The 243,793-nt window shown below is 36.4% G+C and overlaps 1 protein-coding gene across 1 annotated transcript; it reads left to right on the top strand.

The window, feature by feature from the left end:
- Positions 1–211: 211 nt before the first annotated feature.
- Positions 212–195,116, top strand: CWF19L2 (CWF19 like cell cycle control factor 2). The gene is made up of 18 exons (XM_060018021.1): positions 212–322; positions 1,866–1,976; positions 2,717–2,839; positions 30,010–30,120; positions 30,878–30,997; positions 51,769–51,862; positions 66,330–66,439; positions 72,673–73,331; positions 77,985–78,081; positions 79,677–79,769; positions 107,963–108,079; positions 109,857–109,994; positions 150,079–150,291; positions 163,365–163,481; positions 168,423–168,578; positions 170,531–170,611; positions 190,997–191,098; positions 193,850–195,116. The coding sequence occupies exons 1-18, from the start codon at positions 230–232 to the stop codon at positions 193,991–193,993; spliced, it is 2,679 nt and encodes an 892-aa protein (XP_059874004.1). The 5' UTR covers positions 212–229; the 3' UTR covers positions 193,994–195,116.
- The last annotated feature ends 48,677 nt before the right edge of the window (positions 195,117–243,793 follow it).

Raw genomic sequence — 243,793 nt, 5'->3', positions numbered from 1 at the left:
AATCTCGATATACGAAGGTGGGCAATTCCCCGGCTAAATCTTCCTGCTTCCTCTAAAACCACGGGTTAGACAATTCACCCGAATAGTAAGCAACAATCAGATCTGCGCATGCTCTGCTGGTGGACAGCGCCCCTCCCCCTCCTAGTCGGAAGTCCCGGTTTGTTTAGTAAATTACGACAGTCGTAAACTGAGATTTTTGTGACGGCTTCCCAACTTTACGACAATCACTATGGCGGCTGCCGGTGGTGGGTTTGAAAATGCGAGGGTCGTCGACGAGCGTAAGGAACAGACTTGGATTTCCAGGACCGAGGTGTTGGGACAGGTACCTCTGTTTGGGGGCTTCGAGAACCATTTAGAATTGAGAGAGTGGAGGCTTTCTGGGAGCCAGGCCTCTGGCTCTCCTGCCTCCCCGCAGCCTTGGTATCTCACCTTACCTGGTTGTGTGGGGGTAGATGTCTCCCTTTGGAATGCCCGCAAATTCTTGGGTATTTTCTGCCTCCTAGATGCTCTGGCAGGCTCCAGTTGCTCATATTCTTTTCAGTAAGACTTGTTTATTTCCTCTGAATTTCCATATCTTTTAAATCATCCATTCTTGACATTTCTATCACCTGATCACCTGAGCTGCGCACTTTCGAAGAACTCCGCCACTTACAACGACTCTCTCTGCGTTTTATATAGTCTCAATCCTCGCTCTTGCTATATCTGAAATGAAATTTTCCGTTTCCAGGAACACATGTAAGCCTTGTCAGAGTAGACCGTTTCATTCTCCTTTTAAACTATTTATATCAGTTATTGGCTTATTGTAAATACTTACTGATGCAAACAAGGATTGAGACAAGAGACCCAGAGAATTCAGCACTTCGAAAAAGGTTGAGAAGCATTCTATTTCTCATTAAGATTGAGATGGGGTAGAGGTAACATAAAGAATGCAGGAAGTAAACTGTACTATTGAATTATCTGACAAGATGTAAGAAGTGTGGCAATGAAGGGGAAAAGTTGTAGTTGGAGAGCAATGTAAGGTGAAACAAGTGATGGATTTTGTTTTAAGCTGGAACAGTTTAAAACGAGTTTAAATGCAGACGAGAAGGAGCCGGTATACAGACTGGAAGGAGAAGGTGTAGCGACTACAGCCAGATTTACAGGGGAAGAGAGGGCAATAAGTCTTAGGTGAAAGGTTGGTGTTGTTCCCTGATTTCAGCATATGTAATATACGTGTATAATAAATATCCTTCATCCTTGTCTCTGATATTTCAGGCAGTTTTTGGAGAGAGTAGGGTTTGTGATAAATTGTATAGTAGAGCTACGTACAGAGGTTTGAGAAGGACCAACCCCAGCTTTGAAATTTGGGGGAAGAATGAAAAGGCAGGAACAACTTCCTAGAAAGATCTTACTTTATTTGACTGTTGTTGAAAGATGAATAAAAATTAGCAATATAATCATTTGTTTTTAGAAAGGTGATTCTTCCTGAAGCATTTTGGGGGTGTTGGTAGAGGAGTTTGGGCACTGCAGACTGAAGGTGTGGAGGTCAGTCCCCAAATAGTTACAAAAGTGTCAGGCAGTATCAGTGCGATAGTGAAGGGAAAAGAGATTCAAGTCATATTTGAGGTAGGGAGCTTAGGGAGAGGGAAGGGTCTACAGTAGGTCCCCGGATTCTGTCTTTGATTGGTGGCTCATTTCACTAGAGATTGGTAATTGGTAATGCAATTGGTAATGTGGAAGGAGAGTTTTTTGTTTAAATCTTTCTTATACTTTGGTAGAAGCAAATTCCTGGTAAGCCTTATATGAAAGAGGGAGAAGTTTTTGTTTTGCTTTTTTGTGAAAGGCAAGTGGATCAATTGTTAATTTTTCTTTTTTCACTGTTTTAGGCTAAAGCCAATTTTGAAAAGGAAGAAAGGCGTAAAGAACTTAAACGACTTTGGGGTAAGGAAACATGGATGCTACCTGATGTGAATAAGCGACTTGAACAAATCTCACAGGTGAATACTAACAGGCTTACTTGATGTAAGCTTATCTGTCTTTTTTTTTCTTTTTGTACTTATTCAAGTTAATATTGGAGGAGTAACTTTATAGACTATTTTTGCAAGTTACAGAATGAATATCACATAGTTGGCATTACTGAATATTTTCTCTCTCTGGCCAAATAATATTTTGGACATAATGACATTGGAAAGATTTTGTTAGTTGAGTTGGCTGGTAGAAAACTTAGCTTCAAATTTCTAGCCCACTTGTGGCAAGTTTATGGATCTAAAAAGTTATGCGTTTTAAGCTTAATGTCATGCTTTTATTTCTTTTTCTTTTTTTTTTAGGGGGATTGTCTCAATCCTTGTTTTCTCTTCCCACAGTTTATGCTATCTTGTTATATTTTATGTGGCTAGTAATCTTCTATAAATTCTTTTGGGCCTATTGAAGGAGATACACACACACGTATGTCTGTGCATATATGTGTTTATTTGATTATATCTGTCAATGTATCTACAAATAAAACTTCCCTCATATTTTTCTAAGAAATTTTAGCTATATGATTTATTAGTAGTGGCATATATTATAGAAGTATGGTAAAGTTTCTTAGAAGAAATTATTTATTTAGTCATATTCCTTGTTTCCTTTCATGAAAGATTTAAAGTTTTTTGGAATATAGAGGTTTCTTTTCCTCAAAATACTTCCTTTTAAAGTAAGCTAAACTAAATTCTTACCTTTTAAACATGATTATTTATAGGAACACTCTGTGAAGAAAAAGAAGAAAAAAGACAAACATTCAAGAAAAGTAAAAAAAGAGAAGAAAAAAAAGAACAAGAAACAAAAGTGTGAAAAAAACAATGAGTCAACTGACAGTTCATCAGTAAGTATGTACTAAAACTAACCAAAGCAGCTACTTGAGAAAATTGTATTTAGAGGAACAACATATGGGAACCTAAAATATATATGAGAACTTAGATAATATTATTAGTTAGGATATGAAAATGCCTGGGAGACATCTACTTGGAGGTGTCCAGGAAATGGTAGAAATATGGATCTTAGGTTATAGATAAAGGTAAGAGGATGGAGATACATTTTGAGAATCATTGCTCATTGAAGCCATTAGAATGGATGAATTGCCTAGGGTAATTGAAAAGAAAGAAGAATACCGATACTGAGGAGCCAGACAGAAAATAAAGGATATTAAGTAGAAGTAGTTGGAAAATTAGGAGAAGCAGGAAAGAGTAGTACTGTAAAATAAGGGAAAAGAGTGCCAAGATATTTCAGAGTCTGTTACTTCTGTTTGCTTTTCATAGAAATTAACATTTAAGTCTTTAAAATAGGTTGTATTTATATATTTATCTTTGGGACAAAAAGGAAGAGAATGCTGGGTCTGCTTTGTCTCTAGCCAGGTCTGGGGTGAGAGGACTCACAGAGGATAGGAATGCAGGCCAAACCCTCATGCTTATTTTCAGGAAGAGAAAGGTATGTTGTGCTTAGTGAGTGATGAGCTAGAGATGTTTAGGGATAATTGGACTCATAGGTACGATCTTCAGAGGATTATACTCTCAGTTGAATCATCATGTTTGACAATCTGGCCTTCTTGTAGTTTCAGAAATTAAATTTTTGGCAGTGTACCCTGAGATGATAATTGGCTCATGAAAGCCTATCTTATTTGAGAACGCAGTATCTTAATTCATAGTGAGAAATACACCTGGATAGTTTTATTGACTATCCAGCATATTTTGTAATGGTAGGAATATTATATAGAAAAAAAATTTTTTTGGAATATAACTCAGCACAGAGGGAGTTAGAAAATCTTAATGAGAAAAGAAGATAGAGGTACTTTTTCCACAATTGTGGGATTGAGTTGCTGACCCCATTGAGAATCTGATAAAAGTGATCTTTTCTTCAAAAAGAAATTTATATACAAAGTTGTTTATTTCAGGGGAGTTTGTAAAACTCCCAGGAGTTTACACAAGGATCACAGGTTAAGAATCCTCATTCCATGGGGATATATCTGCCAGGGCAACTAAACATTTATGTCAATTGATTAAGGGCACTTGCTTCCCTTTATTAGACACTGTCCTGTTCTTTGTTGTTCTTGTTGCTATTGCTGTTCTTCTCTGCAACATACATAAGTCTTTTTGTTGCAATATATAGCATGTACATTTATACATACCTATTAAGTTGTATAACATATACCTTAGAGAGAGTAGTTTGAATGAATGCTCAGTGCCCACATCACACTGAAGTTGACTGAAGAAGAACAGAGAAACTTATACTGACAGTGAAGGGTAGGAAAGACAGAATGATAGCTAGGGGAATCAGGTTGGTTGGGAGGTCTTTTTGAGAAAATGTTTTTAGGAAGAGAGGGATAAATATTGCTGAGGAGAATGCTAAGTTTGGGTGAGCAAGCTTCCAGGGGAAGGGGTAAGCTTAGACGGGAAGTAGGATCACCTTCTCTTCTGAGCTAGAGGGAAGTAGTAAAGATGTATACAAATACAGATAAATAAGGAGGAGGTAGCAGATAAATAAGAAGGGGAGCAGATTATTGATGGTGTTTCTGCTTGATGTTCTCTGTTTCCTTTGTGAAGTAGAAGGTAAAATCATCATCTGAGATGACAACTTGGGAGTAGAAGTAGGATGGAGGGACTGAGGAAATAGTATAGATTTGAAACAACTTTGCTTAGGTAATAAAAGAAGCAAATGAATTGCTGGGAACCATTGAGGATCCATGTGAGGCTGGAAAGCATATCTTGACTGTCAGGGTTTCTATTTTTTTTTCTTTTAACTTTTCAAATGAGCTTTACTGAGGTATAATTTATATATAATAAAATAATCCTATATTAATTGTACTATTTAGTGAATATACCTTTTTAACTGTCAGTTAAGATAGCATTTCCATTCCCCATAAAGTTCTTCATGGCTCTTTGCAATCAGTTCCTCCTCACCCTCTCTCCTCCTCCACTCTGGGATTGGGCAGGCATAGATCTGCTTTAGCACACTATAGATTAGTTTTCGCTGTTCTAGAATTTCATATGAATATTCATATATGATTGACTCTTGAACAACACGGGTTTGGACTGCGCAGGTTCATTTGTACGTGGATCCTTTTCGAGGAATATGTACTATAGTACTGCACGATCTACAGTTGGTTAGTTGAATCTGCGGATGTGGAACCATAGATATGGATGGCCAACTGTAAAGTTACACGTGGATTTTCCACTGCACTGAGGATCAGCACCCCTAACCCCCACATTGTTCAAGGGTCAACTGTAATATGATCCTTTTTGTGTCGGGCTTCTTTGGCTTTACATAATGTTTTTGCAACTCACGTAATTGCATGTATCAGTATTTCCTTTCTCTTTATTGCTATATTCCAGTGTATGAATATACCATAATTTGCTTATCTGTCTTATCTGTTCAAAGTCATTTGGGTGGTTTTTTAGTTTGCGCTAGTATGAATAAAGCTACTGTGAATGTTTGTGTACAAGTCATTTGGTGGACATGTTTTTCTCTTGGAAGAATGCCATAGTTTTCCAAAGTGTTTGGACCATTTTACACTCCTACCAGCAATATATGAGAATTCCAGTTATTCTACACCTTTGCAAGCACTTGGAATTTTCAGCCTTTGTACTTTTTTGACCATCCTACTATGTGTAGTAATATTTCATGTGATATTTCCCTGAACACCAGTGACGTAGAGCATTACTTTAAGTCTTTATTGGCCATTCTGTTTTCTTTTATGAAGTCCAATTTATTAATTATTTTCTTTTATCATTAATTTTTCGTAGTTACTGCTTTTGGTGTCCTAATTTTTGCACATCTCAAGGTTGTGAAGATTTTCTCCTGTGTTTTTTTCAAGAAGTTTTGTAGCTTTGGCTTTTTCGTTTATCAGCGATTCATTTTGAGTTAATTTTTGCTTATGGTATGTAGTAAGTGTCAAATTTCAGTTTTTCCACGTGGATTTCCACTTGTTCCAGCATCATTTGTTGAGAAGGCTAACCTTTCTTTGTTGAATTACTTAGGCTCCTTTGTTTTAAATACAATTGAGCATATATATTTGTGGGTTAATTTCTAGACTCTGTTCTGTTCCCTTGGCTTGTATGTCTCTCCTTGGCCAGTAAATAAACTGTTGTAATTACTGCAAGTTTAGGGTAAGTCTTGGAATAAGGTAGTGTAAGTTCTATGATTTTGTTCTTTTTGAAAATTGTTTGCTACTCTAAGTTCTTTGCATTTTTAAAATAAATTTTAGAATCAACCTATCACTTTCAACAAAAGTATGTACTGATATTTTGATTGGAATTGTTTTGCATCAGTAGATCAATTTTGGGAGAATTAATATCTTAAAATAGAGAGTCTTCCAACCCATCATGTATGTGGTATGTCTCTCCATCTCTTTAAGTCTTCTTTAATTTCTCTCACAGTGTTCTGGAATTTTCAGTGTAGAGGTCTTACTATCATCTTTTGTTATATTTTTTATATTTTATTTTCTTGGGGTGCTGTTGGAAATGGAATGAAAAAAATAAATTTTATTTTTTGTGTATTTGCAGCTAGCATGTACGTTTACAGTGGATTTTTGTATATTTACCTTGTATCTTGTCACCTTGCTAAATTCACAAGTACTAGTGTTAGGTTTTTTTGGTTGATTCTTAGTACATGATTATATTATGTGTGAATAAAGACACTTTTTTTTCTTTCCGATCTCTAGGTGTTTTATCCCATTTGTTAATTTTTTGTTATTTTATTTCACTCGCTAGGCCTTCAATATAGTGTTGAATAGAAGTGGTGAGAGTGGACATCCTTACCTGTTCTTTATCTTAAGTGGAAAGCATTTATCTTTCACCTTTAAGCATGATGTTAGCTGTGGGCTTTTCATGTATGCCCTTTTAGACTGAGTAAATTCTCCTCTATTTTTATTTTTTTCTAAGAGTTGGTGTCTTGAATAGCATTGGATTTTGTCAAATACTTTTTCTGCATCTATTTATATAATCATATGATTTTTCTCCTTTATTCTGTTAGTATGGAGAATTACATTGGTTGATTTTTGAATGTTACAGCAACCTGAATTTCTGGGATATACTCTATTTGGTTATTTTTGTTTATTTAATTATAAAATATTTTATTTATATATACTCACAAGCACATTTTATTTTATATATATTTTTTCTGATATGATTTGCTCACAATTAGTTGAGAATATTTGCATCTGTGTTTATGAGGGGTATTGGGTTTTGTTGTAAGGGTAATGCTGGCCTCACGTATGAATTAGGAAATGTTCCCTGTTCTTCCATTTGTAGAAGAGTTTGTGCAGGATTGGTGTGATTTCTTCCTTAAAGGATTGTTAAAACTCACTAGTCAAACTGTTTGGGCCTGGAGTTTTCTTTGTGGGATGCTTAAAGCACACATTTAATTTCTTTAATATCTGTATTAAATGTTTTCTCTTTATTCTTGAGTTAGTTTTGGAATTAAGGTTTGCAAGGAATTTGTTTATTTCATCTAAATTTTTGAATTTATTGTCATAATATTGTAATATTCCTTTATTGTCCTTTTAATGTCTGTTGAGTCTGTAGTTATGTCCCCTCTTTCATTCCTGATTTTGGCTATTTCTATTTTCTCATTGTTTCCTTTAGAATAGTTTTAGGTTTATCAATTTTATTAATCTTTTCAAAGAATTGCCTTTTAGTTTCATTAATTTTCTAGTTGTGTATTTTCTATTTTATTGATTTCCACTCTCTTTTTACTGTTTCTTTCCTGCTACCTATTTTGTATTTAATTTGCTCTTCTTTTTCTAGCTTCCTGAAGTGGGTTGTGTAGGTCTTTGATTCTAAATCTTTTATTATTTTCGAATGAGTATTTAATCTACAATTTTTTCTCCTAACACTGTTGTATCTCCATCTAACTAATTTTGATGTGTTATGTTTTCATTGTCATCTTTTCAAAATATTTTCTAATTGATTTTGTTACTTTTTTTAAACTTACAGACTATATATGAGTTTAAAATTTTCCAGGTATTTGTGGATTTAACCAGTTTTGTTTTTGACTTCAAATTTAATTCTATTGTTGTCACAAAACATACTCTGTATAATTTAGTTTTTAAAAAAAATCATAGAGACTAATTTTATGGCCTAGCCTATGCTCTATCTTGGTGAAAATTCCTTATGTAATTGAAATGAATGTATATTCAGCTGTTGTTAGTTGTAGTGTTCTGTGAATGTCAACATGGGAAAGTTTATTCATAGTGTTAAGTCATCTGTATTCTTACTGATTTTCTGTTTTCCTCTTCTGTCAGTTACTGAGAGAGCAGCAGTAAAATCTGTGTTGTGGATTTGTCTTTTTCTCCTTTTAGTTTTGTCAGTTTTTGCCTTATGTATTTTGAAGTCTTGTTAGATACATACACATTTAAGATTGTTGTATCTCCTTGATGAATTGATGGTTATATTATGAAATGTTCCTCTTTATTTCTGGTAATATTCTTCTTTAAGGTCTACTTTTGTCTCATAGTAATAAAGCCTTTTCAGTTTTCTGACTTTTTGTTTTCATGGTGTATTTATTTTTATTCTTTTAGTTTTAATGTATCTGTTTATTTTATATTGAAAGTATTTCTTGTGGACAGTCTGTGTTTGGGGCTTGCTTTTTTATCTAGCTTATCAGTTTCTTCCTTTTAAATTAGAGGATTTTCTCCACTATATAATATGACAGCCATATTGACTAACATTTCTGGTAAAAATTTACTGAAGTTATATCAGGTTGAAAGTTCATTTCTTCAGGGTCACTAGCCAGATTTTTTAAGTGTTTGTAGACACACATGGCTAGGTTAGTGGCTACCATATTGGGCGGTGTAGGTATAGAAAGATCCTATTAGATAGTGCTGGTTTAGATTATTAATGTTTAATGTAATTACAGGTATGTTTGAGTTTGTCTGCCATCTTGCTTTCCCTTTTCTATTTGTCCCATTTATTTTTTCTCTTCCTAGCTTCATTTGGGTTAGTTGGTTTTATTTTAGTGTTCTTATTTGTTTATTCATTCATTGATTCATTCTATGTTTTTTTTAGTTGAATGAAAGATTTTTAAAATTTTGTAGTGCCTTATACTTTTCAAAAGTTTCACAGACATGATTTAATACAATCCCATAATAACCCTTAATTTTAATCCCCTGTGCCTATATTGCCCCTTTCCCCTTCTCTCTCCCCACTGTTAACTACTAGTTTACCCTCTATATCTGTGAGTCTGCTTTCTTTTTGTTTTATTCACTAGTTTGTTTTATTTTTAGATACCACATATAAGTGATATTTTGTAGTATTTGTCTTTCTTTGTCTCACTTACTACTTCACTTAGCATAATGCCCTCCAGGTCTGTCCATGTTGCTGCAAATGGCAAAACTTCAAAACTTCATTCTTTTTTATGGCTGAGTAGTATTCTGTTCTATTTTATATATATATATATATATATATATATATATATATATATATATATATATATATATATATATATATGCCATATCTTTATCCATTCATCTGTTGGTGGACATTTCAGTTGCTTCCATACCTTGGTGATTGTAAATAATGCTGCTCTGAACATTCGGGTTCATGTATCTTTTTGAATTAGTGTCTTTGTTTTTTGGGGGTATATACTTGGGAGTGGAATTGCTAGATCATATGGTAGTTGTATTTTTAGTTTTTTGAGAAACCTCCATACTGTTTTCCACAGTGGCTGCACCAGTTTACATTTCACCAACAGTGTAGCATGGTTCCCTTTTCTTCACATCCTTGTCATTTGTCATTTGCGTTCTTTTTGATGATAGCCATTCTGACAGGTGTGAGGTGATATCTCATTGTGGTTTTGATTTGCATTTCCCTGATAATTAACGATGTTGAGTATCTTTTTGCCCATCAGCCATCTTCATTTCCTCTTTGGAAAAATGTCTGTTCAGTTCTTCTGCCCATTTTTTAAATGGGTTATTTGTTTTTTTGATTACGAGTTGTATGAGTTGTTTATATATGTGGGGTATTAACCCCTTTCAGTCATATCATTTGCAAATATTTTCTCCCATTCAGTAGGTTGTCTTTTCGTTTTGTCAGTTGTTTCCTTTGCTGTGCCAAAGATTTTAAGTTTAATTAGGTCCCATTTATTTACTTTTGATTCTGTTTCCTTTGCTTTAAGAGACGGATCCAAAAATATATTGCTGTGATATATGTCAGAGTGTTCTGCCTATGTTTTCTTTTAGGAGTTTTATAGTATAGGTCTTATATTTAGGTCTTTAATACATTTTGAGTTTATATTTGTATACGGTGTTAGAGAATGTTCTAATTTCATTCTTTTATGTGTAGCTGTCCAGTTTTCCCAGCACCACTTATTGAAGGGACTGTCTTTTCTCCATTGTATATTTTTGCCTCCTTTGTCATAGATTAATTGACCATAGGTGTGTGGGTTTATTTCTGGGCTCTCTATCCTGTTGCATTGATCTATGTGTCTTTTTTTTGGTGCCAGTGCCGTACTGTTTTTATTACTGTAGCTTTGTAGTATAATCTGAAGTCTGGAAGCATGATTCCTCCATCTCTGTTCTTCTTTCTCAAGATAGCTTTAGCTATTCAGTGCCTTTTGTGTTTCCAAAGAAGTTTTAAAATTATTTGTTCTAGTTCTGTGAAAAACGCCATTGGTAATTTGATAGGGATTGCAGTGAATCTGTAGATTGCCTTGGGTAGTATGGTCATTTTAACAATGTTAATTCTTTCGATCCAAGAACACAGGTATATCTTTCTATTTGTGTCTTCTTCAGTTTCTTTCATCAGTGTCTTATATTTTTCCGAGTACAGGTCTTTTACCTCGCTAGGTAGGCTTATTCCTAGATATTTTATTCTTTTTGATGTGGTGGTAAATGGGGTTGTTTCTTACATTCTGTTTCTGATAGTTCACTGTTGGTGTATAGAGATGCAACAGATTTCTGTATATTAGTATTGTATCCTGCAACTTTACTGAATTCATAGATAAGCTCTAGTAGTTTTCTGGTAGTGCTTTTAGGATTTTCTATGTATAGTGTCATGTCACTTCTAGATAATGACAGTTTTACTTCTTCTGTTCCAATTTGGACTCCTTTTATTTCTTTTTCTTGTCCGATTGTGGCTAGGACTTCTAAAACTATGTTGAATAAAAGTGGCAAGAGTGGGCATCCTTGTTTTGTTCCTGATCGTAGAGGAAATTGACCATGACGTTAGCTGTGGATTTGTCATATATGGCCTTTATTATGCCCACTTTCTGGAGAGTTTTTATCATAAATGTTGAACTTTAATGTAAGGTTTTTCTGCATCTATTGAGATGGTCATATGGTTTTAATTCTTCAATTTGTTAATGTGGTGTATCACATTGATTGACTTGTAAGTATTGAAAAATCCTTGCATCCCTGGGGTAAATCCTACTTGACAAAGGTGAATGATCCTTTTAATGTATTGTTGGATTGAATTTGCTTATCTCCTGTTGAGGAGTTTTGCATCTATCTTCAGCAGTGATATTGGCCGGTAATTTTTTTTTCTCAATATGTTTGTCTGGTTTTGGTATTAGGGTGATTCTGGCCTCAGAGAATGAGTTTGGAAATGTTCCTTCCTCTGCAATTTTTTTGGAATAGTTTGAGAAGGATAGCTGTTAACTCTTCTCTAAATGTTTGGTAGAATTCACGTGTGAAGCCATCTGGTCCTGGATTTTGTCTGTTTGGAGTTTGTTTTTTTTTTTAAATTACTGATTCAGTTTCATTACTGATAATTGATGTATTCATACTTTTCTATTTCTTCTTGGTTCACTCTTGGGAGATTGTACCTTTCCAAGAATTTGTCTGTTTCTTCTAGGTTTTTCATTTTATTGGCATATAGTTGTTCTTAGTAGACTCTTTTGACCTTTTGTATTTCTGTGGTGTTGTAACTTATACTTTTTCATTTCTGATTGGACCATTTCTCTTTTTCTCTGATGAATCTGGTTAAAGGTTTATTGGTTTTGTTTATCTTTTCAGAGAGCAAGCTTTTAGTTTCATTGATCTTTTCTGTTGTTTTTTTAGGTCTCTGTTTCATTTATTTCTGCTCTGATCTTTATGGTTTCTTTCCTACTACTAACTTTGAGTTTTGTTTCTTCTTTTGCTTGTTTCTTCAGGGGTAAGTCAGGTTCTTTATTTGAGTTTTTTCTTGCTTCCTGACATAAGCTTGTATCACTGTAAAGTTCCCTCTTAGAACTGCTTTTTCTCGTCCCGTATGTTTTGGATCATCATCTTTTCAGTGTTATTTGTTTCTAGGTATTATTTCCTCTTTGATTTCTTCAGTGATCCATTGGATTTTTAGTAGCAAATTCTTTAGCCTCCACGTGTTTGTGTTTTTGTTTTTAACATCTTTATTGGGGTATAATTGCTTTACAGTGGTGTGTTAGTTTCTGCTTTATAACAAAGTGAATCAGTTATACATATACATATGTTCCCATATTTCTTCCCTCTTGCGTCTCCCTCCCTCCCACCCTCCCTATCCCACCCCTCCAGGCTGTCACAAAGCACCGAGCCAATATCCCTGTGCCATGCGGCTGCTTCCCACTAGCTATCTACCTTACTACGTTTGTTAGTGTGTATATGTCCATGACTCTCTCTCGCCCTGTCACAGCTCACCCTTCCCCCTCCCCATAACCTCAAGTCCGTTCTCTAGTAGGTCTGCGTCTTTATTCCTGTCTTACCCCTAGGTTCTTCATGACATTTTTTTTTCTTAAATTCCATATATATGTGTTAGCATACGGTATTTGTCTTTTTCTTTCTGACTTACTTCGCTCTGTATGACAGACTCTAGGTCCATCCACCTCATTACAAATAGCTCAATTTCATTTCTTTTTATGGCTGAGTAATATTCCATTGTATATATGTGCCACATCTTCTTTATCTATTCATCGGATGATGGGCACTTAGGTTGTTTCCATCTCTGGGCTATTGTAAATAGAGCTGCAATGAACATTTTGGTACATGACTCTTTTGAATTATGGTTTTCTCAGGGTATATGCCCAGTAGTGGGATTGCTGGGTCATATGGTAGTTCTATTTGTAGCTTTTTAAGGAACCTCCATACTGTTCTCCATAGTGGCTGAACCAATTCACATTCCCACCAGCAGTGTAAGAGTGTTCCCTTTTCTCCACACCCTCTCCAGCATTTATTGTTTCTAGATTTTTTGATGATGGCCATTCTGACTGGTGTGAGATGATATCTCATTGTAGTTTTGATTTGCATTTCTCTAATGATTAATGATGTTGAGCATTCTTTCATGTGTTTGTTGGCAGTCTGTATATCTTCTTTGGAGAAATGTCTGTTTAGGTCTTCTGCCCATTTTTGGAGTGGGTTGTTTGTTTTTTTGTTATTGAGCTGCATGAGCTGCTTGTAAACTTTGGAGATTAATCCTTTGTCGGTTGCTTCATTTGCAAATATTTTCTCCCATTCTGAGGGTTGTCTTTTGGTCTTGTTTATGGTTTCCTTTGCTGTGCAAAAGCTTTGAAGTTTCATTAGGTCCCATTTGTTTATTTTTGTTTTTATTTCCATTACTCTAGGAGGTGGGTCAGAAAGGATCTTGCTGTGATTTATGTCATAGAGTGTTCTGCCTATGTTTTCCTCTAATAGTTTGATAGTTTCTGGCCTTATATTTAGGTCTTTAATCCATTTTGAGCTTATTTTTGTGTATGGTGTTAGGGAGTGATCTAATCTCATACTTTTACATGTACCTGTCCAGTTTTCCCAGCACCACTTATTGAAGAGGCTGTCCTTTCTCCACTGTACATTCCTGCCACTTTATCAAAGATAAGGTGTCCATATGTGCGTGGGTTTATCTCTGGGCTTTCTATCCTGTTCCATTGATCTATCTTTCTGTTTTTGTGCCAGTACCATACCATCTTGATAACTGTAGCTTTGTAGTATAGTCTGAAGTCAGGGAGCCTGATTCCTCCAGTTCCTTTTTTCGTTCTCAAATTTGCTTTGGCTATTCGGGGTCTTTTGTGTTTCCATACAAATTGCAAAATTTTTTGTTCTAGTTCTGTGAAAAATGCCATTGGTAGTTTGATAGGGATTGCATTGAATCTATAGATTGCTTTGGGTAGTAGAGTCATTTTCACAATGTTGATTCTTCCAATCCAAGAACATGGTATATCTCTCCATCTATTTGTATCATCTTTAATTTCTTTCATCAGTGTCTTATAATTTTCTGCATACAGGTCTTTTGTCTCCTTAGGTAGGTTTATTCCTAGATATTTTATTCTTTTTGTTGCAATGGTAAATGGGAGTGTTTTCTTGATTTCACTTTCAGATTTTTCATCACTAGTATATAGGAATGCCAGAGATTTCTGTGCATTAATTTTGTATCCTGCCACTTTACCAAATTCATTGATTAGTTTTCTGGTAGCATCTTTATGATTCTCTATGTATAGGATCATGTCATCTGCAAACAGTGACAGCTTTACTTCTTCTTCTCCGATTTGGATTCCTTTTATTTCCTTTTCTTCTCTGATTGCTGTGGCTAAAACTTCCAAAACTACGTTGAATAAGAGTGGTGAGAGTGGGCAACCTTGTCTTGTTCCTGATCTTAGTGGAAATGCTTTCAGTTTTTCACCATTGAGGATGATGTTTGCTGTGGGCTTGTCATATATGGCCTTTATTATGTTGAGGAAAGTTCCCTCTATGCCTACTTTCTGCGGGGTTTTTATCATAAATGGGTGTTGAATTTTGTCAAAAGCTTTCTCTGCATCTATTGAGATGATCATATGGTTTTTCTCCTTCAATTTGTTAATATGATTTATCACATTGATAGATTTGCATATATTGAAGAATCCTTGCATTCCTGGAATAAACCGCACTTGATCATGGTGTATGATCCTTTTAATGTGCTGCTGGATTCTGTTTGCTAGTATTTTGTTGAGGATTTTTGCATCTATGTTCATCAGTGATATTGTCCTGTAGTTTTCTTTCTTTGTGACATCCTTGTCTGGTTTTGGTATCAAGGTGATGGTGGCCTCGTAGAAGGAATTTGGGAGTGTTCCTCCCTCTGCTATATTTTGGAAGAGTTTGAGAAGGATAGGTGTTAGCTCTTCTCTAAATGTTTGATAGAATTCGCCTGTAAGCCATTTGGTCCTGGGCTTTTCTTTGTTGGAAGATTTTTAATCACAGTTTCAATTTCAGTGCTTGTGATTGGTCTGTTCATATTTTCTATTTCTTCCTGATTCAGTCTTGGCAGGTTGTGCATTTCTAAGAATTTGTCCATTTCTTCCAGATTGTCCATTTTATTGGCATAAAGTTGCTTGTAGTAATCTCTCATGATCTCTTTTATTTCTGCAGTGTCAGTTGTTACCTCTCCTTTTTCATTTCTAATTCTGTTGATTTGAGTCTTCTCCCTTTTTTTCTTGATGAGTCTGGCTAGTGGTTTATCTATTTTGTTTATCTTCTCAAAGAACCAGCTTTTAGTTTTATTGATCTTTGCTGTTGTTTCCTTCATTTCTTTTTCATTTATTTCTGATCTGATTTTTATGATTTCTTTCCTTCTGCTAGCTTTGGGGATTTTTTGTTCTTCTTTCTCTAATTGCTTGAGGTGCAAGGTTAGGTTTCTTATTCTAGATGTTTCCTGCTTCTTAAGGTGGGCTTGTATTGCTATAAACTTCCCCCTTAGAACTGCTTTTGCTGCATCCCACAAGTTTTGGGTCGTTGTGTCTCCATTGTCATTTGTTTCTAGGTATTTTTTGATTTCCTCTTTGATTTCTTCAGTGATCACTTCATTATTAAGTAGTGTATTGTTTAGCCTCCATGTGTTTGTATTTTTTACAGATCTTTTCCTGTAATTGATATCTAGTCTCATGGCGTTGTGGTCAGAAAGGATACTTGATACAATTTCAATTTTCTTAAATTTACCAAGGCTTGATTTGTGACCCAAGATATGATCTATCCTGGAGAATGTTCCATGAGCACTTGAGAAAAATGTGTATTCTGTTGTTTTTGGATGGAGTGTCCTATAAATATCAATTAAGTCCATCTTGTTTAATGTATCATTTAAAGCTTGTGTTTCCTTATTTATTTTCATTTTGGATGATCTGTCCATGGGTGAAAGTCGAGTGTTTAAGTCCCCTACTATGAATGTGTTACTGTCAATTTCCCCTTTTATGGCTGTTAGTATTTGCCTTATGTATTGAGGTGCTCCTATGTTGGGTGCATAAATATTTACAATTGTTATATCTTCTTCTTGGATCGATCCCTTGATCATTATGTAGTGTCCTTCTTTGTCTCTTCTCATAGTTTTTATTTTAAAGTCTATTTTGTCTGATATGAGAATTGCTACTCCAGCTTTCTTTTGGTTTCCATTTGCATGGAATATCTTTTTCCATCCCCTTACTCTCAGTTTGTATGTGTCTCTAGGTCTGAAGTGGGTCTCTTGTAGACAGCATATATAAGGGTCTTGTTTCTGTATCCATTCAGCTAATCTGTGTCTTTTGGTGGGAGCATTTAGTCCATTTACATTTAACGTAATTATCGATATGTATGTTCCTATTCCCATTTTCTAAATTGTTTGGGTTTGTTATTATAGGTCTTTTCCTTCTCTTGTGTTTCTTGCCTAGAGAAGATCCTTTAGCATTTATTGTAAAGCTGGTTTGGTGGTGCTGAACTCTCTCAGGTTTTGCTTGTCTGTAAAGGTTTTAATTTCTCCATCAAATCTGAATGAGATCCTTGCTGGGTAGAGTAGTCTTGGCTGCAGGTTTTTCTCCTTCGTCACTTTCAGTATGTCCTGCCACTCCCTTCTGGCTTGTAGGGTTTCTGCTGAGAGATCAGCTGTTAACCTTATGTGGATTCCCTTATGTGTTATTTGTTGTTTTTCCCTTGCTGCTTTTAATATGCTTTCTTTGTATTTAATTTTTGACAGTTTGATTAATATGTGTCTTGGCGTATTTCTCCTTGGATTTATCCTGTACGGGACTCTCTGTGCTTCCTGGACTTGATTAACTATTTCCTTTCTAATATTAGGGAAGTTTTCAACTATAATCTCTTCAAATATTTTCTCAGTCCCTTTCTTTTTCTCTTCTTCTTCTGGAACCTCTGTAATTCGAATGTTGGTGCGTTTAATGTTGTCCCAGAGGTCTCTGAGACTGTCCTCAGTTCTTTTCATTCTTTTTTCTTTATTCTGCTCTGCAGTAGTTATTTCCACTATTTTATCTTCCAGGTCACTTATCCGTTCTTCTGCCTCAGTTATTCTGCTATTGATCCCATCTAGAGTACTTTTAATTTCATTTATTGTGTTGTTCATCATTGCTTGTTTCATCTTTATTTCTTCTAGGTCCTTGTTAACTGATTCTTGCATTTTTTCCATTCTATCTCCAAGATTTCGGATCATCCTTACTATCATTATTCTGAATTCTTTTTCAGGTAAGCTGCCTATTTCCTCTTCATTTGTTAGGTCTGGTGCATTTTTATCTTGCTCCTTTATCTGCTGTGTGTTTTTCTGTCTTCTCATTTTGCTTATGTTACTGTGTTTGGGGTCTCCTTTTTGCAGGCTGCAGGTTCGTAGTTCCTGCTGTTTTTGATGTCTGTCTCCAGTGGCTAAGGTTGGTTCAGTGGGTTGTGTAGGCTTCCTGGTGGAGGGGATAGTGCCTGTGTTGTGGTGGATGAGGCTGGATCTTGTCTCTCTAGTGGGCAGGTTCACGTCTGGTGGTGTGTTTTGGGGTGTCTGTGGCCTTATTATTATTTTAGGCAGCCTCTCTGCTAATGGGTGGGGTTGTGTTCCTGTTTTGCTAGTTGTTTGGCATAGGTTGTCCAGCACTGTGGCTTGCTGGTCGTTGAGTGAAGGTGGGTGCTGGTGTTAAGATGGAGGTCTCTGGGAGATTTTCGCCATTTGATATTATGTGGAGCTGGGAGGTCTCTTGTTGACCAGTGTCCTGAAGTTGGCTCTCCTACCTCAGAGGCAGAGCCCTGACTCCTGCCTGGAGCACCAAGAGCTTTTCATCCACACGGCTCAGAATAAAAGGGAGAAAAAGTAGAGGGAATTAGTAGAGGTATGAGGAAAGAAAGAAGGAAAGGAGGGAAGGAAGGAAGGAAGAAAGAAAGAAAAGCAAAGAAGGAAAGAAGGCAAGAAGGAAAGAAAGGAGGGAGGGAGGGAGGGAGGAAGGAAGGAAGGAGGGAAAGAAGGAAAAAAGACAGAAAGAAGATACAGTAAAAATAAAATAAAGTATAATAAAGTTATTGAATTAAAAAATTCGTATTTAGAAAAAAAAAAAAAGGGACGGATAGAACCTTAGGAGAAATGTTGGAAGCAAAGCTATACAGACAAAATCTTACACAGAAGCATACATATACACTCTCACTAAAAGAGGTAAATGGGGAAAAATCATAAATCTTGCTGTCAGAGACCACCTCCTCAATTTGGGATGATTCGTTGTCTAAAGGAGGGAAGGAAGGAAGGAAAGAAAGAAAGAAAGAAAGAACGAAGGTAAAGTATAATAACGTTATTAAAGTTAAAATTGATTATTAAGAAAAAAAATTAAAAAAAAAAACCATGGACGGATAGAACCTTAGGACAAATGGTGGAAGGAAGACTATACAGACAGGATCTCACACAGAAGCATACACATATACATTCACAAAAAGAGGAAAAGGGGAAAAAAATCATTGATCTTGCTCCTAAAGTCCACTTCCTTAATTTGGGATGATTGGTTGTCTATTCAGGTATTCCACAGATGCAGGGTACATAAAGTTGATTGTGGAGCTTTAATCCGCTGCTTCTGAGGCTGCTGGGAGAGATTTCCCTTTCTCTTCTTTGTTCTCACAGCTCCCAGGTGCTCAGCTTTGGATTTGGCCCTGCCACTGCGTGTAGGTCGCTGCAGGCCGTCTGTTTTTTGCTCAGACAGGGCGGGGTTAAAAGAGCCGCTGATTCGGGGGCTCTGGCGCACTCAGGCCGGGGGGTAGGGAGGGGCAAGAAGTGCGGGGCGGCCCTGCGGCGGCAAAGGCCGGCGTGACTTTGCACCAGCCTGAGGTGCGCTGTGCGTTCTCCCGGGGAAGTTGTCCCTGGATCCTGGGAACCTGGCAGTGGCGGGCTGCACAGGCTCCGCGGAAGAGGGGTGTGGAGAGTGACCTGTGCTCACACACAGGCCCCTTGGTGGCAGCAGCAGCAGCCTTATCGTCTCCCGCCCGTCTCTGGGGTCCGTGCTTTTAGCCGCGGCTCGCGCCCGTCTCTGGGATTTGCGCTTTTAGCCGCGGCTCGCACCCGTCTCCGGAGTTCCCTCAAGCAGCGTTCTTAAACCCCTCTCCTCACGCACCAGGAAACAAAGAGGGAAGAAAAAGTCTCTTGCCTCTTCGGCAGGTGCAGACTTTTCCCCGGACTCCCTCCCGGCTAGCCGTGGCGCACTAACCCCCTGCAGGCTGTGTTCACGCCGCCAACCCCAGTCCTCTCCCTGCACTCCTAACCGAAGCCCGAGCATCAGCTGCCAGCCGTGCCCGCCCCAGCGGGTGAGCAGACAAACCTCTCGGGCTGGTGAGTGCTGGTCGGCACCAATCCTCTGTGCGGGAATCTCTCCGCTTTGCCCTCCGCACCCCTGTTGATGTGCTCTCTTCCGGAGTTTCCGCCCCGAAGCTTTCCCCCTCCACCACCCGCAGTCTCTGCCCGCGAAGGGGCTTCCTAGTGTGTGGAAACTTTTCCTCCTTCACAGCTCCCTCCCACTGGTGCAGGTGCCGTCCCTATTCTTTTGTCTCTGTTTTTTCTTTTTTTTCTTTTGCCCTACGCAGGTACGTGGGGAGTTCCTTGCCTTTTGGGAGGTCTGAGGTGTTCTGCCAGCGTTCAGTAGGTGTTCTGTAGGAGTTGTTCCACGTGTAGATGTATTTCTGGTGTATCTGTGGGGAGGAAGGTGATCTCCGCGTCTTACTCTTCCGCCATCTTCAAGGTCCCCCCGTTTGTGTTTTTTTGCAGTTTTTTTCTTTACTTGGTTTCTAGTCTCACAGCATTGGCAAAGATGCTTGATATGGTTGCAGTTTTCTTAATTTTACTGGGGCTTATTTTGTGACATTTGTCTAAGTTACTGTTTGTCTGAAAATTTGTTTTGTTTAGTCTTCATTTTTAAAGTTTTTTTCCTAGACAGATAATTTTAAGTTTATAGTTCTTTTCCTGTACTTTAAGATGTCATTTCATTGTCTTTTGCCTACATTGTTCCTAATGAGAGACATTTGCAATCATGTTTATCCCTTTCTCTCTGTATATATTTCTTTCTGCTCTGAATGCTTTTAAAATTTTTTCTTTATCATTTTTTTTAGCAAATCAATTATGATACGTTTGATACTGTTTTCTTTGTCTTTAACCTGCCTTGGGTTCATTGTGCTTTTTTGATTTATGAGTTCATAGTTTCCATCAAATTTGAAACTTTCTGGCTATTATTTTCGTGAAATGTTTTTTGTGTCCCCTCTTATTCTGCTAGTCTCCTTAATTCTGTCCCATAAGTCACTGAACCTTTATTTATTTTCGTTCTAGCCTTTTCTGTTCTTCAGTTTGGATAGATATTACTGTTGCATTTTAGGTTCAAGTTCACTAGGCTTTTCTTTTGTAGCATCTAGTTGGCTGTTATCCCCAGTCATTAAAGTTTTCATTTCAGTTATTGTATTTTTCATCATTAGACATTTCATTTGGGTGTTTTTTATATCTTCATTTTGACTCCTATTTGTTCATGCTTTCCTTTCCTTGGGCATATTTATAACAGCGGTGTCAAAATCCTAGTTTGCTATGTCATTATCTCTTTATTTCTTTTTCTGTTTTGATTAACTGATTTCTTTTCTTGTCTTTGGGTCACATTTTCGTGCTTTGAATGTCTAGTAATTTCTAATTAGATGCTGAACCTTGTGAAAGTTATATTGTGACTACTGGATTTGTTGTCTTCCTGTAAAGGGTCTTGAGTTTTCTTTTGGTGGGGAGTAGGTTACTTGTGTATTAGCTTAATACTTTTCAAAGGCTGGTGTTTAAGTTATGTTTGTGTGCATCTAGAGTAGCCATTACTTCTAAGACATGCTAAGGCGTGCCCTTTGTGGTTTCTCTGCTGATTGCCCTCGGTATTCAAGGAGATTTCTCTATTCTGGTTGGTGGGAACTAGAATGTCTTCTCGCCCTTTGTGAGCTCTGGGGATTTCTCTGCTCATAGCACTCTAATAATTGTTCCTTCCATGGTAATTATTCTTTGTCTGTCCTTGCATCCTAAGAATGTTCAGTTTGATATTCAGTTAAAGACTACAGGGGTCTCTTATATAGTTTTCTGGAGTTCTTTCTCTGTGTAGCTCCCTTTTCATGGATGCTCTATCTCAGCCATCACAAAGTAAAAATTCTGTTTTCTTATCTCAGTGAGATTGTCATATTGGGCTTGAGTTACCCTGCCTTGTGCCATGGTCTAGAAAGTGCCACTAGGCAAAAAGCAGTAGAGTGTAATTGTAGCACTCACCTCATTTGTTTGCCTTTTCTCAGGGATCATAGTCCTGCACAACTGAGATTCAATGTCTAAAAACAGTTGTTTCTTATATTTTTAATTTTATTTCCATTTCTGTATATTTTTCTAGTCTGATGTAGCATTTATTTTTTCACGGCTAGTGCAGAAGTCTTCAAGTATCTTTGAGAAATATATGTATTTATGTAGGTACTTTATATTTTAAATATAAAATGTATGCATTTTATGTGTATTATGCAAATATAAGTAAATGTATTTTATATACATATGTAATACTTCATATATATATATATATGTATATATATATAATATGTACATTTACATATGTTTTTATTGGTGACACTTTTCTGTCTTGGTCCTGTATTTAGGTTTTGACTGTTAGATGGGATTAGGAGTGTGGTTAATTATGATGGCTACACATGAGAAGAAGAGTCCTGGGAGCTATCTTAGGTCAAGAGGCACGTTGATGGTTTATGAGTTCTTCAAGGTAGGGTCGAGGATTGAAACAGCAGGAGAACTTAGGTCATAGCATGGGGAGAGGGGAACATAAGTCATGCTGAAGTGGTGAGGTGAGTGAATAATAGTGAAAATTAGCAACAAAATTAATAGGGAATGGAGGCAGGAGAGTTGTACAGAATGGTCCAGTTGTCGTTGTGTAAATGAAAAATGAGTACTAGCTGTATCACATATGCTTCTTTCATTCAGTACCTAGTATTTAATGCAGGCTGCTGCTTAAAGTTTCTGACTTGGGCTTTTGCAAGGGTGGATTGAGTTAATTTTAATGCACATTTATTGAATGCCAGCTCTTTGCCAGACATTTTTATATACATGGGGAATACAAATATATAGAGTTCAAAGTTTTGGGGAACTCATTTTATAATTAAACAGACACATACTTCCAGTATGTAATCTCATGATGCCAAGGCATGTCAAGGTATTAAGGGAAGGAGGATTTCATATGCAGGTTTTGAGGAAATGATGCTTGAGTTCAGACTTAAAGGATGAGTAAGAATCACCCTGGCATATAGAGGTGTGTGTGCACAAGGAATTGTGAGAGCAAGGTGTGGAAGTAGGAGATAACATGATATAAAAGTGTCTGTGTGTGCATGTGTGTGTTTATGTATGTACATAGGTAAATACAACTATAAGTAACTTAACAATATTAGATTATAAAACAAGAGGAGAGTGAATGGAGATGAAATTGTAAGAGTTGATAGGACTTTGTAAACCAAGAAGTTTGAATTCTTCAGTAGGGAGTATATCATCAAATTAGGTTCATTTGTGTTATTAGAGAACCCCAGAATAGCCATTGGTTAATATAAAATATATAGAATCTAAAAATAGTTAACTTTTCTTTTTCTGAATTTTATTTTTTTATACAGCAGGTTCTTATTAGTTATCTATTTTATACATATTAGTGTATATATGTCAATCCCAAGCTCCGAATTTATCCCCCGCACCCCCCCCCCCCGCCCCATTTGGTGTCCATACGTTTGTTCTCCACATCTGTGTCTTTATTTCTGCCTTGGAAACCTGTTCATCTGTACCATTTCTCTAGGTTCTAAATATATGCATAAATATAGGATATTTGTTTTTCTCTTTCTGACTTGCTTCACTCTGTATGACAGTCTCTAGGTCCATCCACGTCTCTACAGCTGACCCAGTTTCGTTCCTTTTTGTGGCTGAGTAATATTCCATTCCATTGTAGATATGTACCACATCTTCTCTATCTGTTCGTCTGTTGATGGGCATTAGGTTGCTTCCATGACCTGGCTATTGTAAATAGTGCTGCAGTGAACGTTGGGGTGCAAGTGTCTTTTTGAATTTTGGTTTTCTCTGGGTATATGCCCAGTAGTGGAATTCCTGGGTCATATGGTAATTCTATTTTTAGTTTTTTAAGGAACCTCCATAGTGTTCTTCATAGTGGCTGTATCATTTTACCTTCCCATCAACAGTGCAAGAGCATTCCCTTTTCTCCACACCCTCTCCAGCATTGGTTGTTTGTAGATTTTCTGATGATGCCTTGGTGTGAGATGATACCTCATAGTTTTAATTTGCATTTCTCTAATAATTAGTGATGTTGAGCAGATTTTCATGTGCCTTTTGGCCATCTGTATGTCTTTGGAAAAATGTCTATTTAGGTCTTCTGCACATTTTTTGATTGGCTTGTTTTTTTAATATTGAGCTGCATGAGCTGTTTTCATATTTTGGAGATTAATCCTTTGTCAGTTGCTTCATTTGCAAATATTTTCTCCCATTCTGACTGTTGCCTTTTCCTCTGGTTTATGGTTTCCTTAGCTGTGCAAAAGATTTTAAGTTTAATTATGTCCCATTTGTTTTTGTTTTTATTTTCATTATTCTAGGAGGTGGGTTAGAAAAGATCTTGCTGTGATTTATGTCAAAGAGTGTTCTTATGTTTTCCTCTAAGAGTTTTACAGTATCCAGTCTTACATTTAGGTCTTTAATCCATTTTGAGTTTATTTTTGTGTATGGTGTTAGGAAGTGTTCTAATTTCATTCTTTTACATGTAGCTGTCCAGTTTTCCCAGCACCACTTATTGAAGAGACTGTCTTTTCTCCATTGTATATCCTTGCCTCCTTTGTCATAGGTTAGTTGACCATAGGTACATGGGTTCATCTGTGGGCTTTCTATCCTGTTCCATTGATGTAAATTTCTGTTTTTGTGCCAGTACCATATTGTCTTGATTACTGTAGCTTTGTAGTGTAGTGTGAAGTCAGGAAGTCTGATTCCTCCAGCTCCATTTTTTTACCTCAAGATTGCTTTTGCTATTTGGGGTCTTTTGTGTCTTTATACAAATTTTAAGATTTTTTTGTTCTAGTTCTGTAAAAAATGCCATTGGTAATTTGATAGGGATTGCATGGAATCTGTAGATTGCTTTGGGTAGTATAGTCATTTTCACAGTATTGATTCTTCCAGTCCAAGAACATGGTATATCTCTCTGTCATCTTTGATTTCTTTCATCATTGTCTTATAGTTTCCTGAGTACAGGTCTCTGACCTCCTTAGGTAGGTTTATTCCTAGGTATTTTATTCTTTTTGTTGCAGTGGTGAATGGGATTGTTTCCTCAGTTTCTCTTTCTGATCTTTCATTGTTAGTGTATAGGAATGCAAGAGATTTCTGTGCATTAATTTTGTATCCTGCAACTTTACCAAATTCATCGATGAGTTCTAATTGTTTACTGGTGGCATCTTTAGGATTTTATATGTATAGTATCATGTCATCTGTAAACGGTGACAGTTTTACTTCTTCTTTCCCAATTTGTATTCCTTTTATTTCTTTTTCTTCTCTGAATGCTGTGGCCAGGACTTCCTAAACTATGTTGAATAAGTGTGGCGAGAGTGGACATCCTTGTCTTGGTCCTGATCTTAGAGGAAATGCTTTCAGTTTTTCACTGTTGAGAATGATGTTTGCTGTGGGTTTGTCATATATGGCCTTTATTATGTTGAGGTAGTTTTCCTCTATGCCCACTTTTTGGAGAGTTTTTATCATAACTGGGTGTTGAGTTTTGTCAGAAGCTTTTTCTGCATCTATTGAGATGATCATAGGGTTTTTATTCTTCAATTTGTTAGTATGGTGTATCACATTGATTGATTTGCATATATTGAAGAATCCTTGCATCCCTGGGATAAATCCCACTTAATGATGGTGTATGATCCTTTTAATGTGTTGTTGGATTCTATTTGCTAGCATTTTTTTAAGGGTTTTTCCATTTGCATCAGTGATATTGGTCTGTAATTTTCTTTTTTTATAGTATCTTTAGTTTTGGTATTAGGGTGATGGTGGTCTCGTAGAATGAGTTTGGGAGTGTTCCTTTTTCTGCAATTTTTTGGAAGACTTTGAGAAGGATGGGTGTTAGCTCTTCTGTAAATGTTTGATAGAATTCACCTGTGAAACCCTCTGGTCCTGGACTTTTGTTTGTTGGGAGATTTTTAATCACAGTTTCAGTTTCATTACTTGTGACTGGTCTGTTTATATTTTCTGTTTCTTCCTGGTTCAGTTTTGGAAGGTTCTACCTTTCTAAGAATTCGTCCATTTCTTCTAGGTTGTCCTTTTTATTGGCATAGAGTTGCTTTAGTAGTGTCTTAGGATGCTTTATATTTCTGCGGTGTCCGTTGTAACTTCTCCTTTTTCATTTCTAATTTTATTGATTAGAGTTCTCTCCCTCTTATTCTTGATGAATCTGGCTAAAGGTTTATCAATTTTGTTTATCTTCTCGAGGAACCAGCTTTTAGTTTTATTGATCTTTGCTATTGTTTTCTTGTTTCTGTTTCATTTGTTTCCACTCTGATCTTTATGATTTGTTCTACTAACTTTGGATTTTGTTTGTTCTTCTTTCTCTAGTTCCTTTAGATGTAAGGTTAGATTGTTTATTTGAGATTTTTCTTGTTTCTTGAGTTAGGCTTGTATAGCTATAAACTTCCATCTTAGAACTGCTTTTGCTGCATCCCATGGGTTTAGGATCATCATGTTTTCATTGTGTTTGTGTCTAGGTATTTTTTGATTTCCTCTTTGATTTCTTCAGTGATCTCTTTGTTATTTAGTAATGTATTGCTTAGCCTCCACGTGTTTGTGTTTTTTACGTTTTTTTCCCTGTAATCTATTTCTAATCTCAGCATTGTGGTTGGAAAAGATGCTTGATATGATTTCTATTTTCTTAAATTTACTGAGGCTTGATTTGTGACCTGAGATGTGATCTATCCTGGAGAATGTTCCGTGTGTACTTGAGAAGAAAGTGTAATCTTTTTTTCAGATGGAATGTCCTATAAATATCAATTAAATTGAACTGGTCTGTTTTGTTGTTTAAAGCTTTTATTTCCTTATTAATATTCTGTCTGAGTGATCTGTCCATTGGTGTAAGTGAGATGTTAAAATCCCCCACTATTATTGTGTTACTGTCAATTTCCTCTTTTATAGCTGTTAGCATTTGTGTTATGTATTGAGGTACTCCTATGGTGGGTGCATATATATTTATAATTGTTATATCTTCTTCTTGGATTGATTCCTTGATCATTTTGTAGTGTCCTTTCTTGTCTCTTGTAACATTCTTTATTTTAAAGTCTAGTTTATCTGATTGGAGTATTGCTACTCCAGTTTTCTTTTGATTTTCATTTGCATGGAATATCTTTTTCCATCCCCTCACTTTCAGTCTGTATGTGTCCCTAGTTCTGAAATGGGTTTCTTGTAGACAGCATATATATGGGTCTTGTTTTTGTATCCATTCAGTGAACCTGTGTCTTTTGGTTGGAGCATTTAATCCGTTCACGTTTAAGGTAATTATCGAAATGTGTGTTCCTATTACCATTTGCTTAATTGTTTTTTGTTTGTTTTTGTAGGTCCTCTTCTTCTATTTTGTTTCCCCTTTAGAGAAATTCCTTTAGCATTTCTTGTAGAGCTAGTTTGGTGTTGCTGAATTTTCTTAGCTTTTGCTTGTCTGTAAAGCTTTTGATTTCTCTGTCGAATATGAATGAGATTGTTCCTGGGGAATATTGCTTGTAGGTTCTTCCCTTTCATCACTTTAAATTTATCGTGGCACTCCCCTCTGTCTTGTAGAGTTTCTGTTGAGAAATCAGCTGTTAACCTTATGGGAGTTCCGTTGTATGTGGATTGTCATTTTTCTCTTCTTGCTTTTAATAAGTTTTCTTTGTATTTAATTTTTGTCAGTTTGACTACTATGTGTCTCGGCAAGTTTCTCCTTGGGTTTCTCCTGCCTAGGACTCTCTGCGCTTCCTGGACTTGGGTGGCTATTTTCTTTCCCGTGTTAGGGAAGTTTTGTACTATAATCTCTTCAGATATTTTCTCGGGTCCTTTCTCTCTCTCGTGTCCTTCTGGGACCCCTATAATGCGAATGTGGGTTTGTTTAATGTTGTCCCAGAGGTCTTTTAAGCTGTCTTCATTTCTTTTAATTCTTTTTTCTTTATTCTGTTCTGTGGCAGTGAGTTCCACCATTCTGTCTTCCCAGTCACTTATTTGTTTTTCTGCCTCGGTTATTCTGCTGTTGATTCCTTCTAGTGTAGTTTTCGTTTTAGTCATTGTATTGTTCGTCTCTGTTTGTTTTTTCATTCTTCTAGGTGTTTGTTCTTTAATTCTTCTAGGTCTTTGTTAAACATTTTTTGCATCTTCTCGGTATTTGCCTCCATTCTTTTTCCTGCGTCCTGGATCATCTTCACTATCCTTATTCTGAATTCTTTTTCTGGAAGGTTGCCTATCTCCACTTCTTTAGTTGTTCTTCTGGGGTGTTATCTTGTTCCTTCATTTGGTACATAATCCTCTGCCTTTTTATCTTGTCCATCTTTCTGTGAATGTGGTTTTTGTTCCACAGGATGCAGGATTGTGGTTCTTCTTCTGCGGTCTGCCCTCTGGTGAGTGAGTGTATCTACGAAGCTTGTGCATTTCCTAATGGGAGGGACTGGTGGTGGGTAGATCTGGGTGTTGCTCTGGTAGGCAAAGCTCAGTAAAACTTTAATCCTCTTTTCTGCTAATGGGTGAGTTCCTTCCCTGTTGGTTGTTTGGCCTGAGGCGACCCAACACTGGAGTGTAAAGGCTCTTTGGTGGGGCTAATGGTGGAATTTGGGAGGGCTTACACCAAGGAGTACTTCCTGGAACTTCTGCTGCCAGTGTCCTTGTTCCTGCAGTGAGCCACAGCTGCCCTCCGCCTCTGCAGGAGACCCTCCAACACTAGCAGGTAGGTCTAGTTGAGTCTAGACCCATGCTCCTTCCCCATGGGTCATGGTGCACACAGTACTTTGTGTGTGCCCTCCAAGAGTGGAGTCTCTATTTCCCCCAGTCCTGTTGAAGTCCTGAAGTCAAATCCCACTAGCCTTCAAAGTCTGATTCTCTGAGAATTCCTCCTGTTGCCATACCCCCGTGTTGGGAAGCCTGACATGGGGCTCAGGACCTTCACTCCAGTCGGTGGACTTCTGTGGTATAATTGTTCTCCAGTTTTGAGTCACCCACCTAGTGGTTATGGGGTTTGATTTTATTGTGATCGTGCCCCTCCTACCATCTCATTGCACCTTCTTCTTTGTCTTTGGATGTGGGGTATCTTTTTTGGTGAGTTCCAGTGTTCTCCTGTCAATGATTGTTAAGCTGTTAGTTGTGATTCCAGTGCTCTCGCAAGAGGGAGTGAGCGCACGTCCTTCTACTCTGCCATCTTGAACCAATCTCTAACTTTTCTTTCATACAGAAGAAATCAAGTAGGCAATTTAGTGTGGTCTTCTGGGACCAAGTCTTCTAGTTTTGTTCCTCCATTGTCTTTAAAATGTACCTCTTAGTGTAGATAACAGGAACGAGGATGCCCTCTTTTTTGTAACTTCCAGAAAGTCCTAAATAGTACTTTCATTTCCACCTTATTGGAGACTTGATTAAGGTTTCACTCTCCAGCAAGGGAGGCACATTACATCTCCAAATGAAATTGGGTTCTATTGGTAGGAAAGAAAAGGCGTAACAGTCGTCTTTATGACAGGGAGTCAAAGAAGAGGAGTACTGTGGTCAGACATGCCTTTTATGATACTTAAAGGTATTTAGGGTGGGGGTTGGAGAATGAAAGGGAGCAGGAAAGACTGGGATTTTGGAGACTAACTTGGTTTTTCCAGTTGTCTAAGTGAGAGATAAGCAGATCTGATCTAGGGCTGCTGCTTTAAGAATGGGGAGGAAGGAGTATATATTAGTTGGGACTCTTGGTTGTAGGTAGCAGAGACCAAACTTAAGTTGGTTTAACCACCCCCCCCCCCAAAAAAAGAGGGAGGGATTTATTATTAGAACACAAACGTCTCATAGGACATATAGGAATGCACCTGGGTTTTAGGAATAGCTCAAACTAGAGTCATGAATGCTTTTATGAATCTTCTTACCATCTTCCTTTTTTCCCCTCTAAGTTCTATTTTTGCTTTTCTTGATATAGGTAAATTTTTCCTGAGTTCTGTGCCTCATGACAGAAATGGTCTCTGCCAATGGCTTTCGAGTTCTCCTTTGTTATAGAGTAAACCATTTAGCCTTGGTTTCAAATTCCTGGAGAGTGGCTATGATTGAAATTAATTGGTTCAGGTCCCTACCTCTGAAACAGTCAGTTGTGGCCAGGGATGGAGGTGAACTCCCATGATAATCATTTGGTGTTCACTGTAGTTGAGAAATCTTTTGGAAATGACAGTCATAGGTTTAGATGGGAGGAGTAAGATGATCCTGAGATTTCTGACTCGGGTAAGTGGGTGGTTGGTGATGTCAGGTAGCTTAATTCAGATATATAGAAGAAGGATCAAGTATTGTGGAAGTAGGTGCTGGGTTCACTTTTTGTTCTTACTGCGTTCAGCATGGCGTTTAAATATTGTAGGCAGTTGTTTAAATCACAGAAACTTTGGGTGGATAAATTAGAAAGATATCAGTATAGTTGTGGTAGTTTAAGTCATGAGAGTGGATTTAATGTCCCAAGGGGAATGTCTAGAGATTAAAAAGTATAATTGGCAAAGACTGGAAACACAGACAAAGTTGATATTTAAGGGTTGAGAAAAGGAGGAAGAGTGGAACCACACAGTTTTTATGCGGAAGTATGTAAATTTGAGAATTCTACTTATATGTTAAATATTCTTAGAGCTCTGAAGATGAGTGGGTTGAGGCTGTTTCCTCCCACACTTCTGGCAAGGAAAAGGCCTGGAAGGTGAAAGATGAAAAGTCAGAAAAAGAAGACAACGAAGTTATTCAGGTAAGCCGCCTGATTTTAAACAAAGAAAGCGTCAACTTACAAGAGTAGGTGAATGTTAAAATGAAAGATGATTGTAATTTAGTCAGAAGAAAAACTAGACTTTGTAAACAGTATACTTTTATGAGTAATTTTAGCAATAATGCTGTTTGCTGATCCTTTTCACTCCCCTTCTTCTCTTGTGGGAAAGTTAGCATTTGTCCCTATTCTAGTCCCTCAGAGGGTTTCCTACCTCTGGTTGTTGATAAGGAAGTGGCACTTTTCCCCTTATGTACTTGAAGTCTTGTATTTTTACATCTATCTGACTTTTCTACAGCGAGTAGAGTTCAGTCACAGTTTTTCTTTCCCTTCACTTCATGCCATAATTTTCTTAGCAACGCTTATAGTTGAATAGTTCACAAATTTGGGGTTATAGTTCATACGCCTGAGGAAGAATGCTATATTTACACTGTTAGCAACAATGAAGAAAGAAAGGTGAAAAGAACTATGTTTGAGAGCCTGTTGTATATCCGGCATTGGGCTAGATGCCTTAAGTCAGTTTTCTTGTTAACTCCTTAAAACATTCCTGAAAGGTAGGTATTTTAACCCGTTTTTACAGGGGAGAGAAGAAGGCTTAGAGAGACTAAGAAACTTGCTTTAAGTTATACAGCCATGTGGGATTTAATCCAGGTTTCAGTGCCTCCAGAATCTCTAATTTATTGTTAAGTGTTTAGTGTTGTTCTAATCAATTTAGATTGAAGTGACTTCTTTTTCTTAACAGAGGGATGAATGGATGACTGTTGATTTTATGTCTGTTAAAACTGTGTCATCATTATCACTCAAAGCTGAAAAGGAAACTATAAGGAAAATAGAGCAAGAGAAAACCCAAGCACTTGAACAGGTAAGAGAACATTTAAAATGCTTTACTTTTCTGATTTGCCTTTAACTGATACACATTTATGTAAATGCAGTTTTCCTTGTAAGATATTATTTTTGGTGGTATTTAATAAATCAGTGGGAACAACTATGAAATGTGATATGTTCTTTTAAATTTTTTTTGTAGGAAATGAGTTTAAATGTATATTATATTTATAAATCTAGGGCATATATGGTTGAGTACAGAATTTGGTTTACAGCTGAAAATCTTCAAGGTGAGAATTTAAAGCATTCTTGAGTTGGTAGTGCCTTGAAATGATTGGCAGAAATAACTACCAGTCCTTTCTAAAGGATGACACTGTCAATTTAGGTCTCCCAGGTCTCCCAGAAGCAAGTTCTATGGCATTTAAGGTCATAATCTAAAATCATACTATACATGAAAATGTAACGATAGTCCACGAATGAGAGTCATCCGAAACAATAAACAACCAAATCAGACTCATAAAACCTTTATCTTTTGGAATATTTAATAGCTTTATATAGTAATGGTAGGTATAGAAAATATGAATAAGGGTTAAAAGTTTAATAAGAAGGTGGATTTGAGAAAGAGCCAATATTATAAATGAAAAATATTAGAGTTGAAATTAGAAACTTGTAAAATGGTGAAGCAACAAACTGAATACAGCTGAAGACAGAATTAGTGAACAAGAAGATAGTCTTTAAGAATTTAGTCTATCAAGTTCAAGACTTTGAATGCAACATAGAGGCACAAATAAATGAAAAATATGAAAGAGTGATTATGAAGTCCTGTGATCAATGTTTTGTGTTTTTGTTTCTTCCCCAGTTTGATTTTAATTCTGAAAACGTTGGTGTGGTAAACTGTATTGACTTTATAATTAAGTAGCTGCCCATTTGGAACTTTGGGGCCAGAGGTTTTTGGAATATCTTTACTAAGTTCTGTTTTGTCTCTGAGTTAGACCTGAGGAAGTTAGGGGGAAAGTACCAAAGGGGGGTAACCAGTGGGTAGTAGAGCAAGAAAGAGGAGCTGCATGAAGTCAGGAAGTTGATTTTACCCATTGTGATTACATGCTTTCTTCTGAAATCATGCTCTGCTGTTTGTGGGCATGAATGGTCTGGTATGTTCAGGTATCCCTGGCTTATGATCTTCGGTTTTGCACATATTCGTCTGTTCTCTATATCAAGCAACGGAATGTAGTAAACTCTTGAGTATCTTTAATACATTGAAATAGTGATTAGTTTTTCTTAGAAATACTGTTACAGAAAACTACCTTTCCTTTCCTAAGAAGCTATAGTACTTTGTCATGCTTATCTTACCAACTTTCCAGCATTGAATTACAGCTTTTCTAATTAATATAATCTTTTCTTACAAATTCTTATATAAACTTCTCTGATTCAAGTAAGTCAGTGTCTGTTGACTTGCTCATTTGCTTATGTAATTTTTGTCTTTTTTTTTGCATCTAAATCATCTTTTCCATTCCTGCTGCTACTCCTAGTTTAAATGCCATTTGTTAGTTGTATGTCTTCACCTCTTTGTCTCATTTATATCATCTTTACTGGAGCTGAGTTAATATATGAAGTGAACTGAAGACAGCCCCTGGAACTAAGAACCGGTTAACGTTAAATATTATTATGGTTCAGGCCCTAATTTATTCTTGCCTGGGCAGTTACAATAACGTTTTTGTTTTTCAGCATCCTACAACTGATGTCAGACTAACTTTTTCAAACTACAGCTTTTGTCATGGTATTATTCTGTTTAGAAATCTTCAGTGATTGAAGTTAAGGGGAATGTGTCTTTGCTGTTTGTAGTATTTCCTTTTCCGTGGATGATGCTCTGCTAGTGGTGTTTCATGCCACCCTCCTTTCTCATTCTGTCTTTGAGGATATGAAGTACATTTTCTATTAGAAAATTTGCAAAGAATAAACTGGGTGTATTTGGCTTAGCCCTGCCTTTCCTGCTTATGGAACAGACTGCTTGAAGAGATTGTGTGGGGAATGATATGAAGTGCGGGGTTGGTTCAGTGCATTCTACACCTGGGAAAATCTGCCTCATTGTGGGGTTAACAGATGCATTTGTTGTTCACTGAAAGAAAAATTCCAATTTAGCTTTCATTAGCAATAAAGGTAATTTTTGTCTTTTATTTCTTATGCTTTTTTTATGTTTCTTAACTTGCTCAGAGCCTAGATTGAAAAGAAAGGTGCTATATTTATTATTCTCTTTTAAAGACCACAAAATGCTGCCTGCAAATAGAGTCCAAACACATTAGATTGGACTCTTTCCTTTGGGTGATCTGCATCTCAACCAAAATAGTTTAATTAATTTCTGTTGTATTTCTCTGCAAATTCCTGTCTCTGAATTTTTGTTCATCTGGATTTTTCTAAGTACATGCCCTCTATCCCTGTATGACTGCATCCTGTTTATCCTTCAAGGCCTAACTTGATATATATGATGAAATTTTTATTATTTTGCTTGATTGAAATATATCTCTGCTTCCTTTATGTTCCCATAGCACTTTATTTGTTCCTTTAGTATATAGTACTTGTAGTTTTCTATAAAGCACTGTAGTTTAATAGTCTTATCCTGTTTCCCTTATGAGATTATAAACTTTTTGGGAAACTGTAGGTGCTTCTTTTTTTTTTTAATGTATTTGAAATTGTACAGTATTATTCTTTTACCCATGAATTTATTTTGCTGCTCTGTAAATGCCTGGATTTAGTCCTGATTTATGATAACCTGTAGTAATTTTTGACTTTTGCTTAGGTAAGAATTCAGATTATTGTGTACAGAAGTAAATCATCTAGACTAATGAGTGAGACAAGCCAGTTTTCAAACATCCATATATTTTCTTTCTTCAAATGATGGTTACAGTTTTTATAATAAGTCTTTTTTTTTTTTGCGGTATGCGGGCCTCTCACTGCTGTGGCCTCTCCCGCTGCGGAGCACAGGCTCCGGACGCGCAGGCCCAGCGGCCACGGCCCACGGGCCCAGCCGCTCCGCGGCACGTGGGATCCTCCCGGACCGGGGCACGAACCCCCGCCCCCTGCATCAGGCAGGCGGACTCTCAACCACTGCACCACCAGGGAAGCCCTATAATAAGTCTTTAAAAGTTTTATTGTATTTTTAATTTAATCTAATTTTTAATTGAAGTATGGTTGATATACAGTATTAGTTTCAGGTGTACACCTTAGTGATTCAATATTTTTATAGATTATATTCCATTTAAAGTTATTATAAAACAATGGCTATAATTCCCTGTGCTGTACAATATATCCTTGTAGTTTATTTACTTTATACATAGTAGTTTGTACATCTTAATCCCCCACCTCTGTTGAGCCCCTTGACCTTACCTTTCCTCACTGGTGACCACTAGTTCTATCTGTGAGTCTGTTTTGTTATATATTCATTTTATTCCACATATAAGTAATAACTACAGTATTTGGCTTATTTCACTAAGCATAAAATCCTGTAGGTCCATCCATATTGTTGCAAATGGCAGAACTTCATTTATTTTTATGGTTGAGAAATATTCCTCTGTGTGTGTGTGTGTGTGTGTGTGTGTGTGTGTGTATGTATCACAACTTCTTTATTCATTCATCTATTGATGGATACTTAGGTTGCTTCCATATCTTGGCTGTTGTGAATAATTCTGCTATGAACATTGTGTGCATATATCTTTTTGAATTAGTCTTTTCATTTTCTTTGAATATGTACCTCAGGAGTGGAATTTTTGGATCATATGGTAGTTCTTTTTTTAGTTTTTTGAGGAAAGTTCTTATTGTTTTCCATAGTGGCTGTACCAATTTACATTCCTACTAGAAATGTACTAGGATTCTCTTTTCTCCACGTCACCAACATGTTATTTGTGATCTTTTTGATGATGGCCATTCTGACAGGTGTGAGGTGGTACCTCATTGTGGTTTTGATTTGCAATTCCTTGATGATTAGTGATGTTGAGAATCTTTTCATGTGCCTGTTGGCCATATGTATGTTTTCTTTGGAAAAATGTCAATTCAGGTCTCTGCCCATTTTTTTAATTGGGTTGTTTTTTTTGATAGTGACTTGTATGAGCTGTTTATATATTTTGAATATTAACCCCTTATCAGAAATATCATTTGCAAATATTTTCTCCCATTCAGTAGGTTGTCTTTCCTTTTGTTGATGGTTTCCTTTGCAGTGTCAAAGCTTTTAAGTTTAATTAGGTTCCATTTGTTTATTCTGTGTTTTTTTCCTTTACCTGAGGTGACAGATCCAGAAAAATACGGCTACAATTTATTGGAAAGAGTGTTTAGCCTATGTTTTCTTCGAGATTTCTGGTTTCTGTTCTTACATTTAGGTCTTCAATCCATTTTGAGTTTATTCTTTGTATATGGTGTTAGAGAATGTTCTAATTTCATTCTTTTACATATAGTTGTCCATTGTTGTAGCACCACTGACTGCAGAGACTGTTTTTCTCCATTGTATATTCTTGTCTCCTTTGTCATAGATCAATTGAACCACTGGTGTGTGCGTTCATGTCTTAGCTGCCTATTCTGTTCTATTGATCTATGTGTGTGTTTTTGTGCCAGTACCATACTGTTTGGATTACTGTAGCTTTGTAGTAATGTCTAAAGTGAGCAAGCATGATACCTCCAGCTTTGTTCTTTTTTCTCAAGATTGTCTTGGCTATTTTGGGTCTTTTGTTGTTCCATGTAAATTTTAAGATTATTAATTCTAAATCTTTGAAAAATGTCTTGGGTATTTTGATAGGGATTGCTTTGGGTAGTATGGACATTATAATAGCATTCTAACAATTTGTGAACATGGTATATCTTTCTGTTTCTTTTATCATCTTTAATTTCCTTCATTGTTGTCCTATAGTTTTCAGAGTATAGGTCCTTTACCTCCTTGGTTAAGTTTATTCCCAGGTATTTTATTCTTTTTTGATTCAATTGTAAATGGGATTTTTTTTCTTGAATTCTCTTTCTGATAATTCATCACTAGTATTTAGAAAAGCAACAGATTTCAGTATGCTAATCTGTATTTTGAACTTTTATAAAATTTATTTCTTAGTTTTAATAGTTTTCTGGTGAAGACTTTAGGGTTTTCTATATATAGTATCATGTCATGGGCAAATAGTGTTAGTTTTACTTCTTCCTTTCCAATTTTGATGCCTTTTATTTCTTTCTCTTGTCTGATTGATGTCGTTACATCTTCCAATACTGTGTTGAATGAAAGTGGAGACACTGGGCAACATTGTCTTGTTCCTGATTTTATTTTTTTATACTTGATTTAATGAAAAATTTTTTTATTGCAGTATAATTGCTTTACAATGTTGTGTTAGTTTCTGCTGCAGAACAAAGTGAATCAGCTATATGTATACATATATTTCCTCCCTCTTGAGCCTCCCTCCAACCCCCACCCCATCCCACCCATCTAGGTCATTACAGAGCACCGAGCTGAGCTCCCTGTGCTATACAGCAGCTTCCCACTAGCTATTTATTTTACACATGGTAGTGTATATAGGTCAATGCCACTCTCTCAATTCGTCCCACTCTCCCCTTCCCCCACATGTCCAGAAGTCCTTTCTCTACATCTACATTTCTTTTCCTGCCCTGGAAATAGGTTCTTCAGTACCATTTTTCTAGATTCCATATATATGCCTTAATGTACAGTATTTGTTTTTCTCTTTCTGACTTACTTCACTCTGTATGACAGACTCTAGGATCATCCTCATCAATAAAAATGACCCACTTTTCTTACTTTTTATGGCTGAGTAATATTCCATTGTATATATGCAACACATCTTCTTTATCCATTCATCTGTCGATGAACATATAGGTTGCTTCCATGTCCTGGCTATTGTAAATAGTGCTACAGTGAACATTGTGGTACATGTATCTTTTGAATTATGGTTTTCTCAGGGTATGTGTCCAGTAGTTGGATTGCCGGGCCATATGGTAGTTTTATTTTTAGTTTTTTAAGGAACCTCCATTCTGTTCTCCAAAGTGGCTGTATCAGTTTATGTTCTCACCAACAGTGCAAGAGGGTTCCCTTTTCTCCACACCCTCTCCAGCATTTATTGTTTGTAGATTTCTTGATAATGGCCATTCTGACTGGTGTGAGGTGATACCTCATATTAGTTTTGATTTGCATCTTTCTAATAATTAGTGATGTTGAGCATCTTTGCATGTATTTGTTGGCCAACTGTATGTCTTCTTTGGAGAAATGTCTATTTAGGTCTTTGACCCATTTTTGGATTGGGTTGTTTTGATATTTAGCCGTATGAGCTGTGTGTATATTTTGGAGATTAGTCCTTTGTCACTTGCTTCGTTTGCAAATATTTTCTCCATTCTGAGGGTTGTCTTTTTGTCTTGTTTATGGCTTCACTTGCTGTGCAAAAGCTTTTAAGTTTCATTAGGTCCCATTTATTTATTTTTGTTTTTAGTTTCATTACTCTAGGAGGTGAGTCAAAAAGGATCTTGTGATTTATGTCAAAGAGTGTTCTTCCTATGTTTTCTTCTAAGAGTTTTATAGTGTCTAGCCTTAAATTTAGGTCTTTAATCCATTTTGAGTTTATTTATGTGTATGGTGTTAGGGAGTGTTCTAATTTCATTCTTTTACATGTTGCTGTCCAGTTTCCCCTGCACCATTTATTGAAGAGACTGTCTTCATTATCTTATCTTCATCATCTTATCATTATCAATATCTTTTCATTGTATATTCTTGTCTCCTTTGTCAAAGATCAGGTGGCTGTAAGTGTGTGGGTTTATCTCTGAGCTTTCTTTTCTGTTCCATTGATCTATATTTCTGTTTTTGTGTCAGTACCATACTGTCTTGATTACTGTAGCTTTGTAGTATAGTCTGAAGTGAGAGATCCTGATTCCTCCAGCTCCATTTTCTTTCTGAAGATTGTTTTGGCTATTTGGGGTCTTTTGTGTTTCCATACAATTTGAAAATTTTTCCTCTAATTCTGTTCAAAATGCCATTGGTAATTTGATAGGGATTGCATTGAATCTGTAGATTGCTTTGGGTAGTATAGTCATTTTCACAGTGTTGATTCTTCCAGTCCAAGAACATGGATCTCTCCATTTGTTTGTGTCATTTCTTATTTCTTTCATCAGTGTCCTATAGTTTTCTGCATACAGGTTTTTTGCCGCCTCAGGTAGGTTTATTCCTAGGTATTTTATTCTTTTTGTTGCAGTGGTAAATGGGAGTTTTTCCTTAATTTCTCTTTCTGATTTTTCAGTGTTAGTATATAGTAATGCAAGAGATTTCTGTATTAATTTTGTGTTCTTTGCCTTTACTAAATTCATTGATTAGCTTAGTAGTTTTCTGGTGGCATCTTTAGGATTTTCCAAGTATAGTATCATGTCATCTGCAAACAATGACAGTTGCACTTCTTCATTTCCAGTTTGTATTCCAGTTTTTATTCCTTTATTTCTTTTTCTTCTCTGATTGCTGTGGCTAGGAATTCCAAAGCTATGTTGAATAATAGTGGTGAGAGTGGGCATGCTTGTTACTGATGTTAGAGGAAATGCTTTCAGTTTTTCACCATTGAGAATGATGTTTGCTGTGGGTTTGTCGTATATGGCCTTCATTATGTTGAGGTAGGTTCTCTCTAAGCCCACTTTCTGGAGAGTTTTTTTAATCATAAATGGGTGTTGAATTTTGTCTAAAGCTTTTTCTGCATCTGTTGAGATTATCATATGGTTTTTATCCTTCAGTTTGTTAACATGGTGTATCACATTGTGTGATTTGCGTATATTGAAGAATCCTTGCATCCTTGGGATAAATCTCACTTCATCATGGTGTATCATCCTTTTAATGTTTTGCTGGATTCTGTTTGCTAGTAGTTTGTTGAGGATTTTTATATCTATGTTCATCGGTGGTATTGACCTGTAATCTTCTTTTTTGTGTGATATCTTTGTCTGGTTTTGATATCAGGGTGATGGTGGCCTTGTAGAATGAGTTTGGGAGTGTTCCTCCCTCTGCAATTTTTTGGAAGAGTTTCAAAAGGATAGATGTTAGCTCTTTTCTAAATCTTTGTTAGAATTCGCCTGTGAAGCCATTTGGTCCTGATCTTTTGTTTGTTGGGAGTTTTTAAATCACAGTTTCAATTTCAGTACTTGTGATTGGTCTGTTTATATTTTCTGTTTCTTCCTGGTTCAGTTTTGGAAGGGTGTACCTTTCTAAGAATTTGTCTGTTATTTCTAGGTTGTCCATTTTTTGGCATATGGTTGCTTGTAGTAGTCTCTTAACAATATTTTGTATTTCTGTGGTGATAGTTGTAACTTCTTTTTTATTTCTAATTTTACTGATTTGAGTCCTCTCTCTCTTTTTCTTGATAAGTTTGGCTAATGGTTTACCAATTTTGTTTATCTTCTCAGAGAACCAGCTTTTAGTTTCATTGATTTTTGCTATTGTTTTCATTGTTCTATTTCATTTATTTCTGCTTTGATTTTTATGATTTCTTTCCTTCTATTAACCTAGGGCTTTGTTTGTTCTTCTTTTTCTAGTTGATTTATGTTTAAGATTAGTTTGTTTATTTGAGATTTTTCTTGTTTCTTGAGGTAGGATTGTATTGATATAAACTTCCCTCTTAGAACTGCTTTTGCTGCCTCCCATAGATTTTATGTCCTTGTGCTTTCAATGTCATTTGATTCTAGGTATTTTTTGATTTCCTCTTTGATTTTTTTCAGTGATCTCTTGGTTATTTAGTAGCACATTTGTGTGTTGTGTTATTTATAGTTTTTTTCCCTGTAATTGATAGCTAATCTCACATTGTTGTCCAAAAAGATGCTTGATATGATTTCTATTTTCTAAAATTTATTGAGGCTTGATTTGTGACCCAAGATGTGATATATCCTGGAGAATGTTCTGTGTGCACTTAAGAATAAAGTTTTTCTGCTTTTGGATCGAATGTCCTGCAGATATCAGTTAAGTCCATCTGGTCTAATGTGCCATTTAAGGCTTGTGTGTCCTTGTTAATTTTTTTTTCTGGATGATTTGTCCATTGGTATAAGTGTAAAGTCTCCCACTACTATTGTGTTACTGTTGATTTCCCCTTTTATGGCTGTTAGCATTTGCCTTATGTATTGAGTTGCTTCTATGTTGGATGCACAAATAGTTAGAATTGTTATGTCTTCCTCTTGGATTGATCACTGAATCACTATGTAGTGTCCTTCTTTGCCTCTTGTAATAGTTTTATTTTAAAGTCTATTTTATTTGATATGAGTATTGGTACTCCAGCTTTCTTTTGATTTCCATTTGCGTGGAATATCTTTTTCTATCCCCTCACTTTCAGTCTGCATGTGTCCTTATGTCTGAAATGGGTCTCTTGTAGACAACATGTATAAGGGTCTTATTTTTGTATCCATTCAGAAAGTCAGTGTCTTTTGGTTGGAGGATTTAATCCGTTTACATTTAAAGTAACATGTATGTTCTTATTACCATATTTTTTATTGTTTTGGCTTTGTTTTTGTAGGTTATTTTCCTTCTCTTGTTTTTCTTGCCTATAACAGTTCCTTTAGCATTTGTCATAAAGCTTGTTTGGTGGTGCTGAATTCTCTTAACTTTTGCTTGTCTGTTAGGCTTTTGATTTCTCTGTTGCATCTGAATGAGATCCTTGCTGGATAGAGTAATATTGGTTGTATGTTTTTCCCTTTCATCAATTTAAATATATCTTGCCTCTCCCTTCTGGCCTGCAGAGTTTATGCTGAAAGATCAGCTGTTAACCTTATGGGAATTCCCTTTTATATTTTTTGTTCCTTTTTCCTTGCTGCTTTTAATATTTTTTCGTTGTGTTAAGTTTTGTTAGTTTGATTAATATGTGACTTGGCATGTTTCTCCTTGGGTTTATCTTGTATGGGACTCTGCGTTTCCTGGACTTGATTGACTGTTTCCTTTCCCATGTTAGGTTTTTGTCTATAATCTCTTCAAATACTTTCTCAGACCATTTCACTTTCTCTTCTAATTCTGGGACCCCTATAATTCAAATGCTGGTGTGCTAAATGTTGTCCCAGTGGTCTCTGAGACTGTCCTCAATTCTTTTCATTGTTCTTTCTTTATTCTGCTTTGTGGCAGTTATTTCCACCATTCTTTTTTTGTTTTTAGCATGTTTACTGGAGTATAATTGCTTTGCAATGGTGTGTTAGTTTTTGCTATATTTTCACCATTCTGTCTTTCAGCTCACTTATCCATTCTTCTGTCTCAGTTATTCTGCTATTGATTCCTTCTAGTGTATTTTTAATTTCAGTTATTGTGTTGTTCATCACTGATTGTTTTTTAGTTTTTCTAGGTCCTTGTTAAACATTTCTTTCATCTTCTCGATCCTTTCTATTTCCGAGATTTTGGATCATCTTTACTATCATTACTCTGAATTCTTTTCAGATAGATTGCCTATTTCCCTTCTTGTATTTGGTCTTGTGCCTTTTTACCTTGCTCCTTCATCTGCAAGGTATTTGTCTGTTTTCTTATTTTGCTTAACTTACTGTGTTTGAGGTCTCCTTTCCACAGGCTGCAGGGTCGGAGTTCCTCTTTCTTCTGGTCTCTGCCCCCAGTGGGTGAGGTTTGGCCAGTGGCTTTTGTAGGCTTCTTGGTGGGAGGGCTGGTGCTTGTGTTCTGGTGGGTGGAGTTGAGTCCTTTACATCTGTTGGAAAGGGCCATGTCATGTGGTGTGTTTGGGGTGTCTGTGAGCTTAGTACGACTTTAGGCAGCCTGTCTGCTGATGGGTGAGTATGTGTTCCTGTTTTGCCTGTTGTTAGGTGTGAGGCAACTAGTGCTGGGGGCTGCAGGCATTTGGGTGGAGCTGGTTCTTGAATTCGGATAGAGACCTCTGTGAGAGCTTTTGCTGATTAATATTTTCTGGGACTGGGAATTCTCAGGAAGTCCAGTATCCTGGACTCTATCCTCCTCCCCCAGAGGCTCAGGCCCATCTTTTGGTCGGGGAGCCAAGACCCCACAAGCAGCTTGTCATGGATTAAAGAAAAAAAAAGAGACAAAACTCCAAATGGTAAAAGCAAAATCAAATGAGCAAAAACAAAGAAACAAACACACACACACACACACACACACACACACACACACACACACAGAGAGAGAAGAAACAAAAACAGAACCAAAGAAACCAGAAGACAAGAGAACAGCCAAAGAATCCCAAGGCAAAATTAAACAATTAAAAACAAAACTAACAAAAACAAAATACCAAAATCAAAGCAGAGTGCCAACTGAAGAATAAAGCAAAGAAAACAAAACAGACAAAAATGATTCAAAAAAAAAGAAATGAGGGGCTTCCCTGGTGGCTCAGTGGTTGGGAGTCTGCCTGCCGATGCAGGGGACATGGGTTCGTGCCCCGGTCTGGGAAAATCTCACATGCCGCGGAGCGGCTAGGCCCGTGAGCCGTGGCCCCTGGGCCTGTGCGTCTGGAGCCTGTGCTCTGCAGTGGGAGAGGCCATAGCAGTGAGAGGCCCGCGTACTGCAAAAAAAAGAAAAGAAAAAAAAAAAATAGTAATGGGTACAAAACCCACAGAACAGAAGAGCAAAGGGAAAATGGAAATATAAAAAAATTTTTTAAATATATTAAAAAACGATGAAAAAGCACAGAACAACAGAAAAGCAAAGTAAAAGTAGAAATATAAGAAGATCAAAAGTATGTTAAAAAAAACATTGAGACTCAATAAAAGTAAAAAAAAAAAAACAAACCCCAAACCAATAGCAACAACAACAGAGAAAAAGAAAAAAACAAAACAACAGACTTAACAACAGAATGAATCAAAACTGAGTAAAATTAATAGTAATAATAATGTTTTCCTGGGGTCTCAGCTGTTATTGTCCTTGCCATGAGCTACAGCCCACCCTTGCCTCCTCAGGAGACCCTCCAGTGCCTCTGTGCTGGTCTCTGGACCTGCTGTGGGCCCTGTGGGGACAGCTGAGACTCTGATCTGGCCCCACTCATGTGTGTGCTTGCCCCCAAAGTCCACAGGTGTCAGTGCTAGACCATTTTCATTTGTGGGAGTACTCATTGTCCTTTCAGATATTCCATAGGCACAGTATCTACTTAGCTGATTATGGGGATTTAATTTGCCAGTTATGTAACTGATGGAAAGATTTTTGTTTCTCTTTTTTAGTTGCCCCACCCCTGGGGCTCAGCTGTGGTTTTATTCCCATCTATGTGTGTGGGCCACCCACAGGAGTCTGCTCCCGAGGCTTCCCTGGAGCAGTTGGGTCTGTCCTGGTGAGGACAGGGCATGGAGGTGGCATGGCTACTTGGATAGTGGGAGCCCCGGCAGCGCCAGGTGCGTGGGGGAGCTGGCGGCCATGGGCGCAAGAGATATGGCCCTAGTGGGAACCTTTTCTAGTGCCCAGTGGCATGCGTGCGAGGGCCAGCCCTGGTCAGTCTGTTTTTAGTGCCTGGCAGCAGGTGTGCAAGGGCTAGCCCTGTCTGGTTTTTTTGTAGTGCCCAGCGACAGGCTCATGAGGGCCAGCCCTGGCAGGGCCTTTTGTATTGCCTGGTGCTAGGCGCTGGCATGTGGGGAGAGACTGGCTACAATGGTGGCTCCACCCCCTGCATGTGACTCAGCAGTAGTGCCCTGCTTCCATGGCATTCCGGTTTTCCTCCATAGGCATTCTCTGTTGCTATTTCCTCCCTCCTGTTCCCTCACACCATCTCCCCACAGCCAGCAGCAGTTCTTGCCCCGGGTTTACTCTCTATTCCCCATGCTCCAGTTCCCAGCCCCCATGTGCACTGTTGGACACACATCCCAATCCGGGGCACTTAGGGCCATGGTACAGACCGTCTGTGTAGTTTTCACTCTGTCCCATCTGCCACAGGTCGGTCGCTTCACCCTCCATCAACAGCCTGAAATGCTTCCCTTCTCTCCCAACTGATTTCCTCATTGGTGAGGGGGCTTCCCCGGATGAGGGAATTTCTCTCCTGCTTCAGCTCCCACCACTGGCATGCAGGTCCTGTCCCGCTTCCTCTCCTCCTCCTTCTCCCTTCTTTCTTTCTTCCTACCCAGTTATGCAGGGATCTTTATAGTCCTTTCCGGTGTATAAGGTCTTCTACTAGTGTATAGCTGGTGTTCTGTGAGAATTGTTGCATCTATAAATGTATTCCTGATGCATCCATGGAGAGAGAGGAACTCCACATCCTCCTACTCCTCCGCTGTCTTGGAACCCCTTTGTTCCTGATTTTAGAGGAAAAGTTTTCAGCTTTTCATCATCAAGTATGAGGTTAGCTGTGGATTTGTCACAAATGGTCTTTATTATGTTGAGATATTTTCCCTCTATACCAACTTTGATGAGAGTTTTTGTCACCAAAGGATGTTGAATTTTGTCAAATGCTTTTTGTGGGTCTGTTGAGATGATCATGTGATTTTTTTTCCTCCTTTTGTTAATGTGGTGTATCATATTGATTGGTTTGCAAATATTGAACCATTCCTGGAATAAATCTCACTTGACCATTATGTATGATCTGTTTTATATACTGTTGAATTTGGTTTGCTGATATTTTCTTGAGGATATTTGGATCTTCATTCATTGGAGATATTCACCTGTCATTTTTTTTTTTTGGTAGTGTCTTTATTTTATTTTAGTATCAGGGTAATTAGCGATGGCCTCATAGAATTAATTTGGGAATGTTCCCTCTTCTTCAATTTTTTGGAGGAGTTTGAGAAGGTATAGATATTAGTTCTTTTATATATGTTTGGTAGACTTCTCCCAGGAATGGATTTGTTCCTGAACTTTTGTTTGCTGAGAGTTTTTTAAAGTACAAATTCAATTTTACTACTAGTGATCTTTCTGTTCATATGGTCTATTTTGTCCTGATTCAGTCTTGTAAGTTTTTATGTTTATAGAAGTTTATTACTTCTAGGTTGTCCAATTTGTTGGCATATTAATTGTTCATAGTATTCTGTTTTGATATTTTTGTATCTCTGTGATAGCAGTTGTTATTTTTCCTCTTTCATTTCTTATTTTATTTGGGTCCTCTCTCTTTTTTCCTTGATGAATCTGCCTAAAGGCTTATCAGTTTTGTTTATCTTTTCAAAACATCAACTCTTGGTTTCATTGGTCATTTCTATTTTTTTTTTCTTTTTTGTTCTTTGTTTTATTTATTTCCTCTCGGATGTGAATTGCTTTCTTTCTGCTTTTGTTTGTTCTTCTTTTTCTAATTCCATTAGATGGTAGGTTAGGTTGTTAATGAGATTTTTCTTGTTTCTTGAGGTTGGCCTTTTACTGCTATAAACTTACCTTTAGAACTACTTTTGCTGTGTAGCACAGATTTTGGAAAGTTGTGTTATTTTCATTTGTCTAGAGGTTTTGTTTGATTTCGTCTTTGATTTCTTCATTGACGCATTGGTTTTTCTTTTAGTAGCATATTGTTGAGTCTCCACATTTTGTGTTTTTTCCATTTTTCTTCCCGTTAATTGATTTCTAGTTTCATGCCTTGTGGTTGGAAAAACTGCTTGATATAATTTCTATCTTCTTAAATTAGTTGAGACTTGTTGTTTGGCCTCCTATGTGATCTATTCTGGAAAATGTTCCATATGCACTTGAAAAGAATGTTTATTCTACTGTTTTTGGATGGAATGTCCTGTAGATATCTACTAAGCCCATCTGGTCCAAAGTATCATTTAAGATTACTGTTTGGGCTTCCCTGGTGGCGCAGTGGTTGAGAGTCTGCCTGCCGATGCAGGGGACATGGGTTCGTGCCCCGGTCCGGGAAGATCCCACATGCCGCAGAGTGGCTGGGCCCATGAGCCATGGCTGCTGAGCCTGCGTGTCCGGAGCCTGTGCTCCACAACAGGAGAGGCCACAACAGTGAGAGGCCCACGTACCGCAAAAAAAAAAAAAAAAAAAAAAGATTACTGTTTTCTTGTCTGGATGATTTGTTCATTGATGTAAGTGCGGTGTTAAAATCCTCTTCTATTATTTGTTATTGTCAATTTCTCCCTTTATGTCTGTTAATATTTGCTATATATATATATTTAGGTGCTCCTATATTAGGTGCATATATGTTAATGAGTGTTATCTCCTCTTCTTGCATTGAAATCCTTTTTGTTAATAATGCCCTTCTTTATCTTTTTTTATTGACTTTATTTTAAAATTTGTCTGAAGTGAGTACTTCTACCCCTGCTTTCTTGTCATTTCCATTTGCATGAATTATTTTTTTCTATCCTGTCACTTCCAGTTTATGTGTTTGTCTTTATGTTTGAAGTGAGTCTCTTACAAGAAGCATTTAGATGGGTCTTGTTTTTTTTTTAATCCAATCAGCTGCTCTGTGTCTTTTGATTGGATCATTTAGTCCATTTACATTTGCAGTGATTATTGATAGGTGTGTCCTTATTCCCATTTTGTTACTTGTTTACTGGTTGGTTTTTCAGTTCTTCTTTGTTCTTTTCTTCTTTTAGTTCCTTCCCTTGGGGTTTGATGATTTTCTTTAGTGGTATGCCTGTGTTCCTTTTTCTTTAGATTTTTTGTATGTAGTACAGGTTTTTGATTTGCAGTTACCATATGGTTCATATATGTTGACCTATAACTATATTTACATGTTTTAAACTGGTAGTCATTTAAGTTCAAACACATTCTAAACGATTTCCATTTTTCTAAACCCCTTCACCACATTTTGTGTTTTTAATGATGTATTTTACATATTCATGTTTTCCCTTAACTGTTCGTTGTAGATATAGTTGATTTCACAGTTTTTTGTCTTAATCTTAGTAAGAGCCTATTTAAGTGATTGAGTCATAGGCTTTACTATATATTTGCCTTTACTAGTGGGATTTTCCCTTTCCTATAGATTCTTACTTGTTGTAGCTTTTACTTTTCCACTTAGAGAAAATGCTTTAACATTTTTTTAGGGTTGGGTTAGTACCCTCTGTGCTTCCTGTACTTGGATTTCTGTTTCCTTCTTCAGGTTCTGGCAGTCCATAATTTCATCAAACACGTTTTTGCCCTGCCTCTCTCTCTCTTCTCCTACTAGGACCCCTAGAGTGTGAATGTTGGTATGCTGGATGTTATCTTAGAGATCCCTTAACTGTTCTCATTTTTTTTAAACCTTGTTTCTCTTTTTCTGTTCAGATTGAGTTAATTTTTATTTCATCTTCTTCCGTATCACTTTGTCTGCTGTTGGTTCCTTCTAATGTGTTTTGCATTTCAGTTAGCATGTTCTTCAGTTCTGTCTTTTAAAAATGTTTTTTAGTTCCTTTTTAAAATTCTCTGTTCATCTATTCTTTCCTCTAATTTAGTCAGTATTCCTATTATTAATGCTTTGAACTCTTTGTATATTAAGTTGTTCACTGCTGTTTCATTAGTTGGTTTCTTTAGGGTTTTTCTCTTGTTCTTTCACTTGAAACAGTTTTCTGTCTTCTCATTTTGCTTAACTTTCTCTGTGTCTGTGATATTAGGTGAAACATTTACCTACTCTGATCTTGAAGGAGTGTCCTTGTGTGGGAGCATTTCTATGCAGTCTCCATGTGCCCAGTGGCTTTGATGGGAGAACTGGATCTGACCTGAGCATGAGTCACATCTTTCCACAGGGTGTGCTGGCAGCTGTCACCTTTGTAGGAGGTGAGACTGGAAGATGGAGGGACTAGAGTCAGAGCCAGGTGTGAGCCTGGGGTTCTTCTCTGCTCAGTGACCAACACCACCTTATTAGAGGTGGTATAGGGCCCCAAGTTCCTGGAGCAGAAGCCCTGTTATTTGGGAGTGAGCTGGCTCCATTCCCTTTAAGTGTGTACTCTTTTCGTTCCTAGCACCAGTACTTTGCCCCAGAGGGGACCAGTATTGGAGCAAGAGGGGCCATAGTGGGTGCTCGGCAAAGGTCAGGTGTGGGCTGTGGTGTTCTGGACCCCAGTCTGAGTTTCGGACCTCACCCAATGAACTGCTTCCCTAAACAGCTGCAGCGACTGCCACCTTCCCCCACCCCCGTCAGATGCCATTCTGGGTCAGGTTAGCTCTGTCCCTCAAAACAGCATACTCCCCTCAGTCCTGTAGCCCTTGCCCCAGTTTGGAGCTGCATGGCATAGCAAGAGAGGCTGGAATGGGCACTTGGCTTCGGTCAGGGAGTGGGCTGTGGTGGTCCCAGACCAGTCAGAGTTACAGACTGCTCCTGATGTGCTGCCTCGCCAAGCACCTTTAGTGGTTGCCGTCACTCCATTCAGATGCTGTTCCAGATCTGAGCAGGGTTCATTTCTCACAACTATGTACTCTTCTTGGGTGCAGCATCCCTTGCGCCAGTATGGAACTGTGCCATGGAGCAAGTGGTGCTGTAGTGGGCACTTGGCTTAGGCTGGAGCATGGGCTGGGGGTGTTGTAGGAAACTGGCCAGAGTCCTGGGGCAGTTTAAGTCTACTTCTGCTGCCTTGTTTTGAGAGTAATCAAATTTGTATGTGCTCTTCATGAGCAGAGTCTAGGTTTCTTACAGTCCCCCTGTTAGTCCCACTGGTTTTCCAATCAGCTAAGGGGACTTGTCTTCTTGGCATTGGACCCTAGGACTAGGGAACCCAATATGTGGCTTGAATTGCTCACCCCCCAGGGAGGATCTCTGAGTCCATGTAATCTCCTTCCTTTTCTGTGTCCCCTCCCAGGGTCACAATTCCTGACTTGATTGCTTCTCTTCTCTTTCTGCTTGAATCTGTGTGGATTTTTCTTACAGCCTTTGTTGTATAAGAGTCTTTCTACCAGTCTCCTGTTGGTTTTCAGTGAGAATTGTTCCACATGTAGATGTATTTTTGCTGTGTTCTTGGAAGGAAGTGAGCTCCACATCCTCCTACTCCACCATCTTGATCTCTCCTTCCTACATCATCGTATTCTTAACACATGATAAATGTTTGGTTTATTTTGAGGAAAATATGGCCCTTGCCTTAGAATCAAATGATAATTCCTATAATGGGAGTGAAAATAAATGAAGATCGTAGGAAGAAGACTAAAATGATGGTCCTTAACTGAAGCTTCAGTGTGAAGAATGTTGATTTCATATGTCTTCTTTATATTGAGGATATCATTTCTTTTGTGCTTTGTGCTAATGTTTTTCATATTGTGAGTCAGAAATTTATTGCTGTCATCATTTAAAAATATAAAATATCAGCATGTATTACATGTAACAAATATACGTTTTGTTTCCTAAAACCTTTGTTTTGGATACACATACACACAGAAAATCTCTCTATGGGTCAAGGTCACAGAAAAGCTTGAAAGCCAATGCTCAAGTCTTTGTGTCTTCTTGGCTTCTTTCTCACATTGTGCTGTAAGCTTCAGATCTATGGCACATATCTATAAAACCAGTCTATAGCACATAGAGATGCATACCAATTTTTCAACCTTTTTTCATAAGCAGGGCATCTCCCCACTCCAGTCCTTGGCTTTGTTTCCATTCCCCTGTATATGCTGGAGCACCTTTAGTATTTATTATGTTTTAGAAATTGAACTAAGGACTAACGTTTTCTGCTTGCACATAGAGCCCAGTAGTCATGTGGCTTCAGTTATGCTTACTGCTTTGCATTTCTCTTCTGTTTTTGGTCCACAGAGATGGGTTTATCTTGTTTTGAACTTAGCAGTGTTTTATATTTTGTATATCTTTTCGGTTTGTCCTGAGCAGAGACAAACATGGCAACATGAACTGAACTTTAATAAATCTCTTGACTAGAAGGTCTGAGCATGTTTTAGAGATTGATTCATGTTGATATATTTTATTTCTATTTCATTCCTTTCAATCACTGTATAGTCTTTCATAATCTAACTCTGCCATTCTGTAAATATCCATTCCTCTTGGAATGGATATTTTGTTTTTCACTCTTACAAACTATTACAAGCAGTGCTAAATTTCTCCATAGTGCATATTTAGAAGTGGAATTGCTAAGTTATTAAGTACGCACCTATTTTCTTTCACAAACACTTGCAAAGAGATTATATCAATTTATTGTGCCCCAACAATGTATGTTTCTTAACCATACTTAGTATCTGTATTGTCAAACTTTAAAATTATGTCATGCTGAATAATGTGTGAGAAATGGTATTTCATGTATTAATATGCATTCCTCTGATTACTAGGAGAGATCTCTTTTTTTGTCATTTAGATTTCTTATAGTATGAACTGCTTGTTTATGTTTTTTATCTTTTTCTTACTGATGGTAGTTCTTTATATATATATTCAGTCTTGTGTCTTTTGTGTACTTTCAGATAGTATCTCATAATTCGTCTTACCAGTTGTCAGTTGTCCTCCTCAGTTTGTAATTTTAGTCTTTGTTATCCTGTTGAATATCTGATATGTATCTCTCTGAGTGTCCAAATAAGACCACTGGAAGAAATTGTAGATACTGTGAGATTTTACAGTAGGCTAAAAAGGGAGGTGGCAGAATCTTTTTGTGTGTACATTATAAGAAGTCAAATCCTTACTACTTTGCTTATCCCTCTAAGTTAACCTTTAACATAAAAATTTTTTTGTTTGTTTTTTTCTATTTTTTTGCCGCACCATGTGATGTGGGATCTTAGTTCCCAGACCAGGGATCGGACCCGCGCCCCCTGCAGTGGAAGCACGGCGTCTTAACCACTGGACCGCCAGGAAATTCCTAACTTAAATTTTGTTCTTTGGAGATTCTGTACTTTTTTGTCAGCTCATGAATACATTTTAAATGCTTTTTAAAAATTTTTTATCCAACATTTTTGTTTTCAAAGGTTGGTTCTGGAAGCTAACTAACATTTAACTCTTTCCATTCTTCTCTATCTAATTGCCATTATTATTTCTAATAATTGCCATTATTAGTTCTAAGAAGCATTTTCTGACCCCTTAAGTCAAATTGGATACCCCTAGTATATGTTTCTATAGCAGTCTTTACTTTCATAGCACTCTTCTATATTAATATTGCTTGTCTTTCTCCTTTCTCAAGGCCATAATTTCTTTGACGGTAAGGACTATGCCTGGCTTATTAATTATAGCCCCAGTACCTGGCATAGTGCTTGGAACACAGTAGACACTTGCACTGTGACTAGGCTACTGTCATCTTTTTCCTGATTACTGCCACAATCTTCTTACTGGTTTCCTACCTATAATGTTGCTTTTCTCCACTCTGAAACCAGTTTGCTCTTTGTGTAACACAAAGCTGATCATGTTTATGACTTACCATTGCCCCAGCAGAAAGCTCCAATAGCAGTTTAAAGTGTTTCCTGTGGCCTAGTCCCTGATTATTCTATAACCTAATCTCTTATTGATGTTCATTCATGCTTCTCAAGTTTTAGCCAGTCTGAATTACTTTGTTCCCTAAAGGTGCAGTGCTTTTTCTTTCCTCTTGGGCTTTATGAACATGCTTTTATTCCTATACTTGGAACCTCTTAATTCTCTTTTCCCACAGAAGAAACTGGCTAATTCTTGCTCATCCTTAGGTCTAATAGTACTCATATTACTTCCTTTAGGAAGTCTTTGATTTGTCAGCATGAGAGGAGTTTGAATTGTGTATGGCTTTAACACTCTGTACTTCTGTCTTCAAAGCACTTGACAGTTACTTGTATATTGTCTGTATTCCTCACTATCTCATAAGCTAGCAAAGGCTGTGTTAGGCATATTGACTATTACATTTTCTGCATCTAGCACAATTCTGATTCATGGTAGGTATTCAAGAAAAGCATTGAATGAATATTAATTTAGACATTATTTCCTGCAAGTTGGAAAAGAGTGTGTCTTAAGAGTTTTTAAAGTATTTCCCTAAGGTTACAATTGTTAACTGAGTCTCAGGTTTTTAATTTATTAATATATTTTATGGTGGGGTTATTTTAAAATTGTGACCTCTGAAAATGTTTTGTTCCAGTTCAGACTGCTGGAAAGAGAATTGAACCCATACTGGAAGGATGGTGGGACAGGTCTTCCACCAGAAGACTGTAATGTGTCATCAGTTACTAAAGGTATCTTCATATTTTGATTGTAGCCACACAGGCATTTCTTATAACTTGGTATTCCTAAGGGAATCAACTGAGTCTGCTAGTAGATTGGCAAGATGTATTATGAATTCCAAAAATGAATAATAATCTAAATCAGATTTTGAGATGTATTAAATCTAAATTTTATCACTAGTTATTATTTAAATATTTCTGCTTGATGCTGTAATTTTGATCTAGTCTGCAGATATCTGTGTCTGTTTATGTATTTGCAGAACAATGATGTATATTGATTATCTGATGTGAAATTTGTATGGTTTTATATTATGAGCATCTATGGATTATTACTAAAGGTTCAGTTTACATATAGGAAAGCAATGATAAAACATGCAGTCTTTTAAGGCCTCATTTAAATTATTAGTACTTGGGAAGATTATTTTAACTATAATATGTTAGCAAATTTATTAAATATTTTTATACTCGATAATGTTTTTATATTTGAGTTTATATTTTGAATGGATTAATGAAAAGTATGGTTCTGTAAGGATGTAATCCTTTGGTTTGTTACATTCTATAACAAAATGTAAAAAGTATTAAAGCTCTGAAGTTTCATGAAAATGATGTATAAATATTAAAGATGTGATTTTATATCTTCAGAAATTCTTACTTTGCCAGCATTTACAGATTTTATTGATGTTAGGATAGTGCTGTTACTTTCCAGCAGACGGAGACAAAATACTTGTGTCATGTATTCATACCTTTCACCATAATTTAAAAAAATACTTATATGCCAATTAAGTGTTACATTGACAACTCAATGAAAAGTTTGATTAATTACAATTAACCCAGTATACACATAGTAGTATTATAAATTATCTTTTCATCTTAGTCATTTCTCAGCAGAATATTTTCCTGCTTTTTATACATAGTTTATTTTTATTTTGGCCATTTGTTATATTCTTTTGTGTTTTATGAGAGATGTCCCTGGAGCCACGTTATAGGTTCCTTTTTAATTTATATTTATTAGTTTTACTGAAGTTATTAGTAATTAATAACCTTTTCTTTATTGCCTTTCAACTTGGGCAATAAAGAAATGTCTCTGCTGGGCTATATAATAATAACTGTAGTCATATAAGATTCTCTTTGAAATACTGATGTTTAGAAATTTAAGAGTTTGGGAATCATAAGTTTTCTCAGTGAACCATTATTATGTAGGGCTGATCCAAGCTTTTACCATCCTTGTTGTCAGAGGACAGTCAGTAAGTTCATCTATGGGGAAGACTTAGAATTGGCAAATCCTGTCTGAGTATATGTAGTCAGCAGGTTCTTAACTTCACTGATTGGAGAAGACCCAAAGTTCTACCTTAGGTAGTATCTTTCAGCTTGCTAAACCAGTAGAATCAAAGACACTAGGAGAAAAATGACCTTACATAAAGGTATTAGAGAGCCTTTCTCCCTTCCCTTTCATATAATGCTTTCACCATTTCCCTTTCTCATATTTAATTAGAAGGAGAAAGAATGACAGAAAACTCTGAATGTCTGTCAGAGGTTCAGATCCCAGAGTTGAAATTAAGCTTTAAAAAATGATTTGTAGGTTTTTCTGCATATGCAGATAGTGTAGTCATTCTCTTTAGACTAGTGGTAGAGTTGAAACTGTGAGGCACGTAAAAGTGTTATAAAAGTAGTATTAAGAGGTATGTAGAGGTGCTATAGTGTTTATATTTAAGGACTTAGACTTTGGAGTTTGACTTCTTGGGATTAGAATTTTGGCGTTTCCACTCATTAGTTCTGTGATTTGGGGAATGTTTCCTGACTTCTCTGAGCCCAGTTTAAACATTGTAGTAGGGAATAATGGTATTACCTGTCTTATATGGTTATTATGAGGATTTATCACAGAATCTGGAATATAGTAAATACTTAATAATGATGTTGTCAAATATTTGTCCTTATGATGAAATGTTTTGGGAAGATTTTATCAACAGGTTTTTTGGTAATGATTGAGGTGCCATATACACAATAACTAATTTGTTACTCTTGATATTTTTTTCCTTAGAGAAAATTAAGTAGAAAAATAAATAAATTTTCACTGTCCATACAAAATTATCTTAAATCATATTTTAGTAATGGGAATATTTGTACAATTTTTAAGTTTACAAAATAACACGTTTTTGTATCAGTTTATTTTCAATAGCAGCCATGTGAGGGTAGCAAAGTAGATGTCCCAATTGTATAGGAAGCTAATACCTAATGTTCAGGAAACTAAGGCTGAAATTGGTCGTTATTTGCCTATAGTCATATGAGTAGTACTAGAACCCAGGTCTTCTGATTTTAGTCTAGGGTTAGTTACTTTAGGTTTTCATTAGAAGACTCTGTTACCATGTAGTTAGTAGATATTCTTGCTTAAAAACTCTGTATTTTTGTTCATCCATGTAGATTATTTTCCCTCTTTATTTTTTGGCTTTCTCTTACAGAATCTTTTGAGAAGTTGTTTCAAAGTTGATTTAAATCAACTGCCTTATTTTGCACACAAAGAAGCAAAATTTAAAGGAGTTAATGACTTGCTTGAGGTCTTACAACTATTTAATAAAAACAGCAAGACTAAAATCTAGGTCTCCTGATATTCAGTTTATTGCTATTTTTATATTATCCTGTCTTCTGAGAAAAATGAGGATGTAGCCCAGATTCACTTGGTTGTATTTTGTCTATAATAATATAACTTTTAATTATGGAAGCATATACTCAGTCTCTGAATTTTTGACTTATAAACAACAGACTTCACGTACAGGTATATATTAAGTGCTCCATACCAATGAATTTACTGTAATTATTTGATATATCTTTATCTCAGATAGGACAGGGACCATGCCTTATTCATGATTTTTTTTGTTTTTTTAAAAAGTTACTTTTTAGTGAGTAGATACCCCATTCACCAATGTTTTACCCCCTTATTATTATTATTATTATTTTTTTTTTGCGGTACGCAGGCCTTTCACTGTTGTGGCCTCTCCCGTTGCGGAGCACAGGCTCCGGACGTGCAGGCTCAGCGGCCATGGCTCACAGGCCCAGCCGCTCCGCGGCATGTGAGATCTTCCCAGACTGGGGCACGAACCCGTGTCCCCTGCATTGGCAGGCGGACTCTCAACCACTGCGCCACCAGGGAAGCCCCCCCTTATTATGTTTTGATTTCCTTCTGTGTTTAATAGATTTTCATATTCATAGTAAGTGTTCACAAAATATTTGTTGGATTGAATTTCTTGATAGATGGTTCTGTAGTTGGTATTTTTTGTTTGCTTTTTAAATATTCAATTTGGTGAATTCTCTTGTTATAAATATTTTATTATTGCTATTGTTGGGGCCCAGGGTACGTTGCCCCAAAGTGTGCCTCAATGGCATATTGATTATTTTGAATTAAAGTTACTTAAGAAAGAGCTGATGCAAGAGGGACACTTTGAACCTCCTCTCTGTCTTCCTGAAAGTAGGTAATAAATTGCATATGAAAAATGAAGGTAGAAGGAAATTCTTATCAACAGAGATAGGGAATTTGAGGTCAAAAAGCCTATACAAACAGACCTTGTTACTTCTTTAATTTATTACCCCAAGCCCAAACTCAGTTTAGATTCTTCACTAATTAAGCACCCAAAGCCTAAGTTATTTTTGTCCTATAAATTTCTTATAAATTTAGTGTTTCTCTGTCTAAAAAGTATAAAAACTGGCTTCTTTGGTCCCTTCTTAGGTCCCATTTCTATGAGAACTCCATGAACATGAATTAAAATTTTCACTGTGTCCATCAGTTTGTCAGTAGATAACTCCTTGGAATAAAAATTTTAATTATATAGCTAGAACATTAACATGGGTGTTATTTACAGTGGTTGTCTCTTATCACAGTGTAAATTGCAGATTTAGACTAACTTCCTTGAGTGGCTGCATTGTTAATTTTGAACTCATAGAATGTATACATTAAAAAAAAGAGCAAGACCAAAATAAACTTAAATGAAAAGTGAATCATTGAGTTAACTAGAGACCTGGATTTGAAGTACACAATATTTTAGGCATGTAAAGTAAGACCCGTTATCTTAGAAGAGATAGCTTAGTGAAGATAAACTTTTGAGATTTGTGTGAGGGACAGAATTAATTTCAGAATTGAAAAATCTGTTTTTTTTAAAGTAAACTTTTTATTTACGTTCAACACGTATATAGAAAAGTACACAAATCTTTAGTATACAGACTGATTACAGTTGACCGTTGAACAACATGGGGGTTAGGGGCACCTACCCTCTGTGCAGTTGAAAATCTGCATATGACTTTTAGTTGGCCCTCTGTATTTGTGGATTCAACCAACCATGGATCCAGCCAACTGCAGGTTGTGTATATTGTAGTATTTGCTATTGAAAAAAATCCAAGTGTAAGTAAACCCACATACTTCAAACATGTTGCTGTTCAAGGGTCAACTGTATTTTTACAAAGTGAAAACATCTGTGCAATCAGTGTACAGTTTAAGAAACAGAACATTATTATCATCCCAAAGATTCGCTTTGTGGCTCTTCGAGTCACTGTGCTCTTGCCAGAGGGTTCTGGAACCAAAATTCTGCTTTGCCTGGAATCATATACTATGCCCTCTTTTGTTTCCTGCTACTTTTGTGCCCATTTTCAGATTCACTTGTGTTGTTGGGTATATAGTCATTTATTCTCATTGCTATGTAGTAGTCTATTTTAGGAATATATATATCATAATCTATAATGTATGTATATTCATTTTACTGAAGATGGACATTTGGGTTGATTCTAGGCTGGGATTACTACAGGTTTCTTGCTATGAAGATTCTTATACATGTCTTTTGGGGTCTCTGTATTTTGTGGGTTATAGAGCTGGGGTGATCTAAACTAGTTCTGTTTTTGAACAAGGAAAATCAGGAACAGTTTTGATTTATTTATTAAATTTCCTATATGCAAATGAAAAGTGTGATGTATATAGAAGGAAATATAAGCAGCCTAATAAAGTTTGTTGGAGGCATTCAGATTTCCATAGTTGGTAATCACAGCTAGAATAATTTGTTTCATTGTTATAGTTCTGCGTTAATATCTGCATTATTATCTATGATAATACAGATAGTTCTGTATTATCTGTAATTTCCTTATTTGTTCTTTTTTAAAACTATTAATATATTTTATTTCATTTATTTATTTTGAAAAAAATTTTATTGGGGTATAATTGATTTACAATGTTGTGTTAGTTTCAGGTGTACAGCACAGTGAATCTGTTACACAAATACATATATCTGCTCTTTTTAAGATTGTTTTCCCATAGAGGCTATTACACAGTATTGAGTAGAGGAGGTCCTTATTAGTTACCTATTTTATATATAGTAGTGTGTATGTGTCAATCCCAATCTTCCAATTTATCCCTCCCCCACCCTCACCCACCGGTAACCATAAGTTTATTTTCTACCTCTGTATCTCTATTTTGGTTTTGTAGATAAGTTCATTTGTAGCCTTTTCTTAGATTTGACATGTAAATGATATCATATGATATTTGTCTTTCTTTGTCTGACTTAAGTCACTAAGTATGAGAATCTCGAGGTCCATCCATGTTGCTGCAAATGGCATTATTTTGTTCTTTTTTATGGGTGTGTAATATTTAGTTGTATATATATGCACCACATCTTCTTTATGCATTCCTCTGTTGATGCACATTTAAGGTGCTTCCATGTCCTGGCTATTGTAAATAGTGCTGCAGTGATCATCGGGGTGCATGCATCCTTTTGAATTCCGGTTTTCTCCGTATATATGCCCAGGAGTGAGACTGCTGGATTATATGGTAGCTCTATTTTTACTTTTTTGAGGAACCTCCATACTGTTCTCCATAGTGGCTGTACCAGTTTGCATTCCCACCAACAGTGTAGGAGGATTCCCTTTTCTCCACACCCTCTCCAGCACTTATTGTTTGTAGACCTTATTGATGATGGCCATTCTGACTTGCGTGAGGTGATACCTTATTGTAGTTTTGATTTGCATTTCTCTAATAATTAGTGATGTTGAGCATCTTATCATGTGCTTTTTGGCCATCTGTATGTCTTCTTTGGAGAAATGTCTATTTAGATCTTCTGCCCACTTTTTGATTGGTTTGCTTTTTTGATATTGAGCTGCAGGTAAACTTTGGAGATTAATCCCTTGTCAGTTGCTTCATTTGCAAATATTTTCTTCCATTCTGAGGGTTGTCTTTTCGTCTTCTTTATGGTTTCCTTTGCTGTGCAAAAGCTTTGAAGTTTAATTAATAAATTAACTAGGTCCCATTTGTTTATTTTTGTTTTTATTTTCATTATTCTAGGAGGTGGATGGAAAAAGATCTTGCTGTAGTTTATGTCACAGAGTGTTCTCCCTATGTTTTCCTCTAACAGTTTTATAGTATCTGGCCTTACATTTAAGTTTTTAATCCATTTTGAGTTTATTATTGTGTATGGTGTGCTCTAATTTCTAATTTCATTAGAAATTAGAAATTTCTAATGTGCTCTAATTTCATTCTTTAGCATGTAGCTGGCCAGTTTTCCCAGCACCACTTATTGAAGAGACTGTCTTTTCTCCATTGTATATTCTTGCCTCCTTTGTCAAAGATAAGGTGACTGAGGTGTGTGGGTTTATCTCTGGGCTTTCTATGCTGTTCCATTGATGTATATTTCTGTTTTTGTACCAGTACCGTACTGTACCATAGTGTCTTGATGACCGTAGGTTTGTAGTATAGTCTGAAGTCAGGGAGCCTGATTCCTCCAGCTCTGTTGAGTATAATTGCTTTACAATGGTGTGTTAGTTTCTGCTTTATAACAAAGTGATTCAGCTATACATATACATATATCCCCACATCTCATCACTCTTGCGTCTCCCTCCCAACCTCCCTATCCCACCCCTCTAGAAGCTGCTTATACTTCATTGCAGCTTACCCTTCTGCCTCCCTGTGTCCTCAAGTCCATTCTCTATGTCTGCATCTTTATTCCTGTCCTGGCCCTAGGTTCTTCAGAACCATTTGTTTTTAGATTCCATATATATGTGTTAGCATACGGTATTTGTTTTTCTTTTTCTGACTTAACTTCACTCTGTATGACAGACTCTAGGTTCATCCACTTCACTACAAATAGCTCAATTTCGTTTCTTTTTATGGCTGAGTAATATTCCATTGTATATATGTGCCACATCTTCTTTGTCCATTCATCTGTTGATGGACATTTAGGTTGCTTCCATGTCCTGGCTATTGTAAATAGAGTTGCAGTGAACATTGTGGTATGCGTCTCTTTTTGAATTATGGTTTTCTCAGGGTATATGCCCAGTAGTGGGATTGCTGGGTCGTATGGTAGTTCTATTTTAAGTTTTTAAGGAACCTCCTACTGTTCTCCATAGTGGCTGTATCGATTTACATTCCCACCAACAGTGCAAGAGGGTCCCTTTTCTCCACACCCTCTCCAGCATTTATTGTTTGTAGATTTTTTGCTGATGGCCATTCTTGACTGGTTTGAGGTGATACCTAATTGTAGTTTTGATCTGCATTTCTCTAATTATTAGTAATGTTGAGCATCCTTTAATGTGTTTGTTGGTAATCTGTCCTTCTTTGGAGAAATGTCTATTTAGGTCTTCTGCCCATTTTTGGATTGGATTGTTTGTTTTTTTGATATTGAGCTGCATGAGCTGCTTGTAAATTTTGGAGATTAATCCTTTGTCAGTTGCTTCATTTGAAAATATTTTCCCCCATTCTGAGGGTTGTCTTTTCATCTTGTTTATGGTTTCCTTTGCTGTACAAAAAGTTTTAAGTTTCATTAGGTCCCATTTGTTTAGTTTTTTAAAATTTCCATTTCTCTAGGAGGGGAGTCAAAAAGGATCTTGCTGTGATTTATGTCACAGAGTGTTCTGCCTATGTTTTTGTCTAAGAGTTTTATAATGTCTGGCCTTACATTTAGGTCTTTAATCCATTTTGAGTAGTTTATTTTTGTGTATGGTGTTAGGGATGATCTAATTTCATTCTTTTACATGTAGCTGTCCAGTGTTCCCAACACCACTTATTGAAGAGGCTGGTTTTTCTGCATTGTATACTCTTGCCTCCTTTATCAAAAATAAGGTGACCATATTTGCGTGGGTTTATCTCTGGCTTTCTCTCCTGTTCCATTGATCTATATTTCTGTTTTTGTGCCAGTACCATACTGTCTTGATTACTGTAGCTTTCTAGTATAGTCTGAAGTCCAGAAGCCTGATTCCACCAAATCGGTTTTTCTTTCTCAAGATTGCTTTGGCTATGCAGGGTCTTTTGTTTCCATACAAATTGTGAAATTTTTTGTTCTATTTCTGTGAAAAATGCCAGTGGTAGTTTGATAGTGATTGCATTGAATGTGTACATTGCTTTGAGTAGTATAGTCATTTTCACAGTGTTGATTCTTCCGGTCCAAGAACATATCTCTCCATCTGTTTGTGTCATCTTTTACTTTCTTCATCAGTATTTTATAGTTGTATGCGTAGCAGTCTTTTGTTTCCTTAGGTAGGTGTGTTCCTAGGTATTTTATTCAGTTTGATGCAGTGGTAAATGGGGTTGTTTCCTTAAGTTCTCTTTCTGATTTTTTGTTGTTAGTGTGTAAGAATGCAAGAGATTTCTATGTATTAATTTTGTATACAGCAACTGTACCAGATTCATTTATGAGTGCTAGTAGTTTTCTCATAGCATCTTTAGGATTTTCTATGCATAGTGTCATGTCATCTGCAAACAGTGACAGTTTTACTTCTTCTTTTCCAATTTGGAGTCCTTTTATTTATTTTTCTTCTCTGATTGCTGTGTCTAGGACTTCCAAAACTATGTTGAGTTGTATTAGCAGGAGTGGTCATCCTTGCTTTGTTCCTGATCTTAGAGGAAATGCTTTCAGCTTTTCACCATTGATTAATTGTTAGCTGTAGCTTTTGTTGTATATGGTCTCTTTTATGTTGAGATAAGTTCCCTCTAAGCCCACTTTCTGGAGTTTTTTTTTTTTTTTTTGTCATAAATGGGTGTTGAACTTTGTTATAGTTTTTTCTGCATCTATTGAGTTGATCATATGGATTTTATTCTTTAGTTTGTTAATGTGGTGTATCACGTTGTTTGATTTGTGTATATTGAAGAATCCTTGCAACCCTAGGATAAATCCCACTTGATCAGAGTGTATTATCCTTTTAATGTGCTGTTGGATTCAATTTGCTAGTATTTTGTTGAGGATTTTTGTGTCTATGTTCATTAGTGATATTGACCTATAAATTTTCTTTTTTTGTGGTATCTTTGTCTGGTTTTGGTATCAGGGTGATGGTAGCCTCATAGAATGAGTTTGGGAGTGCTCCTTTCTCTGCAATTTTTGGGAAGAGTTTCAGAATGGTAGGTGTTATCTCTTCTCTAAATGTTGGATAGAATTTGCCTGTGAAACCATCTGGTCCTGGACTTTTGTTGGAAGATTTGTAATCACAGTTTCAATTTCAGTGTTTGTGATTGGTTTGTTCATATTTTCTATTTCTTCATGGTTCAGTCTTGTAAGCTTCTGTCTTTCTACAAATTTGTCCATTTCTTCTGCGTTGTTCATTTTATTGATGTAGAGTTGCCTGTACTAATTTCTTATGATCCTTTCTATTTCTGTGGTGTCCATTGTAACTTCTGTTTTTTTAATTTATAATTTTATTGATTTGAATCCTCTCCCTTTTTTTCTTGATGAGCCTGGCTGAAGGTTTATCAATTTTGTTTATCTTCTCAAAGAACCAGCTTTTAGTTTTATTGATCTTTACTATTGTTTTCTTTGTGTCTATTTCATTTATTCTTCTCTGATCTTTATGATTTCTGTCCTTCTACTAACTTTGGGTTTTGTTTGTTTTTCTTTCTGTAGTTGCTTTAGATGTAAGGATAGGTTGTTTACTTGAGATTTTTCTTGTTTTTCGAGGTAAGCTTGTATTGCTATAAACTTCCCTTTTAGAACTGCTTTTGCTGTGTCCCATACATTTTGCAGTGTCGTGTATTTGGTGTCCTTTGTCTCTAGGTATTTTTTGATTTCCTCTTTGATTTCTTCAGTGATCCATTGATTATTTAATAACATATTGTTTAGCTTCCATGTGTTTGTGTTTTTTACAGTTTTTTTTTTCCTGTAATTGATTTCTAATCTCATAGCGTTGTGGTCAGAAAAGATGCTTGATATGATTTCAGTTTTCTTAAAATTTTCAAGGCTTGATTTGTGACCCAAGATGTGACCTATTGTGAAGAATGTTCCATGTCCACTTGAGAAGAAAATGTTTTCTGCTGCTTTTGGATATAATGTCCTATAAATATCAATTAAGTGTGTCTGGTCTAATGTGTCATTTAAGGCTTGTGTTTTCCTTAACTTTCTGTCTGGATGATGTATCCATTGGTTTCAGCGGGATCTTGATATCCTCCACTATTATTGTGTTACTGTCAATTTCCCCTTTTATGGCTGTTAGCATTTGCCTTATGTTGAGGTGCTCCTATATAGGGTGCATATATTTACAATTGTTATGTCTTCTTCATGGACTGATCCTTTGATCGTTATCCAGTGTTCTTCCTTGTCTCTTGTAACAGTCTGTATTTTAAAGTTTATTTTGTGTGAGATGAGAATTGCTACTCTCTCCTTCTCTTCATTTCCATTTGCATGGAATATATTTTTTCCATTCCCTCACTTTCAGTCTGTATGTGTCCCTAGAGCTGAAGTGGGTCTCTTGTAGACAGTATATATACATGTCTTGTTTTTGTATCCATTCAGCCAGTCTGTACCTTTGGCTGGAGGATTTGATGTATTTGCATTTAAGGTAATTATTGATATGTATGTTGCTATTGTTATTTTCTTAATTGTTTTCAGTTTGTTTTTGTAAGTCTTTTTCTTCTCTGTGTTTCTTGCCTAGAGAAGTTCATTTAGCATTTGTTGTAAAGCTATTTTGGTGGTGCTGAATTTCCTCTTAGCTTTTGTTTGTCTGTAATGCTTTTGATTTCTCAGCTGATTCTGAATGGGAGCCTTGCTGGGTAGATTAATCTTGGTTGTAGGTTTTTCCCTTTTATTACTTTAAATTTATCCTGCCACTCCATTCTGGCTTGCAGAGTTTCTGCTGAGATATCAGCTGATAACCTTATGCGGATTCCCTTGTATGTTATTTGTTGCTTTTCCCTTGTTGCTTTTAATATTTTTTCTTTGTATTTAATTTTTGTTAGTTTGATTCATATGTGTCTCAACATGTTTCTCCTTGGGTTTATCCTGTATGGGACTCTCTGTGTTTCCTAGACTTGGGCAACTATTTCCTTTCCCATGTTAGGGAACTTTTCAACTACAATCCCTTCAAATATTTTCTGACTCTTTCTCTTTCTCTTCTTTTTCTGGGACCCCTATAATTCGAATATTGGTTCCTTTAATGTTGTCCCAGAGGTCTCTGAGACTGTCCTGGTTTCTTGTTTTATTCTGTTCCACTGCAGTGATTTCCCCCATTCTGTCTTACAGCTCACTTACCTGTTCTTCTACTTCAATTATTCTGCTACTGATTCCTTCTAGGGTAGTTTCATTTCATTATTGTTCATCACTGTTTGTTCTTAGGTTCCTCTAGTTTTTTGTTAATCATTTCTTGTATATTTTCGATCCGTGCCTCTATTCTGTTTCTGATATCTTGCATCATCTTTACTATCATTACTCTGAATTATTTTTGGGTAGATCGCCTAGTTCCTTTTCATTTATTTGATCTTGTATGTTTCTATCTTGCACCTTTGTCTGCAGCATATTCCTCTGTTCTTTCATTTTGTGTAACTTACTATGTTCATTGTCACCTTTCTGCAGGCTGCAGGGTCGTAGTTCCTCTTGCTTCTGGTGTCTGCCCCCTTGTGAGTGATGTTGGTCCAGGGGCTTGTGTAGGCTTCCTGGTTGGAGGGACTGATGCCTGTGCTCTGGTGGTTGGAGCTGGGTGGGCAGGGCTGTGGCAAGAGCTGTATTTTGGGTGTCTCGAGCATAGGATGACTTTTGGCAGCCTGTCTGCTGATGGTTGGGGTTGTGTTCCTGTCTTGCTGGTAGTTTGGCCTGAGACATCCAGCACTGAAGCTTGCAGGCTGTTGTGGGGAGCCAGGTCTTGCTGCTGAGATGAGAACCTCTGGGAGAGCTCACACTGATTAATATTCTCTGGGGCCAGGAATTCTCTGGAGGTCCAGTGGCCAGGACTTCATGCTTCCACCACAGGGCTCAGTTTCAACCCCTGGCTGGGGAACCAAGGAAGAACTTGCAAGCCACGTGGTGTGGCCAAAAACAAACAAACAAAAAACATCAAAAAAACCCAGAAAAGAGACAAAAACCAAGAGAAACAGAAAACTAAAAAGAAGCAAACAAAACCAAAAAGATCCCAAAAAACCCCACAAATAATAAAGTAGACAACCACCAACCAAACAAAAATACCTCAAAATGAAAACAAACAATAGAAACATAACTAACAAAAACAAAAGAAAAACAACACAAAAAGCAAAGACTACAAAAAATAAACACACAAAAATGACAAGAAAACAAAGTGAAACAAACAGAAAAAGAGAAAAAAAGCTCCAAAACAGAAAAGAAAAAAAAGAAGACAAAAAGAAACAAAAATGACAAAACAAACAAAAAAACCCAATAGACCAATAAAAAATACGTTTAAAATTTTAAATGAATTAAAACAGCAAAACAAAACAACAAAATAATCCCTGGGGGCTCTGCTATCTGTGTCTATGCCCCCATGGTGAGCCATTTCCAACCTCCACCTCCCCAGGAGGCCCTCAAAGACCTTTCAGGTAAGTTTCTGGACCTGCTGTGGGCAGTGTGGTTGCAACACAGATTCTGACCTGCCCCAACTCCCATGTGCACATGTTCCCAAAGTCCACAGCTGCCAAAGCTAGACCCATCTCAGTTCTGGAAGCACTCATCTCTTCAGTTGTTCTGCAGGTGTTGGATATACCAGGCTGATCATGGGGGTTAAATCTGTGGCTTGTGCAGCTGCACGGAGAGATTTTAATTCCTCTTCCTTAGTCGTACAGCCATGGGGGCTCAGTTTTGGTTTCGGTCCCATCTCGGTGTGTGGGCTAACCTCAAGCATCTGCTCTCCACCCAGGCGAGTGGGGGCAAAGGCAGCAACTGAGTGGGAGACTCTTACTCGCTTAGGTGGGATTGGCCACAGGTGGTGATCGATTGGGGCATGCATGCTTGCTCAGGCAGGAGGGAATAAGGTGCCTATGACTGGGGCATGTGTACTTGCTCAGGTGTGAGGGGGACAAGGTTGCAATGACTGGGGCGTGGGCACTCTGTTGGGAATCCCTCCCAGTGGCCATGGAGGCCAGGGCTGGCATGTGGGGAGAGAGGCTGCGATGGGGGCCCCGCCCCTTGTGTGCCACTCAACAATGGCACCTTGCTTCTAAGGCAGTCCTACTTCTTCCAGGAGCATTCCCAGCTGCAGAGCTCCTCACTCCCGTCCCTTCAGGCCGTACAGGACTGCCAACAGCAGTCCTCTCCCTGGGTCTGCTCTCCTAACATCTCGTGTCAGCACCCAGCCCCTGCCCACGTTGGCAGACACCCATCTCAGGCTGAGGTGTGCAGGGCTGTGGTACAGACTGTCCATGGAAGTCTTGTTTTCTTCTGACTGCCACAGATCAGCCACTGTCCTTTCTTACAATAGCCCCTGAATCCACCCCTTTCAGCATATTTTGCCACTGGTAAGGGGGCCTCCCTGGGTTTGGTAATCTCTCCTCTCCTTCAGCTCCTCCCCAGGAGTGTGGATTCCATCCCGTTTCCTCTTTTCCTTTTCTTCCCTTTCTGTCCTTCATCCTACCTGGTTACACAGGGATCTTCTCTTGTCCTTTTAGGTGTCCAGGATCCTGTGCTAGTGTTCAGCAGGTGCTCTATGCAAATTGTTCCACTTGTAGATATATTCTCGATGTACTTGTGGGGAGAAGTGAACCCCAGGTCCTCCTATTCCACCCTCTTGACTGCTCTCAGCTCCTTATTTGTTCTTTGTGTTGTATCTGAAACAGCTTTTCTACCCCATGTGTGTACCTTTATTCCTTATTTATTTCTAGGAATGCCCTTCCTACTCTTATCTTTTATTATAGAAATCCAACTCATTTTTTCAGCCTGGTTTGTGAAATTTTCCCTGACCTCACATTTAGAGGCAATCGTTCCTTTTTTTTCATTTTTATATAACTTTTTAGCTGTTTATAATATTTATCAAATATTATCTTTGTTATAATTATTTATGTCTTTTTATCCTCATTCTCTTAGATGGCAGTGTTTTTGAGGGTAGTTTTATTTTTTCCTTTCTCATAATTGTAGAACTGCACCTTGCATATATAGGCACTCAAGTATATGTTGAATTTTAAATGTATTTATGATTTTTATATATTCAAGGAATAATATGTAATTTTATAGTTAGAAATCATTGTAGTAGCAATAAGTATTCTGTCATAACCATGTGAAAAGTATAACTGACATTTAATATTGGAATTTAATTTCAGTAGTAGAAGATGGTGGTTTAAGCTGGCTAAGGAAGTCTTACCAAAGAATGAAGGAACAAGCTGAGAAACAAAATAGAAATTTAGAAGACATTGTAGCTGAAAGATATGGGGTAAGTATTAAGGAGATACATATTATTTTCAGAGTTATATGAGAAATTAACTTTGTCAGTGTTTTGTGCCAGGAAACACTTTTGAATTGACTTGATACTAAATTTCAAATGTGTATATTGCTATAGCCATTTTTTCCTTTTCATTTTTATGTAAACCTATGTAGCATATTTGAATATAAAACTCAATGAATATAAAACTTAAGTATGTAAAATTTAAGTATGCATGTGTTTAATGTAAAAGCAACGTTTTCTTCTTGTGAGGAAATTTAAATAATATAGGAAAGCCTCCATAGTATACCTCTGGACATAACCACTGTTAAAAATTTTGTATATATCAGAGATTTTATTTTATTTCAGAGTTTTTGTTGTATTCCGGAGTTTCAGATTGTAACAGTTTTTTTGTTGTTGTTTAGAGAGTGTGCTTTTAAAAAGTGATATTTATTTTTTCTTCCAGTTTTATGAAATATACTTGACATACTTGACATATACTTGACATAACAGCACTATATAAGCTTAAGATATGCAGCATAATGATTTCACTTACATACATCATGACATGATTACCAAGTGTGTGTGTGTGTGTGTGTGTGTGTGTGTATGTGTATGTACAAAACAATGGAATCATGCAGCAGTATATTTTAGAACCAGCTCCCCCATTTACCATGGGTGAATAATCTTTCTGTTTCAGTAGCTATTGATATCCTGTTTTTCTTTTTTAATTTCAGAAGAAAGAAGGCTTAGGAAGGAGTAGGCAAACAAAGAAAGTGAGAGAGAAAAATTATCCTTTGTTTTAAGAGAATCTTTGTTAATATTTTGATTTTTTTTTAGATTTTTTTCTGGTTATTATATACTTTTAAAATAAACAGTTTCATAAAAGTAGGCTCGGGCTTCCCTGGTGGCGCAGTGGTTGAGAGTCCACCTGCCAATGCAGGGGACACGGGTTCGTGTCCCGGTCTGGGAGGATCCCACATGCCGCGGAGCGGCTGGGCTCGTGAGCCATGGCCGCTGGGCCTGCGCGTCCGGAGCCTGTGCTCCGCAACAGGAGAGGCCACAACAGTGAGAGGCCCGCGTACCGCAAAAAAAAACAAAAAAAAAACAAAAAAAACCCAAAAAAAAAACAGGCTCATAGAATACATCCTGATTCTTTCACTTACACAAACAGACATAGTTGGTTGCCAGTAAATGTATATATTTTAATGACCTCTTAATATTTACATATATATATTTATATGATTTTACCATTATTTATTTAATTGTCAGTGGAGGGACATTTATATATTTTTATTTTCTCCGCTGTTAAACAACACTGTGCTGATCATCTTTTCCAATGCATTTTTCATACTTACCTGGTTATTTTCTTACATGAATTGCTAAAAGGGAAATTGTCAATTTAGAGGATATAGACACTTAAAATGAGATATGTATTGCAAAATTTCTGTACAGAAATATTGAAGAAATTATACTGTCAGTAAAATGACTTTTGTTACATGGTTTTCAATAGTAGTACTATCATTCTTTATACTCTGTGCTACTGTGATTGGTAAGCAGACTTTTTCTTTGCTTTTATTTTTATACATTTGTTTACTAGCAAAGTGGGATATTTTTTCATATTTTTTTGGCCATTTGATTGATTATTGATGGTATTTACCCATTTGGGGATATTAATTTAAGACCTTTTAATAAGTCTGTTCAAATTTCTTCCTGTTAGTTTCATGTTCATTTTTTACTTTGTTTATATTTGCTATGAATATATTTTAAATATTTTTACGAACAAAACCTATCAGGTTTTTCTTTTATGACTTAATGTTATTGGTATAATTCATTGACAGGCCTTCTCCACCCCCAAGATCATAAAAATGCACACCTATATGTCCTTTGAGAACTTGTTCAGTTTTATTTTTATGGATAGCTTTAATATTTTTGAAATACATATTTGTGTATAGTTTAAAGTAAGCATTTAACTTTCCTTAAGTCTTTAGATAGTCATTTATAATATATTGAATGAATTATTTTTTCCCACTAATTAGAAATGATACATTTATTATATATTACATCATTTTTTATAAAATCAGTCTATTTCTTTACTCTCAAATCTATTTTATTGATTTTTTTGTTGTTTCCTGGAATTAGTATCATACTATTTTAATTACTGTAGTTTTCAGTAACTCATGCAGATAGCAAATAATTAGTGAACACCTACTATGTGACAGGGTAAGTCTCCTTTTATTAGTCACTAAAAAGTAACTTTACATTCTTATGTGTGCTTTTTTTTGTTGTTAAATTTAGAATCAATTTTGTCAAGTTCAAGCTCAAAAGAAACAGTTTTCCAAAATACATTATAAATTTACAACTCATTTTGGAATTTTGATTTAAATTTAATTAAATGTATAGATAAATCAAAGACAATTAGTAGCTTTGTAATGTTGAGTAATCTCATCCTAAAATACTGATTATTTCTCAATTCAAAATTTTTTAAAATTTTTATTCGAGTAGGGTTGTTTTACAGTGTTGCATTAGATTCTACTGTACAGCAAAGTGTATCAGCTATACCTATACATATATCCCCTCTTTTTCGGATTTCTTTCCCATTTAGGTCACCACAGTCAATTCAGATTTCTATTTATGCTCTTCAGTACATTTCTCCATTCAGTTGTTAATGCATGTATCCTAAGATATTTTTATTTTTTTCAATTGTATGCTGAATCTTTGTTCTCTTATGTTTTCTGACTTGCCTGGTGCTAGTCTGCCCATTTTTTTTTAACTCTTGTCATTAAATCTATAGGGTTTTTTTTTTAATTGGGTTATATGGGAATATAGTTATATGCAAATGGTGATTACTTTTGCTTTTGCTACTCGGTATTACAATATTTCAACTTTCTTGTATTCTTGAAGTAGAATTTCAGAACTTTGATTAATAACACTTTTCTTTCTGTGTTTAAGTGATAACTTCTCGCATTTAAGATGAAGATTGTCATCTTTAGAAAGTATCTTTGCATTCAAAGTTTATTCAAAAGTGTTTTTTTGTTAATTTGCTTTTGCTTTTAAATTAGGAATGGGTATCTAAATTTTATGAAATAACTTTTTTGGTATCCTTTGATATAACTGTGATTTTTTTTTTCTTTTGTTAATGAGATGAATTGCCTGAATACATTTCCTAACATTGGACCATTCTTGCATTCTTTGAATCCTATTTGATTATGGCATTTCCTTTAATATACCACTACATTAAATTTGTTAATATTTTATTTTGAATTTATATCTTTATTTATACATAACATGGCCTTTAGTTTCCTTCTTATGTTTTTTTAGGGGTTATTATGAGTTTATGTTTTGAATTGTGGACTTTTATATAAGTTCTTTATTTTTAAACCTTCGTCTTTTAGATTTTTTTTTGATGTGGACCATTTTTAAAGTCTTTATTGAATTTGTTACAGTATTACTTCTGTTTTATGTTTTGGTTTTTTGGCCGTGAGGCATGTGGGATCCTAGCTCCCCAACCAGGGATTGAACCCTCACCCCTTGCATTGGAAGGTGAAGTCTTAACCACTGGACCACCAGGGAAGTCCCTTATGTAATTTCTTAATGCTCTAGAACAGTTAAGAATCACAGAGTGAGGCATTTTGACATAGTAGTTAAAAACATTGGCTTTGTAGTCAAATAGTCCTGAATTTCAATACAGTGTTTGTTACTCTTGCTATGTGACCTTAGCTTCATTTTTATTTTTCATTTTAAAAACACAGCTATTAGTATCAATATCATAGAATTGTTGTGAACATTAATAATAATTTGAATGCTTTTTATCTGCCAGGTACTGTTAAAATACTTCATGTATAATTAAACTTATTTAATACCCATAATTGTACTATTTTCTTGTTTGGTAAATGAGGAAACTGAAGCAGACAGAGTTTAAATAAACAAGATTACGTAGCTCATGAGTAAATTTGAACCTAGGCATTGTTTGTAGAGCCCACTTAAATGATACAAAAGATGTAGTAAAATAAGCATTGGGTCAATTGTGGTAACTGCTGTTTTGGTTTTTATTATTACCATATTTTATTTAATCTAAGAAGCCACTAATTGTAGATACATCGTTAATTTATGTATCACCAAGAAAAAAAGAAGTTGCCTATGAGGCAATGCTTAAATTATGAAAATATTCCCCCCCACTGCCATCAGTTTCACTCTGTTGATGTTGTCATTAAATTTAAGAAACATGTTAAACCTGAATTTTTAAAATAATTTGAAAAAATGAAATATAATGGATTATCTCTGCCTAGACTAAGATGACAACTTTCCATCTCAACTCACATATTTTATTGAAATAATTTGAAATTTTAATTAGTTTACTATAAATTTAAAAAATATGCATGTGATTCTTGACAGTTATATTCTTCACAACTACAAGAACAATTATTTAGACTATTGCTATTTGGTTTATAGCATGCATTCCTTTTTTCAGAGATCTTTGCCCTAATTCATTTATGGTTTGGCTTAATGATCCTGAGTAATTTTCCCCCCAGAATTAGTAAGTGATTTACTTTTTGATTCCTTTCATTTTGGAAAATGACTTTCTTTTGTCCATGTCAAGGAAGGATAATTTGACTGAATTGAATTCTGTATATAGAATTACTATTGCCTTATAATTTTTTATCAAAATTTGATCTTTATTCCATTATCTTCTAGCATTTAGTATTGTAAGCAAATAGTTGATAGCAGTCTGACTTTCTTTCCTTTGTAGGCAATGTGTTATTTACCTAACTCACGTTTGTTTACATGCTCACACTCCCTTCTCCCCTGATCCAATCTTTGTGAAGAATTTTTTTTCTGAATGAATTTTGAGACTCAGGAATTAGGATTTTTTATGTATGAGTCTTTGTATGCTTCACTTTCTCTCCTCCCCTAAGGCTGTTGGGTGAGCCCTTTGGATCTAGAAAGTTAGCTGAGGAAATTTTCTCTCTTTTTTTTGTTAATGCTCCTATTATCTTTGCTTTTTTCTTTCTGAAAGTACTAGCATATGCATATTAGATTCTGTAGAATTAATTGTTCATGTGTCTTCTCCCTGTAACTTAAATCAATTTACCATTTTTTCCTAAGTATAGCAAATTCCCAGGCTAGTGTTGAATTCACAAATTTGGATTCAACACTTTCTATTCTTCTACTCACTACATGCATAGTTTTGAACATAGTTTAATTATAAGTCTTTATTATTCTTGAATGGCTCTTTTTTATGAGAATCTATTTTGTTTTAGTATTTTAGTAACATCTTGACTGTCACTGACTGTAGGAATTATTATTATTATTATTTTTTGCGGTACACGGGCCTCTCACTGTTGTGGCCTCTCCCGTTGCGGAGCATAGGCTCCGGACGCGCATGCTCAGCGGCCATGGCTCACGGGCCCAGCCACTTCGCGGCATGTGGGATCTTCCTGGACCGGGGCACGAACCCGTGTCCCCTGCATCGACAGGCGGACTCTCAACCACTGTGCCATCAGGGAAGCCCCATAGGAATTATTATTATTTTTTAATTATGTTTTTATTGTTTTCTGAATTACATTTTGTTTTAGTGCTGGTCATTTGGTCAAAGGGCTCCTTTTGAGCTCCCAGGATTTTTTCATTATTTGGTAATTTTTCATTGGTTATTCATATTTTTTTAAGTATTCATTTTATGGTAGTGTGTTTCCTTGCTAGGGCTGCCAAAACACAGCTCCACAGGCTGGGTGGCTTAAACAACAGAAATTTTTCTTACAGCTCAGGAGAATGGAAGTCCAAGATCAAGATGTTAGAGGGTTTGGTTTCATCTGAGGCTTCTCTTCTTGATTCATAAATGACTGCCTTCTTGCTCTGTCCTCACATGAACTTTTCTCTGTGTGTGCACATTCCTCATGTCTCTTTGTGTGTCCAAATTTCTTCTTCTTACAAGGACATCAGTCATACTGGATTAGGGCCTAACCCAATTACCTCATTTTAACTTAATCACTGCTTTAAAGATCCTGTCTACAAATGTGGTCATATTCTGAGGTACTAGGGATTAGGGGTTCAACATATAAATTTGGGGGGGACATATTTCAGGCCATGTCAGGTAGGATGACTGTATGGGTCTTTTATTACCCTTTGTTGAGTTTTTCTTTCGTTGTGCTACATGACAGTGTATCGTGACACAGTGGCATGTGGGGTACAAGTCATTGAGCCATTTTTAATTTTAAATATCTTGTTTAATTTTTCCTCCTTTCTAGTCAATGGAAATCTTCCAGTTGAAATTAAAAGAAGCTGAGAAAACTGCGTTTATGAAAGAAGACTGCAGACGAGAACGGTGGAGGAAACCAGCATACTCAGAGAGAGCACAAAGTAGTCAGGAAAGTAGAAAATCAGACTTGGTAAAATATAATAAAAGTTCAAGAGATAGATATAATACAACAGATATTGCAAAGAATATCAATAAAGATAAGTTTAGTGGTGATGAAAAAGATAGTAGATCTGGGTCTTTAGAAGCATGTAGAAGAGAATTGAGTCCAAAACAAAATCAAGAGTTTTCTTCTCATATAAATTTGAGACCTAAATTCTTAAGACCCTCTGATGCAGAACTGTCATTTCATAGCAAGGACAGAAATTTTGAACCATCTAGTTCATCTTCAGCACTGGTCTCTCAGGATTCTGTACATTGTGGTTTTCAAAAATCCACAGAGAACAGTGAGGAAAGTTTATCATGGTGGAGTCGATCTGATGAGAGAGAAGGAGACAGGAAACATTCAAATCGAAAACCATTAGAAACCAGTCACAGTGTTGACCGTGGACAAGTTTCAGAAGACGTGAGAGAAAAATCACAGGGTGAAAGCTTGAGAGAGGACTCTCTGAAAAAAGAACACCTACAGGATACAAAGTCTTCGCTTGCTGGGTATTTTTTCATTTATTTTTTAAACTGATAAATGAATATTAAGGTCCAGAGGATTCAGGGAACTGAACTGTATTTTTAGAGCATCAGTTACTAATTAGATATGAGTTATGATTTTCTATTTCTTAAATTCAATGGAAGAGATAGGATATGTACTTTTAACAATTCAGTAGTTCCGTTTTGTGAATTGTATTTCATTTCACAGTATATTTAACAAAAAGAGCTGGAAGATGAATTCAGTAGCTATATAGTCCCTCAAAATTTATTGCTTTTTTGCAATCTAAAAAACTAAATGAGTTTAGTAATTCTTTTAAATGGATATGCCACAAGAAATATTTTGGTAGATTTTGTTAGTACTGCCATATTACTTCCAAAGGAAATTGCTGCATTTTAAAGTATAATCATAATTGTAAATATTGCATGCCTACTGGAGGTCTGGGAGACTGAAGGAAAATATGCTGCCATAGCCCAAATATAAAGTGGAAAAGATATGTGAAATATCCTGCAGAGGGAAGCATGAATTTTGGTGGTGGTTTTGCAGAGAAAGAAATCCACTTTGATAGTTGTCAGGTTTTAAAGCTAATGTTAGAGGTTTTTTTTTTATACACATATCTTAAAAAAAAATTATTTATTTAGGCTGCACTGGGTCTTAGTTGTGACATGTGGGATCTTTAGTTGCGGCATAAGGACTCCTTAGTTGAGGCATGCATGCAGGATCTAGTTCCCTGACCAGGGATCAAACCCAGATCCCCTGCAGTGGGAGCACAGAGTCTTACCCACTGGACCATCAGGGAAGTCCCCTAATGTTAGAGTTCTGAAAGCAAAATATAGATAGGATAGTGGTTGTACCCATAATGATTAGGAAAATCGGCAGCACTTATTGGTTTTATTATTCTTGTACCTGTAGCACTTATATATAGGGCTGAGTCAGTCGATCAGGAAACCCAGGTTGAATGGGATCAAACCTAGGAAAACTTGCTTTAGCCATAGGGCTGGCACTATTTGAAATAGCCATAAATAGAAAATGAGTATCCAAAGGATAATAACTAACTTATACTTGAATGATCATTAAAATATGTTTTAAAATACCACCAAATGAATGGGACACTGAAGGAAGAGGTTTTAGGAAATAATAGAATTCATTGGTGGCAGTAGTAGGTATAAGCATTGTGGTTTGGGGTCATGAGTCTGGTAAATCACTTTTGTTAGTGACTCCATCTGAAGCTGTGGATTATAGAGCACAGTGTGTAGCTTTCAGTAGGAGGGAGGCAGGGAAGCTGGCAAAATCTGGACTGAATGATGGGAGGCCCAGTCACATGGGCTCTGGTTCACGTCAGGGCTTTGTTCCCAGGAAGCGAAAGGAGAAATCCAGTTGTATTGACCGGATAAACATGGTAGGGATTAGAGAATGTCTAAGGCTGTATACATATATAATTGTCCGGGCTTCACTCCAGGTAGTCTGGAAGGTAGACTGTTTCCAGTCACCAGTTGCCAGTGGGATGAGGCTCTTATTTCCTGATATCATTAGGGTTGGCTTAACATTTGGGTGATCTGTAGATTTTTACTTCTGTGACTGCAGCTAAGCAGAATATGTAAGCAATCTTACATTGTTAATATTCCTTCTGGTTCTATAATTGCTTCATGTTTATATGTTGTAAGCTTCTGATAGATATACTGTAATACAGGAACTCATTGAAAGCTTTATGTTTTGGTCTGAAGACAGTATTCTTTGTTAGCTGTGTTAATTTTGATGTTACAGATGTTTTGAGGCTTTCCATGAATTCCATGATTGGCTGGAGAGGGAAAGGACAGTCTAGGAATATTCCACATATATGTAAACAAAAAAGAATTCCTGAGCATGTAGAGTGGTATAAAGTGAGAAACCAAGTGTGGGACCTTGAAGAATGCCTGTTTTCAGGGAGTGGAAAGATTCAGTGAAGGATTGTTAGAAGCTGTTAATTTGTCTGAACATTATCCTGGGTATATGTTGAATTCTTTATAAAATGCCAGAATTTTAGGGAGCTTTAGAACCAATGAATTTTAGAACTAGGAAAAAATCATAGAACTGATTTTATAACTATGAGAAATTATAGACTGACCTGGGCATTTTCCAGATGCAGAGACTGAGGCAACTGAGATTGTGACTTGCACAGTGCTATGTAACTGGGGTTGCCAGATTTAGCAAATAAAAATGTTTGGACATACTTAAACTAAAAAAATATATATTTTTTTTACCTGAAATTCAAATTTAACTGCGTGTCATGTGTTTTATTTGGCAACTGTACGTAGCACTTGGCCATTTCTTGGGTCTGTGACCTTTTAAATATTTAAGTATTAAATATTTACCCTTGTAGTCATCATTTCTGTTGCTCTTGCTTCCTTTGGGTTTATCCATGTTTCAGTCTGGTATACTTTTTTTTCTGCCTGAAGGCTTTTCTTTAATATTCTTTCAGCTTTGTATGTCTGAAAAACTCTTCATTTCACTTTTCTTTTAAAGATATTTTCACTTGATATAGAATTCTAGGTTGGCATTTTAAAGTACTTTAAAGATATTGCTACTCTTTTCTTGCTTACATTTTTTCTGATGAGCAATCTGCTGTCATACTTTCCTTTGTTTCTATGTACATAACTGTCTTTTTTTTCCTCCTATGGCTGCTCTGAAATGTTCTCTTTATCACTAGTTTTGAGCAATTTGATTATGAAGTGCCTTGCTGTGGTTTCTTTTCAGGTAGTTTTTTTGTTTGTCTTGTTTTTTTTTTTTTTGGTTTGTTTGTTTGTTTTTGCGGTACGCGGGCCTCTCACTGTTGTGGCCTCTCTCATTGCGGAGCACAGGCTCCAGACACACAGGCTCAGTGGCCATGGTTCACGGGCCCAGCCACTCCGCGGCATGTGGGATCTTCCCGGACCAGGGCACGAACCCGTGTCCCCTGCATCGGCAGGCGGACTCTCAACCACTGCGCCACCAGGGAAGCCCTGTCTTGTTTTTGTACTTGGGATTCTGTGAGCTTCTTGGATATGAAAGTTTTTTAGTTTTCAACATATTTGGTAAAATTTGGCCTTTGTTTCTTCTGTCTCTCATTTCTTTCAGGGACTCCAATAGCATGAATAGTAGGGTATTTAAGGTTGTCCCATAGCTCTCGGTTGTTTTTTTCCATTTTTAAAATTCTTTTTCTCTGTGTGTTTCATTTTGCATAGTTTCTAATGCTTCAAGTTAACTGATTTTTTCTTTTGCAGTCTAATCTTACATTAATCCTTTTCAGTGTATTTTTTTTATCTCAGACATTGTAATTTTCACTTGTAGAAACTAAATTCTTACCTATTTTATATCTTAGTTGTCTCTAACTTTTTGAACATATGGAATAAATTTATAATAATAACTTTTAATGCCCTTGTATGCTGTTTCTTACATCTGTGTCAGTTCTTGGTTTGATTGATAGCTTTTTCTCCTAATTATGTGTTTTACTTTTCTACATCTTTGCATGTCTGATAATCTTTAATTGGATACTAGATATTATGAATTTTACTTTGTGAGTGCTGGATATTTTTGCATTGCTGTAAGTATTCTTGAGCTTTATTTTGGGACCCAGTTAACTTAATTGGAGACTGTTTGGTCCTTTTGACTCCTGCTTTTAATATTTGTTAGGTGGGCTGAGAGCAACATTTAGTCTAGGACTTATTTCCCACTAATGAAACAAGACCTTTAATATTCTACCCAGTGCTTTCAGAATTATGAATTTTCCTAGTCTGACTTGTAGGACCAGGCACTATTACCAGGAATGCTGAATATCTCTTCCTTTAACCCTTTGGGATAGTTCTTTCCCTGACTCCAGGTAGTGTCTTGCTGAATACTCAACGGGAACTCTCTGCACTTCTCTGGGATCCTTTCACTGTGTAGCTCTCCCCTCTCTAGCTGCCTTGGACTCTTAGCTATGTCTCTCCCATTAAGGAGTCCTTCATGCTCTCCCTGGGTTCACCCTCCCTGCACTGTAGTCTCAAATCTTTCTTAAGGCAGTAAGTTGGGACAACTTTGTATATGCCAGGAATCTGACCTTGGCTGGAAATTTCTCTTTTCTCTTGTGAGGCTTCCATAGTATAGGTTTCACACGTGATATTAGTTGTAAATTAGTTTATGTTGTCTAATTCTGGGTTGACTTTGCAAGAGCACATGGTCACTGTTTTTATTCTTTTAATGCAGTTAAATGTAATTTCCTGATTATAGTTTCTTAGATTATCAGTAATTTATCACATTGAATGAGAAGAGTTTCCCTAGCTGTGTAGAGTTATGGCCTGATTCTAGAGTTTTAATTTTTTGTTTGTTTCTTTCTTTTTTAGAATGAGTATGGGAATATTAAGTAATGAAGAATAGCTGACATATTATTTTTCTCATTGCTACTGGATCTTTGGTCAGATATTATAACTGCCATAGGCCATCATGACATTGTAACATAGAATCTTTAAGTACTGATTTATGGTGGAGCACTGAGGGTTATTTATTTATTTATTTAATATACTAGAATCATGATCTATTTGTGCTGAATGCTTTGTTAAGGTCAATTAAAGTAACATTTGAATATTGGTGATGTTACTTGCAACAACTTACTTCTTGTTAATATGTACCTGTATTTCATATGCTCTTAATCTGTCCTGTTCAAACAGGAGTAGTCCAGTGGATGACTCTATCCACATCTTGAGTGTTGATGAGAAGAACAAGTTGGGAGCCAAGATTATCAAGGCAGAGATGATGGGAAATATGGTAAGACTTGTATGTTGTTCTTTTGGAGAATATTTGCTAAATATTTAACTTCTTACAAGTAATTTTGGAAGTTCCTTAGCTATGTGGATGTAGCACTCTTTGAAAATAACTGCTGCTTATTGATTCTTTGAAGAAATTCTTGAACACTTCTAAGAACAGTGCTGTCTACTTCTAAGTAAGTTATGTAATTTGTCAAATTTCTGAAATTTAAGATTCTAGGGAACTAAATGCTTTTTAATTTTCTTTTTAACTTGGATATTTGCTTTATTATTGTATTTATAACTTATTGAGCGTATTTGAGGGAGATAAAGATGTCACTGTCTTCTTTCCCTTTTTTAGTCATATTTTGTTAAGAATGTGTATTACTTTCTTAAATTCCCTTACTTAGGAACTTCAAAAATGAGCTAATAAAAAGGATGGTTAACTCATTTTTTCAAATCTTAAGGCAATATATTTGTGCCTGACAATGTGTTAAATGCTCTGTGTAGATTAGCTCACTTTATTCCCATAATAATGTTGTGATTTGAAACTTACTTAACTCACAATTGAATAGAAATCAGAATTATTTGGTAAGAGTGGCACCTATCTATTTATTATATTGTCACATTTATATTATACAAATACTGTTACATTGGACATGGCAGAATAACAAAGGCAGCTTTCCATGTCTTGACAAAATTGATTCCCTCGTGGTCATATGTATGTACGCATCTCAAATCCAAATATAAGTGATCTTAAGTAGTGTTCTGTTTTGGTGTACCATCCGTGTGACACTCTTTAGTAGAACAAAAAGTAGCCAAACATAATAACTTCTGTTTTTATTAGTTTATATCTGTAATAAAAGTCATATTTGCTGCAATCTGGTAACACTGAACTTAAGCTCAACCCAGAAATTAGTAAGCAAGACAGACCACCACCAACAACAGCAAGAAAATAACATATGAATTTTGAAAGCACAATGAAATTAGTTAAAATAGTGAAAGAGAGATCACCAAGTTAAGAGGTTAACATGTTAAAAGAAGTGTTCTGTGTTCATGGAACTACTGCAGTGGAGAATGCTGTCTTTGCTTGTCATATAATTCTGTTTATTTATTTCATTGTGATTTATTGCTTTATATGTCAGTTTTGTAATATAAATTTTTATAGATTTCCTAGGGTTAAAATGAAATACATTCAGAATTTTAATCTAAATTCCTTAACAATAAAGAAGGTAATATTTTAAATCTTGCGATGGCTTTCTTTTTACAAATAACTGAAATTCTGAGTATTGGAAGTTTATAATATCTAAGGAATTATAAAAATGCCATTCTTAAGGTTATGTATTTCTTTCATTTCCCTATCTTCCCTAAAATATATGTCCTTGTAATTATTTACCTTCAAAGCATAAACAATTTCTACAGGTATTTGAGAATTTTGTTACCCAGAAGAGTTCTTTAAAAAGTAACATACTAGGCTGTGAGTTGGTAACTAGATTTAGGTGAGAGCTACTTGGATGTTTGCTATGCTGTTTTCCCTGTTGTTAAGTGAATTTGAAATATTCTACAAATGAAGAAACTATGTTATTACACCTGTTTTTCTTGTCTTTCTATTTGAAGGAATTAGCTGAACAACTTAAAGCCCAACTTGACAAGGCAAATAAATTTGAAGACAGCATAACACAGATATCATCAAAAAAATCTGGGGTAGAGGTAAGTAATAAAAGTTTGTTTATAGGTAGCCAGTTACCTTATATAATACTTCTACTTGGCAGTGGTAATATTTTAATGTTAAATGTGTCTATATCTGTGTCGGTGTGCTTGTATGTTTTTATGCTTGTTTGCTTGTTTTTAAAATTTATTTGCGTATGTATTCTCTCATGTTCCACCATTGTATCCTGGTGGGAAAAAGCCTAGGCCTACAGCTAGGCCTAGGGCCAAGGAGACCTGGTTTTTTTCTGGGCTCTGCCATTTACTGACTGATCTTGCACAAGTCAAGGTCATTATCTCCTCCTCCAGAATGAGAGACTTGAATTTGGTATCCATTTCATGTAAAATATTTTGTTCTAGGATTCATTCACCTATCTGTTGGTCAGTAAAACAGATAAAAACACCTGTCTGCATGGAATTCTATTTGGGTACTAAGAGAGAGGTAATAAATTGTAAAAATAAAAAAAAAGTTATATATCTTAGGCAGGGTGGTAGGGATCTTGAGTGCCAGGTATGCTGTATGTTTATGTGTATGTGTATGTCTTGGGATGCACAGGCTAATTCTCATTGAAAAAGTGACATTGATACAAGGACTTGAAGGAAGTTAAACAGTGATCTTTGTGGATCTGAGTGAAGAGCACTGTGGACATAAGGAACAGAGAATTTAAAGTTCCAAAGACTGGACATGTGTCCAATGTGTAGGAAGAACAGCAAGGAGACCAGTGTTGTTGGAGTGGAATGAATGAAAGAGAGGAAAGTAGAAGATCCAGATTAGAGAGATTGTGGGAGGCCAGATCATGTTATGCTTAAAAGTCATAGTAAGGAAGTATTGAGTTGGCCAAGAAGTTTGCTTGGGTTTTCATACCATCTTATGGAAAAATCCTAATGAACTTTTTGACAAACCCAATAAGTTTTTATTCTGGGTGAGAGGTAAAGCTATTTAAGATTTTTGAGCAGAAAATGTATTTTGACAGGACCATCCTGGCTTCTTTGTTAAGAGTAGATTGGGGGAGAATAAGGTCAGACATAGGGTCTAGTTAAACTTTTGCCATGATACATACAAGAAACGATAGTGGACTTGACCAAGATAGTAGCTGAAGAGATGATTAGAAGTGATTAAAGTTTTTATATGCATAAATGTTTTCTGTGTATATTTTGAAGGAGAGCGGACAGGATTTTTATGATGGTTTAGATGGGAGGGGAATATGAATTAAAGAGAAGAGGAAAAGTAGACTCCAGAGATTTTTGCCTGAGCAGCTGGAAGACTAGAATGGCCATTATTTGAGATGTGGGAGAAAGAGTAGGTTTGGAGCAAAGATTGGAAGTTCTGTTTTGGGTGTACTGAGCTTGGATGTCTTTTAGATGTGAAACAAGTAGAGCTATCAAGTAGGCAGATGGATATAGTTGGGAGTTGAGAGAAACCTGAACTGGAAATAGAAATTGGGGCATTATTAACATATAAATGGTGTTTAAATTCACAATACTGCATGAAATTACCACAGGAGTAAATGGATAGAAAAAGGCAAAGGATTGGTTTGGTTGCATTACAGTGTTGAGAGGTTTATAGAGTGGTTTATAACTGATTTTAAAGGACTATTCTCAAAGATTAATTTATGTAATTTAATGGTAGTGTGAGAAGAGGTGAGAATCTATGAAATCAGGTTTCATAGAATTTTTTCAAGCTTCACTTATTAATGACTTAGATAATAGTACAGAGAATATGTCTATGAAATAGGCTGTTTTTACTAAGTTGTGCTAGTCATGTTTTTAAAAAGTGGATAATTTGGAGTTTCTTGTACAGATTAAGGAATTGAGAATGGGAAACTATAAGTAGGATTAAAAAGTAGAGACTAAAAGAGTATAGCTAAAACTACTTATACTGTGTACACTTTTGCCAGATTTATTTTTTCAAGTGTCTTTGTGGTCATAATACTTTTGTACTCTGAAACTTTTATGTGGTTTCTTAGTGCTAACTATATAAAGTACTAGATCTTCCTGCAGTATATCCTTCCAAAGTATAACCCATTTTCCAGCCTTACCTCCAAAGCTTTTTTATACGTAACCTACATGTTTCTTTGACATTTACATATGCTATTAATTATCTGTGCCGGATATCACCCTCTTGAGGCTATCCACTTTTCATTTTGTCTTTAGTCCATTTTGAAGTCTTTTTTCTCATCCTTTTGAACAGTTGTAACCTTTTTCTCTTTTGAAACTTAAAGCCTTTTAAAATATTCTCTGCGGAATTTGTCTTTTCAAATTATGTATATTTGTATTCTTGTTATACCTATCTCTTTTTTGATACTTGTCACTTTATATGAGAGGGTTCTAAAACTGTGGCTGAATTTCAGGGGATTCTTGAAATTGAAAGCAGTTCATCTGAAAAAATTGAAGCAGATCTTCTATTAAATAACATTTCTTCTGCTGTTCTAAGGATATTGTAGAGTACTGACAGACTATATCTCATCCCTTGAGCATATATCTCTATACCATTACTGATTTCTTTATGTTTTTCAGCTCCTCCTAGCTTTTGAGCATTGTATCTCATAACTCAGGGAAGTAGAACTCAAAGTTGTATTCAAAGTAGAATTTCTATTTGTGAGTCTCTTTTGGAAACTGTATAGCCCTTTGAAGCTTCAAATAGAAAGGTTTTTATTCTATGGATTCTTTTTTTTTAAACATTTTTTCCTAGTTTTATTGAGAAATAATTGACATACATCACTGCTTACAGTGTAGAGCATGATGATTTGATTTACATATGTTGTGAAATGATTATCACAACAGGTTTAGTTAACATCCATCATCTCATATAGATATAATAAAAAGAAAAGAAAAAATCATTGTGATGAGAACTCTTAGGATCTACTTTCTTAACAGTTTTCCCGTATATCATACAGCATGTTAACTATAGCATCATGCTGTGCATTACATGTCTAGTACTTACTTGTCTTGTAACTGGAAGTTTGTACATTTTGACCACCTTCCTCCAATTCCCCCACCCCTAGGATGTGCACAGTTTAACTGTGAAAAAGCACCTATTAAATTCATACAAACGAATGGAGTGATAATTATAGGAATTTCAGGTATCAGCAGTGTTTTTCTTTTGGGGATGGTGGTGTGTGGATGTAACGTGGGAGAGACAGCTATACAGGGTGGCCAGGGAAGGGGATCTTTCTGCAATTTCTGAAACTATACCTGTAGGTTGTCACTTTTTATTTATTTATTTGGTTACAAGTATTATTTATTTATTTATTTATTTATTTGGAGTATAGTTGATTTACAGTGTTGTGTTAGTTTCAGGTATACAGCAGTGTGAATCAGTTATACATATACATATAACCACTCTTTTTTTTTAGATTCTTTTCCCATATAGGCCATTACAGAATACTGAGTAGAGTTCCCTGTGCTATACAGCAGGTTCTTATTTCCTAAGGATTCTTTGACCAGAAAAGAAAATTTCATTCTTCTCTGCAGAGATAGGGCACTTGCACATTTAGTTAAAGCTTTACTAGGCATATATGTAAAAAAAAACCTTTGCCAACAATTCTGAAAGAATTCTCTTTCAGAGAATTCAAAGAATGCCATTAAAGTCATTTATTCTATCAGGGTCAATGCCTTGGTTTATCTACCTTTCAAAGTAGTTTGTTAAAAAATAAAAGTACAAAGTTGTTTACTACAACAAAGAAATGTGCTGATATTTTAGAGGAAAATCCTGAAATACTTCTGATAGAAATTTTGCCTTTTCAGAGAAAAGAAAATCCCACTCATAGAACATTGAACATTGTTCTTTCGTTACTTAGCTTATTTGTTAGAAATGTTAGATTGTACGAATAGGGTAAATCTCCTGAATCAGTGATCTATGAACATCTTTTTGGCTTTAGTGAAAATCCATCAGCACTTCTAATTGTTGGTTTGCTTATTTCTCTTACCCTTTAGAAGTTGAACTTTTTAGTGATTAGGACAAGGGCTATTTCAGTTTATATATATAGTGTCTATGGTAATGCTTGGCATATTGTAAGCAATCAGAAAATAATTGAAATATTTGTTTTATGAATGTCCTTGATTTATTTTGTTCCCCATAGTTTTCTTTCTTTTTCTTTTTCATATTATTTTCCATTATGGTTTATTATAGGATATTGAATATAGGTCCCTGTGCTGTACAGTAGGACCTTGTTGTTTATCCATTCTATATATAATAGTTTGGATCTGCTAATCCCAAATTCCCCATCTATCCCTCCCCAATACCCCCTCCCCCCTTGCAATGACAAATCTGTTCTCCATGTCTATGAGTCTCTTTCTGTTTCATAAATAAGTTCATTTGTGTCATATTTTAGATTCCACATATAAGTGATATCATATGGTGTTTGTCATTCTCATTTTGACTTGCTTCACTTAGTATGATAATTTCTGGGTGTATCCATGTTGCTGCAAATGGCTTTATTTCATTCTTTTATGGCTAAGTAGTATTCTACTGTTTAAATATACTACATCTTCTTTATCCATTCATCTGTCAATGGACAGTTAGGTTGCTTCCGTGTCTTCGCTATTGTAAATAGTGCTGCTATGAACATAGGGGTGCATGTATCATTTCAAATTACAGTTTTGTCCAGATACATGCTGAGGACTGGGATTGCTGGATCATATGGCAACTCTATTTTCAGTTTTGTGAGGAACCTCCATACTGTTTTCTGTAGTGGCTGCACCAATTTACATTCTCATTAACAGTGTAGGAGGGTTCCCATTTCTCCACACCCTGTCCAGCATTTTTTATTTGTAGATTTTTCAATGTTGACCATTCTGAGTGGTGTGAGGTAGTACTTCATTGTACTCTTGATTTGCATTTCTGTAATAATTAGCAACATTGAGTATCTTTTCCTGTGCCTATTGGCCATCTGTATGTCTTTTTTTTTTTCTTATTTCTGAGATACACATTTTAAAGTAATAACTAGAATTATGACTTATAACATTATACCAGAGCATATAAGATTTTTAGAAATTTCATGTAATGTCTGGAACATTTATGTTAACATATTTCCATACAAATAACCCAAAGAAAGTTTAGTATTAGTTGTTTTTCTTGTTTGTTTTTTTATACTGCAGTTTCTTATTAGTGATCAGTTTTATACACATCAGTGTATACATGTCAATCCCAATCACCCAATTCAGCACAACACCATCCCCACCCCACCACGGTTTTCCCCCCTTGGTGTCCATACATTTGTTCTCTACATCTGTGTCTCAACTTCGGCCCTGCAAACCGGTTCCTCTGTACCATTTTTCTAGGTTCCACATACATGCGTTAATATATGATATTTGTTTTTCTCTTTCTGACTTACTTCACTCTGTGTAACAGTCTCTAGATCCATCCACGTCTCAACAAATGACTCAATTTTGTTCCTTTTTATGGCTGAGTAATATTCCATAGTATATATGTACCACAACTTCTTTATCCATTCGTCTGTCGTTGGGCATTTAGGTTGCTTCCATGACCTGGCTATTGTAAATAGTGATGCAATGAACATTGGGGTGCATGTGTCTTTTTGAATTATGCTTTTATCTGGGTATATGTCCAGTAGTGGGATTGCTAGATCATACGGTAATTCTATTTATAGTTTTTTAAGGAACCTCCATACTGTTCTCCATAGTGGCTGTATCCATTTACATTCCCACCAACAGTGCAAGAGGGTTCCCTTTCCTCCACACCCTCTCCAGCATCTGTTGTTTGTAGATTTTCTGATGATGCCCATTCTAACTGGTGTGAGGTGATACCTCATTGTAGTTTTGATTGGCATTTCTCTAATAATTAGTGATGTTGAGCAGCTTTTCATGTGCTTTTTGGCCATCTGTATCTCTTCTTTGGAGAAATGTCTATTTAGGTCTTCTGCCCATTTTTGAATTGGGTTGTTTGTTTCTTTAATATTGAGTTGCATGAGCTGTTTATACATTTTGGAGATTAATCCTTTGTCCGTTGCTTCATTTGCAAATATTTTCCCCCCTTCTGAGGGTTGTATTTTCGTATTGTTTATGGTTTCCTTTGCTATGCAAAAGCTTTGAAATTTCATTAGGTCCCATTTGTTTATTTTTGTTTCTATTTCCATTGCTCTAGGAGTTGGATCAAAAAAGATCTTGCTGTGATTTATGTCAAAGAGTATTCTTCCTATGTTTTCCTCTAAGAGTTTTATAGTGTCTGGTCTTACATTTAGGTCTCGAATCCATTTTGAGTTTATTTTTGTGTATGGTGTTAGGGAGTGTTCTAATTTCATTCTTTTACATGTAACTGTCTAGTTTTCCCAACACCACTTATTGAAGAGACTGTCTTTTCTCCATTGTATATCCTTGCCTCCTTTGTTGTAGATTAGTTGACCATAGGTGTGTGGGTTTATCTCTGGGCTTTCTATCTTGTTCCATTGATCTATGTTTCTGTTTTTGTGCCACTACCATATTGTCTTGATTACTGTAGGTTTGTAGTATAATCTGAAGTCAGGGAGTCTGATTCCTCCAGCTCCGTTTTTTTCCCTTAAGACGGTATTAGCTATTCGATGTCTCTTGTGTCTCCATACAAATTTTAAGATGATTTGTTCTAGTTCCGTAAAAAATGCCATTGGTAATTTGATAAGGATTGCATTGAATCTGTAGATTGCTTTGGATAGTAGAGTCATTTTCACAATATTGATTCTTCCAATCCAAGAACATGGTATAGCTCTCCATCTGTTGGTATCATCTTTTATTTCTTTCATCAGTGTCTTATAGTTTTCTGCATACAGGGCTTTTGTCTCCCTAGGTAGGGTTATTCCTAGGTATTTTATTCTTTTTCTTGCAGTGGTAAATGGGAGTATTTCCATAATTTCTCTTTCAGATTTTTCATCATTAGTGTATAGGAATGCAAGAGATTTCTGTGCATTAATTTTGTATCCTGCAACGTTACCGAATTCATTGATTAGCTCTAGTAGTTTTCTGGTGGCATTTTTAGGATTCTCTATGTATAGTATCATGTCATCTGCAGACAGTGACAGTTTTACTTCTTCTCTTCCAATTTGTATTCCTTTTATTTCTTTTTCTTGTCTGATTGCCCTGCCTAGGACTTCCAAGACTATGTTGAATAATAGTGGTGAGAGTGGACATCCTTGTCTCATTCCTGATCTTAGAGGAAATGCTTTCAGTTTTTCTCCATTGAGAATGATGTTTGCTGTGAGTTTGTCGTATATGGCCTTTATTATGTTGAGGTAGGTTCCCTCTATGCCCACTTTCTGGAGAGTGTTTGTCATAAATCGGTGCTGAATTTTGTCAAGAGCTTTTTCTGCATCTATTGAGATGATCATATGGTTTTTATTCTTCAGTTTGGTAGTATGGTGCATCACATTGATTGATTTGCACATGTGGAAGAATCCTTGCATTCCTGGGATAAATCCCACTTGTTCGTGGTGTATGATCCTTTTAATGTGTTGTTGGATTCTGATTGCTAGTATTTTGTTGAGCATTTTTGCATCTATATTCATCAGTGATATTGGTCTGTAATTTTCTTTTTTTTGTAAAATCTTTGTCTGGTTTTGGTATCAGGGTGATGGTGGCCTCGTAGAATGAGATTGGGAGTGTTCCTTCCTCTGCAATTTTTTGGAAGAGTTTAAGAAGGATAGGTGTTAGCTCTTCTCTAACTGTTTGGTAGAATTCACCTGTGAAGCCATCTGGTCCTGGACTTTTGTTTGTTGGAAGACTTTTAATCACAGTTTCAATTTCATTACTTGTGATAGGTCTGTTCATATTTTCTGTTTCTTCCTGGTTCAGTCTTGGAAGGTTATACCTTTCTAAGAATTCGTCCATTTCTTCCAGGTTGTCCATTTTATTGGCAGAGAGTTGCTTGTAGTAGTCTCTTATGATGCTTTCTATTTCGGCGGTGTCTGTTGTAACTTCTCCTTTTTCATTTCTAATTTTATTGATTTGAGTCCTCTCCCTCTTGATGAGTCTGGCTAAAGGTTTATCAATTTTGTTTATCTTCTCAAGGAACCAGCTTTTAGTTTTATTGATCTTTGCTAGTGTTTTCTTTGTTTCTATTTCATTTATTTTTGCTCTGATCTTTATGATTTCTTTCCTTCTGGTATCCTTGGGTTTTTTGTTTGTTCTTCTTTCTCTAGTTCCTTTAGGTGTAAGGTTAGATTGTTTACTTGAGATTTTTCTTGTTTCTTGAGGTAGGCTTGTATAGCTATAAACTTCCCTCTTAGAACTGCTTTTGCTGCATCCCATAGGTGTTGGATCGTCATGTTTTCTTTGTCAGTTTTCTCTAGGTGTTTTTTGATTTCCTCTTTGATTTCTTCAGTGATCTCTTGGTTATTTTAGTAACGTATTGTTTAGCCCCCATGTGTTTGTGTTTTTTATGTTTTCTTCCCTGTAATTCATTTCTAATCTCATAGCATTGTGGTAAGAAAACATGCTTGATATGATTTCAATTTTCTTAAATTTACTGAGGCTTGATTTGTGACCCAAGTTGTGATCTATCCTGGAGAATGTTCCATGCGCACTTGAGAAGAAAGTGTAATCTGCTGTTTTTGGATGGAATGTCCTATAAATATCAATTAAATCTGTCTGGTCTATTGTGTCTTTTAAAGCTTATGTTTCCTTATTTATTTTCATTTTGGATGATCTGTCCATTGCTGTAAGTGAGGTGTTAAAGTCCCCGACTATTATTGTGTTACTGTTGATTTCCTCTTTTATAGCTGTTAGCAGTTGCCTTATGTATTGAGGTGCTCCTATGTTGGGTACATATGTATTTATAATTGTTATATCTTCTTCTTGGATCGATCCCTTGATCATTATGCAGTGTCCTTCCTTGTCTCTTGTAACATTCTTTATTTTAAAGTCTATTTTTTTTGATAGGAGTATAGCTACTCCAGCTTTCTTTTGATTTCCATTTGCATGGAATATCTTTTTCCATCCCTTCACTTTCAGTCTTTACGTGTCCCTATTTCTGAAGTGGGTCTCTTGTAGACAGCATGTATATGGGTGTTGTTTTTGTATCCATTCAGCAAGCCTGTGTCTTTTGGTTGGAGCATTTAATCCATTCACGTTTAAGGTAATTATCAATATGTATGTTCCTATGACCATTTTCTTAATTGTTTTGGGTTTTTTTGGTAGGTCCCTTTCTTCTGTTGTGTTTCCCACTTAGAGAAGTTCCTTCAGCATTTGTTGTAGAGCTGGTTTGGTGGTGCAGAATTCTCTTAGCTTTTGCTTGTCTGTAAAGCTTTTGATTTCTCCATCGAATCTAAATGAGATCCTTGCCAGGTAGAGTAATCTTGGTTGTAGGTTCTTCCCTTTCGTCACTTTAAGTATATCATGCCACTCCCTTCTGGCTTGTGGAGTTTCTGCTGAGAAATGAGCTGTTAACCTTATGGGAGTTCCCTTGTATGTTATTTGTCATTTTTCCCTTGACGCTTTCAATAATTTTTCTTTGTCTTTAATTTTTGCCAGTTTGATTATTGTGTGTCTTGGCATGTTTCTCCTTGGGTTTATCCTGTATGGGACTCACAGTGCTTCCTGGACTTGGGTGGCTATTTCCTTTCCCATGTTAGGGAAGTTTTCAACTATAATCGCTTCAGATATTTTCTCTGGTCCTTTCTCTCTCTCTTCTCCTTCTGGGACCCCTATAATGTGAATGTTGTTGTGTTTAATGTAGTCCCAGAGGTCTCTTAGGCTGTCTTCATTTCTTTTCATTCTTTTTTCTTTAGTCTGTTCCATAGCAGTGAATTCCACCATTCTGTCTTCCAGGTCACTTATCCATTCTTCTGCGTCAGTTATTCTGCTATTGATTCCTTCTAGTGTAGTTTTCATTTCAGTTATTGTATTGTTCATCTCTGTTTGTTCTTTAATTTTTTCTAGGTCTTTGTTAAACATTTCTTGCATCTTCTCGATCTTTGCCTCCATTGTTTTTCCGAGGTCCTGGATTATCTTCACTATCATTATTCTGAATTCTTTTTCTTGCCTATCTCCACTTCATTTAGTTGTTTTTCTGGGGTTTTATCTTGTTCCTTCATGTGGTATATGGCCCTTTGCCTTTTCATCTTGTCTATCTTTCTGTGAATGTGGTTTTTGTTCCACAGGCTGCAGGATTGTAGTTCTTCTTGCTTCTGCTGTCTGCCCTCTGGTGGATGAGGCTATCTACGAGGCTTGATGAGGTGTATGTTTTCTTTGGAGAAATTTCTATTTAGGTCTTCTGTCCACTTTTTGATTGGGTTGTTTGTTTTTTTTTGTTATTGAGTTGTATGAGCTATTTGTGTATTTTGGAAATGAAGTCCTCGTCTGTTGCATCGTTTGCAAATACTTTCTCCCATTCCGTAGGTTATCTTTTCATTTTGTTTATGGTTTCCTTTGCTGTGCAAAAGCTTGTAAGTATGATTAGGTCCCATTTGTTTATTTTTGCTTTTATTTCTATTGCCTTGGGTGACCTAAGAAAACATTGGTATGATATATGTCAGAGAATGTTTTGCCTATGTTTTCTTCTAGGAGTTTTATGCTGTCATGTCATATATTTAAGTCTTTGAGCCATTTTGAGTTTATTTTTGTATATGGTGTGAAGGTTGTTGATTTACATGCAGCCGTCCAGCTTTCCCAATGCCACTTGTTGAAGAGACTGTCTTTTCTCCACTGTATATTCTTGCCTCCATTGTTGAATATTAATTGGCCGTAGATGTATGGGTTTATTTCTGGGCTGTCTATTCTGGTCCATTGATCCATATGTCTGTTTTTGTTCCCAAAACAATGTGGTTTTGATTACTGTAGGTTTGTAGTATTTTCTGAAGTCTGGGAGGGTTATGCGTCTTGTTTTGTTCTTTCTCCTCAAGAATACTTTGACAGTTCTGGGGCTTTTATGGTTCCATATTAATTTTAGGATTATTTGTTCTCGTTCTCTGAAAACTTTCATGGGTAATTTGATAGGGATCACATTAAATATGTAGATTGCTTTGGGTAGTGTGGCCATTTTACTAGTATTAATTCTTCCAATCCAAGAGTATGGGATATCTTTCCACTTCTTTGAATCAACTTCAATTTCCTTTAGTAATTTTTTAAAGTTCTTAGCATATAAATCTTTTCACATCCTTGATCAGGTTTATTACTAAGTCTTTTTTTTTGTTTTGTATTGATGTGATTTTAAGAGGAATTTTTTTTTTACTTTCCCTTTATTTTATTGTTAGTGTAATGAAATACAACAGATTTCTGCATATTAATTTTGTATCCTGCTACCTAGTTGAATTCATTTATCAGTTCTAGCAGTTTTTGTGTGAAGTCTTTTGAGTTTTCTGTATGCAGTACCATCTTCATATAATGACAGTTTTATCTCTTCCCTTCCAATTTAGATGCCTTTCATTTCTTTTTCTTGTCTGATAGCTGTGGCTAGGACTTCCAATACTGTGTTGTATAGAAGCGGTGAGAGTTGGCATCCTTGTCTTGTTCCAAATTTTAGTGGCAGCGCTTTCAGCTTTTCACCTTTGAGTGTTATCGGCGGTGAGTTTTTCATAAATAGCTTTTATTATGTTGAGTTATGTTCCCTCTATACCCACTTTGATAAGAGTTTTTGTCATGAATGGATATTGAATTTTATCAGATGCTTCTTTTGCATCTATTAAGATGTGGTTTTTGTCTTTTTTTGTGTGGTGGTGTGTCACATTGATTGATTTGTGTATGTTGAACCATTCTTGTTACCCTGGGGTGAATCCAGCTTGGTTGTGGTGTATGATCTTTTTTATGTGATGTTGGATTTGGTTTGCTAGTATTTTGTTGAGAATTTTTGCATCTGTATTCATCAAAGATATCGGCCTGTAATTTTCTTTTTTGGTAGTATCTTTGTCTGGTTTTGGTTATTAGGGTGATCGTTGCTTCATAGAATGACTTTGGGAGTGTTTCTTCCCTTCAGTCTTTTGGAAGAATTTGAGAAAAATCAGTATATAAATTCTTATTTGTATACCTGGTAGAATTCCATCAGTCTGTTCAAATTATCTATTTCTTCTTGATTCAGTTTTGTTGGGCCCCTTGTTTCTAGAAACTTGTCCATTTCTTCTAGGTTGTCCAATTTGTTGGCATATAATTGTTCATAGTATTTCCTTATTTTTTTTGTATTTCTGCAATATCAGTTGTTATTTCTCCTCTTTTATTTATTTTTTTGCTTTTTTGTGTCCTCTCTCTTTTCTTAAAGATCATGGCCAGAGATTTGTTGATTTTGTATATCCTTTCAAAGAACCAGCTCTTGGTTTTATTGATTTTTTTTCTACTTTCTAAAAAATCTCTTTTTTTAATTTCCTCTCTGACCTTTATTATTTCCTTCTTTCTGCTGACTTTAGGTATTGTTCTTTGTCTAATTCTTCTATGTGATAAGTTAGGCTGTTTATTTGAGATTTTTCTTGTTTTTTGAGGAAGGCCTTTATTGCTGTGAACGTCTCTCTAAGAAATGCTTTTGCTGCATCCCACTGATTTTCTATGGTTGTGTTTTTATTGTCATTTATCTCAAGGTGTTTTTTAATTTCCTCTTGATTTCGTCATTGACCCATTGGTTTTTAAGTAGTATGTTGTTTAGTCTCCATGTAATTCTTTTTTTCCCATTTCTCATTGTGTGTTTGATTTCTAGTTTCATGCCATTGTGGTCAGAAAAGGTGCTTGAAATAATTTCTGTCCTCTTAAATTTGTAGAGGCTTATTTTGTGACCTAGTTGATGGTCAATTCTAGAAAATGGTCCTTGCACACTTGAATTATTTTGGTTTTTTGGATATAACGTCCTGAAAATATAAATTAGGTTTAGCTGTTCTGTTGTATCATTTAGTATCTCTGTTGCCTTATTGAATTTCTATGTGGAAGATCTGTCCAGTGATTTGAGTTGTGTATTAAATTCTAATGCTATTTTTGTATTCCTGTCTGTTTCTCCCTTTATGTCTGTTAGTATTTATGTCTTTGGGTGCTCTTGTATTGGGTGCATATATATTAACGAGTGTAATGTCCTCTTCTTGTACTGATCCTTTTATCATTATGTAGTGTCCTACTTTATGTCTCTTTATGGCCATTGTTTTAAAGTTGATTTTGTCTGATAAGAATATTGCTACCTCCACTTTCCTGCCATTATGTTTGCATGAAATATCTGTCTCCATCCCATCACATTCAGTCTATGTGTGTCCTTTGCCCTAAAGTTGGTTTCTTTTTACAGTAACCTGCATTTCTATTGACAGCTTTTCTTAATTCCTTCAGTATTTTTATTACCTCCTTTTTGAACTCAGAGTCTATTATATTTAAGTGGTATGTTCCATTGTTTGTTCTTTCAGGGGAATTCTCTTATCTTTTAATTGGGATTGGTTCTCCTGCTTCTTCATTTTACTTATATTTCTCTTACTCTATGAGTTTAGGAAAAACAGTTATGTAGTGTGGTCTTCGAGGACTATTTTTATGTGGTAGCATTCCTCTGTAGGCTGTGTGAGTTTAATATTTTTGGTGCAAGGTCTGTTATTAGTATGGATGCTTGTCACTTATTTCCTCAGTGTGTGCTGGCCATTAGCCCCTTGTTAGGGGGTGTGGCTGCTGTTGTGGTGATCAGAGAGAGCCTGCAGTAGATATTTTCGGGGCCTCCTCTTTTCTCTGTGGTTGTCACAGCCCTGTCAGGAGCAGGGTCTTTGCTCTCCAGATGTTGGAGTAGAAGCCCCCAGGTCCATTTCTCAACTGCACTGTGAGGTAGGGGGGACTGGAACATTCCTTCTGGGAAAGTAGCCACTGAGTATTCCTTCGTCAGAGCTGTCCACTCAGGAGTGGGCTCTGTGGTGTCACCTGTCACCCATTGTGCAGGCTCACAAAGCACACTGTTGTTGGCACTGCCCTTGTCCCTGCCTCAGCTGTAGGAATGCATGCAATCAGCCCTGGTGTCCCTCAGGTGCTGTGTTCACAAAGCCAACAGTGCAGATCCATAGGCACAGATCTACTGAAGTCAGGTACTAGAACTGCAGTAGCGGTGCACCTGGACCTGCTGTGGGAGCTATGGAAGCAGCCCAGACCCCAGTCCTGCCTCCTTGTGCATTCACCTGTAAAACCCACGGCTGCTAACACCAGACATGCACACCCATAGTCCACTCGGATGTCTGGCAGGCACTGAGTTCGCAGAGGGCCTGGTGGCTACATTGTAAATCTGCAGATCACACAGCAGTGAGGAGAGGGCTCAGATTTCAACCCTGTTTCCTAAATCGTGTGGCCCCTGGGTATCGGCTCTGATTTCAGCCCTGCCTCTGCATGTAGGCAACTTGCTGGAACTTGTGCATTCTCAGAGCTTCTAGAGGAGGTGCCAGGCCTGCTTTGAGTATGCCAAGAAAGAGGCTTCTATGGTGGGCCCTGCCCCTCTCTTCACAAATCCATTAACAGTGGCACTTCACTTCTATAGTGGGCCCAGGCTTCTTCCACATATAACCCCCCAGTTGAAGCCCATACCACTCTTCAGTCCCTTTAGGCTGTCTTTGCTCAGCTACCCCTAGTCCTCTCCCCTGGTGTGTCCTTTGAAGCCCGAGTTTTAGCACCCTGTCCCTATGTGCACTAGCAAAGGCATGTCTCAGGCTGGGCAATGCAGTGAGGTGGCATGGACCATCTGTGCTGGTTCATCTCTCTCTGTCTGCCTTCCACAGACCAGCTGCTTCACTCTCCTCTGAGCCTCTGAAGCTCCCTTTCTGTCCTGGCTGATCACCCTACCTGTGAGGGGGCTTTCCAGGGTGCAGAAACCTTTCCTGTTTCATAGCTCCCTCCTGGGGCACAGGTCCCGTCCAGATTCCTTTTCTTATTTCTTTCATCCTATTCAGTTATGTGATAATCTTTCTTGCAATTTTGGATGTCTGGGATCTTCTGCCAGCTTTCAGCAGGTACACTGCATGAATTGTTCCACATGTGGATGTAGTTTTGATGTATTAGTGAGAGTAGATGAGCTCCATGTCCTTTATTCCCCCATCTTGATTGGAGCCCTCCCCATAGTTTTCTATTGTAAATCTTAAAAATGGCCCATGAACTTTGAAATCCTCTAGACTGGCCTTTCCAGTACTGTAGATTCCTTATTTAAACAACTCAGCTATATAGTATTTCCATCTAACTTGTGCATGGACTATGAGTGATGAGAGCCATTGAGTTTTGGAAGATTGCAGTTCTATATCAGGACAAATCTAGTCCTAATTCTTTAATGTATTAGATCCTGATCTGCCCTTCTATAATTTCTACCTTGTTAATAATCCTTCAATGGAGTTACATCATGGGTCATTAAACCTAATGGAATTCAGCCCTATACTTTTTTTCTTTTTAATAGTACAGGAAATTCAGCTCATTTGCAGTAAACAATTAAATAGCCGCTCTATAATGATGCAATATCTTTTAAGTTTTGTTTGCATTGCTGGCAAAGAAGGGAAGTACATTATTATACTCCCTTGAGTGGGGAGGGTTGAGTGGGGCACTTGAGTGGGGAGGGTTACATAGTCATTCTCTGGAAAGAAATTGAGGAATTAACTGAGGGCCTTAAAAGGCCATAGAAAAACATTAACTAATAGTTAATTAGTTAATGGCATTTTGTACATAAAGCTAGGTACTTGACTGGTGATTTAAAGTATTTCAAATAGCATTTTCACTATTATTGATTATTGACTTTTAACACTGTCAATCTGATTCTTATTGTGAGTTTACTATTACATAATGCGGTAATTTTCAGACTATGTGTATACCAGACTGTTTTTTTTTCTTTTAATTTTTATTGGAGTATAGTTGATTTACAATGTTGTGTTAGTTTCAGGTGTACAGCAAAGTGATTCAGTTATACATACACATATCCACTTTTTTTTTTTTAGATTCCTTTCCTCTATTGGCCATTACACAGTATTGAATAGACTTCCCTGTGCTATACAGCAGGTTCTTATGAGTTATCTATCTTATATATAATACTGTGTATATGTTAATTCCAACCTGCTAATTTATTCCTCCCTCCCCACCTTTCCCCTTCAGTAATCATAGGTTTCTTTTCTACATACGTGATTCTACTTATGTTTTGTAAATAAGTTCATTTGTAACTTTTTTTTTTTTTTTTAGATTTCACAAATAAGTGATATCGTATGGTTCTGTCTGACTTCACTCAGTGTGACAATCTCTAGGTCCATCCATTTTGCTGTAAATGGCATTATTTTGTTCTTTTTTATTGCTGAGTAGTACTCCATTGTATATATGTACCACATGTTCTTTATCCATTCCTCTGTTGATGGACATTTAGGTTGCTTCCATGTCTTGGCAACTGTAAATACTGCTTCAGTGAACATTGGGGTGCATGTATCTTTTTGAATTATGGTTTTCATTGGGTATATGCCCAGGAGTGGGATTGCTGGGTCATATGGTAGTTCTATTTTTAGTTTTATAAGGAACCTCCATACTGTTCTCCATAGTGGCTGCACCAGTTTACATTCTCACCAACAGTGTAGGAGGATTCCCTTTTCTCCACAGCCTCTGCAGCATTTATTGTTTGTAGATTTTTTGATGATGGCCATCTGACCAGTGTGAGGTGATAACTCATTGGAGTTTTGATTTGCATTTCTCGAATAATAATGATGCTGAGCATCTTTTTATGTGCTTTTTGGCCATCTGTATGTCTTCTTTGGGGAAATGTCTATTTAGATATTCTGCCCATTTTTTGATTGGGTGATTTGTTTTTCTGATATTGAGCTGCATGAGCTATTTGTATATTTTGGAGATTAATCGTTGTTTGCAAATATTTTGTCCCATTCTGAGGTTTATCTTTTCATCTTGTTTATGGTTTCTTCTGCTTTTCAAAGGCTTTCAAGTTTAATTAGATCCCATTTGTTTAATTTAGTTTTTATTGCATTAGTCTAGGAGGTGGGTCAAAAAAATATTGCTGTGATTTATGTCAAAGAGTGTTTTCCCTATGTTTTCCTCAAAGAGTTATATAGTGTCTGACCTTACATTTATGTCTTTAATCCATTTTGAGTTTATTCTTGTGTATGATGGTAGAGAATGTTGTAATTTCATTCTTTTACATGTAGTTGTCCAGTTTTCCTAGCACCACTTATTGAAGAGACTGTCTTTTTTCCATTATGTATTGTTGCCTCCTTTTTCATAGTTTAGGTGTCCATAGGTGTGGGTTTATCTCTGGGCTTTCTATCCTGTTGCACTGAACTGTATTTCTCTTTTTGTGCCAGTGCTATACTGTCTTGATTAATGTGCCTTTGTATGATAGTCTGAAGTCAGGGAACCTGATTCATCCAGCTCCATTTTTCTTTGTCAAGATTGCTTTGGCTATTTAGGGCCTTTTGTGTTTCCATACAAATTGTAAAATTTTTTGTTCTAATTCTGTGAAAAATGCTATTGGTAATTTGATAGGGATTGCATTGAATGTGTAGATTACTTTGGGCTGTACAGTCATTTTGGCAATATTGATTCTTCCAATCCAAGAACATGGTATATCTCTCCATCTGTTTGTGTCATCTTTGATTTCTTTCATCAGTGTCTTATAGTTTTATGAGTACAGGTCTTTGCCTTCTTAGGTAGGTTTATTTCTAGGTATTTTATTCATTTTAATGCAGTGGGATATGGAATTGTTTCTTTAATTTCTCTTTCTGATCTTTCGTTGTGTGTATAGGAATGCAAGAGATTTCTGTGTATTATTTTGTATTCTGCAACTTTACCAGATTCATTGATGAGCTCCAGTAGTTTTCTGGTAGCATCTTTAGGATTCTGTATATAGAGTACCATGTCATCTGCAAACAGTGACAGTTTTACTTCTTTTTTTCCGATTTGGATTCCTTTTATTTCTTTAATTTCTCTGATTGCCATGGCTAGTACTTCCAAAACTATGTTGAATAAAAGTGGCAAGAGTTGACATCCTTGTCTTTTTCCTAATCTTAGAGGAAATGCTTTTAGTTTTTCATCATTGAGAATGATGTTTGCTGTGGGTTTGTTGTATATGGCCTTTATTATTTTGAGGGAGGTTCCTTCTATGCCCACTTTCTGGATAGTTTTTATAAATGGATGTTGAATTTTGTCAAAAGCTATTCCTGCATCTATTGAGATAATAACATGGCTTTTATTCTTCAATTTGTTAATATGGTGTATCACATTAATTGACTTATATATACTAAAGAATCCTTGCATCCTTGGGACAAATCCTACTCGATTTGTGTATGATCCTTTTAATGTGTTGTTGGATTCTGTTTGGTAGTATTTTGTTGAGTATTTTTGTGTCTATATTCATCAGTGATATTGGTCTTTAATTTGCTTATTTTGTGATATCTTTGTTTGATTTTGGTATCAGGGTGATGGTAGCCTCTTAGAATGAGTTTTGGAGTGTTCCTTCCTCTGCAGTTTTTTGGAAGAGTTTGAGAAGGATAGGTGTCAGCTCTTCTCCAAATATTTGGTAGAATTTGCCTGTGAAGCCATTTGGTCCTGGACTTCTGTTGGAAGATTTTTAATCACAGTTTCAATTCCATCACTTGTCATTGGTCTGTTTATATTTTCTATTTCTTCCTGGTTTAGTCTGTAAGGTTGTGCTTTCTAAGAATTTGTCTATTTATTCCAGGTTGTCCATTTTATTTTATTGGTGTTGTAGTAGTTGCTTGTTGTAGTGTCTTACCATACTTTGTATTTCTGTGGTGTCAGTGTTACTTCTCCTTTTTCATTTCTAATTTTATTGATTTGAGTCTTGTCCTGTTCTTTATTGAAGAGACTGCTTAAAGGTTTATCAATTTTTTTATCTTCTCAAAGAACCAGCTTTTAGTTTTATTGATCTTTGGTGTTGTTTTCTTCATTTCTATTGCATTTATTTCTGTTCTGATTTTATAGCTTCTTTCCTTCTACTAACTTCGTGTTTTGTTTTTCTTTCTCTATTTGCTTTAGATATAAGGTTCAGTTGTATATTTGAGATTTTCCTTGTTTCTTGAGGTAAGATTGTATTGCTATAAGCTTCCCTGTTAACACTGCTATTGCTGTATCCCATAGGTTTTGGGGCATTGTTTTCATTGTCACATGTTTCTAGGTATTTTTTGATTTCCTCTTTGAATTCTTCAGTGATTCATTGGTTATTTAGTAGCATACTGTTTAGCCTCCATGTGTTTGTGCTTTTTACAGTTTTTTCATGTAATTGATTTCTTATCTCATAGTGTTATGGGAGGAAAACGTGCTTGATATGATTCCTTTTCTTAAATTTACCATGGCTTGATTTGTGACCCAAGATGTGATTTATCCTGGATTATGTTCCATGTGCACTTGAGAAGAAAGTGTATTCTGCTGCTTTCGAATGGAATGTTCTATAAGTATCAATTAAGTTTATCTGGTCTAATGTGTTATTTAAGGGTTGTGTTTCCTTATTAGTTTTCTGTCTGGATGATCTGTCCATTGGTGTCAGTGGAGCATTAGAGGACCCCCACTATTATTGTTAGTGTTGATTTTCCCTTTTATGGCCATTAACATTTTGCTTATGTATTGAGGTGCTCCTATGTTGGGTTCATAAAAGTTTACAATTGTTATATATTCTTGGATTTATCCCTTAATCATTATGTAGTTTCCTTCCTTGTCTCTTGTAACAGTCTTTATTTTGTAGTCTGTTTTGTCTGATATGAGTATTGCTACTCCAGCTTTCTTTTGATTTCCATTTGCATGGAATATCTTTTTTCATCCCCTCACTTTCATTCTGAATGTGTCTCTAGGGCTGGAGTGGGTCTCTTGTAGACAGCATATATAAGGGTCATGTTTTTGTATCCATTCAACCAGTCTGTGTCTTTTAGTTGGAGCATTTAATATGTTTACATTTAAGATAATTATCAATATTTATGTTATTATTACCATTTTGTTAATTGTTTTGGGTTTGTTTTTGTAGATCTTTTTCTCCCTTCCTCTTTTGTTCTCTTCCCTTTTGTTTCTTGCCTAGAATAGCATTTGTTGTTCCTTTAACATGTGTTGTAAAGCTGGTTTGGTGGTGCTGAATTCTCTTAGTTTTTGCTTGTCTGTAAAGCTTTTGATTTCTCCATCAAATCTGAATGAGAGCCTTGCTGTGTAGAATAGTCTTTGTTGTTCCCTTTCATCATTTTCAATATATCCTGCTACTCCCTTGTGTCCTGCAGAGTTTCTGCTGAAAAATCAGCTGATAACCTTAAATTCCCCTGTGTGTTATTTGTTGCTTTTTCATTGCAGCTTTTAATATTTTTTCTTTGTATTTAATTTTTGTTAGTTTGGTTAGTATGTGTCTCAGCCTGTTCCTCCTTTGGTTTATCCTGTATGGGACTCTGCATTTCCTGGACTTGGATGAGTATTTCCTTTCCCATGGAGGGAAGTTTTTGACTATGATCTCTTCAAATATTTTCTCAGGCCCTTTCTGTTTTTCTTCTTCTTTTGGAATCCTTATAATTCGAATGTTGTTTCATTTAATGTTGTTGCAGAAGTCTCTGAGACTGATCTCATTTCATTTGTTTTTTTTCATTCTCTTCTAAGGCAGTGATTTCCACCATTTTGTCTTCCAGGTCCCTTATCCTTTCTTTTGCCTCAGTTACTTGGCTTTTGATTCCTTCAAATGTATTTTTCATTTCAGTTATTGTCTTTTTCATCTGTTTGTTCTTTATTTCTTGTGGGTTTTTGTTAGACTTGTATCTTCTCAACCCATGTCTCTATTCTTTTTCTGAGATTTTTGGGTCATCTTTAGTATCATTACTCAGAAATCTGTTTCAGGTAGATTGCTTACCTCCTTTTAATTTAGTTGTTCTTGTAGGTTTTTATCTTGCTCCTTCATCTGCAATATAAGAGAGTAAGTAGATACCCTTTAAAATATGGCTTTATTAATTAATGCTAATTGATTAATTGAAAAAAAAGTACTGATAATAATCACTTCGTATTGTGTGTGAATGTAAGATCAGTAATTTGTATGCACTTTTTTATTTCATTTCAACAGAGGAACTAAACCTCTATTAAATGGAATTGAAATGCATTTTAAATAATTAATTCTGATTGGAGAAGTAACCTGAAATGTGAATAATTTGCTTGGTCTTGTTTCAGATCAGTTTTTAATGAAGTAGTTATCTAATATTCTTTATGCGATTCTTTATTAAAATGCTTTCAATAAAATTCTGTTTTCATTATAGAATACAGTTTTCTTTATTCTATATGGTACCAGTTGTCTATTTGACTAAAGGTTCATAGGAAGAAGATTATGTATTGAAAGTAAGTGGGATATAACTTCTTCTTAAGAGTCAGAGAAGTGAAAAATATTTGAGGGCTCTTAATGGAACAAATAGAAGTTGTGTGGAATATCATTGTAGTAGCTAACTTAGCAAGTTCATTTTGTCATCTAATTGCTTTCAAGTTTAGTAGGATATTTATTTTTTTATACTTTAACCATATATAATTTTATATATCAGTATAAATCACTAAAGGTATGAGGGGGACAGAATGTGGAATCTCAGCCCCTTCCTGCTAAGTCAGAATTTGCATTCTTTATTTTTTTTTATTTTTAATTTTTATTGCAGCATAGTTAATTTAAAATGTTGTGTTAGTTTCATGTGTACAGCAAAGTGATTCAGTTATACATATACATGTATCTCTTCTTTTTCAAATTCATTTCCCTATTAGGTTATTACATTATATTTAGAAGAGTTCCATATGCTATATAGTAGGTTCTTGGTGGTTATCTGTTTTAAATATAGTAGTGTGTACATGTTAATATAGTAGTGTGTACATGTCAATCACAAACTCGCAATCTGTCCCCACCCATCCCCTCTGGTAAGCATAAGTTTGTTCTCTAAGTCTGTGAGTCTGTTGATGTTCTGTAAGTAAGTTCATTTGTATCATTTTTTATTATAGATTCCACATATAAATGATATCATATGATATTTGTCTTTCTCTTTCTCAGTTACTTAGGTATCATAGTCTCCAGGTCCATCCATGTTGCTGCAATTGGCATTATTTCATTCTTTTTAATGATTGAGTAATATTCCAATATATATATGTACCACATCTTCTTTATCCATTCCTCTGTCGATGGACATTTAGGTTACTTCTATGTGTTGGCTACCATAAATAGTGCTTCAGTGAACATTGGGGTGCATGTATCTTTTTGAATTATGGTTTTCATTGGGTATATGTCCAGGAGTGGGATTGCTGGGTCATATGGTAGTTCTAATTTTAGTTATTTAAGGAACCTGCACACTGTTTTCCGTAGTGGCTGCACCAATTTACATTCCCACCAACAGTGTAGGAGGGTTCCCTTTTCTTCGCATCCTCTCCAGCATTTCTTATTTGTAGATTTTTTGATGATCGCCATTCTGACTGGTATGAGGTTATTTCTCTTTGTTTTGATTTGCATTTCTCTAATAATTAGTGATGTTGATCATCTTTTCATGTGTCTCTCAGCCCTCTGTATGTCTTTTTTTGAGGAATGTCTATTTAGGTCTCCTGTTCATTTTTTGATTGGATTGTTTGTTTTTTTGATATTGAACTGCATGGCTGTTTGTCAGTTTTGGAGACTATTCCTTTGTTGGTCTCACTGATTGCAAATATTTTCTCCCATTCTGTGGGTTGTCTTTTCGTTTTGTTCATGGTTTCCTTTGCTGCTGTTTAAAAGCTTTTAAGTTTAATTTGATCTTATTTGTTTATTTTTGTTTGTATTTCCATTACTCTAGGAAACAGCCTCGGAAAGATAGTACCTTGATTTATGTCAAAGAATGTTCTGCCTGTGTTTTCCTCTAAGAGTTTTATATTATCTGGTTTTATATGTATGTCTTTAAAGCATTTTGATTTTTTTTCAATAGTAGCTGTCCAGTTTTTTCAGCAATATTTATTGAAGAGATTGTCTTTCCTCCATTGTATAGTAGTGCCTCCTTTGTTAGATTAATTGACCATAGGTATGTGGGTTTATTCTGGGCTTTCTATCCTCTTCCATTGATCTATATTTCTGTTTTTTATGGTAATACCATATTGTTTTGATGACTATAGCTTTGTAGTGTAGTCTGAAGTCAGGGAGCTTGATTCTGCCAGCTCTGTTTTTCCTTCTTAAGATTGCTTTGGCTATTCAGGGTCATTTTTGTCTCTATCCAAATTGAAGAGTTTTTTGTTTTAGTTCTAAAAAAAAGCCATTGGTAATTTGATAGGAATTGCATTGAATCTGTAGATGGCCTTGGGTAGTATTGTCATTTTGACAATATTGATTCTTACAATCCAGCAATATGGTATGTCTTTCCATCTGTTTGTGTCATCTTTGATTTTCTTTTATCATCGTCTTATAGTTTTCAAAGTACTGGTGTTTTTTCTCATTAGGTAGGTTTATTTTTAGATATTTTATTCTTTTTGATATGATGGTAAAAGGCATTGATTCTTTACTTTGTTTTTCTGATCTTTCATTGTTAGTGTATAGAGGTACAAAAATTTCTGTGTATTCTTTTTTTATCCAGCAACTTTACTGAATTCATTGATGAGCTCTAGTAGTTTTCTGTTATTTATCTGTTGGATATTCTATCTGTAGTATCATGTCATCTGCAAACAGTGACAGTTTTACTTCATCTTTTCCAATTTATATTCCCTTTATTTCTTTTGCTTCTCAGAATGCCATGGCTAGGATTTCCAAAGCTATGTTGAATAAAAGGGGTGAAAGTGGACATCCTTGTCTTGTTCCTGATCTTAGAGGAAATGCTTTCAGCTTTTCACTCTTCAGTATGATGTTGGCTGTAGGTTTGTCATAAATTGCTTTTATTATGTTGAGGTATGTTACCTCTGTAACCACTTTCTGGAGAATTGTTATCATAAATAGGTGTTGAATTTTGCCAAAACCTTTTCCTGCATCTATTGAGAAGATCATACATTTTTTATTCTTTAATTTGCCAATGTGAGGTATCACACTGTTTGATTTGTAAATATTGAAAAATTCTTACAACACTGATCATGGTATATGATCCTTTTACTGCATTATTGGATTCGGTTTGCTAGTATTTTGTTTGAGGATTTTTATGCCTTTGTTCATGAGCGATATTGGCCTGAAATTTTCTTATTTGTGGTATCTTAGTGTCGTTTTGGTATCAGGGTTATGGTGGCCTCATAGAATTAGTTTGGGACTATTTCTTGTGCAGTTTTTTGGAATAGTTTGAGAAGGATAGATGTTAACTCTTCTCTAAATATTTGATAGAATTCTCCTGTGAAGTGGTCCTGGACTTTTTTGGAAGATTTTTTCATCATAATTTAAATTTCAGTACTTGTGATTGGTCTGTTCATATTTCCTGTTTCTTCCTGGTTCAGACTTGGGAGATTGTAACTTTCTAAGAATTTGTCTATTTCTTCTAGGTTGTCCATTTTATTGGCAGATAGTTGCTTGTATAATCAATTATGATCATTTGTAAAAGAGATCATTTATAAAAGATCATTTGATCTCTTTTGATACTTTGTATTTCTGTGTTCTGTTGTAACTTCTCCTTTTTCATTTCTAATTTTATTGATTTGAGCCCTCTTCCTTTTTTTCTTGATGAGTCTGACTAAAGGTTTATCAATTTTGTTTATCCTTTCAAAGAACCAGCTTTTAGTTTCATTGATATTTTCTATTGTTTTCTTCATTTGTATTTCATTTATTTCTGCTCTGATCTTTACAGTTTCTTTTTTTCTACTAACTTTGTGTTTTGTTTGTTCTTCTTTCTCTAGTTGCTTTAGGTATAAGGTTAGGTTGTTTATTTGTGAGTTTTCTTGTTTCCTGAGGTAACATTGTATTGCTATAAACCTCCCTGTTAGAACTGGTTTTGCTGAATCCCATAGATTTTGGATCGTTGTGCTTTCATTTTCATTTATCTCTAGGTATTTTTTGGTTTCCTCTTTGACTTCTTCAGTGATCCATTGATTGTTTAATAGCATATTGTTTAGCCTCCATGTGTTTGTGCTTTTTACAGTTTTTTTTCTTGTAATTGATTTCTAATCTCATAGCATTGTAGTCAGAAAAGATGCTTGATATGATTTCAGGTTTCATAAATTTACCAAGGCTCACTTTGTGATCTAGCATATTGTCAATCCTGGAGAATGCTTCATGTGCTCTTGAGAAAAAAGTGTATTCTGCTGCCTTTGGATGGAATGCTCTTTAAATATCAATTAAGTGTATCTAGTCTAATGTGTCATGTAAGGCTTGTGTTTCTTTATTGATCTGCTGTCTGGATGATCTGTTCATTGATGTAAGTGGGGTGATAAAGTCTCCCACTGTTGTTGAGTTAATGTCAGTTTTTCCTTTTATGGTTGCAAGTATTTGCCTTATATATTGGGGTGCTCCTGTGTTAGATGCATATATACTTACAGTTGTTATATCTTCCTGGAATGATCCCTTGATCATTATGTAGTGTTTTTTGTCTCCTTTAACAATCTTTATTTTAGTCTATTTTGTCTGATATGAGTATTGCTACTCCAACTTTATTTTGATTTCCATTTTCATGGAATACCTTTTTCCATCCTCTTAGTTTCAATCTGTATATGTCCCTAGATCTGAAGTGGGTCTCTTGTAGGCAGCATACATATGGGTCTTGTTTTTGTATCCGTTCAGCCAGTCTGTGTTTCTTGACTGGAGCATTTAATCCATTAACATTTAAGGTAATCATTGATATATGTGTTCCTATTGCCATTTTCTTAATTGATTCGGATTTGTTTTTGTAGGTTTTTTTTTTTTAACCATTCCTCTTTTGTTTTCTTCTCTTGTCATTTACTGAGTAACTTTATTGTTGTTTTTGGATTCCTTTTTCTTTTTTGTGAGTATATCTATTGTAGATTTTCATTTTGCAGTTACCTTGAGGATCTGATGTAGCAGTCTGTATATAACAAGATTGTTTTATGTTGCTGGTCTTTTAATTTCAAATGCATTTCCAGTATCCGGCATTTGTGCTGTCCTCTTCTCACAATTGCTGGTTTTGATATCATATTTGTGTGCAGATGATTTCCTACCTTTACTTTATGTTTGCCTTTACTGGTGAGCTTTTTCATTCATAATTTTCTTGTTTCTATTAGTGGCCTTTTCTGCTTAGAGAATTTCCTTTAGCATTTGTTCAAAGGTATTCTGGTGTTGCTGAATTCTCTTAGCTTTTGCTTGTCTGTAATGCTTTTGATTTTTTTGCTGAAGCTGAAAGAGAGCCTTGCTGGATAGCGTATTTTTGTTTGTAGGTTCTTCTCTTTCATCGCTTTAAATATATAGTGCCAGTCCCCTCTGGCCTGCAGAGTTTCTGCTGAGAAACCAGCTGATAACCTTTTGGGCATTCCTTTGTATGTTAATTATTGCTTTTCCCTTGTTGCTTTTAACATTTTGTTCTTTGTATTTAATTTTTGTTAGCGTGATTATTGTGTGTCTCAGCATGCTCCTACTTGGCTTTATCTTGTCTGGGACTCTCTCCATCTCCTGGACTTGGGTTACTGTTTCCTTTCTCATGTTAGGGAAGTTTTCATGTATCATATCTTCAAATATTTTCTCAGGTCCTATCTCCCTGTCTTCTCCTTCTGGGACCCCTATAATAAGAATATTGCTGCATCTAATGTTACCCTAGAGGTCTCTCAGACTGTCATCATTTCGTTTAATTTTTTTTTTATTCTGTTCCCTGGCAGTGATTTCCACCATTCTGTCTTCCAGTTCACTTGTTTTTCTGCCTCATTTATTCTGCTGTTGATTCCTTCTAGTGTATTTTTCATTTCAGTTATTATATTATTCACCTCTGTTTGCTTTTTAGTTTTTCCAGGTCTTTAAAAAAAATTTCTTGTATTTTCTCACTCTGTGCCTTCATTGGTTTTCTGAGATCTTGGAGCATCTTCAGTATCATTTCTCTGAATTCTTTTTCCAGTAGATTGCCTGTCTCCCTTCACTTAGTTTTTCTTCTGGGGTTTTATCTTATTCCTTCATCTGTGACATATTCTTCTGTTGTCTCATCTTGTCTAACTTTCTGTGTTCGTGGTTCCCATTCTACAGGCTGTAGCACTGTAATTCTTCTTGCTTCTGCTGTCTGACCTCTGCTGGATGAGTTTATCTTAGAGGCTTGTATACACCTCCTACTAGGAGTGACTTTTTCCTACCTGATGGTGGGTAGAGCTGGGTCTTGTCCATCTGCTGTGCTGGGTCATGCTCAGGAAGACTTTAAGCAGCCTGTCTTCTGATGGGTGGGGCTGTGTTTCCGCCCAGCTGGTTGTTTGGCCTGAGGTGTCCCAGCACTGGATCATACAGGCATTTGGATGGGGTTATGTCTGCGGGGGTGGGGGGGATGACATGGCAGCCTCCATGGGGGCTCACACTAATGAGTACTGGCCAGAGCTGCTCCTGCCGGCATCTCTGTCCCCTCAGTGTGCCACAGCCATCCCCTGCCTTCGCAGGAGACCCTTCAATACTAACAGGTAAGTCTGACCCAGTCTCTATGAGCTTGCTGTTTTGTTACCTGGGTCCCATTGCACATGAGACCCTGTCTGTGCCCTTTAAGAGTGGAGTTTCTGTTTTCCCCAGTACTGTGGAATTCCTCTGATCAAACCCCTCTGGCCTTCAAAGCCAGATTCTCTGGGGGCTCCTCCTCCTGTTGCCAGATCTGCAGGCTGGGAAGCCTGACATGCGGCTAAGGACTTTCACTCCTGTGGGAGAACTTTGGTGGTATAATTATTTTCCAGCTTGTGGGTTGCCCACCCGGCAGTTATGGGATTTGATTTTATCACAGTTACACACCTCCTACCATCTCTTTGTGGCATCTTTTTTGTCTTTTTTGGTAGGTTTCAGCAGTGTTTTTGTCGATGGTTGTTCAGTTACTTGTGATTTTGGTGTTTCTATAACAAGGGTTGAGCCTATGTCCTTCTACTCTGCCATCTTGCAGGCAAGCCGGATCTTTAAATTGAAGAAACATTCATTAAATATGACATCTGCTCCATACGTGATGGGCATTCTCATACAATGCCTGTTTGAATATTGGTGCTTTGTCATCTTTTAATATTGTTTAGAGGAAAACTATATTTGAAGTTTCCTTTTGTAATTATTTTAAAAAAGTAAATAAGCTTTAGATATTTTTCTTCAACTTTTCCATGAAAAGATTATGGTCACTTTACATTATAGTGGATAATGAAAGTCCATGAGGCTTAAGATAATCTGTAATATTATGTGAAAACTAGAATCATTTTTATGCTGTTTTGGCTATTAAACAACAGGTTTCAAGACTCTTCTCAATAATTACAATTGTTATCTCTAAATCTTTCCACAGAATGAAGATCAGGAAGAAGTGATCCTTGTCAGAACAGATCATTCTGGAAGAGTCTGGCCTGTGAACACACCACGAAAACATCTGGAATCTAAAGGAGGAAGAAGGAAGAGACTGATTGTATGTTTAACATATGTCTTTTGTTTATTAATTCCTAATTCACTTTTTCCCTTTGTATCAGACTACAGTTGACCCTTTAACAACATGGGTTTGAACTGCAAAGGTCTACTTATACACAGAATGTTTTCAATAAATTACATACTATAGTACTGCACAGTCTGTGGTGGTTTGAATCTGTGAATATGGAACTATAGCTATCGAGGGCCGACTCTAAAGTTATAGTCAGATTTTCAACACCATGGGGGTCACTGCCCCTAACCTTCGCATTGTTCAAGGGTCAACTTTATTTCAAAATATTTTCTGAAATGTTGCTTAATAATGCAAACATTAGAAGGTAGTAAATCATGTTCTTACTTTTATTTTAGTTATGATCCTCTGCCTTTTACAAAATGAATTCTAATTCAACAACAGTTTTCAAATAATTGTGAACATTGAATTTTTAAGGCAGTTTTAACTTTAGTGTATATTTCTTTGACATTGTTTCTAGCTTCTTTTTACATACTTATCATAACTCTTAGGGAAAACCTTGGTGCTATAGACCTGTGTTAGATCCTTTGTAAACCTTAATTTTCTTTTCCATCTTCTAGCTGCAGCAGTTAATTTTTAGCACTACCTTGAGGCTCTTAAAATGGAAAAAACAACATATTCAGTTTTCCCAAGTTAGATTTTTTGTTTTAAATTTGAAAGATCTTATAAGTGGTAATTGGGTCCACAGAAGATTTGTTCATTTAGAATTCTTCTATCAAATGTTTATTATCTGCCTGTTGAGTGCCTGTGCTGCTAGAGCTAGTAATTGATTTGTTCAGCAAATAGAAATGGGATGGATACCTCTCCTAAAGAAATGGGACGTATTAGGGGTTTGAAAGGGAGATGTGGGAGAAGAATAGTAAAGGTTTGAATTGTATGAAATGACAGAACTGGCTAGGGATTCATAGATGCATTGCCAGATGGCATTGAATACTCTTTTGAATTGCTTACTACTGAGTAGTCTAGGTATAGGAGTAAAGAGGATAGACACATTCATTCAGGATTGAGGTTTGTTTTCTGAGTGTAGTGAAAGGATAAGAGGAACAGAAAGGGGTTTGGATCCAGAGAGTGATTGAAGTCTTGGAATGTGAGATTTAAGCTTGTGAAGACAGGAGTAGTAATGTGGGGAAAAAATATTGGGAACGTGGTTCTAAAGAAGTTGAAGACCGGGTTTTATTTGGATAAGGGAATGTGAGAACAGTGTTGAAGAGATTTGATTTGGTTGGTAGACAGTACATAGCACTTTTCTTTTCCACGTGTAGGTATGGAATCAACTGACAGGAAAACCCAGAATTGATTTAGATGAGAATCAGAATATCAGCTTTTTTTCTGATAGAGCTGTTTAAAGTAGGTTTGCTAATACTTCACTTTTGTTCTTGATATGCTTACTTGATCTCTGGGTAACTAATGACTTCCCTTCACAGTGGTAGGGAATTTTTACTACAAGGAGGGGAAGAGCATAGAGGAGAGAAGAAGGCATAAAACAATTCTGTCCTTTCCTTAAAACTCAGAAATCAGATACTGTCATGCTTCCATCCTTGGGGAAGAGGAAAAAGTAAAGGCACAGAAGAGGTAGAGAGTGTTATTCTAATGGAAATTTTTCCACGTGGAGTCAGACAGAATAGGGATATACTGGAAAGAAAGATTATGATACAAAGAGGGATTTTTAGTATCAGATTTATAGATAATTCATTAAAATACTTCAGAGACTTATGTTTTCACTAAACTAATAATGTTCATTTTGTCATAGGTTTCAACCTATGAGGAAAAAGAAAGGGTCAGATACTTTCATGATGATGATACTCTAAGCCTAAGTGACTTAGTCAAGAACGAAAAGATGGGAACAGCAGAAAATCAAAACAAACATTTTATGAAAATGACATCTAAGGTAAGATATATTCCTAGGATACCTTTGAATTTTGGTAAGCTGGTTACTCAGTCTACAATGATTTACTTTTCAGACACAGCTAGTTCTTTATAATCATGATTTGTTTTATTAAATTAAATCCTTTGTAAGACATATTGGAAATGTGCATTTTAGAATTGATTTGATTGGGGAGTATACTTTTGGTATTCAGGTTTTTTTTAAATAAGAATTCTGGGTTAACTTTTTAATGTATTCCATGAAAATGTTAACTATATATTTGATCTACCATTTAAGGGAATGTTTGGGGCCAGACTTTAATGTCGACAGTGTGCTGCTAGTTAGGTGACCAGTCTGTTTTATCTTGATGTTACACTAGTTCTTCATAATTATGCCACAAGGTATATATAATTTGGAGTAATATATATCATAAAGAAGGCATCTTGGAAAAATCTTAAGTCTGTTTATATGAAAATTTTGTATGTTTTTAAATGTATATCAATGTTTCATGGGTAGTAGGATGAATTTTTTTATTTCAAAATAGCATTCTTTGTTGCAAACCCTTCCATTGCAGTCCCTTCAAACATTACCATTAACACTTATAATGAAAGAGACATATGTAAAGTTAGGGTTTGACCCCACTGGAAAGATTCAGCTCACTGCCTATATTTACAAATAAAGTTTTATTGGAATACAACTATGCACCTTTGTTTACCTGTAGTCTAAGGCTGTTTTTGCTTTATAACAACTGAGCTGAATAGCTGAGACAGAGACTGTACAGCCCACAGAACTGAAAATATTTACTGTCTGGCACTTGACAGAACAAATTACCCTTCCTTGCTTACGATGGGAATTTGAACCTAGGGATCTGAAGGACAGGAGGGAGCCTTTTTACTGTATACCTTATTAGACTTTTTCTTTTAACTATGTGAATATATTACCTGGTGAAAAAATTAACTTAATGAAAACTAGAATACAGGTAACCAAGGTATCAAGTGTGTGTATGTGTATATCACAGAGAGTAAAACAAACTTGGGTTAAACAGAAATGATTAAAAAATTGTATGGGATCTTAACTTTAGCCCATTAGGATAATTTTACTTTTTATTTGGGGGGAATACTAGAAATATTCTAGGGTCTGGAAATTCACTGCAGAAAGAAGAACATATTTTTATGAAAATTTCCTTCTCAGAAATGGGGCAGTGGGACCTAATGAAACTTAAAAGCTTTTGCACAGCAAAGGAAACCATAAACAAGACCAAAAGACAACCCTCAGAATGGGAGAAAATATTTGCAAATGAAGCAGCTGACAAAGGATTAATCTCCAAAATTTACAAGCAGCTCACGCAGCTCAATATCAAAAAAACAAACAACCCAGTGCAAAACTGGGCAGAATACCTAAATAGACATTTCTCCAAAGAATACATACAGATTGCCAACAAACACACGAAAGGATGCTCAACATCACTAATCATTAGAGAAATGCAAATCAAAACTACAATGAGGTATCACGTCACACCGGTTAGGATGGCCATCATCAAAAAATCTACAAACAATAAATGCAGGAGAAGGTGTGGAGAAAAGGAAACCCTCTTGCACTGTTGGTGGGAATGTAAATTGATACAGCCACTATGGAGAACAGTATGGAGGTTCCTTAAAAAACTAAAAATAGACCTACTGTATAACCCAGCAATCCCACTACTGGGTATATACCCTGAGAAAAGCATAATTCAAAAAGAGTCACGTACCACAATGTTCACTGCAGCTCTATTTACAATAGGCAGGACATGGAAGCAACCTAAGTGTACATCAACAGATGAATGGATAAAGAAGATGTGGCACATACATACAATGGAATGTTACTCAGCCATAAAAAGAAATGAAATTGAGTTATTTGTAGTGAGGTGGATGGATCTAGAGACTGTCTTACAGAGTGAAGTAAGTCAGAAAGAGAAAAACAAATACTGTATGCTAATACATATATATGGAATCTAAAAAATATATATATTTCTGAAGAAAAACAGGGGCAGGATAGGAATAAAGATGCAGATGTAGAGAATGGACTTGAGGACACGTGGAGGAGGAAGTGTAAGCTGTGACAAAGTGAGAGAGTGGCATGGACATATATACACTACCAAACGTAAAATAGATAGCTAATGGGAAGCAGCCGCATAGAACAGGGAGATCAGCTCGGTGGTTTTTGACCACCTAGAGGGGTGGGATAGGGAGGGTGGAAGGGAGACGCAAGAGGGAGGGGATATGGGGATATATGTATACGTATAGCTGACTCACTTTGTTATACAGCAGAAACTAACACACCATGTAAAGCAATTATACTCCAATAAAGATATTGAAAAAAAAAATGAAACGGGAAAGATCATTTTATTTGGAAGTCTGAATTAAATATAGTTTTAATAATTTTATCATAATCCATTCATGTTTATCCATAAGATTTAAAAACCTCATTAAAAACTTATTTTTTAAATTAATATAAAAATAAATAATTTATCAATTAAAAAGTTGTTTATTGGGCACCTAATTTATGCTGGATACCATTTAAGGTGCTGGGTGTAGCAAAGTAGTAAAGTTCGCCCTCTTGAGGAGCTTATATTTCTAGTGGATGAGACAGAAAGTGAACAAATACATGATATAAAAATTACATAACACTAATATATCACACAATAGAAAATATTTTTGTAGGGAGTAAAACAAACTAGAAGAAGATAAGATGTTATTTTCAATAGAATGCTGAAGGAGGGCCTTTCTCTGGAGATGATGTTTCAGCAACCTTCTGAACAAAGTGAGGGAGTGATCTGTGAATATCTGGGAGAAGACTATTCATGCAGAAGAAACAACAAATGCAGAGGATCTGAAGAAGAGACAAACTTGACAAGCATTAAAAGACAGCAAGATCACACGTGACTGTGAATAGAGGGAGAAATGGAAAGACATGTAGAAGATGAAATGGTCAGATCATGTTGGATCTTTCACGCCATGGTGTAGAGCTTTTATTTTTGTTTTAAATGATGAGAAACCATTTGAAAGTTTTTAGTAGGACAGTGTCATGACCTCATTTGTGTTTGGTAGTTGTCTCATAGCTCTTGTATATTCTCTTCTGTTTGTTGTTTTTTTATTTGTTTGTTTTTTGGTCTTTGTTCTCTTTGCTTTTCAGTTGTGGAAGTTTCTGTTGTCATATCCTCAAGCTCAGAGATTTTTTCCTCAGCCTTGTCCAGTCACTAATGAATCTATCAAAGGCATTTGTCATTTCTGTTATAGTGATTTTGATCTCTAGCATTTCGTTTTGGTTATTTCTTAGAATTTTCATCTCTCTGCTTACATTATCCATCTGTTCTTTGTGACCCTATGCCCCTGGACTGTGAATTTCACCAGTACTTCTCAGTTTTTTTCCCACTTAGTTGGGATAGAATGGCTAGAAGGGGATGGAGTTGGATGTTTCCCTTCCTTCAGGTAGGTTAGGCTCTGACAAAACCCCAGCAGGTAAAACTCTGGCACAATAGTTTCTATGAAGGGGCAGGCCTTGTTAAGTAAAACAGAATGCCCTGGTATATTTCAAAATGTTTCCTTTTACCTTCCCCCTGTTGAAAGTCATAGGGGATTTTTTTCCTGATCTTTAGTCTGAGTACCTGGTAGAGCTCCAAGAGGTAAAATTCACAAAAGTTTGAGGGCCCCCCCCATGACTGGATTCCCCTAGGAATTTTAACTCTTAAATTTGTCCACACTGAGCCTCCTGCAACTTATGAATTACAGTTTAGGTTTTCCTACCCTGGCACTGGTTCTCACAGAACCACTGGTTTCTGCGCATATAAATTATGATTCTTTGTATCCACCTGACTGTCTCTCCATTTTTGGGGGCAGTCACTTTCATGATGGATCTAAAAAGAGCTGTCAATTTTTCAGTTTGTTCAGCTTTGTACTTGTTGGTGTGATAGGGTGGTGACTTCTCAGCCTCTGAAATGCCAGTCTGGAAACTGCTGGTTTATGTTTTAAAAGACTTTTCTGGTGGCTCTTTTGAGAAGGTAATGTAGATAGGCAAGAGTGGAAGCAGGGAGAATATTTAGGAGGGTATTTAATTAATTCAGATAGTGCCTTGGGTTAGGGTGGTAAACTGGTGAGAAATATTAAGATTTGGGGCAATGCTGGTGCCATTTATTGAAGTAGAAAAACTTTGCAGTGGGACAATTTTTCAGGAGGTGGGAGATGAAGAATGCTGTTTATGGACATGTGAAGTATGCCCATTAGCCATTCACGTGGTAGTGTGGAGTGACTGCCCATGGATCTCTGGGTATATGTTGGTTCTCCCATATAGACTTAGATGCTGTTAACATTTAAATGTACTTAAAGCCATGGGAGTTAAGAAGTGATTAATGAGGAGAGTCTGAAGACTGAACTGAGCACTGTCTGAAAGAAGACAAAATAGATTCAACAAATGAGATTGAGAAAGTACAGCCAGCGAGGAAAAGCCAGAAGGAAAACTTAGGGTGTAGTGTTTCAGAAACCAGAGAAGACAAGAAGGAGGTTGTGAATAACTGTGTCAGCTGTTTCTGAGAGATAGAGTAAGATCTTCAAAGATGGAAAAGTGACCATTGATTTGGCATTGGGGAGGTTTCTGGTGACTTTTTTTTTTTTTTTTGGCCGTGCCATGCAGCTTGTGGGATCTGTTCCCCAACCAGGGATTGAACCTGGTCCCCAGCAGTGAAAGCCCCAAGTTCTAACCACTGGACCGCCAAGGGAATTCCCCTGGTGACTTTCATAAGTGTGATTTCCTTGGTCTTCTAAGGAGAAAAGCCTGATTATAATGTGTTCAAGAGTGAATGTGAGAATAGTTAGTGGAGAGATATCTTTAGAAAGGAGCTGGTTACTGTCCATCAGTAGGAGAGGCACAGATACAGGTAGGTCTGTAAATGTGGTAGTAGAAAAATGACCTAGTTTTCCTCTTATTGCCTCTGTTAGTTTAGTGAAAGGACTCAGGTATCAGCTGAGATTGATGATGAAGAAGGGGTATTAGAGGTTTGAGAAGAAAGTGTGAAATGGTTTTTGAGAAAACCAGTGAATGAAATAAAGTAGGAGTCTCAGGCAGTGCTGAAGGTCCATCTAAGGTTTATGGTTATAAATTTAAAATAAAACATGTCAGGGCATTTGTGTATTTTCCTTATAACATGTTTCAAGAGGCTTAGTTTTATTGAATTATGAGACAATAATCATGACTTGTTCTGTGTTTTGCATATTTCACCACTATTGGTTATTGCTTTAAGAATACAAATTTATAATATTTTTTCTTTTGTTTCATTTGTATATTAGAGGTCTTTTAGTATTTGTATTGTAAAGGATTGTTTTTACTTATTAATTGATTTGGCAGTAATTGTGATTGAAGATATTTGATCGGTTTCTGGGAACATTTTGAGTCTTTAACTTTTTAAAATTTAAGTTTACTAAGCTAGAACATTATAAAAGATACAGTGGGATGTCACCAAAGTGGCTGAGTAAGAGACCCCACCCTCTGTCATCCCTGAAAGATCAATGGTTAGGTAGCTATCTGTGAGTGAAAACAGATCTGGGAGAGCTCCTGAAAGATCAATGGTTAGGTAGCTATCCGTGAGTGGAAACAGATCTGGGAGAGCTCTAGAGTCTACTTAAGAAACTTCAGCAACGTAGTGGAACAAAAAACTTGAGAATGACTGCACAGAAAGGGAAGGAAGACTGCTTCTCTTTGCCTGGATCATCCTGTCGCCCAAGCTGGTATTGCTCAATGCCAAGAGAGATTTCCCCAGGTGAAAAGAGTTCCCCTTGCAGGGAAAAGAAGAGTGGGTGAGTGACCAGCTTTCCCCAGTGTTTTGTGGCACCACATGAATGTACCACTCAGTTTCACCCTGCCTAGAGATCAGAAAAGCTGAGATATATAGAGAAGCTAGGAACAAGGAAGAAAATCAGAGCATACTAGGCAGGAGTGATCATGTTTCCCAGTGATTTACTCTGTAGACAGTCAAAACATTTGCTACTGAAGAAACTAATGGCCAACACAGCTGCTGTGAAACACTTGCAGATTTCACCAGCTTTCACCACCTAGGTATTTTCATTTGCTGATGCCAGCTGACCGAGTCCCTTCCTGTTCCCTACCCACCTCCTGGAGCCTGAGAACTGCCCTTGCAGCCAGCCTAGGCCTCTGCAGCTGCAGGAGTACAACATGACAGCCTAGACCGCTATGGCTGACCCCCACCACCATGTGTGTGCTCAGGGCTAGCCCTTCCAGATGTGTACTTGCGCACTGCCAACCTGACACCTTTTCCCAGCCTCCACTGCCATGTGCATGCCCTGGGGGAGACTGTGTAGCTACAGAAGAGCATGCCAACACCTAGGGTCCCTGCAGGTACTTCTGGGCCTGGATCAGTCTCTCTTTTCTGTCACTGGCCTATATCACTGTGCTCACCTGCAGCTAGCCCACTAGCTGTGCACAGGCACACCTCCACTTCCATGTGCCTGTGGCAAGACCCAATAGCCATGGTAGTGAATGTTGATGGTTGAGACTCCCACAGCTGTCAGTGCACCCATAGTATACTCTGGCCTTTGCTGCCTACCCTGGCCCCCACCACTATATGTGTGATTGCAACCAGCCTCTGCCATTCACTATACAAGCACCTGCAGCTGGCTCCTGCATCTGAGTGTCTTTACACCTCTGGCTCCAGCCACTACTGCTACTTGCCCTGGTCCCTAGCTGCTGAAGACCCCAACAGCTCTTACAGCATTTGTGGACCCCCTGCAGTACCTACCAAGGACCACACAGTTTTTGATGCTGCAGACCGCAGTGACTTGAGCTGACAAGGCACTGTACTCCCCTGAACCCAGTGCCACCACATGCCCTTGCCCCACCCACAAGTGAACATTTTCCCTTAGTAAAGTCATTCCATAAAGTCTGGAAGAGGTACCTGCTTCTTCAGTTGCTCAGATATCTGTGCAAGGCTACAGTGATCATGAAGAATCAGTGAAAGAGACTCCACCAAAGGAATATAGTAAATCTCCAGTAAGTGGCTTCCCCAAAAAGGAGATACAGGAAATATCTGGCAAAGAATTCAAAATAATTTCTCTAAAGATGCTCAGAGAGCTGTAAGAGAACTGGATAAGCAATTTAACAATACCAGGAAAACAATATAAGAACAAAATAGAAAGTTCAACTAAGAAATAGAAAACAAAAAAGAACCCAGCAAATTTTGGAGCTGAAGAATACAGTGACTGAACCAAATAATTCAGTAGAGATCTTCAACAACCGACTAGACCAAGCAGAAGAGCTTGAAGGCAGATCATTTGAAATTATCCAGTCAGAGAAGCAAAAAGGAAAAGAATGAAAAGGAATGAAGAAAGCCAGTGGGTCTTACAGTACACCACTAACAAAAACAATCTATGCATCATTGGAGTCCCAAAGGAGAAGAGAGAGAGAAAGAGGTAGAAAGCTTAATTAAAGAAATAATGGCTGAGAACTTCCCTAACTTAGGGAGAGAGTTAAACATCCAAGTTCATGAAGCTAATAGGTTACCCCAAAATTTCAACCTGAACCAGTCGTCTCCAAGATAACAATATAATAAAACTCTAAAGTCAAAGAAAAAGAATTCTTCTGTGTTGCTGTTGGGTGAAATGTTCTGTACATATCTGTAAGGTCCACCTGGCCTAAAGTTTAGTTCTAGCCCAGTGTTTCTTTATTGCCTTTCTATTTAGATGATCTGACCATTGATGAAAGCGGGATATTGAAGTCTTCTAGTATTACTGTGTTACTATCTATCACTCTCTCCAGATCTGTATTTGGTTAATATATTGGGTTGGCCAAAAAGTTTGTTCGGGTTTTTCTGTAAGCTTGTACAGAAAACCCAAACAAACTTTTTGGCCAACTCAATATTTAGGTGCTAGGAAGTTGGGTGCATATATGTTAACAATTAGCATTTCCTCTTGATGAGTTGAGTCCTTTATTATTATATAAGGACATTTCTTCTCAAGTTCACATGGAACATTCTCCAGGATAGATTATATGTTAGGTCACAAAATAAGGCTTAATTAAATAACACACTCCTGAACAAACAGTAGGCCAAAGATGAAATCAAAAGGGAAATAAAAAATATATTAAAAAATGAAAATCGAAATACAACATACCAAAACTTATGGAATGCAACAAAGCAGTGCTAAGACGCTAAGTTTATAATGCTAAACACCTACATTTAGAAGAAAAGAAGGTAACAAATAAAGAACCTAACTTTATACCTTAAGGAGCTAAAAAAAAAAAAAAAAGAATAAGCTAAGCCTAAAGTTAGCAGAAGGAAGAAGATAAACAAAGATTAGAACAGAAATAAATGAACTAGGAAATATAAGCACAACAGAAAAGATCAACAAAACTAAGAGTTGGGTTTTTGAAAAGATAAAATTGACAAGCCTTTAGCTAGACTTACAAAGAAAAAAAGAGAGGACTGAACCAAAATTATAAATGAAAGAGGAGATATTACAACTGATACCACAGAAGTGCAAAGATCATAAGAGACTACTATGAACAATTATATGCTAACAAATTGGACAACTTAGGTGTTATGGATGAATTCCTAGAAAGATACAACCTACCATGTCTGAATCATGAAGAAAAAGAAAATCTGAACAGATCAGTAATAAGTAAGGAAATTTGTTTTCAATAATCAGAAACTTCCCACCAAAGAAAAGCCAAGGACCAAAAAGGAAAGGGAGGTAAGACTGTCTCTATTTGCAAGTGACGTGATATTATATATAGAAAACTGATTTTTTTATTCCATCAAAAAACTGTTAGAACTAATCAACGAATTCAGTAAAGTTTCAGGATACAAAATCAATATACAAAAATTAGTTGCATTTCTGTACACTAATAACAAGCTATCAGAAAAAAAGGTTTTAAAAATTCAACATCTTTTCATGATAAAAACTTTCAAGAAATTGAATATAGATGGAACATACCTCAACACAATAAAGATCATATATGTGAAATCCACAGCTAACATAATACTTAACAGTGAAAAGTTGGAAGCATGCATTCACTCTAAGATTAGAAATGAGACAAGGGTATCTGCTTTCACCACTCCTATTCAGGATAGTAGTGGATGTGCTAGCCAGAACAGTTAGGCAAGAAAAAGAAATAAAAGGAATCCACACTGAGAAGGAAGAAGTAAAATTTTCTTTGCTGATACGATTTTCTATATAGAAAATCTTAAAGAATCTACCAAAAACTGTTAGAACTAATAAATGATTCAGTAAAATCTCAGGATACAAACTCAACACACCAAAGTCAATTACATTTGTATACACTAGGAATGACCTATCTGAAAAAGAAATAAAACAATCCCATTACAGTAGCATGAAGAACAATAAAATACTTAGGAATAAATGTAATCAAGGAGGTGAAAGATCTGTATACTGAAAGCTATAATACATTGGGGAAAGAAATTGAAGACAGAAATAAATGAAAAGCTATCCTGTGTACATGGACAGAAGAGTTAATACTATAAAAATTTCCATACTAACCAAAACCATCTATACATTCAGTTCAGTCTCTATCAAAATTCCATTGTCATTTTTTACAGAAAAAGTAAAAATTCTAAAGTTTGTATGGAACTGCAAAAGATTCCAAATAGCCAAAGAAATCTTGAGAGAGAAGAAAGCTTAGAGGCATTACACTTCCTGATTTCAAACTATATTACAAAGCTGTAGTAATCAAAACAGTATGGTACTGGCATAAAAACAGACACATAGACCATTGGGACAGAATTGAGCACCTAGAAATAAACCTCTGCATGTATGTATGGTCAACTAGTATTTGACAATGGAGGCAAGAATACTTAATGGGGAAAGGATAATCTTTTCAATAAAGGATGTTTGGAAAACTGGATATTCACATGCAAAATAATGAAATTGAACATCTTTCTTAACACTTCTCACAAAAATTAACTTAAAATAGATTAAAGACTTAAATGTAAGACCTAAAACTAAAATTCTTAGGAGAAAACGTAGGGCGGAAAATGCCATGACATTGGTCTGGGCAATGATTTTTTTTTGGATATGACACCAAAAACACAAGGAAGAAAACCAAAAATTGACAAGTGGGACTACATCAAACTAAAAAGTGTATGAAAAGGCAACCTACAGAATGGGATAAAATATTTGCAAACCATTTCTCTGATAAGGGGTTAATGTCCAAAATAATAGCAAAAAAATCCCTCAATATAACTCATATATAACTAAATAGCAAAAAAAAAAAAAATCTGATTTCAAATGGACAGAAGACTTTAATAGGCAAAGTTTTCTAAAGAGGACATGCAGATGTCCAACAAATACATGTAAAGATGCTCAGTGTCACTAATCTTCAGTGAAATGCAAATCAAAAACCACAATGAGATATCTTACACTTGTTTGAATCATGTTATCAAAAAGTGAAGAAACAACAAATGCTGATGAGGATGTGGAGAAAAGAAGGAACCCTGGTGCATTGTTAGTGTGAATGTAAATTGTTGGTACAGCCATTGTGGAAAAATAGTATGGATGGTCCTCAAAAAATTAAAAATAGAACTACCATATGATTCAGCAATTCCACTTCTGGGTATATAGCTAAAGAAGATGAAGTCACTATCTTAAAGACACTTGCACCCCGATGTTCATTGCAGCATTATTCACCAAAACCGTGACTTGGAAACATGCTAAGTGTCCATTGATGGATGAATGGATAAAGAAAATGTGAGATACACACACACACACACACACACACACACACACACACACACACAAGAATATTAGACATTAAAAAAAGAAAAAAAGAAGAGAAGATCCTGCCATTTGCACCAGTGTGGGTGAACCTTGAAGGCATTATGCTAACTGAAATAAGTCAGACAGAGAAAGACAATTTGTATGATCTCACATGCGTGTGGAATCTAAAAACATCAAACTCCTAGAAATAAAAAGTAGAATGGTGGTTGCCAAGTGATGAGGGGTGGAGGAAATGTTGGTCAAAGGTAAAATCTTTCAGTTATAAGATGAATAAGGTCTGGGAATCTAATGTACAGCATGGTATCTTTGGTTAACAATACTGTATTGTATTCTTTTTTTTTTATAAATTTATTTATTTTATTTATTTATTATTTTTGGCTGCTTTGGGTCTTCATTGCTGCGCGTGGGCCTTCTCCAGTTGCAGCGAGCTGGGGCCACTCTTCCTTACAGTGCGGGGGCTTCTCTTGTTGTGCAGCACGGGCTCCAGGCACACAGGCTTCAGTAGTTGTGGCTTGTGGGCTTTGATAGCTGTGGCTCATGGGCTCCAGAGCGCAGGCCCAGCACTTGTGGCTCACGGGCCCAGTTGCTCCGCGGCATGTGGGATCCTCCCAGACCAGGGCTCGAACCCATGTCCCCTGCATTGGCAGGAGGATTCCCAACCACTGCGCCACCAGGGAAACCCTGTATTGTATTCTTGAAAGTTGCTATGAGAGTAGAGCTTTAATGTTCTCACTTTAACAACAACAATAACAAAACAGGAATTATGTTAAGGTGACGGAGGTGTTAACTCACTTTATTGTGGTAAACACATTTTGCAATTTGTAAGTATCAAATCACCACATTGTACACCTTAAATTTACACAGTGTTAAATGTCAATTATCATCTCAATAAAGCTAGAGAACACTTATTAGTGATATTTGACCCTTAAAAGTTCTGTTCCAAGTTTATATTACTTACAACAGAAAATTTTGACGTACAAAATAGTATCCCAGTTTTATAAAATGACATGTTTTGGATTAAATAGTCACATGAAATCATTATTAAATGGATTCATAAGAAGTATTCCTAGCATAGACAGTAGGCACTCAATAAATGTTCTTTTTCCCTACTTTCTGTACATTTTTCACACTATTTATAAATAAATGCTTACTGTTTTAAAAATATGATTTAGATATTACCTAATAATTTTTAGCAGAAATCAGCCAGATCTCATAGCAGTAAGTAAATCTACAAACTGGGCACACTTTTGAGTGTGCAACTGATACACACACATAAAATCCAGATTTTGAAAAAAAAATTGACCTAATTTATGTACTGTTGAATTTGCAGTAGTTAAAATTTTTACAAGGGTGTAGTTTTTATTCAAACAAATTGTTTTCTTTTTATTATTTAATGAAGCTGTTAATTTGGTTGTAGCAGCTAAGGAAGTACAATAAGTACCATCCCATTTGTTTTATCAATTTTTTTAAGTTTTTCATGTCTTTTTTTTTTTTTTTTTGGCTGAAGATTGATTTGTATATGATAGCAGAAGGAAGAAAGTTGACTTGAATCATATTAGGTAATTTCTCACAGAAAAAGGTAAACTTTTTTTAAAGTATGTAGAGTAATGCCAGTCCCTACCTATATGCAGTAGAGCTAATGGACTCACAAGTTACTATAGAAATGCTGATTTGACATTGTGAGCTTTTGTTCTTCATGGCTAATAATTAACCATAGCATAGTAGCAATTTGTTTTGTAAATCATCTCAACAAAAATTTGAAGTAATACTAAAAGCTTATAAAAGCAAAGTATTGGGAGTATTGACCATTTCTATTAATATTGTGCTTAATCCCTTCATTCTTAAAAGTTTATGAATTAACATACCTGTTATTGCATTTTTAGAGATAGTAGTATCATTGGTGTAGAGTTCAAAAGTGTTAAATATTTTCATGAAGAGATCACAAAAGCTCATTACCCTGTGTTTCTTTCATTAGTTGAAAGGCATTGGTCTAGAATAGAGGTTGGCAAACTTTTTCTGTAAAGGGCGAGATAGTAAATATTTTCAGTTTTCTCTTGCAACTACCAGCTCTGCTATTGTGCCAAAAGAGCAGTTGTAGGCAATATGTAAATGAATGGGTATGGCTATATTCCAACAGCACTTTATTTACAAAAATAGATGGCTGTCCTGATTTGGCCTGTGGCTCAGGGTTTGTCAATCCGTGGTCTAGGATATCTAAATGATATATATTTTCATGGCAGTTGTCTTTGAATTTGGGTGCTTTCCTTAATTAGGAAAGTGGATCTTATAAGGCCCTGGTAGAGGTAAACAGTCAGGAATAGTTGATATAGATCAAGATCCTGTTTATTTGTTTATTCAGTCAACACATATTAAATAATCACATTCAATGTGTGAGGTGTTCTTGGGGTACATTGGCACATAAAGAAGACATGATCCTTGCATTTAAGGAGTTTGTAGGCTAGTGAGGAGAATGCATTCAATAAATAATTATGAAAAATAAATTTAGTAATTACGGATGTGCAAATTACTGTGAAAGACAAGTGGAAAGTCTTTTGAGATCAGCACCAGGTGTCCTAACCTAAACTAGGAAGTCAGAAATTATTTTAGGTTGGACAGCAACTCTGATACTACTGGTCAGTACTCAGTTCTACCCTGCTGTATTATTTTTATTGTTGTATTATTTATTATGTCCATCCTTCTTTGTAATTCTGAAATTCAGGTATGCTCATTTTCTTTCCAGTTGTATTTTACCATTAAATCTTTAATAGCGTCTCTTTCTTATAACTAGGTGAAGAAAGGTATGCCAAGTATAACCTTGATTATATTTTTGTATTTGGATAGGGGAATTATGGCTGTTGGTTTTAATCCTTTCTGTATTTAAAATTTTTTTCTGAATATTTACTACATAATTATTGATAAAAGGAAACAATAAAATATATCCTGACAAAGAAAAGTTTGTACATCTATTATCATACTGTATATATGTGTGTGTGTGTGTGTGTGTGTGTATATATATATATATACACACACACACATATATATATCTTAGAGTATAGATGATGGTGTACTATGATTTCTTAGAAACTAGTAAGTATACAGTTAACTTCTTTCTGGAAATTTCTTCCTTTGAAATCATAGAACTAAAGAATATTCAACTATAGGAAGGGATTTTACTAATCTTGCTTAACCGTCCACATTTTACTGATGAGGAAACTAAGACTCTAAGAGAACTAAATGGCTTATACAACGCTAAGCATCTTTTCTGAGTTTCCATATTAATCAAATCATGGTACAAAAACCAACTAGTAACCTCAACTTTTAACTCCTAGTCCAGCTTTTTTCATTAAACAGCACTGCCCTTCAAATGACTCAAGTTAATGGATAGTTCTTGATTATTGCCTAAATTTAATTGTCTTCATACAATTTGCATGTATCACTTATTGGTATTTGGGGGTAAGTGGTGTGTTCTTTACTTTTTCTTAAAATGCATTCTGTTAACTCCAGCATTCTTTAAATATAAACTCTTACATTTAAACTCCAAGACGTCAGTGTTTCCTTGGCAATGTAAAGTTAGGCACATCTTCATGAGATCTGTGTACATCTTTCCTCAATTTTATTGGAACCATGGGCAGTAATTTTTTCCTTTTTGTACTGATAGTGCATCAAAAATGGACTGGAGGGGAGAAAATGGAAGGTACTAGAGAAGAATAGGAAGAGTGAGAAAGACTCAAAGTAATTAGGGTCTTACCTTAAATTGTAAGAAAACAAGATGATTTTATTGTCTAATAAAATATGCCTGTGTTTCTATTGATAGTTTTATCTTTTCTGAATTTATGACATTTAAGACTTGCTATGTTTCCTGTTGGAAGTAATTTTTAAAATACAAAACACGTAGTTCCTTAATACACACTAGAACCTAAATCCATTTTATTTTCAGTAAACTGTAATATTAATAATCTTGAGAGATTAAATGTCATATATTTTTTAAAGGCATAACTAGAAGTAGGTAAGGAATATTGAAATTGTAACTCATTGCAGCTTCCTTTGGTTTTTTCAGTTCTCATGGTAGCCATTTCCATTTCATAGACTCTTCATTGATATGAGGTGAAATTGGCGTTGGATTGAAAGGCTAATCCAAGAGTGTGAAATCATGTATATTTTTCTGTGACTTTCTCTAAAGAAGATTTGAAATTTGGGTGTCATAAAATGATAGAAATGATATTTTGCTTTTACATGGAACTGAATAAAATGAATTTTGGTTTAGTTTGGTGATTTTCTAAAAGATGTAGGCTTGAATCCAGTCCAAGATGCTATCATAACAGTTTTTGTTTATCTAAACATCACTTCTGGGTGGAAACACCAGGAAAGTAATTTATTTGACATTCTTTAGTTCAGATCCCATTTATTTTTTATATGGTAAAATATACATGACATTAAATTTAATAGTGTAACCATTTTTAAATGTATGATTCAGTGATATTAAGTACATTCACAGTATTGTGCAACCATCACCACTATTCATTTTCGGAACTTTTTCATCATTCCAAACAGAAGCAATGTAACTATAAAACAGTAACTCCCCTTTCCACTTCTGTATCTTGTATTCTATTTTTATCTATTCTATTCTATCTATCTATTCTATTTATCTATTCTATTCTATTTTTATCTCCACGAATTTGCCTTTTCTAGGTACCTCATATAAGTGGAATCGTACAAGGTTTGTCTTTTTGTGTCTGAATTATTTCACTTAGCATAATGTTTTCAGGGTTTGTCCATGTTGTAACATGTATCAGAATTTCATTCCTTGTTAAAGCCAAATAGCATTCCATTGTATGTATATATCACTTAAAAAAATTCCTTCATCTGTTGATGGAAATTTGGATTGTTTTCACCTTTTGACTATTAAGAATTAATTTTTGTGTGTGCTGTGAGAAAGTAGTCCAGTTTGATTCTTTTGCATTTAGCTGTCCAGCTTTTCTAATGCCAATTATTGAAGAGGATGTCTTTTCCCCATTTATATTCTTACCTACCTTGTCATAGGTTAATTCCCCATATGAGTGTGGGTTCATTTCCGGGTTCTCTGTTCTGTTCCTTTGATCTATGTTTATGTTTTTGTGCCAGTCCTACACTGTTTTGGTGACTGTAGCTTTGTAGTATAGTTTGAAACCAAGGAGCATGATACCTTCAACTTTGTTCTTCTTTCTCAAGATTGTTTTGCCATATAGGATCTTTAGTGTTTCCCTACAGATTTTAGAATTCTTTGTTTTAGTTTTATGAAAAATGCCATTGGTATCTTTCTAGGGATTGCACTAAATCTGCAAATTGCCTTGGGTAGTACAGTCATTTTAACAATACTACTTCTTCCAGTCCATGAGCATGGTATATATATCTCTCCATCTGTTTGTGTTGTCTTCAGTTTCATTTGTCATTGTTTTACAGTTTTCTGAGTACAGGTTTTTACCTCCTTAGTTAGATTTATTCCTAGGTATTATATTAATTTTGATGTGAATGTAAATGGGATTGTTTTCTTAATTTCTCTTTCTGATAGTTTGTATTTAGTGTATATCAGCGCCACTGATTTTTGTATCCTGCAACTTTACTGAATTCATTGATGAGCTCTCATAGTTTTCTGGTAGCATCTTTAAGATTTCCTATGTATAGTATCATGTCATCTGCAAACAATGACAATTTTACTTCTGTTCCAATTAGAATTCCTTTTATTTGTTTTTCTTGTCTGATTGCTGTGGCTAGGACTGCCAATACTATATTGAAAAAAGTGGCAACAGTGGGCATCCTCGTCTTGTTTCTGATTTTAGAGGAAATGCTTTCAGCTTTCACCGTTGAGTATGATGTTAGCTGTGGGCTTGTCATATATGACCTTTATTACGTTGAGATATGTTCCCTCTATACCCACTTTCTAGAGAGTTTTTATCATAAATCAGTGTTGAATATTGTCAAAAGCTTTCTCTGCATCTATTGAGATGATCATATGGTTTTTATTCTTCAGTTTGTTAATGTGGTGTATCACATTGATTGATTTGCAGATATTGAAAAATCCTTGCATCCCTGGGTTAAATCTCACTTGATCATGGTGTATGATCCTTTTGATATACTGTTGGATTTGGTTTTCTAATGTTTTGTTGAGGACTTTTGCATCTATTATCATCAATGATATTGTTCTGTAACTTTCTTTTTTTGTGATATCTTTGTCTAGTTTTGGTATCAGGATGATTCTGACCATTTAGGATGAGTTTGGAAATGTTCCTTCCTCTGTGATTTTTGGGAATAGTTTTGAGAAAAACAGATACTAATTCTTCTGTAAATGTTTGGTAGAATTCACCTGTGAATCCATATAGTGTAGCTTTTGTTTGTTGGGAGCTTTTGTTTTTTATTTTTAAATTACTGATTCAGTTTCATTACTGGTAATTGGTCTGTTCATATTTTCTGTTTCTTTCTGGTTCAGTCCTAAGAGATTGTACATTTCTAGGAATTTGTCCATTTCTTCTAATTTTCTATTTTATTGGCATGTAGTTGTTCATAGTAGTCTCATGATCTTTTTTTATTTCTGTTGTGTCAATTGTACCTTCTCCATTTTCATTTCTGGTTTTATTAATTTGGGCCCTCTCTATTTTTTTCCTGGTGAGTCTGGCTGAAGGTTTATCAATTTTGTTTATCTTTTCAAAGAACGAGTTCTTAGTTTCATTGATCTTTTCTGTTGTTTCTTAGTGTCTATTTCATTAATTTCTGCTCTGATCTGTATGATTTTTCTTTCCTCCTAAATCTGAGTTTTGTTTGCTCTTGTTTTTCTAGTTCTTTTAGTCATAAGGTTAGGTTGTTTACTTAAGAGTTTTCTTGTTTCCTGAAGTAAGCTTGTATTGCTATAAACTTCCCTCTTAGAATTGCTTTCGTTGTGTCCCATAGATTTTGGATTGTTGTATTTGCGTTTTCATTTGTCTCCAGGTATTTTTTGAATTCACTTTGATTTCCTCAGTGACCCATTTGTCGTTTAACAGCATATTGTTTAGCTTTCATGTGTTTGTGTTTTGCAGGTTTTTTCCATGTATTTGATATCTAATGTCATAGCATTGTGGTCAGAAAAGATACTTGATATGATTTCAGTCGTCTTAAATTTACTGAGACTTGTTTTCTGGCCTAGCATGGGATCTTCCTGGAGAATGTTCCATGTGCACTTGAAAAGAATGTGTATTTTGCTGCTTTTGAATGGAATGTTCTGTATATATCTGTGGAGTTCATCAAGTCTAATGTGTTGTTTAAAGCCAGTGTTTCCTCATTTATTCTCTGTCTGGATGATCTGTCTATTGGTGTAAGTGGGGGTTAAAATCCCCTGCTATTATTGAATTATAGTCAGTTTCTACTTTTATGTCTGTTAATATTTGTTTTATGTATTTAGGTTCCCTCTATGTTAGGTGCACCCATATTTATAATTATATATCTTCTACCTGGATTGATCCCTTTATCATTATGTAATGTTCTTTGTCTCTTGTAGCGACCTTATTTTAAAATGTATTTTGTCTGATACAAGTATTGCTACCCTGTTTTTCTTTATATTTCCATTTGCATAGAATACCTTTTTCCACACACTCACTTTCAGTCTGTGTGTCTTCACATCTGAAATGAGTCTTTTGTAGGCAGCATATATGTGGGTCTTGTTTTTGGATCCATTCATCCACTCTGTGTTTTTTGATTGGATCATTTATCCATTTAGTGATAGGTGTATACTTATAGCCATTTTGGTAATTCTTTTGGGGTTGTTTTTCACATGTTTTTGGTTTCTTTCTTCTTCTTTTGCTCTCTTTCCTTGTGATTTGATGACTATCTTTAGTGTTTTGATTGGATTCCCTTTTCTTTTTTGTGTATCTGTGATAGATTTTTGGTTTTTGGTTACTATGAAGTTTATATAGAGCAGTCTATATATATTCATGATTATTTTAAGTTGCTGATCTCTTATGTTTGAAGGCATTTTAACACTCTTGCATTTTACTGCCTCCCCCTCATTTACTGTTTTTGACATCATATTTTACATCTTTTTTGTGTGTATTCCTTAACTATTCATTGTGGATATTCATGATTGTACTTTTTTGTCTTTTAAACTTCCTACTAGCTTTATATGTTGTTAATTTACTATCTTTACTGTACATTGCCTTTACCAATGAGCCTTTTCCATATGTAATTTTCATGTTTCTAGTGTGACCTTTTCTTTTCCGCTTAGAGAATTCTCTTTAACGTTTCTTATAAAGCTGGCTTTGTTGTGCTGTACTCTTTAGCTTTTCCTTGTCTCTAACACTTTTGATCTTTCCTTCAAATCTGAATGGTAGCCTTGCTAGGTAGAGTATTCTTGGTTGTACGTTTTCCCTTTCATGTCTTTAAATATATTGTGCCACTCCCTTCTGCCCTGCAGAGTTTCTGCTGAAAAGTCAGCTCATACCCTTATGCGAGTTCCCTTGTAAGTAACTTGTTCCTGTTCCTTTGCTGCTTTTAATATTTTCTTGTTATCTTTAATTTTTGCCATTTTAATTCTAATTTGTCTTAATTTCATCCTCTTTGGGATTCTCTGTGCTTCTTGGACCTTGAGTTCTGTTTCCTTTCCCAGGTTAGGGAAGTTTTCAGCTCTTATCTTTTCACATATGTTCTCTGCCCCTTTCTCTCTGTCTTCTTTCTCTGGTACCCCTGTAATGCAAATGTTAGTATGCTTGATGTTGTCTCAGTGTCTCTTAGACTGTCCTTTGCTTTTTAAAAAATTCTTTTCTCTGTTCAGCTATGTGATTTCTGCTACTCTGTCTTCCAGCTCACTTATTTGTTTCTCTGTATCATCTAATCTACTCTTAATTCCTTCTAGAATATTTTAAAATTTCAGTTATTGTATTTGTAATCTCTTTTTGGTTTTTCTTTATATTTTCTAACTCTTCGTTAAAATTTTCTAACTTTGTTATAATCTTCTTTATCATGTGTATTACTTATCTCCACTTCACCTAGTTCTTCTGGGATTTTTATCTGCTCCTCTGTTTTGGAACATTTTTCTCTGTTGCCTTGTTTTGCCTAATTTGCTGTTTTTACTTTTATATGCATTTGATAAGTTGGTTACGTTTCCCAATCTTGGAGAAGTGGTCTTTTGTAGATGTCCTATATGTCTGAGCAGCACACTCGCCTCTGGTTACCAGAGCTATATGCTCTAGGAGTGCCCCCTATGTGGGCTGTGTTGGTCCTTCTCTTGTGGTGGGCTGACTACTGTGTGTGCAGTTTGGTAGCTGTGGCTGGCCCCCAGTCCAGTTGGTTGCCAGTTGAGTCGGACCAGGTCCTGAGGTGGCTGGCCACACAGCCCAGGGACCTACCAGGGCTAGTGCTGACCAACTGGTGGGCAGAACCTGGTCTGTGGTGGCTGGTTGCGGTGCTGGTGGTCCCACATCTAGTGTCGGCCTGCTGGTGAGCATGGCTGGTTCAAGGTGTCCTAAAGCTGCTGTTTGCTCACTTGTGACTGTGGCTGGATTCCAAAGTGGCTAGCTGAGAGGTCCAAGGTGTCTTGGTGTTCATGTCAGCCTGCTTTGGGGGAGGCTATAGCTTAGGGGGTCTGTGGGTTGGTGCTGGCTTACTGTATATTGAGCTGGGTCCTGGCACAGTAGGCTATGTTGCTGTGGTGGTCTTGGGGCTAGTGTATGCCCACTGGTGGGTGAGACTGGGTCCTGGGGCTAGTGCCGGCCCACTTGTGGTTGGAGCTTTGTCCTGGTGTTTCTTGCTGCAGAGCCTGGAATTCCCAGAGCTGGTGTTGGCCCTCTGGTGATAGGGTTGGGGACCAGGTGTCCTGGCAGTGCTGCCTGCCCACTGGTGTGTGAGGGTGGTTCTGGGGATAATGCTGGTCCACGCTTGCGTGGATTCTGCATCTTGGGATCTCTGGCTGCAAACCTGGTGGTCCTGGAGCTGCTTGGCACACTGGTAGGAAGGGTTGAGGTTCAGGGCATTCCAGGGCTAGTGCTGGCTCTCTGATAGGTGCTAATGGTCCTGTGGTCTCTTGATGCAGGGCCCTGAGTGTCCTGGAGCTAGTGCCTATGCATTGATTTGTGGGGTTGGTCCTGAGCCTGTATTGGACAGGTCTATGTCTTGGGGCAGCTGTGGGCTTTGGGAGCCTTAAGTCAGCCACCCTGCTTGTGGGTGGGGCTTTGGCAGGGCCAAGTTCTGGTACTAATTAGCTTGAGGGAGGATTCCAGAATGGCACCTGCTAGCACCAGTGTCCATGTGGTAGAACGAGCTTCCCAAAATGGCTGCCACCAGCATCTGTGTCCCTAGGTTGAGCTCCAGTTTCCTCCTGCCTCTCCAGGAGGCTCTCCAATATGAACAGGTGCATCTGATCCAGGCTTCTTTCAAATTACTGCTTCTGCCCTGGGTCCCTGAGCATGAGTTTTTCTGTGGACCCTTTAAGAGTATATAGTCTCTCATTTCCTACAGCTCTATGGCTCTCCCACAAGTTAGCCCCACCTGCCTTCAAACTGAAATGTCCTGGGGGCTTATCTTACCAGTGCAGTACCCCCAGGTTGGGAAGCCTGATGTGGGGTTCAGACTCCTTGCTCCTTTGGAAGAACCACTGAAGGTGTAATTATCATTCCATTTTTAGGTCACCCATCTCATGGTGTGGATCTGTACCAAGTCTCTGACCCTCCTATCCATTTTGTTGGTGTTCCTTCTTTATATCTTAAGTTTTAGAAGATCTTTTCTGCTAGTCTTCAGATCTTTCTCATCAGTAGTTGCTGTGTAAATAATTGTAATTTTGGTGTGCTGTGAGAGGAGGTGAGCTCAAGATTTTCCTGTGTTGCCATCTTGGCCACCCTCTACGGTTCTTTTTTATTAACTCTATGTTATTAAGTAAAATTACACATTCAGCATATCTGTTTAGCTACTGACTTTCTAACGTTGCGGTAGTACATGATTTAACAGGAGAACAGTTTTTGTAAGTAGAGTTTGTCAGCTGATTTGTTATAGTAGGATGGATTTTATTTGAGATTTTTCTCTCAACTGAAATTTAAATTTGATGTTTATTTAATCATCGTTAGGTAGTGCATCAAAAGACTGTTGACTTTGTTGTATACTTATTTCATAGTTATATGAATAAGTGAAACATGAGTTACATTTCTAGTCATTTCATAAAGCTAATACTTGAAAATTAGTGTTTTTCATTTAATTAGGTGATAATGGTACTGGTTCTTTATGAACTACCAGGGTTCTAATTACCTGTAAAAGAGCCAGGTAATGGTACTTCACAAAGTATGAATGTATAAGGTGAAGACCAAAACCACAGTTTAGTTATGTTGTCATAATACATTATTTGCTCTTCTTTGTCTTTGCCAGTTGATTTTAGTTTCACTTTGAAAAATAGTTCCTTGTTAGTCTTTTGGCTTTAAATAATCTTAAACTCATTTTGAAAAAGTATAGAATCAGTTTCCTTATTTTCTTCCTGTAACAAATTATTGTGAATACTTTAACATCATAATAATGCAACATACAAATGATAGTAGTAGAAGAAACAGAATTCAAAAAGTTGCTACTACCTATGAAGTCATTGTAGACCAGAGAAAAGATAAGCATATAAATCCTTTCTCCATGATTTGTCATCATTTTATTTTACTTATTTTTTTGTTTTATACAACAGATGTGTATAGTTGATTTACTCTCATCATATTATTTTTTATTTTTTAACATTTTTATTGGAGTGTAATTGCTTTACATTGTTGTGTTACTTTCTGCTGCATAACAAAGTGAATTGGCTACATGAATACGTATATCTCCATATCCCCTCCCTCCCACCCTCCCTATCCCACCCCTCTAGGAGGTCACAAAGCACAGAGCTGACCTCCCTGTGCTACACAGCTGCTTCCCACTAGCTAGTGTATATATGTCAATGCCATTCTCTCACTTCATCCCAGCTACACTTCTCCATCCCCATGTCCTCAAGTCCATTCTGTATGTCTGCGTCTTTATTCCGGTCCTGCCTGTAGGTTTGTCAGAATTTTTTTTTTTTTTAGATTCCATATATATGTGTTAGCATACGGTATTTATCTCTTTCTGACTTACTTCACTCTATATGACAGCCTCTGGGTCCATCCACCTCACTACAAATGACTCAGTTTTCTTTCTCTTTATGGCTAATATTCCACTGTATATATATATGTGCCACATCTTCTTTATCCATTCATCTATTGATGGACACTTAGGTTGCTTCCATGTCCTGGCTATTGTAAAGAGTGCTGCAGTGAACATTGAGGTACATGACTCTTTTTGAATTATGGTTTTCTCAGGGTATATGCCCAGTAGTGGGATTGCTGGGTCATATGGTAGTTCTATTTTTAGTATTTTAAGGAACCTCCATACTGTTCTCCATAGTGGCTGAATCAATTTACATTCCCACCAACAGTGCCAGAAGGTTCCCTTTTCTCCATACCATCTCCAGCATTTATTGTTTGTAGATTTTTTGATGGTGGCCATTATGACCGGTGTGAGGTGATACCTTATTGAAGTTTTGATTTGCATTTCTCTAATGATTAATGATGTTGAGCATTCTTTCATGTGTTTGTTGGCAATCTGTATATCTTCTTTGGAGAACTGTCCATTAAGGTCTTCTGCCCATGTTTGGATTGGGTTGTTTGCTTTTTTGATATTGAGCTGCATGAGCTGCTTGTAAATTTTGGAGATTAATCCTGTGTCAGTTGCTTCATTTGCAAATATTTTCACCCATTCTGAGAGCTGTCTTTTCGTCTTGTTTATGGTTTCCTTTGCTGTGCAAAAGCTTTTAAGTTTCATTAGGTCCCATTTGTTTGTTTTTATTTCCATTTCCCTAGGAGGGGCGTGAAAAAGGATCTTTCTGTGATTCATGTCATAGAGTGTTCTGCTTATGTTTTCCTCTAAGAGTTTTACAGTATCTGGCCTTACATTTAGGTCTTTAATCCATTTTGAGTTTATTTTTGTGTATGGTGTTAGGAAGTGTTCTAATTTCATTCTTTTACATGTAGCTGTCCAGTTTTCCCAGCACCACTTATTGAAGACGCTGTCTTTTCTCCATTGTATATTCTTGCCTTCTTTATCAAAGATAAGGTGACCATATGTGCGTGGGTTTATCTCTGGACTTTCTATCCTGTTCCATTGATGTATATTTCTGTTTTTGAGCCAGTACCATGCTATCTTGATTACTGTAGCTTTGTAGTATAGTCTGAAGTCAGGGAGCCTGATTCCTCCAGCTCTGTTTTTCATTCTCAAGATTGCTTTGGCTATTCGGGGTCTTTTGTGTTTCCATACAAATTGTGAAATTTTTTGTTCTAGCTCTGGAAAAATGCCATTGGTAGTGTGATAGGGATTCCATTGAATCTGTAGATTGCTTTGGGTGGTACAGTCATTTTCACAGTATTGATTCTTGCAATGCAAGAACATGGTATATCTCTCCATCTGTTTGTATCATCTTTAATCTCTTTCCTCAGTATCGTATAGTTTTCTTCATACAGGTCTTTTGTCTCCTTAGGTAGGTTTATTCCTGGGTGTTTTATTCTTTTTGTTGCAGTGGTAAATGGGAATGTTTCCTTAACTTCTCTTTCAGACTTTTCATCATTAGTGTATAGGAATGCAAGAGATTGCTGTGCATTAACTTTGTATCCTGCTACTTTACCAAATTCTTTGATTAGCTCTCGTAGTCTTCTGGTAGCATCTTCGGGATTCTCTACATATAGTATCATGTCATCTGCAAACAGTGACTTTTACTACTTCTTTTCTGATTTGGATTCCTTTTATTTCTTTCTCTCCTCTGATTGCCGTGGCTAAAATGTCCAAAACTATGTTAAATTATAGTGGTGAGAGTGGGCAACCTTGTCTTGTTACTTATCTTAGTGGAAATGCTTTCACTTTTTCAACATTGAGAACGATGTTGGCTGTGGGTTTGTTATATACAGGCTTTATTATGTTGAGGTAAGTTCCCTCTATACCTACTTTCTAGAGTGTTTTTATCATAAATGGGTGTTGAATATTGTCGAAAGGTTTTTCTGCATCTATTGAGATGATTATATGGTTTTTCTCCTTCAGTTTGTTAATATGGTTTATTACACTGATTGATTTGCGTATATTGAAGAATCCTTGCATTCCCGGGATAAACCCCACTTGATCATGGTGTGTGATCCTTTTAATGTGCTGTTGGATTCTGTTTGCTAGTATTTTGTTGAGGATTTTTGCATCTATGTTCATCAGTGATATTGGCCTGTAGTTTTCTTTCTTAGTGACATCTTTGTCTGGTTTTGCTTTCAGGGTGTTGGTGGCCTCATAGAATGAGTTGGGACTATTCCTCCCTCTGCTATATTTTGGAAGATTTTGAGAAGGATAGGTGTTAGCTTTTCTGTAAATGTTTAATAGAATTCACCTGTGAAGTCGTCTGACCCTGGGCTTTTGTTTGTTGGAAGATTTTTAATCACAGTTTCAATTTTAGTGCTTGTGATTGGCTTGTGTATGTTTTCTATTTCTTTCTAGTTCAGTCTCAGAAGGTTGTGCTTTTCTAAGAATTTGTCCATTTCTTCCAGGTTGTCCATTTCATTGGCATATAGTTGCTTGTAGTAATCTCTCATGATCCTTTGTATTTCTACAGTGTCAATTGTTACTTCTCCTTTTTCAATTCTAATTCTATGAATTTGTGTCTTCTCCCTTTTTTTCTTGATGAGTCTGGATAATGGTTTATCAATTTTGTTTATCTTCTCAAAGAACCAGCTTTTATTTCTATTGATCTCTGCTATCATTACCTTCATTTCTTTTTCATTTATTTCTGATCTGATCTTCTTGATTTCTTTCTTTCTGCAAACTTTGAGGGTTTTTTGGTTCTTCTTTCTTTAATTCCTTTAGGTGTATGTTTAGGTTGTTTATTTGAGATTTTTCTTGTTTCTTGAGGTAGGATTGCATTGCTATAAACTTCCCTCTTAGATTTCTTATTGCTGCATCCCATAGGTTTTGAGTTGTCATGTTTTCATTGTCATTTGTTTCTAGCTATTTTTTGATTTTTTTCTTTGATTTCTTCAGTGTTATCTTGGTTATTTAGCAACGTATTGTTTAGCCTCCATGTGTTTGTATTTTTTGCTGTTTTTTGCCTGTAATTGATATCTCTTCTCATAGCATTGTGGTCAGAAAAGATACTTGATACGATTTCAATTTTCTTAAACTGCCAAGGCTTTATTTGTGACCCAAGGTATATCCTGGAATATGTGCCATGAACACTTGAGAATTAAGTGTGTTCTGTTGTTTTTGGATGGAATATCCTCTATATATCAATTAAGTCAGTGTTGTTTAAAGTGTCTTTTAAAGCTTGTGTTTCCTTATTAGTTTTCATTTTGCTTGCTCTGTCCATGGTGAAAGTGGGGTGTTAAAGTCCCCTACTATGATTGTGTTACTGTCTATTTCCCCTTTTATGGCTGCTAGCATTTGCCTTATGTACTGAGGTGCTTGTATATTGGATGCATAAATATTTAGAATTGTTATATCTTCTTCTTGGATTGGTCCCTTGATGATTATGTAGTGTCTTTCTTTATCTCTTGTAATACTCTTTATTTTAAAGTCTGTTTTGTCTAATATGAAAATTGCTACCCCAACTATCTTTTGATTTCCATTTGCATGGAATATGTTTTTATATCCCCTCAGGTTCAGTATGTATGTGTCCCTAGGTCTGAAGTGGGTCTTCTGTAGACATCATAGACATCTTGTTTTTGTCTCCATTCAGCCAGTCTGTGTCTTTTGGTTGGACAATTTAATCTGTTTACATTTAAGGTATTATTGGTAAGTATGTTCCTGTTGCCATTTTCTTAACTGTTTTGGGTTTGTTATTGTAGGTCTTTTCCTTCTCTTGTGTTTCCTATGTAGAGAAGTTTCTTCAGCATTTGTTGTAAAGCTGGTTTGGTGGTGCTGAATTCTCTTAGCTTTTGCTTGTCTGTAAAGGTTTTAATTTCTCCATCAAATTTCAGTCAGACCCTTGCTTGGTAGAGTAATCTTGATTGTAGATTTTTACCTTTCATCACTTTAATTATGTCCTGCCACTCCCTTCTGGCTTGCAGAGTTTCTGCTGAAAGATCAGCTGTTAACCTTATGGGGATTCCCTTATATGTTATTTGTTGCTTTTCCCTTGATGCTTTTAATATTTTTTCTTTGTATTTAATTTTTGAGAGTTTGATTGATATGTGTCTTGGCATGTTTCTCCTTGGATCTATCATGTATTGGACACTGTGCTTCCTGGACTTGGGTGGCTATTTCCTTTCCCATAATAGGGAAATTTTCAACTATAATCTCTTCACATATTTTCTCAATCCATTTCTGTTTCTCTTCTTCTTCTGGGACCCCTATAATTTGAATGTGGGTACGTTCATTGTTGACCCAGCGGTCTCTGAGACTGTTCTGAATTTTTTTCATTCTGTTTTCTTTATTCTGCTCTGTGGTAGTTATTTCCACTCTTTTATATTCCAGGTCACTTATCCGTTCTTCTGTCTCAGGTATTCTGCTATTGATTCCTTCTAGAGAACTTTTAATTTCATTTTTTGTGTTGTTCATCATTGTTTGTTTGCCCTTTAGTTCTTCTAGGTCCTTGCTAAACGTTTCTTGTATTTTCTTCATTCTATTTCCAAGAGTTTGGATCATCTTTACTATCATTACTCTGAATTCTTTTCCAGGTAGACTGCCTATTTCCTCTTCATTTGTTAGGTCTGGTGGGTTTTTACCTTGCTCCTTCATCTGCCGCACATTTCTATGTCTTCTCATTTTGCTTAACTTACTGTGTCTTCTCATTTTGCTTAAGTTACTGTGTTTGGGGTCTCCTTTTCGCAGGCTGCAGGTTAGTAGTTCCTGTTGTTTTCGGTGTCTGCCCCCAGTGGGTAAGGTTGGTTCAGTGGCTTGTATAAACCTCCTGGTGGTGGGGACTGGTGCCTGTTGTCTGGTGGATGAGGCTGGGTCTTGTCTTTCTGGTGGTGTGTTTTGCGGTGTCTATGAAGTTATGATTTTAGGCAGCCTCTCTGCTAATGGATGGAGTTGTGTTCCTGTCTTGCTAGTTGTTTGGCATGGGTGTCCAGCACTGGAGCTTGCTGGTCTTTGAGTCGAGCTGCGTCTTAGCATTGAGATGGAGATCGCTGGGAGAACTCTTGCTGATTGATATTGCATGGGGCCCGGCGGTGTCTGGTGGACCAATGTCGGTTCTCCCACCTCAGAGGCTCAGGCCTCATACCCGGCCTGAGAACCAAGACCCTGTCAGCCATATGGCTCAGAAGAAGAGAGAGAGAAAAAAAGAAAGAAATATAAAATAAAATAAAGTTATTAAAATAAAGAATCTAAAGAATATTATTAAAGTAAAAACTTTTTAAAAAGTAATAAAGAAAAGAAGAGAACCAAGCCAATAAACAAATCCACCAATGATAGTAAACACTAAAAACTAAACTAAAATAAACATCAAAATCAGCAACTAGTCAGCTGCATACAACAAACCCCAAGTCTACAGTTGTTTTCAACGTCCACTGCCTCAATTTTGGGATGATTCATTGTCTGTTCTGGTATTTCACAGATGCAGGGTACATCAGGTTGACTGCTGCTCCTGAGGCTGCACAGAGAAATTTCCCTTTCTTTTCTTTGTTCTCAAAGCTCCTGGGGTTCAGCTTTGGTTTTGGCCCCACCTCTGCATGTAGGTCGCCCTCTGGTATCTTTTTTTCACCCAGACAGGAGGGGGTTAAAGAGTGGCTGATTATGGGGCTCTGGTTCACTCAGGCTGGGGGTTGGGTGGGTTACGGAATGCAGGGCGAGCCTGTGGCGGCAGAGGCTGGTGTGACGTTGCAACAGCCTGAGGCGTGCCATGTATTCTCCTGGGGCAGTTGTCTCTGGATCACAGGACCCTGGCAGTGGTGGGCTGCACAGTCTCCCAGGAGGGGAGGTGTGGATAGTGACCTGTGCTTACACACAGGATTCTTGGTGGCTGCAGCAGCAATGTTAGAGTTTCATGCCTGTCTCTGGTGTCTGTGCTGATAGGCAGAGCTCGTGCCTGTCTCTGAAGCTCGTTTTGGTGGTGCTCTGAATCTCCTCCCCTTGCACACCCCGAAACAATGGTCTCTTTAGTCTTAGGCAGTTCCAGACTTTTTCCTGGACTCTCTCCCGGTTAGCTGTGGCACACTAGACCCCTTCAGGCTGTGTGTTCACGCAGCCAACCCCAGTCCTCTCCTTGGGATCTGACCCCTGAAGCCCCAGCCTCAGCTCCCAGCACCCACCCGCCCCGCTGGGTGAGGAGACAAGCCTCTCAGGCTGGTGAGTGCTGGTCATCACTGATCCTCTCTGTGCGGGAATCTCTCCACTTTGCCCTCTGCACGCTTGTTGCTTCACTCTCCTCCGTGGCTCTGAAGCTTCCCCCTGACTTCCCACTGGCCACCCCAGTCTCTGCCAGTGAAGGGGCTTCCTAGTGTGAGGAAACTTCCTCTTTCCCAGCTCCTTCCCACTGGTGCAGGTCCCATCCCTACTCTTTTGTCTCTGTTTTTTCGTTTTTCTTTTGCCCTACTCAGGTACATGGGGATTTCCTTGCCTTTTGGGAAGTCTGAGGTCTTCTGCCAGCATTCAGTAGGTGTTCTGTAGGAGTTGTTCCACATGTAGATGTATTTCTGATGTATCTGTGGGGAGGAAGGTGATCTCTATGTGTTACTCCTCTGCCATCTTGAAGGTCCTTCTATTGTCATCATTTTAAGAAGATTTTTTTTTAAGTCTTTTCTCTTGATGCCAATCTAGTATTTATAGACTATAGGGTAGCTTTTTTGTCTTTCCTCTAAATTTATCAACTATTTACTGATTACCTGGAGAAGGTGGCCTCTAAGCCGTACTTTTATATATAATTCTAATATACTTGGCTATTCAACTTTAGACCAGAAATATAATAAAAGTAGCAAATTAGAAGTGGGGACACGAGTACTACAAGAAGAAGTGCTTATAACAATGAGAACCAACAGCTGACTTAATATAGAGCAAAGAATGAGATGGAAAAATTCAGGTAAAGAATTGAAAAATCATAAACATCTTGGTTGACATAGCTAGCATAGAAGCCACTAGCCCTTGAGAGGGCCATTTGTGAATTATGGCACATTTTAATAATTGTTCCATTAATTACCCTATTACCAGGATAAGACTAAATTCCGGTAATTATGTTTTAAAAGGTAGGACAGTTTATAACTCTGGGAACATTTGTATTCAAAATGACTATAATAAGTAATGTTTCTTTGCTTAAATGGTAAACCCTTAACTGTTTGGAAATTTGGCTGTTCAGGAAGACTTATTCAACTGGTTTACATTAATGGTTGTATTCTAAACATCAGTCATATTTTGACATCTCCCCCAGTTATCACTGTTTAATAAAATCCTGACTTCTTTCTTCTCTTCCCTTGACAATTCATTCAAGAGGTTTAACTTTTACTGTGATAAAAGGTGGTGTGTATTCCAAAGGAACTGTTTAAAATAGAAGAATGTTTGGCATGCTTAAATACTTAAATTCTAGTTAGGAAGAGTTGTTGGCAAGGGAAAAAAGGCCCATGATAAAGGAGAAGAAGTTATGAGTGGCACAACCGAGCAGACTGCAGAGAGTCAGTCCTATCCAGAGTATGTGAAGAGGGGTTAGGTAGGGTCTACTGCATGGATGACAGAATTTAAACAGGAGCACATATACCCTTCCATTATCTCAGGAGAAAAGAAGTATAAGCTGTGTGTTTGTGGATGGTTTTAGGTTTGGTGGTAGGAGGATCAGGAAATTCTTGTCTGATTTTAATTTTTCTTTGAGGTCATCTACTGAAAGTGAGAGAGGAGTTGATGGAGTGTCCAGGGTTTGATGGTGATCATCTAAAATTGCCACTGTGGAAAATGGGAGGTTTTCTTATTATGTTGAAGTGGCAGTTAGCTTATGAGCTTATAATGGAACCATTTATAAAATATAATAACTTTTCTATAGTAACATGCAAGCATTGCAGAGGGCCAGAAAAGGGAGATGATTGACTACATTCAGATTAGACTATGCTCAAATAGTATAATTGGATTTGTTTGTTTGTTTTTTTGTGGTGCGCGGGCCTCTCACCGTCGTGGCCTCTCCCGTCGCAGAGCACAGGCTCCAGACGCGCAGGCCCAGCGGCCATGGCTCACGGGCCCAGCCGATCCACGGCATGTGGGATCCTCCCGGACCGGCGCACGAACCCGCATCCCCTACATCGGCAGGTGGACTCTCAACCACTGTGCCACCAGGGAAGCCCTGGATTTGGTTTTTAAGGAAAGTGGACTGAAGCAGAAAAGGAGTGGTTTTATTTTATTATTATATTAATTTTCTCCCATTATATTATACAGTTGGCATTTGAAATGTCTGAATTTCACTTACATTATGATTAATGATATTTAGAATAATATTATTCTTGGAATAATATTGAAAAAATGTTATACAAGCAGAGCCTCTGAACAGAAGCAGTTTGTTATTGCTGTTTATAGAGGGTTATATGTTTATCAGTCACTTATCGATCAGAGAAACAGAACTATTAAAAGACATATAGACATAGGTTTCTTTACAGGGATTTGACCTTATGCCATTGTAGAAGCTGGTTAAGCAATCTTTTTAAGGCTGTTGTGGTTGCATCTGAATTTGGAGCTTTAAGTCCAGAGAGCAGGCTCTTGGGAAGGAAAAATGAATATAAAGCGGGGGAGACTAAGAACAAGAACAAGCTAGAACCCACAGGCATGAGCTGGAATTCTCGAGGATGGACAAATATACATGTCAGTTTATGTTGCCTCTGACCTTGGTGGTGTGGGTATTCTGTAGATTAGGCTAGGAGCTAAATACACACATCTGGCCTAGAAGTCAGAGAAGCTGAAGGAGGATGGTGGGAAAGGTGGGGCAGCTGCAGACTCAGATGCTGCCTTATATAAGGAGGTGAACCAGCAGTTAGGTGACAATGTATGCAAGCTATAAAATGGCTGCTGCTTTATTTCTACTCTTCAGGTCTTCTATAAAAATCTCTTGTTACCCATCATAACCAGAAATACACTGAAAAGGGAATTCTGGTAAGTGTATGTCAGACTAGTCAAATTGACCCAGTGACCACAACGATGTTACCTTGGCTCCTCTCTTTAAACTATATTTAATCTCCAAATAAAGAAAACAAAATCGTGCTTCTGTGCAACATGATAGAACTGTCCTACATACAACCAAAAACAGGCTGTGTCCCCAGAATAGAGTACAAAGCTACTATTATGTTAGATGGTAAGGGGATGAGAAAGGGGAAGAAAAGAAAGAAGTTTTGTTAATATTTAGGTGTATATTCACACATATAAATTCATATCAAAATATTGAAAGGATACCATAATATTACAATATTAATTTCTGAAACTGGTTATGGAGTTTCATCTAGTATTTATACCTGCTTTCCTCTACTACCCATTCTGTATTCCTTTTGTCCTCAGCAACATCTTAGCTGGTCATGGCCCCTTGCCTTGTGGGGTGATCCAGTCCTTCATTCAGAAGGTCTGGGCCATTTATTAGCTGTCCTGCCTTAACTGAGTTGTATTTTATCATTGACTTTAATCATAGGCCATGAGAATTCCAAGAGGTGCCCTAAAAGGTAACCTATATTCAAGATATACTTCCTCTTACCTCCATTATGTAGTACCAGCCCAATTTTCCCTTTATAGTCAGAATCAATCACTCTAGAAAGTACAGTAACTCCCTTCTTTGCCTTTTGATTCAGTGGAATGAGGAGCCAGAGTGGCCAGGTGGCTGTTGGAACTTCAAGTTCAATTAATCATTGTGTCCCTTGATAGATGTATTCCTCTCTTTAGAACTAAGACCTCTAGACTAGTAGAGCCTAAGATCACAGAGTTGGGAAGCAGAAATTTTGCTAGTGTATCAAAAGGGGCAGTAGTGAGATAGGTCACTCCTGTTTTATCCCCCCTAGATTCCCATACCTGTGAATTCTGGCTGTGGGAAAGACAGCATCATAGTTTGGGTGCTGATTTAGAGCACTTACTTCATTCTGGGAGACATACCCTTAGTTTACAAGACATCACCTATCCAGCACTTGTAATTAAATCTTAAAAAGGCCAGTTCACTGTTCTATCCAGCCAGCTACTTCAGATGGTGGGGAACATGGTGAATTAGTGAGCAGTGCTGCTTGGTAGTCATCATTGTTACATGGTGACTGCAATGGGCATAGACACATTTCATCTGCTGTGAAATTGTTTCCTTGGTCAGAAGCATATGTGTGATACCACAATGATACAAGTCCAGAGATGGTAGTTTTGGCAGAATCACTGTATACATTGAAGGCAAGTCAATATCCAGAGTAAGTGTCTATTCCAGTAAGAACAAAGTGCTGCTCCTTCCATGATGGTAGCAGTCCAATGTACCCAACTTGCCACCAGTTAGCTGCCTGATCCCCCAAAGGAGTGGTACTCGTATCAGACGCTCAGTGTTGATCTCTCAAAGGAGTGGTGCTCATATCAGAGGCTCAGTGTTGATCTCTGTTGGCAGATTGGGTATTCAGCAGTGGCTATAGCCAGATCAGCTTTGATGTTGCTGAGCCCTTGAATAGTTTCCATACCTGCATGGCCACTTTGTTCACAAGCTCATTGGAACAATGGTAGGAGTGGCTAGTGACATAAATATCACTAGTGACATAAATATCTGTATCTATTTGGAGAGGTCTGTCCATATACCTCTTCCCCAGACTTCCTTGTTGGTAATCTCTACTTGTGTTCTATCCAGGTTCCTGGCCATCCAGCCAAACCATTTGCCATAGTACATGAATCAGTGTAGACCTGTATCTATGGCCATCTCTCTTTCCAGGCAAAGTGAACTCACTGCGCAAAGTTCTTCTTACTGAGATAATTTCCCTTTATGGCCATTCCAGAGTGGGACTGTAGTGCTGTAGCTGTCCACTTTGGGTGGTGCCTGTGTATCATGCAGAACCATGTATTTATTTTTTTAAATGTTGATATAGATGAACCTATATTTAAATTTTTATAGCTTTTTTTTTTGAGATTCAGGATCTGATCAGTGTTCGTGCATTGTGTTTATTATATCTCCCCAGTGTCCCTAAGACCATCCTCACTTCTGACATCAGCTTCAAGTTCAGGGATCCCCAAGCCCACCTTCAGCTTTGATACTTTACTACAAGGACTCACAGAATTCCCTAAAAGCTGTTAAATATACAGTTAAGGTTTATTACAGTGAAAGAATACAGATGGAAAATTAGTCAAGGGAAGCGGCTCATGGAGCTGAATCCAGCAGAATGTCGAGCATGAATCTTCCATTTGTCCCCTTTCCCAGTGAATCATGGACAGCCCTAACTTCTCCCAGCAATAATGTGTGAAATACACAGGGTATTGCCAACTAGGGAAGCTCCCCCAAGCATTGGTGTGCAGTTTTTGTTAGGATTTGGTCACATAGACATGGTTGATTGCCTGTGAAGATGACAGTTTCCAGCCCCTCCTGAGGTGGAGCTGATACTGTGTGGCCCAAATTTCCCAGCATAAACCACATTGTTAACATAGATGGCTCGTGTGGCCCAAGACCCTCAGATAAACAAAACCACTGTTTTAGGCAGGACATTTCAAGTCCTTAAAGATTACCTTCCAGTGACAGAAGGCAAAGGCCAGACCTCTATTTGGGTACAGTTAATTTTTTAAAACACAGGTTTATTGAGATATGATTCACGTGCCATACAAATTCACCCTTTTAAAGTGTAAAATTCAATGGTTTTTAGTATCTTCATGAATATATGTAACTATCACTACAGTCAATTTTACAACATTTTTATCACCTCAAGAATAAACCCTGTAACCTTTAGCTGTCACCTCCTAACCCTCTTAGTCCTCCTCCATCTCCAGCCTTAAGCAGCCTTGAGTTTGTTTTCTGTCTGTATAGATTTTGCTGATCTGGACATTTCATGTATATGATAGTGATTTTTTGTGACTGACTTCTTTCACTTAGCATGTTTTCAGAGTGTTGTAGGGGGTATCAGTACTTCATTTGTTTTTTATAGCCAAATATACTCACTCTGTTGTACATATTTTATATGTTTTGTTGATCTGTTCATCAATTGATGGGCATTTAGATTGTGTACAAGTTTTGACTTTTATGAATAATGCTGCTGTAAAGATTCATATACAAGTTTTTGTTAGGCATATGTTTTCATTTCTCCTGGGTATATACCTGGAAGTGGAATTGTTAGGTCATATGGTAGCCCATATGTTTAATTATTTATTAATTAATCTATATTGAATTGTTTGAGGAACTACCAGACTGTTTTCCAAAGCAGCACCATGACTTTGCACTCCCACCAGCGGTGTTTGAGGGTATCAATTTCTCCACATCCTTGACAACACTTGTTATTATCTGACTATTTGATTCTAGTGAGCATGAAGTCGTAACTTCATTGTAGTTTTCATTTACATTTCCCTGTATTTATTGGCCATTTGTATATCTTCCTTGGAGAAATGTCTGTTTAGATCCTTTGCCCATTTTAAAATCAGGTTGCTTGTTTTTTGATGTTGTTGAATTGTAGGAGTTCTTTATGTATTCTGGTTGTAAGTCCCTTATCAAATAAGTGATTTACAAATATTTTCTCCCATTCTGTGGGCTGCCTTATCACTCTGTTGAGAGTGTCCTTTGATGCACAAAAGTTTTAAGTTTGATGAAATCCAACTTACCTATTTTTTCTTTATTGCTTGTGCTTTTGTTGTCATAGCCAAGCAATCATTGCCAAATTCAATGTCATGAAGCTTTTCCCCTATGATTTCTTCTAAGAGTTTTAAAGTTTTAGCTTTTAAGTTAGGTCTGTGATGCATTTTGAGTTAATTTTTTTATATGGTGTGAGGTGAGGGTCCAACTTCATCTCTTTTTGCATGTGAATATCCAGTTTTCCCAACACCGTTTGTTTAAAAGACTGTCGTTTCCCTATTCAGTGGTCTTGGCACCCTTACTGAAAATCATTTGACCATATATGAGTTTGTTTATTTCTGGGATCTCCATTCTATTCCATTGGTCTATATATCTTTCTTTATGCCAGTATCACATTATTTTGATTATTGTAGCTTTGTAGTACGTTTTAAAATCAGGACGTGTGAGACCTCCAACTTTGTTCTTTTTAAAGATTGTTTATTTGTAGTCCCTTGAGATTCCATATGAATTTTAAGATGGCTTTTTCTATTTCTGCAAAAAACGTCATTGAGATTTTGATAGATGTTGCATACATTGTAGATCACTTTGGGTAGTATTGACATCTACTCCCCTTTCTTTTATCTTATTCATTTTAATGTTATAACTATTTTATCACATTTTCTTATTTATTTAGAAAAGAGATTCTCAAAGTTCTAAAATTTATGATATACTATCTTGATCTTGTACCATCTCATCAGTTTTCTTTAGGACTCTATCTAAATGAAAAAGAGGCATATTTTCATGCCCCTCTTGTTTTCTTCACCTCCTTTCCTCCAGCAAATATTTCACTTTTCCCCTTCTTGGTCTTATATTCTCCACTATCTCTGTTCATTAAAAATTTTTGGTTGGGGGTAAGGTCATAGATGTGTACGTGACTGATAAAGGTAAAAACATTTTGTGTCAAACCCCAAAGAGAAGATAATGGGAAAATGCAAATAATTAGAGGATGTAGGAGGAGGGAATTATTGTTCTGGGATAGATGAGTATCATATTTCAGTTGTGTTGAAGAATCATTCAGACTTAATTTGGAAGACTGTCCCCTATTTAAGTCAAAAACTGTGAATAGATCAGAGATGTTCAGCAGCATTCATGGAACATAGATTTAAAAACTAGAAATACTGTCTTCTGTTTTCAACTGATTTTATTTGAATTGAATATATTCCCTGACAAGTTATGAACTGATTTTTAATAACAATATTTTAACAATATATCATATGAAAGTAAAGTTACATGTAGAAATACATATTCTGCTCACTAATGTATTTTAGAAAAGATAAATACCCATGAGATATCTGTATTCTCTTTTAATATGTACCTTAACTTGATTGGGTATGTTTATTCTGGATGAAATTTAAGGTTTCTTCTAATTCTTTATTCTGCTTCATAGACTATATTCACAGTATTCCCTTTCTATGTTTTAAAGATGGGTTTCTTAAGTGAGAGAGGCTCACTATATGCCAGGCACTCTCAGTTTTACAATCAAACTTGATTCCTGGCTCTGTCTCTTAATAATTATGTGATTTTGATTAAGTTATTTAGTCTCTCTTAGCCTCAGTTTTTTAATATGAAGGGAGAATGACAATTCCTATGTTGTAGAGGTATTTGGCTGAGAGGGTACTTAAAGTTTCTATTAATATCTAGCATATAGTTAGTTACTATTTTCATGAAAATTTTAGTGACCAGTTTGGATATTTTTCAAAATTTGATATATTATGGTTGAGATAAAGGTCTGAAGTTAAAATAATAATTTGTAAGTCAGGAGACTACATATAAATAGACAAACCTGAAGAATAGAGAGATAATCAAAGATTAATAAAGAGAAAAAGTAGAAGATAAAAATTAATTCCTGAAGCTAATGTGCTCTGAGAAATACCTTACTGATAATAATCTTTTTACCTGATTCTATCAATAATGACATTTTAGAAATTTTCTTCTGTTTACATTTAGTTTTACTTCTCTTCTTTTTCTAGTTTTTTAAGTTGGAAGATGACATCATTGATTTAAGGCCTCTCTTGTTTTCTAATATAAGTGGTTAGTTCTGTAATTGTCCTTCTAGGTACTGCTTTCACAGTACACCACAAATTCTCACATGTCCTGTTTTTGTTTTATTATAGTTCAAAAAACTTTCTAATTTTATTTTTTTGATGATCCGTGGGTTATTTGGAAGTACACTATTTAATTTTTGCATACTTGACTATTTTCCATATATCTTTCTGTTGGGATTTCTAGTCTAATTCCATTGTTTTCAGTGCACATACTCTATGTTACTTGAATTCTTTTAAATTTATTGAGAGTTTGTTTTAAGTCTGAGAATGCCGTCTGTCTTGGTAAATGTTCTCTGTGCACTTGAGAAGAATGTTTATTCTGCTGATACAATTTCTGTTGGATACAATTTCTGTCATTGTTGGTTATGTCAGATTGGTTGATAGTTTGTTCAAGTCTTCTATTGCCTATTGATTTTCTATTTATCAATTGTAGAGAGAGTGGCATTTGAATTTCTGACTACAGTTGTGGGTTTGTCTATTTCTCCTACAGTTCTGTCAAGTTTTTGCTTCATATATTTTGAAACTATTATTAGGTGCATAAACTTTAGGATTGTTTTGTCCTCCTGCTGTAAGTCTTTTATTATTATGAAATGACCTTCTTTATCCTTCATAATATTCTTTGCTTTGAAATCTACTTTCTCTGACAGGAGTACAGGCACTCTGGCTTTCTTCATATCTATTTAAGTATCTGGTAAGATGAAAACAGTCATTTTCTTTTTGGTATTTAGTAGACTAAGTAGAACTTAGTCTAATGGAAGAAAAACATAAGTTAATGAGCTGTTTTGATACAGTGTGGTCCTCATGAAACTGATGTGAGTATAGTACTGAAGGAGCTTGGACGATCTAGAAAAGTTCTTTCATGCAGGTGACAACTAAATCTAAACCTCAGATTAAAAAATGAGTAGGGGTAGGAATGGCAAAATTGAGGGCAGAACTGCTCAGAGAGCAATATGTGCAAAGCCTGAAGGTAACAGTACTTTTGGGGACTAAAGTAGGGTGACAAAGTGTAGAGTTTGAGTAGGGATGTGATCACATGTGACCGAGGTGACTCACATTTATGAGTCCTTATTGTGTGCCAGGCATGTGTTGTAAGGATGAAGAAAGATAACCCTATTAGATGGATAATATTGTTATAGCCATTGTAAAATGAGGAAATAAAACAGAGAGAGAGCTCAGAGAGATTAAATAACTGCCCAAGATTATACAGACAGGAGATAGAATTTTACCATGGTCATTCTGACTATAGAGCCCAAGCTCTTAACCATTATACCGTTCTGTGTCTATGACTTAGGCCAAACAACAGTTTGAACTTGATCCTGTTCACAATGTAGAGCTCTTTGAGGATTTTAAGTAGGGACATAAATAAAATAAGTAAATAAAATTTTTGTTTTAAAAACATCACCCTGGCTACAGTTTATGTTGGGGGAGGTATAGAGCAGGTGCCTTGAGATACAGTTGAAAAATGTTTTATGTTCTATGTGGAGCGTATACTAATTTTATTTTTTTTATTTTTATTTTTTCATAGATGAGGTTCTGGGATTTATTTTTTTAATAAAAATAAACTTTTAATTCCTAATTTAAATAAATTAGGAGTTTGGGTTTAACAGATACACACTACTATATACAAAACAGACAAACAAGGACCTACTGATAAGCACAGGGAACTACACTCAGCATCCTGCAATAACCTATAATGGAAAAGAATCTGAAAAAAAACACACACATATACATACACATACATATACATATACATATTTATTTACACATATATATAACTGAATCACCCTGCTGCACACCCAAAACCAACACAACATTGAAACCAACCACACCTCAATAAGATAAATAAATAAACTTTTAACAGAAGTTTTTAGCATTATCACAACACCATTATCACACACACACAAATTAACAGTATTTCTTGATACTGTCAGTGGCTGTTAGCCAAAGACCACCAGGGGCACACAGAGTTAAACAAGTTGGGTTTATTACTTATTGCAGCAAGGCAGAATGCACACCATGTTGAATTGCTCAGTATTTCAGTAAAAGGGTGTTAGAAAAGACTTATTAAAGAATTTGGTTTTGTACACATGAAACTTATATAGTTTTATAAATCATTGTTACCTCAATAAAAACAAATGAAAAAGAAAATTATTTTTAAAAGAGAAAGGGGAACGTGGCTCTCAATGCTCTCAATATACATATTAGCAAATTGGCTTGTAAGTTTAATAGAGTGTATGCTAATTTTAAAGTGAAGGTTGTTCTTAACCTCTCTGTCGTTCAAGTTCCTCATCTATTAAATAGAAATGGTAATGGTTCCCTCATCATAGGAGTATAAAACAATCAAATTGCATAGAACTGCACATAGTAAATACTCAGTAAACTTTAGCTATGATGATGATAATAACTTGGTCCTTGCAGGTCAAGCTTAAATTTTAATCATGTTTTCTTTTTTCTTTTAGTGTAAGAGTTTTATCACAGGACTTACAGATATGACTTCAGTATGCCACAGTACAATAAACTGAATTAACTACTACCTTCTCCCCACTACTATTATTTTGTTTTTTCAGTTTATGGGAAAAACAGATGGAGACTATTACACTCTGGATGACATGTTTGTCTCCAGAGCAGCTGAGAGAGAATGTTTTGGTGAAGAGGAAGAGAATCAGAGGAAAAAAGCTATTGCTGAGCACCGGAGACTTGCTGCACTAATGGAAAACTGTCTGTATTGTTTTGACAGCTCTCAATTTCCCAAGCACCTTATTGTTGCAATAGGTGTTAAGGTAAGAAATATAATGTTTATTGCCCTAAGGAAACGATTCAGTGGTATATGTAAATTTGCCTATTTCTTCATAAGATTCTAAGAAATCTGTCTTGTCTCATTCTGTTTCAAATATTTTCTAAGTTCCCATGATTCTTAGAATCTTTTTAGAGCGAGTATAAATATCTAAATGATATGAAGCTCCCATTTTGTGTAATTCTTCTCTGTAGAGAGGCAGCATTGAGTAGTGCTCAGGCCCTAGACTTTGGAACCAGACCACCTGGATTCAAATTCTTGCTCTGCCATTTACCATCTATGTGATCTTATTTTCATGATTGGCACTTGATTCTCAGTATTAAAATCACTTCAGAGCTACTTAGTCTAACTTCTGCTTCTTCCTTTACTTTCTCATAGAACCTTTTGTATCTTTATAGAATATCTCATAATTTGAAGAAGTTTATTGTACAGTTGTTGCTTGGTTTCCACGGGAGATTGGTTCCAGCAGTCTCTCTATACCAAAATCCACAGATGCTCAAGTCCCATAGTCACCCATCTATCTGCAATTCCACATCTGTGGATTCAGCCAACCCTGGATCATATAGTACCATAGTATTTATTGAAAAAGGTCCATGTAGAATTGGACCCACGCAGTTCAAACCCATGTTGTTCAAGGGTCAACTGTAGTTTGTTTTACTTGTTGAGTGTCTCCCTCAGTAGTCTGTAAGTGCTCTGACGGCATAGATAACTTTCACTCATCATTGTATACCACACATGTATCCCATTATATACCAAGCATTTATGTTTATAGTCACTTCTTTCGATAAATGTTAATACTCACTTATTTAATAGTCACTAATAATAGTCACTTATTTCAGTATTTGGCAGTTTAATTCTTTTTTTAACATCTTTATTGGAGTATACTTGCTTTACAGTGGTGTGTTAGCTTCTGCTTTATAACAAAGTGAATCAGTTATACATATACATATGTTCCCATATCTCTTCCCTCTTGCGTCTCCCTCCCTCCCACCCTCCCTATCCCACCCCTCTAGGTGGTCAAAAACCACCTAGCTGATCTCCCTGTGCTATGTGGCTGCTTCCCACTAGCTATCTATTTTACGTTTTGTACTGTATATATGTCCATGCCACTCTCTCACTTTGTCACAGTTTACCCGTCCCCCTCCAAATATCCTCAACTCCATGCTCTAGTAGGTCTGTGTCTTTATTCCTGCCTTACCCTTAAGTTCTTCATGACCTTTTTTTTTTTTCTCTTAGATTCCACATATATGTGTTAGCATACAGTTTTTGTTTTTCTCTTTCTGACTTACTTCACTCTGTATGACAGACTCTAGGTCCATCCCCCTCACTACAAATAACTCAATTTTGTTTCTTTTTATGGCTGAGTAATATTCCATTGTATATATGTGCCTCATCTTCTTTACCATTCATCTGTTGATGGACACTTAGGTTGCTTCCATGTCCTGGCTATTGTAAATAGAGCTGCAATGAACATTTTGGTACATGACTCTTTTTGAATTATGGTTTTCTCAGGGTATATGCCCAGTAGTGGGATTGCTGGGTCGTATGGTGGTTCTATTTGTAGTTTTTAAGGAATTATTTTTTACGGAATTATAAAGCAATTATACTGTTCTCCATAGTGGCTGTCTCAATTTATATTCCCACCAACAGTGCAAGAGTGTTCCCTTTTCTCCACACCCTCTCCAGCATTTATTGTTTCTAAATTTTTTGATGATGGCCATTCTGACCAGTGTGAGATGATATCTCACTGTAGTTTTGATTTGCATTTCTCTAATTATTAATGATGTTGAGCATTCTTCCATGTGTTTGTTGTCAATCTGTATATCTTCTTTGGAGAAATGTCTATTTAGGTCTTCTGCCCATTTTTGGATTGGGTTGTTTGTTTTTTTGTTATTGAGCTGCATGAGCTGCTTGTAAATTTTGGAGATTAATCCTTTATCAGTTGCTTCATTTGCAAATAATTTCTCCCATTCTGAGGGTTGTCTTTTGGTCTTGTTTATGGTTTCCTTTGCTGTGCAAGAGCTTTTAAGTTTCATTTGGTTCCATTTGTTTATTTTTGTTTTTATTTCCATTTCTCTAGGAGGTGGGTCAAAAAGGACCTTGCTGTGATTTATGTCATAGAGTGTTCTGCCTATGTTTTCCTCTAAGAGTTTATCTGATAGTCTCTGGCCTTACATTTAGGTCTTTAATCCATTTTGAGTTTATTTTTGTGTATGGTGTTAGGGAGTGTTCTAATTTCATACTTTTACATGTACCTGTCCAGTTTTCCCAGCACCACTTATTGAAGAGGCTGTCTTTTCTCCACTGTATATTCTTGCCTCCTTTATCAAAAATAAGGTGACCATATTTGCGTGGGTTTATCTCTGGCTTTCTCTCCTGTTCCATTGATCTATATTTCTGTTTTTGCACCAGTACCATACTGTCTTGATTACTGTAGCTTTGTAGTATAGTCTGAAGTCAGGGAGCCTGATTCCTCCAGCTCCATTTTTCATTCTCAAGATTGCTTTGGCTATTCGGGGTCTTTTGTGTTTCCATACAAATTGTGCCACTCTTATTCAACATAGTTTTGGAAGTTCTAGCCACAGCAATCAGAGAAGAAAAAGAAATAACAGGAATCCAAGTCAGAAAAGAAGTAAAGCTGTCACTGTTTGCAGATGACATGATACTCTACATAGAGAATCCTAAAGATGCTACCAGAAAACTCCTAGAGCTAATCAATGTATTTAGTAAAGTAGCAGGATACAAAATTTATGCACAGAAATCCCTTGCATTCCTATACACTAATGATGAAAAATCTGAAATTGAAATCAAGAAAACACTCCCATTTACCATTGCAACACAAAGAATAAAATATCTAGGAATAAACCTACTTAAGGAGACAAAAGACCTGTATGCAGAAAATTATAAGACACTGATGAAAGAAATTAAAGATGATACAAATACATGGAGAGATATACCATGTTCTTGGATTGCAAGAATCAACATTGTGAAAATGACTCTACTACCCAAAGCAATCTACAGTTTCAATGCAATCCCTAATTCTTATATTAAGTAAATAATTATTGTGTACCTGATGTATGCCAGAACCTCAGTAGTCACTGGGGAAAAGTAGAAAATCAGATATACGTGTGGAGCTTGTATTCTAGTGAAATAGAGCAGAGAATAAAAAACGTAATGATTGCCCTGATATAAAAGAAAGTGTTGTTATGAAGCAGATATAGAGAGCAAATGTGATAAAATAATGGGAGAGTGTTTTTTGAGAAGGTGGTGTAGAAGGCTCTCTGAGGAGGTATTTTAGTAAAGGTATGAAAGATGAGAAGAAGCAAGCAACATGAAGCTATGAATGAATAATGTTTCAGAAAGATATCAGTGAGTGAAAAGCCTTGAGGAGGAAGTAAGGCAGGCATTTATGGGACAGAAAAAAGATCAGTATAGCTGGAGTGGAGTGAGTGAGAAAAAGTGGTAGGAGAGGAAGTTCAATTAATGCTAGTTTCAAGAACTAATAGTTTGGGGAATATACATATACATATTAATTAATTTGTTTGTTGTATATACATACTTACACATACACACAAGCACCTGTGTAGCCAAAGAACTGGCATTGACTTTTCCATTCCAATTCTAGACTTTAATATCTTTAGGTCATTAAGACAGTCAGTTTATCAGTTTGGATTTTGGTTTCTTTGTTTCCTTACCCTTCCTTTTCTTTTTCTTTCTTTTCCTCTAGACTTTATCAAAAAGTAAAAGTAAAAATTCCATTCAAAATTTAATCAATCAAAACCCCAACCTTAATCACTTATATTAATTTTTCTATGTTCTTTTCTAGATTGTTACATAAACATTCGCATTTTCATAATTATGACATTATATATAAATATTTCATTCCCTTTTCATCTAGTCCCTACCTTTAAAAAATGTATGAATAAATTAAACATAAAGTAACACAAAGTTTTCAGTAATTCTTTACAAGAAGTTTGGGTTTTTTTCAATGACTTCATTTTCTCTAATGCACTGAAGACAGGCCAGGTCCAGGGGAGGCCCAGAGGTGTGAAGTGTATAAACCTTTTTTTAGCCTCCTACCTTATAGTCGGTGTCCCAAAGTAGGCATTTCTCAATTAACTAGTGAAAGGAAACTGTTGGCCAGTAAAGAGACATTTTCTATTTCTTCAACTCATATATTATTTCATACATTCCTTTTCCTAGTCTCAGTTTTCCTCTTCTGCTGTGAGGTAATCCACATTTTCCATTAGAGATTTGTAAAGGTATTAAATCTTCTTTTGCCTTTAACTTACTGAGCATTGGCTGATGTTTCTTCCCTCTCAGACTAGTCGTTTCATTCTGATTTCATTTTAATACCATTTGAATCTCTTTTCTTGGTCTATGCTTTATTATGCTATCTTAGCTTTAATAACTGCTATCTAGCTTCAGCCTTTCATCCGTGAATATTTTAATATAGAAATGTTTGAAATATTGGTTCGAAGGAATTCCATCTATTTACTACAATATCTGACTGCTTATCCCATCTATTGTAGCTAATAGGTTATTTTATTAATCTGAATAAACAGTAAGAAATTATTCCTTTTAGTTGTTACCTCAGTAATTATATATGATTATGAGTTTCTAAGGAATTACTTTGCGTTAGGTAGTAATAATTTAACAGTATTCTAAAGCAGTTCAGCAATTCTCACTCAGCTTGAATTTCTAATACTTAAAGTTAATGTCGTAAATCCAAATGTATTAATGAAGCTATGTGAGTACTCATTAGAGTCAGACAGTTATGTAAGTTTCTGATCATAAATTGTCCCTGCCTTCTCCCTCTTTTTTAAAAATAAAAGTTATCTCTCCCCTTCTTGTCTTAACACTATCCTTTACTTAAAAGAAAAAAAAAGTACTTTGATTTTAGAGCAGTTTTAGATTTACAGAAAAATTGTAAGGCAGTATAGAGTTCCATATACCCTGTGCCCAGTTTCATCTATTATTTCCATCTTAACATTAGTATAGTAAAATTGTTACATCTAATGAATCAGTACTGTTTTTTGTTTGTTTTACTTAATATAGTTGATATACAATATTATGTTAATTTCAGGTGTACTACGTAATGATTTGACATTTGCATACATTATGAAATGATCACCATGAAAAGTCTAGTAACCATCAGTCCCCATACAAAGTTATTACAATATTACCATATTCCTTATGCTGTATATTACACCCTCATGACTTACTTATTTTGTAACTGGAGTTTTAATACTTTTTCATCCCCTTCACCTATTTCACACCTCCATCCCCAAACACTTCCCTCTGCCAGCCACCATTTGTTCTCTGTATCTGTGAGTCTGTTTTTGTTTCATTATGTTTGTTCATTTGTTTTGTTTTTCTGATTTCATGTATATGTGAGATGATATGGTATTTATCTTTCTCTGTCTAACTATTTCACTTAGCATTTCAATCTGTAGTGTTGCAAATGCCAAGATTTCATTTTCATTATGGCTGAGTTATACTTCATTGTATATATGGTACATATATATATATATATATATATATACACACACACACACACACACACACACACACACACACACATACACACACAGATATATACCATATCTCCTTTATCCATTCGTCTATTGAAGAACACTTAGGTTTCTTCTGTATCTTGGCTATTGTAAATAATGCTGCAATGAACGTTGATATGCATATATCTTTTTGAATTAGTGTTCTGTTTTTTTTAAGTAAATACTCAGAAGTGAAATTGCTGGATCATATGGCAGTTTTATTTTTAATTTTTTGAGGAAGCTCCACACTGTGTTCCATAGTGCCTTCACCAATTTATATTCCCACCAACAGTGTAGCAGTGTCACCTCTTGTCCACATCCTCACCAACACTTGTTATTTGTTTTTTTGATGATAGCCATTCTGCCAGGTATGAGGTGGCATCTCATTGTGGTTTTGATTTGCACTTCCCTCATTGTTAGTGATGTTGAGCATCTTTTCATGTGTCTGTTGGCCATCTGTATATCTTCTTTGGAAAAATTTCTGTTTGGTCCTCTGCCCATTTTTTAATCAGTTGTTTTTTTGGTCTTGAGCTATATGACTTCTTTTGTATATTTTGGATATTAACCCCTTATCTATCATTTGCAAGTATTTTCTCCCATTCAGTAGGCTGCCTTTTCATTTTGTTGATGATTTCTTTCACTATGTAAAAGCTTTTTAGTTTGACGTAATCCCATTTATTTATTTTTGCTTCCGTTTCCCTTACTCGAGGAGACATATGCAAAAAAATGTTGCTAAGATCAATTTCAAAGAGTGTACTACCTATAGTTTTCTCTAGAAGTTTTCTGGTTTCAGGTCTTACATTTAAATCTTTAATCCATTTTGAATTTTTTTAATATGGTGTGAGAAAGTAGTCTAGATTGATTCTTTTGCATGTACCTATCCAGTTTTCCCAACACCATTTATTGAAGAGGCTATCTTTTCTCTTCTGTATATTCTTGCTTCTTTTGTTGTAGATTAACTGAACATGTAAGCATGGGTTTATTTCTGGGCTCTCTATTCTGTTTCATTGATCTATGTGTCTGTTTTTAATGCCAGTACCATTCTGTTTTGATTACTATAGCTTTGTAGTATAATTTGAAATCAGGAAGTGTGATACCTCCAACTTTGTTCATCTTTCTCAAGATTGTTTTGGCTGTTCAGGGTATTTTGTATTTTTATACAAACTTTAGAATTATTTGTTCTAGTTCTGTGAAATATGCCAATGGTATTTTGATAGGGATTGCATTGAATCTCCAGGTTGCCTTGGGTAGTATGGTCATTTTAAACGATATTACTTCTTCCAGTCTATGAACACAGAATTTCTTTCCATTTATTTTTGTCATCTTCATTTTCTTTCATCAATGTCTTATACTTTTCAGAGTACAATTTGTTTACCTTCTTGGTAAGATTTATTTGTAGGTATTTTGTTCTTTTTGATGCAACTGTAAATGAGACTGTTTTCTTAATTTTTTCTTTCTGATTGTTTGTTATTAGTGTATAAAAATGCCACAGACTTCTGTGTATTAATTTTGTATCCTGCAACTTTACTGAATTCACTTATTAGTTCTAATAGTATTTTTGGTAGCATCTTGAGGACTTTCTATATATAGTATCATGTCATCTGCAGTGAGTTTTACTTCTTCCTTTCCAGTTTAGATTCCTTTTATTTCTTTTACTTGTCTGATTGCTGTGGCTAAATACAAGTGGCAAGAGTTGGCTTCCTTTTCTTTTTCTTTTATTTATTTTTTATTTTTTAATTGAAATATAGTTGATTTACAATATTATGTTAGTTCCAGGTTTATAACATAGTGATTCAGTATTTATATAGATTATACTCCATTTAAAGTTATTACAAAATAATAGCTATATGTCCCTGTGCTGTACAATATAGCCTTGTTGCTTATTTATTTTATACATAGAAGTTTGTATCTCTTAAACCCCTATCCTTATTTTCCCCTCCCCCACCCCTCTCTCCACTGGTAACCACTAGTTTGTTCTCTGTATTTGTTTTATTTTATTCATTTGCTTATTTTATTTTTTTTGATTCCACATATAAGTGATAACATACAGTGTTTGTATTTCTTTGTCTGACTTACTTCACTAAGCATTATACCTCTTAGATCCATCCACATTGTTACAATTGGCAGAATTCATTCTTTTACTATGGCTGAGTAATATTCCATTGTGTGTGTGTGTGTGTGTGTGTGTTTGTGTGTGTGTGTGTGTGTGTGTGTATTACATCTTCTTTATCTATTCATCTGTTGATGGACACTTAGGTTGCTTCCATATCATGGCTATTGTAAATAATACTGCTGTGAACATTGGGGTGATGTGTCTTTTCAATTATTGTTTTCATTTTCTTCAGATGTATACCTGGGAGGGGAACTGCTGGATCGTATGATAGTTCTATATTTAGTTTTTTGAGGAACCTCCATACTGTCTTCTGTAGTGACTTCCAATTTACATTCCCAGCAACAGTGTACAGGGTTTCCTTTTCTCCACATCCTTGTCAACATTTGTTATTTATAGACTTTTTGATGATAGCCATTCTCACAGATGTGAGGTAATATCTTTGGCTTTGATTTGCATTTCTCTGATGGTTAGAAATGTTGAGCAACTTTTCATGTGCCTATTAGCCATCTGTATATCTTCCTTGGAAAAATATCTATTCTAGTTTCTGCCCATTTTTCAATTGGATTATTTGGTTTTTTGATATTGAATTTTATGAGCTGTTTATATATTTTGGATGTTAACCCCTTATTGGTCATATGATTTGCAAATATTTTCTCCCATTCAGTAGGTTGTCTTTTCATTTTGTGGATGGTGTCTTTCGCTGTGCAAAAGCTTTTAAGTTTAATTAGGTCCCATTTGTTTATTTTTTATTTTGTTTCTTTTGCCTTAGGAGACTGATGTGAAAACATAACACCATGATTTTTGTCACAGAGTGTTCTGCCTATAATGTTCTTCTAGGAGTTTTATGAGTTAATTTTTGCATATGGTGTGAGAAACTGTTCTAATTTTATTCTTTTACATGTAGCTGGTCAGTTTTCCCAGCACCTCTTATTGAGGAGACTGTCTTTTCCTTTGTATATTCTTGCCTCCTTTGCCATAGATTAATTGACCATAGGTTCATGAGTTTATTCCTGGGCTTTCTGTTCTACTTAATTGATCTCTGTGTCTGTTTTTGTGCCAGTACCATACTGTTGTGATTTTACTGTAGCTTTGTAGTATCAGCTGAACTCAGGGAGTGTGATACCTACAGTTTGTTCTTTTTTTCTTAAGATTGCTTTAGCTATTCAGGATCTTTCATTCTGTGAAAAATATCATGGTTATTTTAATATGGGTTGCATTAAACTTGTAGATTGCTTTGAGTAATATGGACATTTTAACCGTGTTATTTCTTCCAATCCATGAACACAGGATATCTCTCCATTTCTTTGTATCATCAGTTCCCTTCATTAGTGTCTTATAGTTTTCAGAGTATAGGTCTTTCACATGATTAGTTAAGTTTATTTCTAGGTGTTTTCTTCTTTTTGATGCAATTTTATATGGGATTTGATTTCTTGCCTTTTCTGATAATTTATTATTAATATATAGAAAAACAATAGATTTCTGTATATTAATCTTTTATCCTGCAACTTTACTGAATTCATTTATTTGTTATAGTAGTTTTTTGTAGCATCTTTAGGATTTGATATGTATAGTATCATGTCATCTGCAAACAGTGACAGTTTTACTTCTTTTTAATTTGCAGTCTTTTTTTTGTCTTTTTCTTCTCTGCTGTCGCTAAACACAGATGGTGAGAGTGGGCATCCTTTTTATTCCTGATCTTAGAGGAAATGCTTTCAGCTTTTCACTGTTGAGTATAATGTTGGCTGTGAGTTTTTCATGTATGGCTGTATTATATTGGTGTATGTTCTCTGTATACCCACTTTGTTGAGTTTTTGTTATAAATGGGTCTTGAATTTTGTCTAAAGCTTTTTCTGCATTTATGGAGATGATCATATGATTTATACTCTTCAGTTTTTTTATGTGGTGTATCGTGTTGCATCAAATACAATTTTTTGTTTCCTCACTTTCAGTATGTATGTCTTTAGATCTGAAGTGAATCTCTTGGAAGCAGCATATGTATCATTCTTGTTTTTTTTTACCAAATTAGTTGCTCTGTGTCTTTGTTGCTATTTTGTTAATTGTATTCCTGTTGTTTTTATAGTTCTTCTTCATTCCTTTCTTCTCCTTTTGCTCTCTTTCCTTGTGATTTGATGACTGTCTTTAGTGTTACATTTGGATTTCTTTTTCTTTTTTGTGTATCTATTACTGGTTTTTGATTTTTTTAGTTACCATGATGTTCATATGTAGCAACATACATATTTGCATATATATATATATATAAAATCTTTATTTTAAATTAATGATCTGTTAAGTTTATACTCATTCTAACCACACTACATTTTACTGCCCTGCCCCCAACATTTAATGTTTTTGTTGTCATATTTTACATCTTTCTGTTTTGTGTATCCCTTAACTACTTATTGCAGGTATGGATAATTTTTTTACTTTTATCTCTTAACCTTCCTATTTGTAAGTGGTTGATCTACTACCTTTAATGTATGTTTCCCTTTCCCAGTGAGACTTTTCTTTCCATAATTTTCTTACTTCTAGTATGGCCTTTTCTTTTCTCCTTAGAGAAGTCTTTTTATCATTTCTTGTAAAGCCAGTTTAGTGCTGAACTCTTTCAGCTTTTGCTTATCTTTAAAATGCTTTAACTCTCCTTCAGACCTGAATGATGACATCGCCAAGTAGAGTATTGTTGGTTGTAGGTTTTTTCTTTTCATCATTTTAAAGATATCATGCCCTTCCCTTCTGGCCTGCAATTTCTGCTGAAAAGTCAGCTGATAGCCTTATGGGAGTTACCTTATATGTAACTAGCTGCTTTTCTCTTGCTGCTCTTAAGATTCTCTCTTCGTCTTTAATTTTTGCAATTTTAATTATAATGTGTCATGGTGTAGACACATTGGGTTCATCTTGTTTGGAAGTCTCCATAGCTTCCTATACCTATATCTGTTTCCTTCTTAAGGTTAGGGAAATTTTCAGCCATAATTTCATTGAATACATTTTCTACCCCTTTTTCTTTCTCTGCTCCTTCTGGGACCCCTATAATGTGAATATTAGTATGCTTGATGTTGTCTCAGAGGTCTTTCTCAATTTGTCCTCATTTTTAAAACCCTTTTTTTTGTTGTTGTTCAGCTTGAGTGATTTCCACTACTCTGTCTTCCAGATCTTCCAGATCTCTGATCAGTTCCTCTGTATCAGTTCCTCTGAATCAATCTACTGTTGTTTTGTTCTAGTATATATTTTTCTTTTAGTTCTTGTATTCTTTAGTTCTCTTTGGTTCTTCTTTGTATTTTCTAACTCTTTTTTGAAATTGTCAATGCGTTCATCCCTTTTTCTCCCAAGTTCAGTTAACATATTTATGATCATTATCTTGAATTCTTTATTGGGTCAATTGCTTATCTTTGTTTAGTTGCTTTTCTTTTTTTTTTCCTGAGGTTATGTCTTGTTCCTTCACTTGGAACATTTCCTTCATCTCCTCATTTTACCCAATTCTGTGTTTTTTCACTCGGTGTTAAGTATGTCAGTTACTTCTCCCCATCTTCAGAAGTAGCCTTATATAAGAGACATCCTTTGGAGCCTGGCAGCATGCACCCCTTTGGTCACCAGAGCCCTATTCCTAGGGGTGCCCCCTATATGGACTGCATGTACCCTTCTGTTGCAGTAGGGTCAACTTCCATTGGGCAGCTGGTATGTGGGGCTGAACCCCAGCTTAGTTGGCTGTGGTGCCTCTTGGCACAACTTGCAGGCCTGCTGGAGTGCAGGGTGGGCTTTTCTCGTGGTTGTCTGTTTCAACCTATGGGATGTGGGGCTGCTGCCGTCTGCTGGTCGGTGGGGTAGGCTTCTCAAGTGGTTCATTGCATGCCTAGCAGGGCTCAGGGCTGATGCCAGCTTGCTGGAGGACAGGCCTGGTCCTTGGCACTAATAAGCTAGAGGGAGGATTCTGAAATGGTGCTTGCCAGTGCTGGTGTTATTGAGGTAGAATGAGCTGCCAAAAATGGCTGCTGCCAGCTTTTCTGTCCCCAGGGGGAGTCCCAGTTGCTTCCTGCCTGTCTCGGAGGCTCTCCAAGAGCAGCAAGTGGGTCTGAAACAGGCTCCTTTCAAACTAGTGCCTCTGTGCTAGGACTCAGAGCATGTGAGATTTTGCAGACAACCTTTAAGAATGGAGTCCCTATTTCCTATTGCCCTTGGGATCTCTCCCATATGCAAACCTTGCAGGCCTTCAAAGTCAGACATTCTGGGAGCTCATCTTCATGGTGCAGGTCCCCTGCCTGGGAGCCCAGTGTGGGGTTCACACTCCTTGCTTCTTGTGGAGGACCTCTATAATTGTAATATTCCTCTGGTTTGTGGGTTGCTGACCTGGGGGTGTAGGTCCTGACTAAAGTGCATCTCCAGCGCTGTTGCCTGTCTCATTGTGGTTCCTTCTTTATGTCTTTAGTTGTGGAGTATCTTTTCTGCTGGTCTTCAGGTTGTTCTTACAGGTAGTTGCTCTGTAATTAGTTGTAATTTTGTTGTGCCTGTGGGAGGAGGTGAGCTCAGGGTCTTCCTAGTCCAACGTCTTGGCCACCTCTTCAGTGCTTATTCCTGATATTGTTTTTAATTGTGAATATTTTGGGGATTTAACTGTAAATTTAAGTAGATAGCCATATCCACACACACTCCTAGTTTCTCCTCTTACAGTGAAGTTTTAAAAATTTGCATAATTTTGTAAAGCAATTAATAAATAAATTTATTAATTCATTAATTCTCTTACATAAAATTTTTCTAGCTAAAACCTAGCGAAAAATTATAGAAAATAGGATCAAGCCTCGTTGAAGAATATTTATGGTTCTTACAAACACCTTTTCCTCTCTACATATATACTAATTGACCTTTTTTGTTTTTAGACAGTTTGTGTAAAATGAAAAAATAGTACCAGCTTGTAGGTAATACATGTATGTAAATAAATAGAACTTAACCAGTGCTGTAAAGCCATACAGAGGTTATTTCTCTTTTCCCAGCCAATGAGGGAAAGAAGACCTGATTAACAGGCATCAGTTTAACTTTCGTATCACTACCAGGTCATGTATTTCTTTTATTCTTGCAAAATTTGTGCTGTTTCAAGGGCTTTGAAGGCATATAGCTTTCTCAGGTGAAGGATAAAGTGTCATTCATTCTACCCTTTGGTAAGCTTAATCTTTGAGGTATAGCAGTCAAAATTGAGACTTATGCAATAAGTTTCTGATTATTGAAAGATATCTTCATGGATTTTAAATTTTTAAATAGTGAATGTCTTTAAAATATTAAACTATAATATATTACTTATGAGCAGGTTTATTTTATTAACTGTTAGCCATGTTAACCTATGAGGGGCTTATCTTTCAGAACTGAGAATAGCAATAACATTTCGCCTTTGCATCTTTTTTCCCATAGGTTTATTTATGTTTACCCAACTTACGATCTCTTACTGAAGGGCACTGCTTGATAGTCCCTTTGCAGCACTATAGAGCAGCTACCTTATTGGATGAAGACATCTGGGAGGAAATTCAGGTCAGCATGATAATGCTCATGATCATTGTAATGATCAAGAGCAGTTTTTACACACTATTGTGATAAATTCTAACAAGTTTTATGCCTTCATTCAATGATTTTACTTTCTGAATTTAAACAAGTATACATTTCCATAGTTGTGTATAACTGTGGGTCATGATGTTTTCACCACTCACTTTTTACTTTATTGAAAGCTTTAAATAAAAATTTTTATTGAGGTATAATTGTCATATAATATATTAGTTCCAGGTATACAACTGAAAGCTTTTGTCTACTAAATAAACTATGATCAAGTAATAATTATTTTTACTTTAAAAGAAATCAATGTAAGATTTCTAATATTTGCTTTCGTGGAACATGAAATAATCATTCTTACCACAGTAAGCTAATAAATTACAGCCAAAGGAAAGATGTTTTCAGATAATAAAAAATAATTTTTGGAACTTAGTGGTTTACATTTAGCAATTGTCATATTTTCCTATAATGGCATTGACCTTTTCTGCTGCTATGTTTTGTCATGATTTTGTTACCAGCTTTAATTTCCATACTTTTCCCTTATAGCCTTTTGGATTCAGGGATTGTGTGTGTGTGTGTGTGTGTGTGTGTGTGAATGAATGTCTGTGTCTGTGTCTGATTCTTCAAGAAATTGAAAGGCACAACGTGGGTGAAATTGCTGCTGAATTGCAAGACCTTATAATGACCAAAATAGAGAGAGAGAGAGAGAAAGGGAGGGAGGGAGGGAGGAAGGAAGGAAGGAAGGGAGAAAAAGAGAGAGAGAGAGAGAGAGAAGGAAGGAAGGAAGGGAGGCAGGTCCTGTTTTTCTAATGACTGACAAGTGAATAGGGTGAATAGGGGTTATAGGAACCCCTAGTTAGAAAACACGAAAATTTTAAGACTTCTAAAGAGACTAATACTAGTCTTTGTATCATGCTGATAAAGATACCAAGAGAGGAGATATTTTGACTGTCTTTCATGAAATTCCGTCTTTTAACTCCCTGAAATCTTTTAGTTTATGCTGTGAAAGTTAAAGGGCAAACTGTTTTAATGCATCTGTGGCCCAGCAAAGGTAAAAGTGTGGATAAGTGTATTTGATGTGAAAAAAATTTTTCTTTTTCTAATAGTGGATTCCAGTGCAGTAAATAATTTAAAGTGGAAAGTGTGGCAGATTTGGTTTTGAGAATTATTTGGGGACTTTTCTGGAATGCTTTCTAAAAATGTATACATGCAAAACTGATTTAACTTAGAGCAAAAATAAAGTGCCAAAAAGATTTTAAGTTATACAGGAATCTAGTATGTATGTTATATGTTTTTGTAAGAAATTAAGTTACTTGGGCTTCCCTGGTGGCGCAGTGGTTGGGAGTCCGCCTGCCAATGCGGGGGGCGCGGGTTCGTGTCCCGGTCCGGGAGGATCCCACGTGCTGTGCGGCAGCTGGGCCCGTGAGCCATGGCCGCTGGGCCTGCGCGTCCGGAGCCTGTGCTCCGCGGCGGGAGAGGCCCGCGTACCGCCAAAAAAAAAAAGAAGAAATTAAGTTACTTGATGAAAAACACCGAGTTGGATAAAGAAGAAATTTATTCAGTTCAGTAGATACTGAGTGCATGAATGTATGATCATGCAGGTGTTGTGAGAAATGCAGAGATAAAATCACTCATTAATTCTGCCCAAAGGTGTGGTATATACTAGTATAGGTTACATTATGGTTTAGCAGATTTTGTAAGCCAGATGCATTATAGAAAATTGAGTGAGGGAGAAGCCAAATTGTTTTATGTAAATAATGGCATTATAGCTCTCTTTTGTGATAGAAAGAAGTTGTTAGAAGGTGTAAATTACTCTATGATAGTGAATGAAGAAAATATCTGAATTCTAGCTTATTTAAAGAAATGTACTTTTTTTGATTTTTGTTTTTACTTTCAAATATGTACAAAAACTCAAATTAATTATGCCCTGGTTAATACCCTTATGGTCATTCACCTCTTTTAGAGAATATATGTTAAAAATGACTTGACTTAGCAAAAAATTATGTTTGCAAATTCAGGGACCACTTCCTTCAAGTAATTTTTATCACCATCCTCTAGTAACATTTAAATTTAATTTTAGACCTTGTATTTAGTAGAATATACAAAGATATTCAGCAGAGCATGTGGGAATAATCACAGATTTCTAATGATAATATCTAAATTTTTAGTTTTACTAAATATATAGTGAAACTTGTTCCCCTTTAAGTTTATTCTTATCAGTTTGACAAATGAACTTGAACATACGTTATAGTCAGATACTGTAGGTCCATTTTTTAAATATCTCAAATTAGCGGTATGGTGGTGGGGTCGTTGATGCTTATCTACAGTGGGCTTCACTGTGGGGCCATTTCAGTGGAAAACTTCCAGTGTTAGTACCATTGGGTCTTTTTCTTGGGGCTAGTCAGACTCTCCAGAAAACACTCTTTCAGTCTCTTGCCTAGAGCATCTATGTCTGCTTTCCAGTGTTCTGGGAGCTGAGTTGGGAAAGAAGGCTGGTGTGGCAGAATGTCAAACATTTAAGAACACTAAGTAACATTTTTTATGATGCCCCTGTTTTCAGACTGTATACTCTCAACTGTGTCTGGTTTTCCTAGCCCAGCAACTTTGTTGTTTGCCTTCTCCAGAAGTTTATCCTATAGTGTTCTGCTGGTGTGGAGGAAGGGATCCGGTGTGTTAGTTATTTTTTTTCAAAAGACTTTCATCTGTGCCATTGTTTTTCATTACAACTTCACCTCTAGTTCCATAATTCCTTGGTGCTGCCAATTCCTGAGCCTTTTGAGGATTCTGCAGTGTAGCATGGGTTTCTTCTTTACCATCCCTGCTAAACTGCCTCCTCCTATATCACCCAACTGTGAACCAGCTTTCTAGTGTTTAAGTCAGATAATATGGGGTGATCTGATTTTTAGCATATTTTCTTTGTTCTAATAGCTTTATGCTGTTTTGAAAATTATCTTAATGTCATTTTTGAGGGGTCACTTCATGAAGGGTGTAGAATTAAATGTGTATGTTCTGTACTATCGCATAACATTTATCTTAGGATAATCCTATCTTTAGACATGTTCTATTTAGAAAATTTGAATAAATTATAGTATTAATATTATATCATCAGCCCTAAATAGCTTTGGTATGTTTAATGAAAATACTTTAATATTTATTTTAAATTCCTTTACGTGTGTTTATCTGAGTTTTTTGTAATGTGGTTTGTAATGTGTAAGAATCGTAACACTCTAGTATAGATTACTTAAATATATTGTAAGGAATATAAGTCCAGATGTGTTAACTAAATGAGGAATTGCAATTAGGTGAGTAATCATAGTTTAGAAACGTGGAAAATAGTGATTACCTGAAGGATGAAGTGTTTTCTACTAGTAATACGGGAATTTTATTTCGCCCCTGTAACATGAGATCTCTACATCTCTGTGAAGCATAAAATAGTTTTGGTATCTTATGATAATGAACTAAAACACTTTCTTCATTGTTTAGTTTTCATATAAATTTTAAAGAATGCATATTATTTAACTATGTATATTGTATTTGTTGTATTGAACTTGGGGAAATCCTGCTTTAATGGAGTTGATAACCTCAAATTATACCATTAAACTCATATTTTTAAATTAAAGTATTTTATATATACATATATATATATATATATATGTATATATATATGAAGTACTTAAAAGTGTGTATGTGTCCTCGAGGCTATAAGTATGATGTTTATATATTTTATAATATTGAACTATTCTTGTATCACTAATTTAGTACTTTTGAGTTTTCATTTATAATCCATGACATCTTAAGTCTGTCTTCTTCGCTATTATCCAGATAGACTCTAGAACAGTCATCCAACAGTTAAACCTAAATTTTACCACCTAAATGTGATTTTATCTCTTCCTTTTCTTCTTTTAGTTTACTGGAACTGTTTCCAATATATACATAATACTGAGCAGAGTGAGTTTCAGTTAAAAAAAATATGTTGCTTAACTATGTGAAATTATGTGGTAGATTTAGAAAGTAAAGTAACTATAAGGTAACATTGTAGAGTTTAAACATTGTTTACTATTTTTTTATTTTAAAAAATGCTGAGCTTATATATATAGCTGTGGTTAGAAATGTAGAGCGAATCCTGTATCTGTTGCTTACTAGGTACCTTTTTACTTTACCTCAAATTATAATTATTCGATTTTTTTTCCTACTTGTTCTTATTTTATAAAATGAGTGGAAAATAGAATAGTGATGAGTGATCAATAATAAGTGATCAGAGGAGACCTGGTCGGAACCCAGAACTCCCAACCCCTACCCAGCAGTAATTTGTAGGCTTTCTTATTTTTGGGTGTCAACAGAGGCTTGAATGGAAAACCTGAACTTCTATCTCCACATGGCAGTAACTAGGCAGGGTCTCAACAACAACCTGGTTGAATCTCTAGGGAATTATGCTGAGTGAAAATTTGCAAGTGAAGGATCAGAAGACGTATGAAGGGAACCAGCAAATGAAGTTACTTTGAGGATAGAAAAACAATTGGAAGTGAATTCTGCATGTCTGTTACTGAATTTAAGGATGCCTACCTGCTCAGAGTACCTTTTTTGGTTTTTGGATGTTTTCCTATGATTTTACTGTCAGTTCTATATATTTTACCACCTAAATTTGATTTTTATCTCTTCCTTTTCTTATTTTAGTTTACTGGCACTGTTTCCAATATATACATAATACTGAGCAGAGTGCGTTTCAGTTATAAAAAACACATTGCTTAACTATGTGAAATTATGTGGTAGATTTAGAAAGTAAAGTAACTATAAGGTAACATTGTAGAGTTCAAACATTGTTTACTATTTTTTTTAATTTTAAAAGAATTTATTATACTTTTTATTGTTCTCATATTTTGAATCTCCTCTCAGTGTGTTATTTACCTAGCCATTTCCTCTCTTCAGATGTTTAGAAAATCATTGGTAAAGATGTTTGAAGATAAAGGATTGGACTGTATCTTTTTAGAAACGAATATGAGCATGAAGAAACAGTATCATATGGTTTATGAATGCATTCCTCTCCCAAAGGAAGTGGGTGATATGGCTCCCATCTATTTTAAGGTATTTATGGATAGTCTTTACAGGCATACTTATTTTTTGCTGTATTATGGTTTTATGAATAGTTATCTTTATTCTGATATTTTTTCTCCTATGTACTTATGAAATTTTATATCATATAAAGAAATGAAGTAAAGCACAAAAATTCTGCTATATAAATTTCTGTAGAAGAAATTTGGGATTTTGACCTTTAAAAAGCATGCTTACTTATCAGTATGAATATACTATCAAATGGTAATTTATAATTTTAATTTTTCATTTCTCAAATGAAAAATCAAGTTCTACCTTGAAATACTTTCAAGTCAAAATTGTAGTCATGACTCTAGAAATTTATAATTTAAATTCCTTAGGGCCAAACATAGTTACATGCAAACAGTACAAATTACAATTGCTAAAAAAAAAAAAAAAATTACAATTGCAGAGACAAGTTATTGCTGCAAGTTTTAGTATTTAATACCTCATCATGCTCTTTGAAAAAGAAACTAAAATCTAACCTTGACATACATCTTTGGACATTGTAATAAATGATTAGAGTTCTTAAGCAATTGTGTCATTATAATGTTCAAGCAGGTTTAACTAAATAGCGTTTGTTTGATACTGGCCTGAGTGCAGCGTAATTTATAAATTTATAATTTATAAATTTGTAAATGTAGAACCATATATGAAATAGTAACGTGTACAATTAAAGAAGAAGATAATGTTTTATGAGGTGGTATAGAAACTTGCAAATGCAACATTTAGACAATATAGGATGGTAAATTTTAATTAATATGGACTGTAAATCCCAATAAAAAGAATTATTTTAAAAAAGGATTATTAAACCTGTTAAGGTTGATGAGGTGGTGAAAATCAACTTTTCCTATAGAAATTTTTAAAAACCATCTGATTATTTGCTTTGAAGTCATGCTAGTAAAGTATAGGAAAACAATCCAGATAATTCCCAAACCCATGTCAGTCCTGTATTAAACAGAATCAATTGAGAAAGAGATTATTATGCTTTTCTTCAATTTTTTTTTTCCTCTTGTACTTCCTCAGTGAGCCCTAGGAGATTGTGACTATAGGTATTGAAGTACATAGGGCACAACATAGAGCAGCTACTGTTGCTTATGGTGGGTGACAGAAATGTCATCTCTTAGCAGAATGGTATGCTACTTTTCTTTTATATTGTATCTTTTATATGATCATTAAAGATGTACTTATTTGATTTAGCTTCAATTTTATATTGAATGTGCTACATTATAATGTCAACACAAGCAATCCATGTCTTTTAAATAGGGAGCAGCAGTATACCTGATGTATTTAAACTATGCTTATTTGAATGTTAATTTCACCTTTAAAATTTACTTCATTAGTAATGATGTATAAAAATGAGATTATTTTATAATTATCACCATGGCTTTTCTTTCTATTAAATATTTCTTTACCATAAATACTAGTCATATTGATTAGCTTAGAAAGTCTTATAATTCCATGTCTATGTATTTTTTCCCATGCATTTTTACTCCTTTTTTCTATGGCCAGAAATAGGTCAAGTATTTGGTTGCCAGAAAGCACATAAATTACTGTTCTTATATATGGAAGAAGAACAATAAAACAAAATGAATTTATTTGAGTAGATGTCTATGAATGGAGTAAGGAATTTGTGAACTTTATGTTCACAAATTCCGTTCAATATTAAGTTGCTTGGTCTTACTAAGGATTGTTTTTGTCATGTAAAGGTGAGCTAAAGTTAGTACAAGAGTTAAGAATGAGTAAAATAGTATTATTTTGGCTAAAGATAAGACTTGTATGAAATCAAGAAATTCCAATTTTAAATAACAGAAATTAAAGTCATTCAAACTAATAACCTAACATGTATATTAAACCTTATAATTAATTCACCATATTACTTTACTTTTAAACTCTTTGTATTTACTTGTGCATTATTTTTTAATTGACAAATGGCTGTTTCTTAGAAAGCCATAATGGAAACTGATGAAGAATGGTCTATGAACAAGAAATTAATTGATCTCTCTTCAAAAGATATCAGAAAGTCTGTAAGTATTATTTTTTTTAATATAAGAAATAACCCTACTATTTAGGATCTTTGTAATTTCCATATCTTATTTGAGAAAGAGACCATTTGGCTGAGTGATCAAAGGTGAAGGAAATATAATTCCATAAATAAAGAAGAAATTATTTTCATCCTACCTGGTCTAGCAAATCCTTATTTCTTTAATTGCTTATTTGAATGTTTATTCCTGATCTTTTGGTGCTCTGCCACTGTAGTCCCTATGATTGTTTATGATAACCATAAGACTCTGCCATGAAAATTGCTCTTAATGGGATTCTCAGGCTCTGGGACAAGTGAGGAGAGATGCCTTCTTGTTACTGAAATTATAATGAGAAAAACATTTTCCTAAAGGCTCTATTTTGAACAATGGAACTCTCTCTTTTTTTTTTTTTTTTTTTTTTTACTTATACAAAGGTTTACTGTTATGGTCCTTTAAAACAGTAGTTAAGTTAGATGATGGGTACATTATTCTTTTAGAGACTTTACTAACCATGCTTCATAGTTTAATCTTGATTTGCAGATCAGATTTTAGATACAAGTTACCCTTAGGTTGAGTACTTCTGTAATGACCTCCCTCTTTTCTAGAAATACACATTAAATGGAATAGATATATAATAGAACTGGGGATTCCTTTTTCTTTTCAAAGAGTATTATATGAATGTTTATTGAGTGCCTGCTATTTACCAGGCACTGTTCTACATGCTTTTTATACATAATGGAACAAAACAAAGGCTTTATGTAGCTAATATTCTAGTGCAGGAGTTGGGAACTGCACTCTGTGTGCTAAATCCAGCCTGCTGCCTGTTTGTGTAAATGAAGTTTTATCGTAATACAGCTAAATCCCTTTTTTTTTTCTTAACATCTTTATTGGAGTATAATTGCTTTACAATAGTGTGTTAGTTTCTGCTTTATAACAAAGTGAATCAGCTATACATATACATATATCCCCATATCTCTTCCCTCTGTGTCTCCCTCCCAACCTCCCTATCCCACCCGTCTAGGTGGTCACAAACCACTGAGCTGATCTCCCTGTGCTATGTGGCTGCTTCCCACTAGCTATCTATTTTACATTTGGTAGTATATATAAGTCCATGCCACTCTCTCACTTCTTCCCAGCTTACCCTCCCCCACCCCGCCCCCGTGTCCTCAAGTCCATTCTCTATGACTATATTCCTGTGCTGCTGCTAGGTTCTTCATAACCTTTTTTTTTTTTTTTTTTTTTTTAGATTCCATACATATGTGTTAGCATATGGTATTTGTTTTTCTCTTTCTGACTTATTTCACTCTGTAGGACAGACTCTAGGTCCATCCACCTCACTACAAATAACTCAATTTCGTTTCTTTTTGTGGCTGAGTAATATTCCATTGTATATATGTGCCACATCTTCTTTATCCATTCATCGGTCGATGGACACTTAGGTTGCTTCCATGTCCTGACTATTGTAAATAGAGCTGCAATGAACATTGTGGTACATGACTCTTTTTGAATTGTGGCTCTCTCAGGGTATATGCCCAGTAGTGGGATTGCTGGGTCGTATGGTAGTTCTATTTGTAGTTTTTTAAGGAAGCACCATACTGTTCTCCATAGTGGCTGTATCAATTTACATTCCCACCAACAGTGCAAGAGGGTTCCCTTTTCTCCACACCCTCTCCAGCGTTTATTGTTTGTAGATTTTTTGATGATGACCTTTCTGACTGGTGTGAGATGATACCTCATTTTAGTTTTGATTTGCATTTCTCTAATGATTAGTGATGTTGAGCATTCTTTCATGTGTTTGTTGGCAATCTGTATATCTTCTTTGGAGAAATGTCTAGGTCTTTTGCCCATTTTTGGATTGGGTTTTTTGTTTTTTTGATATTGAGCTGCATGAGTTGCTTATAAATTTTGGGATTAATCCTTTGTGAATTGCTTCATTTGCAAATATTTTCATGCATTCTGAGGGCCGTCTTTTCATCTTGTTTATGGTTTCCTTTGCTGCCAAAGGTTTTAAGTTTCAGAGGTACTGTTTTTGGCTGCTTTCATGCTACAAGGATAGAATTGAGAGTTGCAATAGAAATTTTATGATCTGCAAAGCCCAAATTATTTTATTTAAATTACAATTTTATTATAGGTTTTTAAAATTGTTTTTTAAGTTTTTAAAATTTTGCTGACCCCTCCTCTAGCAGATGTCACTAGAATATTTCTCTCCCATTTTTTGTTTTGGAAAGCCAGACCTGATACATGTGACTGATAGAATTCACTATTTTATTTATTATATCCCAGGCCAAAGGTTGAAATCTCATTGTATTATTGGAGGTAGTTTTAATTCAAAAGTAAAACCATTGTCTATTGTCTTTTTTAAAAATTAAAAAAAAAGTAATACAATTTTTAAAGGTTACTTTCCATTTACAGTTATTACAAAATATTGGCTATATTCCCCGTGTTGTACAAAACATCCTTCAGCCTATCTTACACTCAGTAGTTTGTACCTCCAACTTCCCCGCCCCTGTATTGCCCCCCACCATTGGTACTGGTAACCACTAGTTTGTTCTCTGTATCTGTGTGTCTGCTTCTTTTTTCTTCTATTCACTAGTTTGTTGTATTCTTTAGATTCCACATATAAGTGATATCATATAGTCTTTCTCTGTCTGACTTACTTCACTTAGCATAATGCCTTCCAAGTCCATCTATGTTGCTGCAAATGGCAAAAATTGTTCTTTTTTATGACTGAGTAGTATTCCATATATACATATATACACCACATCTTCTTTATCCATTCATCTGTTAATGGACACTTAGGTTGCTTCCATATCTTGGCTATTGTAAATAATGCTGCTATGAACATTGGGGTGCATATATCTTTTCAAATGAGTGTTTTGGGGTTTTTTCTGATATATATACTCAAGAGAGGAATTGCTGGGTCATATGGTAGTTCTATTTGTAGTTTTCTGAGAAACCTCCATACTGTTTTCCTCAGTGGCTGCACCATTTTACTTTCCCACCAACAGTGTAGGAGGGTTCCCTTTTCTTCACATCCTTGCCAGCATTTGTTATTTGTTTTCTTTTTAATGATAGCTGCTCTGAAGGTGTGAGGTGACATTTCATTGTGGTTTAGGTTTTGATTTGCATTTCCCTGATGATTAGCGATGTTGAGCATCTTTTCATATGCCTGTTGGCCATCTTCGTTTCCTCTTTGGAAAAATATCTATTCAGTTCTTCTGTCTTTTTTTTAATTGGGTTTTTTGGTTTCTTGATACTGAGTTGTATGAGCTGTTTATATATGTTGGATATTAATCCCTTATTGGTCATATCATTTGCAAAAATTTTCTCTCATTTAGGAGTTTGTCTTTTCATTTTGTTGATGATTTTCTTTGCTGTTCAAAAGCTGTTAAATTTACTTAGGTCCTATTTGTTTATTTTTGCTTTTATTTCATTTACTCTAGGAGACTGATCCAAAAAAATATTCCTGTGATTCATGTCAGTCAGTGTTCTGCATGTATTTTCCTGTAGGAGTTTTATAGTATCCAGTCTTAAATTTAGGTTTTAATCCATTTTGAGTTTTATTTTTGTATGGTATTAGAGAATGTTCTAATTTCATTCTTTTACATGTAGCTATCCAGTTTTTCCAGCACTACTTATTGAAAAGACTGTCTTTTCTTCATTATATATTCTTGCCCCCTTTGTCATAGATTAATTTACCATTAAGTATGTGGGTTTATTTCTGGGCTGTCTATTCTGTTCCTTTGATCTATATGTCTGTTTTTATGCCAGTATCATACTGTTTTAATGACTGTAGCTTTGTAGTATAATCTGAAGTCAGGGAGCATGATTCCTCCAGGTTTGTTTTTCTTTCTCAAGATTGTTTTGGCTATTCAGAGTGTTTCAAAGGTACAATCTCCCAAGACTGAACTAAGAAAAAATAGAAAAGATGAACAGACCAATTACCAGTAATGAAATTGAGTCAGTAATTTAAAAATTCCCAACAAACAAAAGTCTAGAACCAGATGGCTTCACAGGTGAATTCTACCATTTATCCTTCTGAAACTATTCCAAAAAATTACAGAGGAAGGAATGCTTCCAAACTGATTCTATGAAGCCAACATCACCCTGATACCAAAACCAAAGATATCACAAAAAAGAAACTTACAGGTCATTATCACTGATGAACATAGATGCAAAAATTCTCAACAAATACTATCAAAATGAATCCAACAATACATTAAAAAGATCATTCACCATGATCACGTGAGATTTAACCCAGGGATGCAAGGATTTTTCAGTATTCACAAATCACTGTGACATACCACATTAACAAATGAAGAATAAAAACCATATGATGCAGAAAAAGCTTTTGATAAAATCCAACATGCATTTATGATAAAAACTCTCCAGAAAGCTGGCATACAGGGAACATACCTCAACATAATAATGGCTGTATGTGGCAAACCCACAGCTGACATCATACTCAATGGGGAAAAGCTGAAAGCATTTCCTCTAAGGTCAGGAATAAGACAAGAATGTCCAAAGTCACCACTTTTATTCAACATAGTTTTGGAAATCCAAGCCATAACAGTCAGAGAAGAAAAAGAAATTAAAAGAATTCAAATTGGAAAGGAAGAAGTAAAACTGTCACTGTTTGCAGATGACATGATACTATACATAGAAAAATCCTAAACACACCACCAGAAAACTACTAGATCTCATCAATGAACTCAGTAAAGTTGCAGAATACAAAATTAATGTACAGAAATCTGTTGCATCTCTATAAACTAACGATGAACTATCAGAAAGAGAAATTATGGAAACAATCCCATTTACCATCACATCAAAAAGAATAAAATACCTAGGAATAAATCTAACTAAGATGGCAAAAGAGCTGTACTCTGAAAGCTATAAGGCACTGATGCAAGAAATTGAAGATAAAACAAAAAGATGGAAAGATATACCGTGTTCTTGGACTGGGAGAATCAATTTTGTTAAAATGACCCTACCACCCAAGGCAATCTATAGATTCAGTGCAATCCCTATCAAAATACCAATGGCATTTTTCACAGAACTAGACAAATAATTTTACAATTTGCCTGTGGTCTTTTTCTTTTCCCTTGCTGGTGAATTGGGACAGACAATATATTAAAAAACAAAACAACGCCCCCACAAATGTCTAATTCATGATCTTATAGAAAAAGGTATCTAATGTACATACATCTTTTGTGCCTAAGTTTTTCACTTCTCATATCATAATTTCCAATGCCATTGATTCTTTTAGAACATGATTTTAATGGCAGTTGAAAATATTTTAGGGGAGGGGTGGAATCAAAATGGTGGAGTAGCATGTTGCTGAACCCACCTCCCCTCACAAACACATCAAGACTACAACTACATATAAAGCAAGTCTCACTAAAGGTGACCTAAAGACTAGCAGAACAGCTCTTCTGAAACCTAGACTGTAAAGAAAGAACCACACAGAGTTTGATAGGAGGGGAGGAGAAGCGATCTAATTGGGACTGACACCCCTAGAGAGTTGACCTAGAGAGGAGAGAAAATCACATGTTCAGGATCTTCCTTGGGGAGTGGAGCATTCAATCCACACATTAGGCATTCCATCCCTGTGGTCCAGCAAGAGGAAGATGAGCCTGTCTGGGTTAGAAAACCAGTGGGGCTTACCTGAGTGCTGTAATAAATGGAAACTCTGCTCTTGAGGAGCTTGCACACAGACTTGCTCACAGTCCCAGGGTGGAGGCAGCAGATTGAAATCTTCATGGTGCTCTGGCTGGCTTGCCAAGACCACCCCAGTGTGCCCCCAGGTTTGCACTGGACTCCTACTCTAGCCCCTACTGCTCTGCTGTTGCTCCCTGCTAAGGTCAAGGCTGCAATTGCCAACAAGAGTGCACACACTTGGAGGGAACAGGGCTTGGTTGAACCCTGGCCCTGCCTCTGATTAGGATGGGAGCAACATACTTGGGAGGGAGAGGAATCAGCCCCAGGGTGGAGACTGCCATTTCTTGTGTGCATGTCGGTGCACACACTTGGGAAAGAGTGGAACCAGCTCAGTTGTGTGGCTCCAACTCCTCCAGCCCTGATCTAGCCTCTTACCAAAGTACACGCATCAAGAAAAAAGTGGAATCACTTCAAAGTGCAGCCCCAAGCCCTCAGTCCCTGACCATGCTCACAATTAAGGTAGAGACTGCCATCACACCTGGGAGAAGTGCAGGTCCCTCAGGGCTCCTGCTTCAGCTCTTGAGCCTGGATCCCACCCCTAGTAGGGCAGTGACTGCCATTGAGCATAGGAGAAGCCCCAGCTCAAACATGGCTCTGGCTCTACCTCCCACCAAGGCAGTGGCTGTCAGGGCACCCTGGGCTTACTTCAGATTGAGCTCCCACTGGAACCACTGTGCACACACACACTGCATTGGGATGCTCCCACACAAGGACATATCTTCAAGACCGGGATAGGTAACTCTTTCACCTACTGTCATGCAGACAAAGGAATATGTTTCAAATGAAAAAACAAGAAAAGAAAAATGAATAAAACCCTACTGAAACAGAGATAAATAATTTACCTGATAAGGAGTTCAGAGCAATAGTAATAAGAATGCTAACTCAAGTTGGGGAAAAAAATAAATGAACAGAGTGGGAATTTGAACAAAGAACTAGAAAATATAAAAAAGTACCAATCAGAGCTGAAGAATGTAATAACTGAAATGAAAAATACACTAGAAGGAATTAGCCACAGATTAGGTGATATAGAAGAATGCATAAGCAACCTGGAATATAGTGAAAATCACCCAATCAGAACAGGGAAAATAAAAAAATTTTTTAAATGAGCCTAGCTTAAGGGACCTCTGGGACAACATCAGGCATTCTAAATTTGCATTGTAGGGATCACAGAAAGAGAAGAGAGAGAGAAAGGGATAGAAAATGTATTTGATGAAATTTTGGCTGAAAACTTCCTGAACCTGAAGAAGGAAATAGATATCCAGGTATAGGAAGCACAGAGAGTCCCAAAGAAGATGAACCCAAAGAGAACCACACCAAGACATATAATAACTGAAATGGGAAAAAATAAAGGTAAAGAGAGAATTTTAAAGTCAACAACAAAAAACAGTTACGACAAGGGAATTTCCATAAGGCTATCTGCTGGTTTTTCAGCAGAAACTTTGCAGGCCAAAAGGGAGTGGCATGATATATTTAAATTGCTAAAAGGAAAAAACTAAAGAGTTCATCAGTACTAAAGTGACCTTACAAAAAATGTTAAGGGGTCTTCTTCAAGTGAAAAAGAAAGGACCAAAACAAGAAATAAGAAAATACAGGAAGGGAAAAACCTCACTGTTAAAGGCAAGTAAAGGCAGTGGATCAATGAACAGGTAAGGGATAGGCATAAAGATGTAAAATATGACATCAAAAATAGAAAGCATGAAGGGGAAATTAAAAAATATAGATCTTTTAGAATGTGTTTGAACTTAAATGACTATCAGTTTAAAACGATAGATATAGATATACATCAACATATGTGAACTCCATGATAACCACTATATATGCAGTATTTTTGCTGGTAAGCCATCTAGTACCTATTGTAAGGTTGTTTTTTAAAACCTGGATATATACCTAAAATAAGTACCTGGAGGATTTTAATATTTTAAAATAACCAATAGAGACAGTAAGAAACATACAAATTCTTGGAATGGTTGTTGTATATTCAACTTTGAAGTGTTTTCTTTTCTAAATCACCACATAGCGTTTTATCTGAGACTATTTGAGAGTAGCTGGGGAATGAATCAGATGACCTCTTGAGGTCACTCTTAGCTTAGGATTTGATAATTATGTGGATGGAGTTGTGAAGAGAACTTGAGTATAAGAATAATTTCAAAGCAGGTCACTTTTTACAAGGTTAACAAACTTTCCAGTGTCTTTTTTAAATGATAATTATGTTTCTGAGCATGAAGTGAACAATCTTGATTTATTTTAACATTATTTTTATTCTGAAGAAACCTCATTATCCTTCTTTTAAAAAACTCTATGTCCTTAGTAGGTACGTAAAGTATTTTATGTGTGTGTTGGGGATGTGCTGATTTTTTCTTCCATAGTGGATTCTTGGTTGTTAGTAGAGATTGACATATTTGTAATTCATTCTGATTCTCTGTTGATTTATGTTTTTATTTCTGTGAGTATAAGCTTCTCTTTTTATGTCTCTTTTGTTTACTTTCTCTGGGTCTTTTTATTTCCTTGCAGTGTAGTGTGAAGTTCATGGATATATACAAAAAAAACAGATCTGAATGTTCATTGCAGAGGAGTTGCATAATATTCAGTAACTTGTCAAGAAAGTGGTCTTTTTTCACAAGACAATTTTATTGAGATTTCACATGAATTCTTCCTCAACTTTTTCTTTTTTTTAACCACTTTATTGGAGTATAATTGCTTTACAATGATGTGTTAGTTTCTGCTTTATAATGAAGTGAATCAGTTATACATATACATATGTTCCCATATCTCCTCCCTCTTCTGTCTCCCTCCCTCCCACCCTCCCTAGTTCACCCATCCAGGTGGTCACAAAGCACCGGGCTGATCTAACTATGCTATGCGGCTGCTTCCCACTAGCTATCTTTTTTTTTTTTTTTAACATCTTTATTGGACTTTAATTGCTTTACAATGGTGTGTTAGTTTCTGCTTTATAACAAAGTGAATCAGTTATGTATATACATATGTTCCCATATCTCTTCCCTCTTGCATCTCCCTCCTTCCCACGCTCCCTATCCCACCCATCTAGGTGATCACAAAGCACCGAGCTGATCTCCCTGTGCTATGCAGCTGCTTCCCACTAGCTATCTACCTTACGTTTGGTAGTGTATATATGTCCATGCCACTCTCTCACTTTGTCCCAGCTTACCCTACCCCCACCCCATGTCCTCAAGTCCATTCACTAGTAGGTCTGTGTCTTTATTCCTGTCTTACCCCTAGGTTCTTCATGACATTTTTTTTCCTTAAATTCCATATATATATGTGTTAGCATACAATATTTGTCTTTCTCTTTCTGACTTACTTCACTCTGTATGACAGACTCTAGGTCCATCCACCTCATTACAAATAGCTCAATTTCATTTCTTTTTATGGCTGAGTAATATTCCATTGTATATATGTGCCACATCTTCTTTATCCATTCATCCAATGACGGACACTTAGGTTGTTTCCATCTCCTGGCTATTGTAAATAGAGCTGCAGTGAACATTTTGGTACCTGACTCTTTTTGAATTATGGTTTTCTCAGGGTATATGCCCAGTAGTGGGATTGCTGGGTCGTATGGTAGTTCTATTTGTAGTTTTTTAAGGAACCTCCATACTGTTCTCCATAGTGGCTGTACCAATTCACATTCCCACCAGCAGTGCAAGAGTGTTTCCTTTTCTCCACACCCTCTCCAGCATTTATTCTTTCTAGATTTTTTATTCTTTCTAGATGATGGCCATTCTGACTAGTGTGAGATGATATCTCATTGTAGTTTTGATTTGCACTTCTCTAATGATTAACGATGATGAGCATTCTTTCATCTGTTTGTTGGCAGTCTGTATATCTTCTTTGGAGAAATGTCTACTTAGGTCGTCTGCCCATTTTTGGATTGCGTTGTTTGTTTTTTTGTTACTGAGCTGCATGAGCTGCTTGTAAATTTTGGAGATTAATCCTGTGTCAGTTGCTTCATTTGCAAATATTTTCTTGCATTCTGACGGTTGTCTTTTGGTCTTGTTTATGGTTTCCTTTGCTGTGCAAAAGCCTTGAAGTTTTATTAGGTCCTGTTTGTTTATTTTTGTTTTTATTTCCATTTCTCTAGGAGGTGGGTCAAAAAGGATCTTGCTGTGATTTATGTCATAGAGTGTTCTGCCTATGTTTTCCTCTAATAGTTTGATAGTTTCTGGCCTTACATTTAGGTCTTTAATCCACTTTGAGCTTATTTTTGTGTATGGTGTTACGGAGTGGTCTAATCTCATAGTTTTACATGTCCCAGTCCAGTTTTCCCAGCACCACTTACTGAAGAGGCTGTCCTTTCTCCACTGTACATTCTTGCCTCCTTTATCAAAGATAAGGTGAACATATGTGTGTGGGTTTATCTCTGGGCTTTCTATCCGGTTCCATTGATCTATATTTTTGTTTTTGTTCCAGTACCATACTGTCTTAATTACTGTAGCTTTGTAGTATAGTCTGAAGTTAGGGAGCCTTATTCCTCCAGCTCCATTTTTCGTTCTCAGCATTGCCTTGGCTATTCAGGGTCTTTTGTGTTTCCATACAAATTGTGAACATTTTGTTCTAGTTCTGTGAAAAATGCCAGTGGTAGTTTGATAGGGATTGTATTGAATCTGTAAATTGCTTTGGGTAGTAGAGTCACTTTCACAATGTTGATTCTTCCAATCCAAGAACATGGTATATCTCTCCATCTATTTGTATCATCTTTAATTTCTTTCATCAGTGTCTTATAATTATCTGCATACAGGTCTTTTGTCTCCTTAGGTAGGTTTATTCCTAGATATTTTATTCTTTTTGTTGCAGTGGTAAATGGGAATGTTTTCTTGATTTCACTTTCAGATTTTTCATCATTAGTGTATAGGAATGCAAGAGATTTCTGTGCATTAATTTTGTATCCTGCCACTTTACCAAATTCATTGATTAGCTCTAGTAGTTTTCTGGTAGCATCTTTAGGATTCTCTATGTATAGTATCATGTCATCTGCAAACAGTGACAGCTTTACTTCTGCTTTTCCGATTTGGATTCCTTTTATTTCCTTTTCTTCTCCGAGTCCTGTGCCTAAAACTTCCAAAGCTATGTTGAATAAGAGTGGTGAGAGTGGACAACCTTGTCTTGTTCCTGATCTTAGTGGAAATGCTTTCAGTTTTTCACCATTGAGGATGATGTTGACTGTGGTTTTGTCTAATATGGCCTTTATTACGTTGAGGTAAGTTCCCTCTATGCCTACTTTTTGCAGGATTTTTATCATAAATGGGTGTTGAATTTTGTCAAAATCTTTCTCTGCATCTGTTTAGATGATGATATGGTTTTTCTCCTTCAATTTGTTAATATGGTGTATCATGTTGATTGATTTGTGTATATTGAAGAATCCTTGCATTCGTGGAATAAACCCCACTTGATCATGGTGTATGATCCTTTTAATGTGCTGTTGGATTGTTTGCTAGTATTTTGTTGAGGATTTTTGCATCTATGTTCATCAGTGATATTGGCCTGTAGTTTTCTTTCTTTGTGACATCCTTGTCTGGTTTTGGTGGTGGTGCCTTGTAGAATGAGTTTGGGAGTGTTCCTCCCTCTGCTATATTTTGCAAGAGTTTGAGAAGGGTAGGTGTTAGCTCTTCTCTAAATGTTTGATAGAATTCGCCTGCAAAGCCATCTGGTCCTGGGATTTTGTTTGTTGGAAGGTTTTTAATCACAGTTTCAATTTCAGTGCTTGTGATTAGTCTGTTCATATTTTCTATTTCTTCCTGATTCAGTCTTCACACGTTGTGCATTTCTAAGAATTTGTCCATTTCTTCCAGGTTGTCCATTTTATTAGCATAGAGTTGCTTGTAGTAATCTCTCATGATCTTTTGTATTTCTGTAGTGTCAGTTGTTCTCCTTTTTCTTTTCTAATTCTATTGATTTCTGTCTTCTCCTTTTTTTCCTTGATGAGTCTGGCTAATAGTTTGTCAATTTTGTTTATCTTCTAAAAGATCCACCTTTTAGTTTTATTGATCTTTGCTGTCGTTTCCTTCATTTCTCTTTCATTTATTTCTGATTTGATCTTTATGATTTCTTTCCTTCTGCTAATTTTGGGGGTTTTTTGTTCTTCTTTCTCTAACTGCTTTACGTGCAAGGTTAGGTTGTTTATTCAAGATGTTTCCTGTTTCTTGAGGTAGGATTGTATTGCTATAAACTTCCCTCTTAGAACTGCTTTTGCTGCATCCCGTAGGTTTTGGGTCATCGTGTCTCCATTGTCATTTATTTCTAGGTATTTTTTGATTTCCTCTTTGATTTCTTCAGTGATCACTTGGTTATGAAGTAGTGTATTGTTTAGCCTCCACGTGTTTGTATTTTTTACAGATTTTTCCTGTAATTGATATCTAGCCTCATAGCATTGCGGTCGGAAAAGATACTTGAAACAATTTCAATTTTCTTAAATTTACCAAGGCTTGACTTGTGACCCAAGATATGATGTATCCTGGAGAATGTTCCACTTGAGAAAAATGTGTTTTCTGTTGTTTTTGGATGGAATGTCCTATAAATATCAATTAGGTCCATCTTGTTTAATGTATCATTTAAAGCTTGTGTTTCCTTATTCATTTTCATTTTGGATGATCTGTCCATTGGTGAAAGTGGGGTGTTAAAGTCCCCTACTATGAATGTGTTACTGTCAATTTCCCCTTTTATGGCTGTTAGTATTTGCCTTATGTATTGAGGTGCTCTTATGTTGGGTGTATAAATATTTACAATTGTTACATCTTCTTCTTGGATCGATCCCTTTATCATTATGTAGTGACCTTCTTTGTCTCTTGTAGTAGTCTTTATTTTAACGTCTATTTTGTCTGATGTGAGAATTGCTACTCCAGGTTACTTTTGGTTTCCATTTGCTTGGAATATCTTTTTCCATCCCCTCACTTTCAGTCTGTATGTGTCTCTAGGTCTGAAGTGGGTCTCTTGTAGACAGCATATATATGGGTCTTGTTTTGGTATCCATTCAGCCAATCTGTGTTTTTTGGTGGGAGCGTTTAATCTATTTACACTTAAGGTAATTATGGATATGCCTGTTCCTATTCCCATTTTCTTAATTGTTTTGGGTTTGTTATTGTAAGTCTTTTCTTCTCTTGTGTTTCTTCCCTAGAGAAGATCCTTTAACATTTGTTGTAAAGCTGGTTTGATGGTGCTGAACTCTCTCAGCTTTTGCTTGTCTGTAAAGGTTTTAATTTCTCCATCATATCTGAATGAGATCCTTGCTGGGTAGGGTAATCTTGGTTGTAGGTTCTTCTCCTTCATCACTTTAAGTATGTCCTGCCAGTCCCTTCTGGCTTTCAGAGTTTCTGCTGAAAAATCAGCTGTTAACCTTATGTGGATTCCCTTGTGTGTTATTTGTTGTTTTTCCCTTGCTGCTTTTAATATGTTTTCTTTGTATCTAATTTTTGACAGTTTGATTAATATGTGTCTTGGCGTGTTTTTCCTTGGATTTATCCTGTATGGGACTCTCTGTGCTTCCTGGACTTGACTAAATATTTCCTTTCCCATGTTAGAGAAGTTTTCAACTATAATCTCTTCAAATATTTTCTCAGTCCCTTTCTTTTTCTCTTCTTCTTCTGGAACCCCTATAATTCGAATGTTGGTGCATTTAATGTTGTCCCAGAGGTCTCTGAGATAGTCCTCAGTTCTTTTCATTCTTTTTTCTTTATTCTGCTCTGCAGTAGTTATTTCCACTATTTTACCTTCCCGGTCACTTATCCGTTCTTCTGCCTCAGTTATGCTGCTATTGATCCCATCTAGAGTATTTTTAATTTCATTTATTGTGTTGTTCATCGTTGTTAGTTTCATCTTTAGTTCTTCTAGGTCCTTGTTAACTTATTCTTGCATTTTGTCCATTCTATTTCCAAGATTTTGGATCATCCTTACTATCATTATTCTGAATTCTTTTTCAGGTAGACTGGCTATTTCCTCTTCATTTGTTAGGTCTGGTGGGTTTTTACCTTGCTCCTTCATCTGCTGTGTGTTTTTCTGTTTTCTCATTTTGCTTATCTTACTGTGTTTGGGGTCTCCTTTTTGCAGGCTGCAGGTTCGTAGTTCCTGTTGTTTTCGGTGTCTGTCCCCATTGGCTAAAGTTGGTTCAGTGGGTTGTGTAGGCTTCCTGGTGGAGGGGCCTAGTGTCTGTGTTCTGGTGGATAAGGCTGGATCTTGTCTTTCTGGTGGGCAGGTCCACGTCTGGTGGTGTGTTTTGGGGTGTCTGTGGACTTATTATGATTTTAGGCATCCTCTCTGCTAATGGGTGGGCTTGTGTTCCTGTCTTGCTAGTTGTTTGGCATAGGGTGTCCAGCACTGTAGCTTGCTGGTCATTGAGTGAAGCTGGGTGTTGGTGTTGAGATGGAGATCTCTGGGAGATTTTCGCCGTTTGATATTATTTGGAGCTGGGAGGTCACTTGTGGACCAGTGTTCTGAAGTTGGCTCTCCCACCTCAGAGGTGCAGCACTGACTCCTGGCTGCAGCACCAAGAGCCTTTCATGCACATGGCTCTGAATAAAAAAACGGATGGATAGAAACCTAGGACAAATGGTGAAAACAAAGCTATACAGACAAAATCTCACACAGAAGCATACACATACACACAAAAAGAGGTAAAGGGGAAAAAATAATAAATCTTGCTATCAAAGTCCACCTCCTCAATTTGGGATGATTAGTTGTCTATTCGGGTATTCCACAGATGCAGTATACATCAAGTTGATTGTGGAGCTTTAATCCGCTGCTTCTGAGGCTGCTGGGAGAGACTTCCCTTTCTCTTCTTTGTTCGCACAGCTCCCGGGGCTCAGCTTTGGATTTGGCCCTGCCTCTGTGTGTAGGTCGCCGGAGGGCGTCTGTTCTTCGCTCAGACAGGACGGGGTTAAAGGAGCAGCTGCTTCAGGGACTCAGGTTCTCTCAGGCCGGGGGGAGGGAGGGGTGCAAATGCGGGGCGAGCCTGCGGCAGCAAAGACCGGCAGGACGTTGCACCAGCCTGAGGCTTGCCATGCGTTCTCCTCGGGAAGTTTTCCCTGGATCCCAGGACCCTGGCAGTGGCGGGCTGCACAGGCTCCCATGAAGGGAGGTGTGGATAGTGACCTGTGCTCGCACACAGGCTTCTTGTTGGTGGCAGCAGCCGCCTTAGCGTCTCATGCCCGTCTCTGTGGTCCGCCCTGTTAGCTGCGGCTCGCGCCCGTCTCTAGAGCTCCTTTAAGCAGCACTCTTAATCCCCTCTCCTCGTGCACCAGGAAATAAAGAGGCAAGAAAAAGTCTCTTGCCTCTTCGGCAGGTCCACAGTTTTCCCCGGACTCCCTCCCGGCTAGCCGTGGTGCAGTGACGCCCTGCAGGCTGTGTTCATGCCGCCAACCCCAGTCCTCTCCCTGCACTCCTACCGAAGCCCGAGCATCAGCTGCCAGCCGTGCCCGCCCCAGCGGGTGAGCAGACAAACCTCTCGGGCTGGTGAGTGCTGGTCGGCACCAATCCTCTGTGCGGGAATCTCTCCGCTTTGCCCTCCGCACCCCTGTTGATGTGCTCTCTTCCGGAGTTTCCGCCCCGAAGCTTTCCCCCTCCACCACCCGCAGTCTCTGCCCGCGAAGGGGCTTCCTAGTGTGTGGAAACTGTTCTTCCTTCACAGCTCCCTCCTACTGGTGCAGGTCCCGTCCCTATCCTTTTGTCTCTTTTTATTCTTTTTTGTTTTGCCCTACCCAGGTACGTGGAGAGTTTCTTGTCTTTTGGGAAGTCTGAGGTCTTCTGCCAGCGTTCAGTAGGTGTTCTGTAGGAGTTGTTCCTCGTGTAGATGTATTTCTGGTGTATCTGTGGGGAGGAAGGTGATCTCCGTGTCTTACTCTTCCGCCATCTTCCCAATTCCCCCCGCCATCTTCCCAATTCTCCCCCTCTACTTTTTAATATGATTTTTAACTGTAATTTTGTGTTAACTGTAACAGTTGAAAAACATCTAAGACATCTTGGGTTTGAGCTTCAAAGCTAAGCAAAGTCCACCTCAAGGAAAATTTGGGTTTACCCTAAGACCATCAAATATGAGGACAATTATACGAAGTCAGGATTAAAATCTGGAATATTAAAAGGGGAAAGCTCAAATACTACTGTTTTCCTATCATCAGTAAAATTTTTTGCTGTAATTCTGTCAGTACTCTTCATGGGTGGTGCCAATGTTCCAACTTCTATCCCTCCGGCTGGTCAAGGCAGGAAAAGGAAGTGCTAAATGTACATATACTTTTATACTGAATTCTTTGCAATGCCTACCGACTCACAACTCTTCAGGCAAGACATTAGGTACCTTTTCTGCCTGCAGTGAGAGAAGAGTTCTTGTGGCACGCAACTGTTCTTTGTTTAGAAATAATGTGTTCATTTTGCCATCTAGGCAATTATGCCATATGTTGTTGAGCTTTGGTATGTATTGATATATACAAATTACCACAAACTTAGTGCTTTAAAAACAGCACATTTGTTATCTCATAGTTCTGGAAGTCACAAATATGAACTCGGTTTTACTGGGCTAAGTCAAGGTGTTAGCAGGCCTACTTTTTTTTTTTTTTTTTTTCCTTTGGAGGCTCTCAGGGAGAATCCATTCCCTTGCCTTTTTCGTTTCTAGAAACCACCTGCATTCCATGGCTTGTGGTTCTTTCCTTTGTGTTCAAAGTCAACCAGTATAGCATTTTCCAGTCTTTCTCTGACTCTGATCCTCCTATCATATGCTATATAACCCAGGATAATCTCCCCATTTCAAGACCCCTAACTTAATTGTATCTGCAAAGTCCTTTTGGCCATACAACGTAACATGGAAGCCATTTTTTCTGCCAAACACAGTGTAATACAAACAAAAAGCATGGGCACTGTCATCATAAATTGCTTTCTGAAGTTATCTCTTCCTCAAAGTACTGCTTTTTAATTGATGGTAGTCTACAACATGATTTTAGCCATTCAAATTCATGTCTCACACGTTGATCTACTTCAGGTAGCAAAAATATTTTAATGATAATAAAGGCCATATATGACAAACCCACAGCCAACATCGTCCTCAATGGTGAAAAACTGAAACCATTTCCACTAAGATCAGGAACAAGACAAGATTGCCCACTCTCACCACTATTATATAACATTGTTTTGGAAGTTTTAGCCACAGCAATCAGAAAAGAAAAAGAAATCCAAATCAGAAAAGAAGAAGTAAAGCTGTCACTGTTTGCAGATGACATGATACTATACATAGAGAATCCTAAAGATGCTACCAGAGAACTACTAGAGCTAATCAATGAATTTGGCAAAGTAGCAGGATACAAAATTAATGCACAGAAATCCCTTGCATTCCTATACACTAATGATGAAAAATCTGAAAGAGAAATTAAGGAAACACTCCCATTTACCACTGCAACAAAAAGAATAAAATACCTAGGAATAAACCTACCTAAGGAGACAAAAGACCTGTATGGAAAAAACTATGAAACTGGTGAAAGAAATTAAAGATGATACAAACAGATGGAGAGATATACCATGTTCTTGGATTGGAAGAATCAACATTGTGAAAATGACTCTAGTACCCAAAGCAGTCTGCAGATTCAATGCAATCTCTATCAAATTACCAAAGGCATTTTTCACAGAACTAGAACAAAAAATTTCACAATTTGTATGGAAATACAAAAGACCCCAAATAGCCAAAGCAATCTTGAGAAAGAAAAACGGAGCTGGAGGAATCAGACTCCCTGACTTCAGACTATACTACAAAGCTACAGTAATCAAGACAATATGGTACTGGAACAAAAACAGAAATATAGATCAATGGAACAGGATAGAAAGCCGAGATAAACCCATGCACCTATGGTCACCTTATTTTTGATAAAGGAGGCAAGAATATACAATGGCGAAAAGACAGCCTCTTCAATAAGTGGTGCGGGGAAAACTGGACAGCTACATGTAAAAGAATGAAATTAGAACTCTCCCTAACACCATTCACAAAAATAAACTCAAAATGGATTAAAGACCTAAATGTAAGGCCAGACACTATAAAACTCTTAGAGGGAAACATAGGCAGAACACTCTATGACATAAGTCACAGCAAGATCCTTTTTGACCCATCTCCTAAAGAAATGCAAAAAATACAAAAATTAAAAAATGGGACCTAATGAAACTCAAAACTTTTGCACAGCAAAGGAAACCATAAACAAGACCAAAAGACAGCTCTCAGAATGGGAGAAAATGTTTGCAAATGAAGCAACTGACAAAGGATTAATCTCCAAAATTTACAAGCAGCTCATGCAGCTCAATATCAAATAAACAAACAACCCAATCCAAACATGGGCAGAAGACCTAAATAGACATTTCTCCAAAGAAGATATACAGATTGCCAACAAACACATGAAAGAATGCTCAACATCATTAATCATTAGAGTAATGCAAATCAAAACTAAAATGAGGTATCACCTCACACCTGTCAGAATGGCCATCATCAAAAAATCTACAAACAGTAAATGCTGGAGAGGGTGTGGAGAAAAGGGAACCCTCTTGCACTGTTGGTGGGAATGTAAATTGATACAGCCACTATGGAGAACAGTATGGTGCTTCCTTAAAAAACTAAAAGTAGAAATACCATACCACCCAGCAATCCCACTTCTTGGTATATACCCTGAGAAAACCATAATTCAAAAAGTGTCATGTACCACAATGTTCATTGCAACTCTATTTACAGTAACCAGGACATGGAAGCAACCTAAGTGTCCATCAACAGATGAATGGATAAAGAAGAAGAATTGGCACATATATACAATGGAATATTACTCAGCCATAAAAAGAAACGAAATTGAGTTATTTGTAGTGAGGTGGATGGACCTTGAGTCTGTCATACAGAGTGAAGAAAGTCAGAAAAAGAAAGACAAATACCGTATGCTAACACATATGTATGGAATATTAAAAAAAAATGATCATGAAGAACCTAGGTGCAGCATTGGGAATAAAGACACAGACCTACTAGAGAATGGACTTGAGGACACAGGGAGAGGGAAGGGTAAACTGGGACAAAGTGTGAGAGTGGCATGAACACATATACACTACCAAATGTAAAACTGATAGCTCGTGGGAAGCAGCTGCATAGCACAGGGAGAACAGCTCTGTGCTTTTTGACCACCTAGAGGGGTGGGGTAAGGAGGGTGGGAGGGAGGGAGACGCAAGAGGGAAGAGATATGGGGATATATGTATATGTATAGCTGATTCATTTTGTTATAAAGCAGAAACTAACACACCATTGTAAAGCAATTATACTCCAATAAAGATGTTAAAAATATATACATATATACATATATATATATATATATATATATTTTAACGGAGCCTTCCATTTCTTTTTCTTTGACTATCAGATTTGCACAAAGTGCTATTAATAGATGGAAGTGAAAGTCATATTTGAATAATATTCTCTGTGCCAAGCATTTATATACATTTTTCTATTTGATCTTCACAGCAGACTTCTGAGCTCTTCATATTTCTCATGAGACTCACAGATGTTAAATAACTTGCCTGAAGTTACGTAGTTATAAGTATCAGAGCTGTGATTAGAGCCTTGTCTTTCTCTTTATTTTTTTCCTAATTGTCTGTGTCATACATGTTTTCACATTTTATTTTAAAATGTGAAAATATTTTTAAAAAGCACAAAGTAGTAACCCATTTCTCTGCATTTTACGTATTGTACTATTTTGTAAACGGATTATTTTTTAATTATGCTTTTCCTATAACCTGAACAAGTCTTTATAATCCCCAATTTTAATTGCTTTATACTATTTCAAGATGACCACTCTTCTTCCACCATACCATACTATCTCTTTCCAAGTCATGCCTTCCTGAGGACACAATACAAAATATATATAGTTAAGTAGAAATATGTAATTCACTGCCAAAATTAGTAAATGCTGACTGTATAAGGGTATTAGAGGAGAGAGATATTACTTTAAATTGACAGTTTGAATACTTTCTAGTGACAGAATAAGGGCTTGAAGGAAAAACTTGCAAGGACACAAGATCTACTTAACTTTTAAAGCTAGAAATTATGGCCTTTTCCAATCAAGATAGTGTTTAAAATACTTCATGCATGCACACGTGTGTGTGTGTTTGTGTGTCTGTGCGTGAGTGTGTATAGAAAGAGGGAGGGATAAAAGACAGGGAAAGATAATAGCTAATCATGGAAATATTTTGAAACAAGGTTGGTAAACTAAAAATTTCTATACCCACCTCACCAGTTAATAAAAAACTATGATTGTTCATGTTTAATTTATCTTTGATCAATAAATAGCAGTATAATCTCAGGAATGTTATACCTCTGCATTGTGAGGAAAATATAAGAAAGTATATCCTTAATCTCTATTTGCATAGTTTAAGGAAAATTACTCGGTTGTTATATATTTTAAAAATGCCTTTTCTTTCCTGTTCCCCCATAAGACAAAAATAATTGGTTCTGATTATAATTGCTGGATATTATAAAGCACTATCTAGCTGAAAGGCTACCAAATGAAATGTTTTATTTAAGAAGTTAGGTTATTGTTTAAATACCTATAGAACTGGAAATTCAGTGTATACGTTTGTCTTGAGGGATGCTTAATTAGGAAGAGGGATTAAGCATAACTTTCTGATTTCATGCTGTATTCATGTGTGATTTATCTGTTTATTTAGGTACCCAGAGGCTTACCTTACTTCTCTGTGAATTTTGGCCTCCAGGGAGGGTTTGCCCATGTCATTGAAGATCAACACAAATTCCCTCATTACTTTGGAAAGGTATGCTCACAAATTTAGTAAAGTACCAGAGTTTGGCAATTTTGTAACACTTTTCTTTTGAAGGGAAATCAAAACTTTGGGCACAATATATAGTGAAGTTGGTTATTACTGTTCCACCCAAGTTTTAGAGGGAGTACCCAGAAACTGTTAATAAATATATCCCAGAATATTTATAACAGGAATATTACTTTGTAACCAAACATTTGTTGACAGTGTCAATGGTGACTATAATGTTTTTCCTGTGGAGTCAGCCAGGCTTGTGCTGAGAGTGATTGATGATAATTGATAATGATGATAACGCACTCATTGAGGGTTTACAATGAGCCTGTTACTGTTCTGAGCACTCATTTAATGCTCACAATAACTCTATTATATAGATATTTTTATACTTTCATTTTATAGATGATGAAACTGAGCTACAGAGAGGCTATATAACTTCCCCATGGTCATGTGCTAAGTGACAGAAACAAGGGGTGCATAAGCTCATGGTTGAACTAGAGAACAAATGATCTCACATCTTCATTTATAATTAAGAACGATATGGTCCAAGAATGTGTCACTCATTTCACACAGATAGTTTCTGGACAGATACTAGAGTGTAGATCTTTCATTTTTTGCTAGTGGATTTTTTCTGTTACTACAGATTGCCTTCTAGGGTTATAGTCCTTAAATTTAAGGTCTACTGAGTATCTGGGAAGTATGTAAGTTAGTATCAGGGACTAGAATGAAATTAGTGTAGCTATTGAAGCAATCAAAAGAAGTCTGGGCAATAACAGCTCTAGAAGTGACCTTTCAATCTAGTATAACTCAGGCCTTTCTCTCTAAATTAGAGGAGCCTAGATGAACTCTGTCCATTGTTCCCTGTTCTTCCTCCCCACTTTCATCTCCTGTGTAAGATCATTTTCTGCAAAGAATAGTGACATGTAAGAGGTTTGGACTCAAAAATGTTTATGCTGTTATCCTTAAAGGTTAGCTAGAGGCCTAAAATCACATTCATCTATGAACTGTTGAGATATGTTACAGAAACTTGTCTGAGAATTTTTCAGAATATCTTTTCCCAGAGTTAATTAGAAAGAAATTTGTTTTCATTGCTCTGAAAAATTCTGTTGTTATTCAATAGAGCTTTATAACTCAAAGCTTTATGACTCTGCATTTATTTCTTTCAAAAAAAGAAAACTTAATTCTAGTGAAAATGAAATAAAATATCAATTTTTTAACTTGCATAAATTTAATTGGGAGATCGCCCCCCCCAATATTATGCATGTGCTATGATTTTTATGATACTGTTTTAATGTTAAAAGGAAAGCTTCTTTAGTTAGCATTACATCATTGATCCGTTTTCTCCAAAATCTTCTTTCCAAGAAACAGCCTATGAGACCAAAACTCCCTTCAGCCTGCAGTTGTTTAGAGAGCAAGAAGGGTTGGTCTCTTTCCATTAACATCTGCTTCAGTAACAGAACAAGAATCAGTCCTTATATGGTACCCATGAGACAAAACTTGATGCTTTATAGACAGTTTTAGATCAATTTATAAGCTAGGCTTTCTTAAACTACATTGCTAGTGATTGGCTGGTGCCAAGAAACTCTTGCATTAAATCTAAATGTGCCCTCTTTTTAAACTATGTCTCTCTTAACCCCTTTATTTCCCTTTCCCACTGAAAAGAGATTTCCTTTTCCATGAAGCTTTTCCTGATTTATCCAACAATTAGAATCTTCTTTCTTTTTGAGTTTCCATGTAGTCTGCTTTGACATTTGCCTTATTCTGCTTTATAACTCCCACCACAGCTCCACATTCTGTTATGAGCTTTCTGAAGACACAGAAATGTATTTTAGTTACCTCTGTATCCCCTACAATATTTGGCACTTGCTTGTACATAGTATGTCCCTTTAGTATATTTGTTAAGATGAAGAACCTATGTCTTAGAGTGATTATGTCCAAGGTCTTACCACACAATCCTGCAGACCTAGACTGAATATGCAGAACTCAACCCTTAGCCCAAGATTTTCCTGTATTACCGTACTTCCCTTCCTTGAAGCATTATAAATCTCCCCCATATCTTTCTGTACATGGATACTCACTATCATAAATTTGATTAATTTCTGTAGCTGATAGCACAGGAAGAGGATCATGAAGGAAATGATCTAGAGTAATAAGCAGACAGTCAGAAATCCATTCCTTTCAGGGCTTGGGAATGTGACTTTTTAAATGAAGGTGATTTATAATTTCTAATTCTTGGTTTGCTTAGATTAGTACTAAAATATGATTTTGTTTCCTGAAAAAATATCTACAGCTAATAGTAGAAGAAACTGGCTTTTAACTATACTGGGTAGTAGGGAGAACATTAGCCGGAGATTCAACTGTAGTTGAACAACCAAGTTAATAATTGCTACATGTTGATCAACTTTTTCTTCAAACTTTTACCAGAGCAGCTAATAAGGACCAAATTAGTTAAATTCCATTTTCTCTTCCTCCCCTTTGCTGCTGTCTGATAGATGTGTTAACAAGCAACAAAATAGACAAATTGTTTGACAGGAGACACAGCTAGGACCCCTAGAATCACAGGGTTTGCATAGTTAGAACTAAATGAAAAGAATGTTTATTTTTAACTTGAAACTAATACCTATGTAAAATTTGATCCTCACGGAGAACTACTTAATGTTATATTTAGTAACAGAATAAATTGAAATAGTTTCATTCCTGTTTTTAGTATTTATACATGCACGTGTTTGTATTTTTCTCATTCTTTGAAAGGAAATCATTGGTGGGATGCTGGATGTAGAACCAAGACTTTGGAGGAAAGGGATCCGAGAAAGCTTTGAGGATCAGAGGAAGAAAGTACTGCAGTTTGCTCAGTGGTGGAAACCATTTGACTTCACCAAAAATAAAAAATGTTGAGACATACCTTTCATTTTTTATTTCCTCTTCATATTTCTTTCAGTTTTATTTCCATTGCATCTAACTAAACAACTGATCATCAGGTAATAGGAAGAGAATCATGATCTGGGTTTAATGACAACTGCATCATTGGATTGTGTCGGTTTCCTTCCCCACCTGCTCCTGTGGACTTCACTGTAGTAACTGTGGAGCAAGACCAGTTATGTCATGTGACCTGTTCATGTCCTGTTCTGTACCTCTGTCTTGGTATTCTGAACTATTTATATTAACATATAGAAAGACTTTTCTGAAGGATTATCTAGGAAGTATAGCAAATCATTGCTTCAGAGGGAAGCAGGTCTGCTTCAAGTTTGAGTCTGCTGACTAGCTTCTTTTGCATTTTTTAAACTAAGAGTTGGCATATTTAGTAATAATTGAAATTTCTTTTCACAGCATTTTATAGAAGCTCTTAATTTTCTACCAATAGCATATATATTACTACTATTCTTTTTATTAAAGGAATAAAGAATGTCCCAAAAGTAATTAAGAATTAGATAAGGTATATAACATGTTCATGATTTGTTTTTATTTCTGTATTTTTAAATAGTGTCTTTGAATTTTGGTGATTTTAAAAGTAATTGTTCCAAAAATTACAGTTTACAGTTGTTTGGGGTTTGTATGAAAGTTAAAAATTTTAGCCAAATCATCATTTTGAGGTTGTATTGATTATTACAAAATCTTAAGTAATGTGAGTATTTTTAGTGTCAGGAACACATTCTGTTGTCCCATATGATCTAAGGTTCTTCATTTTCCTGTATTCTTAACACTTGGTGTGAAGAGAAAAACCCTATACATATAAAATATGGCCATGGTCTCTAAGAGTGTTCCTACTTCATTTTTTATATGGAAGATATTTTTGTAGTAACCCTTTTTCAAAGATGTTGATTTTTTTGGAGCGGAACCTTGACGTTTTGTCATGAAATGTTGAATATTTAGAATCAATGTGACATGTACTCTAGAGTAACTCCTAACTCGACGTAGTTATTTTTAATATTGACATCTCATTTCTTTAGTATCTTGAAAAAAGAGAAATGTTTATGTTCTATCTGAAGTTTTAAAATTTTAATAAAAGTTGGAAGTTTAATGGTTTCAGATTCTCAATATTTACAAATTGGATTTAAGTTATTATCACATACTTGATACTTGATAGTATTTTATTTTTCGCTGTTTTCAGACTCTTTTGGCCTTGCTGCAAAGTCTCAGAGGAATCTTTAACATTCATTTATTCAATCAGTGAGTTAACAAACATTTGTTTGCAGGGCGTTTTGTTGCATACTGGTAGTACAAAAATAAAAAAATACTTCCTATACCTTAAATTATTTCATAGTTTAGTGGTGCAAGAGATATGTTCAAAAATAATTACATAAAGAAGATGTGGCACATATATACAATGGAATATTACTCAGCCATAAAAAGAAACGAAATGGAGCTATTTGTAATGAGGTGGATAGACCTAGAGTCTGTCATACAGAGTGAAGTAAGTCAGAAAGAGAAAGACAAATACCGTATGCTAACACATATATATGGAATTTAAGAAAAAAAATGTCATGAAGAACCTAGGGGTAAAGCAGGAATAAAGACGCAGACCTCCTAGAGAACGGACTTACTTGAGGTTATGGGGAGGGGGAAGGGTGAGCTGTGACAGGGCGAGAGAGAGTCATGGGCATATACACACTAACAAACCTAACAAACGTAGTAAGGTAGATAGCTAGTGGGAAGCAGCCGCATGGCACAGGGATATTGGCTCGGTGCTTTGTGACAGCCTGGAGGGGTGGGATAGGGAAGGTGGGAGGGAGGGAGACGCAAGAGGGAAGACATATGGGAACATATGTTTATGTATGACTGATTCACTTTGTTATAAAGCAGAAACTAACACACCATTGTAGAGCAATTATACCCCAATAAAGATGTTAAAAAAAAAATAATAATTACAGCACAATATAAGTTCTAATGCAAGATATGTGCCAAGTGTGTTCAAGTCCAGTGCTAAAGGACTATTTACACCTCCTCTGTCTTCATTCTTAGCTGATGAATCTTGCTTCCTGTTTTACTGAGAAAATAGAACTAAATAGAAGGAGTTTCTACCACATCTAATTAATATACCTGCATCTGTACCCAGGTACTCTGCTTCTCCTCTTGATAACTGTAGGTAAATTATTTTGTTGTCCTTACCTAGAGCTAGTCAACTCATTTATGTACTACTAGATTTCATCCTTTTTCACCTACTCAAATGCCTCTACCCTCTGAATTATTAGATTTTTTCCTCTCTGTAAGATTATTTCAATTAGCATACAAAACCTTTTATAATATATCAACAACAAGCCCTGGCATCATACTGCCACCCCTAGCCATTTCTCTTCTCCAGTTGAGCAAAATTCATTAAAAAAAAAAAATCTGTTTCCTTTCCTTCCATCTTCTTCCTGTTCTCAGTAGTCAGACTTCATCCTCACCATTCTACTAGTTTTAGTTTTGTTTATGGTAAGGTCCTCAGTTCCTTCCACATTGCCAAATCGAATAATTTATTCTCAGTGCTCATCTTACTCTATCAGCTTCATTGGCATACTTGATCACTTCCCCTTCTTGAAACACTATTTTTACTTTGCTTCTAGAACACTGTCTCTTATTTATCCTCTTTCCTTACTGGCTGCATCCTCTCAATCTCCTTTGCTGGTTTCTCCTCTTGTCAACTTCTAAGTGTTGAAATGCCTATTCTCAAACCATAACTACTGTATTCACTCTCTCCCAAGGTAATTTTCTCAATAAAATGGTCTTAAATACTATTTTTAAGTTTGTTCATTTACTCAGCAAATGTTTGAGTGTCTTCTATATGTCAGTCACTGGTCTGTGTGCAGGGGTTACATTAGTGAAGAAAACAAAAATCCCTGTATTTGAGGAGTTTACATTGTATCAGAGAAGACAGATAGTACACATTAGACAATAAATAAATTGTCTAGGAAATGTCAGAGGTGATAAGTACTATGGAAAAATGAAAATAGAACAGAACAAGGAGGTTGTTTTCCAAATTTTTATTCACTTTGGACATCTTCACTGAATTCCAGAATCACATATCCAAATACCAACTTGACATTTGTTCTGTAACTGTATCGGTAGTAAGCATATATAAACTGAACTCCTGATTTTCCTCCTGTTCTAGTTATTTATAATAACCATTTCATTATATCTCATGGTTTTATAGGTGAGACGTTTGGTCAGGGCTCAGCTGGATGATTTGCCTCTGCTTCAAGATGTCCGGGGCCTCAGCTGGGATGGCTCAAATGTCTGGAGATGACTGGGGTCATATGTCTGGATACTCTGTTCTTCTTACAGTGTATGTTGAAGCTGGAATAGTGGGAATGGTTCCTTTACTCACATGTGTGGTGCCTATAGTGGAATGAATGGAACAGCTGGGGACGGGCTTATAATACTCTTTTCTCCTATGGCAATTTCAGGGTAGTTGGACCTGCTATATGGCTTCTGGATTCCTCCAGAGCAAGCATTCCGAAAGACAGTTCCAAGAGATAAGAGGTGGAAGGTGCCAATCTTCTCGAGTCTGGTACAGCTTAACTTTTGCTGTGTTCTTTTTGTGATAAAGTTGTCACAGAGCCCACCTACATTCAAGAAGAGGGGTCATAACCCTATCTCTCAGTGGGAGTAGTGTCAAATAATTTGTGTCAAATAATTAATAATCTTTAATCTACCACAGTCCACCCTCTGGCCACAAACTTATACTCCTCCTATGTGAAAAGCATATTCAAATCCACCCAGGAAAGTCCCATTCCAGTAGGGCATTAGGCTTAGGCTCAAAATTCAGGATCCCATCTAAATCAGGCCCAGATGGAGATGAGGTTACTCAGGTGCTTCAATCTGAAGACCTGTGAACTTAGACAAATTATCTGTACCCCTTACACACACACACACACACACACACACACACACACACACACACACACACACAATCAAACATACAGTAGTAAGAGAAGTATATAGTTACTGCAGTAGAAACATTCATTGAAAAAGATGGAAAACTTGATGCACATTTTAGTCACTGTTCACTAGTAATTCTAAAATTAAGTCAAGCATATGTTACCAGTTGCTTGATTAGGGCCCCAGTCCTGCTTTTTTTTTTTCCCCCCAGTCCTGCTTCTTGAGAATGACTCCATTGGGCTCTTTGCTCTGCCCTTTGCACTCTTGGTTCAACCCTCAGTCAGCCTTTGTTTTTCATAAGAAATAACTCAAGACTTACACTTCCAGCTAAGACAAAGTAGCCACATTATCTTCCTGTCCAGAACAACTGAAAAATAGACAACATATATGAAAGGATGGTTTTTAAGACATGGGATATCAGGCAAGAAGGTATAATGAGCCCTAAGAGATGGGGGGAAAGTGAGATAAACCCTGTATTACCCTATCTTATTGCTGTGTACCACCTTGTGGTACAAGTTGGGAGAATCCAGGCAGAGCCAGTTGAACTAACTGAGTTGAGGAAGTAGAGCTATGAGTCTGGGGAGACTAAGACAACAGGACTGGTTACTAGAGAAGAGATTGCTACACAGAGAATTCTAGAGATCTTCAGAGGGTCCCCTTCTAGTATCTGTACAGTGACTAATTGTATGCATGTGAGGAAACTACCCAAGGCCAGGAAAAGATTGATCTACCCGAGATGATTAGAGGGAACCTTTCTTGATAGCTAGAATGGAAAATTTCAAGATTGACTAGGAATTGGGTAGAGTACACAGATGGTAATTGCAGTGTAGAATAATTATTCCAACACTTAGCACTGATCTAGTCTTGACAGACATCTTAAAAGCAAGAGGCAAAAGGCTCAAACTGTTTCCAAGTAACTGCATCTCGGAACAGAGCTTAAAAGTATGTATAGGAATAAAAATATATCCAGTAGTCACAATAAAAAATTCAAAGTGTCTGGCATGCAGTCAAAAATTACAAGGCATGCAAAGAAAGCAGTTACATGGATAAATATATAAGATTTTTTTCTTATTCTCTAGATTTATTTAAAAGATATTTTACTTCTATAAACAAAACCCGTATGAGGTTTATAACATGTAAAAGCAAAATAAATGACAATAATAGCACAAGGGTGGGAAGGGGAGAAGTGAAAGTACAGGATATTGTACTATATTTGAAGCAGTATAACATAACTTGAATGTAGGCTGTGATAAAGATATGTAATTAACTCTAAAGCAGATCCTAAGATAAAAAAAACGAGCAAATAGAGCTTCCCTGGTGTCACAGTGGTTGAGAGTCCGCCTGCCGATGCAGGGGACACGGGTTCATGCCCTGGTCTGGAAAGGTCCCACGTGCCGCGGAGCGGCTGGGCCCGTGAGCCATGGCCGCAGAGTCTGCGCATCCGGAGCCTGTGCTCCACAACGGGAGAGGCCGCAACAGTGAGAGGCCCGCATACCACAAAAAAAAAAAACAAGCAAATAAAGATTTATAGCAAAAACCCAACAAAGAGGGTAAAATGAAACATAAAATAATCTAAATGAAGGCAGAAAAAGAAGAACAGGGAAACAAAGTATAGATGGGATAAAGAGAAAGCAAATAACAAGATGATAGATTTAAACCTAAACATTATATCAATAATATCCATTTTTTATTGCCATATAGCAAATTACTACAACTTTAGCAGCTTAAAGCAACAAATCTTTAATATCTCAGCTTCTGTGGGTCAGGAGTTCGGGCACAGCTTGACTGGGTCCTCTCTGCTTAGGATCTCACCAGGCCAAGGTGTCACCTAGGACAGAGTTTTCACCTGGAGACTGAACCCAGAAAAGATTCACTTCCATACTCACATGGTTCTTTGCAGCATTCAGTTCCTTGCAGCTAGAACTGAAAACTTCAGTTGTTTAATGGCTGTTGGCCAGAAGGTGCTCTCTGCTCTTCTAGGCATCAGCAATTTCTTACCACATGTGGTTCTCTAACATGGCATATTGCTTCCTCACAACCAGCAACAGAGAGGGAGATTCCAGAAAGATGGCAGCTGAACTCTTACATAATACACAAAATCACATCTGTTGCCATATACTATTGGTAGAGGCATGTCACAGGTCCTGGATCCCCACACTCAAGGGGGTGCAATCACAAGGTTGTGAACACCAGGACTGGAACATAATGGAGGCCACCCTAAGAGTTTGTCCACCAAAAATATGCCATTTCACATTTTAAGAACCTTAAAACTTTCTTCTTTCATTTTTCCCACCTTGCCCTTTGTTTTTCTACATTTTATTTCTATGTCTATTAGAATCTACAGAATACATTGTTATTTTTGCTTTAAACACCTGACTCTATTTTAAAGCAACTTTTTAATGAGGAAAAAAATTCTCTTATATATACACAAGTATTGCAATTTCCAGTACTCTGCATTCCTTTTAGTTGATCCAATTCATATTTGGTGTCACCTTAGTAAATGGAAATAAAGTCAGTTTGATTTTTTTAGCCTTGTCTGTCCTGTGTACCTGTTGTTCCTAATTTATTTATTGATTCTGTAGCAATGTTTTTTTTTTTTGGTTTCTCATTTTTTATAGCTAAGCAGTCTTCCTAATTCTATTTTTTAAATCATCTTGTTTTTGAGCTTTTGTCTATTGCATTTAGATTTTCATCAAGTTGCTCAAGAAGCACTTTATGGAAATTTCTTTTGTGTGAGTTTTCTTCTAATCGTGCTCTTTGTAGTTTGCATGCATTGTTTCAATTCATTTATACATTTATTCTTTACTCCTTTTTTCTTTTTTTTTGCTATGGTGTGTTTACAGAGTTGCCAGAATGTTTCTTTTCATCTTGTTCATGCTTGGAGATCTGTGTTGTACATTCTATCAGCAATAAAATTGCTTGGCTTTCTTCATACTTTTTAACTTGAACCAATTTGTTTTCCAGTCAGCACTGCAGTTTGAGACCTGGATAGTTCCTATTCTATCTACTTTTTCGTAGCCTGAGGAGATTGTGGGGAAGGGTGGAGAGTGGGGGTGTGATTGAGATGTTTTGTTAGAATTGCTGAGCTCTGTAAGTCTCTCTGTGAGATAGTAAATATTGTGTATCATAGTTCATATTGCCTAGTAGAAATCTTTCCATTCCCACTGGGAAAGATATGTGGGTTTTAAATTATTTCCCAACTCAGTGTTTAGTACTGGAGCATTCACTTCAAAAAGTCATCTCCATTGTCCACGTTTTCATAAGTTAGCCCATTTCTCTCCAGCCTTTTCCAATATTTTCTCAATGAAAAGAGGGAGGCAAATAAGGGAGAAAAGATATGGGTAATGACTGAGTTTGTTTCTTTTCATAATTTGGGGTATTAGTGACAATTCTGAAAACTTAGTAAACTCATTGAAGTTTTCCTTAATTTATGAATTTAATTCATTTATTCTTAATTCTTTTATTGATCAATATTTTTCTGCTTACTCTTAACTACATTGTCATAGATTCTGATATAAAGTGTTTTCATTATTAGAAAATTTTACTTTCAGTTCGTATTTCTCATTTGACCCAAGGATTATTTAAAATAAGGTTTATTAATTTCAGTAGAAGATCATTTTTGCTTTTTGAATTTGTTAGTAATTTCTAGTACTACATTGTGATCAGATATTTTTTGTTAATATTTCTACTTTACGGAACTTTGTGGCCTCATATATGATTACTTTTTATGAATAGTTTATATGTACTTTAGATGGTATACAATCTACTATCAGCATGTCAAGTTTGATTTATAGTCATAGAGTCTATGTTATGTTGTTTAGGTCTTCTATATACATAGTCATTTTTTGTACACTTATTTTGTCTTGTACTTTGTTTTGTTAACGTCTTCTACTATTAGTGCAATTCTATCTTTGTCTTCCTGCATCTTCTGGTTACAGTGTTATTTGGCACAAGTTAACTATTATCTTTATTTTGAGTTGTGGCTCTTAGCATTAAAAGAGAGCTTTCTTTGTCACAATTTTCCTTTTTTGGCCTGGATTATGCTTTGCCTGGTACCCTTACTTTCTTATTGTTTTCATTTACCTAGCATTCCATTGTCCATCCCATTATTTTTAGCCTTCTTAAATAACTTTCTTATATGTGTCATACTGTTGGTTCTTGCTTTGAGAGCCAGATTGGAAGCACTTTTCCTTTAATAGATGTGTCAAACCCATTTATATTTATTAATATGAATGAATGTTTGGTCTCACGTCTTTCACAAAATTTTATAATTATTACATTTGCTCTGTTTATTTCTCCATGTAATGTACATTATTTGCTATTTCATTAAAAACTTTGTTGATATTTAAGAAGGTTTGAATTTTTGTTCTAGTGGTTACCATTTTACTTATACTTTATCCTCATTGTAATTAAATGTTTACTTTCTGATTTATCAGGTTTTTAAAACCCTTAATTCACACCTATTGCCTATATAGCATACAGCAATGAATGAGTTTATTCTACTTACTTCTTTATGTTCCATTTTTTAGTTATCTTATTTCTACCTGGTCACAACATAAAATGTTTATATATTGGTTTTGCATTGTCATTCCTATTACTCATTTGTCATAAAGCTTCTTCGTATTTAATAAATATGATAAATGCTCAGCATCATTTTAATTTGTTTATTGGCTGAAGTTTTCTCAAGTCATCTCTTGCTTGAATGAAGCTCATTCATTACTAGATTCCTCATTAGTGGCTCATGGGTACACAATTATCTAATTTCTTATATTTAAAGATGTTTTTCTATAGTACTGATACTTGAAGGATAGCTTAGCTGAATATAAAACCCTTGATTCACACTTGTTCAGTTTTCTGAAAATTCTGTTTCATTGTTGCCTTGCCATATACATATGTGTGTGTGTGTGTGTGTATGTGATTTTGAGAAGACTGATGCCAGTCTAATTCTTTTGCCTTTACAGTTTATTTGGTCATGTAGCCTGTAATCCTTGAGGATTTTTTTTTTATTTCAAGTCTAAATAGTTTTAACAGGATATGTCTCAGAGTTGACATTCTAGGTTTACTTTTCCAGTTACCTTGAGATCCCTTTCAAAATGTAAATTCAGATCTTTTTCATTTGTAATTAAGTTTTTATAATTATAGTTTTAAGTATTAATTACATTGTTTTTATTTTCTTCTTCAGAGACTCCAATTATACATGTGTTATTTCTCCTTTGTCCACCATTTCACTCTTTCTAACCCTGTTTCCTTTCTCATATTGCTTGTTATTTAGCATTTCTTCTTTGCCTCTTAAATTTTCATTTAGTTTGTTCTCTATGGGCACCTTGTAATTTAATCTTCATGTATGATATGATTTTGCCTTATCTTCCATTTCTTTCTTGAATTTAATCATCTCTCAATTATGCCAGTTATTTTTGCCTATTTCTGTTTTGTTTCTTTTTTTAATTTTTTTGAGTTTTCAAGTCAGGTTGCTTTTTATATACCCAAATGCTACTTGAGTGTTTTAATTCAGTTTGCTTTGTTTTGTTACAGTTTTCTATGATTGTTGTTTTGGTAGAGTTTTGTTGAATCCTTGGTTGATTGAATCTGCAGATGTAGAACCACAGATATGGAGGAACCACAGATATGGAGGGTCGACTCTAAATTATATTCTTACATTTTCAACTGTATGGAGGGTTGGCATATCCCTAACCTCCATGTTGCTCAAGGGTCAACTGTAATTTGAGGTTTGGATATATCCTATCTTTTCCTCAGGTTGAGGGTATGATTTTTGTATAAATTTATTTGTTCTTGTTGTTCTTTATTGTTTCTGGTGGATGTGGGGAGACAAAGATGTAAGTAGCTGCCATTCTTCTTTATTACCTAGAGGCTCTCTCTTGTTCACTCTTAAATCCACCTCAGTGAGGCCTCCAAAGCTGTTTATTTTTGGAAGCTACAATAGTAATGTTGATCCAGTTGCCCAATTCAAAGCAAATTAACCAAAAAGACTATTTCAGTCTTTATCTTAATTACGTTCTCTATAGGACTGAACATTGTTGAACATTACATGAAACTCTTTTTACTTTATTGGTGGCCCTGTCTCTGTTTTCTTATTCCTCTTTGGTTTTTGTTTGTTTGTTTGCGGTACGCAGGCCTCTCACTGTTGTGGCCTCTCCTGTTGCGGAGCACAGGCTCAGCGGCCATGGCTCATGGGCCCAGCTGCTCCGCAGCATGTGGGATCTTCCCAGACTGGGGCATGAACCCGTGTCCCCTGCATCGGCAGGCAGACTCTCAGCCACTGCACCACCAGGGAAGCCCTCCTCTTTGTTTTTTATTAATATAGTTTCTGGTTCCTTTTTCTTTGTACACCCCTGAAATGAGTTCTTTATCTAAATACCCCATAAGATACTGCAGAATCAACATATCCAAAATAAAACATATTTTACTCATTTCCAAATTTTTTCTTCCTCCAGTAGATCCAGTTTCGGTGAATGAATCTAACCATAACCAAGTAAGCCACACCCCAAATTTGAGTCATCTTTTGTGCCTTCCACATTCAATGACCAATTGTGTCCTGAACAATATACTTTTTTAACATCTCTCAAATATCCTCCTTATTCCCTTTGGTATGGCATTGCTTCAGACTTCTGTTATCTCTCTTCTGAATTATTGTATTAGCCTATTGTTTCCCTTTCAGTTTTGCTTTTTTCTTTCAATATCAGAATTATTTCTTTAAAAAATCATGTCATGCCTCTTCAGTGGTTCTTTTTCGCCTAAAGGATAAAATCCAAACACCACAGCATGGGAGAAATTCCTTTCATAATATGAGTTCATCCTACCTTTCTGTTGTCACTTCTTCCTTCTCATGATCATCTCACTTCTTCTCCTAGTCAATGAAAATCATAGTGAACAAACTTTAATTCCCCTAACATATCATGCTGGTTTAGCCTCTTTACCTTTGTTCATGATGTTTCACTTGGACTACTTCCCACCCCCTTTCTACAACATACACACTTGGGGGATATCTACTAATTTTGAGGACATTGTTCCACCCAGATATTAACCTTCTTAATGGAGATTTTTACTGACACATGTGTTGAATTGATCGCTTTCTCTTTCTGTCCCAGTTGTAAAAGGCACAACATTCTGATGTAGCACCTATAAGATATTATTTGATTTATTTATTTACATTTCTTCCCTTTTGTAAGTTCCTAGGACGAGTACCTGAAATACAGTAGGCTCACTTTACTGGCACTTATTTAAAAGATAAGATGATAGTTTTCTAAGGCTTGCTTTGCCTCCTCCTGATCTAGGACTCTACAACTGGCATCAACAGAAAGAACTTCAGATAGTATTACTGGTTAAAGTGTTCTAGAAGTTTTTGCAAGTTACACATCACTTTCCCCTGCAAAATAATTCCGTGTCTAGATACAAATAATTGAAGAGGAAATATCAGAACTAACAGGAAATTCAAAAGAAGCACTTACATCAAGAAACATTTGATAAAATTCAGACAATGTCATTAGGTGCTAGAGGACACGTAAATAGTCCAAGGACTATTAACATGATCTTTAAGAAATTTTGCTGGAAATGATATGACTGGTAAGGGATTAATATCCAAAATATATAAACAACTCATATAACTCAATATTTAGAAAAATAATCCAGTTTAAAAATGGGCAGAAGACCTGAATAGACATTTTCTCAAAAAGACACATAGATGGCCAACAGACATGTGAAAAGATGCTCAGCATCCCTAATCATCAGAGAAATGCAAATCAACACCAAAAGCACAATGACATCACCTAACACCTGTTAGAATGGCTATCATCAAAAAGAACATAAATAACAAATTTTGGCAAGGATGTGGAGAAAAGAGTACTTTTATACACTGTTGGTAGGAATGTAAATTGGTGCAGCCACTATGGAAAACAGTATGGAGGATCCTCAAGAAACTAAAAATAGAACTACCATATGACCCAGCATTTCCACTCCTGGGTATATATCTGATGAAAATGAAAACATTAATTTAAAAAGATACATGCACCCCAATATTCGTAGCAGCATTATTTACAGTAGGCAAGATATGGAAGCAACCTAAGTGTCCATCAACAGATGAATGGGTAAAGAAGATGTGTATATATATGCAGTGGAATACTACTCAGCCTTAAAAAAAGAATGAAATTTTGCCATTTGCAACAACATGAATGTATTTAGAGGGTATTATGCTTAGTGAAATAAGTCAGAGAAAGACAAATACTGTATGATGTCACTTATATGTATAATCCAAAAAATAAACTAGTGAATATATCAGAAAAGATACGCAGGAGAGACTTCAAGATGGCGGAGGAGTAAGACGCGGAGATCACCTTACTCTCCACAAATACATCAGAAATGCATCTACACGTGGAACAACTCCTACAGAACACCTACTGAATGCTGGCAGAAGACCTCAGACTTCCCAAAAGGCAAGAAACGGAGCTGTGAAGGAGGAAAGTTTTCCACATACTAGGAAGCCCCTTTGCTGGCGGAGACTGAGGGGGGCGGAGGGGGAAGCTTCAGAGCCACGGAGGAGAGTGCAGCCACAGGGGTGCGAAGGGCAAAGCGGAGAGATTCCCGCACAGAGGATCGGTGCCGACCAGCACTCACCAGCCTGAGAGGCTTGGGCGAGTGGGGGCTGCGACCTGAGGCTCCAGCTTCAGAGGTCAGATACCAGGGATAGGACTGGGGTTGGCTGCGTGAACACAGCCTGAAGAGGGCTAGTGCGCCACAGCTAGCCGGGAGGGAGTGCGGGAAAGTCTGGACCTGCCAAAGAGGCAAGAGACCATTGTTTTGGGGTGTGCGAGGAGGGGGGATTCAGAGCACCGCTAAACGAGCTCCAGAGATGGGCACGAGCCACGGCTATCAGCGCAGACAGCAGAGACGGGCATGAAACACAAAGGCTGCTGTTGCAGCCACCAAGAAGCCTGTGTGTAAGCACAGGTCACTATCCATACCTCCCGTCCCAGGAGGCTGTGCAGCCCGCCACTGCTAGGGTCCCGTGATCCAGGAACAACTTCCCCGGGAGAACACACGGCGCGCCTCTGGTGCAACGTCACGCCGGCCTCTGCAGCCACAGGCTCGCCCCGCATTCCATACCCCTCCCTCCCCCTGGCCTGAGTGAGCCAGAGCCCCCTAATCAGCTGCTCCTTTAACCCCGTCCTGTCTGAGCAAAGAACACATGCCCTCAGGCGACCTACATACAGGGGCGGGGCCAAATCCAAAGCTGAACCCCAGGAGCTGTGCGAACAAAGAAAAGAAAGGGAGATTTCTCCCAGGAGCCTCAGGAGCAATGAGGAGTTTATTTTTGTATACGGTGTGAGAAAATGTTCTAATTTCATTGCTCTTCATTGCTATTAAGGTTTATTAACATGACTATATGACAAAGGAAGTTTCCAACACAACTGGTTTAAATATCTGTACTCTAGGTACATAAATACTAAGATGGCTGGCAGACGTACAAAAGCTGCAATGGTGTTTTTTCTTAGAAAGCCAGGTTTGAGACTAATCCTACTGAAAAATGAGCCTTTGTCATCATCATAGTTGTTAACATTTAGTGAGCACTCTGTATGTGTCCATGTCCTATACTAAACATTTTTCATACATTATCTCACTTAATTTTCACAATACTAAGTTAGGTAGATATTCTAAATGCCTCTGTTTAATGTCCCTATTCTGCACATGAAAGAACTGAGGCATGGAGAGGATATGCAACTCAAAGCATGCCAAGGCTAGCACATTGCCCATCTCCAGGGGACACACATCCTAGCCTAAGAGACAGAGACCGCATCCCTCAGAGCTGAGCAGTTCACACTTTGCACAGTTATCACATGCTGATAACATGCAAGACTAACACTGCGGACATCCATATATTTCTGACTCTAGAGACTGCTAAATAGAATTGGAGCTGTGGGCCCAGCTGGAAGGAGCAAGTATAGTGTTTAATACTGGAAGACAGAAAAGTGACTCCTGTTAACAGGTCTCAAACTGGAATCTGAAGGGAACATGTATTATCTCAGGATCTTCTGATCTGAGAGTGAAAATAATCACCACCATTTCTCTGTGATGCAGGCAGCTAGTAAGGTATTCAGAAATTTTATAACAGCCTTCGAAGTTGTAATCCAGACAAGGACTGTAATCTAGGTATAAATGTTATAATAAGTTCCTTTAATAAATTCTGAGTTCATGACAAACATGACTTATGCTTAATTCTATAGTATTATTAAGGGAAAAGTCTAGAGAATCTCCCATGTTGTTTTCTCAACAATGACATACATTGAGATTGTTAATTTACATACTTTATTTCAGCATTTTTAGTATGTTTCTATTGAACCTTAAGTTGACTGGAAGCATGCAATGAGTGTGTTCTTATAATTTATTCCATTACATTTCCTGATTAGCTGTCTAAATCTTTGGTCTTTTGACTTTCACATTAAACAAAATAGTCTACACATTGCTATAACAGCATTCTTTGTCTTTCAAAGCTAAGAATAGACAACACTCTGGCATTTTAATTAGCTGCTTCTCTTTCAGCAACAATCTAGCAAAACTGAATAATAGATGACAGATTGATGTGACTTCAGACATCCCCATCCGTCTAATTGCATCACAATAGACAACACAGGAACGCAGGATGAGAACAATGTTGTTCACTTTTTATTTTTCCTTAAACTGTACCTTGCTATTCTTTCTCTACAGCTATTCCAGTTCACTCAATGGCTTTCTGTCCTTTCAGCAGTACAATGATGCCTGTCAACAGAGTACCTGCTATCTTAATACATAGTTATTTTCTAAAACATTGCTGTTAGAAGATGAGATAATGAGATAATAACAATACAGTTTTCCCAGCCTCTCCCTCTCTCTTCTTTGTTTCCTACCCCTGACAGCTGGGTGCTCAGGGTACTGGGTCTGGGCTGCCCAGTACCCTGAGGAACTTGGGGTACCCAGGAACTTGGGGCCAGGTGACACTACTGTCTCTCAGAGTATGGAGCTGAATAGAGAAATTCACAGGCTGCCACCTTGGTCAACCTCTGTCAAATCTGGGTAGACCATCCAATTGGGTTGTTGATCCAAGAAGTCTAAGCAGAGAGGGAGAATCTAGGTGGGAAACAGTGCGTTGAAATAACAAACCAGGTAAATGCTAGAGAATTTGAAGCAAATGTGTGGGCCAGATCCAGGAATTACTGAAACCTTGCTGTGATAGGGTTATACTACAATGACAGGCAAGACGTGATTCCTATCCTCAGAAGAGCTCAGATGACAACTACAATATAGAGTGATGTGTTAGAACAGAAGTTTGCACAGGTACTGTAAAGGAAATTAAACTACTTGAGGTAGTGAGGCAGGAGATAGGTGGGCTCCAGGTTAGGCATTCACAACTGGCCTCCTGTTTACATTTCTTGGGGCAGGAAAAAGGTGGGCTTCAGGCCGGACACTTAAAACTAGCCTCCTGTTTGCATTTCCTGAGACAGGAGATCGGTGGGCTCCAGGTTAGGCATTTCCAATCAGCCTCCTGTTTGCTCTTTAAAATAGAAATAACAACAGACACAGGGTAGATAGCCAGGCTTTGTCTCCTGAGGACACTTTAAAATAACAGTCCTGGCAGGGACAGAGAGGGGCTAAACCCTGTTTGAGTAAAGGATCAAGAAGTTACATATTTCCCCTCCTTAGGGCAACGGAGACACTACACATGCGCAGAAATTCTCTTCAGGGGTCAAAAGGCAGGGAACACCAGGCCATAATGAGTCTTGCCATTCCCCACCTACCCCAGACACCTGTGCACTGAAATCCATCTTGGCTGAGGGGTGCATTCGCACCTAAGGGAAGGCCCTGAGACAAATTAGCCAGGGGGGCAAAGCAAGACAATTGGCGAGAGGGAAGACAAAGGCCCAGAAAACTGCCCCCTTATAAATGATTTAAACTTCCCAAAGGCATGACTCTCATGACTCTTGCTGAGTTTGCCTGTTTGTCTTTCCCATGTACTCTGCTTTTCCAATAAATGCTTTACTTTTCTCTTTACCTTCCACCTCCTCATCAGAATTTTCTTGTCAAGGCAGGCAATGACTGGGGATTTAGGCTCTAGCTGCTGGCCTTCATGGTCTAGCGGTTAGGACTCCTGGTTTTACCCAGGTGACCAGGGTTCAATTCCTGTTCAGGGAACTAAGATCTCGCTTCCAGCTGCCGCTCACTGCAAGCTACTGCTCACTGCTGTGTGCATCCAAAATCAGTAGGTGGGGGCAGGAGGAAGATCAGCAACCCTGTAACAGGGAAGAAGAGTGGGAACTGAGCCTAGAAGAGTAAATGGGATTTAAATAAGGGAGAACACTCCAAAAAGAGAAAACCTAGTGCAAATTCGCCAAGTTGTCATATAGCAAATGGAGAAGACAAAGATTTTAGAATGGCTGTAACGCAGGGTGAGAATGGAGGAGATCCAAGAACTGATACCGGTGAGGTGGGAAGGAGTCAGGGCATAAAGGGACATCTATTCTATACTCACAATTTAGGACTTTGTCTGTGGGTAATGGGCATCATTAAAGATTTTAAGGTAGGGTACAGAGATTAGCACATTCGTTATTTAGAAAGACCACTTTGGCACTCATGTAGAAGATGCCTTAGAAGGACCTGACATAAGAAAAGGGAGATTAATTTATAGGCATTTGCAATATAGTCTATTCAAGATATGAAAAGGAGCAATGAAATTAGAACATTTTCTTACACCATAAATTCAAAATGGATTAAAGACCAGAAACCATAAAATAACTAGAAGAAGACATAGGCAGAACACTCTTTGACATAAATTGTAGCAATATTTTTTTTAATCTGTCTCCTAAGGGAAAGGAAACAAAAGCAAAAATAAACAAATGGGACCTAATTAAAAGCTTTGGCACAACAATGGAAATCACTGACAAAACGACAACCTACAGAATGGGAGAAAATATTTGCAAATGATATTTTGGGTAATACCCAAAAAATATAAACAACTCAATATCAAAAAAAGCCAATTTTAAAATGGAGAGAACAACTGACTAGACATATTTCCAAAGAGGAAATGAAGATGGCCAACAGGCATATGAAAAGATGCTCAACATCACCAGTCATCATGGAAATGTAAATCAAAACTAAAACCACCATGGGATATCACCTCACACCTTCAGAATGGCTATGAGCAAAAAGACCACAAATAACAAATGTTGGTGATGACGTGGAGAAAAGGGAACCCTTGTACACTGTTGGTAGGAATGTAAATTGATGCAGCCACTATGGAAAATGGTATGGAGGTTCCTCAAAAAACTAAAAATAGAACTACACATGATTCAGCCATTCCGTTCTTGGGTATATGTCCAAAGAAAACACTAATTCGAAAAGATATATGCACCCCAATGTTCATAGCAGCATTATTTACAGTAGCCAAGATATGGAAGCAACCTAAGTGTCCATCAACAGATGAATGGATAAAGATGTGGTATAAACATATACAATGGAATGCCACTCAGCCATTAAGAAGAATGAAATTTTGCCATTTGCAACAACATGAATGGACCTGGAGGGTATTATACTTAGTGAAACAAGTCAGATGGAGAAAGACAAATACAAATACTGTATGTTATCATTTATATGTGGAACCTAAAAAATAAAACGAATGAATATAACAACACAAAAATCTTCATTCTGCAATAGGGGAGTAAATAAATTATGATTCATAAAATAGTTATAAGTAGTTTTTAAAGACATTGGAAATAATATAATAATATTAGTATTAATAATAATATAACATTACAGTTTTAAAAGTACACAAAATACATATGCAGAATAAGCTAATCTCTCCCACATTAAAAGATGTGTACATATTACATATTTACACAGTAAAAAGATTAAAAGGAAAAAATGAATAGGGATGATTCCTAGATATTTTTGAAATGTCTCAACTAAGACATTTTTGAAAACCAAAAGTGACTAAAATGTTATGGAACCTAGTGAAGAGGAAAAATGGGTTTGACATAGTTTCATTGGGTGCTACGTGTTACGAAAAAAGGTTTTTTTTATTCCAACAATTGAGACTTCTCAATAAACTTGTTGCACCATTTGGCATCCATCTCCATAGGAAGCCACTCTGCTTCTCAGTGGAAAGCCACTCTTCCCTAGCTCATTTTTAAAACAATTGCTAATGGGTGACAAGCTCTGTTTTTCAGGGGACAGTCTTAAAAGAATACTCATTAGCAGTTGATATTTAATGTGAGTGCTTTTTAATGTAACTTCTTTCAAAGCTAATTTTATTTAATGAACCTGGGAAAGCTGTAATGAAGCAACACATTCCTGTAGCACAGAACTATTATATTTCCTCTAGTGTAGAAATAGTATAGAGCCAGGACACTTAAGCACATTCAGCAAAGACATGGGGGAAAACATGGCTGCAGTTGGGTTACAGCCAATAAAGTTTGTCTGCCCATCTAATTTCAGTATAGGAAAAAGTTAACAGTTTCAAAAATTATGAATTTGGGGTAACTAAAGTTAGGCAGATGGAGCTGGGGTTGAAAGCTATGATGTGATACCTTTCCTTCTCCCTCTCCTCCCCTAACCTGTATAGATCCCATCTCTTTTCTTTATTAGGCTGTCTCTTCTTATTTATTCAATCTGTCATCCTTCAATTAAAAACAGTATTCTTTTCTTTTGCTTAAAGGAACCATAATAGGTAGCCTATTAAGGCAGAAATCATACAGGGTGCTTATTGAAAAAGGTTCTTCAAATGCCCAGGGTGGCGACTACAAGTCACTTGAAAAAGGAAGTGTCAGTTGGCTGCCTCAACTTACTTATGCAAATTTAAGCCAACTAGACCACATTGAGAGTGTCCTTCAGTTCTGTATGCTTAGAAGGAGTTGGTCATCTTGTCTTAGGAGGTGGCTGTAAGAAGGGTCTTATAGAATTTGGAGTGGCCGAAGAAAATGTGTTAGTTCTGAGGATGAAAGACAATGACTCCAATTATTTGTACTGCAATTAGGGTCACTCTGACCCTGTAACAGTGCTCATTGTTACTGGGCCTAGCTTGTCCTTGGGCTATGGCTGTGAGGGTCACCTATGAACCCAAGCATGAGTCCCACTACAGCTGTGCAAGGCTCAAACCTGACATCACTGTGGGGGAGAAGCCCATGGAACTATACTGGTTTTTGTTTGAGTTGAACTGAGAAACTTATATGAAGAAAGCAGCTTTATTCTTTCACACTACTGCCTTTAACCAAGATTTATTGCAGCTTTCTTTACTTATGGATGAAGTCTTGAGTAAACCCCATAGCTTTATGAAGTTGTTTTCAGGTGTTAATGAATGATTCCATTTTTCAGATATTAAAAGTTCAGACCAGTGTAATCTATAACCTTCAGCCTCTCATCTAAATCATAGTTTCTTCCCACTCCCCACCGTAAGCTAAGCCTGCCCAGACTGGTAAACCCGCAGTGGAAAGGAGATAGTGGTGATGCTTTAATTATGTCCTCCCCCTGCTTGATTTGCTAAGTTGCCTCTGGCTCCACCACAGTTGGAGCAGGAGAGAACAGAGAGAAAAATAGCAAAGAAAACAAAACAAAACCCTTATTTGTGACCTGGTATTGGTCCCTCTGGGGGTGTCAGGTGTTCCAAAGCTGATCTTTTTCTGATAAGATAGGTCTGGGAGATCTTCAGAGAACCCCATTACTAGGAGCTCTTTTTTTCCATAGCTCTCCAATACAGGTACTGCCCCCTTTGAATTTCTGCAGTCTACCCCACGCAGAATCTTTTTGGGAGTCACTCAGCCCACCAAGATGGTCTTCTGGGCTAGGATTTTTTTCAAAATGACCAAGACCCACCTATTTTCTGGAAGATCTACATCTGGGGAGGTACTGCTGAATTCTGGAAGCACAGGCTGTTCCTGAAGCCGCCTTTGATCTTTGCTTTGTCACCATAGGTTGCTCCAGCCAGCTTCTCACATTTAGAATAGCTTATGTCCCTACTTCCTCCAAACTCCAGAAGAAACATGTCAGCCTCTTATTGATTCCCTGAAGCCCTCAATCCCTTCACAAGGACGTGGTGTTGTACCATAGCACTCAGACTACTTCCCTTCTAAAGATATCTTCATATTAATCTCTAGTTCTATTAAAAGCCCCTCCTGGGTGGTGGGGTAAGTTTTGCTGGACTGGATTTAAGGGTCATCTTAATAAGTTTTGCAAACATTTGTGCTTCTCTCTGGAATGTGTGGGTATTTAATATCTTTTGTTCATAACTTTGTAACATCAGCCATAACTGATTTAAAACAGGAAAATTCCATTTTAACATAATTTTGCACTAGAATACATTGGCCAGAAGCAACAGAAATTCTTGCCTGCCCTCCTCATACTTCCCTCTGTACTCCGCCAGAAGTTACATTTACTCTTGGGGCATCGAACATTAAGAAGGTTCATCGTAGTAGTTGGCCAACTGATTGCACTGGATCTTGCTGATGAACCACTGTCCCACATGGTCCCTTAAGGTATGACACTCTGTGCTTAGGGCTGAGAATCTTTGTGAAGATGGAAACCCCAGGGCCTGAGGTCCAGTAGTTCCCTCAGAGGTTTTACTGCCTCCTTGGGTGCTGACAGATAGTAGAGTGTGTGCCACACCTCTCTCCCCATTACTGAGGAATCACTCCTCTCCTAGCTGCTGCTTCCCTTCTTGCTCTGTGTCTCCATATAATCTCCTCAATGGTTCAGGCTTTAAAGAAACAAAGCAGAACAAGGCCCAGTTCTTTCTGAGGAATATTATAGCGAATTTTTAGACAGAAACAAACATAAATATCTCAATAAATTGAGTAGGTATGTGTTATAATAAGTATTAGGAAGGAAAAGTACAGGAGCTGGCTATAAAAATATAAAAAAGGGACCAAAATTAGCTTTGAGGCGAGGCTAGGCATTAGAGAATGCTTCTCTGTGGAAGTTATATTAAAGCTGAAACCTAAAGAGCTAGGGGAATGGAGTGTTCCAGACAAATAGACTGTATTAGTTTTAGTTTCCTTAGCTGCTGTAACAAATTACTGCAAACTTGGTGACTTAAATACTAGACATTTATTCTCCCATGGTTCTGGAGGCCAGAAGTCCGAAATCAAGTTGTAGGAAGGGCCACACTCACTCTAAAAGTTCTAGGAGAGAATCTTTCTTTTTCTTTTTCAGCTTGGCTTGTGGCTACATCATTCCAATCTCTGCCTCTGTCTTCAACTTGCCTTCTTCTCTTCTCACTTCTTTGTCTCTTATAAGGACTCTTGTCATTTGATTTAGGGACCACCTGGGTAATCCAGGATGATCTCATCTCAAGATCCTAAACTTAATTTTATCTGCAAAGACTCTTTTCCCAAATAAGGTCATTTTCACAAGTTCTAGAGGTCAGGGCATGGGTATATCTTGGGAGGGGGTTGGGGGGGTGGCATTATTCAACCCACTATAGGGACTAACAATGCCAAACCCTTAAAGTTGTCTCCCCTGAACTCTCAAAGTAGTCCCTCTCTGTATCACTCCTTTAACATGCCATGTTATATGGTATTTGGATAATTATCTTTGGTTTTGGGGCTGTTTTGTACCTCCAGAGTATACATTTATTGAAGGCAAGGACTTGCTATTTTTGCATCCACCTTCAGTTTTCAGAAGAATATGTGCACTTGAGACACTTGAACTGAGTTGCAGATTCAGAATCATGTCCATTCCAACTATTTGGGGACAAAAGAAATGGCAGTTTTTGAAACTAGAATTAATAAAACATCACAAATGAGTGAGATTGCCCATCTGTGGAAATCTTTTCAGGAGGAAAAGATTTGGATGAGTGTTCCTGATAAGATTATGGAGCTTCTTTTCTCCCAGCCAGGGACATAAGGTGCTCCCATAAAAAAAAAAAAAAAAAAAAAAAGGCTTCAATCTAGAATGTAATTAATGAAAAACAGGCTGTCATTTTGGAAATAGTGACATGTGTATCTTGAGGGTATGTTGTAATAAGTCTTTGGCAACTGTTAAGGAACACTGAAAAGGTAAATGTTTGAGAAAAATTTGTGATTACTAATCTGTCATTGTCAGAGGCACAGAGACACTGTATCTGGCAGATGTGAGTTTATAGTCACATTAAAGCTGCACCACCTAGTGGATTAGGGCTAAGACTCAGAACATTGGGACTTCCCTGGTGGCGCAGTGGTTAAGACTATGCACTTCCAATGCAGGGGACCTGGGTTTGATCCTTGGCCAGGGAACTAGATCCCACATGCATGCCACAAGTAAGAGTTCGCATGCCACAACTAAGGAGCCCATGTGTCACAACTGAGAAGCCAGAGAGCCACAACTAAGGAGCCTGCCTACTGCAACTAAGACCCAGTGCAACCAAATAAATAAATAAATATTTAAAGACTCAGAACATCACCCAGGTTCCTTTGTTTGGGATAATATGCTTGCCACAAATCTCCTAGTGACAAGTCAGTTTCCCAGGTAATTTGAAAACTGGAGGTGAGGTGACACGGTGGAGGGAGGACTACATCCTGCACAGTAGACATGGGTATGTCTGTCACCAATAAAGTTTGCTTTCTGCCAAATTATATTGACCCTCGTGGCAGTGTCTTGTGAAATTGGATGGCATGAATCAGTTCCTAGAATGTGACTGATCCTCAGGCAAAAAAATAAAATGAATGTGCCATACGTGGGATTAGATCCTAATCTCTTGGTTGTCTCTCTGAGGAGACCCAGGCTCAGGCTCCCAAATCTATCATATCTACCTCTAAAGTTTGCTATTTAGAAGTGTGATTGGGTAGCAAGTCAAGAGGAGCAAGTAGAAGCCCATAGATAGGGTCTTCTTTTTTTATGCAGCAGGTTCTTATTAGTTATATATTTTATACATATTAGTGTATATATGTCAGTCTCAATCTCCCAATTCATCCCACCACCACTCACCACTCCCCCACTTTCCTCCTTGGTGTCCATACATTTGTTTTCTACATCTGTGTCTCTATTTCTGCCTTGCAAACCGGTTCATCTGTACCATTTTTCTAGATTCCACTTATATGCGTTAATATAGGATATTTGTTTTTCTCTTTCTGACTTACTTCACTCTGTATGACAGTCTCTAGGTCCATCCACCTCTCTACAAATGACCCAAATTCGTTCCTTTTTATGGCTGAGTAATATTCCATTGTATATATTTACCACATCTTCTTTATCATTTGTCTGTCGAAGGGCATTTAGGTTGCTTCCATGACCTGGTGATTGTAAATAGTGCTGCAATGAACATTGGGGTGCATATGTCTTTTTGAATTATGATTTTCTCTGGGTATATGTCCAGTAGTGGGATTGCTCGGCAATATGGTAATTCTATTTTTAGGTTTGTAAGGCACCTCCATACTGTTCTCCATAGTGGCTGTATAAATTTACACTCCCACAACAGTGTAAGAGGGTTCCCTTTTCTCCACTCCCTCTCCAGCATTTGTTGTTTGTAGATTTTCTGATAATGCCCATTCTAACTGGTGTGAGGTGATACCTCATTGTAGTTTTGATTTGCATTTCTCTAATAATTAGTGATGTTGAGCAGCTTTTCACATGCTTCATGACCATTTGTATGTCTTCTTGGAGAAATGTCTATTTAGGTCTTCTGCCTTTTTATTGACTGGGTTGTTTGTTTTTTTTTAATATTGAGCTGCATTAGCTGTTTATATATTTTGGAAATTGATCCTTTTTCTGTTGATTCGTTTGCAAATATTTTCTCCCATTCTGAGGGCTGTCTTTTTGTCTTGTTTATAGTTTGCTTTGCAAAAGCTTTGAAGTTTCATTAGGTCTCATTTGTTTATTTTTTTTTTATTTCCATTAATCTAGGAGGTGGTCAAAAAAGGTCTTTCTGTGATTTATGTCAAAGAATGTTCTTCCTATATTTTCCTCTATGAATTTTATAGTATCCAGTCTTACATTTAGGTCTTTAATCCACTTGGAGTTTATTTTTGTGTATAGTGTTAGGGAGTGTTCTAATTTAATTCTTTTACATGTAGCTGTCCAGTTTTCCCAGCACCATTTATTGAAGGGGCTGTCTTTTCTCCATTGTATATTTTTGCCTCCTTAGTCATACATTAGTTGACCATAGGTGTGTGGGTTTATCTCTGGGCTTTCTATCCTGTTCCTTTGATATATGTTTCTGTTTTTGTGCCAGTATCATATTGTATTGATCACTGTAGCTTTGCAGTATAGTCTGAAGTCAGGGAGTCTGATTCCTCCAGCTCCGTTTTTTCCCTCAAGATTGCTTTGGTTATTCAGGGTCTTTTTTTTCTCCATACAAATTTTAAAATATTTTGTTCTAGCTCTGTAAAAAATGCCATTGGTAATTTGATAGGGGTTGCATGGAATCTGTGGATTGCTTTGGGTAGTGTAGTCATTTTCACAATATTGATTCTTCCTATCCAAGAATATGGTATATCTCTCCATCTGTTTGTGTCATCTTTGATTTCTTTCATCAGTGTCTTATATTTTTCTGAGTACAGGTTTTTATCTCCTTAGGTAGGTTTATTCCTAGGTATTTTATTCCTTTTGTTGCAATGGTGAATGGGATTGTTTCCTTAATTTCTCTTTCTGATCTTTTGTTGTTAGTGTACAGGAATGCAAGTGATTTCTGTGCATTAATTTTGTCTCCTAAAACTTTACTAAATTCATTGATTAGCTCTGCTAGTTTTCTAGTGGCATCTTTAGGATTCTCTATGTACAGTATCATGTCATCTGCAAACAGTGACAGTTTTACTTCTTCTTTTCCAATTTGTATTCTTTTTCTTTCTTTTTCTTCTCTGATTGCCATGGCTAGGACTTCTAAAACTATGTTGAATAATAGTGGTGAGAGTGGACATCCTTGTCTTTGTCCTTATCTTAGAGGAAATGCTTTCAAGTTTTCACCATTGAGAATGATGTTGGCTGTCGGTTTGTCATATATGGCCTTTATTATGTTGAGGTAGGTTCCCTCTATACCCACTTTCTGAAGACTTTTTATCATAAATGGTGTTGAATTTTGTCAAAAGTTTTTTTCTGCATCCATTGAGATGATCATATGGTTTTTATTCTTCAATGTGTTAATATGGTGTATCACACTGATTGATTTGCGTATATTCAAGAATACTTGCATCCCTGGGTAAACCCCACTTGATCATGGTATATGATCCTTTTAAAGTGTTGCTGGATTCTGTTTGCTAGTATTTTGTTGAGGATTTTTGCATCTATATTCATCAGTGATATTCATCTGTAATTTTCTTTTTCTGTAGTATTTTTGTGTGATATTGGTATTAGGGTGTTGGTGGCCTCGTAGAATGAGTTTGGGAGTGTGCCTTCCTCTGCAATTTTTAAGAAGAGTTTGAGAAGGATGGGTGTTAGCTCTTCTCTAAATATTTGATAGAATTCACCTGTGAAGGCATATGGTCCTGGATTTTTTTTGTTGGAAAAATTTTAATCACTCTTTCAATTTCACTACTTGTGATTGGTCTGTTCAGATTTTCTATTCCTTTCTGGTTGAGTCTTAGAAGGTTGTGCTTTTCTAAGAATTTGTCCATTTCTTCCAGGTTGTCCATTTTATTCACATAGAGTTGTTTGTGGTAATCTTTCATGATCCTTTGTATTTCCGCAGTGTCAATTGTTACTTCTCCTTTTTCATTTGTAATTTTATTGATTTGAGTCCTCTCCCTCTTTTTCATGGTGAGTCTGGCTGAAGTTTTATCAATTTTGTTTATCTTCTCAAAGAACCAATTTTTAGTTTTAGTTCTTTGTTACTGTTTTCTTTGTTTCTATTTCATTTATTTCTGCTCTGATCTTTATGATTTCTTTCCTTCTACTAACTTTGGGTTTTGTTTGTTCTTCTTTCTCTAGTTCCTTTAGGTGTAAGGGTAGATTGTTTATTTGAGCTTTTTCTTGTTTGTTGAGGTAGGGCTGTACTGCTATAAACTTCCCTCTTAGAACTGCTTTTTCTGCATCCCATAGGTTTTGGATCATCGTGTTTTCAGTTTCATTTGTCTCTAGGTATTTTTTTTTTCCTCTTTGATTTCATCAGTGAACTCTTGGTTATTTAGTAGCATATCATTTAGTCTCCATTTGTAGTGCATTTTATGTTTTTTTCCCCTGTAATTTATTTCTAATTGCATAGTGTTGTGGTCAGAAAATATGCTTGATATGATTTCAATTTTCTTAAATTTACTGTGGCTTGACTTGTGACCCAAGATGTGATCTATCCTGGAGAATGTTCTGTGAGCACTTGAGAAGAAAGTGTAAGCTGCTGTTTTCAGATGGAATGTCCTATAAATATCAATTAAATCTATCTGGTCTACTGGGTGCTTTAAAGCTTTTGTTTCCTTATTAATTTTCTGTCTGGATGATCAGTCCATTGGTGTAAGTGAGGTGTTAAAATCCCCCACTATTATTGTGTTACTGTCGATTTCCTCTTTTATAGCCGTTAACATTTGCCTTATGTGTTGATGTGCTCCTATGTTGTGCGCATATATATTTATAACTGTTATATATTCTTCTTGGATTGATCCCTTGATCATTATGTAATGTCCTTCCTTGCCTCTTGTAACATTCTTTATGTTAAAGTCTATTTTATCTGATATGAGTATTGCTACTCCAGGTTTCTTTTGATTTCCATTTGCATGGAATATATTTTTCCATGCCCTCACTTTCAGTCTGTATGTGTTTCTAGGTCTGAAGTGAGTCTGTTGTAGACAGCATATATACAGGTCTTGTTTTTGTATTCATTCATCCAGCCTGTGTCTTTTGGTTGGAGCCTTTAATCCATTCACATTTAAGATAATTATCGGTATGTATGTTCCTATGACCATTTTCTTAATTGTTTTGGGGTTTTTTTCCTTTTCTTCTCTTGTGTTTCCCACTCAGAGAAGTTCCTTTTGCATTTGTTGTAGAGCTAGTTTGCTGGTGCTGAATTCTCTTAGCTCTTGCTTGTTTGTAAAGCTTTTGATTTCTCCATCAAATCTGAACGGGATACTTGCCAGGTAGAGTAATCTTGGTTGTAGGTTCTTCCCTTTCATCACTTTAAATATATCCTGCCATTCCCTTCTGGCTTGTAGATTTTCTGCTGAGAAATCAGCTGTTATCCTTATGGGAGTTCCCTTGTATGTTATTTGTCATTTTCCCCTTCTTGCTTTTGATAATTTTTCTTTGTCTTTAATTTTTGTCAATTTGATTACTATGTGTCTTGGCATGTTTCTCCTTGGGTTCAGTCTGCCTGGGACTCTCTGTGTTTCCTGGACTTGGGTGGCTATTTCCTTTCCCATGTTAGAAAGTTTTCAACTATAATCTCTTTAAATATTTTCTCAGGACCTTTCTCTCTCTTCTCCTTCTGGGATCCCTAAAATGCGAATATTGGTGTGTTTAATGTTGTCCCAGAGGTCTCTTAGGCTGTCTTCATTTCTTTTTTTTCTTTATTCTGTCCTGTAGCAGTTATTTCCACTGTTATGTCTTCCAGGTCAGTTATCCATTCTTCTGCCTCAGCTATTCTGTTATTGCTTCCTTCTAGTGTAGTTTTCATTTCAGTTATTTTATTGTTCATCTTTGTTTGTTCTTTAATTCTTCTAGGTCTTTTTAAAACATTTCTTGCATCTTCTTGATTTTTACTTCCATTCTTCTTCTGAGGTCCTGGATCATCTTCACTATCATTATTCTGAATTCTTTTTCTGGAAGGTTGCCAATCTCCACCTCATTTAGTTGTTTTTCTGGGATTTTGTTCCTTCATCTTGTACCTGGTCCTCTGCATTTTCATTTTTTCTATCTTTCTCTGAATGTGGTTTTTGTTCCACAGGCCGCAGGATTGTTGTTCTTCCTGCTTCTGCTGTCTGCCCTCTCCATAGATAGTGTCTTGACAGTTTACTTCACTGCTGAGGAAAGGAGGGGTCAAAGGAGGAAGAGAATAGAAGGCTATTGGATAAGGTAGACACAATGTTTTATATAGAAGGATGCTTGGAGATAAGGTTTCTTATGTTGCTTGAATGATGATACATTTTTCCTTTAAAGGCATGGAGATCATTTTATATAAATCAATTTAGAGAGAATAATACAACACAGATGCCAGACTCACAAATAAGCATCTATAGCAGCACAATTCCAGGGATCTCTTAAATTTTCTTTAAGAAGCTTAGATGCCTTAGTTCCATTGGGCCCTAGTAGCAATAAGGAATCTGTTCTTGGATTTATAGTTATGTTTCATCTGCTTAAGAAGCCTGAAGAGAAATGTTAAAAGAAAGAAAACACATTTGGCTCTATCACAGTCACTCCACTTTTAAGCAGATGCACATTTAGTTGCAGACTTTGTTTTCTCCAATTAGTTTCCAAATGAGTAATTCACGATTTTCATTTGCATGGTTCACTTTGTTTCCCACTGAAATAAATGATTATTTCTTGATTCAGAGAAAGTCTTTTCAAGGACACCAGAGTCCAATAGCATTCTCATCTATTAAAAATGAATAACTTTTCTTATATAGTAAAAGTAACATTTTGCTAAGATTCCAAGGTATTTACCTTTTTCTCCCTACCAGCCCTAGTGTATAGAGAGATCAGTCATATGCCTCTCAGGAAAACAGGTCAACCAAGGGGTACTTCTCTCTGATCACATATGACCCAAGGGCTGTCAACCCACAGGCCTGTGAGGTGGTCTGGTGTGGCGAGCTGTGCTCAAAGAGGAAGGAGCTGGGCTGGTTGGATTCTCACTCTCTGTAAGTCAAATGGGAACATATGGGGATAATCAGGCAAATAATAGTGGAATCTGAAGCTGATGAGAAACAAGATAGAGGCTGATCTGATAGTCATGATGGCCCATGAGTAAGTAAGTCAAAGTTGCAAATAAGTAAAAGTTATATATATATATAAAATATCTATACAGGATTGAGGACAAGAAAGCCAGTTGGAAGTGAGAAAAGCAATTTTTGAAGAAGAGCTGAATTATGTTAGGGTTGGAACATTAGCATGAAGATTCATGAGGATCTGAAGTTAATAACATGGGCTTTGATTCCAGATTATCTTCCATTTTTAGGCTTCAAGAGGCCCTGTGGCTCCACTATGGATTATGCCTGAGGTTTAATCACTTTTCTTGGTCACCTGGTTAGATGTCTATTTTCCTAGTTCTGTGTTAAACAGCTCTGCATTTAAGGTAATCATTTTGGCCCTGAAGTTCTTTTTATTTGTTTATTTTAAATCATGAATTGAATTTATTGGCTCGGGTACCCAGTGAGTCCATAAGCAGCGTAGGCTTCAGTGGGAGAAGGACTACCGCTCCATCTCTCTGCCATGCCAACCCTTCACCTTGGACCTCCTGTGTAGGCTGCTTTCATCCTCACACAGGCTTCTCTTTAGATGGCAAAATGTCTGGCAGCAATCCCTAGGGCTACATGCTTCTTCAGGCGAGAGAGGGGATTTCTCTTTCCTGTAATTGCTAAAACAAATTCCTAGAATTCACTCTGACTTACCAACTTGGGTCATGAACAAATAAGTGTGACTGGGTATGAGCCAGTCTCACCTTTACTTTTGGGGAAACAGAATAACTGCTAAGGAGGAAACTGCAGTGTTCTCTCCACTCATTCACTGCAGATTTTTAACATGCCTAAAACCATGAATGGCTTCCCATAGCAATGAAAGTAAAGTAGTAAGTTCTTAATCTTGGCCCGGGAGATCCTGCATGATCTGACCCATGCCTTTTTTCCTGACCATGTCTTGAATCTCTCTCCCTTCTCCTCCTTGTGTGCTCTATACACACTGAGTTTTTAATTCCTCAAAAGGTCTAAACTCTTTCCTACCTGAAGGGCATCACACATGCTGCTGGAACATGCTCTGCTTGAGACTTTCTTCACCCACTTTTCATCTAGCTATAAGTGAAATAAACTTACAGTTTAAAATGAGGACAAGTATCCTGAAGGAAAAGTATATAGATCTATGAGAGAAAGTAAGTGGGGAGGAGATCTAATTTAGATTGGGGAGAAAGGCCTTCTAAGCTGATAAATAAAGAATGAATAACTCTCATTTGTTTAATATCTGGTTCTCCTATTAGATGGAACTCTATCAAGGCAAGGACCACTCTAATTGGTTCACTGCATTATCTGTAGTACACAGACCAGTGCTGGCCCAGTAAACACAATATATATTTGTGGATTAACTAAATGAATATTCAAAATACCCCACAAGGTTAGTGTTATTGTACCTGTATACCAACGAGTAAACAAAGACTGAAAATGGTGAAGCTACTGGCCCAATGTCATCAGGGCTTGCCTGTAGAAAGTGACCTGGCCAGTATGAGAACCCAACTGCAACTCCAAGGCTCTTATCTACAACCTGGGGGGCCTCCTAAAGAGAATTTATGTTTTGGGTCTAAGGTGTTTAGAAGAGTACACTGACCTCCAATCAAACTGGATATTCTCCCAAACATGTCCTGAACTTTTCTACTCCTGCTTCTTGGTTCCTTTTTGTTCCACCTGGAAAGACTTTCCCCTCTTTCTCTGTCTGTCCAAATCTTACTCACTTTTCAGAGGTCACTTCAAATACATCTTTTCTTTTTTTTAATTTTTAAAAAATTTTTGGCTGTGTTGGGTCTTAATTGTTGCACACGGGCTTTCTCTAGTTGTGGTGAGTGGGGGCTACTCTTCGTTGTGGTGCATGGGTTTCTCATTGCGGTGGCTTCTATTGTTGTGGAGCATGGGCTCTAAGCACACAGGCTTCAGTAGTTGTGGCATGTGGGCTCAGTATTTTTGGCTCGTAAGCTCTACAACACAGACTCAGTAGTTGTGGTGCACGGGTTTAGTTGCTCCGTGGCATGTGGGATCTTCCCAGACCAGGGCTTGAACCCATGTCCCCGGCATTGGCAGGCAGATTCTTAATCACTGTGCCACCAGGGAAACTCTGAAATATATCTTTTAAACTCTGTACTTTTGTTGTGATGCTACCATCTACCTTTTATTAGAATTATTAATGTATATATCTCTCCTGTCAGGTAATTCTCTCCTTGAGAGATGGGATTACATCCTACTTATATTTGTAAACCTTAAAGCATTTAGTACAACACCTTGCATATAGTTGGTACTCATTAAAAATTATAAACCATGAGTCTGAAGACTTACATTTTGTTATTTTCCATAGATGTGTTTCTCAAAAGACAGTACACTTAATGGTATCTCCCTTAATCACTGATGAATGTGGACTAGAAAAAACCCTGCTTAACTTCCCAGCTTGCCTCTGCTGCTGACCAGACAAGTCATTTAATTTCTCAGGGTTTTTTTCTTCTTTTAAAACTTGGAAAATATAAGGTAATATAGATAAATATAAATTTAGATATGTATGTATATAAATATATAAAGGCAAGCTATTATGAAGTTTGACAATTGCTTTTGAGGATCTTTGGGATGTTGGTTGGTCATACATGTTTATGAACCAACTTCGTGCTCTGATTGGCTTCCTCACATTGCTTTCCTTATTCTAGCTCTTCAGCATTTAAGTGAATGCATGGCTAATGGTTTGTCAAATAAGTACAAGAGAAAGAAAGAGAAAAAAAAGGTATTACTTTCCAACACTACATTTAATAGTCTTATACCAATCTCTTAAATGATTCAGTGATTTCATTCTTGGTCACTTGGCTATAAACCAAGGAGCTAGACTAGATAGGGCCAGACTACCCACTTCTTGAGCTTGTCTGTTGGCAGAAAGCCCAATATACACAAACACAATATCATCAGCATCATTAGGAATAGTCTGATCACTGTGTGAATTACTGGTGACCTAATGTTCAGGAAGTAGGCTTAGGGCTCTGCCATGGTGTCCTGTATTCTCTGTAGCTTGCTTTCCTCCATGGAATCCTGTGCCTCTGGAATGACAAGGGACTTCTCTTTGCCTTTCCAGAAAGCAGTCTCCCTTAACTGGCCCTATGTGATGCCTTGCTGAAAAATGTCTTGACTAATCACATCATAATTCTAAAGGAAAATATAAGGCATCATTAACACTTGAAAGGCAGAGTGCATGGCATATATGCCTGAAGCCACATGGGGGATAAACTGACCAATCTATTAGTCAAAGAGGAATAAAGCTTTGCAGATTACTGTCATTTATTTCATAAGCTTTGTCATTCAGAGAAGAAAGAAATCTGTAAAACTTCTATAATACTGAGTTTGAATGATTTATATTCCTGCCTAAGTATTATAAAGCCTTTTGGTAGAATTATGTTTAGTCCTAACTGAAGTTTACAGAACCTTTGCCTTCAAATGAAATAAACCTGTCATCACCAGGGATGCAGTTTGCACCAAAAAATACAGTATGATGTTTTAATATAGGGTTAATGTTCTGATAAAGAGGCTGTGAGTGGGAGTCATGTTGATGTTAGCTCCAGCAAGCATAGAGGTCACTGTCCAACCAAGGTGAGGCCTAGCCTGCGGTGCAGTGAGAATGGAGTGTTAGGGCAGGGAGGTGAGGGAAGTCAAGGCCTACCTCCCAGCACTTCAGAAGTCCATACCCAGTCTCACCAATGAGCTGTTTTGAGTTCACCTATCTAATCCGAAGTTTTCCCTGTTCCTCCCCCAAACTTTATCACAAGTGGGGTTAAATACCTTGATTAATTAAGGGGAATTTGGAAAATTGTACCTTTAAAATAAATGGTAACTGTAAATCTTATTTCAAAGTAATTCATGCTCATTATAGGACATTTATTCGATATAGATAAACAGAAAGCAAAAAATTTAAGTCATCAAATTAATCCACTTCTCACTGAAAACATTGTTAACATGACCTTTAGGCCTTTTCTCTGTGCACAAACACATGATTCTTTTTAAACATAGAGTGATACTACCAATATATTTTTGAAAACTCTTCTTTCACATGATACAGCATGAACACATTCCCTATTATTTTGAATCATAAAAAATTTTAATGGATGAAAGAGTATTCCATTTTTAGGAATGTACAACTATATCTGGGAAACATTCTATTATTAAGCATTTAGGTTGTTTTAAATTTCCATGTAAGGAATGGAAATAATTACTTTAAAACATTTCTCCAATTTTATAAGTAAATAGTAACATTTTTTATTTGAATTTATTTAAAACCATGAGGTTTTATAGATTGTCATATATTTTTTGGCCACTTAAAATTTTCCTTTTGTGATTTACCCACTTACCATATTTATACTGATGTATTTTTTTCTAATTGATTTCTAAAGATATTTATGTTCTGATAAGGATTTATGTATTACACAAACACACACAAATGTACACACACATTGACACACACATATTATACTGGCATGTCATATCTGTTACAAATTGCCCTTTGGTTTTTAACTTTATATATGGGAGTTTTTTTAAAGTAACTATTGAAAAATTTAAAAATTAGTTAAAACTCTCAATCTTTTCTTCAGCTTTAGTGATATATAATTGACCAATAAAATTTTAAGATATTTCTTATATTGTTTTTTGCTTTTATGAAATAGGAGAACTTCTTTAAAATTATTTAAATATTCATCTGTACTTTTTTCTTAGTTCTATGGAAGTTTGCTTTTTTTTTCTTACATTTAATTACATCTGGAATTTACTTTGATATGGTGTGAGGTAGAACTCATACTGCATTGCTTCATAGATGTCCCGACACTATTAACTACATAGTTCAGAATTATCACCATTATTTGAAGTTCCACCTTTATCATATACTACATTTTTATATACATGTTTCTATTTTATAGAACCATCTGTAGATTTGGTTGATTGTTGCTCAGCACAATTATACACCAAGGAGAGAAATCAATAACCTCAGGTCAATTAATTACCAATTTAAGGCACCATATGAAAACCAGAGGCCTCTGTGATAGCTTTTAAAGATTTCCCTGATTTATGATCTTGAAGGAAACCAGATAAGAAAAAAATGTGACATATGGAGAAGGGCCAAAGTAAGAGAAGGACCAGAAATCAAGTCAGAGCTCCAAATAAAGTGTCTAAACCCATTCTGTTTTTGGTCTTCCAGTCATATGAGTCAATAAAATTCTCTATTGCTTGAGCTAGTTGAGTTATTTACAGCTGAAAGCATTACAAAAATTATATATGGAATTTAGTGTTAGCCTTCAGCCTTGCTGACTCAGTCCTGATTTTTGAACACAGCAAATGCTGGTGGTGTAGCTTAATAGTAAAAGTATAGATTTTGAAATCAGAATTGCATGAGTTTGACTCCTTACTCTGCTACTAACATGTGACCTTGGGAAAGTTATTTATCCTCTCTGAATATCATCATCTGCAAAGTGATTTAGAAATACTAGCTATTTCTCAGAATCTTAATGAAGCTAATTATTTTTATCAAAGGAGGGTGAAGATAAGATAAGCTCCACCCCAGGCATAAAATTAGCCAGCAGAGGTCTTTCTAGTCTTACAGAGTCACTGTTTTTAAATGTGGCTTTTTTTTGGAGAGGGGGGAGGTCTATAAAAATAATAATTGCTTGTTTAAAAAAATTCTTAAAAGTATTGAAAAAAATAAAAATTACTCATAATCCCTCTGTGACCAAGCAGCCACCACAGTGATTGGCCTTCTGGTTTAAACAGTGTCCACAAAGTAGAAAATGGAGTTGTTTGTCTGGGTTATTTTTATGACCTCTGCCAAGTCACTCCATGTTTCTGGGAAATGCTGACTTCCACAGGAGAAAAGAGGAAGCTTCCTCCCTAATAATCGAGGGCAGACCTCTAGCAATCTCACATCTGTAGAGGCCTAGAGAGAGTTTTTCTGGAGTGTTTTATGTATATAAGTCCAGGGAGAACAGAATCTCTTTCCTACAATTAGAACCCATTCATAGGTGTCAGGGGAAATATTATAGTCAGGGGCTTATTGCATTAGTTTTCAGGCTGTAGGATGCAGAATCTTTTTTTTTTTTTTTTTTTTTTTGGCTTATTGGAATGCCTGCAAAATGTGAATAATGTCTTCTATTTAATTCTGCTGGAACAATCTGATCCAGGACAGACATCCTAACCCTGAATTGTCTACCTCTGAATGGAATTCTTTAGTGGTTTCAAAAGGCAACTCATTTTGAGGTTGTTCCAGATTTTTAAAGTATAGAAGCGAACAAGTACAGATACATACAGAAGAGGCATTCTGGAGATGAATTACTACTTACATGAAAGAGGTGGAGAAGAGACCTGTTATCTGCCAAGGGGATTACGGTTCCAATGAATGAATGGGGATGTTTTCCAGAGCAAAGATACATATAATCTCCCAAACATATTGAATTGAGTACAGAACCAGCCTGAATAGCCTGAGAAGTTGTACACCAGAACATTCTGCAAATCAATTATTTCTTTACCTACATATATGGCCTTCTCTTGCACCAAACTTCCTTTCTCTTAACAATCTTACTGTGCAGAATTTTAACAACTCACACACTCTCTCTGTTAACTTTTGTTCTTCCTACATGCTATTATTATTCCTTTACCCTGGAATGTTTTTTTTTTCCCATCTTTGCCTTTTCAAATCCTACCTAATCTTCAGGCTTCAGCTTCACTGTGACAATCACAAGGAGGCTGTCTCAAGCCCTTCAGACAAGGTGGATCCTCTGTTTTTTACTCCCAGAGCATTCTGAAATTCCTGTTTGGTTGTATAGTTACACTCAGCCGCCTCAGCAGGAAACTCTTTTAAAATGTATATACTCTAGGCAAGAGCTAATTTGCAATTACACCTTATTGTGAATAAAGATTGTAAGGTAAGTTCATTCACGTTAACCAGATATACCCAGTAGTATGGCAGCCCAGGGTGCCTTGATGAAAAGTGTCACTGAAAAAAAACAGAAAAGAAAGTGTTCAGAGAGGATTCCTGTGTCCCACAGAAAACAAGCTAACTCACACTGCTGTCTGGGAATGGCCCTCCTTTGTCTTTACCTGTGTGTTTATCTTTTAACCTCTTTTGTTAATAACAGGGACACAAAACACCATGGCAGCACCTTGAGGATTTTCCCAGTTTTGAATGGGATTTGGCACTCGTTACCCCTACTCACTTTCACATGCAAAGGGAAGTAGTGAGCTTCATCTGGGCTAAGGAGAGGAGTGCTGGTTGGGGTCAGAAAAACTATTTCCTTGTGCTCCATCTTGCTAAGACCTTTGGACCATCATTTAATCCCCTGTTTCCCAAGATGGAATATATGTACCTAAAGGGGACTAGATCGTATGCTTGGGTTATGGAAAGCATTTTCCTCATATACCTCGATGTCCCAGAGTAATAAATTCATTTTATTACTGTTTACTTATGAGGGGCATTTTGAAGGAAAAGCTGAATAGCATTAATTTAAAATTTTTCACTCATTTCTAGTTACCTATTTTGGAATCTTTGTTCACTTTAAAGGAATCTCTTTTCCTATGGAAGTCTCCTGTTCACTGGTAATCATTCACTGTATGTGGCTATTTAAATTAAAATTAATTAAAATCAAATAAAATTGAAAATTCAATTCTTCAGTACCACTAATCACATTACACATGTACAGTTACATCATGTGGCTAGTGGTTACCATATCAAACAACGCAGATGTTAACCATTTCCAAAATCACAGAAAGTTATTTTGAATAGAACTGATAAAGAAGAGTTACGTATAGTATATTTGAGCACTTTGGACTCTACCACCTTGGTAGAAAGCCTGATGAGTTTAGGTGCTTTACTCTAAACCCTACTCTATTTTGTAGGGTTTTCAGAGGATCTAATTATGTCCACTACAGGGAGTGGACATACCTAGTTATGACAGGCTCAAAAAAGCCGAGTCTGACACACAGCAACAGAGTTTCCTTTTTTTGACCGTGGGTGATCTTGGGTTCATTCTGGTGCTTATGACCTGGCCCAGCCTCATATATGTATATTAATGCTGAGACCCAGGAAAACTGAGATTAAGAGGGAAAAGTGAAAGTTATTTTCACTAAGAATTGTGTAAAAAAAGAAGCATTATCTTTCACTTTGCCAAAGAATACCATGCCGTGTTTGCATATCCACTAAAGGAGCCAAGATGATAATAGTCAGTTTTCCTAAATAGTACAATTCAGAAAATTTGAACTTTCTCGTTATTTCCACCCCACTTTTGGAGAAACAAATGAAAGAAAACAAACAAACAAATGGAAGCAATTTGTGTTAATTCATTTTCTGCATCACTGCTTAGTAAGGAATAATCACTTCACTCGACTAAAGAATCTTTCACATTTCTAATTGGGCATAAACAAGTATCATTTGGCTATGACACAGAAGAGCTGAACTCTAGCTATGAGGCAAGAATAGGGCTGGGCTCTTCTCAGCCCAAGAGGTGTGTGATCATGGTCAACTAATTCCAATTCCTCAGGGAGAATTGATAGAGTCATTCTTCTAAGCTGGGGCACCCATTCTTTTACATGCCACTTGGAAGAGCCATTAAGAACAGTGACTGAGCTATAGGGTGACCCATGAGGGAGGGGAAAAAGTGAGAGAGGCCATTTGCTGGCTGACTAGACTTTTAATTGAACACTGAGGAACACCTGCTGGGACTCCCAGAAATAATTGGAAAGAGGATACTGGGGTCTGGTCATAGTGGTTTATCAGAGAACCCTGCTGACTGTTAAACAGGGAGATGTCACAAAGCTGCAGGGCCTGAGCAGTTCTCATAAGTACTAGCAAGAAAACAGTATTGAGAAATGAGAGGAAAACGAGATAGGTGCTGCTTTTCTGAAGAAAGATTTGTCTTCAACTATACTTAATTATAATCAGAAAGTATACGTAGCCCTCCTACCATTTACAAGGCACATTAAACCTTTCTATAACAGCAAGTTCCAATGGGAGTCCTCTTCTTGCCACCTGCTCATATTAGCTAAGAGTCTGGTCTGGCTGTGGTCAAATGCCCATTCCTGTGCCCAGGAGAATAAAGTACGGTGTCTGGCAACTCCAGCCAAAATCACATGGTTGAAGAGGAGATGGGACAGTTCCTCAAAGGAGGGTGTTGCTGTTATGAGTAGGCAATACAATAAATGTCCACTAAACTGCCTTATAAATTTTTAAAAAATTTTACCAAAGTATAGCTGATTTACAATGTTGTGTTAGTTTCTGGTATACAGCAAAATGATTTAGTTATGCATATACATATATTCATTCTTTTTCAGATTCTTTACCCATATAGGTAAATATATTACAGAATATTGAGTAGAGTTCCCTGGGCTATACAGTAGGTCCTTGTTGGTTATATATTTTATATAGAGTAGTGTATGTATATTAATCCCAAGCTCCTAATTTATCCCTCCCCCCCATGTTTCCCCTTTGGTAACCATATATTTGTTTTCAGAATCTGTGAGTCTGTTTCTGTGTTGTAAGTAAGTTCATTTGTATCAGTTTTTGCAATAAGATTCCACGTATGAGTGATATTATATGATATTTGTCTTTCTTTGTCTGACTTACTTCACTTAGTGTGATAACCTCTAGGTCCACCCATGTTGCTGCAAATAATATTATTTCATTCTTTATTATGGCTGAGTAATATTCCACTGTATATATGTACCACATCTTCTTTATCCATTCCTCTGTTGAAGGATATTTAGGTTGCTTCCATGTCTTGGCTATTGTAAGTAGTGCTGCAGTGGACCCAGATTTAAGATGGCAAAGGAGAAAGACGTGTGCTCACCTCTTCTTACAGAAACACTGAAATCACAACTAACTGCTGAACAATCATTGATTAAAAAAAACAAAACAAAACTGGAATGTATCAAAAGAGATACCCTACATCCAAAGACAAAGAAGGTAGGAAAGGTGCAAACATGATAAAATCAAATCCCATACCTGCTGGGTGGTTGACTCACAAACTGGAAGATAATTATACCACAGAAGTTCTCCCACAGAAGTGAAAGTTATGAGCCCCACATCAGGTTCCTCAGCCTGGGGATATGGCAACAAGAGGAGCCCCCAGAGAATCTGGCTTTGAGGACCAGTGAGGTTTGATCACAGGAATTCCATAGGACTGGAGGAAACAAAAATTACACTCTTGGAGGGTGCACACAGGGTCTCCTATGCACTAGGACACAGGGAAAAAAGCAGTGACCTCATAAGACACTGGGCCAGACCTGCCTGCTAGTATTGGAGGGTCTCCTGCAGAGGTAGGGGGTAGCTGTGGTTCACTGCACAGTCCAGAACACTGGTGGCAGTAGTTCTGGGTAGTACTCATTGGTGTGAGCCTTCCTGGAGGCCACCATTTTGTCACCAAGACCTGGCTCTACCCAACAGTCTGTAGGCTCCAGTGCTGGGAAGCCTCAGGCCAAAGAACCAACAGGGAAGAAATATAACCCCACCCATCAGCAGACAGGTTGCCTAAAGCAGTACTGAGCACACAGCTATATGATAGACACATGCCTTGACACGGCCCTGCCCAACAGAGGGAAAAGACCCAGCTCCACCCACCAATAGGCAGGAAAAAGTCCTTCCTACAAGGAAAACAGCACTAGTCTCTTAGACAGGTTATCCACCGGGAGAAGACAGCAGAAGCAAGAATAACTACAACCTGCAGAACAGAAACCACAAGTGCAGAAAGTTCAAAATGAGACAACAGAGGAATATGACCCAGATGAAGGAACAAGGTAAAACTCCAGAAAAACAACTAAGTGAAGTGGAGACAGGCAATCTACCTGAAAAAGAATTCAGAGTATTGATAGTAAAGATGATCCAAGATCCCAGAAAAATAATGGAGGCACAGATCAAAAAGATATAAGAAATGTTTAAGAAAGACCTACAAGAACTAAAGAACAAACAAACCGAGATGAACAATATAATAACTGAAATGAAAAATACACTAGAAGGAATCAATGGCAGAATAACTGAGGCAGAAGATCACATAAGTGAGCTGGAAGAAGGAATGGTGGAAATCACTGCCACAGAACAGAATGAAAAGAAATGAGGACAATCTAAGAGACTTCTGGAAGAATACTAAACACACCAACATTCACATTATAGGGTCCCAGAAGGAGAAGAGAGGGAGAAAGGCTTGAGAAAATATTTAACGAGATTATACCTAAAAAATTCCCTAACATGGGAAAGGAAACAGTCACCCAAGTCCAGTAAGAGCAGAGAGGTCCAGGCAGGGTAAACCCAAAGGGGAACATGTTGAGACAAATTGATAAATATTAAAGACAAAGAAAACAATATTAAAAGCAACAAGGGATAGGCAACAAACAAAATAAAAGGGAATTCCCATAAGGTTATCAGTGGATTTTCTGCAGAAACTCTGCAGGCAAAAAGGGAGTGGCACAATATATTTAAACTGATGAAAGAGAAAAACCTACAACCAAGAATGCTCTATACAGCAAGGCTGTTGTTCAGATTCAGTGGAGAAATCAAAAGCTTCACAGACAAGCAAACACTAAGAGAATTCAGCACCACCAGCTTTGCAACAAATGCTAGAGGAAGTTATCTAGGAGGAAAAGAAAAGGACACAACTAGAAAGAAGAACATTATGAATGGAAAAGCTCACCAGTGAAGGCAAACGTACAGTAAAGTTAGGAAATCATTTGCACACAAACGTGATATCAAAACCAACAATCATGAGAAGAGGAGAGTACAAATGCAGGATATTGGAAATGCATTGGAAACTAAGAGACCAGCAAATATAAACAGTCTTGTTTATATACACATTGCTATATCAAAACCTATGGTAACTGTAAAAGGAAAATCTACAATAGATACACACACACACACACACACAAAAGAAAAAGAAATCCAAACACAACACTAAAATAGTCATCAAATCACAAGAGAAGAGAACAAAAGAGAAAGGGAAGAAAAAAGGCTTTAAAAAACAAATCCAAAACAATTAACAAAATGGCAATAAGAACATACATATCGATAATTATGTTAAATGTAAATAGATTACATGCTCCAACCAAAAGACATAGACTGGCTGAATGGATACAAAAACAAGACCTGTATATATGCTGTCTACAAGAGCTCCAATTCACATCTAGGAACACATACAGACTGAAAGTGAGGGGATGGAAAAAGGTATTCCATGCAAGTGGAAATCAAAAGAAACCTGGAGTTGCAGTACTCATATCAGAAAAAATAGACTTTAAAATAAAGACCATTACAAGAGACAAGGAAGGACACTACACAGTGATCAAGGGATTAATGCAAGAAGAAGATATAATAATTGAAAATATATATGCATCCAACATAGGAGCACCCCAATATATAAGGAAAATACTAACAACCATAAAAGGAAATATCGACAGCAACACAGTAGTAGTGGGGGACTTTAATACACCCCTTCCATCAATGAACAAATCATCAGACCGAAAATCAATAAGGAAACACGTCTTAAATGACACATTAGACCGGATGGACTCAATTGATATTTATAGGACATTGCATCCAAAAGCAGCAGAACACAAATTCTTCGCAAATTCACGTGGAACATTTTCCAGGATTGATCACATGCTGGACCACAAAATGAGCCTCAATGAATTAAGAAAATTGAAATCATATCAAACACCTTTTCCAATCACACTGCTATAAGATTTTAGGTCAACTACAAGAAAAAAACTGTAAAAAAACACACAGATGTGGAGGCTAAAAATATGTTACTAAACAACCAATGGATGACTGAAGATATCAAAGAGGAAATCAAAAAATACCTAGAGACAAATGAAACTGAAAGCACAATGATCCAAGACCTATGGGATGCAGCAAAAGCATTTCTAAGAGGGAATTTTATAGCAAAATAATCTCACCTCAGGAAACAAGAAAAGCCTCAAATAAACAACCTAACGTTATATCTAATGTAAATAGAGAAAGAAGAACAAACAAAACCGAAAGTGAGTAGAAGGAAAGAAATCGTAAAGATCAGAGCAGAAATAAATGAAGTAGAGATGAAGAAAACAATAGCAAAAATAAATGAAACTAAAACCTTGTTCTTTGAGAAGATAAACAAAATTGATAACCCTTTAGTCAGACCCATTAAGAAAAAAATGGAGAGTACTCAAATCAAAAAAATTAAAAATGAAAACAGAGAAGTTAAAAATGACACCACAGAAATACGAAGGATCATAACAGACTACTACTACTACTATGCCAATAAAACGGACAACCTAGAAGACATGGACAAATTCTTAGAAAGGTACATTCTCCAAAACCTGAACCAGGAAGAAATAGAAAATATGAACAGATGAATTACAAGTAATGAGACTGAAACACTGATTATAAAACTTGCAACAAACAAAAGTCCAGGACCAGATGGCTTCACAGGCGAATTCTATCAAACATTTAGAGAAGAACTAACACCTATCCTTCTGAAACTCTTCCAAACAATTGCATAGGAATGAACACTCCCAAACTCATTTTATGAGGCCACCAGCACCATGATACCTAAACCAGACAAAGATACCACAAAAAAGAAAATTACAGGCCAATATCCCTGATGAGCACTGATGTAGAAATACTCAACAAAATATTAGCAAACTGAATCCAACAATACATTAAAAGGATCACACACCATGATCAAGTGGGATTTATCCTAGAGATGCAAGGAGTTTTCAATATCCACAAATCAATCAATGTGATACACCACAGCAACAAACTGAAGAATAAAAATCATAGGATTATCTCAATAGATAAACTTTTAACAAAAAAGCTTTTAGCAAAATTCAACACACATTTATGATTAAAAAAAAAATTCCCAGAAACTGAACATAGTGGGAATTCCCTGGTGGTCAAGCGGCTAAGACCCTGCACTCCCAATGTAGGGGGCCCAGGTTTGATCTCTGGTCAGGGAACTAGATCCCATTGCATTCTGAAACTTAGAGTTCACATGTCACAACTAAAGATCCCACATGCTTCAGTGAAGATCCTGCATGCCACAACTAAAGATCCCACATGCTGAAGCAAAAATTCCGAAGGTGGCAATGAAGAACCTGCATGCCCCAACTAAGACACAGCACAGCCAAAAATAAATAAATATTTTTTAAAAAAGAAAACAGACACAGTGGGAACATGCCTCAACATAACAAAGGCTATTAATGACAAATCCCACAGTTAACATCATTCTCAACAGTGAAAAGCTGAAAGAATTTCCTCTAAGATCATTAACAAGACAAGGTTGTCCACTCTCACCCCTTTTATTCAACATAGTTTTTGCAGTCCTAGCCATGGCAATCAGACAATAAAAAGAAATAGAAGACTTCCAAATTGGAAAAGAAGAAGGAAAACTCACTGTTTGTAGATGACATGATACTATACATAGTAGGAAATCCTAAAGAGGCTGTCAGAAACCTACTAGAGTTCCTCAATTAATTTGGTAACTTTACAAGATACAAAATACACAGAAATTTCTTGCATTCCCATATACTAACAATGAAAGACCAAAAAGCTAAATTCAGGAAACAATCTCACTTACCATCACATCAAAAAGAATAAAATACCTAGAAGTAAACCTATATAAGGAGGCAAACTGTCTGTACTCTGAAAAACTATAAGACACTGATGAAAGAAATGGAAGATGACACAAACAGATGGAAAGATATACCATGTTCTTGGATTGGAAGAATTAATATTGTCAAAATATTATACTACCCAAAGCAATACACAAATTAAGTGCAATTCCTATCAAACTACCAATGGCCTTTTTCACAGAACTAGAACAAAAAATCTTAAAATTTGTATGTAAACACGAAAGACCCCAGAAAGCCAAAGCAATCCTGAGAAAGTAAAACAGGGTTGAAGGAATCAGCCTCCATGACTTCAGACTATACTACAAGGCAACATACATCAAAATAGATGGTTCTGGGGCAAAGACAGAAACATAGATCAATGGAACAGGATATGAAATCCAGAAGTATACCCACACACATATGGTCAATTAACCTACAACAAAGGAGGCATGATTATACAATAGAGAAAAGACACTCTTCAATAAATGGTCCTGGGAAAACTGGACAGCTACATGTAAAAAAATGAAATTAGAACATATTTTACCACCAGGAACAAAAATAAACTCAAAATGGGTCAAAGACCTAAATGTAAGGCTGGACACTATAAAATTCACAGAGGAAAACAAAGGAAGAATTCTCTTTGACATAAATCTCAGCAGTATCTTCTTTATCCACCTCCTAGGGTAATAGAAATTTTAAAAAATAAAATAAACAACTGGGACCAAATTAAACTCAAAAGCTTTCACACAGCAAAGGAAGCCATAAACAAAGCAAAAAGGACAAACCATAGAATGGGAGAAAATATTTGCAAACAAAGTGACTGACAAGGGCTTAATCTCCAAAATATTCAAACAGCCAGTGCAGCTCTATATCAAAAAACAAACAACTGAATAAATATATGGCAGAAAATCTAAACAGACATTTCTCCAAAGAAGACGTACAGATGGTCAAAAGGACGTAGATTTTCAGAGAAATACAAATCAGAACTACAATGAGGTGTCACCTTACACGGGTGAAAATGGCCATCATCAAAAAAGTCTACAAAAAATAAAAGCTGGAGAGGGTGTGGAGAAGAGGGAAACCTCTTACACTGTTGATGGAAATGTAAATTGGTACAGCCACTGTGGAGAACAGTATGGAAGTTCCTTAAAAATCTAAAAATAGAACTACCATATTATCTAGCAAACCCACTCCTGAGCATATATCCAGTGAAAACCATAATTCAAAAAATACATGCACCCCATTATTCATTGCAGTGCTATTATTTTGGAGTTGATAATATGTTTAATACCTTGATTATGGAGATGGTTTTACAGGTGTATGTATATGTCCAAGCTCTCAAATTGTATATAGCAAATATGTATGTTTTATATATCAATTATAAATGAATAAAGCTGGATTTAAAAAATTTTTATTTTATATTGGAGTATAGTTGATTAACAATGTTGTGTTAGTTTCATGTGTACAGGAAATTGATTCACTTATACATATACATGTATCTATTCTTTTTCAAATTCTTTCCCATTTAGGTTATTACAGAGTATAGAGCAGAGTCCCTGTGTTACACAGTACGTCCATGTTGGTTACCTATTTTAAATATAGCAATGTGTACATGTCAATTTTAATTCCCAATCTATCCCTCCTTCAACCCTCCCCCACACCTGGTAATCAGAAGTTCATTCTCTAAGTCTTTGAGTCTGTTTGTTTTGTAAATAAGTTCATTTGTATAATTTTTTTTAGGTTCCACATATAAGTGATATCCTAAGATATTTGTCATTCTCTGTCTGACTTACTTCACTTAGTATGATATCTCCAGGTCCATCTACGTTGCTACAAAGCCTTATTTCATTCTTTTTAATGGCTGAGTAATATTCCATTGTATATATGTACCACATCTTCTTTATCCATTCCTTTGTCAATGAACATTTAGATTGCTTCCATGTCTTGGCTATTGTAAACAGCACTGCAATGAACATTGGGGTGCATGTATCCTTTCAAATTATGGTTTTCCCTGGATATATTTCCAGGAGTGGGATTGCTGGATCGTATGGTAGCTCTATTGTTAGTTTTTTTAAGGAACCTCCATACTGTTATCCATAGTGGTTATACCAATTTACATTCCCACCAACAGTGTAGGAGGGTTCCCTTTTCTCCACACCTTCTCCAGCATTTATTGTTTGTAGATTTTTTTGATGATGGGCATTCTGACTGGTGTGAGGTGATATCTCCTTGCAGTTTTGATTTGCATTTCTCTGATGATTAGAGATGCTGAGCAGCTTTTCATGTGCTTTTTGCCCATCTGTATGTCTTCTTTGGAGAAATGTTTATTTAGGTCTTCTGCCCATTTTTTGATTGGGTTATTTGTTTTTTTGATATTGAGCTGCATGAGCTGTTTGTAAATTTTGGAGATTAATCCCTTCTTGGTCTTTTTGTTTGGAAATATTTTCTCCCATTCTGTGGGCTGTCTTTTGTTTTGTTTATGGTTTCTTTTGCTGTGCAAAAGCTTTGAATTAATTATGTCCCATTAGTTTATTTTTGTTTTTATTTCCATTACACTAGGAGGTAGAGCAAAAAAGATCTGTGATTTATGTCAAAGTGTATTCTGCCTATGTTTTCTTCCATGAGTTATATAGTATCCAGTCTTACATTAGGTCTTTGATCCATTTTGTGTTTAGTTTTGTGTATGGTGTTAAAAATGTTCAAATATCATTTTTTAAATGTAGCTATCCAGTTTCCCCAGCACCATTTATTGAAGAGACTGTCTTTCTCCATTGTATAGTCTTGCCTCTTTTGTCATAGATTAATTGACCATAGGTGTGTGGCTTTACTTCTGGCTTTTCTATCCTGTTCCGTTGATCTGTATTTCCCTTTTTGGCCCAGAACCATACTGTTTTGATGACTGTAACTTTGTAATATAGTCAAGTCATTGATCCCACTTCCTCCAGCTTTGTTTTACTTTCTCAGGATTGCATTGGCTATCTGGGGTCTTTTGTGTCTACATACAAATTTTAAGATATTTTGTTCTAGTTCTGTTAAAAAGGCCATTGGTAGTTTGATAGGGGTTGCATTGAATCTGTGTATTGCCTTGGGTAGTATAACATTTTGACAATATTAATTCTTCCAATCCAAGAAAATGGTATAACTTTCCATCTGTGTCATCTTCCATTTCTTTCATCAGTGTCTTATAGTTTTCAGAGTACAGAAAGTTTACCTCCTTATATAGGTTTACTTCTAGGTATTTTATTCTTTTTGATGTGATGGTAAGTGAGATTGTTTCCTGAATTTAGCTTTTTGGTCTTTCATTGTTAGTTTATGAGAATGCAATAAATTTCTGTGTATTTAGTTTGTATCTTGTAAAGTTACCAAATTAATTGAGGAACTCTAGTAGGTTTCTGGCAGCCTCTTTAGGATTTCCTACTATTTATAGTATCATGTCATCTACAAACAGTGAGTTTTCCTTCTTCTTTTCCAATTTGGATGTCTTCTATTTCTTTTTATTGTCTGAATGTCATGGCTAAGACTTCAAAAACTATGTTGAATAAAAGGGGTGAGTGGACAACCTTGTCTTGTTAATGATCTTAGAGGAAATTCTTTCAGCTTTTCACTGTTGAGAATGATGTTAACTGTGGGGTTTGTCATTTATAGTCTTTATTATGTTGAGGAATGTTCCTGCTGTACCCGTTTCCTTTTTTTAAAATAATATTTATTTATTTTTGGCTGTGCTGTGTCTTAGTTGGGGCATGCTACGATCTTTGTTGTCATGTTTGGGATCTTCGTTGAGCATGTGGAATATTTAGTTGCAGCATGCAGGATCTCATTGAGGCATGTGAGATCTTTAATTGTCACATGTGAGACAGTTGGTTGTGGCATGTGAACTCTAAGTTTCAGCATGCAGTGGGATCTAGTTCCCTGACCAGGGATCAAACCCAGGCTCCCTGCATTGGGAGTGCAGGGTCTTAGCCACTTGACCACCAGGGAATTCCCTCTATGTCCAGTTTCTTGGGAGTGTTGTTTTTTTTTTTTAATAAACAGGTGTTGAATTTTGTTAAAATATTTTTTATTAAAATTTATCTATTCAGACAATCCTATGATTTTTATTTTTCAGTTTGTTGCTGTGGTGTATCACATTGATTTGTGGATATTGAAAAATCCTTGAATCCCTAGGATAAATTCCACTTGATCATGGTGTATGATCCTTTTAATGTACTGTTGGATTCCATTTGCTAATATTTTGTTGAGTATTTCTACATCAGTGCTCATCAGGGATATTGGCCTGTAATTTTCTTTTTTGTGGTATCTTTGTCTGGTTTTGGTATCATGGTGTTGGTGGCCTCACAAAATGAGTTTGGGAGTGTTCCTTCCTCTGCAATTGTTTGGAAGAGTTTCAGAAGGATAGGTGTTAGCTCTTCCCTAAATGTTTGATAGAATTCGCCTGTGAAGCCATCTGGTCCTGGACTTTTGTTTGTTGCAAGTTTTTAATCAGTTTTTCATTATTTGTGATACATCTGTTCATATTTTCTATTTCTTCCTGGTTCAGGTTTTGGAGAATGTACCTTTCTAAGAATTTGTCCATGTCTTCTAGGTTGTCCGTTTTACTGACATAGTAGTAGTCTGTTATGATCCTTCGTATTTCTGTGGTGTCATTTTTAACTTCTCTGTTTTCATTTTTAATTTTTTTGATTTGAGTACTCTCCATTTTTTTCTTAATGGGTCTGACTAAAGGGTTATCAATTTTGTTTATCTTCTCAAAGGACCAGGTTTTAGTTTCATTTATTTTTGCTATTGTTTTCTTCATCTCTACTTCATTTATTTCTGCTCTGATCTTTACGATTTCTTTCCTTCTACTCACTTTCAGTTTTGTTTGTTCTTCTTTCTCTCTTTGCATTAGATGTAATGTTAGGCTGTCTATTTGAAGTTTTTCTTGTTTCCTGAGGTGAGATTATTTTGCTATAAAATTCCCTCTTAGAAATGCTTTTGCTGCATCCCATAGGTCTTGGATCATTGTGCTTTCAGTTTCATTTGTCTCTAGGTATTTTTTGATTTCCTCTTTGATATCTTCAGTCATCCATTGGTTGTTTAGTATCATATTTTTTAACCTCCACGTCTTTGTGTTTTTTACAGTTTTTTTCATTGTTGTAGTTGATTTAAAATCTCAAAGCACTGTGGTTGGAAAAGATGCTTGATATGATTTCAATTTTCCTAATTCACTGAGGCTCGTTTTGTGGTCCAGCATGTGATCAATCCTGGAAAATGTTCCATGTGAACTTGAGAAGAATGCATACTCTGCTGCTTTTGGATGGAATGCTCTATAAATATCAATTAAGTTCATCTGGTCTAATGTGTCATTAAGACCTGTGTTTCATTACTGATTTTCTATCTGGATGATCTGTTCATTGATGGAAGAGGTGTATTAAAGTCCCCCACTATTACTGTGTTGCTGTCGATTTTTCCTTTTATGGTTGTTAATGTTTGCCTTATATATTGGGGTGCTCCTATGTTGGGTGCATATATATTTTCAATTATTGTATCTTCTTCTTGCATTAATCCCTTGATCACTATGTAGTGTCCTTCCTTGTCTCTTGTAACGGTCTTTATTTTAAAGTCTATTTTTTCTGATATGAGTACTGCAACTCCAGGTTTCTTTTGATTTCCACTTGCATGGAATACCTTTTTCCATCCCCTCACTTTCAGTCTGTATGTGTCCCTAGATGTGAATTGGAGCTCTTGTAGACAGCATATATACAGGTCTTGTTTTTGTATCCATTCAACCAGTCTGTGTCTTTTTGTTGGAGCATGTAATCCATTTACATCTAACATAATTATCGATATGTATGTTCTTATTGCCATTTTGTTAATTGTTTTGGATTTGGTTTTGTAAGCCTTTTTTCTTCCCTTTCTCTTTTGTTCTCTTCTCTTGTGATTTGATGACTATTTTAGTGTTGTGTTTGGATTTCTTTTTCTTTTGTGTGTGTGTGTGTGTGTGTGTGTGTGTATCTATTGTAGATTTTCCTTTTACAGTTACCATAGGTTTTGATATAGCAATGTGTATATAAACAAGACTGTTTATATTTGCTGGTCTCTTAGTTTCCAATGCATTTCCAATATCCTGCATTTGTACTCTCCTCTTCTCATGATTGTTGGTTTTGATATCACGTTTGTGTGCAAATGATTTCCTAACTTTACTGTACGTTTGCCTTCACTGGTGAGCTTTTCCATTCATAATGTTCTTCTTTCTAGTTGTGTCCTTTTCTTTTCCTCCTAGATAACTTCCTCTAGCATTTGTTGCAAAGCTGGTGGTGCTGAATTCTCTTAGTGTTTGCTTGTCTGTGAAGCTTTTGATTTCTCCACTGAATCTGAACAACAGCCTTGCTGTATAGAGCATTCTTGGTTGTAGGTTTTTCTCTTTCATCAGTTTAAATATATT

The sequence above is a fragment of the Delphinus delphis genome, chromosome 8 (genome assembly GCF_949987515.2).
Source record: "Delphinus delphis chromosome 8, mDelDel1.2, whole genome shotgun sequence".
NCBI lineage: Eukaryota > Metazoa > Chordata > Mammalia > Artiodactyla > Delphinidae > Delphinus > Delphinus delphis.
This window is presented reverse-complemented; position numbering and strand designations above follow the sequence as displayed.

Excerpts from the sequence above, each read along its gene's own strand:
- CWF19L2 (XM_060018021.1), top strand. The coding sequence starts at position 230 with ATGGCGGCTGCCGGTGGTGGGTTTGAAAATGCGAGGGTCGTCGACGAG. Across the intron at positions 78,082-79,676 it reads CAGAGATGATGGGAAATATG|GAATTAGCTGAACAACTTAA; the intron begins GTAAGACTTGTA and ends TTCTATTTGAAG. Across the intron at positions 170,612-190,996 it reads CAAAAGATATCAGAAAGTCT|GTACCCAGAGGCTTACCTTA; the intron begins GTAAGTATTATT and ends CTGTTTATTTAG.